The 288,358-nt window shown below is 36.9% G+C and overlaps 1 long non-coding RNA gene across 1 annotated transcript; it reads left to right on the plus strand.

Moving 5' to 3' along the window:
- The first annotated feature begins 24,964 nt into the window (after nt 1-24,964).
- LOC140598876 (uncharacterized) lies at nt 24,965-185,036 on the plus strand. Its single transcript, XR_012001424.1, has 3 exons — nt 24,965-25,160; nt 26,079-26,237; nt 184,213-185,036. It is a non-coding gene; the product is annotated as an uncharacterized lncRNA (long non-coding RNA).
- The last annotated feature ends 103,322 nt before the right edge of the window (nt 185,037-288,358 follow it).

A 288,358-nucleotide genomic window follows, 5' to 3' on the forward strand; every position in this document is an offset into this window, starting at 1 on the left:
AAGGGGCACCTGGGTGGCTCAGTGGTTGGGCATCTGTCTTTGGCTCAAGTCATGACCCTGGGGTACTGGAATCAACTCCCATATCGGGCTCTCTGCATGGAGCCTGTTTCTCCCTCTGCCTGTGTCCCTGCCTCTCTCTCTGTGTCTCTCATGAATAAATAAATAAAATCTTAAAAAAATGCCAACAACTTATACGTGGACAGAAGTTGTGAAAATGAAACATACCTTTGGTTCTTAAATATATGAAAAAATGCTCATAACACAACAAGAGAAAAACTAATTAAACTGTATCAAGGACCACAGTGTTTCACTTTTAGTTTGGCCAAAGTTGGTAAGTTTGCTGGTGAGGCTTCAGGGAAGTGAAAGCTATGATGCTATAGAATGCTATTTATCTATATGTATTAAAATTATAAATGTAGACACCTAGTTCATCAATTTCACTTCTGGAATTTTTTTCTACATATATATTTGCATAGATGCAAAATGATATAGGCAACAGATTACTCATTGCTATATTATTTGTAATAGTAAAAGGAAACAAGTGTCTATGTTAATTGTCTAGGCTAAATAATTAAATTAACTGTGGTACACCTATACAATAGAATACTACACAGCTCTAAAAAGAAATGAGAAACTTCTGCACTTACATGGAGAATATCAAGGTTCACAGCATTGTGCTTAGTGTGCTGTATTTTGCTTATAAGGAGAAGAAATGAGAATATGTGTATATTTGTGCTTATAAATGCATAACAAAGCTGTGAAGAAATAACCAGAAATTAATTACAATGATTACCTTTGTGGGCAGTGGTGTGCAACTAAACAGAGGTGAACTGAGAATGGAAGTTTCACTGTATGCTTTTCAAATTGTTGACCCATCTGACCGTGTTATCTATTTACAATTATGTTTATAAAGACATCTATCTTGCTGAGTTTATTTCTGAGAATGCAGGTTCAGTGTGTACACTAAACCTGGGTGTATCATAGGCTCTTTGGCTACATCAAAGCTTAGAGAAATATAAAGAAAATAACCTAGGGCTGATGATTGAAGTTCTTCAGAAGAGGGCAAATAAAGGAAAACCTGGCATTAGATGTCATGGGAAATTATTAAAACTAGAATTGGGGATTTTCCATTTTTAAGAGTGTCTGAAAAAAATCCAACCAAATTTAGATTATTTTCTCCTGTCAATTTTAATTTAATGTCAAATAATGTGGTGTGTTTTTGTTTTGTGTCAAGGAATTTTAATAAATTCTTAAATAATACTCAAACTTTTTGCTTTGTTTTGAAGAACCTTACCTGTCTTAAGAGAATGTAAAGAAGAAGGTAGTCAAGATACTTTCGTTGGGTTTCTGGATGTGTTCTCCAAAGCAGAGTTCCTATAAGAGCAGGGGAAGTGTTCAGTTGCCCCATTCCCACTTCATCCATGGAATTCCTGTGAGAGTGCCAGTCCGTGGCAAGAGAATGCCTCCAAAGGACACAGGGCCTGAGGGAGTACCCTGGGTTCAACAGCAGTTCTGGGGCTTGTTCTGATGTGCTAATCCTGTGACTGCTTCTTGGCTTTGTCCATAGCCTTGGCTCTGACTCTTGGCTTGGAGCTTGGGCCTTGGCTTGGTTAACTCTGTGACTTCTGGTTCTGAACACTGGCCGTGACCCCAGAATAAATAGTTGCAACAACCTCATTAGAACTCCTGGTTTGTGGTTCTATCCTGGTTTCCTGGCCCTAGGCTACTTCTTTAATGCCAGCTCACAGACTTGAGACTTTGTCCAGAGCTGTATGGGAAAGAAGTTTAGTAAACTGTGAAGGTCTATACAAATACAAGAGATTAATAAAATTATTTTGATCCAGCCTTTTGACAAAGACATCAATAAGGAATGCAAGTGTATGGTGAAATGGTGAAAATGGCCAAAGCCTTTGGTGATCGTTATCAAGAACTGGACTAGAGATCTTTTACTTCTGGATCTATCCTAGAAATGATTGCCTTAATATATACACAGTGTATTCATTCCATTAAGGAAAAAAATCTTATTTCTAAAGGTGGCTTACCATGCTTGCTTTGCTCCTGTGTTTCAGACTCATATAGCCCTACTGCACCCCCACCCCCCATGATGATTCGCCCTAGGTAACTCAAACGGAATTAAACCCAACCTACAATTAAACCCAACCTATTTCTCCCCTCAAGCTTCTGCACTCCTGCTCCTTTCTCTGATCCTCCAGCTCAAAAAACGGTACCAACATCTACTAATTGACCAAGTCAGAGACCTTGATATGAGCCTCACGTATCCCACCCTTATCCCTAACAATAAATACATTCATCCCTTTCAATTTCTTCTATTGCAAGCCAATATCACTCTTAAAGGGTAAATGGCAACAGACTTCTGGCTATCTCCCTGTCTCCAATCCTGTCCCTACTGTAGTATTATATGGCATAGTGAGTGGTATTTTGAAAATACACATCTGATCATGTCACTGTCCACCACTGGGATGACTAGTCCTTTGCCTCCATTGCCAGTAATGTAATTTTGCCTAATCTCTTACATTTGAGCATAAGTGTTAAAACCTCCAGCAGATTATCCTCAAGACTTAGCTCATTTCGGATCCATGTAGTTGCTTCTTCCGGTTTTCTTTCATGAACTCTATTTATGATGCCAAAGAGCTGATCACACTGTGATATCATTGCCATGTTACTTGTCTATCTTCTCCAAAGACTATAAGACATGTAAGGGTAGAAGCAATGTATATTTTAATTATCATATTCTTAGTTCCTAACATGAACCAGGGTATAATTAGGTATTTGATAATTATATGTGAAAGAATTGGGTGAATAAATGTGTGAACTTTTAAAATGAAATGGAAAATAATTCAGTTACTAAAACAAGGAAGATACCTGTTTAGTTCTTAAGAATGGTCAACTGAATTAGAGACATGTAGCTAAAGAACAAAAAAGGGGTAAAATGCAATAATCAACAAATATAAAAACAGAGAGATATAGAGTTGTCTAGTTCTACTCTAGGTGAGTAGAAAAGAAAATGATATACAAAGAGCAGATTGTGCCATCTGACTATATTCTCCAAGACACTTGAAAAAAAGAGAGGTGAGAGAAAGAAGAAGCAGACATCGGGACACCTGGGTGGGTGGTACAGTGGTTGAGTGCACCACTGATCTGCTCAGGGCCTGATCCCAGGATCCAGGATCCAGTCTCACATTGGGCTCCCTATGGGGAGCCTGCTTGTCTCTCTGCCTATGTCTCTGCCTCTCTCTCTCTGTGTCTCTTGAATAAATAAATAAATAAATATTAAAAGAAGAAGAAGAAGAAGAAGAAGAAGAAGAAGAAGAAGAAGAAGAAGAAGACGACGACGACAATGACATCAACATGCAAAGCAAATAGGTTTCCTAGCAGCTCTGTTGTAGGAAAGAAGGTATGATGGATATCCTTGATTCTTTTTATTGCTGTAATTCTTTGGAGCTCTGATGGGCAAGAGTTAACATTTTATTTATGGAAGTTTTGCAGTAATAGGCATCAATGGGGCATTACCTTTTGGCACTTGCCCCACAGGTTAGATGCAATTAGGTCATGCACAGGATGTTCCGCGACTCTAGGCTAGCCCTCTAATAGTGGAGATTTTACTGTCAAATAAATGTGAGTTTGCATTAAGCTACTGAGCCCAGCATTTTGAAACTAAGCTTGGGAGTACTGGCAAGAAGTATTCCAAAGGCTGCAAAATTCCATTGATTTTGCCTTATTATGATTTGTCTTTATCTGGTTAAAAAAAAAATCCCTGTACATGAACTGGATATTGCTTATCCATTTGCAATGTTATTATTGTATTACATATTTACTATTACATGGGGAATTATTTTTTTTCTTCTCAGGATCCTTGAGCAAAGACAATAGAAGTCCCAGACAGTCTTAACTCTACCTCAAGCTGTGGAGCAGTCACAGTAGTTATCAGGGATTCGGAAATACAATCCTAGTATAAACATAGCTTTTCTAAACTTCATTTCACCTACTATTATCTGTTTTTCTGTTCATGAGGAAGATGCTAATTCTATTCTAAGGAAATAATGGAAACAACTGTTTATATCTCCATCCACCAAAGTCTTCTCAATAACAAAAATTTTCTTACTCCCTTATCCAGTTTTGTCATGTGTCTACATCTAGAGTTGTCCTTATCGGTATTACATTATTTAATGAGATGCAAATATTGAGACTATTTCCACTAAGAACATTGGGGAAAGGCAGTATCATTATTAGTAAGCTTGTATTAAAAACTATTTTTCAGTCTCTGACTCCTGCACTAGCCTACCTCAGCCAGGGTTCCTCCACTTGCTCACAATTGTCATTCTGGGCTGGATAATTGATTGTTGTAGGGGTTGTCCTGTGCATTGTAAGTTGTTTAACAACATTCCTTGCCTCTTCCCACTAGATGCCAGGAGCACCCCCACCTCAATTGTGACAACCAAAACTATGTCCAGACATTGCCAAACATCCCCTAAGGAGACAAAACTGACCCTGACTGGAACCACCGCTCTAGGGCTTGTGGCTTGTTTTTTTGTTGTTTACCCAAACTTTACACAGTCCAGGCTATGTGGTTGCTGTTCAAACATTTTTTCAAATGAAGACATAAAACTCTTCTGTCCTCCCTTGTGTTTTAAATAGGTGTCACCAGGAAAAAGAAAAAAACAAAAAAAAAAAAGCTTTAGGTGCTGTAACTGTGTACTCAACACTGTTTTAGGTATTGCGATTGACCCAAAAGAACCACACAACTTGGTTTCTGGGCTAAAGAAGTTTTTAATCAAGTTGGAGAGAGAAGACTAATACTCAAAGAATACTAGACTAACAGAAGACGGAATATATTGGCAATGGACCAAAAGGCAGAGTGGTCACATTCCAAAGTGTGTGGCACAAGCCATGGTGATATTATCGATCTTTTGATTTGATGTTCTCTTGAAGGTTCTTTGACCTATTTTGACATGTGGGCAGTGGTCTATTAAGTCAAAGCTTTCTTCTATGATATATAATAACAAAGAGAACAGTAAGAAAATATTCTGTTTAAACAAACCAGATCACTTTTACATGTGACGGCCAAGCCATGCTGGGGAGGAGGCGCTGAGCCTGGTTGTGTTAGTAACTGAGTGGTAACTGAAGAAGACAAATCTAACCAGGCATGGCAAGCCCATGGCTGACATGTGAGCCTGTACATTTAGAACGAGGGCACATTAATGGGGATCATACCATGTTTTTCCGCTAACCTCAGGCCTTAGCTATTTAATGATTATAAAACTTTCCTAACATTTACAAGTTTTTAAACACATTTATTTTCTTTTATTCTGCACAATTCCTACTACCATCAAAATGATTTGGGTCATGTGTTTTTGTGTTATCTAAACAGTGTTCAAAACCAAAGGAAATAAGATCCTTTCTTCCCTTTTAACCATTGAAATCCTGGTTGGATGGTTTATACCAAATTTTAATCTCCTGAAAGTCTTACTGTGATTGATAGTGGATCCTTGAGGAATAAAATGTGGTCCGTTATTGTAATATCAATTTTATATATAAAAATACTTCCAAACTAAACAACCTGACAAATTCCAGAAATCTCATACATTAACTGCTTGCCTGTGCTATTTGAGCAACTACAATTACCACCAACAAATACTGGTATAGCCAGTGAGATTGGGTGGTGGTTTGTTATCATAGCATTGCCTAGACTACCCTGTTTGATACAAAATCCAAATTCCCAATTTAATTGAGGAATTTGAGGGACGTGGAAATCACAGTGCTTGCTTGTGGTCTCAGATGAGGTAGAGTCGATTCCAGAATCAGTTATCTGTTGCCTGGAGTAGTATATTCTTTCCACTACACCAGTGATTTCCCAAATTTGAAATGTGTATCACTACGAGGTGATTTTAGGTGTGATGTGAATATTACCTTAAATGCTAATGGAGAGAAAATTGAGTTCAATTCTCATCCATTCCTTTTGATTACAGAAAAAAAAAAAAAACTTCTCTCTTTGGTGCTACTATGTCTTTAACCGTTTGTTTTTAACTCCTGTCTAGCAATTGTAAATATCCTTTTTGAAAGCAAACCAGTGAACCAGACCTGAGTCCTGATTGCTAAGCCATTCTAGGTGGTCACCATTTCTAGATGGAATTTAGTATGATTTTTTTGGTTTCATTGAGGCAAATTTTAGAGTGACTTCCTTTATATAAGATACGACTCTGGTTTTCCATTGTCATAGTTATATGAAATTAACTTTTAGAATCTGTTCGTTTAAGAATCAATATTTAAAGAAAACATTAAGTAAATAACAAGATGGGTGATGTGTGGATATGGAAACATTTGTGAAAATAATACACAGTGGTTTGTGGTTTTGAAGTAAACATGAGAGGGCAGGTAAAAATAACCAAAGTTGGGGAAACAAATTTTACCATGTTGAAGAACCAGTTTTATTTCTTCTCTTTTTGTAAAAAAAAAAAAAAGAAAGAAAGAAAGAAAGAAAGAAAAGAAAGAAAGAAAGAAAGAAAGAAAGAAAGAAATTCTAAAATTAAATATTTATTTATCCTATTAATTTCTATACAATTGTGTTAGCAAAACACCCTTCTTTAGCATCTACTGAAAAATTCTGGTAAGCTCTGAAGAGGGCAAAAATGCGCAGCTTCTCATAATTAAAGGCTGAAATTCACAGAGAACTAGAAAAAAATTTATATTTCTCTGGATATAAAGAAAAAAGAAAACATCAGCAATTTTACTGACCTTCCATGACCTCATTTGAACTTTGTCCATGCTTTCAAATTTAATAATCTACTTGAATAACGCTTGCATAAACTGATTTCAAAAGTATTTTCTATGAACTATGGGGATTTCTGACTACAAGTACCTTTCCTATTCTTGCGTTCTTTAATTTGAAGTCTCTGAATATTGTTTTCAGTTGACATTTCTTTTGTATGCATGTAAATGAAATTTATTTTGTCTCAATTAGATAGCATCTTTTTGTCAACCTGGTCAGGGAGAGGGACGGGCAGATGCTTTCTGTTTAAATTAGTAAATATATTTTCAGGGAAAATGGAAGAAACAGTGGTTAGGGTAGAAGAAAGAGAAAGGATGACTTTCATCTTTTCAGTATAGTGGAGAATGGCTTAATTAAAATAGGTAACATAAAAGGAGGAGCAGGTTTTGAAACAGTATACTACGTATGGGTTTGAACAATGATTCACATATTGGAGGTTTCAATAAGTGGTTAATTCTCAGGCAGTCCCTTCTACAGATCTGTGTTTAAATAGGCAAAATAACCAGAATGTGCACTGTATGTCAAGATCTAGCTATCCGTTTAACTTACAGCCAGCAGAGAAGCAAAATATCAGTCTACGTTAATCAACTTTCAAAAGAATTTTAAAATTAAGGCTTAGCAGATTTTGATAGTATGTAGAATGGTGGGAACTTAACATCACCTATTTTCTTATTAGATCCATAGCTGGGGTGTAATTTATTAAATACATATGTGTGCATATTAATTTTGAGGTCTCAAGGGCTAAACTCCATTTAAAACCACAGTGACCTTACAGTGTCTTTGTTTTATCTTATAATTTCTACACTTTACCCCTGCTACCTTAGCAGTCAAAGACTACACGGTGGTAGTGGTATATTGCAATGATTCTTCTGGCTTTTTCACCAAACAATATTTCATTGCATCTAATTATATTAAATGTAGTTGGAGAAAGATCTCTTGGATATATGACTGAATATCTGTTGCTTTTATGGAGTTTAAAATCTAGATAAAATAGATTTTATTTAGGGTGTAAGAGTCAAATCCAAGATGTGCTGGGATAATCCTGTATTGATTAGGCTGAGATTTATGTCATAGTTTCTCATTCATTCTGTTGGAATATGGTGGAGGCAAATCGACTGTTACACTCCTTTTGAAAACCTGAATTTGTTCCAATGTGATTAATATATTAGGGAATAATTTGCATAATGCAAATTTTGCTCTTGCTTATGCACAATTTTGTCTATAAGAAATACAAGGTGAGTAAACATAGAAAACCACAAGCAGTAGAATCAAGATGCTTAGGAATACACAGAATACACACTGACACACACACACACACACACACACCTCACACATCTACCGGCCACCTCATTCGCTTCATGTGGTGAGAGCCACACCCTTCCACAACTAGTATTACTCTCTTCTCTCTCATTTCATGTAGCCCTTCCTCCCAGTAAGACATGAGCTAAACTCTTCTGAGACTTACTTCCACAAGCAAACTTCAGGTCTTTTCCAAGGTAAATTGATGATTTGCTATTGTTTTCATGCATTTCTTAACTGTTTATCATGTGTAAAACTATGCTACCATTTTTATTAGATTTCTGTGAGTCCCTGATAGACTCTGGGTGTTGTGTGCCCCAATGCCATTTTCCTCATAAGCCTGTTGTTTTATTGCATGATTTTGCATATATCTCAATTTAGCAGAACTCACTGTATGCATGTCTGTTTATTTTGGTCTAATGTCAATAGCAGTAGCACCAATGATGTTAAATCTGTGATACAGTGGAGGCTAAATGAGAGCTAAACACTGTAGCAATAGTCACTATTTATTCTAGTATAGAAATAGTTAGAATTTTAACCTCTTATAGAAAGAATTCAAATGTCTCTGTAACTTTTGTAATGTTCGTATCTTTTGCAAGGAGCCGTTGTTTCTCAAATACATAGTCAATTATCTCATCCAGGAAGGATAAAGTCTTGGATAATCAGCAAGTTCTCAGTTTAACTGGACCAATTATTGTCACTTCTTATATTATCCTTTCAACAATAAAGGGAATAGAGAATGAGGTTCAGTTTCCCAACTCATTCATTTATTCATATTTTTGGCAAGTATTTTTTAAGTAACTACTATGTATCATGCCCTGTATCCACACATGCTGGATATTGTGATAAGAGATACCAAACTTTTGCCCTCATAGAGCTTCATATTTACCATGAACGTGGTAAATGCGCAATCACAAGTGCAATCAAAGATGGTTAGCGGTAGATTTCTTGTGTCTTCATTTTTGGAGTGAGTTTGTGGGTGGTAGTCCTTCAGGATCAACTTCTAGTTTCAAATGGACCCTGACAAACTAGATTTAGATAGTTGTTCTCTTAGAAGGGCATGCCCAAGACAAGTATTTGAAGAAAATGTTCTCAAAAAGAATTGCTTGCCCCTGGAATGATCAACAGCCCTGAGCAGGCCATGTTGTAGATGTGTGGCCTAGCGCTATGGACCCAGGGCATGTGGTAGAAAACTGCAAAAAGGACTTGTTTGGCTTCCTAGTGGTTTCTAAATTGAATTAACCAAGCAAACATTTCAACTATTCACCGCCAGTTGGAAACGTTAACTGTTCACATTAAACTTAAAATTTTTGACAGCGTTTTAGTTCCTAATACAAATTTCGTTGAGCTCATTTAGTCCTAAAGGAAGGGGGTTAACTGATTTCATTTCTTCTAAATATAAACTTGCTTTCTTAGTCGGATTATCCAGGAGCTTTCTCGGTTCTCCTGGCTCCTCTTTTCTTCCCAATTTCCTTTTGTTCTGCAGAGGGCTCCATGCCTCCGGTGAGGTTCTGAGCTACAATAGAGGAGGAAGGGGCCTCTGTGGTCTGTTTTGAGCACTACGAAAATGTATCGGACAAGTTTTACTTTCTTAGAGTGCTATATAGTGAATTTTTTTATGTCTCTAAGAAATGGAAACATTTTGTCTCATATAAAAAAGAAATATTTTTATACTGTGCTCCACTCACAGACCACATCAGAGGTATTCTAAGAATAGAATAGATCAAATATATTTTATGGAAATATAATGAGAAAAGGATGTGTTCCCAAAACTCACTCTGAACAAAGGAATGCAGCATAGTCAGAAATACTTTAATGCTCCTAACAATTTTCTCATGTGAAAGGCTGAGGAACAGCCCTGGTTTGAAGAAATCTCCCTCTTCTCCCCAGGCTCCCTGAACTTGAGATCAGAACTAGGAAATCTATACATTGCGAAAAAGAAAATGTATGGAAAAAGTGACTTGGGGCATTAACCAAAAAGGCATTTTTTTGAAAGGAGAAAACATCAATATGAAACATTTTGTCATATTTCATTTCATTGATCATATATTTATTTTATGTATTCCAGAGTACTGAGGCTGAGAAGTAACTGAATTTCTGGGGATTCATATTAGATTTGTCAGTCTGAGTTTGAGGAAACTTATTGAGAAACCGAATATATTACAATCATTTGCTTTTATCATCTTGTTGTATCATGTGTACAAAGAATATTAAGACTAAGTACATTGAACATATACCTTTTGTGAAAACGCAAAATACATCCACGACTAAACTTATAGTCAAAGAATAACATTCTTCTTCCAATAATAACCTACAGGTGTTCGAGAAAAGAAACTTCCCAGTTTTATTAAAGTCACCTGACTGGCAGTTATATTTTCTTCTGAGCATATTACATAATGCATTGTACCAATACGTTAGTTTGCTTTTTTAACTTTCCTAGCTGTTACACTAATGCCTAAGTGTGATTTTCTTGCTTTTCCAAGATTGTGTGTTCCAGTTTATGTATTCGTATTTATTCTTCTGCTGGAGTCAATGTTGCCACCAAATGTCCGTATTGTCTTGCTGAGTTTATTTTGCTTGATAATTTTTCACTTCTCAGATATTCTAAATTGGGCAATAATAGTCAGCCCCCTTTCAACCCTACGTGGTGTTTTCTTAAAAAATATATGTATTCTCAACGGATTACTGTTTATTTACTGTATATACTATAGTACAGTCTGAAGGGACCACAGAGTCCCATGAAAGAAAAATCATCATAATATTTATGCATTAAACACACATATTCATGTACATATATCTATTTTTTGAAAAAACCAAAATGCATATGCTATCATGGCCCCCAAGGTAGCAATAACATATGCAGAGAAAATTTATGCAGTTCCAGGCTGTGAACAGGATTTCTAAGAGCTACTTCCAGAAAACATTACCCCCCTCCTTGTTCTTCAATCTGTCCACTTACTTCACTCTGAAGACCTCCTTCTCTCTCTAAATTGACTAGTGAGCTGGATAAGTTAGTCTATTCATTTAGGTTTGCTACTTGGTGACTTCTGAGGAGTAATGGAAACATTTTTAAGAAAGTGTGTTTGTGTGCGGGCACGCTTGTGTATTGTGTGTGTGTGTGCGTGCGTGCATGTTCTTTTGTATATTTTTTTTCCCTCATAAAGAATTCACAGTATGGATACACTGCTTAAATATAGGACATAGCTTTATTTTTAAAAAGCTGAATGGTGTATTGAGGTGCATTTTTGTCAACTTGAATTCCTCTAGTTATTTTCAACTAGGAAAACAAATAGAAACTATGTAACACTTAGAAATAATTTTAAGAAAAATTTCAAAAGATGTATTTTTAAAATCTCACCTTTAAAAATCTTCTGAATGAGAAAGGAAATCTTACTGCTTTCATTATATAACAAGACCTGCTCCAGGAGGATAAAAATGGTAAGAAGCAAGTCGTGCTCAGTCTTAAATGACATATATTCACAATGTTTGTGATATAGTGTTTAAAATATTATATCATGTACTAATATTACAGTGTGTAACATTTGTGTAATGTATCTATTTTATATGTTCATTTATACTGTATATATTCCTATGTTATAAGCATATTATTATATGTTTTAGCATAATATTAAAATATTATATAGTGTTATATGTTATTTAAAACATGCTAACTCCCCTAAAATTCTGTTATTTGGGGACTTTTTCCCTAAGTTCTGATGGACCGTAAGAGAATATCTGCATTAGAATAGGATAAAACGAAAATTAAATAGAATTTATGAAGACTTGAAATCTCATTCCACTTGTATTTTTTGTCTTTTGCCTCCATTTTTCCATAAACAAGTTGGGGGCATTGATTAAAGGATGGACATTCAAGATCCATTTTATTAAAGTTATGAATTAAAAAATAAAAATTTGATCATGGTGAGATTGCTCCTATTTTAATAGATATTAAATTAATGATATTAATTCTTAGTGATACTTTTAAAATAGAGTTACAGCCTGCCAATTTATACTTTCCATGCTTTGGTTCATTTTACATATAGATGTTTACCCAGTCTCGTTGGGTGATTCCCCTCAGAGTAAAACACTTATACCATGTGATGGCCCACCAGGCCTCCTGTGATCTGGCCCCCTGCTACTTCTCAGGCAGCCTCTCCTGCACTATCCCCTCTGACTTGCTCTACCTCAGCCACACTGGCCATGTGATTGCCCCTCCAAAATGCTGGGCAATCTCCATCCATCTTGACGTAGGACATTCATTGACTATTTCCTTTGGCTAAAACATTCTTCCCCAGGTATCCATTCCATTGACCAACTTCCTTCCTTCCATTCTTTGATCAGATATCACCTCTTAATAGAGCCAGCCCTCATCACAGTACTAATGCTTCAACCTATCACCCCATCCTTTTCCCACTGGAAAAAGGACATAGCTTTATTTTTAAAAAGCTGAATGGTGTATTGAGGTGCATTTTTGTCAACTTGAATTCCTCTCGTTATTTTCAACTAGGAAAACAAATAGAAACTATGTAACTAGGGATCTGGAGTGCACTCCAGATCCACTTTCTTCTTTTCTTGTTTATTATATTTACTGTCTGCCATTCCTAAAATGATGCAAGCTACATGAGGCAGGTACCATTGTCTACTTTAATTGTTCAACTTTTTTCTTTTCTTGTTTATTATATTTCCTGTCTGCCATTCCTAAAAGGATGCAAGCTACATGAAGCAGGTACCATTGTCTACTTTGCTTGCTGATGTGTCCAACTGCCCAGATTTGTGCCTGGTATGATATACTCAATCATGTTCATTGAATGAAGTAAATGAGTGAATGAATGAATAAAAAATACAAGATAGTTCTTTTCAGTGACTGCAGTGGCCCTCTCTCCTCATGGTAATTTCTTTTCTTTGAATATGCTCCAATTTATTGGCATTCCTATAAAAATATCATTCCACAGTTTTCTTGATACATGCTGATCAATTTGGAATACAAAAGAAAAACCTCTTTTATGATTTTGGGCACTAGACTGCTAGTGAGTTTGTTTGTTCGTGTACTCACAGGGAAATTGCAATTAATTAGAACACTGAAACATATCTTTATATGAGCTACTCTTATGTTTCATGCTCCCCCTTCCATGCTTGTGTTGCTGGTTCTCTAGATATCAATGTTGGAACTTGAATTTATTCATTTTACATTAGATTTTTTTATAGCTGATGCAGTTATTACAGGTTATGGAGATCTTCAGCTCCTCCATTCATTTAGTCATTGAGTAAATACCAATTAAATACCTACCTTGCACAAGGCATAGATAAAATGATGGAGAGCAAGAAAATAATGATTTTAGCAGTTCTGTCGGAACTTACAATCTCGAGGAAGGGGAGGACATTAAAATATAATCATAATGCAAAATAGCAACTGTGATGGAAGTTTCTCCAACCATAAGAATATGTAGTAGGGGGTTTAATCTGTCTCTAAAATAGGACAATTGCTTTGGGCCCCGAAAGATGAGTTAACTAGTGAAAAAGGTGAAGGGAGAAGTTTCTGTGCAAAGGTGACAGTAGAGAAAGTTTCTGTGGCATATAGCAGCATAATGTGTACAAGGACTTGAGAGAAGAACAAAACATGTAAAGTCAAGGATGTGCAGGAAAATGGAGTGAGATAGGGTGCAGGTGGGTAGGGACCTGGTCCTGCAGGATCTTGAAAGCGGGGTTAATGAGTTTGTTGTCTTAGATGCTCTTACCCATCTGCCATTTAGAAGTCTTCACCCACCATTTGCTTCAACGTGGATGGAACTGGAGGGTATTATGCTGAGTGAAATAAGTCAATCGGAGAAGGACAAGCAGTGTATGTTCTCATTCATTTGGGGAATATAAATAATAGTGAAAGGGAATATAAAGGAAGGGAGAAGAAATGTTGGGAAATATCAGGAAGGGAGACAGAACATAAAGACTCCTAACTTGGGGAAACGAACTAGGGGTGGTGGAAGGGGGGAGGAGGGCGGGTGTTGGAGGGGAATGGGTGACGGGCACTGAGGTGGACACTTGACGGGATGAGCACTGGGTGTTTTTCTGTATGTTGGTAAATTGAACACCAATAAAAATTAATTAAAAAAAAAAAAAAAGAAGTCTTCAGAGGCAAAAGTTATTTTGTCTACTCTATCAAAAAGTGGTGTGGTGGTGTTTTAGTTTCCTTATTGAGCTTCGATATTCCATATAAGATTTATTTCAGTTAAGACACAATTACAGTCTTCAAGTATATGGACCCAAGGGAATAAGAAGATGGAGGTTGGGAAAAGTCTGGTAATAAACAGCTCTCCTTTATCTCCTCTGAGGATAGCACAGTGGGGAGTAGTTGTAAAATGCAGCAGAAAGTTGAGTAGAGCCAGGAAGCAGCACATTTTTTTTTCAACTTTTTCTGTCTTGGTTTATATTTATAGGGTCAGGAAGAAGCGTTGTTACAAACCTTCCATTTAAAATTGGATGTTCCCTTTCAAATTCAGAGTTTAAGCACCTTTTTGTTGTTTAAACTTTTCTCATCCTCAGTAAAAGGGCAGATATAGAGAATGTCAAGCAAATGACAAATACTAATTAGATATTAATTTAATTCAACTGAATGTACTTTTTCAATATCCCAGAGTACAAGTCTGGTAATAATTTCCTTATTTCAGTACATCTCTCCACCCCCACACATGCTTATTAGCAGGAAGTCTACTGTAGGGAGAGGCCTCCTCCTACCTTCTGAATTGTTCAAGAACCCCAGGGGCTTGGCTGATATAAAAATGGCATGGATTAGGTGTCCTGCTTCCCAAGGTTTTGCTGTTGTGTGGAAACACAACAATTTACCTGCCATTTAGGCCACATTTGTCAGGGACACTGTGAAGCTCACAGTGGTGCCACAGGGTGGGATTCGAGAGGAGTAGTTGTCTGACTTCACAAACATGTATATCCTCCATCATTGTTTCCTAGGGCAAAACTCCATACTGTAGGGGCCGGAACACCAAGAGCTCTCAGTTCTCCGTGGCTTGTCAGAATCAATTCTCCCCGAAATCCATGAGGCCCACTCATAGAGCTAGAACCACCAGCCCAGTTGTCTACCTTGTTCCTGGAGATGTCTGCATTGTGGTTATTGGCATTGCTTTCTCTAAACATTGGGCCCAGCCCTCTCTTCCCTGGTGCCATATTTCTTTATCTGTGAGTCTTCAGGAATGGGGCAGCAGGCTCTCCCAGTCAGAGGGTCCCTGAGGCTTGTCTGCCATTTATTCCACTTTCATACTAGTAGTCTACTGTCCTTAAGCCACCCCCCAAAAGCAAATACTTTCTTGTATCTTTCCCAAGTATTTTCAAAATGAAATAGGGGTCCTTCAAATGACCTTGAAAAGCTTAAAATTCAATTTATGATGACATACTGAGGACTGGCTTGATAATTGGGAGTGTAGATACAGGTTTGGCTTGCTTATTTGAACAATGAAAAGGAAACAATTACTAATGAGAAATCAGGATGAATGAGGACAATCTATCTGATATGCATTGCTATATTTCTAGAGCCTGGAATGGAATCTGATTTCTTTTAAGTAGATGTTAATGACACACTTATGGACACAAAGTACCTCACCATGCATAAGGACTCATGCTTATTTCAGCTTAAGCTGAAATGCTTGGCTCAAAGTTTAAATTTAAAGCTATTTGATGGAGCTTTGGAAAAGGAAATAAATGGAGAAAGTATAAGGAGGGAGAGTAGGGTGAGAGATGGGGGTGAAGAGCTAGACTGGTTTTCAGAAGCAGATTGCAATAAAAACTTCACCTTTTAAAAATATTTAGTTCTCTATTTCAAATAAAGGGGAAAAGAAACTCTTCATGGTGACATAAAGCAAATAATTTTTTCTCAATTCTTCATATTCATATAAACATTCTCCTTACATATTTAGCACTCACACTAATATACTCAAAATATTCTCACATGTACTGTATACTTAATTTGCATGTCTCCTATTAAAAGTATATATTTTAAGTAAATAAGATTAAAATTCAAAATAAAAAGGAAAATTTGGTAGAATGACTCTCAAAATGTTACTTTATTGTTCCTTCTATTAAAAACGAAACAATGAAATAAGGATAATCATCTATGTACTGCATAAATTTCATATATGTGATTTTATTACACAGAGTGTAAGTCTTAATTAGGTAATTTGTATCTTAACCTCCAAAAGAGACACTCTGGTCTGCTGGGTACATAAAAGAGGATGAAGAAACAAACCTACCTAATCATGTAATTATATACCGTACCAACATATTGAGGACCTAATATAAACCACTAAGATTTCTCATGTAAAGGACTGAGTTCTCCAGTAGTACATTCTGGTAACTTTCTTTCCTTAAGGTGAAATCCATGCTAACTTACAGAATAAAGTGACAACGTACAAAAATGTGAATTCACTTATGTCTATCACATAAATTTAAATCCTATTATGTAATTAAGGTCAGTACAGATTGAATAAGAAGACATTATTTGTTTTTAAATTCAATATATGACTGGCATTCCTTTATCTCAGATCATTTGGCCTTTGTTTTAGTCCCGAAGCAATATTTAATGTCTATATTAGCTTTGAATTTCTTGTTATGCATTCTCATGGAACTCTGATCTCTATTTAAATTAATTTTATTTATTTATATAATTGATAATTCTCTGTTGAGAGAGCAGGTTTTGTTGGTGATTGGGGCATATGAACCTGAAAATCAAAATTTCTGATTTTCCTTTGCTTGAATAACGTCAACTTTAACTTCACTTCTGCATAATTCCTAGGGATTTCCTCTCCTCTAAATGATTCCCAAGAATAAACTGTGATGTTTTTCAGTAGGAAAAGAAACACAATTATGATGTTTGTCTTAGAAAATTCATAATGTGGAAACACAACAATTTACTGGCTTACAATTTAGGACTACCTCGAAATGAAATTGTGAAAATATAATAGCCATTTAACCCAGAACAGCAGAGGAAATTAAAAATTATATTAGACTATATAGTGTTTTTACTTGTGGGCAGCTGGGGAAAGAAGCATTCTAAATCTAGTAAGATATTTATTAAAAGGCTACTAGGAGGCCAAGAAAATAAGGTAGACAATCTTTAAAGATCCAAAGAATAATTCTAAAGAAATATTTATGGATATATATTTGGATTGCATATACGTGGTTCACCAAAACAACGAATCTATTTGGTTTGTTTAGTGCTATTCAGCACAGTGGTCAATCTGGCATTCTTCTTGTCTAAAGATGGTCAGGCAACCATGCTTGGTCCAAATACTTACTGTGCTTGGACTTTGAGGCAATCAGAATTTTTAAGTCTCAAGTACCTATTTTTTATTTTCGAAAATTGAAATTAGAAACTCAAATCCAAACATTCTGGGTTATCATTCAAAGAGTTTTTATTTAATATGCCTAAATAAGTTGTAACCATTTTGGTGGTAAAGTTTATATGTTATACACCTTTGGGACCCCTTAATAGCAGTAAATACTGTGGTTGAAAACATCTGCATTAAAGTAGATGAAGACAGACTTAACCTCTGACCCTGTTTCTTACTAGCTTTGGGATTATGGGCAAATTACTCAACCTCTCTAAGCCTTTAAGCCTGTAAAATGGGAATACTAGTAATATTGAGTTATAGGTAGGATTAAATGAGATAATAAACTTTTAGAACAGTACCTGGCATATTGTCAGTAGGAGATATTATTGGGAAAAATAGTAGTTTCTTTTTCCACCTCCTTAATAGAATAGTATCTTCTGCTAGCTCTCCATAAATGTTTGGTTAAGTGGTGATTATACTTAATCAGGAAAATATAGAATTTGGGGCATAAGGCAAAAAAGAGACTAGACTATGGTCATCACACTAAATTATTATATCCTCATCTCCTGGAAACACAATATATTTATAGAACATTATATAAGTATCATCCCTATATGGTTGATCCATTCATGTTCATATCCTGTATCCTGTATCCTGTATCCATTTTGAAGGAGGCTTCAGTTCATCCACACATCCCTCCTGAGCCAGTTTGAACTTTACAGTGCTTTGGAGGCAACATGGAATTTTACTGACAATTTCATGGTAGAAGCAGGGCGGGGGCGGGGAGGGGGTTGGTGGTGGCTGTTGGACCCGCGATTTATATTTGACTGCACCAGGCAACATGTGAAAAAAAAAAAAAAACATTGGACATCTCTGTTCTTCCCAGAAAGATAGATTCCTTGTGTTCCCTCAACACCAAACCCTCTTTCCTTCAAACCTACCCTCTTGTCATAAGAAATTCAGGGCCTTTTTCAGGTTCAAATGCCCCAATCACCAACAAAACCTGCAATTAACTGAACCAACTATCCTTAGAATGCGGTTTTTAGATCATCTGTTGTTTTTCCAAATATACCCCCTTATGGATCTCACACTCCTTGTATGGATGCCTCATCCCAATAAGCACAGCAATGTAGACCTTCCACAGAGACTAAGGTCTTCTTGGAGGTGATTCTGATATTAAGAAAATGGAAAAATTTTCCCTATCAATACTTATATAGGATATTCAATCTGATATTTAATATCAGATTAAATATCTAAATATTAGATAATTAATATTTAAGTTATCTAATATTCATCAAGTGCTTACTCTGTGCAGAGCACCAGATAGGTAAAACGAAAGAACAGAAACAGGACTAGCAATGTCTGTGTAGAGATGGACACTTAAGTAATACCAATAAAGGACAAATTTAAATAAATAGAGCTTAGGCTGGTTTGTGGTTACAGAAGAAGGGCAAATTCATCTTAGTTGGGTGATTCCAGGAAACAATAATTTCAATTGTCTGAAATTTTATCTCTATCCTAAAGGAAAGATTGAATTTTGGTTTGTCAATATTAAGGTCAAAGTATATTGGAAGAACCATTGAGGGGAAAGAAATATTTAAGAAAAGTCTGTGAGATAAGAGAAGTCATGTCAAATGAGCCATAGGGATTTAAGTTTGGTGGTGGGATGGAGAAATGAGAGACAGTGTGATGAAAAGTAAATCTAGAGAAGAAGGCTTAGGATAAAATCAGGAAAGCTTAAGAAAAGTTAGTCATGAAAAGTCATGAAAATTTTTTGAATTGCTTTATGACAAGTGGGCTGGGGAAGAATTTGGGGTCAAGGATTGAGGTTATTAGTATAACAAAGGCATTTTTTCTGAATCATTATATTATTGAACTACATCTATGATTTCATTTAATTGACACAACAGCACTGTAGTATTTGCATTGTACCAAGGGAAAACTAAGATATAGAAAGGTAAAATAATTTGTTCAAGAACACACAGTAAGTGTCCAAGCTGTGGTTCATATTTAGGACTTTCTGATTCTAAGTCCTTGGTTTAATTTTTTTCTTTTAGTATATGGGAACTGCTGTTAATCAGGTGAAAGTAATGTGATTCTTCACTTGGCCAACTGAAATGAAAAGGGAGGTTGCTAGATTTAAGACATAGAGTAAAAGGAGATTCTGTGTTTTTTCCAAGATTGGCTGGGAATGGTGAGAACAAGAGATCAGTGGACAGGAAGGGAGAAGGGAAAAGAAAAATGGCACGATTGTCATAAAGAGGGGGAAAATCTTGGCCAGAAACCCATTCCAGAATGCATCCTTAGTAGAAGACAGTTGATGTGGTATGAAATGATCATATCATGAGACTCCATGAGAAGAATGCATGGAAGAAGGGAATTTATAAAAGAATGAGCCAGGAGGACAGCCAGGTAGGATGGGGCAAGAGGTTAGAGTGCAACAAGGAAGAAACTATGGATTATTTATAAAAATGGAAACAATGCAAAACACTGCAAGGCAGTCAAGTGCTTCCTCACTGGGCAATGCCAGGGAAAATCAGTCCATTTCTTGAAGGTGTAATCTTTTCAAGATGCTGTTTTTTAAAAATGTTATTTAAAAAATTGATGTGGGAACAAACGTGCCAACACATGGAAAATGCTGAGTGTACGGCCAGGCATTCAGTTCCTATTCAGTGAGGTCAGCCATCAGCACCATTATTATCAGCATCAGTATCTTCAACATTATCTTCAACATCATCATGGCTGATAGGAGTTAAAGGACACACTTGGATTCAATGACTCATAAATTTTTGGTGACATTTAAGTAAGTAGTTTCTATCCTTTATGGGGCAGGAACAGATTACAAGAGGCTGGGAGGTGTCAAAAAAAGTAGAGAAAGAAACCCTAAAGTATTTCTCAAAAACTTAGTCAATCTGAGAGGAGAGGGCTGTGACACCATGGCGATTAATCCAGGAGGGTTTTTCTAGAATTGAGCATTTGACTCTGAGAGGAAGAAGAGATAGGAATAACTGAGTGGAATACACTTTCAAATGGACATGCAAGAAGTGGTCCTTTTGAAGGGATGTCAACTTCAGCAATCTCATAACAAAATTATTTGATAATATGTTTTTTTTTTTTTCCTGCACAGGTGGGATGAGTTACAGAGAGATTACAATGGGGTGTAGCCTCATTCAGTGATTCATTTGTACAGTTCAATTCCCAGCATGGAGATTATTTGTTGTTATTCCCAGTCGTGCAGTGACTACATTTTTTCCATTTTTTAAATATCAGTGATGCAGACGAGAGGCCTTAAGGAATGCAATTTAGACTCCTGATGGTCTACAAGGACATCACTGATTTGACTGTTCTGAGAGAGAGAGAGAGAGAAAGAGAGAGGAAGAAACATCTCATTTCTCCCCTTGTGCCAAAGGACATGAGAGTGAGTAAATCTTCACAGGGTATGAGATTGCAATAAAGATGTGTGCAAATTTAGATGGAAATTAGGCATGTTCCCAGGGCTCCTGGAAAATTGCCAGCATAGCTCTCAAGACATTGCCTTTATAGACTATGTATATATTTATTTCTTTGTAAATCCAGTCTATAGACTTTTCTGTTTATGATTGTTCCCAAGGACATTCTTTCTCCAAGCATTTCTCTAAGCAGATACTCACTCAAAGCCAGTTTTCAAACCATATCAAATGTAATCAGTGTTTTCTGTGAGATTCTCTCTCACCGATATTACTGTTTTGTTTCTTACAATTTCTATTGTGCAATAATCATAGTAAAGATTTATCAGAGAATGCATAGGCATGTATGTGTGCACGGGGGAATATCTAAATGTGGGGGAATTAGCAGTATTAATTAGTTGCCAAACCCCTCAAACACATTTTAAATGTACCCTTGAAATATTTTTGTTTTATACTATAGTTTAATTCCTCAATGTCCTTTACATTCTAAGTCTCTAGAGCTTGAGTTGCTTCTGGAAAACACAATATGATAGTATAATTTGAAATGCAGTCTATTAATTGCTAAAATGATCAATGCTATTACTTTCAAAACACTTAACCATATCCGTCTCTTTTTCTTATGCTTTCACTTTACTAATGCAAAAAAAGCATATGCTAAAGTAAAGAATTCTAAACCATTTTGAGTTAAAGAAGATTACGATGAATTCTAGTTTCCCTAAAAGACACAAATACACTTAAATCAGTGACGTCCGTGATTTTTGGTGGTTTTCTATCTTTACACAAAATACTAAGTTTCTTTAAGGTAATGCAGTTCTCCATACAAAGATTTATTATCCAGAAAAATATAAGTCATTCTGAGATTCAATAGTTACAAAAGCGGAGATTATTAGTTTGGGATGTATTTAAACGCTCATGACTTTACTAAATACATGTAATGCATGAAGTATTGAGCCCACTTAATCTATAGCTCTTGTGTTCTTTGTTTTTCTATGGTATTACTCAGGATGGAATCACTGGATACTACACAGTTATTTATTAATTTCTATTTTGTGTTTATTTTATGAAATATTTATTATTACCCTATTAATATTATAATAGCTTTTCATAAAATAAAATTGGTGCCCTCTGCATGCATATTTCTGTTTTCTGAATTTATAGCATATTTTAGAGATAGATAAAGCATCTTGGCTGGAGATTTGGAGAAAAGTCTATTTTTTAACCAGAGGTATCAAGTCTGGGTTGGAAATCAGGCTACTGGTTCTTCTTCTGGCTAATCTTAAGACCAGCCAAGGACCTCCGGCAAGGAGGGAAAACCATTCATAAGTGGGCAGGGGAATGTCTGTCTTGCGTCCTCTGTCTTAGAGGACTGCCTTTCTTTCAAGAGTTTATAAAAATATTTTGAGTAATGTTAAGAGCATATATTTCTTTTTTACTCAAATAAGGAACATTTTATTATACCTTTCTATTATCCTCTTGGAATAATGCTGTTACTCTCAATATCCTTGAATTTTTTAAAATACAAATTATGTACAAATATCAGTTCCAGTTTCTGAAGTATTAGAGTTCTTTTGACTTCTCAAGGTTTCTGGTTTGAGGCTCATATAAGTTGAAGTGGTTATAAACTGGGCTTATATTTCATTATTTATGCTATTAGATTAAGCAAACAATTAATTACCCATTGTATGCAGTTTCAGGGCAGAAAATTCAAAGAGAAGTTTAATGATAAAATTTTTAAGTGGGTGCATTAGAACCTAACTTCAGTTCCCATTGTAGTGTAGTGGTTTGCCTTGCTGTGTATTTAATGGCATCTATAATGGTGGACACATGGTAGGTCTTTTCAATCTCATATCTTCTATTTATGAATATTTTCTTGAAGATGCTTTCTTCCCCTGTTCTCCTTTTTTCCTAGAACTCCAATTATTTTCTATTTTTGAGAGATTTCTTCAACTTTATCTTATATACTTTTGTGTTTAATTTCTACTATCATATTTTTAATTTTCAAGAGCACTTTTTAATATGAATATTCCTATTAAAAATGTTCCTTTTTAATAGCTATGTATTATTGGTTCATGAATGCAGTATCTCCTATCTCTTTGAGAATATTGATTATTTTTTTTTAAAGTTTCTTTTGCATAAAATCTCAAGTGCTTCCACCTTTTTTCTCTGTTATTATTTCAGTCTCTCTTATGTTAGACTATCTCTTTAGATGCTCAGATATTTTTAATTATCTGCTCATATTTAAGAATATGATGCTAAAATGTTTCTAGAAAGCTCTGAGCATGTGAATGGGGTTTGTTGACTGTGGTTCCTTCTATTAGCTTATCTGGGACGTTTCTTTGGGGAACACATTGTCAGAATCTTCAAGTCTTCTTCTGTGAGTTGGTATTTCTCAGAGAGATAACTTCTATTCTCTGGCATAGAGTGTATAAAAGTGATTGTCAGCATTTGAGGGAGCAGAAGACCTACCCAAAATGAGGAAAAAAGCAGTTGGTCATTTTACTCAAATCACCTTTCTTTCTGTATTATTCTTTCATGGAATTCTCCTACTCATTCTAGGATTGTCTTCCTACTGTATTGCAAGTTATTTGTTGGCAGGACCCAAAGTTCAGAGCTAGATGGAAGAGTGGTTAAGAGCATGGAGCGCAGAGCCCGGCTTGAATCTTAGTTCTGTGATTGGCTAGCTGTGTGACATTTTTAATACCTTCATCATTTCCAAGACTCAATTCTCAGCACCTCCCAGGATTTCTTCAAACCTAAGAATTAACATTCTATAGGATTTTTTTTTCTCAACAAGGAATTTTCTCTGTATATTTTATAATTTTTTACATCTTCTATACTTTTTGTTGTGTAAAAAAAATCTAGACAATATTATAAACAAAACATTATTTACAAGTTCATCTTCCATTTTGATTTTGATGTACCACAAATGTCCTTTTTCTTATTAATACTTGTGCCTAGCCATAATTTTTATAAATCTAAAATTTACATTTTTTCTCCCTCTATTGACCATTGCTTCTAAACTCCTAATCATTGATGGATATTTTTATGAGTTTGCAAGGCCTTTATGAATTACTCATCTTTCCTTTTACTTTGGAAATGTTTTTCTTTGGGTTACACTTATCTGCTAGAATTTTTCTTTATTATTAGTGCATGACCTATGTAATGAAGTTTTTTATATGGTTGATACTTACTCATTTTATTCTACCTTAACAACTCTGAGAACCCTTCTGAAGAATGGATGCATAGGAAGTGGTGTCTAGAATGCATATAAATTTTTGCTGTTCCATTCATCAGCAGTATGAAGTAGCAGTAATTAAAGCAGAACTGCAGTCTATGGGAAAGTGTTAGGTGTGGCCCGTCATTAATGGCGGCCCTATGATGTAGTGTCAAGTGTAGGGGAAGCTGTGTAGAGAGAATGTTTTGTCTCTGAGAAAGATTCAGGAATTGGTTACCATGCTCTGTTTCTATTGTAAGTAGGCCATGTTGAAAGAAGATAGCATAATGTAAAACATTTAAGAGCAGTCTGCTCAAGAATGAATTGAGACTGAGGAATTGCTTCCACAATAGCACCAGTAAAAAGGCCCTTTTCATTTGAGTCGATGGGAGTTTGAAATATGTTAAGACAGAAATCTCCTTTTTTAATGGCAAGTTGGATACTAAAATATTATTTATTTCTTGATATTTTACAGCATGGTTTTCAGAACTTCTCTCCAAAGATGGCTAAGATGATCTGAATGTGACGTGGTCAGGGAAAGTTTTCTGAGGTTAAACTGATATTTAGAAATATCATTTCACCTTTACTTATTTACTTTTAAGCTTTTGCATGCTTTGTAAATAAAATTTTGGCATTTTCCCCCTAAGTGGCTCAAATTTACTTGCTAATTGATATGCAACACAAGATATTAGCTCTTTTTTACTCATGGCCTTAAATATGAAGATCTAGACTATATAGTGTGGATAATCTGGGCTCATCTTATCCGTGATTTAAAGACACTTGACTTTTCCAGAGAAAAAGCAATGATCATAGATTTGAAATATCTTTGTTTTCTGTTTGTTTTTTTCATGCTTGCCTAATACAGTCATACCTTTCCTAGCTTTTACAGTTTTCCTGGTTATCAAGTGTGGTTTACTCTGAAAATCCTATCAATTGACTCATAATCCAAAACACGTTAGAGTGATTTTGCATAAAAGAATGAAGAAAACTGTGGGGAACTATTGTCTGGTAAAAGGACAGCGTGCTCAAATCTGTGCTGCAGGTCTCTCGCCCATAGTACTTGGATATGATCTGCCCACTCAGTAAGTATTGGCTCTGGTGGTGTGTGCACATGGGACTGATGCTTTAATGCTCCCACTTACCGTGCTTGCGACAAGGAAGGGCTGCTGGACTCACAATGTGGTAGACACAGCAACTTTTCTTGCTTTTTTCTTTTTTAGATTCTAAGGAGCTTGTAAGAGTGACACGTTCTTATTTTATTTTTGTCCATCCTTTCATCTGTTTCTGCATGTCCATGTACACATTCAAATATATGCATAGATACAGAGACACCTATCTATCTGTGCCTCTCTATTTTTATATACATGTAACCACAGACATGCTTTAAAAATTTATGTTGACTTTAAATATATATATAAAATATATCCTTTTTTTTGGAGTTTACCCCACTCTCTTTTCCAAATCAACCTTTTTATCCCTCTTTTTTTTCTTTTTTGCCAGGAGTTACCAATGTAAACAGCCTCCATATATTTCTCCCTTTTCATAGAACAAATATATATAAAGATATTTGCAAGTGTATAACATATAATAATGTAATTATATATTATATAATTGATATATAATATAAATATATGTATAATACATATTTTTATATAAATTATGTAATAATTGATATCATTGCATTTATTTTATAACAATGAAGTCACACTATGTTTACTTGTTTGTATAACATCTTATTAGAAATCCCTTCAAAAAAACTGGTACAGGGACGCCTGAGTGGCTCAGTGGTTGAGAGTCTGCCTTTGGCTCAGGTTATGATCCTGGGTTCCTGGGATCGAGTCTAACATTGGGCTCTCCACACGGAGCCTGCTTCTCCCTCTGCCTATGTCTGTGTCTCTCTCTGTGTCTCTCATGAATAAATAAGTAAAATCTTTAAAAAAAAAGACAGCTGGTACAGATCTAATTATTATTTTTGATTTATTATTTATTTATTATTTTAGAGAGAGGAGGAGCAGAGGAAGTGGGAGAAAGAGCATCTCAAGCAGCCTCCCCGCTGAGCATGGAGCCTGCCATGGGGCTTGATCTCACAACCCTGTGATATTGACCTGAGCCAAAATCAAGAGTAAGACACTTAACCAACTCAGCCACGTATGTACCCCGTAAGTAACATCTGCAGGCTTGTGATGTTCTGCTGGTAAATTCTGGTCTCCTCTGGAGCAGCAAAGGAGGCCTCTCCATTTTTAGTCTTCTCTGTAGCAGAAGTTTGGACTTGTAGTCTCAGTGGTATAGAGAACTAAGTTTAGCATCTCTTGGCTTCTCTTAGTTCTGGGCAAACAGCTTGCCATAACCAGTTCTTCTCCCTGTAGTACACAAATCTCTTATACCTGCAGAAGCAACATGTCTGCTGGGCCCAGAAGCTCCTGGGCTCTGGAAAAGTAGTTTTATTACAATTAGAGAAAGATCACAACAAAGCTGGCATGACAGATACCTTCTTGATAGCTTCTCTCTCTAATCCTAACCCATATGATATGATTTTCAAGTGGTTTTGGTTTTGGCCACTATATATTGTTGTGTATATATTACTGAGTAAGATAGTCTACATTGCTGAGGTGTTCAAGGTTATAAAATTGAGATTATTTAAGTCTACCATAATAATTAATCGAAATATATTTTTTACCAACCCTTGAACCTGGCAAACTATAAATGTCACATATATATTCCATTGAACTGGAGAGAGTCCAAACACTTGAGAACTAAAACTGAAAACCTTAGGCTTTCTTTCAAATTTAACTTATATTTCGTCAAGCAATATGAATCTTTTTTGTGGTGGGGAGATGATTTTATTCTTCTTTTAGTCATCTACAAGAGCTTTTATTTTATTTTTTTTACTTTTTTATTTAAAGATTTTATTCATTCATGAGAGAGAAACACACACACTGAGAGAGAAAGAGAGAGAGAGAGAGAGAGAGAGAGAGAGAGAGAGAGAGAGAGAAGCAGGGTCCATGCAGGGAGCCCAATGAGGGACTTGATCTCAGGATTCCAGGATCATGCCCTGGGCTGAAGGCAGGTGCTTAATCACTGAGCCAACCAGGGATCACCTACAAGAGCTTTTAGTGAGTAGGCTTAAAGAAAAGAAAAAAAAAAAAAAAAGAAAAGAAACAAAACGTCAAGTAACTTGTCAAGAACTTTGAGGAAATCAAGTGATTTAATGTTCATGAACCTATTACAAAATGACAAGGAACAATGAAGAAAAATTCAAATTTAACGAAGGTGAACTTCACTGAAAGTAAATTTACTTAGTTATTCTTTTAATTGGCAATTCAACTGAGATGGAATATTTCATCAACAACTTAATTACATCCTCTACTTTATGTATATTTGATTCAGATCAATCCACTTGTGAGCATTCTACTAATAAATTTAAAATGACTTATGAGATAAATTATGCTAAAAATTGTATGTAGGTTAGTTCTGTGGTTATCAATGCATAAGTACAAAGATCACAATTAGTAAATATGACAAATATTATAGTATATTTCTCAAGTAGAACAATTTTTTTAAAAATCATGAAAATCATAAATTAAAGAAGACCTCAATTGTCAAAATCGGTCTGTTCTTTGGGTGTATTTACCAAGGAAACCTAGGCTAGCAGATTATGTGGGGCTGGGTGATACCCCTGGGAGGAAGTTGGAGTATAAAACTTGAGGAAAAAAAAAAGAAAAGAAAACAGAGAAATGCTGCTTCTATAAATGATCTTCCTCTTTCAGATCTCTACAAATAGAAAAACATTCCTAAGTGGCTTATATTGGCAGGTTAGGGGCTACCATCAAGGAGATGGTAGCTAATGTTGCATTTTAAATAGAGAAATAAATTCTGCTATCTTGTAGCAATGCCCACAGTTGTTTCATCTTTTTGATGTATTAGATTTTTTATGAGTATGTTAAGTCCTTCTTTGTATCTTGTAATAATATTTGACTTTAGATCTACTTTGTCTGATATTGATATAGCCATTCGTCCTCTCTCTGTTACTATTTGTGTATGATATCTTTTTCTATCCCTTTGCTTTCAAAACATATGTCTCTTTGTATTTAAAGTGAGTCTGCTGTAAATAGCAGATAGTTGGATCATGCTTCCTTTTTAAAAACGTTCATTATGCCAATCTTTGCCTTTTAAGTGATGAGTTTCATCCATTTACATTTAAAGTGATTACTTATTAGGAAGGCCTTATTTCTGCCACTTTAAAGTTGATTTTTTACATGTCTTATATGTCCTTTATTCCTCAGTATCTCTACTTTTGCCTTCTTTCCTGTTTACTTGATTTTTTCTAGTGTGCTGCTTTTCTTCTCACTTTCTTTTCTGTATTTCTTTTTGTTACTTTCTTAGTGATTATTCTTGAGAATACAGTTAGCATCCTAAATATATAATAATTTAGTTTGCATTAATACCAACTTAGCTTCAATAGCATACAAAAGTTCTGCTCCTTTATACTTCTATCCCCTATCATTTTATGTCGCTATTGTCACAAATTGTCTTTTTACATAGTGTGCCCATTCACAGGGATTTGAAATCATTATGTCATGTATTTTTCTTTTAAATCATGTCAGAAAAAAGGCATCACAAACCAAAAATATAATAATTCTGGCTCTTATATTTTCCTATGTTGTTACCTTTATTGATTTTTTTTAAAAAAAATTATTCATATGGCTTTCAGTTTCTATCCAATGTTTTTTAATTTCAGCCTGAAGAATCTCCTTTTAACATTTCTTACAGGGAACATTTACTAGCGATGAACCATCTTGACTTCTGTTTGTCTGGGAATGTCTTAATATCTCTTTCATTTTCAAAAATAGTTTTGCCAGACATAGAATTCTTGATTGGCAGTTTTTTTTCCCCTTTCAGCTCCTTAATAGTCATTCCTCTGCCTTCTAGCCATCATGGCTTCTGATGAGAAATTGGCCCCTAGTCTTCCTGAGGATCCCTCGTATATAACAACTTGTATCTTTCCCTCGATGCTTTCACAAGCGTCTCTTTGCCTTTCAGCAGTTTTAAAGTGTTTCTGTGTGGATCTCTTTGCATTTATCCTACTTAGAATTGGTAGAGCTTCTTAGATACATAGATTCACATCTTTCATCAAATTGGGGCTGTTTTCAACCATTATTCCTTCATATGTTTTTCCACCCCCTTTCCCTCTCTCTCTCTCCTCTCCTTCTAGGAATCCTATATTGTGTATATTGATGTACTTGTTGACACTCCACTGGTATTTCTTCATTCTTTTTTCTTTCTGTTCATCAGGCTAGAACATTTTAATTGATATATTTTCATGTTTGCTGATTCTTCTGTTTCCTCAATCTGTATTGAATCCTTCTAGTAAATTTTATATTTCAGCTATTATACTTCATAGTTTCAGAATTTCTATTTGAATTCCATTTATAATGTTTATCTCTCTGCTGATATTTTTTATGTGTTGAGACATTGTTCTCCTGGTTTCCTTTAGTTGTTTGTCCATGGGCTTCTTTAACTCTTTGAGCAGAGTGAAAACAGTTGATTTGAAGTCTCTCTAGTATGTTTAATCTTTGGGCTTCTTCAGATATGATTTCTGCATAATTCTTTTATTCTGTGAGTAAGCCATACTTTCATATTTCCTTTTTTAAAATAATTTATTTATTTATTCGTGAGAGACATGGAGAAAGAGAGGCAGAGACACAGACAGGGAGAGAAGCAGGCTCCATGAAGGGAGCCTGATGTGGGACTCCATCCTGGCAACTCTGGGATCACACCCTGAGCTGAAGGCAGACAGACACTCAACCGCTGAGCCACCCAGGCATCATGTACTTTCATATTTCTTTGTATGTTTCATAGCTTTTGGCTTAAAACTGAACATTTTACATTTTAAAATATGGCAACTCTGGAAATCAGATTTTATCCACTCCCTAGAATTTGCTGTTATGACTTGTGGACTATAGTTATCCATTTGTTAAGTAACATTTCTGAATTACTTTTGCAAGAACTGTATCCTTTGTCATGTGTGGTAATTGAAGTCTTTCTCCCATTATCTCAGCAACCAGCCAGTGACCTAACAGGGATTTCCTTAAATGCCAAAATTTATTTTATTTTCATTAATTTTTTTTAAATCCTCATGAACATTCATATACTTGAGCATTCATGGACATCAGGGCATATATACATGGTGTAAAATCATGGCAGTGGCAGGGAAATAGCTGCATCTGAGTATATGCACATCTTGAATTTTGACAGAGTCAAAATGTCCTCTAGAATGATGCTAATTTATGTTCCCACAGTGGTGTACTGGCTCACGTGTTTTCCCAAGCCCTGGACAGAAACTGAATGTTTTTGATGGCTGTCTTTATTAAGTCAATTGTAAGAGGGAGGTATTTGTCTCACTGTCATTTAGTTGTGTGTTATAGCTGGATGTATGTGGACATATGTGTTTTGCAAATATTAAACGCCAAAATTTAGCAACCTTTTTGTTCATTAAGCATTCCGTGGTTGTTATAAGATTTTATAGAAGTATTCAGGGTTTCAAAACATTTGATTCTGAAAGTTTTTGCCAGCTTAATGGTTGCTTCCACAGAAAGATAGATCTATGGAGCTCCTTACCCCATCATTTGTAGCGATGTTGTTCCTTGCTAGCAGTTATTTTATTCATTTTGAGGGAAAATGAATTGGGCCCCGAGATTTTATTTCTTCACGTGCTTTTTGTTTCTTACTCTAACAGTTACAAAAAACTTTTCTGTTATTATTTCCATGTACATAGGCTCAAGATCAATATGTAGATATGAAATATTAGTTAATGCTTTGGACTCTGAAGTTTCTATAGTTTCATTTGTTTCTATAGACTTAGCATGTAATCTCATTAAAAATAATTTAACAGAAATTGTCAGGTTGAAGTGAAATTTTAAAATGTCCAGTCTTAAACTAACAAAAACAGAATTTGAAATTATCATGGGAATAGGCCTTTGGATGATGATTTTCTTCTTGTCATTTTGGGAATTTTATAGTTTTAAAGAGTTTTAGGCTAGTTTAATTAAACTCTTCATTTATCTATAAAACTTGTTGTTTCTGACAATTGATTTTAGTCATACAAATTATTTGTTGCTGATATATCAATAATTCTTAATGATTATTGAGAAAAAAGTTATTTTTTCTATAAACTATAGTTTTATAATTCTATCTAGGTAACAAAAGAAGTAGACTAGAGTGTTTTTCAAAATTAAAGAAAGGATTTTGTAAAATATCTCACAGAAATTATGAGGTTTATGATATAAAAGCTCCTTTTTTTGGGATCCCTGGGTGGCGCAGTGGTTTGGCACCTGCCTTTGGCCCAGGGCGCGATCCTGGAGACCCGGGATCGAATCCCACATCAGGCTCCCGGTGCATGGAGCCTGCTTCTCCCTCTGCCTCTCTCTCTCTCTCTCTCTCTGTGACTATCATAAATAAATAAAAATCAAAAAAAAAATTAAAAAAAAAGCTCCTTTTTTTAAAGAAAAATGTTCAAATATAAACCATAATGTATATTGATATCATACTATTTGACAAATATTGTATAGTATTTATAAAAAGTGAGTTTAAATCTGTATAAGAAAATAATTCTTTGTTTATTCTTTACCATAAAAAAATGCCTTAGGTGAAGCTAATTTAATTTCAAAGAGTTGAATTTATTTTATTTTTATACACATCAATTATGTTATATTTAAATATAAAAATATGATAATGAATAAACTGGCATGAAATATTCTTCTGGCACTTTTGAAAGGCATGTCTTTAATGTGGCAACTCTTAACAGTTAAAGGAACTTTGACAGTTAAGTAATCCCTTCACCACTTAAGTACAACAGGATTTTATTATTAAGTACACTGCCTGGAAATGGTGTGCTTTTTTCATTCACACTATAAACAGTTTTGGTAGATTGGTAATCCTACTTGTCAGATTTGTTCACTGTTTGATATTAATCAGTAGGTTTATAAAAGGTGCAGCGCTGGACAGAAATGAACAGAAAATACATTTTAAATAATGTTTCCATGAATCATTGAGAGTCAGACATCTTTAGTTCTGAGGTGTATAGAATATTTTGACATTTTGTGGGTGGTTTGATAGCTTGCTACTAAACCAAAAGTTTAAGAGCAGAGCTACTGTCCATTTCATTACATGACTATAGAATTGGATCTCCTAGTATAAATTTGTTAAAAGTTCATGAGACATTTTTTCCCGAGTATTTAATGATTAATTTTTTACCTGTATTCTTGTAGATTATGAACAATAAAAATGCTGACTATATGGTCAATTACATAATTTTAAATCATGAGTGGTTGTACCACGTATGTCTTTGTCTTCTTTAAATTTCTTTCTATATTTCAGAGAACGTTCAAATATCTTTTACCTACATATTCCACTATCTAATCAGCAGTTTTATTCATCTAAATGTAATTTGTTTATTTAGCTTGCAAGTGTTGACATTGATTTGGAAATAGTTTTAAGATCTTTTTAGGAACTTCAGGATTTAGAATATGTATCCTGGGGGCTATTACCAGGGTCATTAAATTAACAACTAGTTAGCATAAAATGATGGAAAGTGACTCATGATGGTCAGGCATAATTCTTGGACAAACATGTAGGTAATTTTGCTAGTTTTGCAAATAGGTCTGTATTTCCATATTTTGTAGATTACAGAAATGAATATAATGATACTGTCTGAAAGCTTTTTGGCCTACAATGTGCTTGATCTCTTGTGCTCACTGGTTCTTTCCAAGCCTCCCAGCTCTCCCCGTGGCTATCTGTTCCTTTTGCTCACAGTCTCAAGGGACTAGCAAATTTTAAATGTTTTCCATGCTTAGCTGAGTGTTTTCAAGTTGCACAAGAATACTGTTTGGTTCTTAATTTTTCTCTTCACTCTCTTGTTTCCTTCTTCAGCCCCTGAATCTTAATATTTTCCTCCCAGATGAAACTTCACTGTGTAGTGGCATTGACCAGATCTTAGCAATTGCTGGAGGGTAGTGGGTAACCCAGGGACACATGGATGAGAACAAGGTGAGACATGATGATGTCGATTTCCAACAGGAAGCAAAACTACCAGGACTAAATGTTTTAATCCATTGGTTCATGTTAGTTAAAATCCTTAAATTACTAACATACAGATGTGAATGAGAGGTAGTCCTTCAAGACTTCCATACAGCCAACCCCTTCACTATCCACTGACAGAAAACTGAAGAATTCTTGACAGACCTGATTTACATTGTATTTTTCATTTTATGTATGTGTGATTACTGGTAAAGATGCAGCCAAACAATGGGTATTTCAGAGTCTGTTCAGGTGTGTGGTTACATGAACACGTGAACTCAGAGCCAGAAATCAGGAGGCCTGTATTGCAGGGTGTGTTTGGACCATGGCAGCAGAATATATTCCCAGATGAATTATGGAGCTGGTCACACCTATGATGAATTGTGGGCCAGGAAATCTGCCTTCTGGTCAAGAAGCCACCATTATGTCTATACCACCCCAGGTCTGCAAAGCTTCTAGGCCACGACTTCTTTATTATTAAAAATGGCTGGGCTCTATGCTTTCTCAGGTTCCTTTCTTCTTTAATAGCTATATGATGTGTGGTATGTCTTCACAGTAGATACCAATAAAAGGAGAAGCTGAACTATGAAATGAGGGAAGAGGAGGGAGACAACCATTCCTTCATTGAAAAAAAATCCATATTATGCATAATGATAGAAAGGGGAATAAAGGAAATAATAGACCAATTACTTTTCTTAGTGAACAAATGTTTGCAGTTTTTAGGTTTATTCCTGAGTTACAAGACTTCTTTTATAGGCTTTATGAATGACACGAAACTTCTTAGACATATATTAATTTTGTTTGCCTTTCTTTTGATATTATTTTTATAAGATCGAGAGTATTTTTGATATTAATCTATTATTGGACATTTTTATTCAAAGATTTAAAAAGTACACTGAAGTATTATCTGGGGTAGACTCATTTTTAGGAGAAAACATAAACACGGAGAAACCATAATCCTGGTGTAATGTAGGAATCTAATTAAGACTAATGAGGCAACATTAAATTTAATGTATGATGCATTTTATATGTCTCACCATTAGAGCTGCAGCAAGCTGTTCATCAGAGTCATCTTTGGTGACTGCTCCCCTACAGGCATTCTTCAGCAATCTGGGATTAGGCCGTGGTATTGGGCTTGCGGAGAAGCCAACACAAAAGCAACCATGAAAAGTAAGGGTACCATTGGAATCATCTGTTGGTGGACTCAGCTGGCCAAAATGCTAGCTATGTTCATGCTGTAGAAAAGGTTCTCCGAGGTTGCAAAGCCTGACTGTTGAGTTTAGGGACCACCAAAACTCAGTCACCACGGAAATTAGAAGAGAAGCAAGACAGAGCAAGTAGGAAAGAGAAGAACAAGAGATGATGGTTTCACTGGACTTCTAAGATGCAGGATCATTACTGATTTGGAGGAATTGGGAAGGGTCAGGAGAAAAAGCTTTCATGCTGGAATTTCCAACAGAGGCTAGCCAATGTGCATATGGGCACAAAGGAAGGAGAATTGATTCCCAGGAATCTAGAATTGAGAGTGTTTCACGTGTCATGATAAAAATGTATAATACTATCTAGCACAACAAATACAATAGCTGATACTTATTGTGGGCTTTGTGTGTATGAGGTGGTGTTTTACATGCTCAATATATATGATCTCATTTGGTTCTTAGGATAACCTCATGAGGTAGCCATGACTATTGCCCTGATTTTACGTGGGGGAAAAAAAAAGGAGCAGAGAGAGAATAACTAAGTAGCTACCGAGTTAGTGGCCAGATAGAATTAGAACACAGGCATCTGAAATCACAGCTTGAACCCCCAAGGCTAGAGTTATAGGCCTATATTTTCACATGGCACAGAAAAACCTTGAAACCACACATGCTGAGATTGGGCTTCTACTCTTTGTTGCAAAATGACAATTCCTTTGCCTATTTAAAATTTTAAAATTAAAATATCTATTGTAATTTGGCTCCTTAAATGGGAACCTGGAGTTCTCAGAGCTTGGGTCATGCTGCCCTGAAACTCTGTAAATGGCTTATAAAATTGCAACCTTCCTAGATGCGGAATGCTTCTGCTTTCAAGCGTAGTGGTTTATCCTTGCTAATTGTTGCTGTTTGTTGACACACAGCTTTGTACCCAGTTTCTGAACATTTGAATCCCTAGCCTTCTGGATCTCCTGGCCCCCGGGGGGACACTGATTCAGATTTGTTGTTGGATGGTTCAGGCAGAGGACAAATCTTGTACATCCATAGGAGGCCATGGTTAAAATTCATTAACTCATAAACTCACTATAAGTAAGTAAGTAACAATATTAAGTTCAGCACTGTGGTAATTATAGGGTTGATGCTCAAAAGAGGAGGAAAAACCACTTTTGCTGCTTTCACTTGTTTCCTGTCTTAATTCCATATATATATATTTTTTTTTTTTCCTTTTTTTTGCTGGCCCAACATTGCCACAGAAATTACAACTTGAAAATTAGTAAGTAGCAGAGTTGAGAGTTAAGTCCAGGCTGTGTGGCTCTGGCACCCACGTTCTTTACAACTACTGTACTCCTTGTTAGCCTGACAGTTACTTTCCTTTGGGAAACTTCAAAAGTTTCCCTCTTAATTGCTTTGGTAATTATGGTGCTAGAACCTTCCTGATGTGTGAGGTAAACTGAAAAATGGTTAGCGTGTAGGTGATCAAATCCTTTCTGGACAGACCTACACAAAGATGGAGCTGTAGGTCCTAGTTTTCAAAGAAGCGCATCTCTACAGGGTAAGATCTGATGTGTAAGTGGCTGTGCATTATGGATTAGCCTAAACGCGTGCAATTCGATTACGAATTTAGAGGATCTTTTCTTTATGACTTATGCAGCGATGGGCATTTGCACATTATGGCAACGATGTGGAAAAATCTAAATCAGAGGGGCAATTCATTTGCTGCCTGCAAACACAAAGCTGAAAGGATGGCCCGAGGGCTTGAACAGAAATTTCCAAAGGATCTCCTGCACAGTCAGGGGGAGGTTACCTGCCTGGCCTTTACAACTCGTGCTTGAGTAAGTGATTGTCCAGTTCGTCCACAAAGGCTTCTTAAATGACATCTAACCCCCCCTCCTTTTTTGGATTGATGATTTCATTAAGAGCCATTCTCCAATTGTCGTTTTTGCTTTCTTGGCTTTAATGTGGTCTGTGGGGTTCATTAGATCCACCGTGTTAATGGCATCAGCTGGGTTTAGGTTTCATTGCAGCTGAACCTCACCATCGCTAATCACTTAGCTAACATATGCCAATGACATGGCACCTAATGACTCCTTCTGCGGTGACTCCTTTCTATTCCCACTCCTCCCCTCTAAAATGCCCAAGTGACATTGATTATCAGTGTCAACTGCAGGACAGTGGGATGGGAGCACTGATGGCCTCCTCTCCTTTAGACGACAGCCTACGTGACTGGTTTGGAATCTTACAGCTCTGTCCAGCATTTTCCACCATCCGTGGCCATCCTCTCCCCTCCCCTATGTAGTCAATGTGCTTGTCACATGAGGCGAAAATTGGAGGCTTGTGTGTCCAAAGTCGCATAGGCTCCTCACCCCTTGCGGCTCAACTTTGCATCCAACATTGTGTAGACCTCCAAGTGGCATAACTCTGAGCGATCTGAATCTGCTTTCTGCAATCTCGTTGGTCCTGGGGGCCACGGAGGGCATCCCAGAGCAAGTGGGAAAACACTGCAGATGTGTAAGGACAGTATATTGCTCTTCAAAAGTTTTGGGATTTTGAGATAATTTTGATCTGTATATCTTCTTCATTTTTTATTTTTTATTTATTTATTTTCTTTTTTGCTTTCCTTTGATATCTGAGACCTGAATAAAAGGCATGATCTCTTTCTCTCTCCCCATCCCCCTTAATGTGATCACAAAGGGAAGGATGAGGGCCTAACACGGAGGGGTGCTGGCTTTGGGGGTGCGGGCAGCAGCTCAGTGCGATGGCAGAGAGTAATGCTGCTTCAAGGAAGATACTGCCCGATTTTTTAAACTTAATAGGATTAGTCATGGGAACTATTTTTAGCAGAAGTTCAACTTTATCCATGTATTTTTAATGTGGGAAAATTGTGTCCTTTTCCCTCTGCTCATGTCTGATGTATTCCAGCCCTCCTGCGAGCGTGTTTGAGTATCTTAGGGGATCTGGAGTGGAGGAGAACTTCCTCTCGGATTCTCTCTGTTTTCTTTCGTGAAAATGACATTCCAAAGCTGTTTCACTCTCTGACAGGAAGTGGAGCCTTGCCAAAAATGATTAAAGTCCGAGAAAGCATAACAGTTCCAAAGCTGCAGCCTTGCTTTAGGAGTACTGAGTTTGACATGGTGTCAAACAAATGTGAAATATTGTTTAATAAATTTGAATAATAGAGAGATAGGAAAAAATCATTCTTGGCTTAGAGCAGTAGTGGTTTGAATTCGGTATGTAAAAGACTACCTACGTCTAATAAACTGAAATAAATATGTAAATACACTTGGGTGAGGTTAGCCCGGCCTGTGACTTGATTCCATTATACTAGTTAGATGTGTGGGACAAAAGCATGCATCCATCTGAAAGCATATATATCTCTATATTTCTCCAGTGTTTAAGGGGAAAATGACTTCTGCTGGTATGATCAAATCCGTGCAGAAGAGGTGATTATTTTTTTTAAATTTTATAATTAATTCAATAAATTCATCAATGAAATCGCTTAGACCCAAATAGTTTTGTTCAAAAGGGCTAAGCAATAATTGAAACCTTTAGTCAATATCTGGACCCATAGGCCCAAAGGCTTTTTATATAATAGCAGCCTCAATTATTTCACTGACAACCCTAGTTTAGGTTGTGTTACTTTTCTACTTCCAGAGAACTATGCGCTTATGTAGACAACCACGTGCTACCCTTCCCCAAAATAAAACTGTCCCCCCCGAAAAGAGCATCTCTTTCAAATAAAAAATTTCACTTCTCTGAAAGAAAATCCTTGATTAAAAACTTATAAAACCTGTTTTTTTTTTAACAAAAAACTGCCTTGAAAGAAATTATTACAACAAACTGATTCTGTTACTTATTTCTTATACTCCTTTGTGTATGTATTTGGAATATATGTTTTTATGGCAAAAAAAATCAAACTTTTCTGCATCCATTAACATTCCACCTATAGCATGATTCATGACCACTTTTTTAGACAAGTCAAATTGATTAGAGGAGTCATTCAGTGTCATTGAGTACCATTTGTCACTTCATAAACAGCTACAATCTGCTGCCTACAAATGCAGAAGGACCGCCAAATAAATCACATCAAATGGTGGGAGTAGATACTATCCCTTCATCTATAATTGGTACAGCCTCTCCTGTCACATTTGTTCATTCTTTTGATTCTGGTGTGGATTGACACTGACGTGGAAAGGGCAGACACTGTCAGACGTTAGAGAGTCTATATTTCGGTGATGTACGTGCTAATAGATATCCATCATAATATTACATTAACGTCACCCATGTATCAAACGCACAACTTAGCCATCTAGATATCCGATGATATGCCCATATAGTTCTGTTCTAACAGGAGATAAGCTCTTGGCGTGGAATGGAAATTGATGGACGCCAGAGGGAAATAAGAGGATTAACGGATACATAAGAAAGCAACAAAAATGTAACTTGCATGTGCTGTGTCCTGGGACATAATTGTAAAGCTCTACAGTTTAATTCTGGTAACATTTTCATAAAATATGATCAATAGATACACCATGCTTTTGCTAATTTCAAAACATCTTTCATCTTAAGAATTCTTATTCTTGTCAGGCAAAAAAAAAAAATAGCTGCTATTACAATTAATGCTTTATATTATGTCCTAGGTTTAGGCTTTAATGAAAATCTGCTTTCTTAGGGTCAAAACTCTTTCACCCTGTGTGTGTTGTATATAGAAGCAAACCCACACATACACACAGGCTTTTGTGTATATCATACCGTACTGCCACACTAACATTAAAAATTAACATAAATTAATGAAGACAATATACTTCCATAATGTCAAGTCTTTAAACACTGTGGACTCCAGGGAGATGAAAATGGACTTCAATTGTTGCTGAAACATCTCTAATATATTGTATTCCACTCTGCAGAGATAATGGCCATGTTCTACGCGACAAACTGAAAAATTCAGTATTACATTAGAACAGCTTTGTCTTATTGGGATTTTTCTATTTTCCAGGAGCTTTGCATATATTATATCATTCAATTCTATAGTTAGAGAAGTGGTTGTTTTTATTCCCATTTTATAGATGAGGAAATGGAGGTATCAAGAAAATAAAGGAGGTGCACAATACCACCCAGAACGGAAAAGAACTAAAATTTCAAGATCAGAGCTGTCTGGCTCCAGACTCCTTTGCACTATGTTATGCCCTCGATCAAACTTCTAGGACTCGAACAACTCTCTGAGAGCTGAATACTTAGCAATGATGCCAACAGAGAAAATGGCCAATCTGGACTCTGAACACTTTTCCCTTTCCTACCAGGTTACTTGATCCTGGGAACAGAAATGTCTGCAGAAGGGAACTTTCTCAATGAAAACTCTGGCCTGGGCTTGCAATGTTTTCTCCTCACTCCTGCCTCCAAGATATAAAGCCTTTCTGGAAGAAAAGTGGGTAGGTGTGGGACTATTGGAAGGAGCACAGGAAGACACTATTTACTACAAGTATAGAAACAAGTCAGTCATTCAAATGAAAGATTCTAATTTTAATATTTAATTAGCCAAAATATTTCCACAAAATTTTTGACCTTCTATGAAGAAAAACAGCCGTTGGAGAAAACGCAGGAATGTTTCCCTGAGTAGTGAATGGAACTAATGAACAACTATATGAATTTTCCAAAGGGTCTGCTTACTCTCCTGGGAGATGTTATTTTCTAGAAAAAAACTGGGAACCTGGAGAGGTGTATATTGTTAGCGATGAATGACTGCAAATTTGTCCAAAAGATTCATAACTAGAAAACATGATTTTTTTTGTAGGTTGACTGTATTAAATTCCATCAGACGTGTTTGCTTGTTGACATGGGATTTGTTTTGAAAAGGTATAATAAACCTATTCTTTTCTAATAGACAGTTAAAAAGGAAAGAGACATAAATCCATTTGAAAATAGGTTTGGACAAATAAATGGCAAAAAGTAATTCTGGTTATTTGATCTAAGTTATGAAAAATGGCATTCCCCTATTGATAAACAACACAGAATTGACCAATATCCAAAGCAGGCAGCTTTCATGGGACTGTGCTCATTGTCAACAAATGTTGGGAAAAGGTCAATGGTTAATTAAATAATCCATCACCTCAGGATAGAGAGTAGTTCTCAACTCTGACAATCAGAGACAGAAATATTAAAAGGTCAAGAAATGAGTTACAATATATTCTGTTTGTTATTATGTATTATAAAGATGTGACTCCATTAAAGAAGTAAAGGATAGAAAAGGTTCATATCCTTCTAGAAACATGCTTCCTAAACAAATTTTGGATTATTTACTGATGTTAATACTGCAAATACTCCTGAACCCAGAGATTTCTTTTGATTTTTGCACGTTTTTTTTTTTGGAGGGGGGGGAGATGTTTTTGATAGAGGACACTGTATCTCAGTACTTGATAAACTATGTGAAGGGGTTGGGTGGGGGCCAGAAGAGAAGCTTCTTTTCTGAGAATTTACTTTCATTGGGTCTGGTAATTTCCAACTGCTATTTGCTCTGTAACAGAACATCTTTGTAAATATGGTAGCTTTCAACTGCTGACCGTACTTTCTTCCCATGCCGGGTGACTCTATCACTCTCAGAGAATAGTTACATCTCCAATTTCCTTACATCAAGTCCAGAATAACCCTTCTGTAAATTAAAAGTGCTACACAAACTTGATATATCGATTTGACCTAATTTCCTTTAGCCAGGATTGGCTTTTTCATTATCCTTTCCAGACATTCGTTTTTACTTTTTTTTTCCAGTGGGAATTATTATTTAATTTGAGCTGCCTTATCTAGCAAAAATTCTTTCTCCATCATCCTCCCTTCTTCCTTCTTCCTGCCCCAGACTGTCACTGATTCATTCTGAGTTTTCAAGTCTCAAGTGTAAGCATTTCCTTTGTGTGTGTGTGTATCTGTGTGTGTGCAAGATCACGCTCGAGGTTGACTAAAAAAAGACCACCCATTTTAGTCTTCCCACCAGCCTTTCTCCTTTACCTCTTGGGGCCAAAATATGGAACACAGACAAGGAAAAGAGGTGCCCCAGAACAACTGCTTTCCAGGAAGCCATAAATCATGTGTGATTAAAGTAATTGGCAACAATGGAAAGAAAGCGTGTTCCTGTGCTTTGGCTCTGTAGTTTTGCAAGAGAGGAAACTGGTCAACCAGTTGGGATCACTACAGGTTGAGAGAGATAATGCTTTATTTGAATAGAAAAATGAAGCCTCTCACTTTTCCCTTGAGAATGTGGGGCTGGGCGAGGGATATTATATAGCCACGTCATTTTGCTGAAATGTTCATTTGTATGGCTTCTAAACGAGGGGTGTTTCACCAGGGACTTTGACCCATGACTGCGCACAGCTTTCCCCCTTTCTGTCTGGGTGATTGCTGCCGTTTCGAATATGGGCAAGTGTTATATGATTATTTTATCTCTTACTGTAAAGCGTTTTGAGAGACTTTGTATGAGAAGCAATATAAAAATAAATTGAATTGAACTATGGCTTCACCTCCCCACTTTTTAGTGCTGAAGCCTTTAGAGCAAAAAGTGCAGTGCTGTGACAAAGGACAAGATTAAAATGATATCAGGAAAATGGTCAACTCTGGAGAGCCCTGACCCTCCACGAGGGGTGTGTGTGTGTGTGTGTGTGTGTGTATGTGTGTATTTTGGTTGTTACACTTGCCTACGTGTTAAATTCTCACTACAACTAGAGAAAAGTCACATTTGTGTTCTTAATGATTTTGAGTCATAAGGTATTTAGAATCTACTTTCAGTTAATGCATTTCTACGAAAACAAGACTTGTTAATTATACAAATATCTTTTTTACCTAACACATCATGGTGCATTAAAAGCCACCATGAAAGGCCAAGATCAGAACCACATCATATTACTTTCAGAATCTGTAACTCCCATAATTCTTCTTTTAAAGTAAAATAATCTTGGCTTAGGGTAATAGGTTTTTTCCTGCAGAAATATGATTTTGTATTTTATGACACTGCATCGATACATTATTTTAATAAATGGCTCTTGGTTCACCAGAAGTGCTGTATTTTGACAATATCAGCCAACCTTTTCATTTGTTTAAGCAGGAAAAGTAGGGTGCCAAAATAAAGCTACTCCAGAAGAACATCTCAAGAATGTTTATGAAAACTGTTACAGCTACATTTATTAGAGTTAAAGCATAGTACTCATTTGTCATGCAGAATTCCAGAGAAGTGAGTAATTTCTGTGTTTCTCCAAATGCCAGCGTTTCATATTTTGAGGTAACAATTTGCTTGTAAATATGAAACTAGCAACCTGGACTGTAATGTGACAAAAGTATTATAAGTATTATATAAGTATTATCTGGCAATACTTAATTGGATGTATTTGCTGCCATGCCATGGTATTTCCCTGAGAGTAAGTTGAGGAATGAAAAGATGTATCACATCAGGCTCTCTGACAATGGCCTGAATTGTTAAGATTCTAATTAGATGATTTCCTCAAAGTTAGAAACTCCCCCCACCCCCCTGAACACCCCCGTGAGAACGAGGTGTTTCCCTTGAATCCCCCATTCTTGTCTCCATCAAGTTCTCTCCGAGACTCCCTGTTTATAGATGAGCATTTCAGTCCCATGGAAGCTCAGGCTAATTTCAAAATTGTGACCATGCTGACTGCTAAATTATCAAAATACGGAAAGCAAATTGTTTCCTGTGCCCAGAGTCCTTCTTGCATGTGAGGTTGTGGAGAGCTCTCTCTTCTGCAGATTTGTTGTTTATTACTCCTTTTTGTCTAAAACTCTCAACAATATTTTCACAGAGTGAGTCAGATTGTCCCAGGTATCCTGGGGATTAATGGGAATACTGTTGTCTCCAGGCAGTCCATGGTGTCTCTGGGGTCTGACAAAAATGAATGTTCCTTCAGAGGTGCTTATTATCTTAGGATGGCACAGAAACACATACAGTCATTCATTTCTGAGTTTATTCTTAGTGGGACACTGTGCTCTGGTTTGGAAGGGCCATTCCTAACCCAGAGTTAAGATAATAGAAAAAGTATATACATATACATATATATAATATATGCATACATTAATGCATATATTAGCATTTCCTTTTCAAATGGCTCACTTCATAGAAAATGCAACCATACCTAGTAATTTCTATGCAGAAGTAGAAAAAGATCTCAGGAACAAGACAGAAGGGAAAGAAGCATTTTGAAATTTATTTATTTTTTTAAAGGATTTATTTATTTATTTATTTATTTATTTGCTTACTTACTTACTTACTTATTTATTTGTTCATAAGAGACACAGAGAGAGAAAGAGAGAGGCAGAGACACAGGCCGAGGGAGAATCAGGCTCCGTGCAGGGAGCTCGATGTGGGACTCAATCCCGGGACTCCAGGATCACGCCCTGGGCCAAAGGCAGGTGCTAAACTGCTGAGCCACCCAGGGATCCCCGTATTTTGAAATTTATTGAGCCATAGGTCCTAACATCTCGTACTTACTCTTTCCCTGCGATGGACTTGAATATTTGCATCCCCCCAGAGTCTATATATTGAAGCTCTGATCTCCAAGTGCTGGTGTTTGGAGGTGGGGCCTTTGGGAAGTAATGAGGCCAGGAGGGTGGAGCTCTCAGGAATGGGATCAGTGCCCTTATAAGAAGAGATACATGAGAGATGATCTCTCTTTCTGTCCCGTGAAGCCTCAGTGAGAAAGCAGAAATCTACAAGCCAGAAAGAGGGTTCCCACCAGAACTTGACCATGCCGGGGTGCTGATCTTAGGTTTCCAGCTTCCCAAAATGTGAGCAATAAAGTTTCGTTGCTCAAACCACCCAGTCTGTGGTACGTGATAGCAGCTTGGACTGACTAAAACACTCCTCACCTCAATTGTACTAATTTTCCCTTTAGACCAGGGCTCCATTTCCAAATAGATTAATCAACAGATGAATTCACAGCCTGGGGCTTTACTCTATTGACCTGTTGTCTTCTGCTGCTGCTGCACTTATCCTGTGTCGCCACACCTGCTGCTCACATCTGCTATGCACCAGGACACAAGACCACTCACTTTTGTTCACACATGCCAGGTGTCTTCGTGCTTACAGACTTCTATTCATGCTGCTCTCTAAGACCAACATCACTTTCACTCTTCCAGAGAACCCACTCAACTTCGCGGAGTCCTTCTCCAATCCAAGTAGCAGAAACGAGCCTCAGTTTTCCATGTTCAAAATGAGGAATATATAACATTCCTTTTTTTATGGTGGCTATGACAATTTTGGAGAGAGAATGTGCGTGTAATATACTCTCTAGTAAAATGTCCTGGTGTTCTTTAATTATTATTCCTTCTCGGAGAATCAGAAACATGTGGTACTTAAAACATTCAGTCTCTTATTATGCATACATATGGAAATATCTTTTTCTATACCTTGTAGGCCTTATGGAAACACTGAGCATTATTTGTACCTATATAAATACTTAATACTTATATTTGGGGCTCTAGAGTTAGAGGGAACTTATTAAATATTTATTGAAATGGCCTGTCCCTAATTATCCATGTACCAAATGTCCCAGCATATATTCTTGGATCATTTGGGTCAGTACCAAATTGAATTTGAAATTAGTTCAGTTTACCGAGTAACTATTCTTACTGCAACATGTCCTATGCAATCAGGGCTTCTAGATTCCACCTTTGGACAGACTCTACCAAAGAGGGTGAGTATATGAAATACACCAACAACATGTTTTGGTTTTGCATGATTTTTTTACAGCACCACAGTGCAATTGGTGAGTTGACGAAAGCACAGACATGGAACTTCATTCACAGACTTTCCTGGTGCTTATAGATTTTGTATTTACAGCTTCATTGGTAGCAGTCTTGGTGCTGGCTTGCTGCATATTGGACGGCAATGCTATGAGCCAAAGGGTCACACTCTCCGGTGTGAGGGAGACTTCATTTCAAGTGGCTTCTCTGACGCCAAATGTACCCATTGTGTCATAGAAGAGGGAAGTGCTCCCGCTTTTACATAGGTCACTGTGGTGTTGCCACATATCATGAGCATGATGTGATAGGCCCACAGAAAACTTGTGAAATGCAAGACTTCCAAAGTTGTGGTAGGTTCCTTTATCAGAATTTTAAGACTGGTTAGGATAAACTGTCTTTGCTCAAAAGACGAGTTGCAGAGTTTCATATTTTTCTCCATATTTACTTAAGCATCTATTTGATATCAACTGACCAGCTAATAAAATAAGAACAATAGGAACAACTTTGTCCATATATACATATATGTATGTAAATGCCTCCTAACTTTTTTTTTTCCTTTTCATACTGTACTCTCTCTTTATCCATGGTTTCAGTTTCCATGATTTCAGTTATTCAGTTTCCAAAGTCAACTGTGGTTGGAAAGCAGATGATCCTCCTTCTGAGGAATCATCTGAATGTCAATAGTTGCCTAATGTGACGTCACAGAACCTGTGTCATTCACCTCGCTCAACACGTATTTTATCGTCTCCTATCATGAGAAGGGTGAGTATAGAACAACAGGATGTTTTGAGAGAAGAGAGAGAGAGAGACCACATTCATATAACTTTCATTACAGTAGATTGTTATACTTGTTCTATTTTATTATTTTTGGTACCCTCTTTTTGTGCCTAATTTGTAAATTAAACATTCTCATAGGTACATATGTATAGGAAAAAACATAGCATATATATATGTATTTATGGTTCAATACTATCTGTGGTTTCAGGCATCCACTGGGGTAGTTGGAACATACTCCCCATGACTACTGTATATTTATCCACATCCCTTCTTACTCCCTCAGATGAAGCTGATCTCATCAAAATGTGTGTGGAGAGCTCAACTTTTGTACTGGAAGCTTATTGACGAGCCCCAAAACTACATCCCATGAGGCACTGGGGGAGAGACCAGAGAATCTTTCATGATGCCATCTTTAGACTGAGATCACATTGTTCTGAATAAGCCTGCTGTACAGCTAGTCATTTTAGGTTTAAGCGTTTGCCAAACTGAGTTTCCCCAAACTGCATGTAACTCTCACCTCTGTCAATCAAACCCACAAGTTTAAAATATGTGGAAGGAAAAGAGTACCAAATCCTTCCAAAGATCCATTAGGCCTGTATTTTGAAGCATGAAGTGAAGCATATATATCTCCACCATATATATATATATATATATATATATACACACACACACACACACACACATGAAAGAAGTAAAGTTTGCCTCCCAGGCCAAGTGTTTTCAAGTTCTCATATGTCTCAATGAAAGCCAACCTAATTAGTATAAATCAGAGTTTTGTATTATAGACGTTCAAATATAATGAGTTCTTTTATGACAGATTGCAGTAGGTGAGATATATGTTGTTCAATGGTATGTCTAGGAAAAAAATAAACATGCTTCATTTCTTCATTAGAGAATGCTTATTTATAGTGCAATATATATCTACCTCCACTGTAACATTAAAGTTTTGACTGCTTTTTAACTATAAAATGTGATATTGTTGTGGCAGCTGCACTATTCAAATGATAGCTGTAGTACAGCTGCTCTGGGGGGGAGATTTATTGCTTCCCTACATGGATAAGGATATGTGCATATTTACTTTTAGTTTCATTGCTGGTGTCCTATATTTTAATGACACAAAGCGATACAAAAGAATATTATAATAAGAAGCCCTTTAATTCTGCAAATACAAATGGCACACTTCATATAAAACTTTATGTAAATTCCCTGTCTTTTTCCTTCAGTGAAACAGTCAACCTCGGGAGCGCTCTTACACTCCTGGGAGTTCCCTCATATTTGTTTTTGACCCTTCTTTCTCACCAAAGTCACTGGCTAGGAGGAAAAGGGTTGGGGGTGAGGGAGAGAAGATAGGAGAAGAGAGGAAAAAGGAGAGAGTTGGGTGACTACCCCAAAGTAGTGCAGCATGTTTTTGCATGTGGTGACTCATTTTTGAGGCAAATGGGTTGATTTGAAACTTTGGGCTCAACTTCAAGTCAGTTTGAAAGCACACAGTATGCTGTTCAAGAGACAATGAAGGAAAGGATAGAAAGTTGAAAAAAAGCTTTTCCAACTGCTTTTGTCTCTTGTTCTTTGTCTTAATATTGTCTTGAACCAATAATGTAGTGACAGATGAGCAGAATTCTGAGCTCATGGCAGTTTGGATTAGATCTGATAAGCATTCAGTTCTATTTGGTATTGAAACAGAGCTGGAAATCACATGAAGAAAGGCTTTTTTGGAAAAGTCCATTACTTGGTAGTTTCTGATGGGTTGAAAGTGCTGCTAGAAGAGTCTTTGGAGTATTTGGGGATTTCATGATTGATATCAGGCAATACAGAGGTGCTCAATGTGCTTTCAATGGTATTAACCACACTCTTTAAGGTACAGAAAAGTTTTGATGTGTTCTTTCATTATCCCAAACCCCTGAGCTATCCCTTATAGTCCTATCCTTATCTCATTTTTTTTGTTTTGTTCAGAGACTTGTGGGTTTAGAATGATCTTTTAATTATTTCTATTTACACACTAATAACCTGTGAAATTAGCAGATATACATGCCCTATAGCGTATGAGGTTTAAGGGGACATGTCTTGATCTTTCAATTACTAGAGAAGTAATTTATAGCTCTCAAAATGTCACCAAATACATATTAGAAAATAAATTGGCAATTCAAAAGTCATTCAATAAGCAGATCAGGTTATTTTACCTGTATTTAAAGAAAATGAAAATATAGATCTTTCTTGTCTGTTTCCTTTTTCTTTTCTTTTCTTTTCTTTTTTATCAGTAATTTGGTAGCATTGTTGGTATTTTTCAAGCTAATTTGATGTTTTAGGTATTCATTTTTGCACTAGAGTCTTACATGGGGATCGTTCTTTGCTCTTTAGCCACGTGCAAACCACATTTCCATTAAGTATTTATCAAAATGCAATTTCTAAAAAGTTCATAGGTGTCTTTTTTTAACAAAGTCCAAATAGCTGCCTTTCTGAATTAAACAGACAGACAGTTTTGGTACATGAATTATTGTTTCTGTAATAATTGCCTGCAACTGAATAACACATGGAGACCATCTTTGATAAATATAGAAATAACTGAGTTTGCTAAATAGTCTTTGCATTATTTCATTATAAAGCTATGCCAGTCAATTAATTCTTCTTTCCAGCATGTGAACACATTGTGCACCAAGTACTGAAATCAGAGTGTTAGGATCCTACAATCTAGAATAGACTAGATGCTTATTTGCAAAGAACACAAGGAACAGGTACACACTTACTTTATTATTTTCTAATGAATAAATGTCTTGGTTTAAGTTATTTACTAAGAATATGAATAAAGTTCCAAGATGACTATTCCTTAGCACCAGGACCTACCCTGCACCACTGTCCCACATGTCCCACCGTATCACCTGGCAACCAATCACAAAGTTTTACCATGAATGGACATTTTACCTGAATCCATTTTAAAGATTATGGACATGAGTTCTATTTTTCAGGTGTTTTCTAAATACCTAGTTAGTATGTATGTATGTGCTTCTGATAATTTAATTTTTTCTTGATGTAAAAAATAAAACTATAAAAATGCAGAATTTCACACATTTCCAGTCTGGATTTTAATACCAATATTAAAAGTGACAGCACCTACCAAAAGTATGGAATTCTTTGAGTAATACAGATGAGAAAACCTCTGGTAAAAAGAAAATCATCACATGAATAAGTTCATAACTAAATTTATTTTTCTCAGCTACTGAACTGTATTTTATCCTAAAATTAGTTCCATCAATTGATTAAAAGTAATGACATCTTTCCTGCTATAAATTTAACATGAAACACTATAAAAGGGTGAAAATTTATTGAGAATTTGAAGTTAATAATTTTAGAGTGATAATTTAGTTTTCATTTATATCTTTTAAATTCCACCACCTTAAGATGCTACAAGGAATTGATCGATTGATTGATTTCAGTTTAATGTATGCTTTTTCAACACACTTGGGTCAATTATTTTGATTGAATCACCTGATCACAGGCCAGTTATTAACTAGAAATTTGAATAAACTGGCATATGTCCAGTTTTTACCTTTGAAAGAGTTTGTAAGTGATTTATAAATGGTCCCTATAGAAAGTGGGAGGAAAAGCTGAAAGCTTAACATATTTCAAATGCAGATTCATTGAGTGTGAGTTGTCCCTTTTTTAATGGAGAAGAATGACTGCCTTATTCTTTGCTGTCAAATTGTGACTACATTTGGGGACGGGTAAGTGAGGGGTGGTAATGTGAAAAGATAGTTGAGAACCCTAGTTCTTTATTGGGAATCTGAAATCATAATAGCATGGCATTCCTATAGAAAAGCCTAGCAAATAGTATTATTGGGCATGTTAAGTAACCGTGGAATGGAGAAATTAGGTAACATGTTTAATGTCATCCAGCTATATAAGTGGTACAGCCATAATATAGGAGCTACCAGAAGAATCATTGGTATTGTAGAGAAATGCCTTCCAATAGATATATGAACCACAAATGCAAGCTTTATATCTAATTTTGTTTTCTAGTCATATTCAAAAGAATAAGAGGAAACAGGTGGAATTAATTTCAATAATGCATTTTATTAACCATACCCATTTTATTTCAAAATGTAGTAATTAAAATTACTGTTGATGCAACTTACATTATTTTATTCATACAATCCAAATTCAGTATATATTTTCACTAACAGCACATCTCTTTTCAAGCTAATCATGTGTGCTCTGCTCACTAGTTCTATGTAACTAGTGCCTACCGTATTGAACAGCATAGCATTAGAGTCTTTGAGAATCCAAAAGTAGCACACATAGTATTGTTATTGATTAGCTAGTAACCTAAGCTGGTAATTAAAATGGCCCAGAAATTCCAAAGAAAATGGTCCTACTGACATAAACATTAATTTTGGGTCATGTAGTGAAGGGCTGGTTTCATTAGGGAAGAACATAAATGTTATAAGGAAATATGTTAGTTGGATGGATTAGAGCACAGGAGAGCAAGGATGTTCAAGTCTGCTGGTTGGTGAAGCTATGGAGATATGGTTTCCTGGCTATAATTTTATTTATGATAAACAAATATCGTTACATGCTACTATTTCTGAACTGTACTATGTACTCAGAAATAAAAACATGAAAATGGTGTCTATGGAGTCCATTGATCCAAGAGCCCACTGGTGTGTGATATACCCACATGTATATTCAAGGAGAGAATGAGAAGTTCTTTTAAAACAGGGCATCAACACTATTGGGTATTTACCCAAAGAAAATGAAAACCCTAAATTGAAAATATATATGCATGCTATGTTTACTGCAGCATTATTGTTATTTGTCATTTACAAGGGTCAAGATACGGAAGCAACCCAAGCGTCTATCAATAGATGAATGGATAAAGAAGATGTGGTATATATACATACCATGGAATATTACTCAGCCATAGAAAAGATGAGATCTTGCCATTTGCAACAACATGGCCTGACCTGGAGGGTATTATGCTAAGTGAGTAAGCCAGAGAAAGACAAATGCCGTATGATTTCACTTCTTTGTGGAATCTAAAAAACAAAACGAATGAATAAACAAAATGTAGAACCAGACTTATAAGTACAGAGAACTTATAAATACAGAGAACAATCTAATGGTTGCCAGAGAGGAGGAGGTCAGGGAATGGGCAAATGAGTTAAGGGGAGTAGGAGATACAGGCTTACAGATATTGGATAAGCCACAGGAACACCAAGCATAGGGAATGTACTGAATGGCATTATAATAGTGTTGTGTGGTGACAGATGGTAGCTACGCTTGTGGTGAGCATAGCATAAACTTGTTCAATCAGCATGTTATACACTTAAAATGAACATAACATTGTGTGTCAATTATACTAAAACAAAACAAAACAAAAAACTGGACGCTGTTAGATATTCAAAGGGACGGAAGGACCATGTCAACAATCCCATCTAGCTCAATGCCAAAATATTATCTGCATATATAGGAGGCAACTAATGCAGCAGAGAAAAGGAAAACAATAAAAAGCCCATCTAGAAAATGACTAGGTTCGACCCTTAACAATTGGCCTTTATGGCTGGGAAGATTTTAGAGAAGAGGGATTGACAGTGAAACGAGTTCATCTTTTTAGAAGATATAGGTGTTTTATGGCTACTGAAATTAATGAGTAGTTCTAATAACTATATTGGTTTTATGTTCTCTTCAAATAATTGCTTTTTCTATGCGGATTTCCTTACCAATAAAATGAGGATAATGTGCATCTAGACGTCATTAAAAATATATAAATTAAAAGCAAACCTCTGATATCTCACAGTCTGGGCTCAAACCTTGGATCTCTGTGATGTGGGGCAAGTTACTCTCTCTGATCCTCAGTAATGTCAAGTGTAAAAGGAGGACAATGACCCTCTACTCACTGGTTTTATTGAAGATTTTTATTAATATATGCAAGAGGATTAGAACATTGCCTGGCATATAAATGCTCAGTGGATGTTAGTTATTGTAATTATTATCATTATTATTAAAGTTACCTGGGGAATTTTTAAATAACACACTTTCCTTGACTCTATTTCATATTAACTGAATTGACCTCTGGGGAACTGCTAGTGTTTATAAAATTCCCTGGTGAATCTGAGGACCGGTGGAGTTTGGAAACCACACTGGTGCATGGAGGACAAGTATTGCTGGTGCAGCCAATTGTTCTCAAGATGAGCTGTAACTCATAATAGCAGTGATGTTTGTCTGAACCCTACACTGGTGTCACCAGGGAACTTTAAACATCTGGATGCCCAGAGAGCACCCAGACCAATTAAATGAGAAATGGCTCAAGGTGAGTCCCAGACTTCAGTATTTCAACCATCCTCTTCCTCCCCGCCACCACTCTATGGAAGCAGCATGTGTAAAAGGCAGGGAACCTCTGCTCTTAGGTAGGTTTAAATCCCATATCCTAATTTTTTTTTTTTTAGAAAAATGTTTCTAAGGTTTTAGATGATGGCAAATTGACATAAAAATAGCACATTAAGAAGAGCTTTATGAAAAGGGTGCTTAACTGACCCAGTGTTATCTTTCGCTGCCCTTTTTTATATGGATGAATAAAGACAGATAGGAGTTAATTGCTCTTCAGCTAGATCGAGGTCAGTCTTTTGTACCGAAATCTTAGAAGTAGGTTAAATGGGAAGGTATTTTTTGTATTACTGTACTTAACCTTGACTAGGGTCATTTATTGCAGTGTTTTCCTAAACTTAGCTGAGCATCAGAACCACCTGGGGAGCAATTTCAAACATGGATTTCTTAGCCTCACCTCACAAGATTTTGATTTGGTCGGTTAAAGATGAGACCCAGGAACCTTCGTTCCTTAAGAGCTTCCCGTATAATCCTAATGATATCATTATCATTCACTGTGTGTAGTGAATCAAGGTACCAATGGGTGGCAAAACTGATGTTTGTTAGTAATTAGAAAATGTTGACATAATAAAAGAAAAACAGTGTTGTTTTCCCTTTGGTATATACTTAGCTACATAGACCTTCCCTGGCCATGACTTATCTTGAAAATGACCTTTTCTTATCCCCTGTTTGGTACTTGGCATCCAATAGTATCAAATGTTAAAAACAACTTTTTAATGATACAGAGCAATTTCTAGGCTCTTTGTTATATAATCAACCCTCACAACAATCTTTTGGGTAGGAAATATTACCTCTATTTTACAAATTAGGAAACTAAAATCTCAGATGGTTAAATAACTTAGTTGCAATAACATAGCAGGTAATAGTAATGGGAACTGAAGTAGAAGCCAGGTGTATGTAACTCTGAATCTTTGCTCTAACGATTAGTGAGTAGCAATACCCTGACAAACATGACTCCTAGCAATTATCAGTGACAGGAAAAAAAAAATGATCTGGGGGAGCCTGGGTGACTCAGTCGGTTAGAGTACCCGACTCTTGATTTTAGCTCAGGTCATGGGATGGTGTCCCGTGTCCAGCTCTCGGCTCAGCGCAGAACAGAGTCTCCTTGTCCCTCTCTGTTCTTCTACACTGTCCCCTGTTCTCTCTTTGTCTCAAATAAATGAATAATAAATAAAATCTTAAAAAATATGTTTGGTATTTATTTTAAGAAATAAATTGTAAAAATATGTTTCTGTTATGTATGAACTCTGATTAGTAAGGAAAGTAAAGTTGCTTTAAAATTTTTTTTCTCTAAGCAGTTGGGTTTGAGAGGCTCTGTATGCGCATGCCTATAATTTACATGTGTTTATAATGAATGTGATCATCACAGTAAACCAAGACAGACTTCTGTGTTGGAGAATATCTGACAATATAGAAATTCAAAGAGCAAAAAATAAAGAAATAGATAAACAAATAAATAAATAAATAAAATGAAGAGCAGAATATTCTCCAAGTAATAATGAGCAAAAGTGATCTTGCAAGTTTTGTTATCTGAATATATAAATAAATATATATATATATATATATTTTTTTTTTTCTCTCTATCAATGTTTTGTCTCTGGAACAGTTTGAATCTAGGCACACACTTGGTTTGTGGCACTGAGATTTAAACTTCTGGTTCACAGTGTGTCAGATATTCTCCTGTGAGCCGTAGTAGGATCTTGTGCATTGCTCTCTTGTAGCACTCATCATGTCCTAGTATCATTATCAGCCTAATTGTATGTCTCTTATCAGGTCCTGATCATTTTCACTAGCGTCAAGTGCAGGGTCAGACATCTTGTTGGTTCCCCTGTTGGAAGTGTCTGTTGGAAGAATGAATTGATGGGATTAGTGGGATGAAGAGTTTAAGGTGTGGAACAGAACCACAATTTTTCTAATCAGATTCCTTACTCCGGTGTGGAGGTGAGTGAGCCTTGCTTCCAATCATCTAGTAGCTCACGGAGTGACTATAGGCTATCAGAACTCTTTTTATCCCTCAAATGAACACTTGGGTGGATTCAAGTACACATAGATTATGGGCAGGCCTAAAGACACTTCCTATTTCAAAAAGAAAATAAAAATATCGATTGCTCTGATTTTGATACGAAGTTAAAAACATACCGAAAAAGGAGACAGAAGTTGAAGCCACTATTTAAGTAGGTATGTGAATAGCTTTACATTAGAGCATAGCATGAGTGTTTGTTAGCTTAAAAAATTAAGAGCAAGTAGCAATAGTGGCATATGATATATTAAAAAAGATGTAAAAATGTATTCTTTCACCAAATGGTGTAAGTTAAAGTAAGCTGTCAAATTGACAGCGCATTAATGCCAGCTTCACAGTAGCACATACTGTATCACAGTGGAAATTATATCAATTTTACAGAGAAATTAAAGATGAAATCTGAAAAAAATAGCTTGATATGCTTTTTTCTTTTTCTTCTTTTTTTTGTAATTTTAGAATCATTATTACTTGCTAGAATCCACTCCAAACATAACCATAAGAATAACCATAATAAATCATGATAATTTATATCAGAGCTTTATTTTGGGGAAAGTAGTATCAGATACACTTCATACTACTTACTCAAACTATAATTATTTTCATTAAACTATAAAATTGCTTACTGCAGATTTACTCTAAACACATAAAATCATATCCTTAACAATGAGCACTACTAGACTACAAATGTTCAAAATAACTGAAGTCAAGTGTAAAATAGCAGTCCTTGATTTATACTTTTTAATTATATATCTTTGTAGACACAATCAATGCACTTTTGTGGTTTATAATATATTCCTTTTTATTTTGTTGAAACATCCGACAGGCTTATTCAGTCCCCATCCTGTTAATTAAAAGATAGTGTCAAAAAAAAACAAACCCTTATGAAAATGATGTCAGGTGCCTATTAACACAAACTCTCAAGTAGTTTGTGTCTGTCAAGAGTATAGATAATTCTAGAAATGAGAGCGATCCGGAGAAAAAGCTGATAGGTTTTATGCTTTGTGAGATGGGCAGGTGATAAGAAAGATGGTTGACTAATCTTGAAAAAAATCAAGGAGACCTAAAATACTATCCTGATGTGAGTGATATACTTCATATGAAGTGAGCAAAAAACTGGGATATTGAGAGCAGTGCATCTGAAGTTGTCAACCTCCCAATATTCTTGTTGTTACCAAACAACATATTTAACAGACACCTTGATGGCGTTCTTTTTTAGGTGCTATCTTTTCCTGGAAATGTTTGCCTTTGTAAACTTTGTCCCACCCTATGATAGGAGTTTCACTTAATAGAAATAGAACTGGAATTCATGTGTTTCAACACTTGTCAGGCTTCTTCACGAAACTTGTGAATATTGGCAGTACCTAATGAATGTCTATTGTTGCATGGGATATGCTTCCTACTGCATTAAAACATAGATATAAGATTGTTTATGGGCATAACAAATTAAATACTTAGTACCAGAAAGACATTTTAAATGTTGTAATTGTTACATGTTTGACTAGTACGAGTCTTTCTTATGCTTTGACTAGATCTCCGATACACATTCCTAAGAAATGTAGAGAAAAAACTTTTTTTTTTTTTGTTTCACTAAGATTTAATTATTTGGGTTGTCTATCTATGTTTTTATTTTTATTTTTATTTATTTTTTAAAAGTATTTATTTATTCATAAGAGACACAGAGAGAGAGAGAGAGAGAGAGAGAGAGAGAGAGAGGCAGAGACAGAAGCATGCTCCATGCAAGGGAGCCCGACATGGGACTCGATCTCAGGTCTCCAGGATCAGGCCCTGGGCTGCAAGCGGTGCTAAACCACCGAGCCACTCGGGCTGCCCTATCTGTTTTTAAATTCACTTTAAAGTAGCAAATGATCACTTTTCCAGTTTCAGTATGGATACTAGCAAAATCCAAATCCAATTTACAAATTGGTAAACTTGTGTGGATATAGTAACTGGGAAAAAGAAATTCCAGTTTACTTGTTCAAGTCCTTTTGTGAACCTTGAACAAAAATCGCTAGTGTATTCTGATTGAACCAGTTGAAGTCACCTGCCTCCGATGAATGCCTCTTGTGATCAGGGAAGCCTGCATCCATCATGGCCTAGACTTGGTTATATGAACCCCCTCAGGCCCAACCTGTGGCAAGCAAGGACAGTCTACTTAGTTCTACTGCTTGGCTCAGAACACTCAAGGCCTTTGACTAGAAATACGATTGGGATTGTGGTGCTCAAAGTGTATGACTGGGAGGTTATGGCTCTGTTAGTAAAGAGAAGAAGTTGTTGTTTAATCATTTTAGTTCAGAGGCTATAAGCAGAAGTTTTACATTATAAAGGGAAAGTTAACTTATTCAGAAAGCCAAAATGACCTGTTGCTTGTTCTTGTTCTTTTTTTTTTTTTTTTTTACTTAAAAAGAATTAAACTTACTGGCAAGGAAAATGATATTTCTTAGAGAAATTTTTTTTTCTCAGTTGCTTATTTTTACTTAGAATCCTACTTACTGCTTTATATTATATTACATTTATTATATTCACCTACACATGTATTCTCAATTCTAAAGTGTATCAGATTTATTAAAATAGTTTTAAATCATCTGTCATATATCAGTTTTTTTCTTTAATCAAATTGTTTCTCATTTGAAAGCTACTGTCTTCAATGCATTCTTTTGAAGAAATAAAAACCAAATTCAGAAAAAAAAACTAGGTTAATATAACTCAAGTGGATGTGTGAAAATTAAATTTAATGTAGCTTAAATATCACAGGGCAGTGCAATTTTCATCACAAGAGGTGGGGGAGAAATGTGATAGTGGTGAAGAAGAAATCTACAAAAGTTGGAGTGCTCAGTTTAAATAAGAAACGATAGTATATTTAGGTAAACTTGGTATATTTTGGGCAGCAATTGGTTGACATTTCTAGCCTTCTTAGAGATAGATTGGCTATTTTGACATTTTGAATTTTATGTCACATGATATAATAATAATTCTAATTATTGTATGTTATTTTATCTGCCTTATTTAATTTTGATTTGTGTTACTTTAAAATGACTGGTTGTATATAATTTTGTCTTGCAAGATACAAATGATCAGCCTCAATCGTGAATGACTTTCAAATCATGTCCATAAAATCAGATTAAGATGCTTAGACATGTCTCAGATTACTCAGATAAATTGGCTTTCAAAATCAACAATTGTGATATTTGAGTATTTCAGTTACAGCTCTCCCTTATAAATTTAAAGGTAGTTTTAAAAAGGCATTGCGATTGTATTCCTGTACGCAAGAGTAATTTATTAGAGTATAATTCAGAAAAACAATCTATATGAATATTTTGTTTTCTACTCTTACTCTACCTCTTGAGTCTCATAGAATAAGGATAATGCTATGTGGATATGACTGTGAGATTAAACTCCTGAAAGTCAGATGTTTTTTTCAGGCATTTGAGTGAAAATAGAACACCTTAGTCTAAAAATGTTTCCAAATTACATTATAATAGACTTATACTAAATCTCCACTGTGCATAAAAATGGGATGACTGGGGATGACTACAGAGTGGTGAGGTGTAGAAACAGCCAGTAAATGGTATTTTTTTATGTAGTCACTTTGAGATATACATTAGTTAAAACTTTCTGCAAGTGTCAGAAAGAATCTATTCACTGTCATGACCAAAAAGTCCAGAGGTACAGTTGATTTCAAGCTTAGTTTGATACAGAGGCTCAAACCAAGTTCTAAGGACTTGGTGTCTCTTAATCCTGCTTAGTTGGACCCTGCTTCTCTCTGTGATTTGGTTTCATGCTTAGGTTTCATTTTGGAGCAGGTTGGCTCCTCCAGCCACAATTCCACTGCCTTACAACTCCATATTGGAAGCAGTTGCAAGAATCTGGAGGTTAAGGATCACTCTAGCTATGTAAGCTTTAGTCACGTGTCCTTCTCTGAACCGATTGCTGTGGCCATTGAGTGATTGCTTGTCTCACTATACTGAGTCATATGCCCGTTGTTGGATACCAGCAAAGAGCATCACCAAGGCCACATGAAGTCTGCAAAGAGAATAGGGACTGTTGCTGGAAGAAGAGGAAGTAAATGCTAATAAAGCAAATGTTTACTATTAGAATCTGTTTGGGCATTATGGGATGCTAACTTTACTCAAGATGTTTCTGGAACTTTTCACTCAGTATGGAAAGCTTATGAGTCAATCATCCTCCAAAAATAGTCTTATTATTCTATATTCCCAGTACACTTTTTACTGAATAAGATTTTATAAAACCTAATTAGCCATCATACTTGTTAGCTCTACTGAGACCGACTTTTGACTAGTTCCAAAATAGCATTTGTCTACACAGGAAAAGGGTTTGCTCTTGTTGACGATATTCAAAAAGAGTGTACAAAATATTTTCATGTTAAATCCAGAAACTTGGTTCTGAAAATATTCTGGGAAAATAATAGTATCATTGGCAGAAACGCATAATATTCCAAGTTGGATGACTTGAAAGAGCCTACACTTATTTGGATAGATATATTCTGGCAATTTGGGTACAGAATGTCTCTCAATAGCAATGTGGTTATGAGCATAGGCTTTGGAGCTTGACCACCTGTGCTTGAATCCCAGGTTAGCCTCTCTGTTATCTTGGAAAAGTTATTTAAGCCCCTTCTTTTTCAAAATTTCCATTTATACAATAATAATTATAATTATATCCATTTCACGGGATGATTTGAGGACTACATGTGTTAATATACATTTCCTAAAAAATGATAGTTCTTATTATTGTTATTTTAAAAATACGTCTAGAAGTACTACATTCTATGTGACAAGAAAAAATACTCTGTAGACCAACTTAAGAATAAATATCCAACCTATAGTTAGTTAAGAGTACAAAAATATGCCATTGGTAGGATGGGAACATGCGACCTAGATTTGAACCCTGACTTTCCCTTAAATAACTTTGATCTTGGGTAAACCTCTACACACCTTAAGGCTTCAGTTTCTTCACCTACAAAATGTCTTCTTGTAGCAATGAAGTTGGAAAATTTTGTAAGTAATGATGCAATCCAAAATGAAACAGGGACCAGGGTTTGGGTTAATTAAGCAAGACATCCCAGTAGACACATGTTTGGGACATGGTTTTGAAGTATATTAGGGAAAAAGATTAGTGGAGGGAAAAGAAAATAATAAGAGCGTTTCCCAGGTGAAGCTAAGCAGAGGCCAGCAGCAGCTGAGGCACAGAAGTGAAGTTCATCAGAAAACTTATTTGGGAGGGGCTGCAATTGTTCTGATTAGTGGATGGAAAACATACTGTGAAATAACTATAGTTGAATATAGAGAGGCATGAGGGATTCATTGGCCACACAGTGATGAACACTGGGCTTAAGATTTTTTAAGTAACAAGAAGTTTCTCTAAATTTGTGAATAAATTGGGGAGTAAATGGTACTTGAGATGATGACAAACATTTCAAAACAAGGCCTAGCGCAGCAAGTTACACATAGTGGATTTTCCAGAAATGTGTGCTGATTTGAAATTTACTGAGTTTAAAAATAGGTACTCCTTATTGGAGTACTAATACATCCTGGTCTTCATATTATTCTCATGATAAAATGTTTCATTTTAATCATATAGACCTACCTTTGCTTTTTAGAAGTTGTCTCTCTCTCATACTGAAACTGAGTGTACGGAGTGTAGGAGGTGAGAGTATTTCTCTTGGAGTACTTACTATATGGTTATTCTCTTTACTAATATCCATTCTGGAAGTTATTCCCTCCTATTAGGGAGGCACTGACTTAGACATAATTTAATTTTCCATAGGCCTAAAATAATAACATTGCTCACTAAATATAGGTGTAATTAAGGATCCCTCTTATAACACTTTGCCCATCTAGGGCTCACAAGGGATGAAGTTGCTTCTAATTTAACTGAGGTTGTTACCTAAATATTCACTGTCCTATTCTGCATATTTCTTTAGACTCCTTTGGTTTGTTCTCATTGTGTTCTTTCTCAAAAAAGTAGGAGAACATTACCCCTTCCAATGTCAATTTCTCTATTAGTCTTGTTCCTTGTTTATGTCCTGTAATATCTATGAATTTAGAGTCTGATATCTGTTACCTTTCTACCATAACTAGTCTCTTAAAGGTCCTACTCTTAAGGAAAAGCAAACATTTGTTGATCATGTTGATGTTAAGACATAATGATAAATACAATGAGGACATTAGTTGTGGGGTGCCTGACTGGCTCACTTGGTTGGGCATCTTGTTTTGGCTCAGGTCATGATCTTGGGGTCATGATATCAAGCCCACAGTGGGTTCTGATGGGCTCCATGCCGAGCACAGAGTGTGCTTGAGATTCTCTACCTCTGACCCTCCCCCCAACTCAAGGGTTCATATGCATATGCTCTCTCTCTCTCTTATTTATTTATAAATAAATAAATAAGTAAATTCTTAAAAAATACATTAGTTGTACGGGACATATAACTGAAAACTGAGATTAATTTATGGCATGATTTTAAACAGTTGATAGGATATACAGAAGGATATCTATTTTTTTTTTTTTTTCTGAGTAGTACAGGGCTGGAAATAGTATAGAGAAGTATAAGGAATTTGGAGAATTTACCCATAATGCACTAATATTTATATACTCATTACATCAGTCGGAAGAGGCCAGTGCTACTACAGTAACAAATAATCCCTAAATTTCAGTGGCTTGAAACAGCAAGGTTTCTTTCTCATTCCTGCTGACTGTAAATTATACGGTGGGTGGAGATCCTGCTTTGTGTGGTTTCACTTTGGTCTTAGTCTGGCTGCTGTAACAAAAACACCATGGCCTGGGGGGCTTAAACAAAAATTTATTTCTCACAGTTCTGGAGTCCGGGGGGTTTAAGATCAAGACATTGGCAGAGTCAGTGTCTAGTGAGAACCCACCTCCTAGTTCATAGATGGCTATTTTCTTGCTGTGTCCTAACATGGTAAGGGAGTGCTGTGGGGTCTTTTTTACAAAAACATTAATCTCATTCGTGAGAGCTCCACTGTTATGGCCTAATCACCGCCCTAAGGCCTCACCACCAAATAGGGTCGCGTTAGGGATTAGGTTTCAACATATAAATGCTGGAGGGACACAGACATTCAGTCTATATCACCAGAATAAGGTAGTTGCTATTCTCTGGAACACTCTGGTTACTGAAGCATAGAAATAGCTCACTACACATCATACACGGACTCTTAAAGCATCCATGTGTCACTTCTATTTACAGTTTTTTTTTTCATTTTGTTTATCCCTTTTAAAAATTATTTGAAGTATAGTTGATATACAATGTTACATTAGTTTCAGGTTTACGACATAGATAGATATTCAAAAATTCTATATATTACACAATGCTCACCAAAATGTATTATCATCTGTCACCCTGCCATATTATTATACTATTATTAACTCTATCTCCTATGCTGTACTTTTCTTCTCCATAACTTCATATTTTATAACTGGAAGTTTGTACCTTTCAATCTCCATCACCTATTTCATTCATACTCTATTACCTTCCCTCTGGCAACCACCAGTTTGCTCTCTGTATATATAATTCTGTCCTATTTTGTTTGTTTGTTCATTTGTTTTGTTTTTAGATTCCACATATAAGTGCACTCAGAGAGTATTTGTCTTTGTGTGTCTGCCTTACTGCCTTTGTTTTTACTTAGCATAATAAACTCCAGGTCAGTCTATGTTGTTGCAAATGGCAAGATTTTATTCTTTTTGTGGTCGAATAATGTTCCATGATGTATATGTACCACATCTTTATCCTTTCATCTATTGATGGGTGCTTGCATTGCTTCCATAATGGATATTGTAAATAATGCGACAGTAAACATAGGGGTACATATAACTTCTTGAATAAGTGTTTTTTGTTTTCTCTGAGTAAATACTTAGTAGTGGAATTACTGGATTATATGGTATTTCTATTTTTAGTTTTTTGAGGAACCTCCATACTATTTTCCACAGTGGTTGTACCAATTTATGTTTCTACCAACAGTGCATAAGGATTCATTTTTCTCCAAATGTTCACTAATAGTTATTTCCTAACTTTTTGATACTAGCTATCTTAACTGATATGTGGTGATAGCTCATGGTAGTTTTGATTTGCATTTCCCTGATGATTAGTGATGTTGAACATCTTTTTGTGTGTCTGCTGGTCATCTCTGTGTCTTCTTTGGAAAAAATGTCTCTTTAGGTCCTTTGCCCATTTTTTAAAATGAGATGATGCTGATGATAATGATGATGGTGGTGGTGATTATTTTGGTGTTGTATTAAAGACCTAAATATAAGACCTGAAGCCATGAGACTCCTAAACAAAAACATAGGCAGTAATTTTTTGGACATCAGCCTTAGCAATAGTTTTCTATATATGTCTCCTCAGTCTAGGAGACAAGCAAAACTGAACTATTGGGACTAAACATACTAAAAAATGTTTGCACATCAAAGGAAACTATCAACAAAATGAAAAGGCAACCTACTGAATGGAGATTTTTGCAAATGAAATACCCAATAAGGGGTTAATGTCCAAAATATATAAAGAACACATTAAAAAATTTTTTTAAAGACTTGCATTTTTAGATTCACAACAAATTAAGGGGAAAGTATGGATATTTACCATATAGTCCCCGACCAAACATGAATAACCCCTCCCGTTATCAACATCCTCCACTAGAGTTGCATATTTGTTACAGTTTATCAACCTACATTGACGCATCATAATCACCCAAAGTCCATAGTTTACATTACAGTTCACTCTTGGTGTTTTACATGCTGAGTTTGGACAGATGTATTGTAACATTTATCAATCATTTAATGACATATCTATTTTCCATCCATAGGGCAGAGAGTATTTTCACTGCCCTAAAAATATCCTATGCTCTACCTATTTATTTCTCTTCCTCTGAACCCTATAACTACAGAATTTTTTTTTTACTGTCTTCATAGTTTTGCCTTTGGCAAAATATCATATAGTTGGAAGTGTACAGTATATACCCTTCTTAGATTGGCTTCTTTCACTTAGTAATATGTATTTAAGGTTCTTCCATGTTTCTTTTTTTCATGGTTTGATAATTCATTTATTTTTAGCACTAAATAAATGGATGGACCACAGTTTGTTTATCCATTCACCTGCTGAAGGACATCTTGGTTTGCTTCCAGTCTTTCACAGTTATGCATAAAGCTTCTATTAATATCTGTGCAAATTTTTTGGGAGATGTAAGTTTTGAATTCATTTTGGTAAATACCAAGGAACATGATCACTGGAAAGTATGATATGAATTTTTTTATTTTCATAAGAAACTGCCAGTCTTCCAAAGTGTCTGTACCCTTTTGCCTAATAGTGTTGTAGTGGTATCTCATTACTGTCTTAATTTGCCTTTCCCTAATGACATATTATAGTATCTCTTGTCACATATGTTTTCCATATATTTATTTTCCATCTATATATCTTCTTTGATGAGGTGTCTGTTATGATATTTGACTAACTTTATAATTGGGGTGTTGTTTTCTTATTGTTGAATTTTAGGAATGCTTTGTATATTTTGGATAATAGTCCTTTATCAGTCCTTTTGGATAATGTGTCTTTTGTAAATATTTTCTCCCAGTCTGTGGTTTTTCTTCTCATTCTCTTGACATTGTCTCCCACAGAGCAAAAGTTTTAAATTTTAATAAAGCCTACCTTCTAGCTTATTAATTCTTCTTTTTTTTAGTAATCTCTATACCCAGTATGGGGCTCCAACTCAGGACCCTGAGATCAAGAGTAAGATGCTTGGGACACTTGGGTGGCTCAGCGGTTGAGCATCTGCCATGGGCTCAGGGCGTGATCCTGCTGTCCCAGGATCAAGTCCCACATTGGGCTTCCTGCATAGAGCCTGCTTCTCCCTCTGCCTTTATCTCTGCCCCCCCTTCATCTCTAATGAATAAATAAATAAAATATTTTTTAAAAAAGAGTCAGATGCTCTACTGACTGAGATAATGAGATGCCCCAACTATTATTTTTTCAAAAATTGTGCCTTTGGTATTATATCTAAAAAGTCATCACCAAACTCAAGGTAATCTATTTTTTTTCTATGTTATTTCCTGGGAGTTTTGTAGCTTTGCATTTTACATTTAGGTGTGTGACTCATTTTGAGTTAATTTTTGTGAAGTGTGTAAACTCTGTGTCTAGGTTCATTTTGCATGTCTATGTTTAAAGCTTCTAGCACCATTTGTTGAGAAGACTATCTTTTTACTATTGTATTGCCTGTATTCCTTTGTCAAAGATCAGTTGACTATATTTATGTGGGTCTATTGCTGGCCTCTCTATTTTCTCTCACTGATCTATTTACCTAGTCTTTCACCAATACCACATTGTCTTGATTACTGAAGTTTTATTGTAAGCCCTGAACTCAGGTGGTGTGAGACCTCTAATTTTGTTCTCCTTCAATATTATGTTGGCTATTTTGAGTCTTTTGTCTCTCCAAATACACTTTAAAATGAATTTATCAGGATCCATTAAAAAATTTTCTGAGATTTTGATTTGAATTGCATTGAATCTATAGATCAAGCTGGGGAGAACCAACTTGACCATATCTAATATTCCTATACGTGAACATGGACTATTTCTCTAATTTATATAGTTCTTTAATTTTGTTCAACAGAGCTTTGTAGTTTTCCTTATATAGATATTGCACATATTTTGTTTATTTAAATATTTCAATTTCTTTTGAGTGCTAATGTAAATGATATTGTGTTTTATTGTCAAATTTCACTTATTCATTGCTGATATATAGGAAAGCATATTACCCTTGTATCCTACAACCTTGTTACAGTCCCTTAATAGTTTCATATTTTTTTTATTCTAGACTTTACATATATGAGTACATTATTTGTGAACAAAGACAGTTTTATGTCTTCTCAGTCTGAATACCTTTTTATTTCATTTTCTTGTCCTATTACATTAGTAGAATTTCTAGTAAAATGTTGAAAAGGAGCGATGGGAGGAGACATCCTTGCCTTGTGCCTAATTTTAGTGGAAAAATGTTGAAGTTTCTCACCATTAAGTATGAGTTAGCTGGCATTAATATTTCATGGTTCAAAGTATGTTGTGTGGCAATATTATTTCCAAAGTAGCAGAAAAATCCAATTCTACCTTCTGCTGAGAAAGAGACTGGGAATATTTGGTGATTGGCAAGAATGACTACTACATTAATAAGAGAGCAAACTAATTTTTAAAAATGATTAAAATAATGATTTTTCAACTTTAAGAAACTACATATTTAAGTAAAGCATGAAAGACTCAATTTTGTAGTGAGTCTTGCTCAGAAAACTTTGTTGCTATTTCATAGCCTCTTGAATAAAATTCCATCTCCATAGAAACTGGCACCTCCCTTCATCCTTTGTGTCCCTACACTCCTACACAGATATTATTGTAAACAATGTTAAATGGAATTTCTTCTGCTGCTTCAGAATTTTGTACGAGGAGCCAAAGCTGAGAAGAATTGGCAACAAGTGGCTCTATATCCCGAAAGAGGGCATGCTCCCCTTCTCATCCAAGTGATGTAAGCAGAAGAGTAGATACTGGAATGCACGAGTGAGTGGCAAGCTATAGGCAGAGAGGGAGAACATTTTGGTTTCTCTTCTCCCTCTTCTTCCAGACCTACTGAGGACTATGAGAAAATTACTTATAGGCATTGGAGTGCCTACCAAAAGAAAGACTGACATCTTCCCCTCCTGATGAAAGCTTGTTGAGCCCTAGAAGTTCATGAGGCCATTGCTGGCACAGACATCAGAATTCTCCACTCTGATAAAGGTGTAAGTTCTGAAAGGGAGCTTCACATGGATCTCATGGAGTTTTCTTGTTGAAGTTATGCAAACAGGGAATTCTGAGACAGAAATAGAGCATCTGTAACACAGTGCAAGAAGAGACTGAAGCATCAGGGAAGCCTGTACCATCAATGTTTTGTAGACAAGGGTGTGTGAGTATCCCATGGATCAAGTCGAGGCCTCAGAGGCCTCCTGTGTCATGGGAACTGCACCCGTAAGAAACTGCTGGGCAGACAGCCAGGAGCAGGAGATGAGAGAGAACAGAAGTCAGCCGTAGAATGCATCATCCATCTTAGGAAACTTCTGGGAGATGGCAGCCCTGAGGAACCCACAAAGCTTCAAGGATCAGCATTTGGATAATTACCCCTCACATTTTCACCTCACATGTATCCCCTTTGACAGCCCAACAACGTTGAGATGCGGTAGAAATCCAAAAATAGTCGAATGGCAAAGAAGCAATGAAAATCCAAAACAAAAGGTAGGAGGAGTGAAAAAGCAAACTATGCTGTCCTTCACTATTTGTAGGAATCTCATCACAAGCCAAGATTCAGACAGGAGGCAAGAGGCACTTTAATTTGGTACTTTAATATGAAATTAGCATTTTGATTTAGACTATGTTTTAAACACTGAAATGAATCAGAAGTCTGTGGGAATTTTCTTCAAAGGACAGAGAAAGAAAGATTATAAGTATGGTTAGATGGTGTGATTAATGGAAAAAAATAAAGATTTTTCTTTTTTTTTTTTTTTTAATTTTTATTTTTTATTTATTTATGATAGTCACACACACACAGAGAGAGAGAGGCAGAGACACAGGCAGAGGGAGAAGCAGGCTCCATGCACCGGGAGCCTGACGTGGGATTCGATCCCGGGTCTCCAGGATCGCGCCCTGGGCCAAAGGCAGGCGCCAAACCGCTGCGCCACCCAGGGATCCCAATAAAGATTTTTCTAACTGAGACCATTGCTGAATACATTTGTCTATTTCTTCTATCATTATTTCTCCTACAATATTTGAAGAATAGGGTACTAGAAAGATGGGCTGAAGGACCTGGGATTAACATGGATGGGAGACAGAGTCCAAGTAGAGGCCAACAGGATGACAAATGAGAGCACCAGATCTTGCAGAAGTTTCAAGGAAGATATGGGAGATGGAGTATTGAGATGTTTTGGTTACTGGAACATTGCTGCAGACACATTTTACGCTGAATTCAATAGCCTTAGCTGTTCAGGCAACTGACTCCTCTTAGACACCACCTGGAAAACTTTCTATTTCTGCCTCTGAAGTTCCTACCCATTCTTCTGGAATAGTTATCAAGTCACTACCTCTGCAAAATATGCTTGCCTGTCTCTTCCCATATTCCCTGGCTGGAAATTATCTTTTTTCCCTTGGACTCCAATAACATGTTGATATTTATACTTCCATACAATTGTGCCCCTATATTTCCCATATGCCATGTGAAAATGAGGAGGGAGCAGTTACTTATACACAGGAAATGTTTCGAAAGTATTTGCTGGGTGACTATTAATGTGAAAATAAATTCACAACTTAGAATAATTTTAAGCCTGATTTTTAAGCTGTAAAGGAAGTTGCAGATGAAGTCAACATCAATAAGTGGTATTTATTAAGCAATCACATTTACATATCGATGTGATAAGCAGCATGCCAAATAAGTTAAACAAATTGTTCTCGATTCTCTGAGAGCAACTTGCAACCTTATGATTTTGTGAGGTCCAGAAACAGATTGAATAGAAATACACGTGGAATGCTATGAAAGTGAGAAAATAATTTACAAGAGGAGCAGAATGGTTGATGGTGTCCAACAATTAGATGAAATCATAATGAAAGGTAGTAGTGTAATTTAGTTGTGGGGTCAAATATAATAAGTTACCCTTTTTTTTTTCTTTTTAGCTACTGCAAAATGAGTGACTTTGAACTTGCAGATGGAAGACATACTAATTTTTTTTCATGTTCTAGTTCTTGCTGGTAAATACTGAATACAAGCAGGTCACTTATGTCTCAGTTTCCTTTTTTCCCACTCAGAATCTAACTGGATGGGTAGACTTTATTAATTTATTTATTTTTTAGTAGTAAACATTTTTTTTTCCCAAATAAATTCCTGTTCAGAATTGCAATAGAAAAAAAAAAAAAGAGAGAGAGAACTGGAGTTGCGGTGGTTGAATGAGGCATTGAGCATAAGTCATACTGGGCTGCAATTTGTGCTTCCCTAAAGCACTTGTAACTACTCCAGACATTGACAGACCCACATCCACATAATACAGTAGAAGACTTCAGGTATGGACCACCTATTCCATTTGTTTCTGTATTCAGATCTCTATTTTACAATGGCCATTTCCTCATCTGCCAAGAGCAAAATGTGCTTTTCAGTCAATTTTCTTACTTAATATTAAAAAGGCAAGAATAAGACTAAGGCAAGTGTAATTCCTGAGCTTAAGATATAGAACCTGAGGCACAGAAAGGTCAGGAACACAAGCTGGCCCACTCACCATCCTGACTCTGCAAATGTACCTGTTTTTAAGTGGTGGCTTTTTGTTGTGGTGGTTGTTGTGGTTCCCCTCCACCCCCCACTGGAGCTTTTGAAAATTTTGTGAACATTTTTTTTAGTTATATATTCATGTAACGGTGAAATCTTAGGGACTTTATTAATGTTCTAAAATAAAAATACCTTATGAGTATATCTGTATACTCAGGGGTTTATAGAAGCTATAAGAATAGCCAACACCTGTGGGTAGATCTACACCATTGAGAAGAATATGAGTTACAGGATCACATATTCTTTCGAATTAAGACAATGAATTTGACAATTAGAGAAACTGAACTGATATCCTAGATTACTTGGAAGACCCTTTATAATAGAAAGTAATAAGATTTATATCACAGGTCTTCTAAGCCCCAAAATGTTTATTCCATGGCAACATTTGTCAGGTTATCTTGAAGAAAGGGAAAGAGATATGAGAAGTCTGAATTGAAAATATTGTTTCATGGCTGCATTTGCTCAGGCTCTCTGCTTGGAGAATTTTAGAGTAGAAGAATGGCTGTAGGCACTGATGCACTTCCGGCAAAACAACATTTGGAAAATCCTTAGTTTTGATCGACTACCACCAAAAACCATGCTCTTTCCTGCACATTCTTTTTGAAATAGGACATACCCCAGCTTTGTGAAACCAAGCACAGAAGAATAATGCTTGTTCTCAAGCCAATTGGAGGAGGGCAGTGTTCAAGTCATCACAAATATTGTTATAAACAGAACAATGACATTGGCAACATCATTTGATCTTTGTGCCAAGGATGAAATTAATGTCATATGCTTACTCGGATGGATGACTGGAAGTAAGTTTCCACCGAGCACACTTAAAAGCAGTGGTGTCCTCTCTCACTTCCATTTTTCCTTCAGATAAGTCAAGAAGCTCTCATAAATAATACTGGCTTCTTGAGGATTTGAAATAGCAAAGAAGGCTCGGAAGTTTAAAAATTAGTTTAATTTAGAGGTATTTTGTTCTTCCTTGGAAAACAAAGAGACAAACACCCAAAACAAAACCCTCCAAAGGTATCAACATTTTCAGCAAACAGAAATTTCTTCCCTTCTCTCCCAATCTCATGCACCTTTCACGATTGAGTTCTTGTAGGTGTTAGGAAAATATATTATGACTTGGGTCCTTGGAGGTTGGCCAGGTCCAACTCTGGCAAATGCCTACCATTCCCACTCTGAGGTACTTCATGCTTATGATTTTCTTCATGAAACCTCTCTACTTGTGGCCTGGTGCTTCAAGAAAAGGGTTAGTACTGAATGAATGTGGATTAATTTCCCAAGTTATGCAGCTTCACTTTTAACTTGTCCTCAGCAGGTCACCCCAAGACAAATAAATGAGATGCAGTGTGCTCTCAAGTTGGGTAGGCAAAGGCGCATAGACAGCTGCGCATTGTTTGCACGTGCAAGCTTTTGATTTTGTGTTTGCTTCCTGGCCATGCAGAAGCCAGATTTGGGTGAGGAATCCCTCACACTTGTACTCAAAAAGCCAGAGAAAGAGCTGTGCTACGTTGGTATTTTTACACCCCCCCCACCCCCCCGCCTGGGTGGAACTTTCAAGTCAGGAACTTTCAGAGGAAGAATATATACCTGGGAATGTGTAAGAACCAATGCTGATCAGCAAATAAGGTTTGATGGTGATCGCTCCTTAGTTGGACAGAAATAGTGTTCTTCTGATTAACATGGCTATTTCTTTATTTAAAAACCAACTTAACCCAACCCGAAAAACCAGTGTCACTTTTAGTTCTAGCTGTGGTGACTATAGATCCCTAAGTAACATGGCCGAGGTCGCCTTTTACTTGAAATATGCGTTAAAATAAGATTTTGCCTTCCTGAGCCTCGGTGTCCATCGAAAGATGAATGGATAAAGATGTGGTTTATGTATACAATGGAATATTCCTCAGCCATTAGAAACGACAAATACCCACCATTTGCTTCGACGTGGATGGAACTGGAGGGTATTATGCTGAGTGAAGTGAGTCAACCGGAGAAGGACAAACAGTGTATGTTCTCATTCATTTGGGGAATATAAATAATAGTGAAAGGGAATATAAGGGAAGGGAGAAGAAATGTGTGGGAAATATCAGGAAGGGAGACAGAACATAAAGACTCCTAACTCTGGGAAACGAACTAGGGGTGGTGGAAGGGGAGGAGGGCAGAGGGTGGGGGGGAATGGGTGACGGGCATTGAGGGGGACACTTGACAGGATGAGCACTGGGTGTTTTTCTGTATGTTGGTAAATTGAACACCAATAAAAATTACTTTATTAAAAAAAAAAGATTCTGCCTTCCTGTATTGTGGTCGGTTGTGCCTCCTTTTATCCGAAAGCTGGAACAAAATATGGATGTCATAAATGTTGTCATTTTTAAGGTTTAATTGGTCGCATTATTACAAAGGTAGTCTTGGGAAACACACACACACACACACACACACACACACACACACACACACCCTGCATACCACCTTGGCAGTCAATAGCAGCCGGAACTGATAACCAAACTTCTTTAATACGGCTCTTCACAGACGCTGGCAGAGATTAGGAAGTTGCTGGAGTTGGAAGGATATCACTGGAGGCTCTGGGAGTTTCTTCTGAAGTCATTCTGAATTAGCAGCTAATGGGGAGCTTTCTTTGATAGCGTTATTATAATTAAATGCAGCTGGATGAAAATCAACCACAAAGGGAACTCGTTTGTTTATCATTACTTCTGACTTTGTTAGCAGATGTTTTCGAAGTACCATAGTAGCCAGCTTAATTTGTCTCTGTGTAATGTGAAGCAGGTAAACTTTGATTAATAAACTGACAAGCACATTCCTTAATTTCTTTTCTGAAGTTTCCTTCTGTGACTCTTAAGATTGCACATATGTCAAATCCGGAAAGCACACGGATAAACATTCCATTTCTTTTTATATATGTCAGGCCAGCTGAAATGGAGGTGTCAGTCGGCGGTGAGCTGGCTTGTCAAATGTTCATCTTGAGAGCTGCTGTAGTGCCACCGCATGTAAGTAGGCTAGTGAAACAGATCAACCCAGATGGCACATACGTACCAGGCTAGGGAACGGCAGCTCCCTCGCTTGTAATCACTATTGGCTTTCCATACGGGACTCAATAATTTTCAGTAAATTGGATCCTTTATGGGCTGAAACATTAATTCATCTATTTAAAAAGGGTAATTTTGACATATCCTTTGCTTATAATAAATGCCTCCTCCACTTCTTCACAGGCAGACTTCCTCACCACCCACTTTGTCTGTTCAACACACAGGGATCTTCGGTGTCTCCACGCGGGATGCACTGTCGACCTGCCTCCCTTTAGGTGCTACAGTGCGGCGCTCCTGCCCCTTACAGAACGCTTGGGGATTAATCACACCCCTCTCCCCAAATCTTTCCTACATACCTGGGAAGAATGTGATCGTTTTCTTAATTGCTCCACAGAGTCTAAGTAGGCAACATCTGCGATTCACACTGCATCCGTTACTAATACAGCAAAACTCATGTGTCCTATGAGTTTGCGCTTTCTTCCAGATTTCGTACTTGCTCAAGATAAAGTTGCGTGTGTGCCTGCATGTCCTTTGATTTCTTTGTGTGTCCCTGTCAGTGTTATCAGTTTCACATTGTGACGTCTACATCTGCTCTTAATTGCCGCAATACCTAACACAGTACTGAGTACTCCATGTGTCCTTGGAAATCACTCTTAAAAAAAAAAAAATGCCCGTGCTTTAGCAGATCTATGTATTCCGTTATTTATGACTTCTGAAAATTCACTTCTATGGATACGTGTGTAAGTGTGTATATTTATGTGGATGTTTGCGTTGTCACCTGCTTGCTGCACGGAATTCATTGGGACTTAGCAAAAGGGATGAAAAAACTGGCTAACTCTGATGTTCTTTGCAGATAAGCACAGGGAAATGTAATCTTTGGCTCTGTTCTACTTCCCTCTCTTTAAAGGCCTGATTTAGTTAAAAAATGTTCTTCGTGCAGGCAGAGTGGAATAGAAGAGGGAGCATGATGAGCTTTATGACCAGATGGGACCGAATCCCAACACAGCTCCCTGCCTAGTTCTCTGAGCCTCGGCTTTGTCATCTGTAAAATTAAGGACAATAATACCACCTTGAGATGATTAGAGATAATATGTCTAAAGATCTTGGCACATAACCAGCCCTCAGTATACATTAGCCCATGCCATTAGAAATTAGCAATATGCTACTTTGGTAGAAGAGAAAAAAAGTTAAAAACCATCACTGTTATGTGGAACAGTGCGAGTGGCCCCCGGTGCTGGTCTCCATGAATGATTGTTCACAGCATGTATTAGAACACCAATTTAGATGTTATTTCATGCAAAAACTAGCTTAAAATGTTAAATTACAACTAAAAAGCAATCCAAATTCATTAATACTGAAAGAGTACTTCTTGTGAAAAGAGAACACCTATCTGTGGCCAGCTGAGCGCGAACTGTACATTCAGCTCCCAACTACCAGTTGTCATCTGATTAAAAATAATCCATCTCTAGCAGGTACATTTCTAATTGGGAGACTTTTCAAGGAAGCTTCATTAAATGCCCGGTCTCTGCAAAAATTTTTGAAATAATTGTCCATATTAGAAACGTCAGGATAATTAGTTAAATCACTATCTTAGGTTGCTATATAGTGAGGACCAAATGTGTGTTTGTACCTTTATGTTATTTTAGAATATTTGAGAATCTTGTCTGGATTTCTTTTGCCTTTTAAGCTTTTTCTCTAATAGGAATCTGTCTTTCCTTTCTCTGGGGTGAGGAGAGCAGGGCTAGAGTCACAATGTTTTAATAGAACTGCAGATTAGCTAATTTTGAAAAAAATCCTTGTTAAGATGATTGCCCTTGAGGAAAATCCTTCATGTGTGAGTAAGTATCTTTATTATTTCAACTACTCTGTTAGAGAATAGAATTACCTGACAACATTTGGAAGGAGGATCATATGCTCGCTGTGAAGTGTGGCTTACAAACAATGTGGCATGTGCTTTCTGGAAAAGTCTGCATGATGGTGAGTCAGAGAATTAAGTAAGGGAATCATTGCACATGACATTGATTCTTGGCTCTGGATTTTAATTTATCTCTGAAGGTGACCAGATTCATAGACGAGATAAAAACAAAGATATCTAGCATCCTTTTTAGAGGACAGAGAGTGGGGAGTCCACGGGGACTGGTCTTCACTTGAAAAAAGCTGAAACTAAATCACACGTGTCTTTCTCAAAGCAGGGGTCACAGACATCCATTGTGCCAGGATGCAGATTTACTCTGAAATCTAGGGAAATTATGCCACGTCTTAAAAATCATTCCCAATGGTTGCAGCATTCATTAGGCTGGTGTGAGTGACTGTGAGATACTAGGTTGTCAGATAATTTGTGGGTGCAATTGCTTAAATGATGTCATTTGAGCAGTTAACAATAAAATAGCATTATTTAAGCAGGATGACTATTTCACTATCCCTGGATTGCAACTTGATGAGTTCTGAGATTCGGAACAGATATTTGCAATTTTGAAGACCATGCCATTTTTTTTTTTTTTGGTGGTATTTGTTGAGTTCCTTTGAGTACTGCCGTTTAGAAGGTGCTCAGGGAGGCCTTTCTAAGTTAGAGAAGACGGAGCTATAAAAATATGGTTATGAGGAAACCTGAGGCCAGGTACATAGTAGGTCTCAAGGATCTTGGGGAAAGTTGAATGTTCCTTGCAATGAAGAAGAAGGTCTTCCACTGGCTGCTACTGAAAAAGGATGCCCATGACTTTTATCACGATGTCTAGAATATGAGGGGTTTATTGGGTGTGAATCAGGGAGAGTCAGGAAGAGATGGGCGACGGAGCTAGGAGCTGGGAGTCTGCAAAGGTGATAGGGATTCAGTAAAAGCTGTCTCTTCAAGGCAGGCAAATCTGGCTGCAGGAAGCTGCTGGAATGTGTAGAGCTTGTTCTTTGTGTTGAAGAGAAAAAACAAATGTGTCCAAAGGTAAGGAGACCAACATAAGAACGTGTGCGAGTGGCGCTAATGGTAATTCTTCCTGTGATATGTGTCCGCTTTTAAATTTCCAGAAGCCCTGACCCTGGCTTCAGTCCTCCCAGCTTATCTCTTAAACTGTCTCTGGGCCTTCATCCATTTGCTCTCAGCCTGCAGCACTTCAGGAGACTGGGGCGAACGTGGCAACAACCCTGTTGATGCCCGAGAGTCCCATGTCTCTGCCTCGCAATGATCTGTCAAAGGATGGACCCTTCTAAGAGACGGGCATCCCTTCTTGAAATCAAGGAGAGAGGGGGGACTAATGTGAAGGATTGCTTCTAGTCTTTTATCTATTTCTGATTTTACCCAGCATCTTTTGTGAAAAGTTCCACCGCGTAAGTCTGCAAAAGAAAGCAGAGCAGATGATGGAAACAGATGACTAAAGTGAGCTGTTCCCTAAAAGCGGCAATAATGTCAGAGTGGTAACTGGATAATCCATTTTGTTTTGGGTTTTGTCTATTTTTCTCATATCTGAATTGTCACTTGGTTGTCTCTTATTTATACTTCAGCGAGTGGCTCACAATGTGTGTGTGTGGAGACATGTGAAAAGTAGCTGTATTGTAATATTTATCATTAAAGAGCTGCCTTTGTTTCATTTTACAAGCATCACATTGATGATTTGAATAATAAAGCTGACTGGCTTTCCTCGCTGAAGGTTGCTTCCATAATGGAGCAAATTTATGTACCGAGGTTCTCGTTGTCTTTATTAGATAATTGGACAAAATGGTGAGAAACTGCTACTAATTGAGCACTCATTCCAGCTTTTGTCTATATTGAGGCTGGACAGGTTTTCTGATGTTTGCAAAAGAATTAAATATCCATGAAGGCTTGCAACAGCTTCTCTCATCCCAGTATGTTTTCATTAACTTTAACTGAGTCCCTGGGCTTAAATGTGGTTTATCCCAGAATTTTAACACTCACCTTTTATAAGAATCACATATTGGAGGATGTTTTCATTTTAGGAAAAAAGTGTGATCAAAGACAGGTCATATGTTTCCTTCTTTGAGGCAGCAGGGGCAAATGGGCAAGGTTCAGATCAAATGTTTTTGCTAGCATGACATTCAATAGGTAACAGTTGCCCTGAAGCAGGGCATGAAAGAGTTAGGGGAAAGAATAATAGAAACTGAAAAACCTTTGAAAATCCATATAATATTAGGTATTTTGAGAATCAGAAGTTGAAAAAATTTTCTTTCGAGCAAATGCACAGTAAAGCATAGCTATGTTATTTCAATAAAGCCCTCCTGTCCCCTCCTCCTGTCCCTGTTCAAGTGAGAGACCTGATAGTCAGTCACTCTTTGTCTTTTAGGGTAGCTTCCTTAAAGTACCCTATGCCTCCACACGACTTCTTGTACTTTGAGTCTGTCTTTCACAGGAATTCCAGACTAATTTTCTGGAGGCACATCTGATTCTGTTACTGTTAGGTTGAAAAATAATAAACAATTTCCCAAATTTAGAATAATAAATACATGACATTATTTAACCCTGGCCTACTTCAAACCCTGCATTATTTTCTAATACACATCATGCATTTTGGTTTGTGCCAAACTGGAGTGACTACCTGCCCTTCTGGAGCACACCTCTGTATGTGTGACCTTCTCTCTGCCTTTGTGCTCATTGTCTTCCGGAAACCAGTACTCCTCAACTCTTTGCATTTCTACCAGTTGAAATCCCATATGTCCTTCGAGGTATACTCTGCCGCGCAGCTCTGAGATGGCCCCAGTGATCTGGCCTCTTGGTATTCATGAGTGTGTAATCCCCTCCCATTGAGTATGGGCTGGACCTAGTGACATTTCTAAAGAGCACAGTATGGCAAAGAGGATGAGAACAGATTAGGCAAAGACTGATTTAGATCTTGTTCATTCTTGCTCTCTTTTTCTTTCATTAGGAGGTAAGCCAGCTGCCATCTCGGGAGCTATGCTATGGAAAGGCCCTGATGAGAAGGATTTGAGGAAGGTCTCCGGCCAATGGCCAATAAGGACCAGAGGCCTTGGTCCAGTATTTTGCAAGGAACTAAATCTTGCCAGCAACCATGAGACTCAGGTAGAAGCAGATTGTCCCCCCAGAAGCAACTTCAGAAGACCCTGCACCCCAGAGGACACTAGGATGGCAACCTTGTAAGAGATCTTGAGGCAGGGGCATCAAGCTAAGTTTTGCCAGGACGCGTGACAGAAACTGTTGAGATCACAAATGCTGCTTAAGACACAAATTTGGGGGGTTGTTCTATAGTAATCGATAACTAATATGGATTTTGGTACCGGGAGTCGGATTTAGATCCTTGAAACCTATAATTCCTCTAGTAAGAACTCATATTTCTCTTTTATGTTCCTAGAATGCATTGTGGATACTAGTATTTTGGCACATTTCAGATTTTGCCTTCTTTTGTTTCTGTTTGTACATGGTTTTTCTCTTGTATCAAACTACAAAGTTCCTTGAGGTCAGGGGCTATATAAACCATATTAGTCTTTGGACTCCTTTCTCCCAAGGTTTTGGCAACAGATTTTATGTAGTAAGTGCTCAATAAATATTTGTTGAATTCAATTCAGTGAATATATTTAGTCATACTTCAGTGAGCCAAAGTTAGTAAATAAGAACAGTTGGCCAATTCATGTCTAAAGATTTTACAGCTCTTGGGTTTTGTCAATAACTTGTAGGTATGAAGTCTGGTGGTTTATTCAGGGACATCGTCCCCTAAATTTCATGCTACTGAACATTATTTCTTTTTTAGGGAAGTGAATTACAAGAAAACAGGATCTTGATGAACTTTCTATAGATATAATTAATATTTGCCCAGGTTAAAATATGAAGCCCCTGGTATTTCGTTATATGATAGCATCTACTGAACTCTCAGGACTGTGAGGATGTTTTAGACTTAAAAATGATAACCACCTGGATTACATGACAGCATCACTTTATCTTTAGAAATTCTATTTTCTTTGCTAAATGATTCAGTGTGGACATTGGTTTGCTACCCTATGTAGCGGTTGAGGACTTACAAATTACCTATGAGCTTTGGTACTGCCATGCAGTAGAATGAATGTTGTTTTTGGAATGAGACAGTTCTGGTTTGACCTTGGGCAATTTGCTTGGTCTCTCCGAGTGTTCTACATATGTCTGATGGCATAATAGACCCCAAGCTATGGGTTTTAAGAAATAATTGAGACCAAATATGTATATATATATATATACACACACATATACATATATGTATGTATATTTATAATCTATATATTAAAATATTTATTAAATTAAATAAATTAAAATATTTTATTTTTTAAAATAGTACATATATGTATATAAAATATATAAAATAATTGAGACTATATAGAGACTCTATATAATCTATATAGAGAGACTATATCTATTTTCTCTCTCTCTCTCTCTCTCTCTCTCTCTCTCTCTCTCTATCCAAAAAGCTTACTACAATGTATGGGAATTAAAATTATTAAGTAAATGGTAGCTGAATATTAACCCATTCTTTTTCTTGCCAGCTCTTTGATCTTATGTTAGTCACTTAATTAGATTAATCCTTAGTTTCCTCAGCTGTAAAATGGGAGGGATAATGGCACTGCAAAGTGCTGCTGCGTTGATTAAATATGATATTCACTGTAACATCCTAGGATCATTATGCAGTATTGAATGCTCAACAAAACTTAGCTATCGTGTACATATGATGTGCGTATGTCTAGTTTCCCTTATTCAAAATGATGTTAATGTGTCCTATAAACTACAGACTCATCACAAGAGCAAGTGATCGTTTATAATAGCATCTAGGTTGGGGACGATTTCTAATATCTCACTGGATTCATGGGTCTCGGAAAAAAGCTGTGTAATCAATAGGTGATCAATAAAGGTTTGCTTTTGCATACGATAATGTGTAGATAAGCTACCAGAAAGGCTCCATTTAGCGCTGAATCCGCTGATTCCTTAAGGTATGGGTCAGCCAATACACTGCTCATTCACTCTCTTGGCCAGTCAGCACTAGCATCCCATAGCATTTGCTTTCCTTTGTTTCTTCCTCCATGGCCTCTCTTATGCCAGTACATCCTATTTTGCCACCAAATTTCTTCTGATTCCCAGAAAAGTGTTTGATTATTTTTCCAAAGGACAAACACAAGATTCTTCTTATGGTAAAAACATACACCATATATTATAGCAAGTTGAGTGGTCCAGCCTCAGGTAGATACCAGGGTCATGCTTTAGGCCCACTCACCTCCCATCAGAACTGTCAAGTACACTAGAGTACAAACATCATTCCACAGGCCCTTCTCACCTCCTCATTTTAGATGTAGTGACCATGGATATGTACGGCTCAGGTCTCCTTCAAGAGAAGAGCCTACTGCTTGGAGCAGACTGGACAGGCTGCCCCAGCTGCTGCCCTGTGAACTCTGAGGCCACGACTTTCACTGGCCGTTCCCACCCGCAGCTGAGTACTGTGAGGGCACTAGTGCAGACCTGCTCCCTGAGACTTCTTTTGACCTGGCAGACAATTTCTCAGAACTGCCCTGCAATCAGCAAGGCTTCCTACCAACTTTCCGTTCTTCTGTCTTTTCACAGGTATCAGACCAGACATGTGATTGGAGATCTTGTCCTGCTCATTCCTGTTCTTTTTCTCCTTTACCCGTGAGAGAAGTTGAAGCCACCACCCCCCCAATCTTGCATGTCAAATTCTGACTTGGCTTCTCAAAATATCTGTATTGACCAGTTGGTAATATGTTACCATAGTGGAAATACAGCTCCATTTAGTAGGGAGGCTATACTGGATCCATTCTATTGCATGACCTCATATCCAGGAATCTGTGACTTTGCAGGGAACAGAATATGCTTGTAGTCTGTGCCATGAGAGAATCAGTAAACTTCTACAGGAAGGAAGATAAATGTCTCAAATTCATTACCACAATCTTGGGCCTTCAAATCAGTCTTATAATTTGTATCTTTGTATATGCACATTTATTTAATATGCCTACATGTTTATATACATTAATTCTCCAATTAGCCTATAATCTCCTTGAAGGCAATAGCTGTATCCAATTTATATCAATTTGTGTTTTCCCTTCTGACATGAAACATGATGAGTAATATGTACAAAATTAATAATTCCATAATGAGTCCAAGAAAGCTCTTTGAACATTCAGATCTAGGTTCAAATCCCAGCTGTGTCACTTCCTGTTTGTGCAGCCTTGGGCCTGTTGGCCTCATTGAGCCTCAGTTTTCTCACCTGTAAAACGGATTTTGTGAGGATGAAATGAGAAAGCATAGTGAACACACAGAATCTGGTGCAGCTAGCTATCAAGAGTTAATAAATTTCTCAGAAAAGTAACGTTAACTATTGCTGTACACTGCAAGTTCCCCTTAAGCATATTTCATATCAACAGATACTTTACAAAATACAAATAAATTTGTGTAACTTTTTCAGAGCACAACTCTAAAGAAAATTAATCTCTGCACTGGACTCTGCTCTCTAGATACTCAATATTTGTTATACTGCTAAAATAATATATATAACAAAACATAATTATAATATATCATAATATAACATAATTGTACTATCCTTAAAATCATATAATTATGATATGATATAATCAATGCCATTCATGATGTTGTTATTAATGCTTAATACTAATAATATAAATTATTATTAATTAAAAAGAATGAGTAGTCTTGAATTCTTTCAAAATACAAACAATATATAAGAAAGCTCTACTCTTAGTTGTGTTTCTACTGAACAAACATTCATCTTACGTAGATTTACCTATCTTATGGCCAGTTGTAAGCTTAGGATATCCTGAGTAAAGAGCTCACAGGAATTTGCCCAAGGCCTGTTCTGTTGGCTATTGTGAAACAGGAGGCAAAGGTTTTCCCTAGCTTACCTATCCCTCATTATCTTATCTTCTCAAGGCTGGGCTCCTATGCCTCCCAAGTTTGCCACTGGTTGATGGGAATGAGGTGCCCATGTTGGTAAGTTAAAGGATAAGACTGAAGATAGCCCCCAAGGCCTTCTCTCTCTCTCAGGGTAATGTACAGTTTAACAGTGACCTTCAGAAGTTGAGAACCTTGTTTTTGTTTTCTACCGAAAATATCCTAGGTCGCGAGAATATTACACTATGTAAGCGCAAACCACTGGGGAATGGATTTTGGGCGTGTGACTACTTTGGTTAGCCTTGAATCATAGCAGAGGCAGCCACATCTTCTAATCATTTCAGGGTGAGCCTGCAGTTTTCACCCTGATGATATCAGAGGATTTAATATTGCTTGGAAACGTACCCTAATTCCTACAGAAACTGGAGTTTTTGATAACTGGATCAAAAGATACGTGTGATTTCTGCAAAATGTCTAGTCCTCTATTCTGCAATGGTAAAAAAAAAAATGCTCTTCCTAAGTATCTATAATCTTTTACTTCTTATGGTATATAAGCCTGAATTATCAAAGAATTAATTAAGATGCCCATGAGCGATAAGCTACAGTAAGGAAGATTTTGATTTAGGGGGCATTAAACCCACCATGTAAACTTTTTGACAGATGAGAAAAACACTAAACTAAGAGAAGATATTTCAGTGGGTTCTCTGCACAATCACAGGATGAACCTCTACACCATAGGGAACAGAAATGATTACCTTCTGCGTTAATACATAGTTTTTAACAATGACTTTGGACAAGGTTCTTTCTGTTAGCTAACCCAGATATTTTATGCTGCAGCTCAAGAGCATTTTTCTTGTTTCCATATTTTCAAAGTACTTTTTGATTCATAGCAGAAAGAATTTTCACATAGTATTTCCCCATCTGCTTTTAATTTGCTACTAGAATACCTCTGCCTTCCACTGATCTAATTCCCATTTTACGGAGCTGCTTTACTCTGCCTCACCTCATAACCCTAGATTCATTTCTAGCTTTGCTTTCTAACTGAAATGCAGGAATGTTCATATGCATATACGTGAGGACTGTAACCCTTACATCCAAACAAGCAGCAAACTCTGATGCTATTAGCTCCTAAACATTTCACAGTTTTATCTGTATTTCTCCATGGCTTAGAACACACTTTCATCACTCTTACCCAGAACAATGGGGACTCTGAGGTTTTGTTTTTCGGTATCCCCACGGATAAACATTTTGAAATCTCAGCTTCTGGTTTATATCACTTATAAATGAATTGCTGTATTAATTTATTATATATGCTATGGAATGTATGATTTTATTCATTATAATATGAATTTCAAAAGGTGAGACTTTCTGAAGGATAATATAAAAATAATTGGAAATAGAGTTTCAATTCTTTTTCTCTCTAAATGAATTGCCTAGTACTCTCCTTGAGAGAAGTACATCCCATGCACCCATCTTTGGAGACAATTGTCCTGAGATAGGGCAAGATTATTTAAATCCATGTTCTTGCCTTTTAACTTGTTTCCTAAATTCCTTTCTATTTAGCTGCCAAGGTGATCTATCTGAAATGTGTACTAAACCTTGTCATTTCACAGCATAAAGTGATTCAGGGGTAGCCTTCTCAGGATGAAATCCAAGCCCTCTTGTACAAAGTTTTTCACGCCCCTTTCCCTAGCTGCCTTTACATCTTAATTTCTGTCTTTTGCCACAGAATCCCCATTTAACAACATGAAAAAGTGGGAAGTTTGGCTGTGTACATCTCACTTTTATATCACAGTGCTTTTGCTCATTCTGTTCCTTTCACCTGGAATAATACTCCCAAACTTGAATCACCATTCCAAGACTCATTCTTCAGAAGTCAGCATCTCAGGCATCTTATCTCCTTTTCAAAGATCTTTCCCAGGGTGATTTTAACTTCTAGATATTATAGACATGGGGAAAAGGCCTATGGGGTTAATCAAGACCTACTGTAAAACTTAGCAACAAGAAGGAGGGGAAAAAAAAACCCTGCAAACCTGAAATGAATAAGTTTTATTTACTTAAGAACATGACATATGTTGGGCAGCACAGGTGGCTCAGCAGTCTAGTCTCACCTTCAGCTCAGGGCCTGATCCTGGAGACCCAGGATCGAGTCCCATGTGGGGGTCCCTGCGTGGAGCCTGCTTCTCTGTCTGCCTCTCTCTCTCTCTCTCTCTCTGTTTCTCTCATGAATAAATAAATAAAATCTTAGAAAGAAAAGAACATGACATATCATTATGTCAACTAATCAGCTGCTATTACAACTCAACTATTATATATTTGAGTTATATAAAAATTACATTCATTTGTGATATGTAGCAGCATTATAATATGTTTGCTATGCTATGGACTGGGACCTCAAAAAGCAGTGGTGCATTAAGTGTATCAATTTCATAAAATGTCCTTGGCTTTGTGGTGTTACCATATGGTCCTGAGCACTTGGATCATTCAGAGTTCGTATTGAAATTGCCTCATATGTCGGTCTCTTTCACTTTTTCTAGGATATAGCAATCACCATTTTAGAGCAAAAGGTTCATATACGAGTATTTATTTTGTTCACTGTACTTTGTGTAACAAAGTGCTCAGCAATCAAAATTTTAAATAAAAAAATTTAATGAAACTAATATATCTCAAATATAAATATTTCTAAACATTATAAAGCATTAAGTAAAATTTAAGTTTATAAAACTATAAATATTATGTATATACTCTAGCATAGAAAATTAAAGGGGTACATACAATATTATGTAAAAACAAAAAAACATATACAAATGAAGACAATTACATAAAATTACCAAAAACTATTTGATCTTTTAAAAATAATGAAGTGCTTCATTTCTTGAGTTTGAAGTATGTATTTTTTTTTAAATTTTCTTTAATGGCTGAATTAATTATTTTTGAAACTATACTAGTTGGATAAATATCAAAAGATAGGTATAAACTAAAGCCAAACATATTCCTGTAGTTACATTATCATCAAATAAAAAGTAATTTTTTGCTCGATAACTTTGGGAGAGCATTGTAAACTTTCTCTCTTGAATTTCATCTACTCCTTTCATTAAAAGCCATATATAATTTTGTTTAAAGAAAGTTTTTCTAGTTCGTTTTCTATTTCTTTGCATATAGATGGAAAATGTAATGCAGAGTTACTTTATCAATACCAATACTAGCATATTTGCATCACATTTGTTCAGAAATTCTCTGTGTAATATCAATTTTGCTTTGTTTATTCTTATTTTTAAGATTTATTTAGTCATGAAAGACACACACACACACACACACACACACACACACACAGAGGGAGACAGAGACACAGGCAGAAGGAGAAGCAGACTCCATGCAGGGAGTCCAACGTGGGACTTGACCGCAGGTCCCCAGGATCACGCCCTGGGCGGAAGGTGCTGCTAAACCACTGAGCCACCAGGGGTGCCCTATTCTCCTTTTCTAACATCCCAAGGGTATTATGAAATTTTAGAAGAATACTTTTAAGTGACACTGCCTTTATATCATTTGTGATTTTTAACACTGTATATAGCTCTTTGAGTGAAGATGATGTTTATTTGACAAGTAATTTCACTATAAATTGGCAACTTTTCATTAATGTTGATCTCAAGAGGTTCATTATATTTGGCTATTTATTTACTTTTACCAAAGACCTTGATATTGTCATATGGCTTTGAGCTACTGTCTAGCATTCTTTCATTTCAACCCGAAGGACTATTTTTAGTATTTCTAGTGGCAGGTCTAGTGGTAATGAACTCCCTCAGCTTTCATTTATCTGACAATGTCTTATTTATTTATTTATTTATTTATTTATTTATTTATTTAATTTATTTATTTTTTAGGTAAGTTCAGTGCCTAGTGTAGAACCCAGTGCAGGGCTGGAACTCATGACCCTGAGACAAAGCCCTAAGCTGAGATCAAGACACTTATCTAGCTGAGCCACCCAGGCAACCCTGTCTCTCCCACATTTTTTGAAGGACTATTTTGGTAGATATAGAATTCTTGCTTGACTTTTTTTTCCTTTCAGTACTTTAAATATATCATCCCACTGCCTTCTGGCCTGCAAGGTTTCTGCTGAGAAATCTGCTGACAATCTTATTAAAGATCCCTTGTATGTGCAGAGTCACTTTCCTTTTGCTACTTTAAAATTCTGTGTTTGTCTTTGTCTATTAAAAGTTTGATTAGAATGTGTTTTAGTGTTGTTTCTTTGAATTTATTCTACTTAGAGTTCATTGAGATTCTTGTATTTGTATATCCATGCCTTTTGTCAAATTTGGGAAGTTTCAAGCCATTATTTCTTTAAATAAACTCTCTACACCTTTTTTTTCTCTCTTCTCCTTTTAAGACTCCTATAATGTGTGTACTGGTCTAGTCAATGGCTTCCCATAAGCCTTTTAGAATCTGCTCACTTTTCTTAATTATTTTTTCTATTCAGTTTCAGTAATTTCCAATGAGCTGTCTTCAGGTTCACTGAATCTTTTTTCTGCTTGTTTGAGTTACTGTTGAACCCTTCTTGTATATCTTTCAATTCAGTTATTATATTTTTCTGATACAGAATTCCTTTCTGGATACATACCCTTAATCTCTTGCTCCTGAATGTCTATGGGTCTGTAAAATCCTTGCAGTTTTCATAAGTCATGGCTGTTGCTTTCTGCAGCAATTAATAGTCTGAGATCTGAGACATTTTTGTCCATCTATTCTTTAAGTTGGGTGACACATAGACCAGGGCCACAGGCAGCTTAGAGTTGGGTAGAATGTTTCAAGTTTGGCCTACACTGTTCTTTCCAGGTCACTGAATGAAACTAGAGTCTGACTGGACTGATGCTTACCCCAAACTTGGGGGAGACAAGGATGAGTAAAAACATGAAATTTTCTACTATTTGTATGTAGTTTTCTTATTTGGATGTTTGCTTGGTTTCTGTAGATCTCTGTTTGGATTCCAGAGTGTCTAGAAAGATATTCTTGTAAGTTTCAAAGGTTTTGTTTACTGTTTTCAGAATTTTTAAAATATCCACTTGGAATATCCTTGGTCTGATTCTTCTGGCCTCTACCAGTGTAGTTGCTTCTTTGAGCTTGAGTATTCCCCTCTATGGCTGACCTATTTGGCCTCAGATGTGGCTGGTCTCAATATCTCCTGCCATGGTTGACTCAGAGAAATTTTCAGAACCACTGACTCTGGGTAGCTCTCTCCACTAGCCAGACACTGTTTTGAGAAATTTTTATCTTTCTGCCACTGGAAAATGAAGGATCTATTTAGGCAGAGACACTACCTACTTCAGAGTATTCTTCCCATATTTTTTTAGGTGGATAAGAAGGGCTGAAGTGGAATGTGGATGGCCTGAGTGGGGGAATTATAAGAAAAGGAAAATGTCTGATTGGGCTTTAAGTGAGGGTTTCAGGGGTGGGCAATTGGGAAGGACAGGGAAAGGGGAATGGTGAACAAAATTATTCACTCATGCCCAAAAGAATGTTATTTCCTCTATTCACCCCTTGCATTCTTAATATTATAAAATAATATAATCTATCAGAATTCTGTATGGCAATCTGACCCATCTTTGTAACTCCAGTAACTGACAGGTTATATTAACCACTTAATTGGTGCTCAATATGTGTTGAACTGAAATGACAATTATCTAGTCTTAGAAGTGGTTCTGAATGCAGACATCTAATATATATCTTTCCCATAAGAAAGTTATTTATTCCTAAATAGTGTTATGTGTGGCTGCCGATAAAGTATATGACAACTACCTAAGGTTGAAATACATATGAAAAATATTTGTAAATGCATGTTACTTTTATCTCTGTGAAGTATGAAGGAGATTATGGGGATGATGAGGATCATTTTTTCCTTGACATAAAAGATTCTTTCTTTAAAAGATTGTATTTATTGATGAAAGACACACAGTGAGAGGCAGAGACACAGGCAGGGGGGAGAAGCAGGGTCCATGCAGGGAGCCTGATATGGCACTTGATCTCAGAACCCTGAGATCATGACCTGAGGCAAAGTGCTCAACCACTGAGCCACCCAGGTGCCCCGACATAAAAGTTTCTTGTTCTTCTATTCTCTCTCTCTCTCAGTTAGTCAATCAGTAGTACCGAGGATGTGTTCATTCAAGATTTTGCAAGGTGCTATTAGACATATTAAAAATGTCATAATTATGGTCCTAAGAGAACAGTCCAGTGTACCTGCTCCCATCTCATTTGGCAATGAGTTTACTTTTTTCTAAATGGGAATTCTTAAACTCCTGCCAAGTTTTATTTTCACTTTTGGTAAGATATGGAAAGAAGTAGAAGAATGGCTTAATTTAATTTTCTTTCGAGAGGCCGTCTTTGTTTAGCAATGAGCCTTGGACCCAGCAGTAGCACATCCAAGTTCTAGCCTTAGCTCTTCCGCTTTCCACTGATGTGTCATTGTTCAAGGGAATTCAACCCTTTGTTTTCTTATGTTAAAATAAGTATAACCAGAGTTCCCTTACAGGGGAACTCCTCTGTACTCCTAACAAGAGTTTTGGGGGATCCAAGTGAGAGCATTTGTGAAAAGATGGTATAAAATGGATGATTGTGATGATCTTTCCCTTAAACCCTCTCATTTGTTCTTTCTCTGTTGGAGGAAACAGACACTTGATAAATTGAAGGGCAGAAATTAGGATCCAAGGTAGTAGCCCATGGAGAGCATCAGTTGTCAACAAATCTTCGTGTGCTGGAAACAGGAGTGTTTGGAGAACATGTGTGTGTATGTGTGTGTGTGTGTGTTATTAGATCATGTCTTCCCCACGCCTCAAAATTCTCCAGGGGCTTTCCAACCACTTAGCATAAAATCCAGCGTCCTTCCTATGGCCTTCAAGATCCTTTCTCTTACCTCAAATTTACTTCCTCCTCATTCCTCTCCACTCCTACATCTTTGCTGTTACACAAACATTCCAAGCCCATTTCCTGCTCAGGGGTTGTGTATTTCAATTCCTCTTTCTCAATCCCGTCAGTTGAATGACTCATATTTTCTCTTTATTCAGGTTTCTACTCAGAGGCCACCTCTTCCAGGAGGCCTTCCCTGATCATCTATCTAAAATAGTATTTCTTATCTCTCTAGTCCCATGACCCCACTTTATTTTTGTTCTTAGGACTTAATGCTACTTCTCTCTGTTTTATGTCTGCACTTTTAATTATTTTTTATTCCCCACTAGAATGTAAACTTCAGAAAGGTAAGAACTTTGTGTGTTATTTTTCCAGATCTATGTTCAGTGCCTGACATATTGTAGATACTCAAGAAATAATTGTTGAATGAATAAATGACTGGCTGGATGAATGAACAAACATAAGTGTACATTCCGTGAACTCTATGTAAGATTTGTAGCCAAGTTTGTATTTTTGGAAGTATTATTTCTTGTTGTAGATTAAGCACCTGATCATAGTTAATAGCATTTAGCTTTTCCCACTATTTATAATATCCCACTCTTTTGCTCTTGCCTCAAAAGCCTGAATGGATTCTTTTAAACCCTTGCTTTGAAGGCATTTGTATATTTTTCTAAAGATGTTTAATGAGTTGGAAATAACCATGCATGAAGCACTTTTAGTGTAGCCTTTATACAGTTAGCTTTTGCAGTTAGAAGTCTTGTTAGATAACTCACTGGGGGAAAAATGTATTCATTTATATCAGATTGTTTCTATCACAGATGAGTTTTGAAGCTACTTTCCAAGTAATTTAAAATATGAGGTTATAGCACAGTGATAAGATACAGATCCCCAAAACAGAAATTCATGAACCCGATGGACAGTTTTCCTGGCAGCATCACTACGTAGGCAGTCATAGGCAACTCGATGTACCAGGCAGTGGCCTGGCTGCTGGTACAACTGCCGAGATTTAAGAAAGTAAAAACTAACTGCCATGAGTGAGATTCCAGGTTTCAGTGCCCTAAACACTGATGAGAGTAGCTGCCCTGTAAGCAGAGGAAAAATTAGAGAAAACAGGAAATTATGGAGAATTTAGCATTGCTGTGTTGACGCTGACTTGGCTCCCACAGTTGCTGAATTTTGTAGGACTGGCAGTAATTGTTTTAGCTATAAGATATGGCAAAGTGTGCTCAGACACAAGGGGGAGGAGCAAAAGGGCGAAGTCTTTGATTCTCTATTAGGTAGAGACTGAATGTTCACAAAATACACAGTGAAACAGATGCAGCCGTGTTTACTCCTTAGTTAAAAGCAAAACTATATAGCATGGGCACCTGGAGATTTCACAAAGGGAGGAAGTGCCCTTCAAAAAAAATTGTTAAAACGTATGTGGAGTAGAAGAAGAGGTGTCAGGCAAATATATTTCTTTGCGTTCTATCTTCTTACAATTAAGAAGAACGGTTTATTCCCAGATTTGGCTAGGAAAATATTTATCCTAATTTTCTTTGTTTGCTTTCTTCATTTGAAAAAGACAAACAACTTTGAAAGCAACGTTAGGCTGATATGCTAGGAAGTTACTTGCTGAGCTCTGATATGACAATGGAGAGCATCGCTGTGAGCCAATCAGGTGTTGCCTGTGGAGTTGTTTTTGTTTGCAGCATTTTCACACATACTTATTCAATAAAGCTTTTGTTTTACTGACATTGGAAAACAGTGCACTGCATTATGCTGTGATTTTGAAGTGACAGTGTCAGTGGGACTAGGGTAAAAGATTTGAAGTGAATTGAGGCTGAAAACGAAAGCTTTGTTTTTGCTTAGTTAGGAAGGAAAGTTAAATTTAAGATTTTTTTTTCCCACTCTTGCTTTCACCACTGGAAAAACAAAAACAACCCAAATAATAAGAGAACAACGGCAAAATCAAACTTACGTCTTTTGGTGCTATTTTAAGTGAGAGAACATATTTCCAAATAAATCTTTATATTTTTTGGGGAAATAAGAAAATTATCACAACTGCTCATGTCACAACTTATGATAGGCAAGACATATTTAATACTCAATAAGTAATATAGCTCAATCTAGTTAAAATTCAACATTCTGAAAAAGTAAAGTGTCTGGTCAGATAAGATAGAATGATACTTACCTGCAAAGAACAGTGTCTGTTATCAGGGTTCCTGTGATAAATCCAAATCACAATGAGTTTCTTCCTTATATCTGAATTATATACTTAAAACTTAGACTTTGAAAAGGTAACCTAGACATTGACAAGGTAAGGCAACAAGTCATGATGATAAACCTACTATACTACAAATTGTGGTATTTTGCTACTGCTCCGGGCATTCTTATTGACTTTGGTGTGCCAGGGAACCTCTGCAGTCCTTCTTCTGATTTTTTTTTTTTTTAAGATTTTGTTCATTATTTGAGAGAGAGAGAGAAAGAGTGATAGCATAGGTAGGGTGGAGAGGGAGAAGCAGGCTCCCCACTGAGCATGGAGCCTGAATGCCAGACTGGATCCCAGAACCCTGAGATCATGAGCTGATCCAAAGGCAAATGCTTAATCAACTGAGCCACCCAGGTGCCCCTCTTCCTCTGACTGAACGAGAGAATGTAACAGCACTACTTCCAGTACGTCTTTCTGTTCAAACACTATGAATCACCTTGTTTCAGAAAATGTCACTCAAATTAATTTGGTAAATTCAGTTAAAATATTACTGACCTTCACATTCATGGAAGGGGTGATGATTGTGGTTCTCCTAACAACACCCCACATTTCTATTTCTCTATCATAGCACTCAAGTTAGTTGATAATTGTTTTGTATGTCCTGTCCTCCATTAAAATCTGATTTCTTCCATTCCTGATGTGACAGTTTCTTCCATCATAAGAGATGATTGACCCATGATAATGATCATCTTTGATCACTTTTTTTCCTTCAAACTTGAGTAACATATCACACTTTTCATTACTTACCCCCCTTATTTTTCTAATTATCAATCAACAATCACTAGTAATTTTTTCAAAGTACTTCTCAATGGTATCTGACCTTGTCACTTGCATCCTACCTTATCAGAATTAGTTCTCTGCCATTCCTAATATTGCCTGCAGGTACCTCAGCTCACAGTGAACATAAGACTTTGGTGTTTTCTGGGAACTGAGGCTTGGCCTCTTCTCCTCTTTATGCTTTTCCCCAGGCTTCTAATTGATGCATTTGAGTTCCATAACCCTCAAAGAACTTATATTTCCCAAATTATTCCCTGTAGTCAAGTCGTGGTTCCTAAACTCTACCTGCCTTCTGGTCAAATTTCCTCAGACCCTTACTGGCACTTCAGGGTCAATGTGTTCAAACCAGAACCAATGGCGTCTCTTCCCCTCCTTCCCAAGTCAGAGATTTGCAAGCTTTCCAGATTCTTTTTTCTGTGTTATCTCCTGAACACAGCGTTAGGCTCTAATCTATCCTAAATTTCAGACCGTACCTTCTCAATCCTCTCCTAGTCCGTTGATTTTACTTTAGTTTCAACTTTGAGCACTTCATAGTGGAGCTATTCTATTGGTGTTTTATCAGTTTTCTTTTTATTTTAAACATTTTTTAAAACACTTTTTTAAAAAAAGGCTTTATTTATTTGAGAGAGAAAGAGAAAACAAGAGGCGGTGGGGGCGGCAGAGGGAGTAGAAGAAGCGGGCTCCCTACTGAGCAGGGAACCCAACATGGGGCTCGATCCCAGGACCCTGGGATCATGAGCAGCTTAATGGACTGAGCCACCCAGGTACCCTCAGGTTTCTCTGTCCATCTTTTTTTCTTTTCCATTCATTCATCACATTGCCATCATAGAAATACCTTAAAATTGCAGATATTATTATCACATATTTTACCTACTTAAAAACTTTTAATGTTTGCAATTGCCTTCCAACAAATTAGTTTATCAAGGCACGAAATACCCTTTTTGGGGGTGTCTATTTCTCAAAATTCATTTACTGGATTTCTCCCACCTGCTTTTAGAAGCTTCACTAGCATCATGTGCACTACTTATAATTCTCTAAACGTGGCAGACTGCTTTATATCTGCCTCTCCACACCATTTCCTTTCCTAGCCATCCTGCAAGACCCAATTAATGAACTTTTCTATGATACTCTCCTAAGCACAATAAGTTGTTTGTGTCTTTGTGCCTTTAGTGCCCTTTGTGTCTTTAGTGCCCAATCCCTATACTTTGTCCAGACCTCGATTATCTTCTCTCATTAACTGTGTTTTGTTTATATCTGAATCCCCAGTGCCTAATGCTGTTGCTGATAAATAATAGTTACTTGACATGGACAAGGTACCAAACATCTCAGAAAATAGTTGGGAAGGAGTACTAATAATGCAACAATTTTGCTAAGGGTTTTGTGACCTTTTCTTGTGGCCCTTTCCTCCCCATAAAAAGAATCTGTGAATCAAGTAATTAAAGCAGAGGATGGGTCGGTATTAAAATCCTGAAGGATAACGTGGCTGTCGGTAGGGAAAGATCAAGAGGAGGAAGCTGGAGTATTTTGGGCACTTCTGAAGGGGAGATGGAGACCATCTGGAAAGGAGGATGCTGCAGGAATGAGAGCCAGGACAGAGATAAAAGTGAATGGAAAGGAAATGGTGGCTGAACAACATCAAAGAAGCAACTCTATTGCCGTAAGTTACTTGCATCAGGCAAGTAACTGTGTGCTCACTCTGGCAGAGATACAAGTGGGTGGCATTGGGCGATGGTTAGGACAAGAACTAAGAAATGGGGACATAATTTGTTTTAAGACCACTTCCTCCAGAGTAGCTGGGCTTATGGGCTTAGGACAAAGTAAAAGGAAACAACCTGGTACATTCTGATGTTTTCAATTTCTTTTTATGTGCAAATGTATCTAAGTGTGTGTTTTCCACTCTAAATAGCACCAACTTAAACTATTAATTTAAAGAAGTCCTTATTAACCTACTTAGCTCTTTTTCCTTTTAAAAGAAATCCATCCGACTACTATGAGTACACCAAGAACATTATTTTAGGGAATGTCCCTCTTCTCTGAAAGTAATCGTTTCTGAGTTTTGCCATGGATTTTTCTCAACTGAACTCAGGTAGACCTGTCTGTGGACAGGAAATTCATGGCACTGAAACAGGATGCTGTATTTCTTTGACTTAGGAAAAAAATCGTAAACATAAACATCCTCTTCCACCATTTGTTTACGATTAATTGCTAATGATAGATAGAAAGCTTTGAGAGTAACAGGAAGTATAAATAATATAGGAAGAAAAAAGAGAAAAGAATAGTGTTAACAATAACAGTTGCAGATGGTTAGCGTTTTCCCTGGAAAGTATTGTTTTAAATTTCTGTTAAATCTTGCCAGATTTCGGGAGATTGTTTGATCTTAAGTAGAACATGTTGCCACTATTTCAGTGATAGTAAATGCTGCTGAAACATTTGCAAAATAAAGATCAATACACTGGAAATTCATGAACTTATATGTTTAGGTAATAAATCCATAAGTGCCATAAAGAAGTTTCTTTTTGTGTGGTTACATTTCTAGAAAATCAAGTGGGATCCTTCAAAGTATTCATACAACGTCCATGATCTGAATTGTGTGATTTTTCTTAGATGGAATTGGAATTCAAACAACAAAAACAGTAACATGCACCTATGCATATGTTTTCTTTCACGTACCTGCAATGAATTCCTTCCTTGTTTTGTAAACAATGAAAATGAAACCGAATAATACTTGAATAATTAATATTGGTAGTAGTTCTAGTAGTAAGAGACTTTAACAGTATAGTTGAAAGGAAATACTTGAGTATGTTCTGTAGATACTCGGCTGACTCATAGCTCAGTGTTTCACGTAACAGTGAAATGGTGAGACATTTACTATTGTGTTATAGTCAGACTTATTTGCCTGTTTGTCTTAGGAATTGTAGAAAGAGATGTGATAGCTGTGGCATCTCAGGCTTGAGGAGTCATTAGTCAATGAGAATATGGAACCAAAAGACAATTACTGTTAATGTGCAAGTAGCACAAAATAGCAAAAATGGAAAAATAAAAACACAAGATAAAGAACAACAGAACACTACCCAGTAACGGTATGACTAATTTCCTGTTGATACCAGGATGGGGGGGGGGGCGTATTTTAAGTCACTTTTACATTAAGAGCAATTCCACTTTGGTCTCCTTGCAAATCCAAATAAAAACAATAGGTTAGTATTAGGTGTAACTTCAGACACTGGTTTATTAAAGAATCTGCGGAAGAATCTAAAACATCTCTAAAAGCTGTTTTAGAGCATGATGTGTTATTCTAAAGAAATTCTTTAGAAGTTGTCCCTCTTGAATTTACAGTCACAAATTTATATTCCCTTTGTGATACAAGTGGAAATGATCCGTCTTCTGTTCAAATTGCTGGTCAATATGTCAGTCAGATCAAATGCCACTAATAAGATGCTAAAAAGTGCTTCAGAGGAACGGGGGATTTCTTTAACAAGACGTAAAGTGCTTTTTAATCCATTTCTTACTTGTTAAAAGCATTATGACTCTTACAGATTGTTCTATCATGATGTGGTTTTAATCCTTTATGAGAAGTGAAAATGCATTGTGGAATTCTGAAATATAAGTTAAGAATTGAGTCTGGGTAGCCTCCCCAATAGTGGCCCAACCCAAGTCTCAGGTAATAACATAGTCCTGGAAGGACCATATCCAATGAAAGGAGGACGGTTTTTTAAGGAAGGCTGTAAAATATTTGGGAACTTTTTCATGAATTAAGTTTCTAAAGCTTACTTTTGACTTCTAAAGAATTTGGTTTCTCATATTCTGAATCAAGTCCCCTCCAGAATACCAAACTGATGAGTAATCATGGGAAGCCTATGAAGAAACAAAAATAGTGTTGCCTTGTGGAAGAAAGAGAATGTTTCATTTTTCATGTGAAATTTACTTACCTCTGGGAGTAAGAGCAAAATTACCAACCTTTCCTTGTGTCTAGTTACCTCCTTTATAGTGACCACATCTTTGATTAAATTAAATTAGATATTTACTGATGGCTAAATGTTCGAGGGACAACAGGGAGTAAAATCCTAAGATCAAGGGGAAAGGATAGAGACCAGGGTAGAAGGTGGTGACAAGTTCCTATCAATCTGTCTGCTGCATGCAGAATGAATTGGAGAAGGGCAAGTAGATGAAATGACATATTATTGCAATCGTCTACGTATGGTGTGATGGTGATTTAGAGTAGGTTGGAAGAATTGGTGATAGGATTGAGTCAGAAAAATATCTCATGAGTAAAGTTGTAAGACATGGTGATGAGGTGGATATGGGGAAGGAAGAGAGGGTGGGATCAGGAGTGCTGCTTTGCATTACTCAGTAGATGGGAGAGAACATTGGAAGTCGGCCAGGATGGGGGTGGAGAAAATGGGAATGAGAATAGTAATTTGTCTTGAGACATTTGAGACATATTACATTTTGTTCATCTTTCTATTTTAGCCTTAATTTACATAGTTTTGTCTCGGGAAAGGGTAAATCAGTTAATTAGTGAGGGTATGATCTACATATCCTTTCTACATATATATAAAATCACCTATATATATGGCATCATGATAAAAAAAGCAAAATTTTCTATTTCTCAACATGCCAGGCCTTGTATTTTTTGTTTCATGAAGCTTTTCTCCATTAAGATTTATATAGTTGCTTTTATGACTCTCTTAACAAAATGAAAAGAATTGAATTTCTTTTTGTTTCTTGTCTTTTTAAGAATACTGTGTTTACTGTCTTTTGATGAATAGTCCATATATGGAGCTTCTTACAGTTGCCAATAATCTAATAGATCATGACAGGCACTTAATTTTGAGTGTTTCAGAGCAAGAAGTTCCAAACATGGTTTTTCTACACATATTTTTTTAGGATTGCCTTCTCTCTGTCAGGGAACGTGTGTTTTTGCTTCAGGAACTTTAAAAGAGCCTTCTCTGCTTTATCTCCAAGCCCAGGAACTAATCTAAGGATCAGGAAATAGGACAGACACCCCCCCCCCCTTTCCAAACACACACATACACTCCTGAATTCTCTTTTAACCAAAAAATGGGTTGAAGAACTAGACCAAACATATTTGACCAAGTTTGGAAAAGAATGTTGATTCTTTGGTTGTGTCTATGCTGGCAAAATAATTGAAATTCTGTGTTAATTTTTTGAATATAACATTAAGAAAACCTGATTTGAAGATCTGAGTTCTCATTTCCTACTGAATTATGTACAAGTTCTTTGGCATAGTGTTTAAAGCGTTCCACAGCACGCCACTGAGCCACTTTTCTATCTTTATCCTCCTCTAATCCTCTCTCTCTAAGCCTGTGCTCCAGACAAACTAGACTGCTTGTCATTCCCTACTTTTCCTAATACTGTTCTCTAGACCTAAAATCTTTTGCTTTCTTACCAGATCACTTCCCTTCTTGCTTTTCATTTCCTGCCCACGTCCTATTCAGAACTCTCAAAATTTTGATTACTTCTCTTTCAACGCCTGTCTCAAATGTTAGCTGTGCCATAGCAGTGCTTGGTGATTTTTTCCTGAAGCATTTTAAATAATTTGCATGCTTCTCTTATGCTTTAACCTTGTAAAGCTCCTACTCATCCTTGCCTATCATAGTGACTTGCGCATATCATGAAACTAATAAATATTTTTGGAATTAAGTTGAATCATCCCCACTGACAGCCACTATTTACATTAGACATTGGAAAATTATTCAAATCACGAAATCATCTTGTTTGCATAGACAAAGGTACCGTACCAGGCTCTCCCCATTATATTGCCTCATTAGGCCTCATTCACCAAACATGGGTTGAACACCTACTAATTGCAGTGTGCTGTGTTACTCTGTCCTGGAAACAGGACCAAATATAATTACATAATCATGTGTCAGGAAAAATATGTAATTATGTGCATCTCACATATTCAAAATAAATTTCTAAAATAAAATAATTAGACTAACTTGATATCAATTAAATCTTGTCCAAATAAAGACGGAACATTCAGCTTTGTTCAATCTCATGTAAATGCTGATAAAGAGAGTTAATCCTTCCACTTGAGAAAAACAATTAACACATATCTAACCCAGGCACTCATTTATTCAAGAACTTTCTCAGCCAAATTCATAAGTGAAGAACAAATTTTTCTTCTCAGTGCCTTGGTTATTTTTCAAAGGTACTTCCCAGGATTTTGTTTCAGAGTCTGATTTTAGGTATGTGTCTCAGGGTTGGTTATAAACAGAGCAGAAGAAGAGTTGAAGTCCAGCAGCAGCAAACAATTGTGGAAAATCTGTGAAGTAATGTTGTCCTTGCAACATTTTCCGGCCTACTTTTCAGGACCCATGGGCTTTAGATAAGCATTAGGTATGTGTCCAAAATAAACCACTGGGGTTTTTAAGCCACTGTCCATCCTTGGTATAATTTTCTCACAAGTCATCAACTTCATAAAATACACTCTTTTTCCATGATTAAGAAAGTTGGGGGATAGGGGAGCTACCTGGGTATGTGTGATCTGACATTGCACTGTTTTAATTTAAAATTTCTGCCCAACATTGTGTTCATAAAATGACCACACGATGACTTGTAAGCCAAAACGCGTGAGAAGTGCATTATGGGTAAGCAGTTTATTTTTGTTATTCTTTTGAAATATTCAGCTGGTATTAAAAACAGATCTTTTGAGCTGGAACAACAGTGGTACAGGTAGACTTCCTACTTTTGGAAAAGATCTGGTCTTTAGCTTATGGGAACCAAGCCGAAGCAGATGTGAAAAGTTCAACTAAAGGAAGAACAGATTAAACGCACTTTTGTGGTTGAAAAACCAAAACAGATGTTATTATTAAACCACAGAAACCTGGGTACATTTAAGTAACACTAGGTGTCTGAATTTTAAATTTGGATTTGAAATAATGAAGGCATTTAAAGTTACACAGGCTGTTGTGTGCCACTAAACTCTTAATGTCAAATCAAGCAGTTTGCATATTAAAAAAAAAAAATTTCAAGAACATTGAGTCTCTGTCATTGTGCTTCTCATCTGAAAATGAGAAAGCATCTGACAATAAAAAAACAAATCATTTTGGTGATTTTTAAATTATTTTTCCAAAGCATTTTGAAAATGTTTATTATACATATATATTATATATTATATATAATTATATATATATAAAAGGTCTAGAGTACTATTGTTATGTAAATCTTAGAGGGAGAGATCAAGTCACAGAGGAGAATTAAGGTGATGCCAATACAGGAATGCACAGACCATTGATCAACTTACTGGATTACTTCCCCATACGTGACAGCTCTACCATGAGATATTAAAACAGTGTGGAAAAGTAAATACAAATCAGAATTGTCCCACAATGCCATGACTACTTTTGGGTATTTAATTTTGGCTTTCTCAGTAACTTTTTTTCTAATATGCTACCCCGACAACTCCAACCCAAAGAGGTTAAAAGCCCAAGCTAGCAAGACATAGAGACCAGGTGTTATCCAGTGAAAACTCTTGTACTAGAGAAGAGCCAGCCAAGAGAGAGGGTGGTAAAGGGAAGGTAGCAGCCATTTGTTTCATAGCCTTTGATCATTAATCTAGATATGTTTTACACATTAGGCCAAAAGGGATGTATTTAGCTAAAATGGACATTAAGGATGTAGTCTTTCACCTCTATTTGGAAAAATGAATGCTGTATGATGTGGGATGATTTAGGAGAGGGCTGGGAGGATGCCAAACTTTCACATCACATGAAATGAATGGAATGAAGAAAGTGAAAAAGTCTTTATTAATTACCTAGTCCCTTTGGAAGATTTCTCTTTTTCACTCTAGTTCTCAAAGTGGGAGAAGAAATGGGGTGATTCCTAAAGTGCTTGTGGCATTTTTTTCAAATCATGTATGCTTTTTCTCTCCACATGAACATTTCTAAAGATCTTTAAGATGATTCCAACTCACACCCTTCATTCCTTCACTCTGCCCTCACCATCCTAAGATCCAGTTTTGCATATTCTGCGTGGGAATGACCTGTGCTTTAGCTTAACGCCCTAAAAGATTCATGATGCAGCCAGACTGTTATAACCTCTACATAGCTTACAAAGCTTATATCATCATAAGGATTAAATGTTGGACTTATAACGCTCAGATATATATTTTATTAAATATACTATCCCAACTTCCTTTTTTCTTTTTAATTTTTAAATGTGGTTACTAGAAAATTTAAAATAACTTAAGTGGCTTACATTTGTGGCTTGCATTTTATTCCCATTGGACAGTTCTACTCCATCTAGTAAATAAAAGAGAGAGAGAGAGAGAGCAAAAAGAGGGGAAGAGAGAGAGAGAGAGAGAGGGAAAGACAGAGAGAAATGTGACTACTTTGAGAAAATAATTTCTCTCTTTACTTTCAGCTATACTCTGCCCTTAGCACAGTTTTAACTGTGTGTGAATTTCACTTAAAAACATTTTAGGCAGTTAGCAATTCTGAAATGGTGAGTAGTAAGGCGAGATTCCAGAGCAAGCATCTCTTGGGTGGTTAGAACAATAATGACAAAGAGGAGAGATGGCATTTCAGCTGGGATGCATGGAAGAGGATGTTCTTGCCTGGCCTGAGGACTGTGAATAAGGGGTAGTCAGCCCTGGGTGCTGTAAACCACATTCTCCATGAATGTATGTTCTGGGTAAGACCTAGATGTGGATAATCCAGTGTGTGGAATTCTTTGGAAAAACTATGAAAAAGAGAATGTAGGTGGAGAAATAAGAACACGTGGGAGAGGTGTAGGTCTCTAACAATTGGAAATCACTTATTAAATCATTCTTCAGTTCCATAAATATCCATTGAGCTTCTATTGAGGTCAATTCGTACCTTTTTCTAGAGAGTAATGAAGGAACCAAAGAAGCAAGCTCTATGTCTCTCTGATGGTTGCATATAACAGGGAATACAAAGATGATAAATGGTTAGTGCATCAGGTTTTCTATGAAGAAAGATAAAGTAGAGCAAGAAGATAAGGAGGGAGAGGATGTTGATTTAGAAAAGATGTTTAAGGAATCCCCTTTTGAGGAGGTGACAATTAAACAGAGACACAGCTGAAGTGAGAGCAAATCAATGAAGACTGTGGGAAGCCTGTTTCAGGCCACGGTAGTGGATGTTCAGATGTCTGAGGCAAGGCCTATGTGTATGTAGCTGAGGAATAACATGGGGCCAGTGAGGCTAGAGCAGAGTGAGGAACAGGAAGTGCTGTAGGAGTGAGGCTCCAGGAGGCATTGGTGTCAGATTGTGCTGGATCTTGGAGGGTAAGGTAGGGATTCAAGAATTTATTTTAAGTGATATGGCCAGCTGCCTCACTTTTTGAGCATAGTACTGATGCCATCTGGTTTTATATTTTAAAGGATCCACCTGACTGTAAGTAGAACACAGATTCCAGTGGGCAACAAAGGAGAAAGACCAGTGAGGAAGCTGTTCAAATAGGCTACGTTAAAGTTGGTAATAGTTTATGCTATAAGGCTAAAATGGGGTGGTTAGAGTGGTTGAATTTTGAATGTATTTTGAAGTTCAACCAAAGGGTTTTCCTAATGGGTTGTATTTGTGGGAGAAAGAAAGAAAAGAATCAAGGACAACTCCAAGAGTTGGGCTTGTGTGGCTATAAAAATGGAACCACCATTTATGAGGACAAGGAAATCTATAAGAGACAGTAGTAAGCCAGAGATGCATGCTGTAATCTACACGGAAACCACTAAAGGGAAAGCTAGCAAATAGAGAATTAACAAGCTAATAGAGCTAAAATAAAATGATTAAAAAATAAATAAATAAATAAATAAATAAATAAATAAATAAAAATATTTGATTAATTAAAAAGAAAAATCAAGAAAAAAATATAAAACCAGAGGATCAAATAGAAAACAAATACGGTGATGGCAGGCATAAACCCAAATATCAGTAATTACTTTAGTTTTTAAAAAGATTTATTTATTTATTTCAAAGAGAGATAAAGAGAGTGAGAGCACGAGCAAGCATGAGTGGGTGGGGCAGAAGGAGAGGGAGAGAGAAACCCAGACTCCATGCTGAGGGTTGAGCCTGCCGCTGGTTCTCAGGACCTGAGCGGGAACCAAGAGACCAATGCTTGAACACCTGGGTTACTCAGGTAATCCCTATATGGTTAGCAATATAAACTGAAAAGAAAACACTGCAATAGGAATAGATTGAAAAGAGTGAAAATTGGAATTCATTTTTGGATATGGGAAGTGGAAATGGTTAGTTGACACCTGACTATTGAAGCCTGGAGCTCAAGAGACAGATCAAGACTGAAGATGTCAATTTGAATCACTAGAATTTTCAACAGAGTCCATTTTTCAAATTAAATAGTGACTTAATCAGCTACTTGAATACTTTATGGACATATTTGGAAAGAGATGCAAATACCTTACTGATAATTGTATAAATAAGCTTGTAAGGTTTCTTTCCTTCTGGGATTCTACATACTATCAAAGAAGTATTTCACTGAGAGGGAATTCAGACCAGATGGTTGCTATAGTCCTTTCCAAATCTAAAGTTCTACCTTAGAAGATGAATCCAGGATCATTGCAGGAGAACCATTTCATTTCTCCACGATGAAATGTCCCTTGTTGTGTTTTATCTAAATCATGTGAAACAACTATGAAGGCTACTAGCTCTTAAACTTCTTTTAAGGAGTTCAAAGTCGCCCTGAGACTCACTCATTTACCTTGATAAATGCCATTGGGTAATCACTGGCACAATCTATTTTCCTAAATTTTTATTTTGTTAAAAATTAGAGATTTGGATGTAATTGATACTGGGAGATTCAGATTTATTTTTTTATTACGCCTTTTCACTACTTTTCAAAATGTATAATTAAACATAAAATCTAAAAAATGCTTTTCTACTCTGCAGTTGTTTTTTATTAGCCTATACATAATTATTATGTCAACAGTTAGAACTACTATAGCTCTTGATTTGGGGCTCATATTCAACAGATGGTTTTTTTTTCAAATAGATTTAGGTATTAGTTATACTAATGTTTAGGTATTAGTTATATTAGTATAATATTTAGAACTTAAATCCACAGGTTTATAGTTTGTTGTTAAATGTTACCTTCCTTGGCAATTCTATGGTTATAGAGATCTGTTTGCATATAGACTCTGTATTCCAAAATATTAGCTCTCCTCCAAGATTTATGTTATCATAAAATGAATACACTTCCTTCTGCATCTCCTAATCTAAGGCATTCACCAAAACTTTGAGCAGAAGTGAAACCACTGAAGCCCATGAATACAGTATCAAATATACTTCCTCTAGGCTTGATAATTATGAAAAGCCTATATTTACATTTCATCAGAGATAAATTTAACGTAAGTTAATTGCATTGTATTTTCTACATGACACCAATAAGGGCAATTTTAGAGAATCGAGAGAGGTAAAGAGAGAGAGAAAACACCATACATAATGGAGGCTCTCCTTCCCTTCATTCTGCTCAAGTGATGTTTGTTTTGTGATTGCAGTTCTCATAGGATTCCATAAAGTTCTGAGTTTGATCATTTTGTCAAGCTGAGTGTGATCCTAGTTTTTAAAGATTTTTAGGGATACACAATATGGTTTGTAAACCTGAGCCAACTACTTCATATAATGCTCAATCACAGAAAAAAATGATTAGTTCCATAGCTGCAGGAAAGACTGGCTGTGTTGTTCTTGCCGAGAAAGACATATCAAAAAACAATTTCAAAGACAATTTTGACCACACGGTATTATAATCCTACAAATAAAACGTGAAACCTTCAACAAGATACAACTCCCCTTAACTGCACCACCATTGAACTCTAATCTCCATGTTATCACTCAAGATATGACGTATAATTTCCGATGGGAATAAAGATGAATTATTCTTTTGCTTTTCTCTAATCTCCTAAACTAGAAACATTTCTGTAAAATGAAGTTAGGCTATTGAAATGTTACTTATTACCTGTGGATGTTTGCTAACTTCTAGCTGTCCTTCCCCAACCCCCCCTTTTTTTTAATGTTATCACTAATTACGTTTTCTCACACATTTAGCTTTTGATATTTTCTGTACCTTAAAAAAATTAGGTAGATTCACACACATTCAGTTTTTCTGGCATGAACACAAAGGGCAATATTAGATAGTCAGTGGAAAGTTAGTTTCCTCACCCTGCAAAATACTTTGCACTGGCTTTTTAATCTCTGCTCACGCAGTTCTTTTTCATGTACCACATTTCATACTGCCTACGATGCCCAGCAAAGATTCATCATTCTCATCAAATTTTCTCTGAACAATATGTCCCAGGGTAAAACTTTCCTTTCTTAATATATTCATCACTTCTAAAACAATCATTCACTGTTTTAAAATGTTGTCTTGTAATCATTTATATATCACCAACGTTTGTAAATGTGCTTTGAACATTTACTTTAAATCAGGTGTCACCTTAGGTGTTATGAACACGGAAGTAGCCAATACACTCCCTTACAGTCTAATCTACTTGTAAAGAGAGCACATTTAAGAATGTGTCTGCAATCAAGTAGGATATGGTTTAAGAGAAAGAAGTCCTAGATGCCATAAGAGCATGTGAATGGCTCCCTTCCCTGGTTGCACGTTGGATTCACCCAAGGATTTAAAACAAACAACAACAATATTTATGCCTGTGGTCTGATTTTCCTAGTGTAGGATAAACTTGAGGCATTAGTAGTTTTAAAGCTCCCTGGGTAATTCCAATGTATAGCCAGGATTGAGAAGCACGAGTCCCTCCTTTCACTGAATGCCTGCTGAGGATCCTTACTTTAGAGATATGGACCCACGTCCCCCTGGCTAAACATCAGCACCTCACTGGGTCTTCAACTTTTCACAAAGAATGGTAATGAAGAATTTTGAAAAAAAAATGGGTTTGCTTTTAACATCCGTTTTTGTGGTCCCAGTAGTAAATCAGAAGACTGCGGATTCTCTGTGATGCAGCTGCCAGGAATAGCAGCAGCCTCTGGAATTCCTTATCTATAACTCATTTAATAAATTGAATATCAGGCATCAGTGATCTTCATCGTCATAGAAAGTGAACAGCATCCATTTTATTTCCTTCACCAGCCCCTTTCTGTGTGTTGCCTTTGCCTTTATGCTTTATCCCCAGCTTTTCTTTAATTTTAAGGATTGTTTTCTGGGCCCAGGCACTTTAATTTTTTTTTTAAGCAAAAAGGAGCAAATTCCATATCTACTATGGATTAAAAAAGACAAATGATCATACTAGCTAACCACATCTACTTTTATCAAAGAAAGAGATAGAGGAATGAATTCTTTTAAGTCAGGCTAAATAAAATATTATTTAAGGTATACAGGTAATTGAAGAAATCAGGTTTTCCCTTTACCCATTTTATATCTAGATAATTGCCTCATTCCACCCCTTCTTCATCACCCTATCCCCTTCTTTTGCTGCACAAACCACCTGGCTTTCCTTTTTGTGATATTTACTTTTTCTTTAACTAGGTACCCTTCAAAAGTTAAAGAGAGAGAGAGAGAGAGAGAGAGAGAGAGAGAGAGAGGGACTATCCAGTCTGCATCACTACTTAAAACTATTAGAAGATAGCAATTCACTAGTTGGGACGATACAATTCAAAACACCAAAAAGATAACAGGTTTTGAGAAATTGGCATATGTTAGTGATTATGCAATCATTCATTTCCCACAGATTTCTTTTTATAGGAAACTTTGGAAAATCCCAAAAGAACTGACCGAGTCATTCAAACCACAACAGGTTTCTTTCAACATCAAAACCATGGGTAGGAGTGGGCGAGGAATCATTTTCTTTTTTTTTCTCTCTCTCTCTTTTCTTTTCTTTCTTTTTTGCTTTTCTTTTCCTTTTCATTTCCTGTCCTTTCCTGTCCTTTTTGTCTTTCTTTTTTAAGCATGGACAGCCTGGTCCGAGTGTGCAAAGCTGTGGCTTCCCCTCCTGTGGATGCCTTCTGAACAGCAGATCTGACTTCCTCCTCAAACCAAGGCATCCTGAAAACATCCAAGCAGAGGAAGCATTTTTTCACCATGACATGGGAAAGGGCCATAGAGATCCAAATGGAAACGGACATTTCATGTGAGTGACTATTTCTACCCCAGCTTGGCTTCTTGCCTAATTCAACAGACACTTAGGTGGCTGAAGAGGGAAATTTTTGTTAAAGTGAATCCAGCTCTGAGTTGGACATGGAGCCTTTTGACTGGTGGCTGAGTTCCTTGTGCTCGCTGGCAAAATTCACAAATTTTTCTTTTGGTTGTTGTTGTTGGGTTTTGAAAATACTTCATTTCCTGGCAGCAGTTTTCTTTCTTTAGTAGATAAAGGGAAAGATCTTTTCCATCTACAACATATAACACTCCTATCATCTTAGAAACTGTTTTCTCAACCAGGCAGGATCCCCTGAAGACTCACTCTCGCTCTCCATGGCCTCTTGACAGCTGGCTTATAACCAAGTGATCTCAGAAAAGTCCTCCCTTCCCCTGATTGTGTATGTCAGCGGGAGTCTGTTTGCTGTCATCAGAAGGTTCATCTTACATGTATGACCACGGGGGCTCTGTGTGTGTGTGTGTGTCTGTGTGTGTCTGTGTGTGTGTGTGTGTGTGTGTGTGTGTGTGTAAGGGGTGGGCACAGAGCCCAGATTTAAGCTTTCAAGAATACTCAAAAACTGTGATTGAGAAAATTAGAGATTAAGATGGCACTCCTTCCCCTGTTCCTCCCCACGAAGCAGCGCAAAATCTCTTGTTATGGGCCACCTATCATATTGATACAATACACACTAGTGTGTAAATCAATAATAGACAATCTTCTACAATGGTGGCAGAGTGAGTTGACACAACCTTTCTGGGTGGCATGGTAGCAGTCCAAGTCAAAAGCTTTAAAAATCATATATCTGTACTTAGGAACGGATCTTAAGGAAGTATTCATGAGTGTACACTAAGGTTTGTTAGCTAGGATTTTCACTGCAAAAGAAAAAGTGAAAACAAACGTCCAACATTTGGGAAAAGGTTAATCAACTGTGATATGTTCATCTAATGGAAGATTCTATGGTTGTATTCTTAAAGAATATACGAAGATAATGAGGTAAGTTCTTTGACATCATGTGAAGTGGTGGGAAAAGAAGAATAAAGAACTGACTCCATTTAATGACAGCTTTGTATAAATATGTATGCATCACTGCATAAGTAAATGACTAATAGGAAATACACCAAAAGTTGTAGCAGTGATATTCTCTGTAGCTTGGCATTCCAGCCAGATGGATGGATGGATAGATGGATGGATGTATAGATAATTAGGTAGCTATGGGTAAAACTGTTTTTGTAGGATGAAAAATGCACTTTGTTAGACACGGAAGAAGGAAAATGTTTACCTAATTTGTAAGTGATAGAAATTATGAAAATATCCATATCAAAGTAAAAAAAAACTGTATTTCTTAAGTGTACCTATCACAGAAATGGAAATAGGTTAACACAAATAAGAAATTCAAGATAGAGGGCTAAGCAACCACCTAGTTCCTCTCTCTGTTTTCCCAGGAGAGAAACAAGAAGCACAGTGATGTGATACCTCCTCTATCAAGGTCATAGTAACTTTGTGATGAAGCTAGAACAAGTCTTAGCCCTTAGCTCATTCCAGAATGCAACAGATGGCATTTTATTGTTAATGCTCTTCTTTATTTTTTTTAATGCTCTTCTTTCTTTGTTTATATGTAGGTCATTGATTTTGATGAAGTTTGGGTTATGTGGTTGGTATATTTACCTCCCAAATGGTCACCTGTTTCTTGATATTGTGGGTGGTTTGACATTCTAAATTGGAAAAGGTAGTCGCAATATTAATCATAGCCTTACATGTTGTGTAGACAATGTCTGCTAAGTGTTGGTATGAAGCAAGAGCTTCCGTCTTTGAATCTGTTGCCATTTATGCATCTGACTTTTAACGTGGATGGCTTTGAATTTGAGACTAACCAAAAATGCAAGGGAAATAAACTAAAATAAGTGATTTCCATCCAGTAACACAAAGTTCTTATAGTAAGGTTTTTTTTTTTTTTTCTGCACTAAGTACAGCTTCAATAAATAGTTGTTGGCCAAAACAATAAACACACAATATCTTCAGAAACATTTTCCCAATGACATGGAATTACATATAGTCAGAATTGGCAGTACTATTTTAAAAATTCACATTAAGTCTTTTCTTAAATAGTATGACAAAATAAGACTTCTCAAAGTACAAGAGTGGCTTCATTTTGGTTTAAACACCTCCATTTCTCAATGTGTAAGATCTTAGGTTGCAAATATTAACTGTGAAAACATCACATAATACCTACCTGGCATTATAACTTTCTTACAATTCAGGCAGCGAGTATTTATAATTTCTAAGCAGAGGTATTTAAGTTAATGAGTTCTGAATAATATTTATTAACTATATTTTAATGACCCATTCTTTTTATTGAAAACAGTAAAATCTTTTAGAAATCACTTTATAAATGCGATTTTAATTCTTTTACTGTATTCATAGCCCACTGTTTTTGCAGGAAAAGAGATTAAATGATTCAGGTTTAAAGAAACAAATTACTGTGCTAATCTTCAGGTATTTCTCTTCCTGATATGACCACTCACGTCTAATAGTGGCAGCACAGGACCCATTGAGGCACTGGTTCCTCTGGTGCTCCACTGAGTTATTTGTCAGGGACTTGAGATTTGGTGTAAGAAGCACACTGACCTCCAGCTCTTTCTAAGAGAGACTGGCCCCTCTAAAATAATTCATAGAGTTAGTCTAATGAAAAGATCAGTGAGTCCACCAGGTAGAAGGACTTTAAATGTAACACAGGAGCTTTTAGTAGTATTTAGACTGATGTTCAGGATTCTTAGAACTAGCCATTCAGTTGTCTATGTCATGGACCATTGAAAAGCCCAGAGCAGAGTTGCTGGAAGTGGCCTGCAGTGGTAAGGTGCTTGGTTTGACCATGGAAGTCTTTTAACAAATTGGACAGTGTTACGTAAAAGCCAGGTGTCCAACTTCGTTTGATAAATTGCAGGGTCTGGTGACCCTGGGTTCTCCTCCTCTCATGGCACTGATTGGTGTGTATTGGGTAGAGGCACCTGGCTGTTTAGACGAGGTGGTTGCCCTTCACTGGCTGTGCTCAGACTCTGACCTAGCCTGCTTTACTCAGACATTCACGCGTTTCCAGCTTCATCAGTATGGACATTTGATTTCTTTGACCCTTGTCAAAGGACTAAAGCATTGCTGTTGCTGCCTTCTGCCCCAGGTATATTTTGGAACTTGACTCAACATTTTACCCCATGTTGCATTGGAAAGTATGCTGAAATTTCAGTAGGTATTTATCTTTTATAACCTTTTATGTGTAAATTATAGGCTCTCTTTATTCATTTTATATCTTCCTTTTATTTTTAAGGAAATAATACAAGGCTTCCCAACCAACTTTTCTGGGCTACTGAAGACTTTGCTTTTCTCCCCCTTCTCTGAATTCTTAGAATACATTTTGCCTCTCTAAAAATTTGATTCTTAAGATTGGCACTATAATATTGCTCTGGAATTCAATCCAAGTCAAAGTTAGACATTTTTCCCCACAAAGGGCAAGGATAATGCCTTTTACTAATATTACATATAATACTAATATTTTTTTTTACCAATATTACTACTAATAAACTACTGCTAATTTACTCACACTCCTAATATTACCGAACCTCGCAGAGTGCTGAGTGCACAGCAGATCTGCATGTGTACTCGTTGATTGAATCAGTATTTCCACTTCTTTACTATTTAACCTAAAACGTTAATTTCCTTCAGTATGAAAATTATTTATTGAACCGTAGCATATCAGCCATAATATATAGTAAATCAAATAACTCTTTCATGTATTTAGGAAGAAATAACTTCTAACAAATGCATCATACAAAAACAGAAGTTCCTTCCCTGAATTTCTACTGCCTGATACATTTCTTCTTGCCACTGCTGAGCCAATGTTTTCCTCTTTTAATTTCTCTATTAACTTTAATTAGGCTCATGAGTTTGCTGGCCAGGTGGGTTTTCCCTAAATACTCACAACTCCATTTTCCAGGCTAACAGTAGAATTAAGTTAAGCTGCAGATTTGTGGCTGAATCTAACATTATAAGCTATGGAAGTTTCCAAAGCCACCACAACTCATTTTATCCGCTGAGGATTTCGGCAGGCAGCACTTTTAATAAGCCAGGCTCGACATTTTTCAAGGAATACTTTGGGATCCATTTTTGAAAGCAATATTGCTTATGATTCCACAGCTGGAAGATTTCCGAGGAAATAATGTTTTGTCCTCTTGAACACATACTTGGTCCATACGGCGTACAGAACATAATAACTCTAAGCAACCGGTTCTCAGTTTTACTAACACATATCTCTAATATGCAATTTTCCAATGGCATTGCAGTAGGCATATGATAGGAGAGGAGTAGGATTAGTTCCAGTTCACTCTTTTATTTTACCTCTCTTGATTTTGTCTTTTAGGAAACATAAGTTGCCTACATTATTTGTGTATTTTAGTGCATCAACATACATTTCATTTGTAGTTTTCTTACTAAAAGTCTTGAAAAAAGGAACAGAACAGAGCTGAAAATCTTCCTGCGATCATACAGGGCATTAGATCGTCTCAGGTACTGGCTGCTGGTTTAATAAAAGGATAGGATTTCCATTTACTCCAGGCAGGCTTAATGTATTGTTCTCGGAGTGAGACAGTCAGAATGAGTCAGGAGCCAAAGAATACACTTTATAGACACAAATAATCGTAAATTCAGAATGTCACCTTTAGGCAGAGGCATTTTTATTATTGTTAGTGGAGCTGCTGAGTAGGTTTGATGTTTTATTCTCTTGAGGACTCAATGTTCCCGAGTCCTGGAGCCCTGTCTTTATCAGGCTCGCAAGGAGGGAGCCCAGCCAAACTTGCTTCCTATACTTCTCTATGATTGATAGCAGATGGCATGCTTTAAAATAAACCTATCCATTAGCAGTCCTCAGTGTTTTTACTCAAGGCATTTACAACTGTCTCAAGCAGAAAACACATTCACTCCATGAGCTAGTTACAGTCCACGACAGCTGTACAGGTGCAAATCTCTCATTAACTCTTAAATAGTAGTGAAATCAACAATGGCTTTTTCTCTTCCTCTATTTGAGGGAGTATACTTCAAAGCTGCTGTGGAATTACTCTCCTCCACAGCAGAGCTTCAAAGGATGGAGTTTTATTAAAACTGAGTAATCTTATGCAATGATACGCTGGCCCAAAGAATGTATATAGATCATGTGGTGGATGTTATCCTTTTAAAATTCGTTTCTATGCGCACAGATTTAGTGGTAAATTACAGTCTCATAGGAGTGTTTGTGATGAGGTAGAAAAGAAAAAAAGTACTCAACAAGAGTCCTTGGCAGCACCGAGGCCCCTGATTACGGGCACCTCTAGGGGATGAGTAGTCTCCTCTCCCCTTACCATCCCCCTCCCTGGGTACAAAGGGAGTGTTCACATGAGTTTTTACCATATGATGAGTTAATGGTTTGTTTTTAGGAAGTTGATTGAATTTCATTACCTATCTGTAGTTAAAGCATTTTAATTAATTAATTAGGAAGGGGAGGGGCAGAGGGAGAGAGAATCCTGAAGCACCACTGAGTACAGAGCCCAATGAATGTGGGGCTTCATCCCAGGACCCAAAGATCCTGGCCTAAGCCAAAATCAAGAGTTGGCTGCCTAGCCTACTGAGCCACGAGGTGTGCCCCAAGAAAAGTCATTTTTAAGTTAATCTGTTACCCAATACTGATCACAGGTAAGAAGGTTCATTTGTGCTCAAGGGAAGAAAAAAAAGCTTTGTGGTTTAAGAGACTATTAGTATTAATATTGGCAAACGCCTAATAGAAATTACCTTGTGCCAAGTATTGGTCTATAATCTTGCCAAAAATAATTTGTTAAATCTTATCAACAACTCTTGAGAAAACTATCTATATCCCTAATTTTACATCTAAGGAAAGTTACTGTGCTATGTATGTGTTTGTTGTAGTTAACAATAAGACCCTAGACAGAGTACTCCCTGGAAGGACTACCTGAAAGGGCATGGATTCTAAGGCCACAGTGTCTGGGTTCAAGTGCTTGTTTCGGCCCTTATTGTCTGCATGACTGTAGGCATGTCCTTTTGATGGTCCCCATGTGTTTGCTCACTTCTGACTTTATAGCCCTACTGTGGGCTAATAATTGTTCCTTTCTGAAGTGGTCCTCGTGATGATTGAATGGATTAGTGTATGGATAATACTTAGAAGAGTGCCTCAGACTTAGTAAATGCCATGAAAGTTTTAGCTATGACCTAGCAATCCTCATCATTATGAAACATATTAGTCTGACCTTAAGCCCTTAATGTAAATTAGTCTTCTCTGATTACCTTCTATGTCTAAGACTCCATGTTTTGAAATATTTTAATGTTCAAACAAAACAATGTGTTTTTATTTCACATTTTATTAATAAACACATGCACAGTTGCCAATCAGGGACTCTGATCAGCATGAGGTAGTAAGAGTTTTCATATGAAATTGATAAGATTTTACCCCAAAGCAAAGTAATTTGACACTCTAGCTTTAGCAGCCTTATTATTGGTGAGTGTGTTATTCCCTTGGGCCTTCTGAAATAACGAGACAGGTTGATGGAGCCCCTCATTACAACCTTCCATGGGTCCCAATGGGCCCATGCTGCCATGATAGGTAAATCTGAGCCAAAATATCTCTTCAGTGGGCAGCTGGAGAGGCAAAGCAGTAACAGTCATAAAGTATGCTCTATGCCTATCCTGTCCCCTGCTATAGTTTCTGTAGTTTCTAAAGGGGTGCCTGGGTTAAAGGATTTTTCACAGGAAGGCCCACATACCAGAGACTTGCCATTAACTTTCCAATGATCACCTAATACAGATAGTTTGGAAAAATATGCTGAAAAAAATCCAAGTGGGCCTGAGGCACTTCCATTACAAGCCATCTTCATGGAGTCTGTGTGTTTTCTCACCAGGAGCCTTTTGTAGAAACATTTGCTTTCTTGTCTTTGCAAGTGCACTCAAGTTTTAGAATAAGTACTATACACAGGTGAAAAAAAAAAAAAAACCCAAATGATGCAGGGAAATTTAAGTGATGAATAACACCTATTAGTGCTAGGTTATTTTATGTTGGTATAGATATTAGATATCCAATTATTACAATTGTAATAATGATTTGGTTACCCGTAACATTTCATTTGGATTTCTGAAAAGTAATTCTATATTGGGTGTGGTTACAGAAGGTAAATGCTGGGCCAATGGATATTCCATACTTCTTGCTGTAAGCTTCAAGGGAATATGGCTAGTAATTTGAGATTACTCAAGGGTACCTTGGTGTGCATTTTAGAGGAAGTTGGTATATTAATGGTTCCTCTACACTTCATTACTAGTTTTAGTATCACACTGAATGGGATTAAGTCAGTTAGATTTATAAACTCTCTACACAGACAGAAAGAAAAAAAGGAAAAAGGAATGGGGCCTAGGAAAATCAGTACATTTATTGGACTAAATGTCCTAGAGAGAGAAAGGAAGTTTTAGTAAGAAGGGCTTTTTTTTTTTTTTTTTCCCAGAAAGGTACATATTAATTAGGGACTTGAAAAAATAAGAGTATATTTAAATATTAAGATTTTAATGGTAGAAAAACTAAGATTATATTATTGCAGAAGCTATGTATATCTTCTGTAGAATTCCAAATAATCAGCATTTATAATGCAATGGAAGAAAGGAAAGGTGGGAACTCGACATCAGTGTACCTGTATTCAATAAAGAATAACAACCTAATATCTGTCTGCCTTTCAGCCAATTACTGCAGCTCTTTGTTCTTAAATGTAAGTTCCCTATGCCTCAGTTTCCTCAATTCTAAGTTAAGAGGGTTGGATGGGATCAGAAAATCAAACAAATGGCAGGTGGGTTTGGATTCCCCACTCCCATGGCCATGACAGGCAGCAATAATTGATTACAGACTGTTCCCACTGAGCCTCATGGCCTTTGAATTCTCAATGCAGTGACCTGAGCAGCCGTTTTGTGGTCCTCTTTACTCAAAGTGAACTGAAATGAGACTCATTGGGTATCTCTGTTAGCCCCTTGATGGTCCGTAAAATGCAAAACTTCTGGATTAATGGTTTCCCACCTTGAGGCATTGTCCAGGTTTAAATGGGCAGATGTGTTACATGGAGAAATAGTTAAAATAATCCATATTTTGGTGGATGTGGTATAAATGCTGATGTGTTAGTACTACCTTCCATGGCTCAATTCCTGTGAGGAATGCTTCCTTTTAGAGAAATCTTGATATCCTTTCACACTGGTTCATTTATTTATTGTTATGGTTTTAAAACTGCTGAACCTATTGTTTTCTTTTTGTTGCTCACTGGGCCCCTTTTTCAATATAACCTTAAAGTACTTCCTGCTAGTTTATACCCAGTCTACATTCTTCTACACTGATCCAAAAATTATGTTCCCAATGTTTTCTTTTATAGCTATTTATCCTTGAGCCCCCCCCCCCATTTTCTATGTATTCTTTTGAAGACTGTTCCACTTTGTTCAAAATTTGAAATTTCCGAGTAGTGTATATCTGTCTCTTTCTCTCTCTGAACTCTGTTCAATTGGAATGTGTTAGACATTGAGGTTCATTCCCAACTATGGGTCACAATTGAGTTTCTCTGCATCGTTAGTTATGTGTCAGAATAGACAGCAGTTATCCAGAGCTTTCCAACGTGAATGGCAGCATTTATAAAATCAGGGAATTATCTTTAGCTTATGAAACTTCTCTGATAAGTATGTAACTTACTTTATTATCTAAAATAATAGTAGTTTTTTAAGAATATATTGAGTTTAACACCATTCCTTGCAATAATTCTTCTTTTTAATATACTTTCAGATGGAGGAAACAAACCGCGCAAGTTCAGAATTTTATTACTATTATATCTTTGAGTAGCTCTTTACATTTTGTAGAGTACTTTGTTGTTTCTATTTCTGGTGATTTTAAAGAAAATCTGGTCTTTTGGATATAATTATGGGTTAGGACTTAGGAGACAGATTTTAGGCCTTCCTCTGTCACTATGATTTAGGTTACAATGACCGGTGACTCTATTTTTCCACAATCCAGTTTTCATCTCTGTAAAATGGGTACATTATTGCTAATTTTGTTTGTGCATGTGCCAAAAATAAACATTTTCTTAGACTATTTGCCTTCAGCTCTTCAAGAGGAGAAAGCCATAAGTAGCAAAGTACTACTACTATGCAAAGTACTACTTACTGTGTCATCTCAGACTTCGTTTCCCACCCTTACGTTCCCTTCCTAACAAAGAAATAATTAAATTGTCCCTGAGATAGAAGAATGGCTGGATGGTAGCCAAGGATTTGGGTTGCATCCCCAGTAGTGTTTGACATTTGTGTTAATCAGTTGACTTTCTTATAACCTAGAGTAGAGTTTGTATATTCAGCACAATGAAACAAACAGATTTTTAAAATATTGAATGTTCAGCAAATTAACAGTTATAAGCCTTCATATCCAAAGCCAACAAAGTAGTGTTATACAATTAAAATTAAACTGAATTTACATTGACAGTATATAAATATATACTTTAAGTTGAGGAAATGTGAGCAAATATATTAGCGAAAATTAACATGTAGTGCTTTAAATAATATTCTAATTGTTTACAAAACTAATTTTTCTATTGTTCTCAGCAAGGCAATCAGGGCATTAATCTGCTAGGTTCTGAATGGCTATCAGAGGTTTGACAAAAACCAGGTCAAAGACTTGCTGGTATATTTTTTTTTCTTTGAGAAATCTGTGACTATTCCCAGGAAGATAAGCCAAAGACACACACACACACACACACACCCCTTTATAACAAAGAAAATAGTATATCAGTTTATATGGAACTTTTATTTTCAAAGGATCCCAGAATGCTTACAAACTGTTACTCAAACCATATACAGGAACCACTGAAGCACAGCCTTATTTTGGAGCCAGAAGAGGAGCTGAAATGTCAGTTGAAGAGGATGTTCTTGTTCTGGAAGGGGTGTGGCTTGCGTGACCTAATGCGAGTTTTCTGGCTCTAATTTCTGTAGTGCTGTGTGGGTGGATTCCTCTGCTTTGGAGCTGCTTCTATTTTGTGAGGCTGTATTGCTTCAGAAGGTAGGAAGTGAAGAAGCATCCAGTAGTGGAAAGAGGAGACATGGGGAATCGATTGTGTTCCTGTCACCAAGTGGCAGGAAGTGGCTATAGTCACAGGTTGCTGAGCTCCCTGCCCCTGGGGTAGAAAAACTGTCCCAGGTGTTAATTGAACCAGGTTATTTGAGTTGCCAAAAGAAAAACTCACCTCCTATGGGAATTTTTAAGGAAAAAATATAATCATAAGTTCAAGTGACTCACATATAGAATCATAGGCTGTTGGAATAGGATGGATATTAGTGATTATGTAGTCAAAAATCTTTATCTTTGGGAAAACTAGGACCCAAATAGGAACACTCTTCAGAATATTTATTCTTTCATTTCTTTAATACACCTTTATTAAGTGCCAATTATGAGCCAGGCATTAAGCTAGGCTTTGGAACATAAAGGAAGGTAATACAAAACAACAGCACCTGATATTTATTGGGACCACACCACAGGTTAGTTACCATGTGCTTTATGCATATTAACTCATTTATTACTCATAACAAGCCTGTGAAGTAGGAGCTGTAATTTTCCCCATTTACAAGTAAGGAAGAGAGTATAACTTGCCAAAAAGATGCAGCTAACAATTGGCAGAGCAGGGATTTAAGCTAGATATGATGGTTTTAGAGCCTTTGCTCTTCACCCCAACACCATGCCACTGTTTAAGACACCAGCTAAACAAATAAAGAGACAACACAGTAACTGACTCTTATTAGAGCTACAAAGCAAATGAGCATAATTCTGAAAAAGGCTTAATGAGCCCCATTAGCCACAGTGGTCAGGGAGGAGGGTCGGAGTATTCCAAGGAACCAGCCATCTGAAGAGCTTTGTCCAGAAAAGAACAAGTACAAAGGCTTCCCCAACAAGAATGGAGAAAATCTGGGATCCCTGGGTGGCGCAGCGGTTTGGCGCCTGCCTTTGGCCCAGGGCGCGATCCTGGAGACCCGGGATCGAGTCCCACGTCGGGCTCCCGGTGCATGGAGCCTGCTTCTCCCTCTGCCTGTGTCTCTGCCTCTCTCTCTCTCTCTGTGACTATCATAAGTAAATAAAAAAAAATTAAAAAAAAAAAAACAAGCATGGAGAAAATCTAATGGAGCCCAAACTTTCTTCTTCTAAAGTTCTCTGTTTTAATTCTATTCTTGAAACTACAAAAAGTAGATTGAATCCCTCTATCATGTACATTTTTTGGTGAATAAGTGAGGCTCTTTTTCTTGAGGAGTGCTATATAAACAATCAACCGCTGATTTTATAAACAGAGCTTTGCCTTTTAATAAAGGCCTTTGTAGAAACTATTAGGTTTGTCCTTAACCTCTGCTCCTTTTATTTTGTTGTTTCTATCACCTCACTTACTGCCCCTACCTTTATAATAATCACATGTGCTAAAAATGACCTCCACTGATCCTTGGCACTTTACTTATTTTTTATTTTTAAATATTTTATTTATTTATTAATTTATTTGAGAGAGAAAGAGAGAGCGTGCATGCGAGTGCACAAGCAGGGGGAGTGGGAAGCAGAGGGAGAAACAGGCTCCCTGCTGAGCAAGAAGCCTGACATGGGGCTTGATCTCAGGACCCTGAGATCATGACCTGAGCCAAAGGCAGATGCTTAACCAAATGAGCTACCCAGACATGCCTGATCCTTGGCACTTTAATGGGAAAAAACCTAAAATGTATTTAGTGTTTACTATGTATCAAGCTTCAGGGGAAGACCCTCATATATCTTATTTCATTTAAACCTCACACTTCAATAAGTTGTATCATTAAATAAATTAACACATTGAAGTTCAGGGAGATAAAAGTTGCCTGAGACCACTTTACTGGTTAATAGAGAGCCCTGAATTTTTTTAATTGTTTGCATGATTCCAAAAAATGTTCAACTCTTTTATTTCCATAACTCTCTCTGTTTATTTGCTGGATATTCTGATGTTTAAAAAGTTTGTTTTCTTGTTATGTTGTGCTATTCAACTTAACATTACTCCAGGTGACAAGAAAGTCAACTGATTAATGTCAAACACCACTGGAGATGCAACCCAAGTCGTTGGTTACCATCGAGGCACTCCTCTGTCTCAAGAACAATTTCATTATTTCTTTGTAGAGCCTTATTTATGACAGGAGCTTCCTAGGACAGCATAGGAACCCTCAGTAGGGCTAGGGCCTCCTTTTTTTGTTGTTGTTACATCTACATCTCTGATCTCAGGATGGGTCTTGTAATTCTTAGCATTTTATAAGCCAGTCATGACATACTTTTCATTGTTTGTTATGAATGTGCTTGGTCATAGATAATCATATTATATTACATTAGTTGAGTTATATATGGATTGTTACAACTACATATGTTGAGTTTAATTGCTTCTTATGTTTTTTTATTGAAGTATAATTGACATACAACATCATATTAGTTTCAGGTGTATATCATACTGATTTGATATTTTTATACATTACAAAATGGTCACCATGATAAGTCTAATTACCATCTGTCACCATTCAAAGTTATTGCAATATTGTTGACTCTCTTCCTTACACTGTACATTATATCCCGGTGACTTATTTATTTTATAACTGGAAGTTTGTACCTCTTAATCCCTTTTTTCTATTTCATCCACTCCCCTGTAATTGCTTTCTGAAATGTTTTCCTGATTATTGTTTCAAAACTTGCTGTTAACTCCTTGTGATCAGATCAAAAAACATAAAACCAGAATTTGCATAATAATTTCAAGTGATTTAGGAGAAATATTAGCGACAATAGTATAACACTCTTCAAGAAATGTTTCAGCATCAGTATTCTGCTGGCATGTGTCATGCTACTGTGTTAAAAAATTCTGTGCGTCATGTCATTTAATTAGCATTACTTTTATTTTCTTAATCACACATAAAATAATCATCAGTGTTAGAGTCCATGATGTCATAGAGTCAATAAAATATGATGAACAAGATGACCAAATTCACATAGAAAGTAACTGGTAGTGCCCACAATCATAAAATTTGTAAAGGGTCCATACTCCAGACTCTTGTCTGCCAAACTATCCCACCTTTTAGTAGAATAGTGAGATATTTTTTTTTCTGTTCCACATATTAAAGATGGGCCAACTTATTATATGCATTGAAAATTAAAATGTATCATGCATTATGCCTAGAAAGTACCATATAACTTAGAATATGACATAATAAAAATACATATCTTATCAATGTTGATTATAATCTTTGCATAAGGTGGAATACTTTCAAATACTAACATGGAATTGATCTCCCACAGTTAGCCTTCAAAGACAGGGATTGAGATGGCATCCATTCAAAAACACACACTGTGTTCATTCTTCCTTCTAGGTTTCCTTCATATTGTACTTCTTCTTCCTATTGTATGGGACTGGTAGTCTAATAACGTAGGGATACTGGGGCTTGGCATATAAAAAGGTCCTGAAAAACTCCATTGTCTTAGGATAAGAAAGAGGAAGAACAAAACACAACTACTTAAAGAAGAGTTAAAGAGTTTCCTGATGGCGGAGTATCCTTGAAATTAAATATTTCTCTGTACAAGTTGACATTTAAAATGTGTGACTTAAGAGAGATAAGAAGAAAATTGTGAGAAACATAACCTTAAATATTTTGGATCACATTTTCGTGAATTATGCAGCATTTGGCACAAAGTTTAGGAAACAGAAACACTCTAGGGTAATGAAGAGTGTTTGTATTCACTTCATGTGAACATACATGCACACTCACACAGTGTGTTTGGGGCATGATGCACTTGATAGGTAGAATGTGTCTACGGCAAAATTATTTTTTTATGTAACAGTTCCATTCCTGGGACTGAATGTTGGCTCTTTAAAATTTGTCTTTATGGATACTTCTAGGCTGAACTTACGGCACATAGTTGTTGGATAGCACAAATGTTGTTTTAATTCTTCATGGCCAGTCAAATGTCCTCTGAGAAGTCACCCTGGAGCCATTCTTAGAGATGGCATGTTGTAGACGGGATGGAACAAAGCAGTAAAAGAAATAAAATGAAACTATGTTATCATTGGCTACCCTTTAAACATATTAAAAACTCTCAGAAGAGATAATCTACAGTAGGGAATAGTGCTGTGTTGGCTCTGGGTGTACAGGATGACCTAATGGGTCTTTTCCATCTCTAATTCCTGTGATATTGCAGATCTAAGAGATGGAGCCAGTAATTGTTTACAACATAACAGATTTCTGCCTCCCCAAACCCCTCCTCCTCTTTTTCCCCCCCTGTCCCTGGAGTTCAACAGAGAATCTCTTAAAATAAACAAAAACTGTGAGAAACTAAGAGAAGTCAGGGACTGGCCCACTTTTCTGTGGCAGAGTATGGAAAGTATGAAGTGCTGATCTGACTGTACGGACTGGAAAGCACAGGGGCCTGAGCCATTTACACTACAGGCAGTAGTTAAAAAAGGAAGGAAAAAAAACCAACTTGAAAAAATGGGTGTAACCCTGGGCTTTGATACAACTGGCCTTTCAGCCCCCACTTGAGATTTGAACATCCCCAAGGGAAGCTGTGGTTTGGAATAAGATCGTGCATTTAATTTCACTCAGAGAACTTATTGGACTTGGCACCAAAAGAAAGAATTTGCAGTATATTTTTTGTCATGATTAGTGGCCCCCTCACCACAACATTTGATTATTTTGGAAAGGGAAAAGTTAAATCCTTGTAAAGTTGTGATTTACAATTTGCGAGCATCCAGGTAGGGAGCATGACTTTTGCCAGCTTGATCATGGGATCCACATTTTATTCTAGCTCATTGATGTGAGAAAACAAAACAGTTCTGTGGGGGGAAATAGACTTGGAAATATATCCCTTGATTATCCTGGGAGATTTTCTCTCTACACTACATCTTCCCTCCGTCACGTTGATTTTGGTCTCGGCTGGAACTTGTAGCAAGAAACTGGCATGTGGCTGGTTTACTTTTCATTGCTAATCTGTAGTAGCTGGTATTTTTATCATTTGATTTCTTTGCCATCACAGTTATGCAAATCTTGAGGCAAAGGAGTTAAAAGGAGCTTCTAATTTTATACCTGAAAATAACTTTCCCTGGACATTTTTTTTCCCTCAAGCTTTATAATTAAGATGGGAGATCTCATGGATATTTTGATACAGACTAAAATATGCCCAGATAGCCAAAGAGAAAGGGACTGACCAACTGGGTAGGCTGATGAATATTTTCCTGGTAGATGCATGACTTTCCCCACCACTGTGATGCTTTATCCTCTGGCACTAAGAATGCTGTTTGCAGAAGTAACATTCCTTTGAACACTCAGCTTTCTGAAATGGTGTCCTGCCGCAAGGACTGAAGGAGGGTAAGTTCGAGCATTGGTGCTGAGTAAGAGCCAAGCAAATTAGGTTCTGTGCTGGTGTCCAACAGTTAGTCAGGTCTTGAGGAAAATCTAAGTGGAATTAATACCAATTACATGTCACCTCTTTTACTACGTTTGCATTTTGGGGTCTCTTTCTAGTTGGATTTGTGCTTGCGGGAAAACAGTCTGTAATGGTCAGGCAAAGAGTTCTCACCATGATTGCTAAGTGAAAGCTATTTGCTGAATAATGTCAATGTAGCAATGTTAGTGGTATTGTTGGCAGAGGGAAAACACTTTTTTTTCCTCTCATTCTGGACTTGGACGGGAGATCAAGATAAATACAGGAATTTCATTGGTATTTGGGAAGTATTCCATTTGGTATTCTTGTCCCAAGTTGGGCATGGTGGTTAAGGGAGTAGATGGGCAAGGGCAATGAGCCTGGGTTCCAGTCCTCGCTGGCTGTGTGACCTTGGGCAAACTGTCTATCATCTCTAAGTCTGTTTTCTCGTCTGCACAATGGAGCAAGTAAAAGTAATTCGGTTGTTGCAGGGATGAGAAGGTGAATAAACATATCATTAATGTTGTACGATGATTGGCACATAATGAGAATTCAATAAGTGTCAGTTATTATGGCTGTTTGATGTTGACCTCACGAGCGGGATAGTTCCTGGTTGTGTCTCCTGGCAAATGTAGATTCCGTTTCCCTGTGGAAGTAAGATACACAATCTGCTTCCTCTTTCTACTCTCACTGACTTCATGACAGGGAGTCAATAAGAGTTTCCCTATTTTGACCCCACCTTTGGAAAGCTATTATGAAATTTGAATCAAAAGCCAATTCATTCTGTATTAATGAGGCCTCTTTCAATGGACTCTGACAGGAAACCAGCTCCATCTTTTTCTTATATTCTCTCACATTTCTAGGAAGTCTGATCTGTGGGTTCCCGTTATCTCCTCTTCCCTCCACTTCCTTTTTAGTCTCTCCCTTCCTCCTCCAGCATTTACTTTCTTCTGTGATGGGTTCATTTTGGGCAGGTTGTCTGTACATGATGGCAGGTATGCCCTCCAGCAAACGTGATTCTCACGCTGAAGGCTGGATGTTCTCCCAAATATCTCTAATGGATATACACTTGCCAGTTACCACTTGTGGCCCATTTTTCTCTCCATATTCTCTTTTTTATATGTGACAATTTTGTAATGCCCTTGCCTAAAATAACGCAACCCTCCTCTACACCATAAACACATTCACCCCTTTCGAAAGAGATACAAACCCATATCTCACTTTGTTACTGCATCCCAAATGCAAGTTCAGGGTCTTTGATGGATGTGTGTTTGCCTTTGGTCTGATGTGGATGTGGCAATTTCATAAGCTACTCGCCAGATGCTGCATGGCATTTTCATTTACCACCTTCATGGACAGTGGAGTAGGAATGAGGGGATAAATTCATTAAGATTATCATTTAGAAAAGGGGAGAAGGATAAACAACTTGTAGTGGCCAAGAGTTTGGGGCCTAAAGCCCACTCTGTTGGACTAGAGTAGCAGGATCTCTTCCTTCTGGTTGTAGAAAGTGTTCCACAGTCACCAATCTGGCTGCTCTGAGATATGCTTCCTGCCCATTGTCTTTCATAACCTTGTCTGAGAGAGCAAAGGGTCTCCTGCTGTGACAAAGTGACTTTAAGCAACTCCTGTCATCTGACATGGTATCAGTGCCCTGGGGAAAGACTTGGGAATGGACCACTCCCCACCTCTATGTGTCAGTCTTTGAGTTTCTTTGATGAACATCTTTAAAACCTTAGGAGGCCTCCTATCTGTTTTACTTTAAGAGTTCTACATAGTATTGATTCTAAGATGTACATTCTTTTTCACCTTTTAACATTTCTGAAATGTTCCTAAAGCCAGTGAATGCGTGAAGTCAAGGGCTGCCAGGGCTGGATTCTAGACCCTGTTCTGGGTTTTTTGTTTTGTTTTCCTTTAGTAAGAGCCTCGATGTATTACCCACACCTCCTCTACTGTCTATGATGCTAACAAGGACCTTAAAGAAGGCAAACAATTCTAAAATATTCACTGTTTAGGGTGTTTAGAAATGTGAAGGGACAAAATGGACAAAGCCAAACACATCAACATACTATATATTACCTTTATGATGTGTAGAATTTGACTATTTACTATTATAAAAACCTTTGATGTTTACCAATGTCACTTACATTAGTATTGGCATCATCTAGGATGTCTACCCACCATCTTACAAAATACCTCTTGAAGGGGCACCTGGGTGGCTCAGTGATTGAGCATCTGCCTTCAGCTCAGGTCATAATCCTGGGGTCCTGGGATCCCACAGGGAGCCTGCTTCTCCCTCTGCCTAGTGTCTCTGCCTCTCTCTCTGTGTCTCTCATGAATAAATAAATAGAATTTTAAATTTAAAAAAACTCAGAAAACAAAATACCTCTTGATACCACTTGCAGAGTCACAGTCTTGGTTGGATTTCATTCACATGATAATGATCAAATCTGGAATTTATAAGTTTTTCTATGTGCTAGTAAATTCACCATCATGGTCTCTATTCATAATTTCTATGGAAGTATTAAGTTGTCATTTGCATTTAAAAAATACCATCCACAAAATCCACATAATCTTTTGCTGGTTAAGTCTATTCTCAGACAACTGTTGGATTTAGTTTATTTGCAAGGAGCAGAGCTCAGACTCATTTATGGTGTGATTGACTGAGTTTCATCTTCATGCAGCCCCCTGGGTTCTGTGTCCCATTTTTTGGTGCCCACTTCCTTTTCTGCACTTGAGTAACTCATATCTTCCTGTTTCTTATCACACACCTCTGTCAATACCTTCTATAAGGAGTAGATCTGATATCAATTTGTTTTACTTTAGTATGACTTAGAGTCAATCCTAGCTGTGCTTTCTTTTTATGCTGACACAGTTAGGCAGGATATTTCTCAGTGAGCATGCTGGAGAGTAGACTTTACCTTTTTCCCCTAAGTACAACTAGTGAAAATTCTGCTCATATTGATTAAAAATAAAACTGAGTTTAGAGGATAGGTTAAATGAAGGTCTAGAACTGTACTTACTAAACTTAATTATAAAAACTATCTGGAGCACTAAAAAAAAAAAAGTTTCCTGGGCCCTGTTCCAGACTCATCGGGTCAGACTTTCTGAAATAAGGTCTTGAGAATTGTTCTTTAATGAACTCCCCAGGCAGTTCTTATGACCAGGCAAGTTGGTCTAAAATAAGCCAATAATGGGAGAGGGTATAAACATAAGAGAGCACAGTGGATGCCACAAAATTCTACATGACATGCAAAAGGGTAAAACTTTGATCTACCTTCTTCAAATACATTTATAGATGGTATAATCTTATTGAAATTTTATTGTTCCTCTTACAGTTTATCTTTCCTATATTGCAAACTTTAATATATCCAAGATGTAGAAAGTTGTATTCAGTTTGAAACCAGAGAGAAAAAACGACTAAATCCCACAGGATCTGACTGTGAGGATGCTTTGAAAGTGAGATAAACTGCTGCATCCATAAACATAAACAATCACTTGGTTTCATCTCATTTATCTCCTGAAGAGTAACTTTGCTCCAAATCTAGCATCTCTTTTTTTTTTAATTTTTAAAATTTTATTTATTTATTTTTGCAAGACAAAGAGAGAGCAAGGACAGGGATGGGATGGGTAGAGGGAGAAGCAGACTCCCTGCTGAGCAGTGAGCTGGATGTGGGGCTCCATCCCAGGCCCATGGGATCATGACCTGAGCAGAAGGCAGATGCTTAACTGATTGAGCCACCCAGGTGTCCCTAAATCTAACATTTCTTTGCTCTTATTTCTTCATACTTTCATCTTTCTTTTTAAAAAAAAAAGATTATTTATATATTTTCTAACTTTACTGAGGAATAATTGACAAACATAACTATGTATTTAAAGTGTACAGCATGACTGTGTATATGAGTATAATACATACATTGTGTTTAATATATACATACACACATACAGTGGAATGATTACCAGGATGGTGATTATTAACCTAACTCTTAACTCTTTGTGTGTGTAGTGAGAGAACACTTAAGATCCACTCTCCGCCGCTTTCAAGTATATGATACCATGTTATTAACTATGATCTCCATGCTGCACATTAGATCCTCAGAATTTATTCTTCTTATAACTGAAAGTTTGTACCCTTTGACCTACCTCTTCCCATTTTCCCCTCATTGCAGCCCCTGGCAACCATCATTCTGAGAGCATTATGGTAGGTGAAATAAGCCAGACAGAGAAAGACAAGTACTGTATGGTATCATTTACATATGGAACAAACAAACAAACAAGGAAAAAATAATTTTATAGAAACAGAGAATTGAATGGTGAGTACTTTAATCTTGCTATTTTGCAAGTATTTTATTTTTGCAATTTTTTTAGTTCTGTAGAGAAGGATAATTTCATAAGCAAAAATGATGAATATAATGATGTACATGATCTTTTATAATTTTTATATTTAATATTTTTATATTAAGGAATCCAATTAGAAGTATTCTAACATCAACTTCTGAATTAAATCACCATCTATGTAGATGATATTGAAGTGGTTAAAATATAGTCCTTTACATAATTTAAAACGTGCTGTGTTGCAAATAATCTTGGCAGAGGGATAGAACTATGAAGATCAAAGGTTTGAAAAAAGATATATTCTAAAATACAATATATTCTAAAGTGCCTTATTTAACTAGACCTTTCTACAACAAATATTTAAAACACTCATGCTTCGTTCAAAATTTCTAGTGTTAATTATTTAATTCATGTCTTCTAGATAGGCTGCAAACTGGCTTAGGTACACACATTTTATATTCAATTTAGTCTCTACTTTGTAAATCTGTGGCCAGTTAACTAGTGGCATTTCTGTTAGTTTAAAACAGAGACCAAACTGCCCCAGATCTGAGATCATCTGTCCTCTTGCTTTCCAGATCTTTTCCTGTAAGGATTTGAGAACCCAGCAAAGAGAAAGAGTTAAGCCTGTTCTCCTAGTTGGCAGAAACTTTGTAGTTTAAAATTACATACTGACTCTGGTGTAGAGACACAAGAAATTATAGAGCAGACACTGTCCAGGACAACGTATAATTTACAATGTACTAAAGAATGTATACCGCATGGCAAAGTAAGTGAAGTGCTTCTTCAAATATAAGTGTTTTGCATAGAAAGGCAGTAATTATCCACTCCTAGGGAAATGTTTGCATTCATTCTAAATCAATATTTACTATTCATTTCTTGTGTTCAACAAAACAGGGATTTAACTTTTTTTTTAATTTTAATGAAGCACTAAGACTATAATAATTCTACAATGTAATTGTCTTGATATGAAATATTGCTAAATGGTGTTGCTATTTCGAGAAAGAGCAGTGTGAAATGGAAGGGTATCCCTGTTTGTGAAATGTTACTTTGGGAACATTCAATTCAAACTCAGCCAAGCAGGGCGACTCACCAGTTTTCAAAGATAACTTCAGCTGTCTCTTTGGTAAGACCCTTAACTAGGGTCATTCAGATGAGTCTTTGCCTTTGTATCTTTTTCTCTTTCTAACACAGGCTTTCTGATAACGATTCTGTTGCAACTTAGCTATTGCTTTTTTTTTGGGGGGGGGGGATGTGTGTGCATGCGTGTAAGAAATTCTTCTATACAATTATTCTTTTCTACAAGGGGAAACGATTTCTTTCTCTTTTACCTTCCCAATTCCCCCTGATTATTTTGTTCAAAGGAACTTCAAGAAAAATGCTGGAGGAAAACAAGGAAATAGGATGTGTGAATCCTGTACACTGAGACAAGACTGAGGGTCTCTGGTATATGTTTATTTATAGAGCTTATGATCTGATCATTCTAGGACTTTTCTTTGGGAAATGACTACAATTTTTTATTATAAAGGCTAAAAAAGACCTGGACAATATAACAATGTTATATTACAACAGGAATACTCTTTTTTTTTTTTTCAGCAACAGAAACAATAATGGTTTTGCCACCCGAGTTTCTGGTTAAAGCAGGATCCCTCAGTGCACACTGTTACATTACCAAATGCTCCATAAATGTCCCAGTTTTCTGCACACTTATATTTCTGTCTTCCACATCTGTGTATAGTTTGGAACCCAAGGTTTCTCTTGTCTTTCTCTAGCTGTTTTTGTTTTTTGTTTTTATTTCAGGGGTGGGTAGGGCCAAGCAGAGTAGCCCTCTTTGTCTTAGTCTCTTTGACTAAAGAGCCTTAGTCTCTTTGAAAGTCCCACCACTCCCAAGAGGTTTTTCAGATTCTACATGGATTAGCGTATTTGTTTTTAAAATTTAATCGGTGTTGTACCTTCAGATTCACAGCTTCTATAGCATCCTTATATTATTCAAAATGACATTTAGAGCAGGAAGGGAATCAAGAGTAAATTATATACCTTTGCGGTCTCATTATATAGTTTGTGTAGCTTGTCTGAATTTAAAATGTTCATGTAACAGCCGTGTGGAGTGGGTCTGGACTGAGGTTCCCTCTCTGTGCTTTCCTGCCATTTATAATTCATGCAAGCTCTTTGAGTGAATTACTACTTGGTATGTACTCTAGGGACGAATAATATCATTTATGTATTGTGATTGCTACTCTAGTCTATCTTCCTTTTTATTGACAAGAAACAAGGGTGTTGCTTGTAGTTCTGAAAGTAAATGGGGTGCAGAAATTGTCCTTCTCCTTCTGAGAAAGGCACCTTCTTTCTGCAGGAAATGCTATTGTAAACTGTACTGTTATAAATGGTGTGTTGGTTTTCAAGATATTCCTGTCTCAGTGTATGAAGTAACAAAGTGTTCCTTTAGCATTCAGTAGAGAGAGCCAATGGAAAAGCAGGCAGTTAAGGACACGTTCCTAAAGTCTGGAAAATCAATGGGACACTAAAAAGGGAACTGAAGTGGACCGGAAGGAACCTCTTGAGGGTCATTTAAAAAACCAGAAACTGATTATGAACAGAGCTTTTACCCAAGGAACTGGAGGGGGCCAGAAAACCCATTCTACTGCACTCAGTTAAATGTCTAATAGTTGAGATGTTTTCTGCACAGCCCATAAAGGATAATGAGGAAGGCTTTGATAGCTTTAAGAAAGTCACTCTGTGGCCTCTCACAAAAACATGATCTGAGTGTAAGTGGCAAATGTTTGCAGACCCCAAAATGAAAAGGGGTAATGCCAGCTAGGTAAGGCAGTTACCTTGCTAATTGCACAGGAAAGAGGTCCTGATGTGAGTTTGCACCTGAGGGAAAAATAAAAACGAGGGATGTCAGAGTGTAAAATCTAAGATCTCATTTACTTAAGCTGAAGCCTTCTGGAGTCCTTGAAATTATCTATGAGTTTACCTCTACATCATAATTATTTAATGTAGGTCAAATTAAGGACTAACCTGCATTCTCAGTTTTATTGTATTGTATTTTGGGGGATTATGAATCATCCTTATATTAGTTGGGGTTCAAAAATATTATATTACTGCTTTCCTATTGCAATCATTCCTGAGATTATTCTTATATATCACCACCCCCCAACATAAGCAAAGACTTCATGAATAATTTAAAAAAGAAAAAAAAGAAGAACATTCATGGTGAAGTATTTATATTAAGTTTGGTAATGAAGAAAACAAGTTTCGTTAACTGTTCTTTTTATGATGCCTTTGCTACTCTTAGCAAAAGTCTATTAAAAAGAGCAACCCTAAAATCCTCTCCCAAGGCACTGAGGACACTTACACTGACCTTGTATTCATTCTTTCAGAATATGAGACAGTTACATTGAATAAGAGAGTAGTTGAATACTTCTATTCATAGAAGTAATTTGCCACATGGTTAATAGACTAGCCTGCCAAGAATGAAGTAATGCTTTCTGCAGGTCTTTAGGCAAGATAATCGATCAATCAGTCGGTAACTTTATAAACATTGATCATACACCTGCTTGGCATGACACCCAAACAACTGTTGAGAGTTAGCTGAAGCAGGATACCTGCAAACATGCTGGAGAAAGAGGAGTGCTCAAAGACTTTCCTCATTTTTGTCATATTTCAACCAAAATTTACTATACTATAGAGATATGTTCAATAATGTGGCTTTTCATAGGAATCAAATGATGATGCTCCTTGAATCAATGATATGAGAAAGAAAAGGGGAACAGAATGCCCTGCAAGGTATCTCCTCAACCACTCAAAGAAAGCCTACTGCTGATATTTACATGCATGTACTAGTTATGAATCTCCCTTATCTTAGTGCTATGGTCCTAGAAGACTGGCTGACACATAGCAGAATGGGGCCCTAAACCACACTGGATCATATACCCCTGGACTTGCTTTAGCTTCAGTCATGTTCAGGGCCATGTTATTGATTGACAGATGCCTCCTCTTTTATTTCACTATTTATGTCAGCAATTGTCAAACTTTTTGGTCTCAGAACCGTGTTCCTCACAAAAATTATTGAGGACATTCAATAATTGGGTATTAGATCTATCCATATTTACCTTACTAAAAATTAAAAGTGAAATTAAAAAGTATTCACCAGTTTATATTTCAAAACAATAATAAATCTACTACTTTACCATAAATAGGGTTTTCATGAAAGATAGCTATATTTTCCAAAACAAAATATTTAGTGAGAAGAGTGGCACTGTTTTACATTTTAGCGAGTCTTTTCAATATCTAGATTTTCTGATCTGCTTCTTCATTCAATTAGTTGTAATGTCAAATATTATGTAGCCTTTGGAAAACCCCATTGTAGGCTCATGAGAGAATAAGAGTAAAAAAAGGCAAAAAAAAAAAATCCTTATGCAAACACTTTTGATCCTTCAGACCCCTGAAAGGGTCTCAGGAACTCTCAAGGAGGCTCATGTACCATAATATTGGTCTATACTGTGCTGAATTCATATGTGTATCTACCTTCCCCCAAATGATGAGTTCAGTGGGCCATCTGACACATACTAGATACTTGATATAATTTCTTTTCCAATTATTATTTTCTAACTCAACATTTTTCAGATTTGTGCCTCAGAGTTTAGATAGCTACAGATTCTGATGATCTTTACTTTTTAAAGATTTTATTTATTTGTTTTAGAGAGAGCGAGAGAGAGTGTGTGTGTGCAGGAGTAGAGGGAGGGGTGTAGGGATAGAGAAAAAGTGGGAGAGAGAGAGAGAGAGAGAATTTGAAGCAGACTCTGCACTGAGTGAGGAGTTCACGTGGGGCTCTATCTCATAACCCTGAGACCATGACCTGAGCAGAAATCAGGAGTCCAACACTTAATTGACTGAGCCACCCAAGTGGTCCCAACGATCTTTTATGTATTGCTGAATGAGCACAAAGAACATTATCTCATTCTGGGTATCTGATGAGGTCACTTCTGTTTATCTTTGAAGAGGTTCAGGAAGAAAAGGAGAAGAAAATAGGAATTGGGGAAATATAGCATCTTAGGATCCATATGAGGAACAGAATCACATACCTGAGATTCTGGATTTCTGTTTCATCTCTGATAACTGAAGACATAAAACACAGCTTATAAACAGGTTCCATAATTATCAGATAGATAAAACTATCAGTCAACTATCAAACCAATCTACCCAACATATTTAAAGCCTAGAGAAAACCAACACAAGTATTTTCACAGTTTGATATTTGAGTTTTTGATAATGCAAAAGCTAAAATTCATTTATTTTATCCTATGTTTACTGATCTGCTATGTGCTACAGATAAAGCAATGTAGAAAGGCATGTGATTTCAGTTTTCAAATGTCTTACTAATAAAATCTACTTATACAACATAGCAATTAATGATACAGAGTAATGGATGTTAGAATGTGGAGAAACAAGATGTTTGAAGAACTCATAAAAGAGGACATAACCCAGTCTTGTTGACAGAGTAAGGCTTCCTAGGGAAAACGAAGTGATCTAAAGAATGAGTAGAGCTGGGCTGCTTGGCATTCATATGAAATTGAGAGGATATGCCAAATAGAAGGAGATTTAAGAGAGACCACAATTCATTTGCTGACTCACTTATATAAATAATTTTGAGATTATTATAGAGCTTTTAAAGGGTTTTGATCAAAATATAACCACAAATAGACTTGAATTTTATCAAGATCATTCTGGCAGCAATATGGACACAAAGGGTGAGACTAGGGTTATGTTGATTCTAGAGAAGGAGGATGGAACCTATGTCGATAGGACAGCACAGAAGTGGTAACAGTGAGCACATTTTAGAGTTAGTGAGAAACTTGCTCAACTAGGCTTTAATGATTGGTGCAGAGATGGGGGTGGAGTGAAGAGGAAAAGTTCGTTTTAGGCTCAGGTTCCTGGCATAAGCAACTGAATATTTTCATTGAAACAGGGAACCCAGTAGGAGGAATATACAAGTGCAGATGTTAGGGGAACATAAAGAATTCACTCTTTTTTGAGATATCCAGGTGGAGATATTGAATATTACATGGCACCTATGAGATCCACCAGACTATGACATCCATTAGATTAAAGTTTTATGGGATTATGGAGTTCACAGGATTATGGAACCCACTAGACTAACCACCACGAAATAGAAAAACTCATGCGTTGTTTCTTACTGTTGCTCCATTGTTTATCATATCTGCCACATAGTTGAAGTTCACTCAATATTTATAAAATAAGCAAAAGCACAAGTGGCCCGAATAAAGAACTATGAGGATCAGAGGAGAGATTTGGAATGGCTGGATGGATTTTGACGTCATTAGCATGCAGGTGACAGTTGAGGTCAAGGAAGTAGTTAAAATAATCCAGGTAGATAGTTTAGGGTGAAATGAAAAGGAATAATAACAAGTATCTGGAAGACATGCAACATGTAAGGAAGAGACAGAGGAAAATGAATCTCCAAAAGCCGTAAAAAAGAGGAGCCAGAGAATTGGAAATTACAGCAATCTACATTCTTTTTATAGGCAACAGAAGACTATCTTAAGGAAAATTTAAATTTATCAAAAACTTTCTGGAGAGAACAGAAATTAAGAAAACATGAAGAACCAGATTTGAAAAATGGGCATTAATAAAGGGAGATATGGAGAGTGGGATAGCATAAGTAGAGCAAGCTGGACACGGTGGCAGTGGTGGAAATGACTTTTAATTATCCCTATACCCTGATTTGATCAAGCTTTAAAATCCCAGAAAGAAGTGTCTGATTGGCTGAGCCCAGCTTACAGCACTACTCTCTGTGCTGGGGAAAAGAGAAGAAGGTTATACGCCTTCAGCTTCCATGATAGGAAGCAACAATGACCTTCCACTCAAACTCCACACCTATGGAGCTTTCTCCAAAAGGGAAATAGAGATGCCAATAGGAAGGAGGGGGGAGTAGCTATTGGGTAGACTGAAAAATGACAAAGATCATCATAAGACAAAAGCTAGAAGATTGTGGTAATCCCATAAATAGAGATAAATTTGGACAAACGAGAAAAGCAAAGGCTTCTTCGTTGGCAGCAGCAGCAGCAGCAGCAAAGGGGTCATTGTGACTTTGGCAAGAGCAGTAGGAGCAGTACAGTGGTGCAGGAAACCAGACTGGAAGAGATGGAGGCGTGAGAGCTGAGTGATGGAGTGAAAATAGCTAGCGTAGACGACCATTTTGAGAAGTTTAACTTAGATTAATACAGGGGGGAAATTTGCTTTTATCATTTGGAAACATTGAGAATGACAGAGAAAATAATTTTGAAAAATTGAAATCCCTTAAGCAGGGATTTTCAAATTCTGATGATCAGGGAAAGAGAGTTCTAAATATTGCATGACCCTACATGGGTAAATTTCCACATCTGGGCAATTGCCCATGCATTGGAATCTCTCACTCTTTTTGCAGGACGCCAGTGAGTTGCACAACTCCGTAAGTGGCTTTGCCTCTGCCTCTGAAAGTCTTAGCCACATGATTATCACTCTCATGCTTCAATGTATGTTGCCATTATGCTTAATATTGCTGCCTTTGTATTTTTCTACTAGAATTTCAAGCACATTGGGACAGGAAGCCCTTTTATTCCTCAAAGTACCTGCCACAATAGTAGCATGAAATAGTGCCCATGCTGAGGGAGTATTGATTGATCAATGTATTGGTTTTTAAGGGTTTTGACTAATGACATCTGCCCATAAGTCGTCAGAAGAAAAAATATTTTTAATTGTTTTCCTCCTTGAAGTTTCATTTGATATCTCCCCTGCCCTCCTTTTACCATCTTCCCTATGAATAGCTATTATGTAAATACATGAAAAAAAAGCATTGTTGCATTTTAAGATAGAATAAACTTTTAGATTGGAAACTTCCAAAACAAACTGTAACAAATGGAAGAGTGCATTTTACTGCTTTATATCTAAAAATGGCACTGCCCAATTTAAACTATTTTTAAAACCTGTATACTCATGCAGCTTGCATACCAAAATGAAAATTGGTGAGTTATAAACCTTTGAAAAACAGGGTTTATAATGGAAACAGTAATTGACCCTTAAGTACAACATCAAAAATACAATACTATATAATACAAAGCTTAGGGCTTGGGATTTCATCTGTGCTCTAACCTCAGACTGGCACACTAACCCAACACCACAAAGCCAACTAATAGTTATATTCCAAGATGTTTTCTTCTTATATGGCAGGGCAGTGGATATGTGATCCAGTGGCTACATGCAGCTAAGCTTCACGGAGCCAGTACTCCAAATATCTTTAATGAACTCACAACTCCAGAGCTACAACACACCATTAAATCATTAGACATGCTTGGAGAAACCATTTAATTAAAAAAAAAAAAGTAAGACGACTACTACTACTACTACCCTTGAACTTGTGCTGTGTTGCATCATGGACTCTGGGTATGTAACATTACACCACAGGATGCAGTGAGGGTAAAGTGACCAACTGTCAGGAAAGCTCATGGAATTACCGAAAATACTCTCGAAATATTTAGTTGTCTTCAACTTTGCTCCAGTTCATAGTTGATCCAGTTTCCCATTTTCTAAGCCACAGCTATCCATTTTTATCATGAGAAAATGAAATCTAAATGAAAGAGGAAAATAAAAGCATTAAATTTGACTAATGAGATATGAAGGGTAAATGCTCTAGGTGATCCCTTGCTCTAGGAAAAGAGGTGGATGTGTGTGTGTGTGCATATTGTGTGTGAATACACACACACCAAGGATCTTAAACTGTTTGTTTTTTGTGGGTTTTAGTTTGGTTTGGTTTTGTTTATGTAAGGGAGGGAAGGAGTTAAGGGAGTTTGTTGCTAAAGAAGGAAAGTTCAGAGATTCCTTTCATTTTAAAGTTGAAATGTGAGAGCATTGCCAGCTTATTCCTTTAAGAAGCTTCCAAAGAATTTGTCAGCTAAGAATAGTTAAGATTTTGCCTTTTAAAATGTCATCTATTCACACAAGTTTTCAGTGACTTATGTTTATCAAGGGACAATTAGCAGGACTCTTGGTGTTTTCTTGCTGGGCCTTGCATCTCTCTTACTACCTTAACAACTTGTGAACTTAGTAAGATGAAATAAGTGACACATTATTGACTCGGTGCATAGTATCTCTTCGTCTACACCCTGTGACCAGGACACTGAGTAAGGTTTGGAGAAAGAACCAAAGAAGGAAGAAGGAAGAAGAACCAAAGGAGCAAGGTTAACATTGGGATGGAGGGATATTTTTTTTAGTGGAAGATTGTAGAAGTGACAGTGTCTATTTTTCTAATTGCAATTAAAATGTTGTCTTTATATAGTTATGTGAAAATCTGATGTACACCATAAAATTTTGGTGCTTAAAAATAAACAAAATCATTCTGAGGTCACAGTAGGGCACTTCTTTGATATTTCAGATACTGAGGTCTATCTCAGATAACTTTATGGTGTATACCACCAATTATGTTTACTCAGCGTCACACCAAAGCATATAGATCTCTTCCACGCACATATTTGAACACAGATACACACTTTCTTCTTTCTTTTCTTTTTTTATTCCTTCTTTATTTCCTTATGATTCTTTCATATACTGAGTTTGTTTCACCTTGGTTTATACCCCCCTCTAAATTCTGTAATTATATTCATGGCTTTTTACATCGCATATAAGTAATAATGTGGTGGGTTAAAGTTTTGAACTATGAACTGATGCTTTGCCTTTTCCTTATACCCAAACTTGGCCCTTTCCAGAAAAGTCAGGGAAGAGATAACACATCAAAATGCAAAGGGAAAATGAGTAAAATTTTAGCCTCTGAGTTTCATGAGCCTACTCCTTGGGAGAAACAGAGACAACTTAGGGCATGAGCAAAATATTTGAAAAACTACCTGATAAGTAAAGAGCCAAGTTGCTCTGTTAGCCATTAGATATAACTCTGCTGGGCTGGGGGCCTGAAGAAAGTTGGAAAATAAACATTAAGAGATTGGGATAGAAGGGTCCTCAAGAAAGGAAAAATACTGGGGTCTCAGTCACTTTGGCCGACTCTAGATGGGTGGGAAGGATGTGTGAGGGGGCAGAATGTGGGACAACAACTGAAGCAGGGTGGAGTCTAAGTACGAAGAAGCTTACACAGATCCAAGGCTTCAGACAGGGCTCTGAGGATCAGAGTCATGTCAAGGAGGGGAACCTCTGAGAGGTCCAGTATCTCACCTTTAGCCCCCAAGTTCACAGAGGTTGCTTGAGTCTTGCCTGCCAAGCCCATTTAGAATTGGTAACTTTGTCTTTCTAACTTCTTTCCAGCCCTTTCTCAGACTCCTGAGCAAAATCCTGCTGGTCCCATGGCCCACTGGGGTCATGGGACTCTCTGAGAGGCCTTTTGCTATAGCTTTGGCTATCCTTAAACACATGAGAATTATTCTACTGTCATGAGATGCAAAAATCTCTCGCAGCTGGTCTGGGTCCACCTGCTTTGCCTCACCTTTTAGTCTGTGCTCCGCAACATCTCAGATTCCACCTGGAAGGGGCACTGGTCTCCCCACACTCAATTTCCAGGCTACTCTCGAGTTTCCATTCTTCTGTTACTAGGAAACTGACCACATAGAAGAGGAAACAGGGAGCTGGACCCAGTCATATCTTCACTTTCAAAGTATACTCTGTGTAAACCTCTAGGGAATTTTGTCTTTCAACGTCAAATATAATACCTTGGTTCTAACTCATTAATTAATACATTTGTTTTCTATTTTCTGGGGTTTATTTACATGCTTCCTCTTGAGAAACAATGTAAGAAATCATGTAAAATGCAACTTTGAAAAAATGCTTATTGAACACACATTATATAAAACGGTAGCTAGTCAACATGTATTAATGACTTAGTGTCATATGTCCACTTTCCTTTTTGAGAATTCCTTGATGTAGTTGAAAGCTCATGTTTAGAAAAATATCAGGTGCAATATTGAGCACTCAGCAAATACGTTTAATTTATAGAGGAAGTCAGTCAACATGATTTGGTATTTCTTTTTTTTTTAATGTTTTATTTATTTATTTAGAAAGACTGATTGATTGATTGATTCATTCATTCATTTATTCATTGATTAGAGACACACAGATAGAGGCAGAGACACAGGCAGAGGGAGAAGCAGGCTTCATGCAGGGAACCCGATGCGGGACTTGATCCTGGGACTCTGGGATCATGACCTGAGCCGAAGGCAGACGCTCAACAGCTGAGCCAGCCAGGCATCCCTTATTTATTTATTTGACAGAGAGAATGAACACAAGTAGGCGAGTGGTAGGCAAAAGGAGAGGGAGAGGGAGAAGCAGGCCCTCCCCTAAGCAGAGAACCCGATGCAGGGCTTGATCCCAGGACCCTGAGATCATGACCTGAGCCAAAGGCAGATGCTTAACCAACTGAGCCACCCAGGCGCCCCTGGTTTGGTATTTCTAAAATAATTGCCTAATGGCTTTACTTTAACTTCAGTAGATACAAAGGAGTAACTTCCCTAGATGTTTTTATTGATGTTTATATGTTAAGTCCAGAGGCTTCTTCTCAGTGTTGGGAAAATACCACTTTGTTTTAAATTCCTGCATACTTTTTTTACATCGGTCACTCAAAAGGGAAAAGTATACTAATTATTCACTCATTTTTGGAATTCTTTAAATTGTAGAAGCAATCAGTTTATTAAAAGAAATAAAAACAGTTATATGAATGCCACATCAGTCTTGGGCAATAGATCAAATTTTAAAAGTTTGAGTCTGTTGTGGCATTGACATTTCTAAAGCAGTCACCATGAAGTATAACTCAAAATGCAGGTTTTAGAAAAGACCACAAAATACATATTTATATTATAGTTTCCTAACTGTTCCCTATTGTTACGGGCATTTGTCCTGCCTTTCAAATCTTGAAAGAGAAAAGCCAAAAAGAAAGCTGTGTTTTTTGAGGCATATATTTTAGGTGTATGTGGATTTTTTTTTTTTTTTAATAAAGCATGTTCCCTCCTTCCTGTATTTCTTTCTTTTGTTTTCATGCCTATAAGAGTATGATCATTTCAGGAACACAACTGCAACCCTTATCATGAGCTGATAGTAAGGATCACTTTGTGGGCTGACCCTGTAAAAAATTTAAAAAAAAATCAATGAATTAGGTGTTCTTGTATTCTTTCTCTTCCAAGGGAAGGAGGCCTTAATCTTTGGAGTGTAGCCTTGTCAAATGTTATCATCAAGATCGGGTGAATCACATGCTGCTAGTGTATTGAAATCTCTAGTTGTTTGTTCATTACCTTTCTTTTCCTTTTTAAGAGTTTCCCTTCTTCTGTCCTCTTCACCTCTCTCTCCTCACACTTCTACTCCACTTCTATAAGTGTGCAACAACTACAATGTTAGTCTTCAATACTCATGGCTCCAGGAATCTGTAATCATTCTAGGGTATATTTAACTAGAATTTAAATAATGTCAGTCGACCTTCTACATGTGGCACTTCTGTTTTCTTGCTATTAAGAGATGGGGAAAAGATTGAAATCAGAAGCTATAAGATACACTTGACCTTTTCCCAAAGATATAAAATTCAGTTATTCATACTGATAATTATGACAAGATCACTAAGATCCATGCACTATGTCTTCTATGGGGTGATAGTAGAGAACGTATGTTTTAGCTAGAATATAAGCAAATCCCATTAAACAAAGTTGACTATATTCTTAGCCTGGATAGATGGTGCTGGAAATGCCTGCATTTATGATAAAATTATTTTAATTTAACTTTAAAAAATTTGATTAAGACTGTGATCAGAAAGATTCATAAATGATTTATGTCAGGAAATATTCATTCACTTTTGGGGCCAAATTGAATGTATATATGTCTTCCACTTATAAGCACTGTCTGCATATACTGTGAAGAAAATCTAATTCACTTAGGCTCATGTAATGTTGAGGAGAACAAACTGACACCAAATTCATGTTTGAATTCAGCCTAGGCATTGTTCATTAATCCAATTAGGTATCTAAGGGCCTATTCTGTACCTATACTCTTCTAGGACTGGAAAGCCTGAAGGTAAGAAGAGAGCCTTGTGTGTATGTGTGTGTTGTGTGCATGTGTGAGTATGTGCAAATGCATGCGTGTATGCAAGTGAAAGAGACCTCCTGCCTGGTACACCTGGGTGGCTCAGTTGTTTAAGCATCTGCCTTCAGCTCAGATCATAGTCCTGGAATCCAGGATGGAGCCCTGAGTCTGGCTCTCTGCTCAGCAGCTCTTCTCCCTCTTTCTCTACAGCTCCCCCTGTTTGTGCTCTCTCTAGTTCTCGCTCTTGCTTGCTCACTCTCAAATAAATAATTTTTTTAAAGAGCCCTTTGCCTTTAGAGCCTGTATTCTAGAAGGCACACAGCATAATTCAAAGGATTACAAAGATCTATATGAAAATGAAACTATGCTGGTGTAAGTGCTTTAAATGAGAAGAAAGTATTATGAGAGTATTGCCTAATGAGAGAGGTCAGGAATTACCCCTCAGAGGAAATCAGAACTGAACTGAGACTGAAATGAATAGTAGGAGTTCTTGCATAAAGGAGGATGAGGAACAGGAAGAAGGAGCAGTGACACATCCCTGGGGATGAGGAAATGTGAGCTGTAAGAAGCAGGCAGGGGCCAGGCTATGGATTTTAGCCTTCACACTAAATGCAATGGGCAGCCACTGACATTTTAATCAGAAGAGAGGGGAAAGGACCAAGGGATGAATACAGCATTTTGCATTTGCCTTTTGGAAAGAATATTCTGACTGTGATATGGGAAACCACATTGGCTGTAAATGAGTCCTTTTGATAGGAGGTTGCTATAGTAGTCCAAGAAAGAGGGGATGAGTGTTGTTTGTCCTGGGATGATGATGCAGAAAGAGAAGACAGCAGAAAGGAGTCAATGTATATTTATTTATGATGCAATAATACTAGTTTATTAAAATAATAAATGTATATTTAGTATTTATAAGTATAAACAGTATCTGTATTATTAACATATATATTCAAAGGAGTTTGCTTTGGATAGAGAGGAGTTTAGGAGTGGACTTTTTTTTTGAGAACTGTTTTGTTTTTATCAATAATAAATTTATTTTTTATTGGTGTTCAATTTGCCAACATACAGAATAACACCCAGGGCTCATCCGGTCAAGTGCCCCCCTCAGTGCCTGTCACCCATTCACCCCACCCCCCGCCCTCCTCCCCTTCTACCAGAGTTAGGAGTCTTCATGTTCTGTCTCCCTTTCTGTTCGTTTCCCAGAGTTAGGAGTCTTCATGTTCTGTCTCCCTTTCTGATATTTCCCACGCATTTCTTCTCCCTTCCCTTATATTCCCTTTCACTATTATTTATATTCCCCAAATGAATGAGAACATATAATGTTTGTCCTTCTCCGATTGACTTATTTCACTCAGCATAATACCCTCCAGTTCCATCCACATTGAAGCAAATGGTGGGTATTTGTCATTTCTAATGGCTGAGTAATATTCCATTGTGTACATAAACCACATCTTCTTTATCCATTCATCTTCCGATGGACACCGAGGCTCCTTCCACAGTTTGGCTATTGTGGACATTGCTGCTAGAAACATCGGGGTGCAGGTGTCCCGGCATTACACTGCATCTGTATCTTTGGGGTAAATCCCCAACAGTGCAATTGCTGGGTCGTAGGGCAGGTCTATTTTTAACTCTTTGAGGAACCTCCACACAGTTTTCCAGAGTGGCTGCACCAGTTCACATTCCCACCAGCAGTGTAAGAGGGTTCCCTTTTCTCTGCATCCTCTCCAACATTTGTGGTTTCCTGCCTTGTTAATTTTCCCCATTCTCACTGGTGTGAGGTGGGATCTCATTGTGGTTTTGATTTGTATTTCTCTGATGGCAAGTGATGCAGAGCATTTTCTCATGTGCGTGTTGGCCATGTCCATGTCTTCCTCTGTGAGATTTCTCTTCATGTCTTTTGCCCATTTCATGATGAGAACTGTCTTTCTTAAGAGAGAGAGAGAGAGAGAGAGAGAGAGAGCAAGTGTGTGTGAGCAGGGGAGACTGGAAGAGGGAGAGGGAAAGAGAGAAAGAGAGAATCTCAAGCAGGCTCAACCTCACAACACTGAGATCATGACCCAAGCTGAAATCAAGATTTGGACACTTGACCAACTAAGCCACCCAGTTGCCCCTGGGAGACGACAAGTTATAAGATGCCACTGAGTCACTGATTGTACAATTGTGTGATGCTCTTCAATGGAGAAGGAGAGAGGTGCTGAGGACGAGGGCCAGGATTGAAAGAAAACCAAATGATTGGTTTGGACTGTAGCCTTGGAAATACCCATGTGAAAATATCCAGAGAGCAGTGGGAACAAGACCTGGAGCTCAGAGGAGAGAGCTAGACCACAGATAAACATGTATGCTGCTTCTGTGTAGAAAGCCATGGAGAGTGGATAAGGTTGTCTAAGGAGACAATAGAGGGCAAGGAAGAGGGGGATGCAAGTTGCCCAGAAAACTGAAATACTGAAATTGTAATGAAGAGGTAAAGGCTAAAAAAATCAAACCAATGATCAGGAAGGTAGGAAGAAAAGAAAAGAAGTATTATGGTATGAAAACTAGGCAGGATAATGTTTCAAGGTGGAGAAAATAAAAATATAAGGTAATAAATAGCTCCCTATATATATCCTGAGGCAAATTAAATTCGTATTTCCTTATGGGTTCTGTTAGTATTATTATTATTAGTAGTAATAATAGTAGTATTAGTGGTATTGGTAGTAGATGCTCAAAAAAACATAATGACGCCATTCTTTTTTTTTTTTTTTTTTTTTTTAATGACACCATTCTAACTTGCGACAGACAGGCAGAAACAGATCTGCAGTGTGTGGAAGATTGTATTCAGTATTATTGATGAGCAAATGAATGCATCTCAAATATGAAATAAAAACTGGAAAGCTCTAAATTAGAAAAAAAAAAGACTTAGGTCTTATCCTGATCTGAGTCATATGGTATTAATACATCTAGGAGCTTCTTTTTTCATAATACAGAAGAGCTTATGCCTTGGCAGAGAGTCTTCCAAGATCTTTTCATCTAAAATTCCGTGGATCTATTTTACCTAACTCTGCTGAAAACATTGGAGCAAATCTCTCGGGGTGGGGGAAGCCTTTTCTAAATCCTATTGCCATTCAGGTTGACTTTAAATCTTGTCAGTAATATTTGAAGAAGGGAAACCTCTCGCAGACAGCGTGCCCTATCTCCTGTCCCTCTAGCAGCCTACGTCCTTGCCATTGTGGGACATCCAGTCAGTGCAGATGCACCTGGTAATGTCTAGCCACAACTGAATCCAGCATCTTGTTTTCTGTCCTAGAACTTCTCTACAACCTCAGTGTAAAAGGCTGGGCTTGTGGACATCTGGAAGGGTAGGCATGTTACATCCTCAAGGGAAATTTGACTAATAGGGAGTGGGAACCATCAAGAAATACTTGCCTCTACCCTGGTCTCAGGCAAGCAAGCCCATGGTGAACTCAGTCCACGTGATTTCTCTCAGAGTCCCCTCAAACACTGAGCCCTAATATCCACAATAGTGATCAGTTGGGTGCTACTTTCCTTCCCCCTCTTCTGTTTTGCTTTCTTCAATCCCCACTCCTAGTTGTTCTTTTGGGGGGATTTCCCCCAAATAAAGAATCTTCCCTCAAGCCCTTCTCAAGAGGCTTCTTTTTGGAAGAACCCAAGCTGAGGAAGATTTCTGTTGGATCATTATTGGTACACAGAGTTCACTTTACCCAATTAAGATATTTCTGAAATTTTATGAGTTGTTCAAATTATTCTAAATAATGTTTTCCTCATTGGTTTACATTTTGATTTCAGGAATGATATATCATTATTTTGTTATAAAACTTTAGTTGGCATAGTCTTCTAACTCTTTAGTATCTCACCTGGGATGGCTTCCAGCTTTTATGCCAAACAAAGAATCATCTGTAAATAAATATTCAAATGTATTAGACTGTGGTTATTTAAAGGAACTGTTTATTAAGAAATAATTTCTTTGCTGGTCAAAGCACAATTACTTGCTAGCATGCATATTTTCATAAATTTTATCTTGGATTATCATTTTGTTATGTCAGGTTTATATAGATTTTAATCCTTATTGCTAGTGCCCTTCATTTGGGCTTGGAAATTGTGTTCCCATTTTCATAGTAATGATAATGCTTTTTCCTCATCCACAAATTTGTTAAAGTAAGTAGTATATACACATAGATATTTCTCTTTTTATTGAGAAAAAAAAGAAAGGATTTTTCTTCTGCTGTTCCCTCAACCCATTAATCACAATACTATATATGCTATTAATTATGCTTAAATGCAGTTTGCTTATATAATTTGTGAACATCCAATAACTCAAGACTTTCAAATTATTTGTCTTCCATGTAGACATTTTGATTACTAAAACATTCCTAAAGCTAGAAGAAGGAATAATAACATAGGATTAAAACTATGAATCACCTTTTGATTAAATACTCGGCAGTCTTTGTTGCTAAATCTTCACTCAGAGAATAACTCTAAGTCTCATTTGAACTTGTAGATTTTAATTCCATATTGATCACCGTAACCTAGTAAAAGCAATACATATTCACTCACATCACGGTTTGCCTTTCAACAGGATATTGATGCTTTATTATAGGCACAGTGGTCTCTAAGTGAGCAGCTCCAGTGGATGAGACTGAGGGAACCAAACAGGCAATACAAGCGGATGGCGGTGTTCGGCGACAGTCTCCATTCAATGTTAAATTTGCTATTATTTCTTAAGTTCATATGTTCACTTGGCTCCATCTCTATTGGAGTGACATAGACTTTAGCTCATAAAGTTTTCATAGTGGCAATAATAGAAATAATAGACTTGTCTATATAAAGATGTATATATTTTAAAATCTTTCACATACATTATCTCATTTGACTTGAAAAATGATCTTTCCATGCAGGTGAAGGAGATATAAATATTTCCATTCAGGTTCAGGGAAACAGTGTTGCATGTGACCCAAATAAAACAACCCCTCAATGCAAAGTTGGGAGCCAGGTGTTCTGGTTCTTAGCTCAGTGAGCGTCCTGGTAGGTGCCTATGTCCTGCTTTGTACTTTAACTAGGCCATTGTCTTCTCAATTAATGCCTGGTTCTGTGTCCCACTCTTACCTTCTCCCCCGTCTACCTTTCTAAACAAATGGTGAGATACATACTGGGAGCTACTTTGGACCAGCTCTAGTCTTGCTTTCTTATTCAGGCTGAACTTTGCATATAATCTTTCTATGATTGGTTAATTTTATATGTCTACTTGGTGAGATGATGGTACCATTAGCCAAAACCAAATCTAGATATTCCTAGATTGTGATTAACATCTATAGTCAGTTGACTGTGAGTAAAGCAGATTACCCTTGATAATGTGGATGAGCCTCATCTAATAAGTTGAAGGCCGTAAAAGCAAAAATTGAGATTTCTCGAAGAGATTCAGTCTCAAAACTGCTGCTTCAATTCCTGCCTGAGTTTCTAGCCATCTGGCCTGCCCTGTGGCTTTAGGACTTGCCAGTCCTTACAATCATGTGACCAATTCCTTAAAATAAATTTCTTGATATAGGGTAAGATATATTTCTGTATATTCTACATAGAAATATCTGTATACCCTATCCTAGAAATATATTTCTATTTCAATGTATATATACAGAAATATAAATATATATTAAAATGTAAATATAGAAATACACAAATGGAAACATAAGAATGTTTCTCTGGAGAACCCTGACTGATACACCTGCCTTATATTTGTCCTAGAATATCAATATCATAAAATTTCTCTCCATCAATTTTCTCCATTCCTTAAAGGACCTCTATATATTTGCTCTGTCCCTATTTTCCCTCCTCCTTGGCAACATTTTAATTTTCACTCGTGTTCCTGGATTCCATAATTCTCTTCATTACAGGACCTATTTCACCAATCTTTTCTGTCAATACTACTAGTCTTTCCATTTCTTAGTGAACATAATCCTAATGCATAGGACAAAATGGTTGTCATTAGCCAGCTCCTTTCAATCTTACTATCAGTAAAATGAGGGGCACTTCAAATCATTACTCCAAATATCTGTTAGCCAGATAAATGCACATACACACAGTAAGTTCTAAAGAATATATTTTATTTTATTTTTCATTTCAATCCTGTATTCCAACCTATTTATATTTTTGCAGTAGAAGGCTGAAAAGCAAGAAATCAACTATGAACTCAATCACAAATACTGGCTTTCATCATGAAGTATTGAATACTTTGATCCTTATGGCTTTGCATATTGGCAATTCTTAGAGAGCTAGGAATTTTTGGTTGCCTACTCAAAATCATGGATGCTCTACATGCAATTCAAATTAAACCTTATCAAAATTTAACTCCCAGCTCCACCCGCCCAACTTTCTTTCTCTTTTCCTGTATTACCTATTTGGCTGTTGGCAATATCATTCATATTTCTCAATGACTTTTGAGTGTACATTTTCCTGTATGTATCTAGTTCGGCCCTAATCCTGCCAATTACTTTTCATTACTAAATGCACTATACTCTCTTCAGCTTTATGCTTTTTTTTCAACACCGATTCATTCATTTAATAAATATCTGTTGACTGTGTAAGCTGCATCAGACATGGTTGTATGTGCTCAGTATACACCAAAGAATAAAGCAAAGTCGTCGACCTTACTATATTCCAGAAGGTTGAGCTATATAATTAACAATTAATATAATTAATAAGTAAATTATATGTAAGAAGATGACTTTTTCCCTTGAGAAAGAAAAAGAAAAGAAAGAAAGAAAGAAAGAAAGAAAGAAAGAAAGAAAGAAAGAAAAGAAAAGAAAAGAAAAGAAAAGAAAAGAAAAGAAAGAAGAAAGAAAAAGGAAGGAAGGAAGGAAGGAAGGAAGGAAGGAAGGAAGGAAGGAAGGAAGGAAACACAACAAGCCCCTCTGGGAATCGGGTAGCTAAATATGTATTTAGGAAACATTTATTAAATTAGTGGTTGATTGAATGAATAGTACTTTAATTTGTCTGATGTTCAATGTCCTGGAAGAAATGAGTTATACATAAAGAGGGCTTAGTTCATCTGTTTGCTTGCTTTGGTCATGTGAAGACTTGTTTTGTTTTGTTGTCTGTTTGCCTCTCTGTCTTTGGTAGAATAAATGGGTGAGGGCTCAGAAGATGCTGACAGTTTAACAGAACAAGTGAGTTGTTAAAAAAAAAAATTCCTCTAATCTATTAATCTAATCTAATCTAATGTATTCCTCTATCTCCCTCTGTCGTTTTGTTCCTTCTTTCATTCCTTTCATTTACTTTAGTAAGAAACTATGAAATTCCTGCTATGATGCAGAAACTATGCCCGGCACTGGAGATGCAAGTCTTACCAGTAAAGAATCACTGAATTTACGGAGAGCCCAGTCGGATGGGGGGGACACATGTAGACAGAGGTTGGGGGAGCCAGGGTTCTGGAGCTATGCTCTGGTTGCATTCCTGTCTCTGGGCCTCAGTCTTCTTTTGTGAGGAATAGGGGGAAAGAATAGGAGCTCCACAGGAGGCTGTGTTAGGATTCAATGAGTTTCTATTTGTGAGCTGCATAGAAAAGCAGTTGGTATATAATAATTACTCAGTAAGTTTTCACTCATTTTACTTCGTCTTTTATTATAAAGACAATATGTTGTAGTAAATTGCCGAGTAGTAAATTGCTGTAGTAAAATGCCAAGAGTTTATGGAAGGTTACACGTGGTAGAGCTAGAAGTGGAGGAATGATTGTTTGTTGTCTGTAAATTAAGAAGTAAAATGAGGTTCCTAGAGACAGTCTGGGGATCAGGTTCGTCGTGAGGCTCAACGAGACAGTGAATTTGGGAATAGCCTTCAGTGAAGAATGAAAGCAAGCCCTGCTGAAGAGCAAGAACTATGTTTGAAATTTCCAGACAAAACATATTGGAGAATATTGGTAGCACGGTATGGAAAATATTTGGCGAGGAAACGGGCCGTCTGTAAAGTCGTGAATGAAGTAGTGGAGTTTTTACTTGAGTGGTTGGTCTAGGACATGATCGTTAATGGATTATTCATTGCAAAATGTCATTGTTAGCACTTTAAATTATAATCAGTAACTTTAAAGTGCTGGTTGTTTGGGATTTGACAGACTTGGAGTTTATAATTTAAGAACTATGCCAATTTTGTGAATTTTAGGAGATTTTTATGTTTATTCTAGAAACTGTTTTCTTACCTGTAAAATGTTTCTGATACTATTAAATCAAGTATATTCTCACGTCAGTCTTGTTTCTAGTTAAATTTTCAAGCTGTGGAGGTTCATGTGTTATAATTGCTGCTTAGTAGGTTTCTTCAGGGGATGGAGTTGAGTTCATGCACACTTCTATATAATGTGCAGTTATTAACACTAATTTCAATAATTTAGAAAAATACATTGCATTGCTATATTTTATTTGTTAACCTAGGACTGGAAAATATTTCTTTTTCCCCTAAAAATAAAGGGAACAGTGATTTGCTTCCTGACATAAAGTAGCCTTAACATAAACACACACACACACACACACACACACACACATCCATGAAAGCATATATTTGTCTTCAAAGAGCAAAAAAAGATTTAGAAAAGAGGGCAAACTTGCTAGGATTTTAAATCAATATTTGTATGACACCTTTTTATCTACTGCCTGGAAGAAATAAAAACACATTAAACTTTTTAATAAAAGTAAGTTAGAGTAACTGAGAATTTTTTCAATCACATAATAAAGATTTGTTTCAGACATAAACAATGACTTTCTGTGAGCTCAGCCCTGACATCTAAAGAATTCAGAATGACATTCGCTATCCAACAGGGTTTTTCCTTCCGAAAACACAGCCCACTAAGAATCCCTAAACTACTCTGCCTCTTTGGTTCCTGTGTTAAACACCAGGCAGGCATGAGAAACAGAAACAGGCTGGCTGAGGCTTGGTAAAGAAGACAGTGCAATGGGGAGGCTTAAGGCAGAATTTTCCTAGAAGCCAAACCAGGTCTTCAGATCCTCCTGTCCCTTTCCTGGCCAGGAACAAATGGGATCTGGGTGGGGATAAAGAAATAAGACCGTGGGAGATCACAGGAGAGCAAACAGAACACATCCCCCAACTCTACTAGTATAGTAGAGAGCAATAGTAGATAGTAATTATCAACATTCCATTAATTCAGTCATTCATTCATTCGTTCATTCATCCATTCAACAAATCTTTGCCCGCCCAGGCATTGTTCTTGGTGATAAGATAAAATACTGAATAAATCAAAGTCCTTGCCCTCAGTCTAATTCAAGAGACAGACGAGAAACAAAGATGTGGTAAGTCAAGTGGTTATGTATACTATGGAGAAAACTAAAATAAAAGAAGTAGTTGAGATGGACTTAGACTTGCTAGGGCATTAAGCTAAAATTTAATTTCAGATAAACACTAAATAATTTTTTAGTATAAGCATGTCCCGTGCAATATTGGTTTTTTTTTTTAAAGCATAAAATATATCTTCTGCAATACTTGGGATATATTTATACTAAAAGATGAAATATTTGTTGTTCATCTGAAATATAAATATAACTATCTCGGTGCTCTTCCATCCCCAATCTGGCAACCTTGTTAGAATTAGAAGCAGGAGAGGGATTCTATTTTTATATTGAGCAGTCAAGGAAGTCCTCTGATGAAATGACAGAAAAGCAGAGACCTAAAGGAAGTGAGTTATTTGATGGAGGAGTTTCCCCCAGAGAGGCAGTCTGTGAGTGAAAAGGCCCTGAAGCTAGAGGTGTTCTAAGAGGCCAGTGTAGACACTGAGGGCTGGGAAATGAAGTTGGAAAATGCAAGGGGATGAGCTCAGATAGTTGGATGGAGAGCCACATCCTGTAGGTTTTATAGGATAGCAGAAGAGCTTTGGCATTTACTCCAAATAGGATGAGAAGTCATTGGAAAAGTTAGGTCAGGAAATGCCATAATCTACTTTGAATTTTAAACGGGTGCACCAGCTCAGAAGACTGGGACTAAGAAGAAAGGTAGAAGCACGAAGACCAGGAAGGAGAGTTAATTGCAAAAAGTCCAAAAAAGACATGACTGTGGTTTTGTGTGAATGTGGTAGCAATGGAGGAAGAGAAAGGTGGACATGTTCTGAAGAAATGTTGAAGGTAGAACCCATAGGATTTGTTGACAAACTGGATGTTTGTGAGATCTGTGGTAAAGAAGGCCAGGCTGCTCATCTGGTATTTGGCCAGAGCAATTAGAATTAGAGAATGGAGTGGCTGTGGCCTTCGGAGCAGGCTGAGGAAGCCATGGTGTTAGACGGCAGTCCCAGGTGTGTTTTTAGGGAGCTGGGTTTGCAGTGGTTTTGTTATTCATGTGGAGGTGGCTAACAGGCCAGTACACGTCCATCTGGTGTTTAGGGAAGGTCAGGATTGTAGACATATTTGTGAATTGTCAACAAAGAGATGTTATATGAAGTCATGAAACTAGTTGGAATTACCTAAGTAGAGAGGGGATCCAAGGATTGAACTCTGGACATGACTGTGGGTAGAAGCACAGTAAAGAAACATTGGAGAAGGAGCATTTAGAGACATAAAAGGGAAACTGAGCAAGCGAAATGTCAAAGCAAGGGAAAAATAGTGTGAAGGAAGAAAGATAATCAGTCATGTTAGATGCTGATATAGTTTTAAGATTATTTATTTATTAGGGAGAGAGTGCAAGGGGCATCTGGGTGCCTTAGTGGTTGAGCTTCTGCCTTTGGCTCAGGTCTTGATTCCAGGGTCCTGGGATCCAGTTCTGCATCAAGCTCCCCACAGACAGCCTGCTCCTCCCTCTGCCTATGTCTCTGCCTCTCTCTCTGTGTCTCTCATGAATAAATAAATAAAATCTTTAAAAGATAAAGAGAGAGAGCGTGCATGTGTGTGTGTGTGTGAGTGGTGGGAAGGGCAGAGGGGGAGGGAGTGGATTTCAAGCAGACTCCTGCTGAGCATGGAGCCTGACATGGGGCTCGATCCCATGATCCTGAGATCCTGACCTGAGTTGAAACCAAGAGTCAGATACTCAACAGATTGAGCCATGCAGGTTCCCCAATTGCTATTGATATTTTGAATAAGAGCAGCAACAACCTTAAGGTTTTTTAACTATGCTAGTTTCACTGAAAATACAACAAAAAATGAAACACATGATATCTATGATGGGGCTTCTAATCCCTTATTGATTTCTTTAGTTCCATCTTTCTAGATTGGAAATATTTTGATAAAAAATTCAGTAATATAAGAGGACAGATATGAATCGATATTGGTAATTTCAAGCTCTTAATTCACCGTACTTATATTTGTTTTGTATTCAATTAACTTCCACTATGTCCTAGACTCTCTGGGTCTTTTGATAATACATCCACTTTTTTTTTTTATCTATATCACTATTTTGAACCTACCTATCTTTTATTTGATTTTTTTTTCTATGCTCACCCCACGACATTTACATTCTTAAATAAATACATGAATTCATGGCCAACCTAAAGTTTGCCTTCCCTGGTCATGCTTCCAGTTATTACAGCTAATAACCCACCTTGATCTAAAAAGCATCTGAGCCATAATCCCCATAAATAAAAACCTCATCTATCCTGTGATCCCCTCCCACGGTGTTCTGCAACTAATCTGAAAAACAAGTCCAAATCAATGTGTTGAACAACTAGTAGCCTAATAGCCTCCCTTTCAAAATATTGCATTTTATTCCTTTTTAAAAAGATCTTTTACTTATTTATTTGACACTGAAAGAGAAAGAGAGAGCTCAAGCAGGGGGAGCAGGAGGCAAAGGCAGAGGGAGAAGCAGGCTCCCCACTGAGCAGGAGGCAGACATGGGGTTCCATCCCAGGACCCCAGGATCATGACTCCAGCTGAAGGCAGAGGCTCAACCAACTGAGCCACCCAAGCACCCCAAAGTATTACATTTTTAAAAGAAGTTCTTATAGCACATAGTAGCTACTGGAAAAAAAATAAGTTGAATGATTTCTCTTGGAGAAGTTAGGTATGAGGACAAAGTGATGGGGAGATAGTTTGGAGTACGTCTCTAAAAAGTCATCCCCAATTCATCGAATGTAGTCATCCATCTTTCCACATTGTTTTTCTTTTTATATATGAAAGGATTGCCTCATTCTTTTCCTCAGTTCAGGCTAAACAGATAATTGGTGAGATGTTTGGGGAATGTTTTTTGGTTTTATTTTAAAAGAATCAGTGAAATATTTTCTCTACAAACTCTTAGAGTTCCTGTTTATTTTGTTGCTTTGTGTCATTCTAACAAGAAGTTACTTCTTTAATGAAAAGTTGCAGTTAAAAATTAAGTCATCTTCACAGATGTGTTCCCAAACAAAGCAAGCATAGAGCGGGATTGTCAAACATCTGATGTGGAGTTTACATGTGACCAGAGAATCCTTTACTAGACTCATTGAGCCACCAGGAAATCCTCTTCTGGCTCTGTGGTGTGTCTGTGCCTAGTGTGGGGAATCTGTGCTGCTTGCAAGTTCACCTCTGACTGGTCAATGGAGTCAGACAGACCATACGAGCTACAAAAATGTCACCTTTGTTGAACCCAGAGACCCTTAGTGTCTGGGTTCTATTTAAATAAAATCCGATGCTGAGTTGCTTATCTGTTTCCTTCCAAATGCTCAGAACCTCACAAGTTAGTCCACAAAGTAGGGTTGAAAATTTGGCCACGTTTCTAGAACATCCACCCGTGGTGTTCGCCAAAAATATCAAAACAGCGGACTTTTTTTTGTGGTACTCTGGCTCTTCTGATTTCAGGCCCAGTTAAATACCAGGCACTTTCTTCTTCCTTTTTGGGTGGGAAAGTAGAGTAGAGAAAACTAGGACGAAGATGGAATATCTAGACATTTTAAAAGTAATCTTTTCATATTTTCAGATCCTTGATTGGAAGTAATGTAAACTAATGAGTTTGAATGTTTTTCGTGTGAAGTAAAAAGAGCAGCATAGAAAAAACAAAAATGGAGGCAATGTCTGTGCCAAGACCAAAGGGTAATTTTGTGTCCTGGCAGTTCAGGTTGTGGGTTGCTTTTCCACAACTATGCTTCCCCTGCTATTACTTAGTCTGCTCAGAGTTCTACCCTGACTAGTACCCACATAATCTAATAATGAGCAGATGCTCCTGCTGTGGACATTGCTTTTATATGATGATTTGGGAGGCGATTTAACTGTTTCATGATCCCAGGAGACAAAGGAATGGAAAGGGAGAGAAAAGAAGAAGAGTAACCCAACTTCCTAAAATAATTAATAGAGCTTGCAAACTTACCTAGTGTACAGAAAGGGACCTGAAGCAAATAATAAACACACAAGCGATAGTGTTTTAAAAAGTTTTCTCTTTTGTTTTCTTTAATGTTTAATGGTCTTGGTGATATTATTGCAAATACCTGGGTTTTCTTAGGCATCATTAAGTAAAGGCCCCACACAACTTGTCAGAGGTAAGATATTTCCATGTCGTATGTAGTTGAGTGATACACATTCAAATTTCAATGTCTAGTAGGAAATGTTACCTGGCTAAGTGATGGTTCCAGGAGAAAGAAGCAAGGTTTTGATTTTGGGGGAAGCAAAATACATGTAAAATGATATGTAGCTAGAAAAGTTTCTCTTTAGACATCTGGAGATACCTCAGGAACAATAGGTATTTTGAAAATCTAGAGAATAAATTGTGCTTCAGAAATTTACTCCAGAAATGTCTCCTTAGGGTATAAATAGTCAATTTTGATTGTGCTAGCTCTATCATCACCCTTTCTGGAATGTACTCCATAACTATGGGAGACAGAGTAGAGAGCTTCAGCCTGCAGAAGATGGCAGATCCATAGTTTGATTAACAATTTAGTTATCTGATCATTTTAAATAGTTTTTTATAATTTCAATGTAATGAATGAATAATATAGGAGGGATCCCGAAAATAAATAGAATAAAATAAACATTTATTCTTATTACCCATAGTTAAACATTATTGAATATATATGGGTATATGTGTGAGTATATATGTATGTATACACATATATATATTCATTTGTGGGTTTTTTTTTACTATAAAATGGTGTTATTTCCTATAAAATGGCATTCTATAGTTTTTCCTGCTGTTTTGCATTTAGCATTACATTTTGGGTGGATTCCATGTTATTAAATATTCTCAGAAACATGTTTTTCAGTGGTTGCATATTATTCTGTTACATTATGGGCCCCAATTTTTAAAATCACTTCACATTTGAAGCAGTAATGATGTCTCCAAACTTCTACCATCATAAATGATCATTCAATAAATACATTAAAATTTTATAAACATTTCTCATGATATATTTTGGGAGGTTTTTTTTTTCTAGTATAACTGCCAGATCAAAAAATATATTATAAATTTTAAGTTTTGATACATATTGACAAATTGCTGTCCAGAGGCATATGCTCATTGCACAGTGTGTATGTGTATGTGCATTTTTAACCTTTTACGGTGTGGTCTCTTTTCTTAGCTTTTTTTCTTACTGGGGCTTTGATGTTTCACAAAGTTTGTATTTGTGTTCCACTGGTTACCTTTATAATTACACCTCATTATAAGACCCTTAGTTCCCTCTTTTTTTAGACAGCATAATATTTTCTACTGTGGGTATTTTGATTATCTATCATCGCCTAACAAAGCATCCTAAAGCTTAATGGTGTAAAAGAGTATTTTATTATATCTCACAGTTTTGTGGGGAGAAATTCGTGTAGGGGGTACCTGAGTGGCTCAGTGGTTGAGTGCCTTCAGCTTAGGTCATGAACTGGGGTCCTGGGATCAAGTACTGCATCAGGCTCCCCATAGGGAGCCTGATTCCCCCTCTGCCTGTGTCTCTGCCTCCCTCTGTGTGTTTGTCATGAATAAACAAATATAACCTTAAACAAAAAAGAAATTCATGTAAGGATCAGGTGGGTGATTCTTCTATTTCTTATTTTGTCGACTGGTTTCACTTGTCGGTATTCACCTGATAGCTTGGCTGTCAGAAGGTTTCAAAAAGGTTTAACTTGTACGTTGGTGGTTTGGTGGAGATGACCAGGAGACTGGGCTCAGTTGGGATCCTCTCCTTGCCCATGTCGTCTCAGGGCCATTCCAAATGGTATCTCCAGTGGGGTAGTCAAACATATGACAACTCATGGTGCAAATATTAAGTATGGCATGAGCCTGGGTAGAAGCTGAAAGGCTTCTTATGACCTAACTTAAGCCTCAGAAGTGTATTTCAACTCCCTTCTATTGAGCAGGGAAATTACTAGAGTCAGGGCAATTTAAGGGGAGGGAAATTATACTCAAACTTTCAATGAAAAAAAGTAGAAAATAATTCATGGTATCTTCAATCTACACCATTTATACTTGGGCCACAAATTATTTACTTTCTACAACATATGAAATACTTTCTTCTCCTCTCAAGATTTGCAAAATTATCATCCCCTTATCACATCAGTGTGTAGTCCAGGATTTTGTCCTCTAAATTAGGTCCATGTGCTCTCTGCCCATCATCCCCACACACAATGTTGGAGTAGAGATAGAATCAATAGACGCTTGAATTAGAAAAGGGGAACAGGAGGTACTTCGTGGTTCACAGTAATTCTGGGAATCTAGCAGTTTTCATAGTCTAATTCAGCTCCCTAAAAATGATTCTTTGGAGTCTTGGTTATACCCTCTGGGTTCCTGGTTCTCACATTCAAGTCATCCTTTTTTCATTAGAAATTACCAATATTAGTATCTATGTAGCTTTCTTAATATGCTTTGTAGCTATAGAATTTTGAAATTCAGAGATCTTTTTATTTTGTAGTTTTTGTACATTACAATTTCAGTCTAATGTAATATAACTACTTTAAAAAAATTTTTAAAAAATTTATCAATTAATCATCTATCCCATTAGATAAAAGCCATATTCACAAATCTCTTTGAGATCAATTCCTTCTTTATCTTTGGCTTCCTGTGACATTGCTGAGGAACAATACCTTTAAAAATCTCAGAAATATTGTCTTTGGATGAGAGTTTTCTTAATATGTACCCATTCTGTGATCTGTGGCCCCTTTACCTCTTAAAACCTAATCCATTCCCTCACTGCTTTTGCAGTCTTTCTTTAAAGTCTTCTTGGCCACCATCATGGATACAGTCCATAGATAGAGGGATTTCCTTTCTCTGGCACTTCCAGAGATCTGCCATCACTAGATATCGTGGCCCCATTTGTCATTTCTTTGCTACCCCTTGTGTTGCCTCTTTCTGTAATAATTACCAAATACAAAAATACTTTGTCAATCTCAGTTGCCTTAATCAGCCCATACGCCATTTGAAATCTGTCTTCAATTTCCCTGCAAATGCAGTACATAGATTTTGTTCTTGTTGTTTTTCTTCTGTAGTTTCTAAGAGAGGAGGGAAGTTTCATATTTAACTTCCTGCCATATTTCTACTAAACTTAGAATTGATGTATTTTTATATTCTTATATTTAAAAAGAAATCACCTTTAGAGTAAATGCTAGCCTGATAAGGGAAAAAATAGAACAATTTGAAATAGACAATTTGAAATTACCTTAATGTGTACAGACACAATTTATTGAGGCCATTTGAGTACCACAAATTGTAATAATATCTTGATGAAGCACCCTGTCCTTCATTTCAGTAATGATTTCAAATGGAGGTGATAGTCAGAGATAAGATGAAAAAGAAAGAAGATGAGATAGTATAAGAGAAGGAGGACAAAATCTAACTTTGAGTCAAAGTGAACTGAAGTCAAAGCAACTAAATTGAGAAGGCGAAGTCCAAATGGACTTCTTCATTAGTATCACATTAATATTGGAAGAAAAAAACCCAGAATATTTACACTAAAAGAAGCACGTCTGTATTACAAAATCCAGTATAAAAAATTAACTAGTTTTAAGTTAAAACAGGAGATTCTTTCTGGAATTCTCTGCAACCTGACTTTCACATATCTGGCCCTGGTCATTCAGGTCTCAAATTAAATGTCGTGTACTGAAGAATGCCTTCACTGAACTCCCAACCTATAGTAGCCCGTGAATCTCCAGCTTATCAGTCTATATTATTCCTTATAGCACTGTTTATTCTCAGATGCTTCCTTGTGTATTTATTTTTTATTATCTCTTGCTCTGCTCACCCCAATAAATTATAAGCTCCTTACAAATGGAAACCTGTGGGTCTTCTCCCACAGGAGAAGTGTTGTTTTCTCTCCAGTGTTGTTTTCTCTGTATCTGGACAGACCTTAGTACCTAGTTGGATCACAAAAATATTTTACTTATGAATGATAGAAAGGACACAGAAATTTCAGACTGACAGTGGTATCCCACGGGGGTTCCACTTCTTGGTATCTAGTCACTCTTTCCTGTTTTTAAGCATACTTCCATGCAGATGGAACTTTGTTCCAATTAGCTACTTGTAGTATCTAAGAAGCTAAAGATTTTATTTTTCTGTTGCATTTGATCATCTTCTCAGCATTCATTAATTTTAAGAGTTTTTAAATGGTATGTTTTGTTTTCGGTGTGGTCTAGTCATAAAGATAACTTTGCTCCTTTCCAAAGGTTTTCTGGTACATTTGTGTAGACTGTTTTACTAGCTCTTTAATTAGCCAGGACCTTCCCGATATTATTGTGTAATAATGATAATGGTGCATAGCCCTCTCTCGTTCCTCAGTTTCATGGGAGTATCTCTAGTAATTTAAAATAAGGTACAACTGATTAATGATTTAAAAGCTATTCTATACTATGCTTAATGAGTAAGAGGATTACATTTTATTCAATTGTATGTCTTTATAATGGTGAGATTGATTGGTACTCGTGTTTGGTATTTTCACATCTATATAACTGACATAAATGTCCAATTTCCTTATTGTTACTCTCATCAGATTTTGACATTAGGTATTTCACTTTTAAAATTAAAAATCTACCTTTTATCCTTTAGAGGCTCTAGAATAAATGACACAGAGCTGGTTTTGTTCTCTGAAAAAATCTAAAAAGGAATGATCATTAGTTAAAATAAAATATTATGTTGGCCTAGAGCTATCTTCAGAGATTTTTTTTTTGGGGGGGGGTAACATTTCCAATTTATTCAGTAGTTACTTGGATATATAGATTGCCTATTTAAAGTTGATACGATTGGAAAATGTGTATTGTACCAGAAAATTGCCCGGTTCTTCTAATTTATCAAATTGACTGAAAATTATGCATTCTTACCTTTTATAGCCATGTTTTCAAATGATTTTGTTAGAAATAATATAGCTATTAGGAGCCAGGTCTTGGCAAAGTCAAGGAGAGGAAGTGATACATTAAAATCCATCTTTGATACGTATGAAGCTTTGTGATAATAGTAAATTAATTTCCCAGCTTCAATGACTGCTTTTGTAAAAAAAGAAAATGAATAAAAACTTCAGGGTTTTGCTCTAAGGATTAACTGAAATCATATACGAAACTCTAAGGGTAGCATCTGCTACAGTGAAAGTATGCACTACATCCTAGTTATTTAGCATTATAGTTATCATCATGCCCATTTCCCTCTCCACTTTATTTGCAGGAAGTTTTTCTGTTCTTTTATACTTCTTGAATTTTTAAAAAATATTTCTATTATCTCCCTCCTTTATAATAAATTAATTTCTGTCTTTATTTTCACTCTTTTCTTTCTCCTATTTTCCTTAAGTGTGTTTTCTTTTTCTAATTTCTTTAATTAAATGCTTGATTTATTTTCATTTTTTTTCTCGTGTAATTATAGAAATATTCCAAGGCTGTGATTTTGTCTCTGAATACCACTTTGGCTGCATCTCATATGAGTTAAAAATTAATATACTGATTTATTTTCTAAATAATTTAAAATTGTTCATTTTTATTTCTTCTTGGTCCAAATATTTTTAGAAAAAAATATTTCAAATTTCCTAATGGAATTTTTACTGTTTTTTGTCCGTTTCTTGGTTGGTTTAGCTTCTTCTTCTTATTTCTTATATTACTGCATGGTCATCAGAGAATGTGTCCTGCATTATTTATGCTTTGTAAAATATATTGAAATATTTTGTGACATTATAGATGACTATTTTTTCTACATGTTACATAAATATTACATATTTTATATTTTTGTAGAGTTTATAATTAAAATATGTTTATTAATTGAATCATATTACTTTCTGGCATAATTTATATATTTTTTCTTGACCTACTAGAAATAACAAAGACAGAGAACTGTGTTAAAGTCGTTTATTAATTTGAAGATCTAATTGGTTTTATTAAGTGATTCATGAATCAGGGGTTATCCCATCTGGCACGTAGAGGGAGAACTCCTGCAAGTTGTACAAAATAGAAAGTTTTCATAGGAAGGAGTTGGGGGCAAGAAGTTATTAGCAAAAGAAAAGATTGTTTCAGGCTAGGACACTTTTCCTGGGGAGAAGGGATGAGGAGAGTTTTTATCATGTAGCTTACCCCACTGGTGCTCATCAGGAAATTTCAGATTGACTGTTAAAAAGTTACATTCCTGGAAAAGATTGAAACTCTAAGTCTTGATTTGTTGTCTTAGAGGGAAATGACTCCATTTGAGGCTTGCTTTTTCTTTTTGGACAAGGGCCTCTATAGAAGTTCTATTTCTACCCATTTTTTACATAATATTTTTTAATGCAATTAACACATAAGATTTGTAACATTTTTACAACTTTATTGTAAAGTGCACTTTTTCTGTATAAATAGCCTTTGTCATCTGATTACCATTACTTTCAATGTGTGTTGGTTTTGCACTCATATTTTCATCCCTACAATTGAACTTATGGACAATTTTTCTTGGTAAAAATAAAAGTTATGTGAAAAGAACTAAAGATCAAAGTCCCTCGTGATATATTTAGAGCAAGGTAACTGCCCTTGTTTTTTTTCTGGAGGGAGAAATCTTTGCCTGAAGAATTTTCTCCTGACATGCAGGTGATAACATGCAACATTAGCATGAAAAAGTATGAGAAAGAAGGATTTGCTCTTGACTAGTTAAGAAATAGGCTTAACAATTCACAAATTTCTTATGGGATTAGACTTTAATACCTAATAATCACCTTTGTCAAGAAAAATGTATTCGACACTGTGGGAAGTAATTGCAATTTATGGAAATGTTTGGAACCAAAGGAAAATCAAAATATTGCTACCAAGAATGGTAATATAAAGTTGGCTCAACTGTGCTAGAAAGGAGATGCATCTTGACTAGGGCATCCTCTGGTCTTCCTCTCAGATAACAAGGCATGTCTGAAAAAGAAAAAAAAAAAAAAAAAAAAAAGGACACCTGCAGAAAATCTGCAGAAAATAATGCTTAACTTACATCTTTAAAAAAAATTTAAAAAATGAACTCCCCAGGTTTTGTTCATTACATTCATACTTCATCATCCCAATTAAGACCCCTTTTCCACAACACTCTGGAAGAGAAATTGCAATTGACTCCCCTGGTAGCTTTTCCCTTTAACACTCTATTTCACATAACTGTCTCTCCCTCTTTTTTTAAATATCTAATTACTTATAGACATCCTTGCTTAATGCCTTCTCATTTGTTTTTGTTTTTTAAATATTTATTTATTTATTATGAGGAGAGAGGCAGAGGGATAGGCAAAGGGACAGGAAGAGAGAGAGAGAGAGAGAGAGAGAGACTCTATAGCAGACTCTGTCCTGAGCATGGAGCCTCATGACCCTGAAATCATGACTTGATCTCAGGTCTGAAATCAAGAGTCAGAGCTTAACTGACTGAGCCACTCAGGTGCCCTTTTTCATTTGTTTACTCTTCCTTCTCCAGTGACAGATGGTAAGCTTCTAGAAGGCAGGAATCTTCTTGAGCTTAGTTTGCTCTGTCCTAGGCGAGGACAGACACATGCTTCCAACTCTCATGATGTGCCAACCATTTCCTTTTACTACCATTATCCATCCATTTCTCTGCCAACTTTTTTTTTTTTTTTTTCAAAATAAGAGCTTAGTAACGGATGCTAGTCTAACTATTGGGTAAAGAAGTAAGGTATAAAATTGAAAGAAGTTTTAATTTTCTTTTAATATCTTCAATTTTTGCCCACAATGATTAAAAAGCTATATTTGACAAGGCCTGTAATATAAATTTAGTTTGAAATGTTTTTATAAATTTGCAGTTGCATAGTTAATTGGGTGAGAGGGAGTAGCAGTTAGGTTAGATGTAAGTTGCTGTATCATCTCATCAAAGGGAACTAAGTAGCCTCTTGTCTCAGTCTATCCATTAATTTTCATTTATGTTTCAACCACTTCATAATCTACTGATTACTGAATGAGCTATTATCATGCAGTCTGATATTTGGGGGCCTGAAAAAGAAAATTATCTGGGACATGCAGTACCTGGTGGAGGTTGGAAGAAAACAGTGGCCCAATACACCAGCTCCATCTCAGGACACCTAGGATCCCTGAATAGTCTGTAATTAAGGAGGAGTTGTGTAGGAGTGGTGCCTATATTATGTAAAGCAGGATCCCTAATTGAATTAAGCAGTGAGGGGAGGGGAAGAAAACAAAGCTCAAATAACATCAGGTCCTCTTCTTGGCAACGACATTAATGATGAAAAGATTTCTTGGTTCTTTTGTCTATTATACCCCACTTAAAATGAACACATTATTGCAAATTGCTCAGAAATCCCATTTTGAATGTTAAAGGAAAACTTGAACAGGTTGAGTTTTCAGAGTTTTAGAAATCTCCTCCTAATACTTCCTACATGGAAATTTAAGGCTGTACATGAAAGCAGCTGACAATGTTAAGAGAATGAAAACCCTTAAGAGTGAGCACCGTTATTGGTGTCCTACACATAAACTGCCGTTAGGAATAGCCTCGGGGGGCCATTCCCGGGAAAGCCTCACCTGGTGAGGTCAGAACCTCAGGAGTTTAAAAGCAAGGGTCATGCTTCATTACAATGTGGACTGGAGGTGAGCAAACAGATCCCATCACTCTTTAGAGAAGCTATTTCAAGTCTTGCCCAAGTGCTGAAGCATAAATACACTAGCAGGAGGCCCTTTAGATGGGGTTCAGACAAGTTATAGTACTATCTGAACGTGAGCCAGGCCAAACTGCTAGGGCCTGAATTAAAAGGAAACAGTTTATAGGCTGTGGGACCTCTTACCAATCCATCTTTTTCACTGGGGAGAAAAAAACGTCTCTTTTGCAGAGGTGATGAAAACCTGTATTAAAAGGTGACACAGCAGAAAAAAAAAAGAGGCTAAGCCAATTGGTGGAGTATTTCAAAAAACAAGAAAAAAATGCTTTTGAGAGTTATTTAAGTAGAGAAGAGAGAAAAAAGAAAAAAATCATGGTATATCCTATGATTAACAGTTCCAGGACAAACGATCATGACAGTAAAGAACATTTAGAAAACTCACGAATTTATGTTATATTTAAGTTAACTTCTGCTTTTTTTTTAAAATTTTTATTTATTTATGATAGTCACACACACAGAGAGAGAGAGGCAGAGACACAGGCAGAGGGAGAAGCAGGCTCCATGCACCGGGAGCCTGATGTGGGATTCGATCCCGGGTCTCCAGGATCGCGCCCTGGGCCAAAGGCAAGCGCCAAACCACTGCGCCACCCAGGGATCCCATCTTCTGCTTTTTTATAGCAACATATGTGAGTATGTTAATGAACCCTTTACTATGGTGTGAGATGTGAGATTTGTAAAATTTAAACGCAGCCAATTAAGTAGGACCGTAGCTAAAGCCAGTGTCCTTGATAAGTCTAGAAAGGAGCAGTCCAGCCAAAGCACAGCTTATGTATCTGATAATTGTTCTTCTATACTATAAATATTAGCATATAGTTTTTTTTTGTGTACTTCAAGCTCTTTTTCTTATCCCCACAAGCCCATGGGCACTTGCACATACATCTATACTTCAATATAGATCACAAAGGTGTAGTATTGCCCGTGACAGGTTGAAATATGTCTGGATAGGACATACCTTATTCTTGCTGTTAATATAAATGGTATAAGAGGATTTGCTAGATGGTACTATGAGTGGAAAAATTGGAAATGTATCACCCAGATCCCTCTATAAAAAGGGACTTATTGCCCTAACTTCCAGTAGATAGTCTCCACTTGTCATCTCTTTTAGGGTCTGCCAAACGTCCTGTGGGCTGCTTCCTCCTAGACATGCTTTTCCTGCCCTCCACCCCAACCTTACCTGATACTGACTTACGCGAGTATAAATATCCAGCCATTCCTGCCCAAGACAGAGCTGCTCGGAAAAGCTGTATTTTCCCCAGAGCTTCCCTGAGATTTTGACTAATGGTTTATTGGGCTTCTATGGCTGTTCAAATTCTCCCTCTGCCCAACCTTGCTTCCTCGCCTGACATATTCTAATCGTCAAATTCACCCTCAGTTCCTACCTCCAGAGAAACTAACCTGTGCATATGACCGTATTAGGAGAATTTCTAAAAAGTGCTCTGTGCATGGGCCTTATTTTACAGATTAAGCAATTAAAATACAAAATGAAGAGAACCTGCTTAGAACAAATATTGAATTACATATTAGGTATCATGGCTGTGATTTTCTAATCACCAAATTAGCCTCTCATTCATCTGATTGTAAGACTTCCCAGGGATATTCAACAAGAAGGACAATTTTATAAGTTGTTGTTCAGTTGGTTAGTGTGAATCTTGACTGTCAAGTGATGTTAATTGAACAGTAAAATTATGTATAGGGTAGCTGATGAACTAAAACAAGCAGAGATATTGAATAATAGAGAATCACCATTAAGTTTCCATATTTTTTTCTAAAAGGTTTCTATCTTTTAGAGTTTCAGTAAAATTATGTAACTAGAAGAGATCTTGGAGATTATGTTAGTTCTCCCTTTTCAATTGATATACAAGTAGAACTTGAAACTACGAACATGGAGTTAAACAGGAAAAGTAGACAAGATGTTTTGACTGGGCCACAGGTAGATCAACCCAAGGACAGCCAATGCATTATGTGGTACTGGAGGTCAGTATGAACCAGGAGAGTTGTAGACAATCAAGGTGTAACCATCTTCATGCTAATTAGCCAGTTTTTGTTAACTAGTATTGATACACATTTACTTCCTCTAACATATAAAATGGATGATGAAACTGTATGATATATCCTGCCATTTATCTATTTTCATATGTTTCAAACTTTCAAATTGAGTAAAAAAATATCCATTTAGATTATGAATGTTTATTTCGTATCTGCTATGTGCTAGGCAATATTTTAGACACTGGGGATATAGTGGTAAGCAAACACACACTCTGACCTCATGGAACTTATATATCTGGTAGAAGAAATAACAATAATGAAGAAAGTAATTAATTAAATAAGTAAATATAATCCATAAGGATATATTATAATGTCAAGTAAGTTTGTAAGCATTAAGATGCAGTAGGATAAGAGGATAATGACAATATAGGCTGTTCTACACAGGATTATAAAGGTTAAGCTCTGGGAAGTGAACTGTGAACAGAGAGGGAATAAAATAAGAGAATGGGCCATGCAACTATCTAGCACACAAGTATTCCAAGCAGAGTGTAAAAGCCCTGAGGTGGGGAGGCAAGTGCTGTTGGAGTGCAATGAGTAAGCTGAAGTATGTAGGAAATTAACTCATAGTGGTTCCAGAAGATGGCTCTGGTGTGGACTTAGATGCCGTGGTAGGGATTTTGAATCTTATTCTAAGTATAATGAGAAGGGATTGGAAGATTGAGGTCAAGGACATTATACAATCTGATTTTACTTTTAAAAAGATCATCAACTGTGTGGAGGTGAAAGTGTAGGGAACAACAGTAGAACCAAGTAGCATGAGGACCATTGCTTACTGTAGCTCACTGCTCTTTACTACTGTGGTGGTATAGACGAACGATTATGATGACTGGGTAACAGCCCCAGAGATGAGAAGTTGTTGGATTTGCTAATGATCTGGATATGGGGTGTGAGAGAAAGAAAGCAGTCAATCATGACTCTCAGGGTTTGTTTTGAGCAAGTAAGTGGTCGATGGTACCATTTACTGAGATGGAGGTCACCATGGTAAGAAATAAAACAGTGTCGTAACTGATCTATTGCCAACGGCTCATGCCTGAGATCCTGGAGCCTCCAAATTGTTTCTTACCTAGTTATGGCTCTGCTTTTGGTGCTTAGTCCTTCATCCTTTAGTTGGGGGTCAAAACAAGCACAAAATCAGAATGTGACATGCAGAATGCCAAAGGAGGAGAAACGACACTTAGGAAGCATGAGATTGTCAGATGGTAGGGATCAATGCTTGTGGGAGAACATTTGTGTGTGTGTGTGTGTGTGTGTGTGTGTGTGTGTGTTTGTGTGTATGTGTTTCTTCCCTGAAAGGTTACAACAAAGCAAAAGCGATGTTTTCCGATGCCCCTCTATCGGGAATATAAAAAACACAACACAAAGGTCCTTCAAAATTCTATAATATCCCCATATTTAATTGATATTTTGTTCTAAAACAAAATAGGACAAAATTAGGGAAATGACTTTTCTGATTGCAATTTTCAGTTCTATTTCTTAAATCACAATGTCTCACTTACGGCTATGTAGTCTGGCACAAAATAGGCAAATGCCAGTCACTCTCCCAATAATCCTCTTTTCCTTCAGCATTTCCTTGCTGCCTTTGGGGGAAGACTGCTTTCCCTGTGGCCTCATGTGTATTAGTGAAAAGGAACTTTGGTTGCAAGTATCTGAAAGATTGCATTTACATTTGAGTCATCTTTCAAATTTTGGTCATAGTGCTTAAAGTCTGTTTGTTTCAAGAAACACTCATAAGGTCACAGTTATGGTTCCAGCTGGGATCCCCTGAGAATTTGAAGCCACACTGAACCTCCATGCCAAGAGATTAATGCTTGAGATGTTGAAGTTGACTAATCCTACCACCTCCCATACAGACCTTCATCCAACCAGCAACAAACACCTAAAGAATCCATACTTTGTTAGTTCTACTAAGACAAACTATGCCTTTGCCTTGGAAAGGTTTTGCCAAAAACAGAACATGGTGGTGAGAAGCCCTCACCGGATCAACTGATCATCACAGACTTTGTCCATGATCATCATTATCCCGGGGTGGGAGGTAAAACACATTTGTGGTGAAGTGATAGATTTCTTGGGCACAGGGAAGATTTCTAATCTCTTTTCCACATACCCCATAGACTCTTGTGTCTTGAGATTTTTAATATGCCTGTTCAGAGACTAGTAGTGGTAATAATAAAGCTAAACTTAATTGATGTCCTGCAGTAATATGTAGCTCCGACTAACTCTTGTAAAGTGGCAACCAACCTATAGAGAAAAATTCCAATCCTTAATTATTATGGTGTAGCTACCTTGTGATTTATCTCTGAAGACATTTCAATGGGCATTGAATTTTCAATATAGGTCAATTAATGTCATATTAATTGCCGTTATTATGTTGCCCCAATTGACCTATTTCATATTTGCAGGACTCCAGTGAGAGGGAGGAAAAGACAACAGAATAAGCCTTTCCTTTAATGCTGCTGAAATGTCCCATCTTTCTGGAATTGCATTTAGAGTAAGGATTTTGCATGAAAGAGCTTCAGGAAGTTACAAAACTCCTTTACATGGGCTGTTGGATCTGTGTACAATTTCCAGCATTACCCAGAATAAATACCAGGAGACTGGTGTGGTTTATACAAGAGTTTATAGAGAAAAAAATCCACCCACTAGCTCCCATGCTGAGGATTACAACCAGGTCCCTGCTGCCAAGTTTTGTGTTTAGGTAAAGCATGAGAAAATCTGCCATTTTTTTAAAGTCACAAAAGAGTTTCTATAGTAAGGAGTGGTAAGAAGCTGACAGCTTTTTATGCATAAAAGGCAGCTGTTCCTTCTCAGGTAATATTATTAATAAACCCTAAGGTAATGTTTGCTCTGAAATATGTCTAATTGAAATAATTTACTCTGACCCTTGGAGAATTATGAAACTGTTTTCATCATGTTCACACACAGCAAAATAATTATGAGATGCCATATGGAAAAGCCATCATGTGGTAGATGTCTTTCTGAATCTATATTTTTGAAATGTTTCCCACAGATAAATCATATAGCTAATTTACAAAGTAGAGGTGAGCAGTCTCTTTTCCACGTGGAGATTTGATGTGAAATGTTTGCAGTTCCAGAATATTAACAGGGGTGTTGACATCAGTAATTACTACAGTTATGAGACATTTTTCACAAAGTATTATGAGAGTGATACTTGGTCATACAGGGAGAAAAAAAGGTATGGGGCTTTATACACCGCATTTGAAGTATCTAGGAACCTTTAGTCTCAGAAAGCTGTGGGCATGTTGGTGACTGAGGTACTTTTTGCCTGTAGCATAAAATCTGTCTGGAAAGTTCCAGCAGTTTCCACTGAGATAGCACATTTGGCAAGATGAGGCTGAGCGTGGTATGTAAGGACTTTCGGGAAAACTTGTCAGCTTTCACAGGGAAAGGTCCAAGTGTTTATGGGAACTATGAAGTGGTGTTGGGTGGCTCTCAAAGGGATTTGTGGGGTCATTTGGGACAGGGATTTGAAAGCTTTTTGATTGAAGCTCTTCTGAACTTATCAAAATGGTTAAAATTCTGGCTGTGAGTCTCATGAGAGCAGACTTTCTTGTGAAATTTCTGGTATGGTACTTTCCTACTGGGGTGAGAAAAATCGTAGTAGGACTGACTTTCTCACCGTAGTTTAATTCTTGAGATCCTCGTCCCTGTTAAACCCAGGAAATGGGGAGTCACAGGAAACCGAGCTTTACTTTAACTCTCTGGTAAGTTAAGATTCAGATTTCTCTAGAGTTTCAATTGTTGAAATCAACTTGTCCAATTTCCTGGCCGTGCCCCTCCCACCCCACCCTCCACCCCCTACCAAAAAGTGGGGTGCAAGAAAAAAACACATAAAAAGAAGATTATTTAAAAGTGCCATTCACTTTTTTCCATAACTCTGCCATTTGTCCAGATTGCTATTGAAGAAAAAAAAAAAAAGAAACATTGATAAGTGGAGTACAGCCTGTTAACCCTGTGCATCTCCTACCGGGAGCAGTGTCAGAGGCCTCTTTGACCCTCAGCACTGTCGGTTATTAGAGGGATCTCCATTTCCAGGGCCCACGACTGGATTTCAGAGCACTTGGGCACGGCTGAAACAAATGAGCCTTTTCTCCTCATAACAGTTCTTTTGAGGCAGGCGCTGGGATGCAGATTGTAAGGCTGGCCAGGCAGTGTCATCCTCACAATTAGCTAATATTTGGCACATTGAGATCCCAGTTCCATCCCCTTGGGTCCTTGCGGGAGCCTCCCATTTGTTGACAGCCTCATCTCACTTCAATCCTCAGCATTCAGTTATCCTAGAAGTTTCAAAAGAAAAAACAGATTTACAGAAAAGCTTGCATCTGTATATGTGACTTACAAATATTTACGAGATTTTTAGGGAAACGCACCAGAGACCTTTGTTCCCTTCTCCAAAGCTGCACTTCCACCTTCAACAACAGAACACAGGGTTTTAAAAAAGAGAGAGAGAGAGAGAGTGAAATGCAAAACTGGAAACCTGACAAAACGATGAAACTGCTGTTGTTTTCAATATATTTTAGGTCAGATTCTCGTACTTCCCATTTTTAAACAACTGCCAAGCATTTGTTTTTATATCTCCTAGACATCTGTGCTATTGGTGAGCACTATTTCTAGCTATCGACTGTCCTAAAAGAAAGGTACCATTTCTGTGTGATTTATAGTCTTATCATTATTATAGTGCGGCCCCTGAATGCATGAGCTAGAGATTTACTGCACACTTGTGTCTTAGCCCCGACTCATGTAATAGAGGAAAGGTAAAATGTCTTGGCTGGGTGAGGGCTCCCTTCTTCAAGCAGCTGTCTTTTTTGGTGTGGTGCTTGCAGCCCGGTTAAACTACCTCGAGAAGGTCAGTGACCAAAGTTTGCCTTTCACAGTTTCCCATAACACATGGTCCTCCCCGGGAGCAGTGCTCAGCCCAGGTTATTTCCAGCGATGCTCTCAAACTGAAAGAATGGTCTTTGCAGTAAACCAACACATTCCCACTTTCTGTCCTTTATCTCACACGTCAGCAGTGACAGCATTTGTATTTCTTCCGCTGACTGGGCCAAGAACAACTGGATTAGGGCTGTCTCTTTTTCATAAGTGTATTATACTCTTTCTTTGACCTTTTGAGACATGGGAATCTTCAGTTTTAAAGACCTCTCAGGAGGGGAAGTGCCCTCCCCCATGCACCTCTATTTCTCACCACTGTTCCCCCTACACGGCCAGATGTCAGTGGGAATAATGCACTCAGCACACACACACACACACACACACACACAGAGTCCCCAATCTCAAACACATTTACTGGAAATTTAGAGTATATAAAAGAAATAGAAAAAAAAAACAAACAAGCTTTGCTATAGGACTGGACTTCCACCTTATGTCACACTTCACAAATGTTTTTGGAAGACATGATCACTAAAAGGTCAGTAACCAGTAACTTGTACAAAGTTTTAAGAAAACGTAGTAGCTGACCCTACAAGAGTGAAACTTCAGAATGACATTTTGACACCCAATTTCCTTTTATAAAATATAGCAGTGATATTTCCATGTTTTCTTACCCACCCTTGTTTAATAATAGCTCCTGATTTCAGATTATGTTTTATATGTGAATGGCTGAGGACTATTTAGGAATAGAAATATGAGTGTATCACTAAATTGACAAAGCCAATTCCCAAAGAATGCTTCTCTTACATCCTTCAGTTGGGTACCAAAGTGCTACTAAATTTTTATTTTAGATTCCATAATTTCTTTCTGGTGTTCATGGGACTGCCTATTTTTTCTCCTTCTTTTCCATCTGAAGAAATTTAGTTGAGACCAAGGCAACAGACTGATTATGTCTCAAAAGAGAATATTGACGGAGGGCAATTTCTCACGGTGTTGGTAAGTGCAGTTGGCCTTTGCGTAACTCCACCTCCCATTGGTCTCAGGGTGTTAGAACAAGTACTTACTTTTGTCATCTCAGAATAAGGTAAAATGCTCTTTAGTAAACTGAAACAGTCAGTCAAATCATTTGTCATATGTCAGTATAGTTTAAATGAGTATATTCCTAGAAACTCCATTCATCCGCCCCCACTGCCGGGTTAAGGGCCACAAAAAGAGCTGGACTCTGACCATTCAGATATCAACTGCAAGAGAAAAAGAGGGCTTAGAACTAAAAGATGACATTTGGGAGGCAAGGTCTTTCCACAGATCTCTGGATTCTAGTAACCATCTGCCAATTAAATCCCCTTGGCAATCCTGCAGGGATCTCATGATGAGCCCATCTAAAGGAATGTCTAATTTTTACCTCCCCGTTGTCCCTCCATCTATCTAGTGCATCTTAATAAATGATGCTATTGATAATGTAGTTGCTCAAAACAGAAATCAGGCATGGTTTCTCCTCCTCCTTTTCTCAACACCTACAATTTCTGCATCAACATGTCTTCTCTTCTGTCCAAATCTCTTGGTCCCTACTACCAGCACCTTCATAGCCTAATTTAAGCCACCATCATCTTTCATCTGAGCCGCTGAGATGACCTCAGGCAAGGTCAAATGAGGAAAACAATGTGATAGGCTTCATTTTGCCCTTTCTTGGGCCCCGAACTCCTATCTTCCCATTTACCCTACCTAGCTAGAGGGCAATTGACAAAAGTAGCCTTGAAGATGTTGTTTGCAACAAACCAATTCCTGAGGAGCCACATAAAGGCAGCCACATAAAGTCACATAAATTCACACATGAATGTGTGAGCAAAAGTGCAAATACATGTCACAGTCCACCTTTTTTGTTATGCAACATGTGTTCTCCCCAAACATATTTATCTTCACACAACAGCTTCATGCTTCTACCTAATATAATCCAAATACAAATGGAAATGCTCCCACACTTCCCCACAAAAGGAGCACATGGAGTCTTATTATTCATTCTTAACTCTCAGAATTGAAGGTCTCCAGGTAATGAAATACCCTCTTCATCAGGTCTGGATATAGTTCCTCAAAGTATGGTGACTAATAAATTAAAATGCAGGTTTAAGTATCACCAACACTCTTCATATAGATACTCAAAGAAATCCTCTTTTTGAAGGAATACATACAAATAATTTGTTAATATATAGAGTATATAAAGAGTATATAATATATATATAACAAATATATATATATATATATATATATATATATATGTAACAAAAATGAACAGAGTTGGCATAGCCCTTATTTCTGTCTCTAACCAGGAAAATGATTCTTTCTTCCAATCTTGTATGTTCCTCTTGCCCTCAGCCAGAACCTCAATTGATCAGGGTTCTATATTCTGGTCAGTGACCCAAGACTTCTTTCCCAAAGAGCCTGAACACTGAGTGGTTCTGGCTTTATTGGGTAGTTGTTGTGGATTTTATAACTGGTCTTGGAATTACTAAGGTTGGAATGGTGTCCCAGTGAATTCTATCATGTTTCAGCAAACTGATGTCTTAATGGTAAACAGGGTCAATATCCATCCCTTTTCTTTGGCTGATGATTAATGGCAGGAGAAACCCAAGCTATCCAGATAGAGCTCTCAACTTGTAATTCAATGGGACAATTATTGGGTGATTAATTAAAGTATTCCTATTTTAGGAACTAACCTTCTAAACTCGCAGAACATGAAGTTATAGGTACAGGGAGAAAAAATGATGCAAGTATACATAATTTGGTGTAATAGTGAAAACAATAATGCCTACTTCTACTTCTTTGTTCCCAAACTCTAATATACTGGTCATGGGAGAAATAGCATCTAATACTAGTCCTTTGTTCCAAGTACCTGACACTCCCAGGATGTGATCTCCCAGATAATGTCACCAGTGAATCATAAGTAGGCCATTCACTATTTTGTGAGGTCAGTTTCCTTTGGGCTTTGCAATACAGATGAATTTCATGGCTGTAAACCCATTGGTGCACATTTTGCTGTAAAATGAGCTCAAATGTGCTTTGCAATTCTGTGATGATTAACAAAGTATTTCTAAAGTTCACGGATCATAATATTGGCAGATGTATAGATAATCCATTTACAGAATAGTTGTGTGTTCTAGAAGGGATAAACACCTCTTCAAAATTATAGAGGCTCACTATCTTTAATCTGCTATTGGGAAGCTGTTGATCTCTTTGGGAACGATGCTATGTCAGATGTTAAGGTTTGGCCATTGCTATGTTGTGGTGATAAAGCAGAAGTAAAACCGATGCCACTGAGCCCTCACGACTCCTTTATTTCTGGCATGATGGTACCTATGTACATGGACCCATTGAATAAGCACTGTGGTGTCTAGGGAAGGATGCTGCCTGAAATCTATTGAATGAATTATTTTACCCCTTTGATATGAGAGCCTCTTCAACAGTGGATTTTTTTTTAAGATTTTATTTATTTATTCCTGAGAGATGCAGAAAGAGAGAATGGCAGACACAGGCAGAGAGAGAAGCAGGCTCCATGCAGGGAGCCAGATGTGGGACTCAATCCCAGGACCCCAGGATCGTTACCTGAGCTGAAGGCAGACACTCAACCCCTGAGCCACCCAGGTGCCCCAACAGTGGATGTCTTTCACTGAGCATTTTAAATGGGATACAAACATTCTCATGCTTTGTGTCCATACTCAGTACCTTCATCTAATTTAGCTTCAGACAATGTGCACCAGTTTTCAAGTGCTGTGCTTCTAATTCCAAGCCAGCTAGCCTAATGACCAGTGACTGCCTATGAGCCAGTCTGTTCCTTAGGCCATTTATCTTCCCAAGCAAACTAGGTAACCAGATTTGCTACCTCAAATCGTGCCCATAAGAAAGAATATCCCTTTATCATATACTTTTAAGTGGGGATTCATAGTCTTTGAGCCACTTATGAGTGGGTCTGCAGTGACTGGTACCAGCATATCATGCAGCCCATCTATAACCAGGTCTGGGTTTTTCTTCCTCAGTCAACTGGTCATAGGAAGTTCCTAATAGGGGTGTTATTGTGAATGGGTTGGGTGGATTGAGAGAGGCAGAGATAGTGTGGGGTATTGGATATAAAAATAAAATTAGTTTTATTTGACTTCTTGAATGGCTGCCTCTTCAATTTGCTCTTTAGAATTATCTACTTATCTACTCTTCTGAGTCATCACATCATCAGGATGTTGGGACATTTTGGGGTAGAAATAGCTTTAACACTTCATATAGATGTCCCTTACAGGACCTGGGGAATTGGATCAAAATATCCTCTCTGAAACTCTCAGTAGTTACCCATCCTGTTGACTGAATAGACCTATATCTTGTAAAGTGTTCTTTCTTTCTTTTTTAAAGATTTATTAAGTTATGAGAGAGAGAGAGAGAGAGAGAGAGAGAGAATCTCAATCAGACTCTGTGCTGCGTGGGACTCGATCTCACAATCCTGAGATCATGACCTGAGCCAAAACCAAGAGTTGGACTTTTAACTGACTGAGCCACTCAGGTGCCCCATGGCCCCATGAAGTGTTTCTTGAATCTGGATCTTAACCTTGAAATTGCATTGCTCTGAAGCATTCTTTCAGTAGAGATAATTGTTGCCTCTACTAGTCAAAGTATGCACTGGGTAGGATCTAAGGACCAATTTCTAGCAGTTCCCTTATTTTTTCCATAGCTCCAATTTATCTCAGTAATTTTCCAGGGTCTCTGAAATTACTTAAAAATTTTATCTTGGGCTGGAGAATTTGCATATTATAATTCCAAAATAACTTTATTATTCCATGGGAATAATTTATTCTGGTCATTTTAAAGTGATGACCTGGGCTTCTTCCCTGTATGCTTCCAAAAAACCGGCTTGAGCAAAGCTTTACTTTGACTTTACTGAAGGCTCTAAAGAGGGTCTGTATCTGTCAGGATCCTTAGTGTAAGCCACAGAAATAAGCTCTGGACATTTGAAGCAGAAAATGAAGTTACTAAAAGACATTGTGGAGTTTGCTGATGGCCAGGGAACCAGGCTCCTTCTTAGAACAACATCCAGACACACACCAGAGTTCTGTCTATGAGGACATTGTGCTGCTGCCTTTCCCCTTCACTACTGATGCTTTTGGTGCTGACTGAACACAGCTGAGAGAAATGCTGCACGTTACTATTTTGGTGTGTTTTTCTTTCCCTAGGACCTTTTCAAAATGTACATATATTTTTGTTTCTATACAAACTAGGATACACTTTTTAAAGTTAGCAATACATGCTGAATATATTCTTGGAATGCTCAGAAACTTTTTTCCTATAAAACAATTTACCATGGAGCATAGCAAATTATTATGTAGGTCTACCATAGCTTATTTAACAAATCTCATGTTTTTGTGCTGTTTAGAATCCCTTTTTATCTTACGTAATGTTTCAGTGGACATCTTTGCATTCGTATTTTATACCAATTTCAGGATATTTCTTTAGATTAAAATTCATAGAGATGGAGTTGCTGGCTCAAAAAACATGGTGGTTTTCAAGCTTTCAGACTGATATTGCCAAAATGAACTTGTGAGAATCATCTTGAGAAATGAGGGCAGACCCAAGGTCATTTTGGGGGAAACAATTAGTTATGGAAAAGAGAATAGGCAAAAAGATTCTTTACTCTTTCAGTCCCAGTGTCATTCTATAGTGTTTCACTTATCTGGATTCCAATTCCAACTCTGCCCTTCTTCTTTTTTTTATAAGATTGTTAGGATAATTACAGTAGATACTGCGTAAATTGCTACTTACCACATGCCTTGCACAAACTAAAAACTTTTTTGGAAGTTAACTATTATTATAGTTTTTTCATCCTTCTCATCGTTGATAGCCAACTCTCATTGTTACAATGTTATTTCTCTGCCTCTCAAAGACTCTTGATGTTCATATATATGTGTAAGAAATTCTGCCCTTTGAAGACAGCAAGGTATAAATTCAAAATGATTGTTGTTAAAGTGAAGCAATTATAGGTATAAAAACAACATTTTTTTGGAGCTAGATTCACATCACCCCTAAAGCCTCTATAGAAACAAAGAAAGCGGCCTCTCATAAATTGAAAAATGTCATTTGCATAGATATTTCTAGAAATATTTAGGATAAAAATGTATTTTGGATTTATCTTGACGGACGTAATTTGTTGCAATTACATCACCAACACATATAGATATTATATATATGTCGCCTTGGCTTAATAGTGACCTGAGAAGGAAATTTGTAGGTTTAGCAAATCCCTTCTAGTAACACCCACAGAACTGAAAACTTATCCCACTTCTTGGTGGTCTTTTGCCCATCCAAAGCTCCGGAGGACCATAAAAAATATTGGTTCCTCTCCTAAACTGCTGTGAAATATATCCTGTGAGACTCAGGGGAAAATCTTTCTGAGACTGAGCATTCCATAGAGACTCAATATTCCATATTTTGAAATGTAGCTAGAAGTGGAAGTGGATTTACTTCTCATGATCTCTTTGTTCATAATTAGGGTTATAGAAAGTAGAGTTCAGAATGTGAATGAAATATGATTGAAAAGAAAAGTCTTGATTTTACATATAAAATTTCTTTACCAGATGGGTGTAACCAAGGTAACTTAAGATAGTCCTTAAAATTGAATAGCAAAATTAATTGAAACTATGGAATATAAAACTTCTGACACCCATGAGCTTGAAAGGTTATCATATATTGTTAATGTGTTCACACATTTAACACATATGAATGTGTTCATTATATATAAGGTGTAAGAGTTATAAGAACTTGAAATTATACATCATTCAGTGATGATAATAATTCAGTAATCATTAATGACAGTAATGGTGTTAGTAACCACAAGGCAGGTTATTTAGTTTGGTTTTTTTTTTCTTTCCTGTTCTTTCCTATTTCTCTTGAATTTCTTTAATTTGATGTTAGCCTCTCACTTAAACATAACCTCTTTTGTTTCAAAAATTACTTATGACAAATATATTTGTATTTGTTATCTAGAATTCGTTCATGATTTGAACATTGTCCTGGTAACCTTGTGTTCCAGTTTTCACTATGTTAGTTGGGACTAATTGCTGTGATTTCTCTTTCACTTCTTTAAAGCCTTCATGTATACAACAGTCTCCCTTGTGGGTTCAATTCAATGTTGATATGGAATCCAGAATCTTTGATGACACTGAGTTTGCGCTTGAGTCACAGTGATACAGATTAGTCAACACATTGACACTGGGTCAATTAGAGCATTCTTCGTGGTCGAGAAAACTGGTCATTTGGGTTCTGGGGACTGCTGTGGCAGAGAAAGCCCCTCCTTTTATTATGAGCTCCAGAAATCATATTCTTTAACTGTATTCTGGAGGAAAGAGAAGGCACTAAGTTTTTGAGCATCTACCGTTGTCAATTCTTCTCTTTTCTCAGTAATTTTCACAGAAGGCTTTTCTTTTATTACTTTTCCTATCTTAAAGATGGGTGAAAAAAGTGCTATTAGTGCTAAATAGTGAATCAGAACTAAAATCCAGGTTTGCCTTCATTTATTCAAACAACAAACATGTAGCACATACCTCACTGTTTTAGGCATTGAAGTAATGGAAATTGTTGGAAGGTTTAGAAGGGCTAGCATGGTGGGAGTTATCTCAAAGTTGCTTTATAATCTACCACAGTTGCTGAAAACATTTTAGGTGCATCTTTGGTATTCCCTGAAGATTAAAATCCTAATGTAGTAAGTCAAATTTAAGTTACAATCAAGTCATGCACAAACTAAGAAGCGGCAGTCAAATACACTGATTGTGTCTCTGCTGGCGTTGTCATCAATCGTGACAAGATCTTGATGGAATCTTCTTGTTCAGTCTGCAAATGTAAAGGATCTGGAATATTCAGTGTGAACGTAAGGTAAATACTGAGTTGGTATGCTCCAGTGTGGTCATAGCCAGAGGTGGATTTTCATAAAACTAATCATGTTTAAGCTTCCAAGGTCCCGGGAGAGGCCCTGGTAATGATCGTTTTATTTTCTTTTTTCTCATATTTATTTGAGAAAGCAAGGCAATATGTATTCACTTTCTTCATGAGTATATTCCAAATTATATGAATTCTAGCCAGAACAAATTCTTTAACCACCTCTAGTTTTACCAAATTTTAAAATATTGTCTTACTCATATAACTGATTATTTGCTAGCTGCAACCCAGGTCCTTAGGGGTCATGCCTCTCACTCAAGCTATAGGGGTTTCTCCTTGGAAATCACCTGGCTCTCTGTGTGATCCAGCATTGAGAGGTTTTGCCAGTGCAGGAGGGAGGCTGGAGAACCCTACTCCAGAGCCACGGTGGGGGCCTGTTTGGATCAGTTGTCTTGCTATTTTGGTCATTAAATACTGTGAATATCATCCCATACAAACCTGAAGATCCAGATGAATTTCAAAAGCCCCATAATTGGGCACCAGGTGAGCCACCTGGGTGGCTCAGTGGTTGAGCATCTGCCTTTGGCTCAGATCGTGGTCCCAAGGTCCTGGGATCAAGGGGAACCTACTTCTCCCTCTGCCTATGTCTCTGCCTCTCTCTGTGTCTCTCATGAATAGAAAAAGAAAAGTCCCATAACTATTGAAGGATAGTTGTAAAGCAATGTCAGCTAATTTGTCAGGTTCCAATTACTCTGGCTTAATAAATATGTAGAACTTGAACCTGTTTGAATGCCCAGAGTTTCCTAAGTAATTAGCCTAACCTCAATTAGGTATAAAATCAAATAATTATTTCATTCATTGTATTTGTTGTATTGTGATCCTTGACTCTCAGGATCTTGGGGGAGAAGGAGAAGAAGTAGGACTGGATGATGGCTAAATCTTCTCCCTTTCACCTCCTTTTCTAAATTAGACTTTATTTTAGGAAATGGTTGTTCTCTTCCATCTTTCTCATTCATACCCCCAAGGATTAATTTTAAGACCCATTCTACTAAATAATTAACATTTTTAATTTGACAAAGCATTATTTATATTTGGACCTCAGATGGTTCCTGAATTGAATCAATCATAAATCCTTGGTTCATGACACATTAAAATCATTGGTTATGAATATTCCTTTTCAATTTATATCAATCAATCAATTAATTAATTAAAAACGAAGAGATGCCCATGAACTCACGAGTCAACCTAAGCACTGGTTATCCATAACTAGGGTGACACCGTGTCCAGGTTTGCCTTGGGACAGTCGCTGTTTACTAGTACTTCCTGCTTTAATTATCAATAGTGCCCCTTTTTGCTCTCAAAATCATCCTGGTCTCAATGATATATTGCACTATAACTCACCCCTCCCTCACCTAAAAGGCAAACAACTATTCTTAATGTCATGGTTTTTTTTTTTAAATTTTTATTTGCTTGTCTGTTTCTGTCACACAGTCATATATGCTTAAATATTATTATGTTGTTCTTTTTAAAACATTATAAAAAGGCTATCATACACTTCAACTCTTCTGAAATTTGCTTTTTCCAAGTGAACATTATGTTTCTAATATTTATGTTTTCTATATTGTATCTCTGTTGTTGTGCTTAGGGGCAGTTCATTCATTTTAATTTTCTCTGCTGTGTTATATTCCATTGTGTGAATATACTACAAGTTATTATTTCCAGGTGATTGTTATGTGGGTTTTTGCAATTTTGTTTTTTGCAGTTTTGTTCTTTTTTAAAAAGAATATTTATTTATTTATTAGAGAAAGAGAGAGAGCAGGGGAGTGGTCAGAGGAAAAGGGAGAGAGAGAATCTCAAGCAGACTCTCCACTGACCATGGAGCCTAATGTGGGGCTCAATCCCATTTCCCTGAGGTCATGACCTGAGCTGAAACCAAGGGTCAGACACTCGACTGACCCAGCCACCCAGGTACCCCTAATCAGTTTTATTCTGAACATTCTGGTACAATTTTGGGAGTTGCATGTAAGAGTATACATTTATCAGAAAATTTGCTAATAAAATATACTTGTTTTTAATTTTCTTGTATCCCTTAGACATTTTTGGCAAGTTTTTTGGCAACTCTTTAAAAAGAGTATCTTTTTTTTGTGATAAGCAGGTGGCATGAGGGCTAGTTAGATAAATTATAGCTCTTTAACATCTGTGTGCAAAAAATCTTTGTTAATGGAATAATAAATTAGTATTTATCTTATTTTTAGCTATATCATATGCTAGATACATTTACACCAAATTTGGAGTCTAGGTGTAAGATGGCCTGACCTCAAAGTGTAGTTTACCTGGCATACAAGAACCCCTTTTGTAAGCCATGAGGTTTCAGAAAGAGAAATATAAGTGTTTACCAGAACAGCTCATGTGATGTCAATTGGGAGAAAAATGGTGTATAAATGCAGACATTAGTGACAGAGAAAGTAATCTCTGTTTTTACCACAAACTCCCAAATGAAGTGACTGAAGGCAGACACCTGAATGGAAGGTAGTGATCAGTGACTGTACAGCTTCTCTTGAGGGCAGTCAGCAGGTGGGGGTCTTCTGACTTTGCTTCCCGAGCTACTTCACAATCCTCTCCTGCTCTCCTTCTGTTCCCTCTGTTCATCTCTTCTCTGTGTCTCCTTGTCCTTTTTGGAATTCTTCTGGCTTCTGCCCTGGGCCCTCTGCTCCTCGTGCTGCCTTCTCTCTCCCTAAGTGATATGTTCCAGTCCTGTTTGCAAATGCTCTCTGTAAGCTGATGACTCCCAAACTGTCTTCTCCAAAAATATCTCTCTTCTAAGCTCCAGATCTGTCCAGCTGCTTGTGCAACACTTTCACTTTGATGCCTTAGTTGAAAAGTTTTGAAACTTTATAATGGAAGCTGACCATTATTGATTCCCACCTCCTCCTGAGTCTAGTCCCACACTCCCTTTTATTTCCCCATCTTGGTAAATGGTATTATCACCACTTAGTTGTTCAAGCCAGAAACCTGCATATTATTTTGGATTCCTTTTGCTCTTGAACTCCATATCAAATCTTTCATCAAGTCTTAAAGATGTGACTTTCCAAATATGCCTCAAGTCTGTCCATATCCTTCCATGTCCAATGCTGTCATCTGTCCTAGTGCAAGTCTGTGTCCTTTTCACCTGGACTAATGAACTATTTTTCTCTCTGGTCTCCCTACCTCCACAGTTGTTCTTTCTAATTAAATTTTACCTCTCTGTTAACTCTATCATTATTTTCCGGGCAGACAGGATTATCTTAAAAGGTCAGTCTTATCATGCCACTTTCTGGCTGGGGCCCCTAAATGTCTTCACAGAAGTTCAAAATCCTCACCATAGACCAGAAGGATCAACATGGCTGCTGCTGATCTTTCTAAGATCTTCTTGTATTTCCCCAATATCTGTTATTCTCCCATCACACTGGTCATATTTCAGTTCTTCAACCTAGCCTGCACTTTCCCCTTCTGAAGATGTTTCTATTTCTGTTTCCTTCATAATTTCTACTTACCTTTGGTCTTAAAATAAAGTATCAGTTGCTCAGAAAACTTTGCCTCCTCCCCATGCCCCCTAGACATCAGATCCCCAAATAGACTCTCTCATCAAGTGGTGTTCTTACTTCACAACTTGTATCACTGGCTGTAATTTTACTTGTGTTTCTGGGATTCTTGGCTTCACGTCTCGTCCTCTACCAGAAGTATGTATGCTACCTGAGGGCAAGGGACCATAGCATTTTTAAAATCTAGCCCATAGTAGGTGCTTGATAAAATTTACTGGATCAATGAATTGATTTAATATTTATCAAGTATCTTCTGGTCACCAGAGTAGTCATCTTGAAGGAGGAAGAATGCAAATCAATTCAAAATAAGTAAAAGAAAAAAAATCTCTTAAACCACTAACCCTCTAAACAATTAGAGAAAAAAGGAAGAGAGCATGCAATTAAATGTGAAAATGTGTGATACAGCATGAAACTGCTAAAGGATTGCAAGCAAAGAGGAGATACCCTGGGGCTCCAACCACCAGGTGACTCTTCTTTGGATTAGGTAGGACATCCGTGAACATAGGCTTGGTCACTTCAACCAACATATATAAATTTTTACTCTCCCATACCCAAGTCTCAGTTTTAACAATTATTGATTTTTTTACAGCCCTTCTTTTGCTGTTGTAAAGGGCCTCATAAATATGTTATTATTTAAAATTCCTTTTTTCATCTTGACATAGTCATATGTTTCTCTGCTGCTTACCACCCGTTTGAGTGACATCAAGCAATGCAGCGTTTGCTCTACAGGGGCTGTCCCAAATCAGAGCCTTCAGAAAGAATGGTGTTCATGGCACCAAAGTGACACTTCCCCCACCCCCAGCAGCAGATGAAATATTTCAAAGAGGACATCTGCCACCACCACTGAGATTTTATGGAGTACCCACACATGTAGACTCACTAAAGTGGGCATGACAGCTGAAAAATATTAAAAGTGTGTGTGTGTTTTTAAAAACAACTTATGGTTAGGAATTAAGAAATGACTTTTAAATAAGAACAGAATTTTTTTGCAAGTGTGTACTTTTTTTCTTTTTCCTTTTTTTTTTTTTTTTTTTTTTTGAAGACCCCACACTTGCAAAATCTTTTAGGTCATGTGTTTGCTTTACGAAACATTTGGCAAGTAATAGGTGCCATGGGAATATATCCACTCCATCTGGAATCAGCAGATCCTCCTGGTTTCCCTGTACCTGTGTTACCACCAGTCCCCATGGCTCACAAATGTTTTTGTTTTCTTTCTTTAATAAATTTTGGATGCAATAATTAAGTGGAGAAACCCTAGTGAAGGGAGTTCTTCCTTAAATTTTGTAAAGCAAATCTTGGGAAAGAAAGTAAATGTATATTTGCCAACTTGATGTTTATAAAAATGAAACCTGTGTAGAATGTCCTTACTTCTTTCCTTGGTCGAGCATTTTCCTTTCACAAAACAAGGCCCAGTAAACACATTATTTCTGACCTAGTTTGTTTTCTCCCCTCATCCCTCCAGTGGAAAACTTTTTAAAGGCATTTAATTTTATTTAGATAATAACAAGTTATGGGTCATGTTGTCCTAACTTCTGTGTTCCTTTTAAAAATTGAACAAATATTGAAACTGGAAAATGATTTGGTTATCTGATCTATTCACTGTCAGGGTAAGATTGTTTCTTGCTATATCCTTTTTTATTTTCAATTTCTGTCATCAACTGAGGATGGTTATATCATTTCACAAAAAGCCTTCTGGGTTTCCACTCCTCCAATTATTTTATTTTGTTTTATTTTATTTTAAAGGGGAGGTCATGTAGAAAATCAGGCTTATAATCTCACAAATACAGCATCCCCTTGTTTGATATTTGGATCTTTCTTCTTTCATTTTGGCAAGAAATACTGTGGGAATAAGTGTTTCTGCCAAGTATCAGTTATTTAAATATTTCATTACCTCACAAAATAAAAAAGAAGACAGAAAAAAATAGCTTCTCTAAGACAATTGGACAAAGACAAATTCCTGATTTATCTGAAGACCAAGTTTCTGCCCTTTCTTTAGAACAATACACTAATTTTTAAAAATTCCTCTAAAAATGTCTGGAGTTATTCATACTATTAAATTAATTCAAATGTTGACAATCAAAGACATAGTTTTCTGAAAAGGAAACAATTTGGTATAAAAAAAGAGATGTTTTCCCACAAAAGCAAAACCAAAACAAACACAGAATAACAACAACCAAAAAATATAATAATAAAGTATCACTCTAAATACCCTATTAGGAAAAAGAACATACATCCGCATGTGTAGAATGGCCTTTCATTGATCTTAGTGTTTTGGGCCATTTTCTTATTATACATATATTTCTAAATTAAAAAAAAAATGAGGGAATATTAGTCACAAGAAGAGATTAGTGATGGTGGTGTATGTGTGTGTGTGTGTGTGTGTGTCTATGCAATCAAAGACTAAGCAAAACCAGAAATATTATGTAGAAATGAATTATTTTGCATGTGCTAAGATTTTTTGTTTGCTCAGTTGCTAAAAAATACAATTTTTGGTGGAGAGCCATAAACCTAAATTTAGCAGCAATCCACGTAGATCTTAGTGGCTCTAACTCTGCTATCAAAAAATATATTATCTGATTTACTTGGCAAGAAACAGTCAAATCAATTTTAATAAAATACATTTCTTGTTTCATATTTATTTCACCCATCACTTTATAAATGCATCCTCAATGTTGTTATTGACTAACTTGCCAAAACATGAACTTAAAAGACAAGAGAACAGAAAAGGACTAATATATTTTTCAGAAAGAATCTTATTAGTACATTTCTGATAATGGTGGGGCATTTGACTCAAGATTATTTCTGTTGGACCTCAATCCAGGGTCTTTATTATTGTTAGCTTCAGATTGTCCTCACTTTTAATCCATGTCAGCCAACTGACAAAACCCGTAACATGGGTCTCTGTAAGAGAAGTGTATTGACAAGTTTTGGTATATTATTATTTAATCATATTTTAATTTTCTAATGACAGAAGGAATCTCCTATATGCCAACCTGTTGCACTATGCCTGGTTTTAAATTTCCATATTAAAATAAAGTGAATTCCTCCATTTCTATCTAGAACAATTGATTTCTGAATGGAAAGTACCAAACCTCTGAGAAGCTAGAGATGGTCAAAACTCTAGGACACACTTCTCTGCGTGCAGTTAGATATAATTTAAACACCAATAGCTTACACATTTGTTACATGTCACATATAAAGCTCAGATCTTAATGAATGGAAAAGTAATATTTTCAGACATTTTTATCTAAAAGTAAAACTTTTCAACATATTATGACCTAAAATTTTTTGATGATACTGTAAAGATGAAAAGAATAAGTGATTATATTACAGAATATACAACAGACCCAATATTGATGACACGTGTAACTTTAGCTGATACTCCACGGATTTCTTCTTTAATACTTATTTTTGTGGACAATCCTCTGAAACCTAGTTATAGCAAATCTCTAAACATTTCTATACACTAGAGGATCAGGAGAAATTTGAGTCAGATTATGCCTCTGAAATCATATGTGACATAGAGTATTACATGACAGAGACAATACATATCAGTGCTTCTGATTTTATTCATAAAAATCAGGTTTTGATGGAACTTTATTTTTAAATATTTGAAAATAATTTACCTCTGGAATAATGACTCAGAAGCTATTCCATGAAATAAGCAATCTCTGAAATTCCCATTGTATGAAATATGGGTTCAGTAATCATTGAGTTATCTCCTTCCCTTGAATGGCTTGGCCTAGTCTCTTTCTCCCTCTGTTTCTCTCTCTCTCTCTCTCTCTCTCTCTCTCTTTCTCTTTCTCTCTCTCTCTCTCTCTCTCTCTCACACACACACACACACACACACTCATAGCACCTTATGTATTTCCCATTTTGTTCCCTTGACTCATAAATTTGGCCAAGGCATTTAAGTTTGGGGATATGAGCAGAAGCGGATATGGGTTTTTGAGGCCCTGAAATATATAGAGTTTGGGAGACCCTCCTTGAGAAAAAGAATACACAATTACAAATATAAAAATAGGTACAAGGATCTTGGAAGGAACCCTTACTAGTGAGTTACCAGAATCTTACGCTTCATTAGCATCTGGGAAGTGACTATAGGATTAGAGACTGAGGCCTCTGTGTGAAGCTTCAGACCCTTCTCTAATCTCTTTGTCCTTTTCTGCATGTGATTCCCAAGGGGGAAGTGTTAATGTTGACAAAGTCATTTGGGACACTAACCTGTTTATGTCCTACTCTCTCTGTCTCTGTCTCTCTTATTCTCTCACTCTGTGGTTGGTCATTCTGGAAACTTTGATCATCACTTCTTCTTCCCAGTTTTTATTTTTTTTTAAAGATTTTATTTATTTATTCGTAAGAGAGGCAGAGACAGGTAGAGGGAGAAGCAGGCTCCATGCAGGGAGCCGGACGTGGGACTCGATCCCAGGTCTCCAGGATCAGGCCCTGGGCTGATGGTGGCACTAAACCTCTGAGCCACCAGGCTGCCCATTCTTCCCAGTTTTTAGATTGGAGCATGTCTTAAGAAAGCCTGGAGGGAAGAAGGACATTGTCCTTACTAAGAACACGAAACATATGTTTTCCCTCTTTCTCTTGAAGTATTTTTCTCTGTGCCTTGCCATCGATGTTTTCAGATATAGAGGGCTAGGACTCAGGTGGAGAATTTAGATCAAATGTCTCAAATGGAAAGCCAGGCAGGTAATGGAAGTGAACAAAGCAGATCTGGCCTAAGGGCTGCACAGTGAGTGGCAGAGACTGTAAGTTTTATTTCATAGACAGAACAACCAAGTGTCAGCTCTGGAGAAACAGTCACAGGTAGGCAAATGTTCCCAGTGGTGCAGATCTTTTCTGGGTTTTTTTTGGTTTTTTTTTTTTGTTTGTTTTGTTTTGGTTTGGTTTTTCCCAGAAAAACAGAAGTCTTTCTTTTTAAAATATGAAATCTGATTTTTAGATGTTTGTAAGGAATTCCCTGTTTTCAAGAATGCAGTGAGGGCCAAAGCACATAGGAGCGTGTTCCAGCTAATGGCCCCTGATTTGTAATCTCAGGTCTACAGGGAAGGGACAGAGTGGAGACATCAGGCCATTAGGCCATAAGCTACAGATGTCTGTCTCTAGTTTATGGAGGAGTAGTCTGTTAGTCCAATCTAGGTTTTCAAGGTTTTTCCTGCTCCATTGGGGGAGGAATGAAGAACATGTATCTCCTTAGCCATATCTACTGTGCATATACCTTTCCTCCAGTGATCTTGTGTGGGATGAAGATGGAGACTGGAACTGTGAGATAGTGGCTAGTGGCAGGACAAGCCAGGAGTCCACGATCCTGGACCTCTAATAAAGTACATTCAATCCCTAAATGTTATGAACACACACGCACTTCCCTTTCAGGGAATTCCTGTAACTTTTCCTTGGGCTTTAGTCTAGGGAAGCTTTCCCTTAACTCTGTAGCTCTGGCATTTTGTGGTTTCAAATCCATCCAGGAATGCTGTGCTGTTGAGGATATTCCTACTCCCACATTAAACATGAGAGCAGCATGATTCTACCAAATGCATTTCCTGTCACTTGGCCTCTTGACATTTCCAGTATTCTCTATAGCTGAGCCTGGAAGGGGTTTTGTATGTAGTTTAAATCACTCATGGGGAAAAAAAAAAAAAAAAAAGCAGGTCTGGAATCTCATTTCTTTTTTCTCTAGGGAACATCCATGCGCTAAATTGACATCAACACATGATAGAAATTGGTCACTCCCTGATACAGTCATTCAGGAATTTTTGCTATTTTAAGGCCTATTATTATTTCCAGCAGTTGCTACTTCATCATTCAGCAAAATACAGTCATCCAGGACTTCCTGACATATCAGTAGTCCTGTTCCAGTCCTTAACTCCCCAGTAGCCAGCCCTGCCACTTCCAGACATGGCAGGGGGAGCGCTCATGGGTGTGGCTCTAAGAGGACTGGGAGCACCAGGCCTCTGTCCCTTCTCCCCCCACGGTCCCTGGGCCTCTTATCAGAATGAAATCAAGCTGATCTTGAGACTGCATCCCGCCTGTGCTAATCCCAATCTCATCTGCGACTTCTTTTCATGCAAAACGAGGGATGTGAACAATGAAGGAAGTGAAAAGAGAGCAGAAAAATAAAACATGTATGGTTTGTTGCATAAACTCAGGTGCAAAGAACAGAAAAGATGGGGAAGAGAAAACTATGAGACCATAGGAATGAATAAACAGGAGGGAATTGGGGAAAATATATGTTCAATTACAAATTGCTCCTCTTTCTCGTTTTCCATCTTTGAGTGTTTTACAGAATTTTTCAATTTTACATGAGGGAACTCAAGAGGATATTTGTTTCCTTCCCTTCTCTTCATCTCTCCCCTCCCCTCCCTTCCCCTTCCCTGTCCTTTCATTATGCTGGTTCACTATAGAATTTACAACTATCTAGTTGCTAAATTAATTCTTCATATGACATGATGTGTGCCCATAGCCTGATTTTACATTTTTCCTTCAAATGCGTTTTTTTTTTTTCTTTTAGGCTTTGATTGCCAAGATTTCCAAGCATGGATAACTGAAGAAGATTGCTTGAATTGACTTCAGCACAAATGAATTCCTTAAAAAATGGTTTGGATAGATATAGCCTCACATATAGAAAATTTTAACCAATTTCAGAGAATAAATCAACAGAGCATGGCAGGAAAAGCATATGAGGTCTCTGCAACTATGAGAACTTTTTATCAAAAATATTGAAGTCATTTTAAACCATAGTTTACTTCATTATTGGTTTAGAGTAGGTAATATGGACTGATTCTGTGCTATTGTTTGCCTAGATGACTAGATTGTCAGTTTTAATTAGCTTTTGTTTTTCTTAAAGGCTAATTGCTTTTACAAAACTCAAGGTTTCTTGATTGCTAATGACAGGAGTAATAAGTAATATGGTTACATACTTTTAAAAGAAAATTCACAAGCCTATCTAATTGTACAGAACTAAATTTCCTTTGAATTTTTTTATAATAAAGTACATATTTTTAAAACCAGAAAAACACATATTTACTAATAATATTAGTAAAATAAAATGTCTTGTTTTTGGCAAGTGGATCGCTGCTAACATATTTCATAAAACATAAACAAACATTTCTGGTTCTATTTGGCTTTGAAATATACTTTATATCTCCATTTCCTTATGACTATCATCTCTTTCTGGACTAATGCACTATACTATCCAAATAAAAATGCTATATATAAAAGTGTTTTGGGGGTGCCTGAATGGCTTAGTCAGTTAAGCGGCTGCCCTTGGCTCTGGTCATGATCCCAGGGTCCTGGGATCCAGCCCCGCCTCAGGCTCCCTTCTCAATGGGGAGCCTGCTTTTCCTTCTCCCTTTGCCCCTCACCACTGTTTGTGCTCTTTCTCTCTCTCTTAAATAAATAAATAAAATGTTGTTTAAAAAAAAAAAAAACGGTTTCTATGGATACTCCCTATAGGTAGGTATATGCTGTAAGAATCTTTCCTTGTTCAGATCATGTCCTGAGTTGCATGATGTCATCAATATTTTCTTACTGTTGTGACTTACTGTATACAGTGTTTAGGTGGAGGGGTAATACTAGGGTGTTTTTACTGTGGAATGCAGATTTTCTTTCTGCAGGGCTAATTGGTTCACAGGTGAAACAGGTGGTTAACCTTCTTCATATTCTCAGAAGCCATTGGCTAAATTCAACACCTCAGGTCCGCCATCAGATTTTGTGGACTACTCGCAGGGTGAGAATGTTTGAAGCACCTGTTCCATTCACAGGTGAACAAGACAGACAAAATGCCCCATCCACCGGGCTTCTTTTCTCATAGGAGAAAACAGATCATAAATAAGATGAATAAGCAGATTAAGTGGAATATTAGTAAGTACTGTAGGGGAGCAGGGAGGGAGAGTTGCCCTTTTAAATAGGCCAGAGATGACCTTCGTAAGAAGGTGATATTTCAACAAAGATGTCAAGGAAGTGAGCCCTAGGATCTGGGAGGACGAGCCCTGCAGGTGAAGACAGGAGCCGGTGGAAAGGCCTAGGGCTGGGAGTGTGCCTGGCATCTTCCTGGAGGAGCAGGGCCTATGGGAGAGCAGAGCCAGGGAAAGAACACAAGAAGCTAGGTTAGGGTGGTAAGGTGGAATGGATCTTACAGGGAGGGCCTCTTGGGCCCCCAGAAAGATTTTGGATTTTACTTGCAAGAGATGGGAAGGAGGCAATGCTAGCAGGGAAGGTCAGGATCTCCCTTAGGGTCTAACGAGAGCCTTCTGCTGAAGGAGGAACTGATGGAGGAGGGCGTAGCTGGAGGCCAAGGAATCATTCACGGGGTGAGTGTGACCATCCGCATGCGAAGAACATCAACTATCCTTAATGTGTCTCCAGGTAGCACAGGTGAGAACCTTAGTCCACCACCCTCCTGGAGAGGATTATGGTCAAGCATTGAGAAGTCACCCCGAGCTCTCCCCCGTGACTCCCTCCTTCACGGGGTCCCCTAGCACAGAAATCGACACAGGGGAAGCTTCTATCAACTCTGTGACAGTTTGGTAAATACGTAATCATACATGTGGCATCTTCTGTATGTTCTTTTCAGCAACCAATTAATATAAACCAGATGTGTGGTGAGCCGGAATACGTTCTGGAGCTTGTCCTGAGAAAGTAAAGACACATTGATTGAGCGTGCACACCTGCAGTTCTTGCTGCTGTGTGCTGCTTGTGCCACGGCTTTGACGTCAGCTGCTGAAGGGAAGCCTCTGCTTCCAAAATCCTCTCTTGTTGATTAAGTAGAGGAACTCTGGGTCAGCAGGATCATCTAATCACCTCGTTGCAAAGCACAGAGCATCAGGAAATGGCATCTTCCTAGAAGAGGTCACTACACCCCACCTGGTGTTTAACATGATCTGCTTGCTTTATAGAGAGCTTGAAGCAATCACTTCTGGTTATTTGTGAAAGTAAAGGCTCGGAAAATGTAAGACCAGGTAGGAGTATTTGAAAGGTTGTGAGAAAAATGTAACCTCACTCTATTCTCTTGGTAAGGCAAGAAATAGGAGTTTTCACTTGAAGCAAGATCTTGTGCATAAAACATCTAAAAGAGAGACGAATGAAAATGGCATTGTTAAGTCAACAAATAGTTAAAAAAAAAAAGAAAAGATGGAAATCTTGTGATTTAAATTATTTATGAGAATAATCCAGAACCATAGCCAAACAAAGCACTAAACATGGCTTAGATCAAAAGTGTTTTTTTTTTTAATTTCCCTGTTTTGTTACTTAAGTACCAAGTGGAAATTTACTTTACAATTGGAGAAATATGCATAGTTAGAACATTCTTCTTAAAGATTAAAAGTTCAATAATTATTGAGGATATTGGCAATAATTCCATCCACCGTAAGGCTTGATTTTTTTTTTCAGATTTTAGTTATGAGCACACAAATCATTACAACCAGATTATACTATGAAATCTTTACTTCTATTATTATTTTATTTTATTCATAAAGATCTTGTTAACTCATCACCTATATTTCATTATCACTGGTTCTTCTCTTGTATAAAGAAATCCAATCCTGATTTTGTAGAAATCATACAATATCCAAGGTGGAATAGTTTATGCACCTAGTAAGGCAGACAATTTGGGTTGTTTTTCTCTTGGTCGGGCTAAACCTGGACTTCCTCCTTTAATTAACAGACCAAGAATATTTAGGTAATGGAACTTTGATAGGTCCACGAGAGACCTAAGCCAGTGGAGAAAACACATCCATATAGAGAAAGGTTATAAATGGTGACTGACCTTCTCTCAGGATAGGAAAGTTAGAGTTCGCTTTAGTGCTGGCTACTTCTCTTCTTGATGTAGCCATGGATCCTGAGAATACTCAGCTCTGCTGAATTTCTCTACTTCCCTGAGCAAAAATCACTTGGATCCTCTGTTCCTCCATTTCCTCTTCTAATAAAATAGAATAATAGCATTTTCTTCCACAAATATGAAGGGTGATATAAATGATAATGTTTTATTTTTTTAATCTCCAGACAAGATAAATGGCTTGAGGGTGAGGAAACACCTATTTCTTTCTTTCTTTCTTTTTTAAGAAAAATAAAAAAGAATTAATTTCATTTGAAGAAAGCCAGATGTCCTCAAGATAGGTCCTGTCTGCCAAAAGAGTTCTTTAGAAATTCTCTGATGAGTCAAAATTCCAAGGTTCTTTCCCATGTTGGCTGTGTGGTTCTTTGAGTTAGGTCACAGCGATAAGGCGTTTCTCCCTAAAATGTTTCTATAATACTCTCAATTGTCAGTTGGTTCCTTGAATCTAAAATCTTTTCCCAAGAAGTCACTTTATTTCCCACAGATTCCTGAGCAGAGCCATTAACTAAGCAATGGGGGAAGGGAACAATATTTGTATGATCGCTGGTTGATTCAAATACTAATTGGTAATATCTGTGTGCAGTAGTTTCCTTCAATACATGTTCTATTATACTTAACTAGTCTCCTGTCTAGGATATCAGATATTATGCATCTGGACAATGTTTGTTATACTTTGTTTAATTGTCTTTTATAGATTATCAATAGAGCATTTTAAAGAGAAGAATGAGAAATATGTGCAGAGTGCTGCTCTGTAACTGAATGGGTGTGTATTATATTCTCTTTGGTCAAATTTCCCAGAGACCCTGCTCTGAAGTAGTCATTTAAATGATAGCGATCTTTGGATGATGCTGTTAGGATTAGATAATAAGAGTATGACTCATAAACATGTCATTTAAACATGGGAACAAGTAACTAGAGCCACTCTTTTTAGCCAAAAACCTCTCATTTTTATGGGTTTTCCACCCCCACATGAATGGCATACACCTCTAGTCTTTAAACTGGCAGGTTTTCTTAGAAAAATGACCCATTCTATGATGAAGAATACCTAAATCCCACAAGTAAAAGAAGCACCCTGTTATTACTCTTCCTGTTCGGCGCATGAAAAGCAGAAGTATGTGAGAACCAGACCCAACCTGTAATTTGGTAGCCAAACAACAGATCTGTGCTGTCACAGGAAAAATAAAAATATAGTTCTACTTTGGTATTCTTGGCCGGTCTGCCCTGGAGGAGTGAAACTTTTGCTTGGTTTTTCTCTCTTCTAGAACAATGTTCTTGTCTGCCACTAGATTCCCAATAAAGACGCTTATGCACATAGGGAGTTTGAGGTTTTCTTCCATTCTAAGGACTGAGATTGAGGAGTATATGGTTTGTGTTTTCTCTGTTATACGGAAGGCTTTCTTCTCCTAATGCACGTGCTTTCTCCTAAGTACATTTTAGGGTCAAACTATTTTAGGCTCTATGTATATTTTTTCTCTATATTCCAGCGATAAAAGATAAACTGAGGCACATTAAGATTTTTTTCCAGAAGTTTCTTTGAGCATATATCAATTCAAATTTGATGGTGCCAAACAGAGGGTGGTCAGGGGAGCTCCACATTGGGGGCTGGGAGAGAGACTTTTACAGACAAGGTGGAAAGCAAGGTGAAGGAATTATTTGACTGGCTGTAGCTTAAACAGGTGCCTTATTTGGGAAAACCTTTCTGGCTATTTGTGATTGGTTGTTCTTAACTGCCATTTTTGTGGATTCAAGTGTATGGTTCTGGCTTGGGTTTTGGTTTGTTTTCTTTGGCAGCCAAGGAGTTACTATAATGGCCTCCTTGTTTAATTACTTTAACACAAGAGACATAGTTCTCTCACTACTGAAGTGATCGGGATTCGTCACATCCACAACTGACTACAACTTGCTTAGTGACAGAAAGGGAAGATCTTCCCAATGCAGTCCACAATATAATAAAAAGGAGATTGAGGTCAGTCCTTGTTTTATCAATACCGCTGGCACATGTCGACCCTTTTGGTAAAATAATCTATTTAGAACTATAATTTTCACAATGGGAAACTACATGTGTCTGAGTGTGTCTATGTGTCTATGTATATATTCTCACACATATACACACATACATACTTACACATGCATATATATATATACGCACAGAAATATGCACATATGTGTGTGTATAAATTAACAGAGAATATTCAAATTTGTCTTGAGCCCTATAACAATAGCAACAAAAATAATGAAGACAGTGTTATTATCTTATAGCTGTCATCAAAGACGAGATTTTTGTCATAGGTCAGCGAGGAAAGGGAAATTTGATACAGTTGTAAGATAAATAAACTTTCAATCCACACAGATTCCCCAAAGCACAAATCATTCCACCCAAATGCTGGGAATCTAAAGCTCAAATATATGCTAGGTACCTTGACAATAGGTGTCTTGCCTTCTTTATCTAGTACATGATCTGAGGTCAAGTCGGTGATTTGATTTTCAGGCCAGTGAGTTTCCCTTATTCCAGGTTGCCTTGTAACTTGAGGTGTTCAGATCCCAGGTGTTACTAGTTTCTTACTTCCTTAGTGTTTAATCCCATTGCCTTTTTTAAAAAAATTTTTAAAGATTTTATTTATTCATTCATGAGAGACACAGAGAGAGAGACAGAGACACAGGCAGAGGGAGAAGCAGGCTCCATGCAGGGAGCCCGATGTGGGACTCGATCCCAGGATCTGGGATCACGCCCTGAGCCAAAGGCCGAGGCTCAACTGCCGAGCCACCCAGACGTCCCAATCCCATTGCCTTTTTATTGAATAATGCGTATGTAGTAATAGAACTTGACACTCTGAAAAATGTGCAAAACTACTTCCATCACTAAGTGGAATCCAATCAACATCATGATAAAATGTTGTGTGCAAGTGGCATTTATAAGGCGGTATCACGAGATAGATATTATTTTCCTGGTAGATGAAAAATCTAAAGAGTCTTTTTTGGTGGGTTCATTTGTTATGGGAAGAAATAAAATGTTACTAATTGCTGTGAGCCTCTGTATTTAAAATGTGTGGCAAGATGAGCCAAAAAGTAGCTTTTTCTATTCTTTTCCCAGCCTCACTCTAAATTGGTGGAGTTAACCTCTGTGTATCTCAAGGGCTAAGTTGCCATTATTGCCCTGTTCACGTGTAGGTCAGGGAAGGGGGAGGATGAGGAGAAGGAAAAGATTTTTGTGTTCTGGGACCATCGAAGGGGATTATTGAGAGTGCCAGAGCTGAGCTAGTGCTCCAAGTTGATGAGGATGTGTTACAAGGGCATTTGGAAAAGAGGAGTGCTTTCAGGGTGTTGAAAGTCTTTCTGAGCTGGGGAGTTGACTTCATATCTCCTCAGCCCCTGCACTGGTAGATAGTCTTTACCCTAAGACATGCCAATTTCACTCTTGAGGTGGTTTAGGGCTCTGAAGGTGGGGGCAAAGCGTTAGTAGCCGTGGCCGTGAGGGTCACAGTGCAAGGTACCTGTGCCCAGTAGAGAAGGCTCCTCATGGTCTCAACTGGTGTACATAACAGCCAAGTCCAGTGTACACTGATGGCCAGAGTGCCCTGCTCCAAATGTTCTGGACTGACCCAAGAGGAAATCGTGACTAAATCACAACTTCCTTTCCAAAAGACAGGAGGGAATTCTGAGCACATTGTTTGATGAGTAAGAGAAATGTTAAAAAAAAAAAAAGAAAAGAAAGAATGAAAGAAAGAAATACGGACCAAATTTCATTCACATGACAGAAAACCTAGCCCACTCAGATGGGTTTTTGCCCTTTTTTGTCTATGTGCATATCCTTCATTCAAACTTTGAGGTGAGAAAGATGAGTTAAAAAAAAAAATAGAAGAAAAACCATGAAAGTTATTTCCTGGCATCTCACCCAGGAATGAGTGATGAATAGAGCCTGGAAACAACTTTAAAAGCCATTTTCTTTGCTCATGTGAGGTCACGAGGTTGCTCCCTGCAACTCTCTGGGCACTAGAATGAATGAAAATGGCACAAAACACACCCAAGGTCTATCATTGATTTAAAGTGATTGATGGCTGGTCTTGTCTGATTGTGCTATATTGTCAAACCATCCATCATTCCAAACACACCCTACACTCCATAGTCTAATATACAGTTACATGTGGCCAAAGAGTTGAGGATTTATTTATTTATTTTTCCCAGAGAGCAGTTGGTGGTGAGGTGGGGGCGGGGGAAGGAAAGAAAACATGCTGCTTCCTATTACAAAACTATAAAATCGTTGTCTGTTAAGAAGAAAGTGCTCTGATGACACATGCTGAATTCTTGCTAAGTTTATGTAGGAGTGTGTTCATTTCCATTGAGCAAACCATATTTTCCACATTTCCCACTCTTTCCTCAAGCTGTGTCTTCCCAAGCTTTTTCACAAGACCTGGTATTTGTCCTACTTAGGAAATCAGCTGTTCCTAATTCCTAGACCAATCCTGGTTTGAGACAGGAAGTTCATTTTTTTAAGACACCTAAAAAATGATTATAAAAATATTTCCTACTCCTTATTCCAAACATGGAAGATAAAGAAAAGTACAAAGAAAGAAATAAAAATAAACATAATCCCCTGTCATCCCACATCTTAAAGCAAAGCTCCACTCTCCCCTTCCATGAGGTTTCCTAGATGTTGAGATTTACATCCAGTTAGCTATGATTACATTTTTCTCCCCTTCAGTACAAAAGTAAGATCGCACTATATATGCAGTTTTGTGTACTTTTATTCCCATCCCATGGTATGTCTTGGGTGTTTTAGCCAGGTCATTGCAAAAACTTCCAATGCATGATTCTTGGGGCAGACAGGGAGTATTAACCTCTCCTGACTCACTCTATGGGGTTAGTAGGATTGTGTAGGGGTGCACTGCTACAGCACTAGGGGTGATCCCGCCCAGTCTGAATCACCACTGCAGCTTATCTCACCCATGACATGGTGTCTCCTGCTTACCTCTGGGCTCCAAAGTTGAGTCCAGAATCTAGCTTGCCCCTTGAACCCTGAAGAGTCTTCAGTCATATAAAATCTCAGATCAAATTCTTCTCCAGATGCCAGAGTTCCTAGATCTTGGCTTTTCCTTAGTCACCATTCAGGCCCCTATCTTTACACAGCAACGAGGACCAGACTTTGCTTTTGTGTGAACCTGTACTTCTCACACCTAGAGAGGAATGATGTTCTGGCTCAGAATCTGAGAACCATTAGCTTAGATCCCACCTCATCCATCCCTGCTTCTCTGATGCTACATTATGACGATCTCTTAGCAGGTTCCACTGCACCTTGGACCCCAGGGCTAAGCCTATATCATGAACATGTGTAGCTGTACTCTACGGGCAAACTTGTTTTTCCTACCATTAACCTCAGCCAGGATTTCTATTATCGTGAGCTCCTAAGTCCTGCAGAAACAGACTTGTAGCTAGTTGGGTGAAGGAATTGCTCTGGGCTTCACTTCCTATCATTCTCTTCAAAACTTTACCCCCAACCGGTTGGGTTTTTTTGTTTGTTTGTTTGTTTGTTTCTTTGTTTGCTTTGTTTTGTTTCGGTACCTGGATTTTCCTTCTTTGGGAAACTCCTTCAAAGTAACATTTCTTCTGGGTGGTTTATATGAATTTGGGAGTTCAGATCTCCCAAGATGCCTTGTCTTGGCTCATTGCGTTAAGCCAGCGGTTCTCAACTGGGTGTGATTTCTGGCCCACCAGGAATGGAATCTGTTGGCAATGTCTGGGGATATTTTTGATTGTCGTAACTAGAGGAAAGCTACCGGCGTCTAATGAGTAGAGGCCAAGGATGCTGCTAAATATCCTACAAAGTACAGGACTGGTCCACATGACAAAGAATTAACTTGAATGTAAATAGTACCAAAGTTTGAGAAACGCTGCCTAAAGCTGTTCCCATCATGGCCCATAAGATTTTGAGGCCATACTCAACTCTGGTCAAGACATGCTATGCCTTCCCTTTTTTGGACATATACTCAATGCCCTTCCCCCTGCCTAACTTACCACTAGTAGGCAAATGTAAACTAGGCTCTGAATCTTCTACGTTGAAGACACAGTATCAATGAATTCTGAACCCTGTGTAAATATATGTAAGGCACTAAGTTAGACACTTTGAATAAGACATTTTATTCTCCATGCTCTAGTACTTTTTAGGCTAACATGGAAATAAAATGTATTTACACTTGATGACATAAATCAGTATCAGTATATTATGACATGACTCTATTCAAGTAATTAATTAAATGGAATATGACTATTGCTGGCCACTTCCCTCCCTCATAATTCCCAGGGATATCTTCAATTCTGGATAGGTACTCTCACAAAAAAAAATATCTGAATAAAACTAAATTAACATTCAGAAATAATGTATGAAACATACCAGGCCAGTAATTTCATATGGAAGCCAAATATTTTATGTTGCCAAAATTCTTATCTGACAATATTCTTCACCTCACCTAATAATTTCTACTTCTAAAGAATGCAAAAATGAAAAAAAAATGTTTCCTCCTTCAGTGCAATGGATTTCTCCTCTCCATTACCACTTTTCTCCTCATTGCTCTTGATTTTTCCCATACTTGTCTACTTTAGGTGAGCCCAGAGAGGCTTATCTGCTCAGCTAGTTCTAAGCTTTTCTGTCAAACTTGCTTCCCTTTATATACTTTCAATGTCCCCTCTCGCTGGCATTTATTCTCTTTTCTTTTTTGTGTCCTCAACACTTTAGTATAAAAATTTTCAGACTTAAAAATAAGTTGCAAGGACTATGCAGTGAACATCTGTAGATTTAGATTCTACAATGATGCTCTGACTGCTTTATCACATATCTGTTTATCCATCTATCCACCTTCCTTTTTTTAGATATTTATTTATTTATTTATTCATTCATTCATTCATGAGAGACACAGAGAGAGAGGGAGGGAGAGAGAGGCAGAGACACAGACAGAGGGAGAAGCAGGCTCCATGCAGGGAGCTCTATGTGGGACTTGATCCTGGGACCGTGGGATCACCCTGGGCCGAAGGCAGGTGCTAAACCGTTGAGCCACCCAGGGATCCGTAGCCACCTTCCTTTTTGATGAGTTTCAGAGTACATCCTAGTCATCAGTACACTACACCTTTAGACTTCAGCATGCATAGCATTTCTAGAATTCATACCTAGTATGTCTAGTTACCTGTCCACATATTTTTATGAAAAAAATTACATACAATGAAATGCACACATCTTAAGTGTACCATTTCATGAGTTTTGACAAATGCATCCACCAGTGTTACCCAAACCACAGAGATTTTTTTTTTTTTAAGAACAAAGCTGATCTCATTACCCATTAAATCTGAACTCAGTTCCATGTGTGAGCAAATGTAACTCAACATATTCTACTACATTGAGTCACATATCTAGAACCATCTGAGGAGCTGTTTTGGAAACACAGATTCCTCTATTTAGACCCTAATTCACAAAGTCCATATGAAGGCCCAGAAATCTGTGAGTCTTACAAACCCTCCAGGTGATTCTGGTAATGAGCTAATTTTGGAAATCTCTGTCCTAAGGTAGCGTGACCCAAGGTAGTATGACCCAAACTTGCCTGGTAACACTCACCCAGAGGGTGCTTGTTAAATGCACGGATTACTAAGCCTCATTCAGCAGGTGTGGTTAGGACTCATGTATGGTTATTTTATTGTTTTGTTATTTTAGCTTTTCTCCTTTTCTTTCTTCTTCTTTCTTTCTTATTTTCCCTTTCTTTCTTTCTTTCTTTCTTTCTTTCTTTCTTTCTTTCTTTCTTTCTTTCTTTCTTTCTTTCTTTCTTTCTTTCTTTCTTTCTTTCTTTCTTTTTTTTCTTTCCTTCTTCCTTCCTTCCTTCCTTCCTTCCTTCCTTCCTTCCTTCCTTCCTTCCTGTGTATTGAGCGCCTATTATATGTCAGGTACCTGCACATTTTTAGGCTTTGGGCAAGTGCTGAAATCACTCTATCAAACATCAGAATAATGTCAAAGTTGAAGATAGAACAATACTTGGAAAATTAGGGTGGGGACTTTAATCATCACTTCTCCTAGCCCCTCTCTCCCTTTCATGACTGCTGCAGTCAGGTGTAGGCGATGCATCCAAGAAGTGAAGTCTAATCCTGAGTCATCCACTATTCAGCCATTAGCTGGGGGATTGAGTTAGGAGAAAGGAAATCTACGGTCAAGTTACAGAAGCATAATCCTGAAGCCTTTTGGCCACATCCATGGTCTCATATTTGCAGACTTTTTGATCAAAAAAGTGTCTTGTGTCCAAAATAAATTCATGGGCCATATAACCTCTTGGACCCCTGAAAAAGATTGTAGTGTTTTTCTAATCACTTGGCCATGCAGTTGACATTAATATAGTGATTTCCCTGATCTATTTAAAGCCCTTGCCTCCCATCATCTTAATATAAGCCCATGAAATGAGCAAGATTGACCTAAAGCCCTATGTGGCTATACTGGTGGTATCCAGGGATAGGTGTCCTCCCTCCAACTTACTGGATTATTGGGCAGAAAAGTAGCAAGATATCTCTTTATCCTTATGGGCCCCTTGTCAGAGCTACCTTCTTGTGTGGGTAATACAGAAGGGCACGCAGATCCTCCCAAAACCTCTAAGTATTCACCAAGCCAGAAGCACTGGCGTTTATTTTACATTTAGCAGAATGAGGTGAACTACTGTGGGAGAACAGAGCAGGGGATTTTATATCTATCTGAGATTCAAAGCACTTATGGTAGAGGTGGCACTGGATAGAAGAATATTCTAGTAGAAGGGACACAAGACATGTGTAAAGGCATCCTTGCAGGGAAGTATATGACATACTTGCAAATGAAAAGTTATATGTTTTGATTGGAGTGTAGTGGATGTGAGAAGGATCAATGAGGAGAGAGGCTGGAAATGGAGATTTGGGCTAGATTATAGCAGGCTTTGAATTTTAAAGCTAAGAGTTTAGGCTTTATTTTATGGGCAATAAGGACCCATTGAGCTGAGTGTGTTATAATCAAAGCCGCACTATAGCAAAATTACTTTGGCAGGAGCTTGAAGGATAAGCAGCAGCATGGACTAAAGACTCAGACTAAATCTGTGTGCTAGACCTACCATGTATTAGCTGAGTGAACTGGAGTGAGAGATCACCCAATCTTTCTTCACCCATTTCCTCGTTTGTAAAATGGGTGTCATTATTTACCCTGCAGGTTCTGACAGGGATTTGACATACTGGATTTAAAAGATCAGTACCAAGCCTCGCATATTCAGGCACAGAATTTAGTTCTTCAGCAAGTAATTTTTGATAACAAAAACAATTTTATTTGTAGATAAGGAATAAATGACAACTGTCATATGACTCTTCATGGCAGGTACTACATTAGGTATTATATCTTTATTTTAAAAATTAAGAAACTGAGATACAAAAAAAAGAAAGAAGAAGAAAAAAGAAAAGAAACTGAGATACAGAGAAATTAAGCAAATTGCCTAGGTTCACATAACTACTAAGTAGCTGAGCCAGGCATTAATTACAGGCACTCTGGCTCCAGAATCAGGGAGCATTATCTCTATATTAGACTGAAAGGGTTTAACACCCTAGAAGAATTTCTAGATAGTTCAGCTTTGCTGAAGGACTGGTCAGGCATGGCTGGTCTACTGTGGAGAACTATGAAGATATAGAATGTCAATGACTTCCTACAAAATTTAGTCAGCAAACTAAGATGTTTATTATCTTTAAATCAATTCAAATCCAACGAAGCTGCTGTTCTATCATGGGTTCTAGGTAAAGTTAAAATGTTGGGGAATTCTTTCAGGCAGTAGTCAGAAATTCATATTATGTATTACTGAGACTCCGTTTGTATTAGCTTGTACTGGGGTCCGTAGGTCTAGTGACTCTACAGCTCCCAGGGCCTCTAGAGGCAGGAGAAAGTTGGAGATTCTGGAAATCCAAAATCCATGTCCAGTACCTTTAGTTGGTCACATCCCTGTTATATAATGTGTTGGCCCCTCCACAAACTGAGTCCAGTACACCTATTCTCTCCCCAGCTAAGGGAAGTCTTTCTTCCTTACTTACTGCTGCATTTGGAGAAATTTTTTTTTTTTAAGATTTTATTTATTCATGAGAGACACACAAAGAGAGAGAGAGAGATGCAGAGACACAGGCAGAGGGAGAAGCAGGCTCCATGCAGGGAGCCCGACGTGGGACTTGATTCTGGGTCTCCAGGATCACACCCTGGGCTGAAGGCGGGCGCTAAACCACTAAGCCATCCAGGCTGCCCGAGAAATTTTTTTTATTCTCCTCCCTTATCATGACACCAAAGATAATTTTTTGGTGAGTTTTGGCTTTTACAAATAAGAAAAAAATGTCTCCACTTTTAGAATTGCAAACATACTCAGGGCAACATATAGTAAGAGACCGACTCAAAAACTGAAAACCCTCCTACAAAGAAAAACTCAAACCTAGATGACTTTACTAATGAATTCTACCATTTATAAGAATTAGTGCCGATTTTTGATGAACTCTTCAATAGGAGAGAATACTTCCCAACTCATTCTCAAAGGCTAGTATTACCTTGGTATGAAAACCAGACAAAGACATCACAAGTAACTACAGAACAAACACAATGTTTCTTATAGAAGCAAAACTCCTCAATAAAATTCTAGCAAGCCATCCAGCAACATATAGAAAGGATTATATACTGCAAACAAGTGAGATTTATCCCAGTAATACAAGGATGGTTTAACTTCTGAAAAATCAACTAATAGAATACATAATGCCAATAGACTAAAGGACAAAACTACATGGTCATCTCAACAGATGCAGAAAAAGCATTTGACAAACTCAACATATTGCCATGATAAAATAAACTGGGGATTGAAGGGATTTTCCTCAACATCTATGAAAAAACCCATTAGTCACCATCATACTTAAGGATGAAAGACTGAATGTTCTCCTAAGATAATGACAAAGATGTTACTCTTGCCATGTACATTGAACACTTTCCTGGAGGTTCTAACCAGGGTAATTAGGCAAGAAAAAGAAATAAAGGACAAGTGAATGAAGAAGAAAACTTAAAACTTTCTGTATTTGCAGCAGTCATGGTCTTATATATAGAAATATATATATAGAAAATATATATAGAATTAGGCAAGAAAAAGAAATAAAGGACAAGTGAATGAAGAAGAAAACTTAAAACTTTCTGTATTTGCAGCAGTCATGGTCTTATATATAGAAAATCTTGAAGAATCCACTAAAATAATTTAGAGACAATTAATGAGTTCAGCAAAGGGACAAAGTACAAGATCAAAATACAAAATTCAATTATAGCTATATACATTAGCAATGAACAATCTGAAAACAAAATTAAGAAAATTCCATGAAAAATCATAAAATATTTAGGTATAAATTTAGCAAACAAAGTACAAAATTTATACTCTTAAAACTAAAAAAAAAAACTTGTTGAAAGAAATTAAAATGATTTAAATTAATGGGAAGATGTCTGATGTTTACAGGTCAAAATATTTAATATTGTTAAAATGACAGTATTTCCCAAGTTGATCTATACATTCTACACAATCTTTGTCAAAATCTGAGTTGGTTTTTCTGCAGAACTTGACAAGCTGTCCTAACATTCATTTAGTCAAAATGTTCAAAATAGTCAAAATAATAGTCAAAATAATCTTGGAAAAGAAGAACAAAGTTGAAGGACTCACAATCCCTGTTTTAAAAACTTATTATAAATAAGTTGCAGTTTTTGACTGCAATAGTCAAGCTAGTTTGGTGCTGCCATAAGGACAAACATACAGATAAATGGAATAATTGAAATTCCATAAATAAACCTTCAAAAAAAAAAAAAAAGGGAGAGAGAGAAACACAGAACAAAACCCAAATTTCTATCTTAAGAGAAGTAATTCCATATATGATCTATGTGTCTATCCCGTTACTAGTATTTATTTTCATGATTCCCTATGAAATCATTTTGGAATGAATATAATCAATTGGAATGAATATTTTTTTAATTGAAGCTTGGCAGTGGAATTTTTTTGTCACCACAGAGAAAACAATCAGTATTTCTCTCTTCCACTCCATTACATTATTCCCTATCCACCTCCCTCACCCGCAGCCCTATGGCCAGCCACCTGGTGAACTCTCTGGAAAGGACAAACACTTAGCTGATTTAAATACACACTGAGGTATAAACTATTCATATCCCAAATTTTCCTGAGGCTTTAAGGTCCCCGGAGGGTTAGTGAGCCAGAGTATTTCAAAAGCATCTCGTGACCTCTGAAGACAGGCCCAGCCAAGTTACCAAGTCACCTAGGATCAGGATTTAGAGCAAGGCGGCCAACTTGGTGAGAGAGACTGCCTAAGCTCCAGTAACAAAACTATGGTTCAGTTTTGAGCGTTACTATAAAGAAGCAACCATTTTGAAAACTGTGTTAAATTAGGAGAGTTGAGAGGATTCAGTTAAGATTTAGAAAGATGCGAGGAACATCCAGAGGTATCACACTGGAGAGAGTATTCAAAAAGGAGAAATATCCTTTGTGAGAAATTTTAAGTAGGGAGCGAGGCAGATTGCTGCTGTTTCAGAAGGGCCAGGAAGGAGACAGCACAAAACCAATAATTAATCTTACAATACAGGAGACTGAAGGAAATTAAAGTCAAATGAATACTAGTTCATTTGAGTTTGGTTTGGAATAGAGAAACCTATTTAATAATGAGGCAACTGCCCAGACTGAAAAGAAATGCTTGGGGAGGGATGAAGAAAAGTTTATAAAGGCCAAATTTATTGAGCTCTTAAAATATGATCATGTTGGAGTGAATTTCAGAAGTTGTGATTATTAAAACTACTTACTACTTCTCTTCATTTTTATCCTGCCAAATCCTGCCAGTTAAAGGGCACGCAGCTCACCCTATTGTAATGAAATTTAGGGAATCCACAAACCTTCATTAATCATCACAAGAAGTCCACTGAATCTAACAAAACTCAGTTTTGCCTACCTTTCAAATGTTGGTTTCATTCGAAGAGTCCTTAAACCATATATGGAGTGGAAATGACAAGCAAAGCCGATAAGTTGCAAATGTTCTGAAGACCTAGTGATATTCGTCTCCAATAAAGATGTATTTTTAGTTGTGCCTCCCCCTCCACCCCCCACAACCCCAGTATTCTGGTACATTCAGGTGGTATGTGCCACAGAACTAGAAAATCTCAATGAAATCATAATCTAAACATCTCACCGTGATCCTTTAAAAAAAACCCAAACAGATAAGCTTTTTCCTCTAAATTAAAAAATATAAGCAGATGAATCTGGATTTGGGATATTAACCTAAAGTAGACTAACGAGCTTGGTGGTAAGAGACGGGGTGGGAGGGACAGGCAGGACAGGGAAGCAGCACCCCTGGAAATACACCGATAGAGGAACAATTAAAAAATTAAATAGAAGGAAATTGCCTCCACATTTTTGCAGGAGAAGGTTAATCTGAACTGACACCAGTCCTGAAGAGGTTGGCGGCCTCCTTCAGTGGCCCCGGCTCCCACAGTGTTCACCGGCTACCTGAGGGAAGACGTTGGCCAATTTCTCCAGGTCACACGCCTTCTGGAAAGATCAGCTCCCCCGTGTCTTTGGCTGGCCTGCATTAGGAAGGCTTCCCATTCTGTGGAAGGTTTTGTTAACCTAGCTAGCAGCAGGTCCTGATTGGTCATGGGAGGATCTGGGCTAAATGGTATACATTTCCGATGATGTAAAAGTAAATTAGAGAACAGGGCAAGTTATTACACCAGAGAATGGGGGGCAACGGGGAATAATAAAAATCAGGCTACTCTAATTTCCTTTGAACAACTAAATATATACAGGTCATTATTTCCTGTAATCCGCAGGCCTCCCAGTGTAAGTCCTGGCCCTGTGTTAAAGCCTCTGAGACAAAAACAACAAAATGCGGTGTGGAGAGAAATGAAAAAGGCTGTAATGCTATTTAAAGAATGGATTAAGTACAGTTCTCAGTCTCCGGATTTCTTCTCAGATTGGAATGTTAAATTAGACAACCAAGAGGAAAATTCACCTTGTTTGAAAAATTCAGATGTTTCCCTACCAGCAATTTCCATCCTTATTTTCTGTAGGCTGTTCCGGCCCATTGCTGAGGTGGCTGGGCCACATTTTGACTTTTGCTTGCCAAGGCGTGACTATAAAGGGAGTCGCAGTTTCTCCTTGATTGGGGTGTAGGCTATAGTTACCCTTATTTCTCTGGAGATTGATCTCAGTCCTTAATTTCAAGTCTGTGCCAAAAGTGGTCTGTTTTCCCAGGGCACACACCTTACCACTGTTAGAGGAATGAGAAGTCCCTTTTCCAGTCACAGGTAGGTCCGCACGTCCCTCCTAATGCATGAGGACTTGTGGGCATCCAGAAGCTTCCTAGAGGACCCCAGCATCCTGTGTGTTGGCCAGAGGACTACTGACAAAAATTAAGCCTTTTTCCCAGTGTTTTTGGCTGCATGGACCCAAATCACCTGATGGGCTTGTTACACACACTTCCTGATCTAATCACATTTGTGGAACGATGGACCCTGGGAACCATTTCAGATGATCCCAGGCGATTCTTAGAAACACTAAAGTTTGAAAAGCACTGCTAGGGATCCCTGGGTGGTGCAGCGGTTTGGCGCCTGCCTTTGGCCCAGGGCGCGATCCTGGAGACCCGGGATCGAATCCCACATCGGGCTCCCGGTGCATGGAGCCTGCTTCTCCCTCTGCCTGTGTCTCTGCCTCTCTCTCTCTCTCTCTTTCTCTCTCTCTCTCTGTGACTATCATAAATAAATAAAAATTAAAAAAAAAAAGAAAAGAAAAGCACTGCTAGCCATTCTTTACATTTTCACAAAACTTATCCAAAGGAACTGCTAAGGATTTTTTTAATCCTTTTTGTACCTGGAGACAGCTACAACTAAATTCATCATGATCCTGCCAGGTCTTTTTTTTTTTTTTTCTCTTCTCTGCACTATAATATTACAGTGAATAGGACTTCTTCCCGTGGTACTACGTTTGTGCACTACTAAGTCAGCTCATGATAGAGTCCTACTGCATTTGACACATCCTACGTATTTCACCCGTGGAACCACACGTACGTAATCCATGAAACTTTTCTAGAATGTGGACTCTTGGCCGCCAGGCAGCTGGCCTGGGACAGAGGGTCTGCGTGATGGCAGAGAGCTCTCACTCCAGGACGCTGGCCTGGAGATACCAGAGTCTCACCTGACTGCAGCAAATCAATCTAGAAGGACTGGATGCTATCTGGAGATGGCAACGGTTGAGTTGAGACCTTAGGAAGCTACAGAATTGGTCCAGGGGTTCAGCTTAAGAGATGGGGCAGTAAGTGAAAGAAAAAAAGAGGGGTGGTCTGGTTAGGAGACTGAGAGGATCCTGCCATCTCATGTACATCTAAACAGGAGTTTCTTTACAATCAGTATCTAGATAAATATGTAAGGGGTCCCATTTACCCGGGAAAGTTCTGGCTTAGGCTTCTTGTCCCAGAGCAATCGTTAATTGGTGGGGTGTTCAGTTTGGCTAAAAATGGTATGGTCCACAGTCATATCTAGTGCACCCATGACCTTTGGTGGTCTTCAAAAGAAGCCACGTATCCAAGTTCTATAATGAAGAGATTGCCAAGCCCCTTTAAGACTTCATCATTTTTAATAGGTTTTAGGACAGGTTTTAATAAGGTGAGAGAAATAACAGATTCCGTTGGTCCTAGGAATGCACTGGGGATTGGAAGGCATCCCAGAGAATGGTGTAGACTATGAAGATTGAGAACAAGTCTATTTAAGCCCATATCCAGTACTATGAGACAACCTGTTGCTTCTGATACTATTTTTTCTTTAAAAGAAAAATTCTAGGGACACCTGGGTAGCGCAGTGGTTGAGCATCTGCCTTCGGCTCAGGGTGTGATCCTGGGACCCGGGATCAAGTTCCGCATCGGGCTCCCTGCATGGAGCCTGCTTCTCCCTCTGCCTGTGTCTCTGCCTCTCTCTCTCTCTCTCTCTCTCTCTCTGTCTCTCACAAATAAATAAATCTTAAAAAAGAAAAAAAGAAAGAAAAGTTCTATTTGTACTCTGGAGCACACAAAATGTTTAGACTTCATCTTTTTATCAAGCCACTTAATATACTTCTTTTTATAACTTTTCTTGGTTAGTAATACTCTTGAATATTAAATGCTACCATATTTGAAAAATCACACGTTTACTCTGCTTTACCTAGAAATAACATTTCTAGCAAATCTTTTCCAGCTATTTTTCCCCCTCATCTTTGGTAATAGTTTAAATACCATTGACATATTAGAAAAAATAAATCCCTACCTTTCCAGGAAATGTTATTCTGGAGTCCTAGTAAATTGGACATCTCTACTTAAAATAATTGTCATAGTTTCACTTAGGTCTGGGAGGCAAAGGGAAGCGGAACAAAATAGAGGACTGCTATGTAGTCTTTTAGAATTGGGGGGAAAAGAAGATACTTTCCTAGAACTGCATTGTGTTGTTGCTGCCAGAAAGCGTCTCTGAGAAAATAAACATATACACTCCCTTCCAGAAAAAAAAAAAAAAAAAAAAAAAAAAGAAGTGAGAACAGGATTTTTTTTTCCCCCCTTTTAATTTGCTGTTTGTTTCTAAAAAAATTCCACCCCCACATAGGTCACTTGGAATTCGTTTTGTCTACATCCTGGACTGCACGTAGGGAGACAAAAAAAAAAAAAAAAAAAATGCCTGGGATCTGAAAAGAGGAATGTGGCAGGGCATGGGAATCGCAATGTCCTGGTGGTCACCCGAGCATATTTTGGCTTGTCTTTAAACAAGCGAGCACCGTTGGGCCTTTGGAGCCCTTGCAAGTCGGTCCTGCTATCACCCTACCTATCAGGGCCTGGCTGCCTGAGAAAAAGTGTGTGGGTTGGAGGCTGCGGCCCAAGGCCTTGGCCGCCTCTGCGACCGCCCCTGCCCCACTTCTGACTCCCAGAACAGCTCGGTGACCTCTGCCCCCACCCGGTGTCCTGTTACAGTTCATTTCAATAATTAAACAGTTCGGGGATGGCAAGACTTTTGTGTCGTCAAGGGGAAAAAATCAGGGCAGTGGCTTTTTCTTCATACTGAAATTGGGAGCGTTTGGGTTTAATTCTATTAGCCAGTGACTGTTCACGAATTTTCCCAATCACAGGGAGGCACGCTTGCCGGCGAGATTGGCAATGGGTTAAAGCGGTCACTGAGGCAGGGCATTTCAAAGGGAAGGGATCCGAACTCTGACAAAATCAGATGTCTGAAATTTCAATCAAGTGCCCTGAGTTCCAGTGGCAGCTTTAACTCCTTGAAATAAGACAGCTTCTCTCCCATCTGGAATCCCACATCGCTCAGGGAGTGGGCCTGAAGCCATTGGATGCCAGCTCCAGACATGCTGATTTCTTAATGCCAGAAAAATAAAACTGCTCCCTTCAAACTCCTGGTAATTGGTTGATGTACCACTTTTGAAGAGTCCCTTACATCCTCACTCTTGCTCAGCGAAGGTTTACCACCTCCCCATTTCAAGGGGGGGGGGCGGGTGTTGGGAAGAAGGCAATATAATATACTGAGTGAAACCAGCAAATTTGTCATTTTTGCTACTTTAGCAAAAAATGTTAATACTTCGACTTTTTGTTAGGGATGTCTTGGAAATTTTGCTTATTTTTTTTCCCCCTTTGGAGAGTTTAATGTGTACCTTAATGCCCCCTTTCATTATTGGCCTGGCCTCCTTCCCAGCTCTTCCCTGCTGACTCCAGACCTATCCTGGTTATTTTGTGGCGGTGGCTGGCGCTTGGTCATTCAGACATGTTTGTGGCTTATAAGTGTATCAAATTAGATGCCTCAGTCTTCTAGGTCTCCTCCCTATACCCTGACAAAATTTGTCTTGTTCACAAATCTTCACTGGCCTCCCTAACCATTTTTTTTTTTTCAAATCATCTATCTTTTGTGAGCTTAAGAAATGCCCAAATGCCTATCTCTACTCACAGTGAAAATGGCCAAATCATAACAGCTCGAAGGTGTCCTACTCACCCCTTCCTAATCCTGGAGGATACAGTTTGCCAGTGAATAACCTTGGTGTTTAGGCTTGCAACCAGTCATGTTTATCCTGAGGCTCTAGGGACGAAGCAATGACTATAATAACCATATATTCTTCCCAATTTCAGCGGAAGAACTGTATTTCCTTGCTGACTAGCTAAAAATTCAAGGAGAGAAGAACATTAGAATCTGTGTAATATTTTTCATATTTAGTTCTGCAAGATTTTATTTGGTCTTGTTTGGACCCCTGTGGACTGAGAGCTATACAGCACAGAGTTAAGAAATGGGTTTTGCAGTTCGATAATGGGAACTCAAATCCTAATCCTGTTCTAACTGATTTGTAGGATCTGGGTGAGTTACTTAAGGTCTATCACCATTTTCTCATCTGTAAAATGGACTTGGTAATAGTGTCCACCCGAGAGCTTTGGTGGAAGGAGTAAATGAATAATTCATTGATAGAATGGTGTCTGTCACAAGATAACAAATGTCAGTTCATCGGCTGACAGCTATGACAGCATCTAAGACTCTGACCTATAAATTTTACCTAGATGCTCTTATTTCCTTGTAAGTTTTTTAAGAGTAAAGACTTAAGACTCTTCATTTCTGTGTCTTAATATGGCATCAAAGTGCTTCATTCAAAGTTACTTTGCATTTATTAAATAGATGGATGGATGGATGGATGGATGGATGGATGGATGGGTAAATGGACAGGTGGAAGTATGGGTGTATAGCATCGGGGTTGGTCCTAAGCAATCACTTTAAAATCATGGGATTTGTGTCTGGGGATATCTCCTTTCTATCATCTCCTTCAACTGTTTAGAGAGGGTTGCCATTCCAAGTTTAGACATGCTCCAAGTCTTGTTTTTCCTCCTTTTTCTTATCACAGTTTTCTTCTGTTAAGTCCTTTTAAGTGACTAATTATCTAGTTTAATCAGTAAGTAAAAGGGGCTTTATGTGCCATGGCTTTAAGACAGATTGTATATTTTATCAGATAACTTTTTTTTCCTCACTGCTTCATTCCACAGAAGTGACTAACATGGGAATTTCATATTAGAGCTATTAGAAAAAAAATATTTTCTGTAGGAGGCTTTTGGACTTGAAAAAAAAAAAAATCAAACCCTATAAACATCTGCCTTCTTTACCTGGGGCTAAAGCTGACCCTGAACAGTATTTTGTTCCAATATATGAACAGCTAAATAAACTCATTTTGCATGAAAAGGTAGGGGGTAAATATCCAAAGACTGAGAGGCCACCAGGAAGCCCCTGTGGCATATGCTGAGTTACAGTCCAGCGACAGGATTAACACATGCAGTTCAGCCTCTCTCCCCACCCCCAGGGGAAGAGAAGCCTGAGTGTCAACATGAAATATTCGAGTCTCATATTTTCCAGGTGTACACAAGCCAAATCTTGCAATGATGTTGGCGACTTCTTAGAATTGCAAAATAATGGAGAAATGTTCAAGTGAATGATTCTCTGGCTCTCTTAAGAATATTCTTTATTTCTACTTGTTCTTTCAAACTTGCCATTTCAACACTGGTGGAAGGTCAAAGTGGAATTCAGACAAGTGTCACGTATTTTTCTGAGGCAACAGGTATGTCGTGAAGGCTTCTTAAAACTGAGCATACAGTGGATGAAACAAGAATCGAATAAAAACTCTGAAATTTAATATTCACACTGTTGAGGCATTTAGTAGAGGATGGGACGATGTCATTACCATTTTTCCCAATGCCTGGATAATGGCTACCGGTCACTAACAGAATATTGGGAGCACTGTTGAGAGGGTATTGTGAGGGAGATGGGTACTGCTGGCATCACTTTTCACTGTAAGAAATCCCCACTCCCTGAAAGGAGCTTGTAAAGGAAGTTGTAGAGGAGGAAGGGAAGGGGGTCTTGGGCTCCCTCATGGTGAGACAGTAGGTCTGAAAGGGAAAACTGAAAACTATCATTGGGGGTGGAAAAAAAGGCAGTCATGGTGGCAAAAAGGAAGATCCAAGAACCTAATTCTACAGATGCAAGGGAAAGAAATATTAATTAGTGGAAAATATTACTAGAAGAAAGATTGAACAGTGTGAGAAATAAGGAACGGAGAGAAGATATGTTTATTATTTTCCTACTCTATTCTGGGAAGAGTTAGCCATTTTCTTTCACACCATGGGTCCTCAAATGTAGGTGTTTTTGGTCCCTATTCCATAAAAGATTAAGTCGGGGCTCACTGAGGTCATGCCACATGCCTCAGGTCAGTGTTAAGTAAATCAGGCTCAAGACTCAAATGCATATTGTCTGGTCCCATCTAAATTTTTTCTGTACCTTCTGCACTTTTTTCCTGGACTTTCTGCCTCACAATGAGGGCCTTTGATTTAGCTCTAACATGTTAGCTTCCTAGGTAAAGGTGTGAACTCCAGAGGGAGTGACATGGCATGGTAAAGAGAAGGCTGTCATGGGAGTGTTGGGTCCCCTAGATCTAGTATGAGCTGTGTCATAGGTAGCTATGTGATTTAAACCACTAGTCTAAGGGTCCTTTCTTCCTCATCTGTGAAATGAGGGAGTGGGGACTCAATGTTGCCTTAAGGTAGCTTTTGGCTTCAATATTCTGTGGCTCAACTGAGTTAAATGGAAGTGAACGTAACAAGATGAAGACTGGGCTTCTAGAAAGAATATGTTCATGTACTCCCTAGCAAGTAGGGTTATTAGGGTCACTGAGAGAAATGCTTTAAGTTTATATTCCATTTAGAATATCATGTTAGTAGATGCAAAAGAAATTACATGAGAATACTGAACAAACACGAAATTCAGAAGACAGATATTTCAAAACTTTTTGGAAAGCAATTGAAGGGAAGTCGGTAGGAGAAAGGTTGAATCAAAGTTTTCCCTCCCTTTGGGGAAACAGCTGCACTGCTAAGGTCCCTCTCCTCATACCAGAACTGTGTACTTGTTTCAGAATATGGAACCACTTGTAGCATTTTTCTTCATTCTTACCGGTTCCAAAGTGGATCATATCCCTAGCTAGGTCATTCCATATTCTTTCTTATTTTACAACTTACTTTACATATCGTAAGTATTAACAATTAATCGAACTTATCTTTGTATTCAATTCAGAGACTGCTAAACTAAAATAATACAAGTTATAATCATGCTGCCTAAATTAGACTTTAAATCTCTACTTTATAGATTTCTAAATTATTTTTATATACCAAACTGTCTCTAGATTCTTTATATAATGAGGTAGGTATGAATAATTAGATTAAATTGCCAATACATTGTGAAATTGGATTTTCACACAATCTTATGAAGAAGTTAAAGCAGATTTTATCATTTTCACGAATGAATCTGAGACACAGAAAGATTAATAAGCTTGCTCCATTTTCTTATTCTGTTTTGTTTCTGTTTTTTTTTTAATTGAGGAACTATATTCTTTTATTGAAAGGAATGGTAAAATTGGAAGAAAGAAAATCTTAAGCCAATGTTTTGCAAGGACAATATTGCAAAATGCATGCCCAGCATGGTGATGGGGGGAGTCACCCAGTGGCCATGTGGAGGGTAGACAGCTGAGTTCTTACAGCCATGGACCATGCTGGGTGTGTCATTGGTACTCTGCCTCACTGGCTTCCAGGGCCCCCATCCAACACAAGTTGATGAGATAGCCGCCCACTCTTAGAAGGACTTGACCAGCTAATGGAGAGAGTGACTCTCTAGGAACCCGCACAGTGGAGGTGGCTCCATCAGTGGCCAGCTGATACCCATCAGGGAGGCTGAGCTCTGGCTTCCCCAGGTGAAAGGCGCATGACAGGGCTTTCCCAGAGCAAGCAGCCCCTGACAGGTCCGCCTCTGATGCTGGGCGGTGATGGGGCCGGCGCTGGTTCTCCAGCCGCCTGGGCTTCTCCTGGAGCTTCCTCGCCTGCCTCTCCAACCAGAGCTGGTGCAGGCCAGCTTCAAGGCCATGTTGCTGTGAATATAAGGTAGGAGGCATAGATCACCAGGTTGGTCTGCCTTTTGATGGCGTCTTTGCAGTTGGGGTGGTAGTTGATTAGTAGAAAAAGGAATCTAGAACCCAAGTGTTCTAATTCCAGTTTAAGTCCTACTCCCTTGATTATGGCCTGCTTACTGTTCTGTTTTGTCCTCTAAGTGGTCAGAGGACACATCACAAAACTGAAATATCAGACAGGAGATGGGGATGCGGGATGGGTGACTTTCATAAATATGCAACTCAGACAATCAAATTTAGAGGAAAAATAGACAAGCAAAAAGAATTGCTAATATTTTCTTCATACTACCATTGGTCTGCCTTGCTCACCTTAATGTGAAGTTCCTATTGTAGTTACTAAGGTAAAAAGACATTAGCAGTTATAGGGGGAAAGGAAAGATGGGTCTGTTTACTGGGTCCTCATGCAGGAGTGATCCAGGTAGACATGGGAAGACTGCAATTCTGATGGTTATCACATATTTGAATATGCTATATCCTCTAAAAACTGAAATAAGATCTGTTCTTCCTCCATTATGGTATTTTCTAGATACACTGAAAGCCATTTCCAGTAGTAGGATGGTTGCCATGGCTTGTAAGGGGAGTGATGTCCAAACTTCTTTGGCTGATGCAATACCCCTTGCTTCATGACTCACAAGTTCACAGTTTTGTAGACAAAACCAAGTTAGCAATGTGTTTGTGGGTGCTTTGGAAAGGTGGAGAGTTAAGAGGAAAGGAGTTTTTTTTTTTTTTTTTAAGATTTTATTTATTCATGAGAGACACAGAAGGAGAGGCAGAGAAGCAGGCTTCCTGTGGGGAGCCCAATGTGGGACTCAATCCGGAGACTCCAGGATCAGACCCTGGGCTGAAGGCAGGTGTTCAAATGCTGAGCCACCCAGACGTCCCAAGAGGAAAGGATTTTGAGGAACCCAAGCTGGGTTTAAAGGCATAGCTTTCAATAGCAATATAATGAGTGAGAATTCAGGGAATACCAAGAATTGGAGGCAAGTATGACTCTTCATTTGGACAAAAACTTGGGGTTTTGGGGTTATTTTTTGTTTCTGTTAAATGAGGTTTCCATTTCTTGTGTGTGTCTGTGTGTTCAGCATTGGCTGCAGATATTGAGGAGGTGATTTTGTTGGAGGGAAAACAATCTGATAAAAATTCAGTCAGTTTCACCTGGAAACAACTGCCAGGCAGCTTCTGTAGGCTGGGAACTTAACCTATTACAGAAAGAATATAGCATACTGTATTTGCAATCATGAGACCCAAGCCGGCAAGTCAAGATCTTCCCCAGGGATCTGTTTCTCAGACTGTATATCCTCTTCAAATAATGGAATCACCTAAGTTCACTGCCCGAATCAAGACCTTCAAATCCTTCTCTTCCATGCCATCCCACATATACTTTGTATGTTTGCACCATAATTAGACAAAAATTGCCATATTTGTTGTAACTGCAGCCATACCTTGTTTTATTGTGCTTTGCCTTATTGGATTTCACAGATAGCTGCTGTTTTTCAAATTGAAGGTTTGTGGCAAGACTGTGTCGAGCATGTCTGTCTGTGCCCTTTTTCTAACAGCATTTACTCACTTCATATCTCTGTGTCATGGTTTAGTAATTCTCACAATATTTCAAACTTTTTCATTATAATTATATTTGTCATGGTGATCTGTGATCAGTGGTCTTTAATGTTACTATTGTAATGGTACCAAACCCATACAAGAGGGAAAACTCAGTAAATGTGTGTGTTCTAACTATTCCATTGACTGGCCATTCTCCATCTTTCTCTGTCTTCCTTCCTCTCTCGAATCCTTCCTACTCCCTGAGACACAACAATATTGACATTAGAGCAGTTAGCAATCCTACAATGGCCACTAAGTGTCCAGGTAAAAGGAAGAATTGCACATCTCTTACTTTAAGTAAAAAACAAGAAATGGTTAGTTTAGTGAGGAAGGCATGTGGAAAGCCAAAGTAGGCCCAAATCTAGACCTCTGGTACCAGTTAGCCAAGTTATGAATGCAAAGACAAAGTTCTTGAAGGAAGTGAAAAGTGCTACTGTAGTGAACACATGAATGATAAGAAAGGGAACCATCTTTACTGCTGATGTGGAGAAAGTTTTAGCATCTGAATAAAAGATCAAACCAGCCACAACATTCCTTTAAAGCTTAATCCAGAGCAAGGTCTAGCTCACTTCAATTCTAGGAAGACTGAGAGAGGTGGGGTAGCTTTGGAAGAAAAATTTGAAGCTAGCAGAGACTGCTTCATGAGGTTTAAGGAGAGAAGCCATCTCCGTAAGATAAAAATACACGGTGGTGCAAGAAATGTTGATCTAGAAGCCCTAGCCAGTTATTCCAAATGATCTAGTTAAGATAATTAATGCTAAGATAACTAGTTAAGATAATAAATGAAGGAAGCTATATTAAATAGCATATATATATATATATTTAAGATTTATTTATTTATTTTAGGGAGAGACAGAGAGAGAGATCAAGCATGAGTGAGAGGGGCAGAGGGAGAGAGAGAGAATCTCAAGCAGATTCCACACTGAACACAGAGGGTGACATAGGCTCAATCCCATGACCCTGACTGAGATCACGACCTGAGGTAAAGGCAAGAGTCAGATGCTTAACAGACTATGATACCCAGGTGCCCCTAAAAAGTGTATTTTTAATGTAAATCAAATAGCCTTTTATTGAAAGAAGCAGCCATCTAGGATTTTCATAGCTAAAGAGGAGAAGTCAATGCCCGGCTTCAAAGCTTCAAAGAACAAGCTGACTGTAAATCCCCTTCTTTGTTAGGGGCTAATGCAGCTGGTGACTTTAAGTTGAAGCCAATGCTCATTTACGATTCTCTAAATTCTAGGGCTTTTAATAATTATGTTGAATATACTCTATAAATGGAACTACAAAGCCTGAATGACAGCACATCTGTTTACAACATGTTTCGTTGAATATTTTAATCCCACTCTTGAGACCTACTGCTCAGAAATAAAGATTTCTTTCAAAATACTACTGTTCTCAGACAGTGCACCTGGTCACCCAAGAGCTCTGATGGGGATATACAATGAGATTAACGTTGTTTACATAGCTGCTAATACAATATCCATTCTGTAGCCCATAGATCAAAGTAATTTAGACTTTCAAGTCTTATTATTTAAGAAATATATTTTATAAGGCTATAGCTACCATACATAGTGATTCTTCTGATCAATCTGGAAAAAGTTCTTTGAGAACCTAGAAGGACTCACTGTTCTATAGTCCATTAAGAATACTTTTGATTCATGGGAAGAAGCCAAAATATCAACACCAACAGGAGTTTGGAAGAAGTTGATTCCAACCATCTTGGATGACTTTGAGGGGTTCGGGACTTCAGTGGAGGAGGTAATTCAGATGCGGTGGAAACAGCAAAAGAACTAGAATTAGAAGTGAAGTCTGAGATGTGACTGTATTGGTACAGTCTCATGATAAAATCTGAATAGATGAGGAGTTGCTTCTTATGCCATCTCATGATGGAAACTACTGGTGAAGATACTGTAAAAACTCTTAAAATGACAACAAAGGGCTTCTTATGCCATCTCATGATGGAAACTACTGGTGAAGATACTGTAGAAACTCTTAAAACGACAACAAAGGGCTATACTGGGAAACCAAAAAATTCATTTGGCTTGCTATATTATGATATTCACTTTATTGAAATGGTCTGGAACTAAACCTGCAGTATCTCTGAAGTATACCCATATGTGGACAAGATTAGGATCACTAAATCAATGAATACAGCCACCCACATCCACTGCATGATTTCTAGGAGTATATGTAGGGAAGAGAACACGCTAGATAAATACACTCGATTAGTAATTTCAGATAGGAACCACTGCCCTATGTAGTCTATTCATCATGAACGAAATGAACAAAAATTGACCATGTGTGAGCCTCAAGGATTCCTTGTGATTATTAAATTAGAAGGAAGAAGACGCCAGGAGGGAAGGAAGAGTGAGATGGCATGTGATCCAACAGACCAGCCACCCAAAAGAGAACTTTCCAAATAGAAATAACAGCTTCCAAGTACCTCCCTTTCACAGGTGAATCCAAAGCCTCCTGCTAACAGTAGTACAGATCTTGAGGATGAGATATAGGTAGGGGGAAGAAGAAGCAAGTGAAGAGACTATATTTCTTTCTATAGTTTACAACACTTAAAAAATTGTCTGAATTTTCTTCAAAAATCAATGGGAATCTTTAAGTGCTAAATCCATATATAGTTGAGGATTAAACAATGAGCCAAACTGACAATAAAATATTTCTAAAATATTTCCTTCTACAATGATCTTGAATTGAGAATCAATTTTGCTATCCTTATTGACCAACTATAAAGTTATGTGTTCTTCACAAAATTTCACATCACAGAAGCATTTTGAGAGCCTTCTAGTTTCATGAGTTTTCATATTCCCGATCCAGGATATGAACATGTTTTATCTCATTTTTCAACCCTGCTCTCTTAGTGGTGACTTGATGTTATATACTTTGAAAATAATTCATGTACCATAAGATTTCTATCATTAACTTTCAGTGGCTGCCATCAGTATGGAGACAGAGGGTGGAAGTATGTATTCATGTATTTGCCTTTCAAAAACAAAACAAAACTGGAATAGGAAGTGAAAAGAAAGGAAGAGAATGAGAAAGGCTGGTAGATGTTTGTGCTTTATACAGAAAGTAAGATGAAGCAAAAATATCATATGAAAAAAAAATCAAAGATACCCAAGGACAGGACAAGGCTTATGCTTCAAGATCACATGGCAAGAAAGTACCAGCTACTTGGCTTAAAACGATTTTAACATTTTGGTATAACACCCCCCAAAAAAATTATGTACACTTTAAAGGTACTAAAAACAAGCTCAAGCAAGAGCAAGCTTGTGGCTCTTTGATGTAGGACAAATTCAGGAAAGAGCCGTTGGAGCCCTATGAGCAAGTTTTCCCAAAGGATTATAAAAGGATGCAGTGCTGAGCCAGTGCACATTCCTTCTCACGGTCTCCTTTACCTTTTCCCTGCTTCCTTTCTGATGTCTCTTGTTGTTTATGGCTGAACATTTAGGGCTTCTTCCTTTTAACGAATTCTTTAGCCTTTGACTTGCCTGTCACCACTGAGTTTTATGCTTTTGTTGTAAGGCAGTGAGCTTGCTCCACTCAGAGTCCAAATTGAGCAAAAACCCCTTCAAAAGCCCCCCAAATGATGGCATTGTCCTTTTTAATGTACGCTTAGAGAATGAAACAATCTGTTTCATTCCTTGTGTTAGAACAGCTGGAATGAAATGAATAGAGGGGGCTGAGCAGTTCTGCAAAATCTTTGATAATAGAGAAGTACAAGTGTTCCCCATCAGCAGTAGGATGATAATTTCTCTGGTATGAATGATGTAACCAAGAGGTTGTATATTACTGCCCCATTCTTTCTTGTCCCAAGACACCCTTGGAAACGCGATGCTACATCTCAATGGGATTTTCCAGTACAAAGATTCTTTTCAAATAATATAATTGTGGATACACACCACTCCTACAGAGGTAAGTATACTGAAGATGTGCCAAAACATTAGGGCAGAAATTCAGTTCCCATGGCACACAAGCAGGAATCCAACCATTTGCAGCAATAAATAAAATTTTTTGTGGACTCCAAGATTATAAAATATACACTCTCTATAAGACTCAAATTGCTTGTTTATTTGTTTTGAAGCACAACAACCTGATAAATGAAACAAGAGGAGAAAAGTACCCAAGAATGCAGAATATATTTGTTTCACAGCTTAAACTGGCATATTTCTATTGCTTCCCAACATAGGAAACCTAAAGGCAATGAGAAATGATATGAAGAGATATCAATTCTTTACTATTGGGTGAACTTTTACTTATTTGACTTTCAGAGACTATGTAAACAAAACAGACAAGCAAAATCAAAACAACAGAAGCACTGAAAAATCTTCCAATCTAAGATTCAACCAAAATAAAGTCCAGGAGAAAAAGAATAATATAACACTGAAGATGAAATGGGCATAAATAAACAAATACTTGCGTGCCAAATTTCTGGAAATCTTGTCATATGCACAGCAGTTGAATAAACCTGCCTTTAGACATGTGAAAATCTACTATGTAGAACACATAATAGACATAATTCAGATGGCTCCATGGGGAGAAATTAATGGATAAAACATAGAGGGGTAGATAACTCAAGAGAAGAAAGAAAATTTTAATCACATATACTCAACAGTAATAATCGCCACCATTACTGGAAGTTCTTAAGCAGAGATTTTAGTAAGGACTACCAAAGTATTCCCTGCCTGAATTTCCCAGGTTATCACATTGAAGCCATGATGGTACAGTTTGTACGTGAAGATTCATTTGCCTAGAAGCACCAAGAACAGTGAAATGGGACACTCTCTTCTGGTGAGGAAGAGTCTGAATCCTAGATCACTGTCCAGAACTATAGGCTTTAGTGGGTACTTGTTTTGATCTAGTATTTATTTCCCCTCTTTTTTTTCTTTTGGCTAAGGTCACCCTGGTTTTCCAGGGAAAACCAACTCTCTCCCACTCTTCACTCAGGGTTCATATCCCCCAGTCCTAGGAGAAATCTTGGCATAGATTTGCTCAGTAAAATCATTACACGCCCAGACACAGTAATTTGCCAAACAATGAGTATATGATTCACAACAATCTAGCTCATGAGGAGTCTCTGGGCTGGTGGTGTTGAGCGAAAGCTGGAGCTTCTGGAAGTTATTTTGTCATAACGATGAAAGAGCTCAAGTGAAAATAAAGTCACCTCAGAGTAAAGCAGAGCTTAGATGGAGGGGAGTAAAAAAGGAGTAAAAATTCACGTAAGCTCTTAAAATCAATCATGCCTAAATCTAACTCTACTCCTAGACTGCTTATTCTTTGAGCCTCCCTGCCTCTAAACAACTGTTACTTCAGCTTATTTGAGTTGTTTTTTTTCCGTCACACACAATCAAAGTATTCTGATTACTATGTGGGTGTTCAGTGAGAACAATAGGGTGAAAACCCTGCTTAGTCAATAGCCATCAAGGGCCAGGAGAAGAGCAGTGGCATATTTGGCTGCCTAATGATTATGTCCAGGAGCTGGCCTTGAATATCATACACTATTGAGCTTAACCAGATTCTCTCTTTAAACCATTGATTGAATCTTATTTTTTTTTTCTCTTAGCCTCTGCTAAATTATTTTGTTTTCTCATAGCCTTTCCAAGCCAATCACATTGATTTCGGTTATTCTAGACTTCAGTCTATCTTTTTTTTATTTTTTAATTTTTTTTAAGATTTTATTTTATTCATGAGAGACACACAGAGAGAGAGGCAGAGACAGAGGCAGAGGGAGAAGGAGGCTCTCTGTGGGGAGCCTGCTTTGGGACTCGATCCTGGGACCTTGGGATCATGACCTGAGCCAAAGGCAGATGCTCAACCTCTAAGCCACCCAGGCGCCCCCAGGCTTTTTAAAGATCCAAATACATGAGTATAAACTGGTGTAATGGAAAAAAATTGATAAACTGAAAGTACTCATCTACTGGGGCACTTGGGTGGCTCAATTGGTTAAATGTCCGGCTTTTGATTTTGGCTCAGGTCATGATCTCAGGGTCCTGGAATCAAGCTCTCTTCAGTTCCATGCTCAGCATGAAGTCTGTTTTGAGAATTCTCTCCCTCTCCAGCTGCCTTTCTCCCTGCTTGTGCGCACACTCTATGTTTCAAATAAATAAATAAATCTTTTAACAAAAAGTACTTCTCTGTTATTGTCTTACTGTATCCTACCCTTCTTCATTTATTTATTTTTGGTATTGAGTTTTTATTATTGAGTTATATATTATCTTTGTGTTAAATTTTAATACTCTAAAAAGAGAGAAAATCAAGTCACGAATACTTAAAGTGGTGTAGTATCTATATAGCCATTTTGCTTCCATTATTATTATTAGTAGTAGTAGTAGTAGTAGTAACTGTTAAATTCTCCTTAAAATACTTTAGTCAATGCCTTGATATTGAAAAGAAATTTAATTCAATTTGATTAGACACAATTTCTAGTGCGCAATGAATCCTTAAACAGCCATTTTTCTGTTTTGTTTCTTATAGAGTGTGTTTCACAATGACAGAAGACGGGATGATAAAGTTAGGTAAGTAATTAAATTAAAATTTTGGGTGCCAAATACTTAAGGTAGAGGAATACATTTTTATATTTCTCACTATTGGTTCTTGAGAAAAAAAGCCAAGGAATTCTACTCTTTGAAATAGTGAAGAAAACCAGTATCTTTTTGTTTCTGATTGCAGTGCTTCTTGATTTTTTAAGTAGTATAGAAAATAATAGTACTTATTCTGAATATTGAGGTTAAAATCCAAAATTGCTGCATGGTATAAGAGAGTGGTCTATTTACATTGTTTTGAATGTAGCTGTCTGGTTTTTATAGAACCATTTGGTCTTTTTCCCATTGGGTATTCTTGCTTTCTGTGTCATAGATTAATTGATCTTAAACACGTAAGTTTATTTCTCGACTCTCTATTCTTTTCCATTGATCTATATGTCTATTTTTGTGCTAATACCATACTGTTTTGATTACTAGAGTTTTGTAGCATATCTTAGAATCTGGGATTGTGATACCTCTGGCTTTATTCTTCTTTTTGAATATTGCTTTGGCTATTCAAGGTCTTTTGTGATTCTAAAAATAAACTCAAAGTGGGTTAAAGACCAACATTAAAGACTGAAACCAGAAAATTCCTAGAGGAAAACATAGGCAGTAATTTCTTTGACATTAAGTGCAGAAATAATTTTCTAGATATGTCTGACAAAGGAATTAAAAGAAAAGGAAAACATTGGGACTATACCAAACAAACAAACAAACAAACAAACAAAAAGAACTTTGTACAGTGAAGAAAACCATCAATAAAACAAAAAGGCAACCTATGGAATCAGAGAGGATATTTGCAAATGATGTATCTGATAAAGAATTAATATCCAAAATCTATAAAGAACTTACACAAATCAACAGAAAAAAAAAAAAACCCTACAAATAATCAAATTAAAAATGAGCAGAGGACCTGAATAGGCATTTTACCAAAGAAGGCATGCAGATGGCCCACAGACATATGAAAAGATGCTCAACATTACTAATCACCAGTGAAATGCAAGTCAAAACACGATGAGATGTCACCTCATACCTATTAGAATTGCTAAAATAAAAAAGACAAATAAGAAGTGTTGGTGAGGTTGTGGAGAAAACGGAATCCTCATGCACTGCTGGTGTGAATGCAAACTGGTGCAGCCACTGTGGAAAACAATACACAGCTTCCTCAAAAAAGTAAAAGTAGAATTACCATATGATTCAGTAATCCCACTACTGGGTATTTCCCAAAGGAAATGAAAACACAGTTTTAAAAGGTAGATGCATCCCTGTGTTTATTGCAACATAATTTGGAAGATAATAGAAGCAAGGTATGGAAGATATGGAAGCAACCGAGTGTCCATCAGTAGATCAATAAAGAAGATGTGGTATATACAAACAATGTAATATTCTATCATATTTTTTAAACTAGTAAAATATGTATAGAAAACAGTAGTACCTACTCTGAATAATGAGGTTAAAAGTAAAGATTTCTAGAATGGTCTGGGTTAGAATTCAGGGGCTATGGGATTTAGTCCTGGATCTGCCTCGTACTCTGTTCTCTGCCAAGGCAGTCTAGATTTGGGTTTTCTAGATTTGAGTGATTGTTGGAATCATTCATTGAGCTTGTAAAAATAGAGATTCCCAGGTGGAACCTATACATAAGATATTCTGATTCAGCAGGTCTGGGGTAGGGGCCATGAATTTGTATTCCTAGAAGCTGATGTGCTGATCCTTAAAAAAAAAAAAAAAAAAACAAAAACAAAAAAACAAACAAACACTGGTCTACATCCTGTTTTTTTTTTTTTTCCTCATCTTTATAATGTAGGGATGTAATTAGACCTATCTATACTATAGCCCTAAGAAATAAGAAACAACAATTTCCACTTTTTAAGGGAACAAAAATTTCAGTTTAGAAGTTCCATACTTTAAAATAGTAATGAAAGTTTAACTCTTATAAACACCACATAAGAATATAGGATGAACATTAGCACCATCACCCCGATGTGAGAATAGAAGCATTGGATGTTTACATGTCTAAAGTCATCCAGCTGGGGAGCTTGAGTGGTTTAGTCAGTGAAGTGTCCAACTCTTGATTTCTACTCAAGTCATGAACCAGGATTGTGAGATCAAGCCCCACATGGAGCCTGTTTAAAATTCTCTCTCCCTTTCCTCCTCCCTACTTTTCTCTCTCTCTCTTAAATACAGGCTTATATACATACATACATACATACATAAAGTAAGTTATCCAGCTGGATAGTAAGAAAGTTATGACTAATCTTGTCTCTCAACACAGAGCCCTGCTTTCTGTTGTTTATATAGAGCAGTTTTTATAAGTGAACAATAACCACTTTGTAATCATTCATGGTGTTTAGAAGGGATACCTTTCTACTGCATGGGTCATACAAGCCTCTTGAATATAGCTTTGTGGTAGAGGCAGGTAATAGTTTAAAAGAAGAATAACAATAAGAAATAAAAATGATAGTGATAATAGTAAGACAAAAAGAAGCAGCTGCAAAGCACAAGAGAATTAGCATTTTCTGGAACAAGCCACTTGTCATCTTTGAACGTATCAAGACTGCTAACAAGGGGACCCTGGTCTGGACTCTTCTGCAAAAACCCTCAACCCTCTACACTCTTGGGGTATAATATATGGTTTTTTTTTTGTTGTTGTTAATTGAGATGAGACACCAGCTATAAATAGATTTAGCTAACACTGCAGTTCTGTACCTTCTGTCTGGACTTAATTACTGTCCCCCACCAACAAATGTTTGCTCTTACCTCACCTTCAGTATCTCAGCTGTTGAAAAGTAAATCCCCAAACATTCCTTGATTAAGTTCTTGTTTCATGCTTGTAAGTTAATATTGAGATGCTGAGCCAGAAGGTGGAGGCATTGTTAGTGACAACTAAAATGAAAAACAAAGTGAGAATTAATTTGTTCCTATAGCTGTCAATGGGGGCTCCTCTGAGGCAATGCCGGTATAATGCCAGTTGCTATATTGTGCTAAGCGGAATTGCATCAGGTTGTGCATAGCCAGCAGACACCAGCCGTTTGGCATATAATACAGTTTCAGGCCATCTGACAGGTTGGGCCTCATGATGCATTTATTTTATTTTTTGTTTCAGATATAGATGTTTTATAGATGTTTTTACATAACGGATTTTCTAAAATATTAAAGCAACATGCAAATCATATTATTTGATTTCCATTATTTTTGTTGTTGCATTTTTAAATTTAATTTAATTTTTTATTTTAATTTAATGTTTTATTTTATTTTTGTTTTGTTATTTTTGTTGTTGCATTTTTTAGCCCATTATTTTTAATCTCAAGTTAGGAAAGTTAATTTTGTAATACATTAATGAAGGTTATAAAAGACTAAATGTTCATTTTGTAAAGTGGCTCTCTGACGTGTACTCTATAGACCAGTAAAACTAAATAGAAATAACAGATATAGAGTTAGCATATTTCTATTTAATCAAAAGACCATTGAAAATATAATCTCTCCTATTATAATTCTCTCATTTATCAACAGCATGAAGTTTTAAAAAGTAAGTAGAAGAAATATAATGTCAATTTAAAAAAAATAGCCCATGAAACATAATACAGTGTCTTTAGAGGGTTTTATTTAAGATGCACCCCTGAAAATTTTGTTAACAACCTAGAAATACCAAGAACCACTGTTTGAAGAAGATAGGGTCAATGATCTGTTTACTTGAGGAGAGGGACACATGATGGGCATGCTGAAGGGGTAATTTTGTAATGAGGTAAACAATATTTCAGAGCACGTGGAAATAGGTGATCTGCTCCATGATTAAGGATAATAGAAATCCCCATACTTTCCTTAATATCAGCTGGCTAGTGTGGGTGGATCTGGCCAATAGCCCTGTCTTTTTTCTCAGCAAAGGTTGAAAGGCTTGTAGTTCATCACTGAGGATTTTGAGGAACATGTCCCATGTTATCACCATAATTTTTCAGTAGGAAAACAAGATTTATTTTTAAAAATGTTACTTTCCCTTAAATGTTTTCTCATGTTTCTGTCACATGAGGTTAGTGTTCTATGATGTCAGGAGCGATGGCATTTTTCAGATTGTGTATGGATTTGGCACATGAAGTTACATAATCTGGTGGAAACCCATGTGCGTAGTGCAGCGCAGTTTTGGGGGGCTCCGTCTGGTCAGGACCAGAACAACTAGACTTCCTGGCCTATTGCCCCCAGGCTGTTATATTTTTGGCCTGAAGCAGCCATGTCAAGTTGGTCTGATAGTGAAAGCCTACAGATGTTGAGCAGGATGGGTAACGTCCAGTATTTGCTAGTTGGCTATGATGCTCTAGACTCAACAGTAAAGGTCTAGATAAGTCCTTCATTGGCCAGCTGTAGAACTCATTGTGTCCATTTTGAATCAAGGTCTTTTGGACTTTCTGGAGTCCTTTTTTAGGTTTTCAAAAAGAAAGCTATATAGTCTGAATTGTGTCTGGGATGAGAACTCAGTGGGTTGAATGGTAGCAAGGTGGAGACTCTTAGTAGATAGAGCTGAGGGCAGAGGCTCTACATTATTATTTTGCATATATTGAATTCATCTATCCTATTGTGGATCATTTGTATTTTTTTAATCATGTCCATACTAGTTGCGTGGTAGCTACTCTAGTAATATGTATGTTTATAAATTGGATCTTAATGAGAAAACATTCTGATGGATTCAAAATTATTGAAGGAAATTTCAGCATTATATTTATCAATGAATGGAAGGGCTTTTGGATTTGCTATCTATAACTTTAACTGTATTAAGTTTTTGAATGGTCATAAGAGTTGATTTGAAAATTGTTTTACTTTTTTGTTGACATTTTTCATTAATGATGACTGTTAATGATTTGGAATGTGCTTATATAATTTTAATTAAAGATCTGATATAAAAAGTTATAGAAAGTGCTCCCTAGTACTCTTGGGCACAGGTGGTAGTTCTACTACCCACTGGTACTCCACTGATATCACCAAGGCACCATGTCATTTCAACCCCTACCCCCATCCCCCAGCCATGAACAGAGACTGAGAGGGGAATCTGGACCGATGTCCCAAACTGTCCATGATGCAATGGTGCCTCATATTTCCCTATTGGTGTGGCATAAAAGAAGAATAGCAAAAAAATAAAGATTTATAGAAGATCCAGAATTTCATAACTTGTTATCCAAAAAAGTCCAGGTTCAATAAAAATTAACTAGTCTTACCAACGAGCAGACAAATCTCAAGTAGAATGAAAAAAGACAATTAATAGATGCCAATATCAAGAAGACAGAAATGTTACTTGGCAAAAGTTTTGAAGCAGCTATCGTAAAAATGCTTTGGTGTCCAATGACAAACACAACTAAAGCAAACAAAAAGTCTCAGCAAATAAATGGAATATTTCCAGCATATAAATAGAACATAAAAGAAAAACAAAATGGAAGTTTAGAAGTGAAAAATAATATTAAATTAAAAACTCAGTTAATGGGCTCAGCAGCAGAATGGAGTTGATGCAGGAAACAATCAATGAAGTTAAATGGAGACAATAAAAATTTTTCAATCTGAACAATGTAGAGAAAACAGACTGGCAGGAAAAAAATAGATCTCTAGGATTATACCTGAAGATCTAACATTCATGTCATCAGAGTCCTGGGAGATAGGGAAAATAGCTCAAGGCTGAAAGGTATACTATGTTCTGGGCCATAAACAAACCTCAGCAAAGTTAAAAGAATTGAAGTCATCAAAGTGAGTTCCCTGATCAAAATGAACTTAAACTGGAAGACAAGAACAAGAAAATAATAGAAAAATCATCAAATATTCAACTAAAAACAGACTTCTAAATAAATTATGGGTCAAAGATAAAGTCTGAAGGAAAATAGATGGGATAAGCACTGGATATTCTACTATATGTTGGCAAATTGAATTTTTAAAAAAGTCTGAAGGAAAATTTAAAAAATATATTGAATGAAAATGAAAATCAAACATACCAAAATTTGTGTGACATAACTAAATAAGTATCAAGGAGGAAATCTGTAGCATTAAATATGTGAGAAAAAGAGAGTGAGTCTCAAAACAATAATTTTAACTCCTACCTTAAGGACGTAAAAGAAGAAGAGCAAAAATAAACATAAATCAAGCAGATAGAGGGATACAACGACAGAAATTAAATGGAAAGGAGAAAAACAATAAAACAAAAATTATTTTTGGCAAAGACCAATAAAATTTACCCATTGATTAGAAAAACAAAGACAAGGCATAAAAGATCAATATTCATAGTCAACTGGGGATATCATTTTAGATCCTGCAAACATAGAAAGGGAAATAGTCAAACACTGTAAATTACTCAGATAAATTTGAAATGGATAAAATGGATCCATTTCTTGAAAAATACTGCCACAAATGTCTAAATATGAAATAGATCATTTAAATAATTGCAGCCAACCTCCGCCTCACCCCCGCCCACGTGGTTGGCTTTGGAGGTGGGAGCAGGTGCTCAGGAGCTCTTGGTCCAGCCAGCCCCTTCCTCTTCACCATCAGAGGCTTCTGGCTTCACAGGATGGCCCTGACTCTGTGAATGGCAACCATGCCCAAATCTGGGCAGTACTTGTTTTTGTGGATCTTATGACTGCTGCTGCTGCTGAGGGTGACTGGTGCATTCTTGCTGATGCTTCTAGTCCCTACATGGGAAGTGGTGGGTTTTCACTGGCCCCAACTCCACTTTATGACCACCACTACAGTCTGCTGTGGGCCACTGGCTGCATGACTGGTGAATTAGCCTGTTGTAGCGGAATGAGTTGCGAGCCTTCAGGTTACTGGGCTCCATGCTGTTTGCTTGTTCCTTTTGATCAGGAAGCTGGAGCAGTTCTGGCAGCCATCCTTCAGAGGTGGGAAGACTTGACAGCAGCTCCTTTCACTACTACAGCCAGAGAGGGAAAGAGTCCCATAGTCCTGCAACTATTAAGAAAATTGAATTTACAATTTAAAAACTCATGAAAAAGGAGTCACCAAGCCCAAACCATTTTCCTGGCAAATTCCATTGAATTTTTAAGAAAGAATTAAAACAAATTATGTACAGTCTCTTCCAGGAGAGAGAAGGCAGAGGACTGCATCCTAATTCATTTTATGGAGCTAGTATCACACTGATACTAAAACTATACAAAGAAAATAAAGAAAAAGAAAACTACATTCTGATATCCCTCATTAGACACAAAAATTAGATGCAAAAATCTGTAACATATTAGCAAATAGAATTAGGTAATATATATGAAGAATTAGATGCCACAGCCAAGTGGGGTTTATTACAGTGATGCAAGATTGGTTCAGTCTTCAAAAGCTATTATATGATCCACCATATTAGCAGGCTAAAAAAAAAAATATGATATCAATTGATATGGAAAATGGGTTTGACCAAAATTCAACACCATTCATAACAAAAACGCTCAGAAAAAATGGAGAAGAGGGAACTTGCCTCAACTTGGTAAAGACCATCTATAAAAAAATCTACAACCAATACTTTAATGGTGGAGAATTTGAATGCTTTCCTCCTACGATTAGGAAGAAAGCAAAGGTATCTGCTCTTATATAGTCAACATGGTTCTGGAAGTCCTAGTCACTGCAATAAGGTTAGCAAAGGAAATAAATATACAGATTGTAAAAGAAGCGATACAGTGCTTCCTATTTGCAGATGATGCGATTGTCTATACAAACATCTCAAAGATTCTACTAAAAATTCCTAGAAAATAAGTTAATTCATCAAGCTTTCAGAATACAAGATAAACATCCAAAAAAGTATTTGTCTCTCTATATATTAATGATAAACACAGAAAAAAATAATATTTAATCCTACTTAAAATTGTTTAAAGATAAATAATTAGATGTGAACCTAAAACAACATGTGTAGGAAAAATACAATATGCTAATGAAATAAATCAAAGATCTAAACAAATATATATATATATATTCTGTTCAAGGTTTGGAAGACTTAACATAGTGAAGATTTCAATTGTCCTTAAACTGACATCTAGGTTAAGTGCATTTCTTATTAAAATACCAACAAAATTGTTTTGTAGACATAGAGAAGATTATCTATTGTAAAAGTTATATAAAAAGGCAAAGGAACTATAGTAGTTAACATAATTTTTTAGAAGAAGAATAAAAAGGGAGGAATCAGCCTACCTAATTTCAAAACTTATTATATAGCCACAGTACTGAAGACTGTGTAGATATATATAGGTCAATGGGACACAATTAAGAGCCCATAAATTGTTCAACTGACTTTTTACAAAAATGCAAAAGCAATTCAATGGAGGAAGGACAGCCTTTTTAACTAAAGATGCTAGACTAATTGGACATCTATAGACAAAAATGTAACCTTTACCTAAATCTCAGATCTTAGATAAAAATTATTTCCAAATACATCATGGACTTAAATATGAAACATAAAATTATAAAACTTTTAGAAAAAATATAGGAGAACATAGTTGGAAACTAAAAACATGTTTTATAGAAGGGAAAATGAATTGCATTTGAGCAAAATAAAAACTTTTGCTCTGCAAAAGATATTTTTGAAAAGTTAAAAAAGACAAGTTACAGACTTGGGAAAAATACTTGCAAACCACATATCTTACAAAAAATAATGTCTATAACATGTAAAGAGTTCTCAAAATTCAATAGTAAAAAAAATAAGTAGTCCAATTAGAAAATAGACAAAAGATCAAACATTTCACTGAAAAAGACATGTAGACATCAAATTAATGTGTTCAATAATATTTAGCATAATCAACCACTAGAGAAATGCAAATTAAAAACAAAAGATATCACTACGCACCTACCAGAATGACTATAATTTAAAAAAATAGTGATAAAACAGGGCATCTGGGTGGCTCAGTTGTTGAGCATCTGCCTTCAGCTCAGGTCATGATCCAGGATCCTGGGATCGAGTCCTGCATCAGGCTCCCTGCAGTGAACCTGCCTCTCTTTCTGCCTACGTCTCTGCCTCTCTCTGCATGTCTCTCATGAATAAATAAATAAAATCTTAAAAAAATAGTGATAAACTAAATATTTGTGAAGATGAGGATACATTGGATCACTCATACATTGTTGGTGGGAACGTAAAATGGTATAGCTGCTCCATAAAAGAGTTTGGCAGTTTCTTAAGGAAATTTAACAGGCAAGTACCATACAACCCAGTAATTGAACTTATGGGCATTTATCACAGTGAAATAACAATTTATATTCATATGAAACCCTGTATATAAATGTTCACAACATCTTTATTCATAACAGCCATGTACTAGAAATAACCAGGTTGTCTTTCGGTGAATGAATGAACAATCTGATGTGCATGGCGGTAGTGAATACTACTTAGCAGTTAAAAATGAATGAACTACTGACACACGGAACAACTTGGATGAATCTCAGAGAATTATGCTGAGTGAAAAAAGATGTTTCCAAGCGGTTACATACTGAATTATTCCCTTTATATAACATTCTTGAAATGACAAAATTGAGTAACTGGAGAACATATTGGTGGTTTCCATAGCGTAAGAATGAGGGGATGGAAACTATGAAGAGAAATAGGAGAAATTCTTGTAATGATAGAAGTTTCCTGTGTCTTGGCTGTATCAGTGTCAATATCCTGGTTGTGATACGGTCCTATATAATTTTGCAAGATGATACCATTGGGGAAAACTGAGTAAAAGGAACATAAGACCTCTAAATAGTATTACTTACAGCTTTATGTGTATCTACAGTTTTTTTCAACTCAAAAACATTTTAATTAAATTTATAGGAGCAATTTCAACTTTCTCAGAAATGTAAGATTTTACCCAAAAGTTTAAAAAATTCAGTATTTAATACATCCCCAAATATCTCGAATTTGTTCTTATCATCAGTGTATAACATAAAGAAAAATATAATTAAATGTTTTTACTAAACCCAATATGGATGTGCATCAGGTTTATTCTAGTTTACCCCAAAATGTGTTTCAAAGAAACCAAGATTTTTTTTTTAATTTTTTATTTATTTATGATAGTCACAGAGAGAGAGAGAGAGAGAGAGGCAGAGACACAGGCGGAGGGAGAAGCAGGCTCCATGCACTGGGAGCCTGATGTGGGATTCGATCCCACGTCTCCAGGATCGTGCCCTGGGCCAAAGGCAGGCGCCAAACCGCTGCGCCACCCAGGGATCCCGAAACCAAGATTTTTATCATAAGAGGAAAAAAATCCACAAGGAAAGAATTTTTAAAAATTAAATAAAAATTTTAAAAAAGGAAATAAAGAATTTTTAAAATCACTTTTTGCAACCTCACTAAACAAAAACCAAATAACAGTACAAACAGATATTGTACAAATGGATACCCCTGGATATTAAGAGGATCCTGATGTGGTACAACAGGGAACACACAGCACCGTCCATGAGCTGTTATTGCCTCACAAATACCACCCAAACTATTACTATGACCCTATTTAAAATTCTGTCTCTATCCATCTGTTTATGGGAAACCTGGAGATAAAGAAGAGGTTATGTGACAATGTAGGGAAATAATCACACACCTCAAGAATAAGAGAAATTCAACACACACACACACAAAAAACAACTCAGTTTCTTTGACCGTATTCTGATTTGAACACATAATCTAAGAAAAAGTACAGGGAAAATTAAGTGTGGACTAGATAATGATGATATTAAGAAATAATTATTTAATTGTTTAGATGTTTGATGACATTGTGGTTGTTTAAAATGGTCTCTATCTTTTAGAAATGTATATTGAACCTATGGGTAAAATTATGCAATATCTGGAATTTGTTTTAAAATACTCCAGATATGTAACACTACCAAAGACAACAAGAAAAATGGGAGAAGGGTGACATATTGAGACTATTGGCCAATAGTTGGTAGTTGTTGAGTTTGGAGGATGGATATACAAATGATCGTCACATCATCCTTTATGCTTTAGCACGTGTTTGAAAACTCTTCCATTAAAAATAATACATACTTATAACACCCATTGCCCATCACAGGTACCCTCCATCATTGTATTCTACTCCTGAAACTAATATTACACTATAGGTTAACTAATTAGAATTCAAATAAAAAATTGAAACAACAGCAACATGATACACACATAATATACAATTTATGCCATACCAAAGCAGATAGAGATAACAGAAATGATTGTCAGCTTTTCATTGAATATTTTATTTTATTTTATTCTCTTTATTATTTTTTAAATTGATATTAAGACTTTTTTAAAAAAAGATTTTATCTATTTATTCATGAGAGACAGAGAAAGAGAGAGAGAGAGAGAGAGAGAGAGGCAGAGGGAGAAGCAGCTCCATGCAGGGATCCCGACATGGGACTCAGTCCCGGGGTCTCCAGGATCATGCCCTGGGCCGAAGGCGGTGCTAAACCGCTGAGCCTTCATTGAATATTTTAAAACAGCTGAAGTGATCTATTTCTGTATCTAGCTCAGATTGTGTCAGTCACACAAATTGAATGCCCTTCTACTTTTCCTGATAGCCTTTTACAATATCGTTGGTCATCTAGAGGCTGAGACTTTAATATAACCTGACTTTTCTCACTGTATCAGCCCTTAGACAAATCTATTGTATATCAATCCTCTCAGGGATCCTGATTTCAATTGATTTCTGAAGCTTAGTGTTGACATTGTTGAAGGTATTCCTGTGAAGGTTTTTATGGTCAAAAATGGTACGTAAACACAAATGAGAAGGGACATTATTTGTTTTGACCCTCCCCTACCACCCTCCCCCTTCCTCCCTTCCTCTCCACCTTTTTTCCTTCCTTTCTTTTCCTACCTTAAGCCTAGGGATTCCCTTGCCTTTAGTTGTGTAATATGTAATAATAATAACAAAGACATAGTTACCCAGGGCAAATATCTTTTGCACTCGATCAGGGAAGAAACAAAATAAAACAGAACATATTTTGTACAGTATGTTATCCTGCTGAGTTGTCATATGAGACCAGAAAACTATACTCTTGTTCAAACTTATGAAGTTAGGAAAAAAAAACATGCAAATTAAGTGTGAAACATAAATTATTCTGAAAACAAACACGAACAGCAACATTAAAGGAACAGGGTCATCCAGGGAAATTCAAATCCAGGACACAGCTGTGCCAAACCTTAGACAGTGAAGAGTAACACTCGTGGAAAGAAGGAAAGGATTACATTCAAAGAGAATGCTCAATGAAAAAGAAATGGGCTGAATCTATTTTTACTTAGAGGAGACCATTGTAAGATATTTTAATTACTGTTTAAAATATCTTTAAGAAACAGCTTCCGTTTACATTAAAGAAGACAGAATGGAATTTCGCTTCATTTGTTGAGTGTCTTTATAGCTATAGGATGTATAAAGTGAATGTACTGTTATCTAATGGGGTCAAAGAAGAGATTACTCATTCATTCATTTAGTAATTCCACAGTCTTTTCTTGTTTTCCTTCTAGGTGATGAGCATTAGTAGTTCAAAATTAAGAAGGTATAGTCCTCGACTTTCATGCTCTTAAAATCCTGCAGGGACTCACTCTAACAGTCGTTACAGTGAAATGTATTTATTGTTGGAGGTATGCCTCGAGTTCAAGAAAACAGAAAGGCACCTAAGTCATACCAGGGACATAAAGATTATGGAAGTCTCAAAGGATTATAAAAGTTATTTTCATGGGGAAAAAAAAGCCATAGTAATAGCTATGTTGGTGATGGTTTGGGAGATGCCAGTAGGCATCTCAAGCATCCCAAAATCATGTCTGCAAAAGCTGGAAATATTCTAAAATTGCAAGTGGTTAGTTTCAGTTGGGCCAGGAGGTATATTGTGGTAGCCAGAAGGAGGTGCTAGAGGTGAAAGGGGCACAAAGCACAAAGGTCTGTGTGATAAACTCTGTAATCCAAGATTTATACTATAAAGCATGAGAAGGAATTGAAGGGTGTTAAAATGAGAGGTGTGATAAAATCCAATATGCATTTCAGGAGGATATCGCCATGCTCAAGCTGAGCACTGAAGAAGTGGTAGGAAAACCCAAGAGGCCTTGATTTCAGTAATATTCCCTTGTATCTAGTATCTGTCCTTAAGAAGAAGCTATTATTTGCACAACAGCTCCTGTCATTCTTATATCCATTTTGTGCTCTCTTCTACTCTGTCCTGTAATCAGAGTGGCTGATCCCTGCAAACTATCCTTCCCAGGTTCCCTTGTCCACTGAACTTTTAGTAAGGTTTGACCAATTATAGTCACTCGTGGAAGATCAGAGGGCAGGAAGAGGGGAGAAATCAGGTTATTTCTCCCCCCAAAAATGCAATTTTACTATGATTTAAAGCTTCAAGAATAGTTGTGTGATAAGACACCTCTAAAAATAGCCATATACAAAAGATAAAATGTGTAAGTTTTAAAATAAAGGTACAAAATATTCCTAGGGCTCAAGTAGGCAGTGAGAGCTACCATCTGATTAAAAAAAAGAAAAGAAAAGAAAAAGAAATAGGTTTCATATGTGGATATGTTTGAATTCAGTCAAATCGTAATTTATTCTGGGGCAAGAGTTGAAAGCATCAGAGTTATGTTCCCATCGCATCACTGACCTTCATAAAATTCCTAGTCTCCTCGTATTTCTCTCTCGATGTCTTCTATGAGCACTACTTCCGTGCTTCCTGTTTGAGCCCTTATCCGATAGAAAAGGAGCTTATAGTGCAGCTGTGTGGGCAGGGACAGGCAAGTAGGTGATCAAGTGGCAAGAGAGGCCGGTAAATACCTGACATTTCCCAGGGGAACCAAGAACTGATGATATGGATTGGGAGCAGCAGAATAATTTGGGATCAAAAGCTATTCTTTAATTTCTAGATCCAGAGAAGAACTGCTTGGAAAGACTATTCCCAACTTCTATGAACTGGAAAACACACAGATTTCCTCGATGGACATGGAAGAGGAAGAGATTTTTGGAGGTAGGATAAGGAAGGACAGTAGGGACAGAGTAAAGTATTATTGAAAGTTCTTGTTAAATTTTAATATAAAAAAATCATTCTTTTGTCAATTTTTAATTCTGTTTTCAAATTACGTTGTGTTAGAAAGATAGTGTGACAGACACACGTAACAGAGAGAAGAACCTGGACAAGGCACCCATTTCTGCTACGTGGACAAGGAGAAAATCAATCAGTCTACATAAACCAAACACCAGCATCAGTGAAAACAACACCCATGACAGCACCACCTCTCTTCTTTTTAATGTTCAGAAGACTCAGTGCGAGGTGGCACTCTCAAAGATTAGTAGCTTAAATTAATACCGTAAATACTGGCTTAAGAAATTAGTGGCTAATGGTGAAATAAATGACAAGATACACTTTTACCAGCACTTGGAGAAAGCATAATTGTAAAGACTTGCTAGGGGAAATAAAGCATTCTTTTTACTTATCCTTAGATACAACTGGTTTCCAACATATACACTTAGACCAAAATTATTAGTATTATTTTTAATGAATACTTTTTTCTTCGTGGGTTGAAACAGTCGGTCAAATTTTATAGGTGCCCTAAAGCTGTCCAAAAACAATTTGCCCTTGAAATGTAGAAACCTGAAGTGTGAACTGCCAAACGTGATGCGATCATCTATTGACATCTTCATTCCCTTCTCAAGGTATGAGATTAGGCCTTCTTTTATTTTAATGATGGATCTGTAGTATGGAAGAGTAAACTTGAATTTTCTTAATTAAAAAAAAATACAAAGTATCGTCGGCAAAGCTGCAATATCCGTCCAAAAAAAAATGAAGCACAATGGATAGAATATTCCATGGGCAGATGTTAACTTAAAGTGCGCATTGTTTGGGAAAGGAGTTAATTAACAACTTATTAATTGGATAGAAAATCTGAAACTGTTGTACTTCTAGCAAATACATAATTTTCTTCAAGTATTATTAAAGCGTTTTTGTTGTACCTATTAAAGATTCTTGTCTCTAAGTTAATTTCATTATGCTAATAAGCTATCATCGTTACAGAACCTAAGCTTTGATCCATGTTAATTGTCGTGATCTTCAAAGACAAAGTCACCACTTACTTTAAATGAATTTTACATCTTTTTAAAGAATCACACGGAAATTAGGGGAAGTAATTAATTTTTTATTATGTGTCTCAATATTTTTAAGGGAGGAAGTCAATGGTATTGGCTAGAATTCATTTTAACATTTAACTAGGGAAAACAGCATGAGGCAAAAAAACTGTTCAGATGCAAAAGATTAAAGAAAATTTGAAACTGGGACCTAATTTGTCTTGATAAACTTTGGTGTTTAATATGCTTCTTTTGTTCTCAGTGTGAAACTGCAGGGTTTTGATTTGTAAAAACTTTTTGAAGAATTAATTCTTTCTAATTTTTATTCATTTCTTTGCCTTTCTTTTACAGTAAGACAGACAAGTTGACCTTCAAACCATAACACTTTTAAATATCTATGAACTTACAAGGTTAAATCTATTAGTGATCTGATATTAGCTATTGTACACTAACGGAGTATGTTTCTTCTGAAGCAGATTAGACCTAGCTGTTCCTATATAATAACTAGTTATTTGAACCTTAAGGGGTATAAGCAAATAATGTTATTAAATTATTTGCATTTCTCTTTGTAATGAAAAAAGGTCAAGTATGGAAATATTAACTCCCTCATTTTGTGAATTTTTTTTATATGAAGATGGAAATGTACTGGTTTTACCTTTGCTATAATCAGGGTGAGGCACAGGTTAGGGAGCCTCCATCAAACCAGATCAAAAAAGTGAATCAAAAGCCAGAGAGGCAAAAGCATAATATGGTATATTTTTTTCTTAAACATTCAGAGAGAAGGAACGAATTGCCAAAATTATGAGTTAATTTTGTAATCATTTATGCCGTATCAAGTCACCTGACCTTCTTTTTGGAAAGATATGGGCTAGAAAGAAATACATTAAACATTCATTAAAACAACAATAACAACAGAATTCACCAAATGATGTAAGTAGGTGCTTCACAGGGGATAGAAATGTATCAAGTGGTTTTTTTAATAGAAAAATCTGGTGGATATAGTATAACTGTTAGCAAAGAGGAACATCTCAGTACCACAAACAAGCCAATGATTAGGTTCTATCTTGCTATGAAAGATTTTTGATTCCATTAGAGAGGTGATGAACTCATCATAATAATTTCTTGATAGATAGACCAATACTTCTCAGTTCTTTCTGTGCAAAAATTAGATGGTGATGACAAACATGTGAATTCCAGCATGGTGCCCCCAGGTTTACATTTTTACTAAGTATTCATAGGTGATACTAATGCACATGGTTCATAGACCACACAACTTAAACATTGATAAGGTTAATAACAAATTCAAATTTATCTGATGATAAACTTTTTCTGGCTTTAAAATATATTTAAAAATATTTCAATTCATAAGGTTCATTATTGCCCGGGGTTCTAGTAATATATCTAGAAAATGGCCATATAAATCAATATGTTGATTTGATTACTTTAGTATTGGTAACATCTTATTTTTATATTAGAGTGACTGAAACCAGTACAAGAAATTAATTATATTAACTAGGGTATACCAAAACGTACACCTTAAATTAGTAGTGTCTTCTTCCAAATGGTGGAAGGTATAGACCTTTTATGGGAAGCCATTTTTGCATTGTCTCCTTTGCATATTATAGGCACTTCATAGATGTTCATTAATGGTGAAAAAATGGATTTCAATCTTTTATGTTGTAATCCAGTGAATGGCCCAATATAAGCTTATCCACTTTATTTACTAAACACAGCTATTTTCATAAAAAAATCATAACTATATACACAGAATAAACATTTTCTACCTGACATTATTCTAAAAACTGTGCTGGGATTTCTCAAGTTATTTGCATGAGTTTTGCAATACTTTAAGTTTTATAATAATATATGAACACGTGTTCCCTGTGCCATCTTACAAACAGAAAAAACTACACATTTGTATATGTACAAAGGTTTAATTTTTCCTAGACCTGTTGTGCTCCTAGGGGAGTTCTGCATTGTATTTTGAGACTGGGTTCCTGGTGAATGTAATTGAGGGTAAAAACTTACAAATTATTTATATTAAATACTAACTTCTAAACCTCCATTAAATAGCCCCTTTTCTCCTTCAACATCTCCCTCAAACATGTTATGTCACACTTTAAAAGCATTCTAGAAATAATAATAATCAGTGTATGAAATCATTCTTATATTAAAGATGTTGACTTTGCTGCATGGAAGGATTTGGGGATATGATAAAGATGGCTCAAACCACATTCCTCAGAGGATTGTGTTGGGCCAGGATCGAGGAGGGGAGAGGATTCACAACTAGATTTATCAATTTCTTTCTAACTTGTCACAGTGGCCTGTTTAGGATAGGAGGGAGAAGTAAAATTCATAGAAAGTTTTCCCACTATTGTGACTATAAGGGATGAATAAGGTGTGTGCTGCTTTTTTGGATAGATCTTTAGCATAGAAATTTACACTTTCACATACCTCTCTTTTTCCCAATCAAACCCACCTGGACATTAACCCAAAAGGTCACTGTTATATATGATGGTTTAGAGCACAATGTGCCTTGTACAAATGGCAGGTCAAATGAGAAATAACTATACACACAGAATAAATATTTTCTATGTGAGATTATTCTAAAAACTGTGCATAGAGGATCAAATGCTCTATGTATAGTTTTAATACATTGAATACTTTATATCAGGCTTCATATGATAAAATTATGAATAAACAAATTTGAGGGTAGGAGATGAGAGACCTAGGAAACTAGAACTCTTAAATAATGCAATCAAAGATGGAGTTTATTGCATAAAAATCTCTGTTGTAAGCTTTTTTCTTTTCTTTCTTTTCTTTTCTTTTCTTTTCTTTTCTTTTCTTTTCTTTCTTTTCTTTTCTCTTCTTTTCTTTCTTTCTTTCTTTCTTTCTTTCTTTCTTTCTTTCTTTCTTTCTTTCTTTTTTTTTTTTGGTAAAACTATCAGAATAACACTGCAATGGCTTCAAAGAAATTCGTGATCAAAGGTGTAGCAAATCTATGATTAAGGACCATAACCTAGACTTTGTCAAATGCTATACATACTGAAGAGCAATACTTCTGAATAATATCTGATTTATTTCTAAACATCCCATGGCTTTCCAACCCAAGGAATAAAATATATACTGAAGGAAATAGTCATTTTTCCTAGCTTTTACTTAAATTAGGAGATCCTTAACGTTTTTTTTTTTAATTTATTAATTTATTGTACTTTATAACACAGGTTGCAAACTGGCATCAACCATATTTTGTTTGGCTTACACAATGTTTTAAAATATTTCAGAGTGGGACACCCCAGTGGCTCAGTGGTTGAGCATCTGCCTTCGGCTCGGGGCATGATTCCAGAGTTCTGAGATCAAGTCCCACATCCAGCTCCCCTCAAGGAGCCTGCTTCTCCCTCTGCCTCTGTCTCTGCCTCTCTCTCTCTTTCTGTTGTCTCTCATGAATAAATAAATATAATTTAAAAATCTTAAAAAATAAAATATTTCAAAGTTAGTTTCTAAGATTTGAATATCATATGATTTTATACAAATGGTTAGACATCCAGCTTTAATTAAAAAAAAAATCTGATATCTGAAAATGCTGAGTAATTCCTGTGACGTAGCAAAAATGGTATGAGGCCAAGTGCAAATTTCCTCCTTTAAAGTCATGTTCTGTGCTGTCCTGTTCAACTTAGCACCTGTGTAGCAACCTTTACTTATGTAAATCATTTGTCTCAGACCTAAAGATATTTGAGTTTGCCTCAAATGATCAAAACCTGGTCTATGAGAAATAAACAGGAATCCAGTATCCACTCCCTGCGAAAATTACTGAGATAGGTTGAAATTCCAAAAGATATTAAGAACAATATTGTGAGGAATGAAAGGACAGTGGAAAAATGAGAAAAGACTTAACTATTGTCTGCAGAGGCGCAGCCAGATAGAGTCTTGTTCCAATTACCTTTTGCAGCACTTGAGAAACCCTTGGGTGAGTCTGTACTTGGCAAATCTTAGATGAAGAGAAATGAAATGTTAAGGTTTGGTGCAAATAATTTTCTTTTCTGTGTGCATTGAGTAACATTCTAACCTAAAAATGTAAAAATACCTCTGACTGAAGATTGTTAGAAGATGGTTGGGGTTAACTGCGTTAGATGCTTTCCTCTTCTAAAGACCTTTGCTTTTAACTAAATGCTTGCTTATCTTTCTAATTTAACATAGTCCTGCATTCTTCTTTGTAGTAATTTTGGGCTATCTGATAACATATAATGGAAAACATGTTTATGTCTTCCACCAGTTCTTGTTGCATATTTCAAATGCTTAGAACAACAATTTTCAGAAGCTTTCATTAAGGTTAATTTAAAAACTACATTAAATACAAACAGATTTTCTCACAAACAAAATGCAATGTGTACTTAACAGACTTCTGTATGTTATATTTGATAAACTACCTCATATAAATGCAAATTTTGACTTTCTGCCAGAACCAGGTGGTATGGAAAATATTTCTATTAAACAAATAATGCTGGAAGAGCAAACTTCAAGCACTGGTATGTTGCATAGGAAAAGAGGATGTTTTCGTTCAGGTTTGATGTATATTTTCAGGTTGACCTTTTCATATACAAAATGAAATAAACATACTGAAGAATGATATGTGGTGAGCAGTTGTCTTTGGTGTGAAAGAAGATTCGGGAAAATATGCTTGGGGAGGGATTTTACATATTCAGAGAAAAAGGCTAAAATATTTTCTTCTGTTTTCCATGGTTATTTGCTAGCATCATCTCATCTCCTTCAGTAGTTATCTGAACAGCTTTCATCTCAATCACTAAGTAAAATTGAGCAAAGAGAGCTAAATAAAGCAGAATGATTCCAAACATTGCCTCACATGGAAAAGCTTTTTTTTTTTTTTTTGAACTCTCAGCCAGACAAAATACAATCCGAACATAAAAGCAAACGGAAGACCTCCCCAAACTGATAACCCTAGACTAACCATGAGAAAAATATTAGGAAAAAAAAAAACGACAAAATTAAGAGACATTCTACTAATTATCTGATCAGTCCTCCTCAAGATTTGTCAAGGTCATCAGTAACAAGGAAAATCTGTGGTACAGGCCCAAGGAGGCTCTGGAGACATGACAACTAAATGTAATGTGGTGTTCTGCATTGGTATCTTGAAATGGAATAATGACATGGAAAACTAGTGAAATCCAAATAAAGCATGTAATTTAGTTAATAGTAACATAGCAATGTGGGCTCAATAACTCTGATAAACGTACAATAGTCATGTAGGATGTCAACAATAGAGATGTGGGGGCCCATGGGACTTTTCTGTACAATGTCTGTAACTTTTCTGTAAATCTAAAACTATCCTCTCAAAAAAGTCTTATATCAAAAAAGGCAAATAGAAGCTAAATGGAGGAAATATTTGTCCTTAAGGTATTTGTTGTTCCTTGTAAGGATGCTTCTTAATCAGGTTTTTTGGTTTATTTTTTATTGAATTAAAGGACACACAATACTACATGGGTTTCAGGGGCCCGGCGTAGTGATTTGGCTGCCCTTATAGGTTATGCACTGCTCACAGGAAGTGTAGCTACCATCTGTCACCATGAAACACTGTTGGGATACCATTGACTATGTTCCCAATGCTGTACTTCTTATCCTCATGACTTACTCCCTAACTGGAAGCCTAGATCCCACACCTTCTTATTTCTTTCCACCCATCCTTTCATCCACTCTCCTCTGGCAACCAACAGTTCTCTGTATTTACAGGTCTGTTTCTGCTTTTTAAGTTTTTTCACTTGTTTTGGCTCATAGATCCCACATAAAAGTGAAATCCTAGAGTATTTGCCTTCCTCTGACTTTCTTCACTTAGCATAATACCCTTTAGGGCCATCCATGTTGTTGCAAATGGCAAAGTCTCATTATTTTTTATGGCTTAGTAATATTCCCTTATATATGCTACATTTTATCTATTCATCTACAGATGGACACTTAGGTTGCTATTATCTTGGCTACTGTAAATAATGGTTCAATAAGCATAGGGGTGCATGTGTCTTTTCTAATTAGTGTTTTATTTTGAGGGGGTGGATAAATACCCAGTAGTGAAACTACTGGATTGAATGAGATTTCTATTTTTAAGTTTTAGAGGAAAGTCCATACTATTTTCCAGAGTAGTTGTACCAATTTACATTCCCACCAACAGTGCACAAGGGTTCCTTCTTCTCCATCTCCTCTCCAACTCTTGTTCTTTCTTGTCTTTTTAATGCTAGCCATTCTGACAGGGGTAAGGTGATATATTATCATGGTTTTGATTCATATTTTCCTGATTATTAATGATGTTGGGCATCTTTTCATTTCTCTGTGGGCCATCTGTGCATCTTTTTTGATAAAATGCCTATTTAGGTCCTCTGCCCCATCATTTACTCAGATCATTTTTTTTTTACTATTGATTGATCAGTCTTAATCAGAGATGATGATGAATGTATGCAAATTATAATACACCTTCTTGCTTAATTTCACACATGGGAGTCACCAAAAGATTAGATGTGTCATCTTAAAGAAACTGGTTGCCTACATGAAATGCAATGGAAAAATCTGTGACGTTGACTCTGTTGGTACCAGGTTCTAAACAATAGGCTTAACAAACTTATTCCTTATTATGGTTGGGTGTGTAGACCCTATAGAATTTTTGACTCAAGGCAGGTATTAATATTTAAGAATGTTACGAATAGGGACACCTGGGTGGCTCAGTGGTTGAATGTTTGCCTTCAGCTCAGGTTGTGATCTTGGAGTCCCGGGATCGAGTCCCACATCAGGCTCCCTGCATGGAGCCTGCTTCTTCCTCTGCCTGTGTCTCTGCCTCTCTCTCTCCATCTCATGAATAAATAAATAAAGTCTTTTTTTTTTTTTTAAGAAAGAATGTTACAAATCATTTAAAAACTCTGTTATATACAATATGGAAATAATATGCAATTTTATGATATTTAAAATAGGAACAATGTAATAACTTAGGTTAGGTTATAATATTAGGTTAAATATCTAAAAGTAAAATACAAAATTTAAATACATGTGCTGAGGAAGGAGATGGAGGAAGAGAGATGAAGAAGAGGAGTAAGAAGCTTTTCTATTCAGGGATCTCTGTTCTAAGCACTGAGCTTAGAACTTCACACATTTTATAAATTCATATTACTGTTTTTATTTTATAAATGGGCATCAAGATTCAGAAAGAATAAGTAACTTTCCTAAATACTCATACCTTGTAAGTAACATAGTAACTTTCCTCTCATCAGTTACTCTTTGACAACACCTATTACCATCCTTGTCAAACTTTCTTACTTATTTAAGTTTCCTGGGTCTTTATCTTCTTGACATTTATCCTGCCTCTCCCATTAGACTGAGGATTCATTTTTGTATTAGAGATCATACATGACAAAGCTAAGATTCTAACTCAAGTTCACATAACTTCAAAGTCTAGATACTTCAATTAAATCAGTGATTTAACATGCCTCTAGTAGAATGTGTTTGCCTTTGAAGTACTAATAAACACATTTAATACTTGAAAATGTTAAAGGACTTCCTGACCAAAGTACCCATTACCAAAATATTTTATTTATTTTCTTAAAGGAGAATAAGGATTAAATTTCTCTTTGGTGAAATATCTAGTAACTTTCAAATGTAAATGTTGATATACATTAACTACATAATATAAAATATTGTAGGAATTTTAAAAGTGAATCAAGGACAGAGGAGAGAGAGAGGATGAGATACTTTGAAAGGTCTTAATAAAAAGTTACCTGGAAGAGAACAGGGAATATTGTTGGTGGTGTTCTGGTTTGCTTGTTTGTTTATTTGTATAATATAAGACCTTAGGTTTCATCCCTCTAAGAATAGTGAATATTTTTCTAAGAAATGTGAACATAGACTGGGCTAGTTGAGACCCCTGAAAATCTCTTCATACCTCTGACCTAATGTTATTTCTGCTAATATGAGATTAACATTACTGATACACAAAATAACTTCATTTAATTGTCTCTAACAACAATATCTGACTGAGCATACAACTCCTAAGAGGTAGCCAGTTTGAATAAAATAATTTTCATTAATATCATACTTAAATTTATCTCATTAGAATCAAAATGGAGCCAAGGTTTTAGAGTTCGTGAACTTTCAGAGAAAGATTTAGTCTCTCATTGAAATGAGAACAATTCCCTAAGAAATTTTTGGTTTTAGAGAGCTAGTTAGTTAAGCATACATACAGATAATCGGTAAAACCAATATTCTATTTCTAAGAGGAAGTTAAATTTCAACATTAGAGATGTTTTTATTAATTCTTTATATCAAACATTATTCTTGGTCCTTGAGAGAATTCACAAGTCAGGGAGGGTTTGATTATATAAAGTATGATTTTAGTGGTGGGTTAATAAAATCATGTGTACTCTGGTATATTTAATGAGGAAGCCTGACAAAACGGCATCGATTTTATAACAAAATCAATATTTGCTTTGCAAAGTTGGGTAAATTCATTTCTCTAAATTTTATTTAATATCAAAAGCACAAAATTCAAAAAATATGCAAAACCAGAGACTTCCAAAATTGAACATGAAGTGAAACATTATCAAACACTGTATTAAGCTGGTCCAGATTAGTTATTATTTAAAGCAGATAGTCACAAATATTCAGCTTTTAAGGTAAGGTTCTCATATATTTAAATGTGAGTGACTTCAAATTTAATACTATTATTATTTCTTTGCATTTTTTTCCAGGGAAAATTTTAGATTTTGAGCCAAGTATGGAATTATATGGTTGGAGGTTACATAATGCAGACCTACAGAGTGTTTTATATTATGTCTACAAGACAGAGCATTAGATTTCACAAAGAAAGTCATAGAGATGCCACATTGTTGAAATTTCTGATCTGGTTGCAATGCTTAGGTTTAAAAGAAAAACCCAAGGGCTAATTTACAAAACAATTACATTTGCTTTTCTGCACCCTTGATGCCCCAAAACACCAGAATTTGCACTTTTGAGCAAGCAAAATAAATTCTCTTTCCTCCTTGCTAAACTTTAAACTTAGAAATATTTCTTATCTAACTTTAACTACTTTCCTTAGGGGCTTTGCTGGCATGAAAAAAATGCAGGGGAGCTGAGAAAGGTGTTCCCAGCTCAGCCATCCTATCTATCTATCTGCTCAGCTCCCGTGCATCCCAAAGAACAGGCACATAAAGAATCCTACCAGGGGCATCTATAAAATATGCAACAGCACTTTAAAACAGTAGTTTATGTCATGACTTTTTAACACATTATATTTACTTCCAAAAGAAAGGGTTCAATAATATCACCAGTCAGACCCTATTTTTCTTTATTATTGAATACAAATTCTATCCCTTTAAAGCTTACTTTTAACTATCATTGTCAGAAAATATATAGGCACTTATTACATACAATATACCTCTTAACAACTTATCCAAATTTTCTCATCTTCTAAAGCGTCTCTTGATGTCTTTTTAATGTCAGAAATCTATTCATGATCTATGTTATTAATTAGCCATATGAAAAACAGCTTTCCTTGCTGATCAAAAATAAATGAAAAATAAATGTAGGCTTGACACAAAGATGGCATCCATCTGTGTAAATTGACATCCTTAAAGTCTCTCTGATTTTCCCCAAAGACACTCACACCTTCTAAGTACTACAGTTACCTTCCTCTCATCAATTGCTCTTGAGAACAGCTACCACCATTCTTGGCAATCTTTCTATCCTATCAAGTCTTCCTGGTCTTTTTTTTTTTTTTTTTTTTTTGTCTTCCTGGTCTTCATCCTCTTGACATTGTGTCTCGATACTCCCTTTGGATTGAGATCTCCTCTCTATGGTCACATATTCAGGCTTTTAGTTGTATGTGTCCCGAGCTAGTTCTTTAGATTGGATCCAGAGTATACTTTAGCCTGGATGAAGGACTCTTCTGTCATTGAAATAATTTTGCATCGAGGATGGCCCAAAAGTATTCCAGTGATGGAATTAGCAACACCTAGGGTGATCTCATATCCAGGATTGCCAAGGCAGTTCTGTTCTTTTTAAAAAAGATTTTATTTTTTCGTGAGAGACACAGAGAGACAGAGGTAGAGACACAGGCAGAGGGAGAAGCAGCCTCCCTTCAGGGAGCCCGATGTGGGACTCGATCCCAGGGCCCTGGGATCATGCCCTGAACCACTCAGGCATACAAAGTTCTGTTTCATTCTTGTTATCTTCAGGTAATTGTTAACACATCTGCTTAGACTCTCAAAAGTCCTTATTTGATCACCATGTCAATAACCAATTTGTTAAGACAAGTTGAATGGGGATACATTGATAAGAATTGAGGGACAAATTTACTCTTTTAGGTAGAAACACTATTTGAACTATGTGCCGTGAATATCCCTGTACTCCTAGTGAGAATAAATGCGTAAAAGCCAAGCTTTAAAGGGTCTTCTGTTCAAATTGCTCACAACAAGGCCCCAAAGGCAAATAAATGGAGATGTTTCAGTCCAATAGCTTCAGTGATCATGTGCTAGTAATTAGAATTTATAAGTTTAAATATACCAATTTGGTCTCAGTAACAAGATTGTGATAAACAACTAATAATAAGACATCTAAGTTGTATTTATAGTGGTAGTATCGTTCTGAAATACCTCCAGTAGCGGCCTAGATTGAAAAAGGAAAACAGCTCATACTGATGGACAGTGATATGTCAGGCATTAAGATAGGTATTATAATTATGCAACAGGACTATAAATACGGATATGTTAACACAGAGTGATGAGAGGGCCTCATGGAGGATCCTGTTAATGAGAAGTTAATCTCTTGGGATAAATGAAAAGCCAGAAAGAAGACAGATGAGACAGATACTCATAGGATACAATGACTTCCCATCCTACATGGACAATGAGGAGCTTCAACAATGCCTGGATGATTGCTTTTGTGGAAAGTTCATATCATCCTTGCAGGTGGGAAGGAAAATGTCTGGGTGCAGGGATGAGCACTAGAAGAGGACAGAAAAAACTGAGAAGCACTACTGCCCACTCCTAACAAGTGACACATCCTGAGAAATGTGAAGGCTGAACCCAGCCAAAAATATACCCCAAATTAGCCCAAGCATAGTTGAGGACAGAATAAAAGACATGGGGGTTGAGAGAGGTTTTGCATATTGAGGACACTCAGAAATTCCCAGGGTAAAAGTACAGTGCATCCATCTAATGCTAAGGAGTATTTTCTCTGTTATGTTTCCTTTTCTGTAACCTTAGTGACAAGAGCTATTGTCCTATAGGTACAGGAAGTAAAAAACATGTTGTTTGGTAACGTCCTATAAAATATGTTACTTGAGGTAGTTCAGAAACAACTGCGTGAATAGAAAAATGGATACACTTCACCATGATATTTATTCGACACTCAAAACAGCGTAGGAAGGTAGAGATTAGCCTACGTGACAGATGAGAAGACTGTGGATGGGCAGATTGACTAACTTATCCAAGGTCACGTAGGCAATTCACGGCAGAGCAGCTCTAACTCCGAAAGGCACTTATTTTTTAGTATATTATTAAGACTGTAGACCAGTGCTTTTCAAAATTAAATGTTTGTAGCTATCACCTGATTTTTGCTTCTGCTTTTGGTCATTTTGTGAATGAAAGCTCTGAAGCAGGCAGTCTGGGATGGGCCCGATATGTTACGATGCTGATGCTGTCAGTCCAGAGAGCACACTTTAAGTAACAACAGTGAAGTGGAGAGAGGAAGTCACAGGGGGCCTTTTTTCTTAAATTTCCAGAATTATTGAGGCACCCTTTGTTGTAAGTTATTTACAGACTTGCAGCATTTTTTTTTTGAGTTACATTGTTTTTTTTTATTTAAGGAATTCTAAACTACCATGTATGAAATTGACTCCCATCACTATTTGTACTTTCTAATCAAGTATATTATTTTGTTGGAATGGATAATTGCAGATGCGACCATTTGTGAGTTAATGATATATCTTCAAAATTAAACAGGATCATAATGCTAGGTTGATGTAATGTAATATTTCTCTGTAGTCTATAGTTTGCTTCCATAGTTGCTATCAAATTGCCCACTAACAATAGTTTTGTTGCTCTACAGGTAGCATTCAAAAATATCTCCTGCCTGTGGAAATTTAAATTTTAGTGGAACTGTTTAACGTTTCTTATAAAGCAAAATTAAAAATGCAAAATAAATACAAAGCAATAAAACAAAAAAAAAAACACCCCCAAATTAAAGTACTATAATTCAACCAGCTATCACCAGGATAATTTTAGACTGTTTTCAAGAATCTCATAGATACCAAATTTTGAAAGAATTTCCTCTCTATGTATTTTGCACTTTTTAATGTAATTTCAGTTACATTATTTTTTCTCATTTGAGACCCTCAGAATACCTTTGTTCAAGAGGCAGGTCTTGTTTTCCATTATTCAGGGATAATTAATATATAGTGTTATATTAGTTTCAGGTGTACAATATAATGATTCAGCAATTGTGTATGTTACTCAGTGCTCATCAGATAAGTGTACTCTTAATCCCTATTAAATACGATGCACTTGAGGAAGTAGGCTGAGAGAAGTGGAGTGTTTCATTTAACTAATTTAAAAAATCTAGTATCTCAGAAATTGCTCCCTTAAAATAATACTAATTTTTAACTACTTCGCTATTTGTTGCAAATCCCTTCTTTTGATTATAACTTTTGTAGAACAGAGTCCAAGAATTTTATTCCTCAAAAGTTTAAATTAAACCAATTTTAATCACTAGTATAAAATTAATATTCAAAACAGGAAAAGTTTTATTATGGAAAAATCCTAAAAATTACCCTTGCCCATAAATCAAGGTATAGTCATTCTAAGTTGTTATCTTCTTTTTTCTTTTTTTTAAATTTCAATTCAATTTGCCAACATAAAATACATATTTAGTTTCAGATGTAGTGTTCAATGATTTATCAGTTGTGTATAACACCCAGTGCTCATCCTACCACATGCTCTCCTTTTTTTTTTTTAATTTTTTTTATTTATTTATGATAGTCACAGAGAGAGAAAGAGAGAGAGAGAGAGAGGCAGAGACACAAGCAGGCTCCATGCACCGGGAGCCCGACGTGGGATTCGATCCCGGGTCTCCAGGATCGTGCCCTGGGCCAAAGGCAAGCGCCAAACCGCTGCTCCACCCAGGGACCCCCACATGCTCTCCTTAATGCCTGTCACCACATTACACAATCCACCCCAACCTCCCCTCCATCAACCCTCAGTTTGTTTCCTATACTTAAGTTTGTCTCCCTCTCTGATGACTTCTGGTTCAGTTTTCCCTCCGTTGCCCTATGATCCTCTGCGCTGTTTCTTATATTCCACAGATGAGTGAAACCATATGATAATTGTCTTTCTCTGATTGAGAGAAATACCCTCAACATAATACCTTCCAGTTCCATCCACATCGATGTAAATGGTATGTACTCCTCCCTTCTGATGGCTAATGTTCCATTGTGTATATACACCATCTCTTCCTTATCCATTCATCTGTCGATGGACATCTCAGCTCTTTCCACAGTTTGAACATTGCTGCTATGAACATTGGGGTGCAGGTGCTCCTTGAGATCACTTAAGTAGTTCTCTTATTCACCAGGTTTTCCTATAATGGATGATTCTAGAATTTGTGTATGTAAATTTAGTTCTTAGCCAACATAAAAAGAGAACAGGATAAAAAGAAAGTCCTTTGAAAAGAAAATGTTCTGACACAGTGATTCTAAAGCTTGTATGGAGAGGCCAAAGACCCCAAATCACCAACACAATATTGAAGGATAAGAACCAAGTTGGAGGATTCATATTATCTGACTTCAAGACTTACAATAAAGCTATAGTAATCAGAAAAATGTGGTACTATCAAGGGAGTGGACATATAGATCAATGGAAAAGGATAAAGAAAACAGTAATAGGGATGCCTGGGTGGCTCAGCAGTTGAGCATCTGCCTTGAGCTCAGGGCGTGATCCTAGGCCCTGGGATCGAGTCCCATATTGGGCTCTCTGCATGGAGCCTGCTTCTCCCTCTGCCTGTGTCTCTGCGTGTCTCATGAATAAATAAATGAAATATTAAAAAAAAGTAATAAATCCATACTGTTAACTGAATTTGACAAAACAACAAAGTCTAATTCAATGAAGAAAGCATAATCTTTTCAACAAATGATGTTGAACAAATGGATATCCACATGCAAAAAGAAATAAATTGTAATTATCATAATCATCAGCATCTAGACATTCATCTTAATTTCTTCACCAAAATTAACTCAAAATGGATCATATACCTAAATATAAAATACCAAACTGTAAGAATTCTACAAAATAATATAGAATAAAATGGAGATGAAACCTTATGTTTGACACTGACATTTCAGATTAAGTATCAAGGTACCATCCATGAGAAGATTGATAAATAGAACATTAAAATTAAAAACTTCTGTTATGTGAAACGCATTACCAAGAAAGCAAGAAGGCAACCCAGTCACTGGAAGAAAATATTTACAAAACACATACCTGATGAAGTACTGTTATTCAGAATATGCCAGAAAGTTTTAAAACTCAATAATAGGAAACCAGATAACTCCATTAAAGAAATGAGCAAAGGATCGGAACAGACACTTCAATGATGATGATGTATAGATGGGAAAAAAACATATAAAAAGATGTTTAAAATCATCCTTCTTGGGAGGCCTGGGTGGCTCAGCAGTTGAGCGTCTGCCTTAGGCTCAGGTCCTGATCCCAGGATCTGGGATTGAATCCCACATCTGGCTCCTTGTGAGGCATCTGCTTCTCCCTCTGCCTATGTCTCTGCCTCTCTCTGTGTGTCTCTTATGAACAAATAAAATATTTTTAAAAAAAAATCATCTTTCTTTAGGACATTGCAAATTAGGACAACAATGAGATACCACTACACACCAATTAGAAAGGCTAAAATTCAAAATACTGACAACATGGAATGCCCATAATAATGTGGAAAACAAGAACTCATTCATTTTTGGTATGGATACAAAATGGTACAGACACTTTGGAAGTCAGTTTGGCAGTCTCTTACAAAATTAAACATACCAGGGATGTTTGGGTGGCTCAGTGGTTGAGTGTCTGCCTTCGGCTCAGGACTTGATCCTGGAGTTCTGGGATCGAGTCCTACATCAGGATCCTGCATGGAGCTTGCTTCTCCTCCCTATATCTATGTCTCTGCCTCTCTCTGTGTCTCTCATGAATAAATAAAATTAAAAAAAAAAAAAACTAAACATACTCATACTATATGATCACACTCCTTGGCATTTACCCAAATGAGTTGAAAAGTTATGTCCACACAGAAACCTATGCAAGGATTTTTAGAGCAGCTTTCTTCATAATTGGCATAATTGAAGTAATCAAGAAGTCTACTAAAAGTAGGAAAATGGACAACTTGTTCATCCAAACCGTGAAATATTATTCAGTACTAAAAAGAAATGAAGTAGTAAGCCATGGAAGGAGATGGAGAAACCTTAAATACTATTGCTAAGTGAGAGAAGCTAGTCTGAAAGGTTGCATACTCTATGATTTCAACTGTATGATAGTCCAGAAGAGGCAAAACTATGGAGACAGTGGTTGTCAGAGATCTGGGGGCCGGGGGGGGGCGGGGGAAGAAGGATGAATAGTGGAAGTACAGAGGATTTTTAGGGCAGGATAACTACCCTGTATATACTACAATGGTGGATACATGTCAGTATAAATTCGTCAATACACATAGAACGTATAACACGAATAGTGAACAGTAAGGTATACTACGGATATTGATCGGTAATGATATGTCAGTGTCGGCTTATCAATCATAACAAATGTACCACATCGATGAGGGATGTCTATGGTGGGGTGTATGTGTGTGTGGGGAGAAGGATGTAGGAATTCTCTGTGCTTTCTACTCAATTTTGCTCTGAATCGAAGACTGCTCTAAAAAATAAAGCCTATCAGTTAGATAGAAAACAATGTTTTCTAATTGTTTCTAATTGTTTTAATTTTAAGAATGTGATTGTTTTAATTTTACATTATACATCCATTCAGGGAGTATCTAATAACCTGGGTTCTGTTTTGTCTTATTTTTCTTGTGCAGGTGAGTTCTTCTAATCCTAATCCCCCAAACAGTCAAACACATACTTTACCTATGCCTGTTTAGTGCTTATCTGACACGAAGATTATTTTCCATTACCAGAGAGATGCTATATTAAGGAGCAATGTCTTATAGAATTGTTGTAAGTTTCAGGTCTAAGCATTTATTCTCTTTGTCTCAGGCCATTGAGTAGAATCGGTCTATCTACCTAAAAGACTGAATTTATTAGGGGAGCTACATATTTTAGATTCTATCATGGGCTCAGTCTAGGAGGGCTTTAGTAGTAAGATTTTTCTAACGTGTTAAAAACTAAACTGATGTGACAGTTGCTCGTGATCCAAATAATGAGCATAGGCGTTGATAATCATTGGCACAAGATTTTATAATATAAGGTGATGTGCTGTAGTGGAGGAAGCACCTTGATACTGGCTCTCATGCTTGAAGGGACATAGAGGAGTCGCTGGTCACCAAAGTTTCAGATTTCTTTTAGTGGCTCGTTAATAAATCAAAATGTTGTCATTTTAATATCCAGAAAGAGAAGTCGTCAGCAACATGAATGCATTAGCCTTTTACAAAGAACACGTGACAACAATGATTTTATTTCTTATATTTTTGTTCCAACTTTAAAATCCGACTTTTGTGGTGAATCGTAGTTTTAAGATTGTATGCATTATTTTGGGAATACAAAAAAAAAAAAACCACGGGAATATATGCAATATGTTCGGAATCATCTCTGGTGCTTTGCACTTTAACCAATTCATTCACCATTTAAAAACAATTAAAAAATTCATTAAGCTGGGTTCTGCCCTTGGATACACACAAGAAAACCCCCATTGAAGTCAATGGAAATTGTGCATGCATATCCAAGGGCAGAATTTGGCCTGCTGTGCTTAATTCACTCTGTTCGTTCCTATTAATTCAATATTAATATTTCCGTTCATTTATTCAATTAGTTCTGTGGTATTCAAAATTCATTGTATGTAATACATTGCGATCAGTCAATCATTGCATTTCCAGTCCACTTTCTAACAATCAATATTTGAAGTTAGTCAAGGCAAAATGCACTTAAAAACCAAACAGAAATAGAAATAGAAGATAGCCTTCTGCAGAGAGGTTGCCCACTTTGTTTCGTGGTTTCTTGGGCCTGACCTCTCCCTGTGGATTCAGTCAGTGTGAGAGACATTAGCAAATTGTGGGGCAGGGTTGGCCCTTAGATCAAATGCTGCTTTGTGGGGTAGCCAAGTAGGGCTATCTAATAACAGCCAGATGTGAAAGACTAAGCTCATGAAATACCCACCATTTAATTAGGTCACACAATACCATTTGGCTCCCGATCAAATTTGGGTTATCTCTGTTCTGAGCAGAGGGATCTCTTCTGTCTTCAAGGAACATAGATCAAAATGAACACAGTATGTTAACATCACAGTATAAACATTGCATGCATGAATAAGTGGGGCTAAACTCAAGAAGTGTAACGATCCCTCTGCTCCAGATTTCACTTAAGTGTAATTTCCTTCGGCAGAAGAACTAAAACTTCTCGCATAATTTCTATATTCGCTGTAGGTACCCACAATATGCAACATTATCAGTGAATCTTAGAAGGGAAGTCTATAGAACCTGACAGTTCATATTTAAAGCATTAAACATTTTTAAAAGAGTCATGTTCACCATTTTTTGCTTTCTAACAGTTTTATTGAGGTATAATTGACATCCAAAAACCATATATTTAAAGTAAACAATTTGATAAGTTTTGACAAAGGTATAAATTTTGGCACGCTTCACACCTGTGAAACCATCATTGTAGTTAGCACATGAACATATCCATCACCCCAAAAAGTTTCCTCACATCTTTATATGCCCCCACCTCTCCCTCCAGGGAACTACTAATCTGTGTTCTGTTATTAGACATTAGTTTGAGTTTTCTAGGGTTTTAAATAATCCAAAAATATGTATTCTTCTATATCTGGCTGTTTTTCACTCAGCAGAAACATTTTGAGATTAAATCATGTTGTTTCGACTATCAGTGCTTGTTTCCTCTTAATCTCTGAGTAGTATTCCACTGTGTGGATAGAATTTGTTTACATAATTCTCTCCTGGTGGGCATTCAGATTGTTTTCAGTTTTGGGCTATTACAGGTAGAGCTGCTGTGAATATTTGAGCAACAATCTTCATATGGACATCTTTCCCCTGCCTTGAGTAAATAAACAGGAGCGGAATGGCTGGATAAGGTGGTATGTGTATGTCTAACTTTGTAAGAAACTGCCACCCTATTTCCCAAAGCGGTATGTCATTTCAAGATCCCACAAGCACTGTATGAGAGTTCCAGTTCCTCCAAATCCTTAGTGTTACTTGGTACAGTCAATCTTTTTAATTTTACCCATTCTCATAAGTGCATAATGAAATCTATTGTTGCTTAATTTGCACTTTGTTAATGACTAATCATGTTGAACATCCTTCCATGTGCGTGTTTGCCATCTGTTTATCTTCTTTGATGAAGTGTCTGTTCAAATCATTTGCCCATTTTTAATTGGGCTGTTTCTTTTCTTGTTGCTGAGTTTAAAAGTCATTTATATATTCTGAATAAAAATCCTCTAGCAGATATATATTTGCCCTATTTTCTCTGAGTCTGTGGTTTGTCATTTTATTATCTTAACACTGACTATTAAAGAGCAGAAGATTTTTCTTTTGACAATAGCCAGTTGATCAGTTTTGCTTTTTCTTTTGGAATCATGCTATTGGTTTTATATCTAAAGAATACTTGCCGAATCAAATGTTGCAAAATTTTTCTTCTAGAAGTTTTATAATTCTTATATTTTATATTTAGCTCTATGATATATTTAATTTAATTTTCATATACTTTCCAAGAGAAGGATTGAAGTTCAATTTTTGTGCATATTAATACCCAATTTTTCCAGCTTCATTTGTTGAATCAACCATTTTCCACTGAATTGTCTTTGCACTTATGTCAAAAATAAGTTGTCCATATATTGTGGATACATCTTTCTGGCTTATTTTGTTCCACTGATCTATTTGTCTATCTTTATACCATTTCCATTTATCTTGATTGCTGCCATATTGTGGTAGGCTTGAAATAGGTAGTATTGGTCTTCAAGTTTGTTCTTTTTTTTTTTTTTTTTTTTTACAATATTGGTTTTGGCTATTCTAGGTCTTTTACATTCCCATATGATTTTATACATCAACTTGTTAATGTGTCCAGTGGTTCTACTGGGATTTTACCTGAGATTATATTAAATCTATAGATAAAGTTGGGGATGTTTGACATCTTAAAGATATTAGTTGTTACTCCAACTCAATGTTTTATATTCCAATCAATGAGAATACTATATTTCTTCCATCCACTTAGGTCTGCTTTAATTTATTTCAACATTATTTTATAGTTTTCAGTGCTCAGGTATTGGACACTTTTTGTCAGATATTTTTAAGCATTTTCTTTATTGCAAATGACATTTTTAAATTTCCATTTCAGATTTTTGATAGAATACAATCTTTTTTAATATTGGAATTATATGATATAGTCTTGGGCAATTAACTCATTAGGTTTAGGAATTCTGTTGTAGATTAGGAATTTTCTACGTAAATGAACTTATCATCTAAGAGTAAAGACAGTTTTAGTTCTTTGTTTCTAATTTGAATGACTTTTTGTTTTCAAAGTTATTACAATGTCTAAATCTGCAGTACATTGTAGAATAGATGTGATGAGAGCAAAATTTCTTGTCCTGTTCCTGATAAAGGGGTAAAGCATTCAGTCTTTCATCCTACATATGATGTTAGCCATAGGTTTTCCCTAGTGCCTTTCATCAGTTTTTGGACATTGCCCTCTATTCTTAATTCATTGAAATTTTTATAAGGAATGAATGTTTAATTTTGCCAGATCTGTGTGTTTGTGTGTGCATGCATGTGTTTATTAAAATGAATCTATGGTTTTCCTTTTACTGTTTATTAATATATAATGGTGAATTATATGAGTTGACCTTTGAAAGTTGAAGAAGCCATGCATTATTGGATAAACTAGACTTTGTCATGATATATTATGATCTTGCTTTTATATTGTTGCTTTTGAGTTGTTTATATTTCACTGAAACTTTTTGCAGGCATGCTCTGAGGGATATGCATAGGTATATTTCTTTTCTTGTAATTACTTTGTTTGGTTTTGATACCAGGTCAATGCTTGCCTTATAGAATGAGGGGGGGGCAATATTCTCTCTTCTTGGAATTTCTGAATGAATTTGTGTAGAAATGGTACAATTTTTTTTTTCTTAAATGTTTTTTCTTGAATCATTAGTGAAGCCATCTTGGATGGAAACTTTTTGGAAGGTTTCTAAAGCAGACATCAATTTACTTAAAAGATACGGAGCTATTCATATAATAGCTTTCTATTTGAGTAAGCTTTGGTGGTTTGTGTTTTTTAAGGAACTTCCCCATTTCACCTAACTTGTCAAATTTATTGACACAAAGTTTCTCATAATATCCTCTTATTATATTTTTAATATTTATAGACTCATTAGTGAGCTTCTTTTCCTGATATTGATAATACATGTTTTTTTTCTTCTTTCTTGAGAAGTCTTGCTAAATGTTCACCAATTTTATTTTTCTCTAAGAATGAACTTTTAGGGTTTTTTTTTCCTATTGTTTTTCTGCTTTTTATTGCATTAATGACTGATCTGATGTTTATTATTTCCTTTTTCTGATTACCTTAGATTAAATCTGTGCTTTTCCTTTTAGTTTGTGAACAAGTCATTGATTTGAGATTTTTTTTTTTTTTTGGTTACTTCTGGTTATTTAGTGCTATAATTTTCTCTGCTTATACTGCTTTAGCAGCATTCCATGCATTTTGATATGTTGTGTTTCCATTTTAATTCAGTTCAAACTGTTTTTCCTTTATTTATTTATTTGTTTGTTTGTTTATGGCTAGTGGATTTCTTAGAAATATGTTATATAATTTCCAAATATTTGTAGCATTTCCAGAGATCATTTTGTAGTTGATCCTAATTTAATTTTATTATAGCCAGAGGGTATGCTTACTTTGACTTTTAAATATATTGAGACTTGTTTTCTGAGCCAAAATATAGATCATAGTGAACGTTCCCTGTGTATTTGAGAAAAATGTATATTCTACTGTTGTTGACTGTAATGTTCTATAATTGTTAACAGCATTTAATTTGTTGACAAAATTTTTTCTATTCTATGTTGTTACTGATTTCTATTTGTTATTGAAGGGGAAGTATTGAAATCTCTGACAATAATGGTAGAATTACTTATTTTTCCCTGTAATTCTATCAGTTTGGGCTTCATTTATTTAGAAGCTTTAATATTAGAAACATCGAAGTTTAATATTGCCATGTCCTTTCATTGAATTGATGTGATTATGGAATGATCTTCTTTTCCTTGGTTATATACTTTTCTCAGAAATCAAATTGCTCTGCAATATATTTAATATTTATTTATATTTACTCTGAAATAAATATAAGTATTTTATATAACTATAAAATAAATATAAGAGTTCTATATTCCTTTGATTAGTGTTAACAGGGTAAATCTTTGATCCTTTTAATTTTAACCTGTCTTGATATTTAATGTGTATTGTGGGCAGTTCATAGTTAAATCTTGCTTTTTTGGTCTACTCTGATTATCTCTGGCTTTTAACTGGAATTTTTTTGGATTATTTCTGTTTAATGCAATTATTGCTATTAGTAGGTTTCAGTTCATCATCTGCTCTTTGTTCTTCCCATATTTTGTATGTTGTTCCCTTTTTTCTGTTTTTTTCTTCTATTTGATTATATTTTATATTCTGTTTAATGTCTTTTTTAGCTTATTAATTATGACTGTTACATTATTTTAATAATTGCCTATAGTTTAGAGTATATGTCTTTAACTTATAAGAGTGTTATTATATTATACTTCTATACTCTTCTCCTAGATATAGTCTGTTGTTTTAAATTTTACTTATACATACATTATGAATCCCACATTTTTTAATTTCTTTTTTTTTAAATGTTTTAAAGATTTTATTTATTTATTCATGAAAGACACACACACACAGAGGCAGAGACACAGGCAGAGGGAGAAGCAGGCTCCATGCAGGGATCCTGATGTGGGACTGGATCCCGAGACTCCAGGATCATGCCCTGTGCTGAAGGCAGATGCCCAACCACTGAGCCACCCAGGTGTCCCACACACTTTTTATTTTTGTTTAAAAAGTACATTCTATTATTTTTAAGATTTTATTTTTATTTATTTGAAAGAGAGCACAAAAGTGGGAGAAAGAGAGAGAGCAGAAGCAGGAGGAGGGGCAGAGGGAGAAGCAGGCTTCCCACTGAGAGAAGCCTGAGGCCTGTCTAGATCCCAGGGTCTTGGGATCATCACCTCAGCCAAAGGCAGACCTTTAACTGACTGAGCCACCCAGGTGCCCCAAAGTACATTTTATTTTAAAGGGAAACACTAAGAAAAATATTTATTTGTCCATATAGTTATCTTCCCCAGTATTCTTTATTTCTTTGTATAAATACAGGATTTCATCTAACATTATTAAACCTGAATGAATTCCTTTAACAGTTCTTATAATACAGACCTGTCAATAATGAATGCTAAGCAAAATAAGTCAATGAGAGAAGACAATTATTATATGATATCACTCATATGTGGAATTTAAGAAACAAAACAGAGGATCATAGGGGAAGGGAGGGAAAAATAAAACCAAAATCAGGGAGACAAACCATAAGAGACTCTTATCAGAAAAAACAAACTGAGGGTTGCTGGAGGGGAGACGGGTGGGAAGATGGGGTAACTGGGTGATGGGCATTAAGGAGGGCATGTGATGTAACAAGCACTGGGTATAAGATTGCTGAATCACTGAACTCCACCTCTGAAACAAATAATACAGTATAGGTTAATTAATTGAATTTAGATAAAAAATAAATTCATAAAATAATGAATTCCTTCAGCTTTTGTATACATGCAAAAATTTTAGTTTTGTTTTTGAAAGTTTTTTTTTACTGAATGTAGCATTCTAATCTGACAGATTTATTCATTCAGTACATTAAAAATTTCACTGTGCCGTCTTCCTGCTATCACTGCCACATCTTTATCCTTGTTTCTATGTATGTAACATCTTTTTAACTTTCTGAATGCTTTTTAAGATTTTCTCTTTAACCCTGGTTCCAACGATGTGGTTATAATGTGACCTGGTATGTTTTTCTTTGTTTCTCGTGCTTAGAGTTTGTTGAGCTTCTTAGATCTGTAGGTTATAGTACTCATGAATTTTGTAAAATTTTCAGTTATCATTTCCCCAAAGTATTTTTCTGTCCACCCTCTCTCTCAATAGCTTCATAGACTCCAATGACTTATTGTGACATTTGAAGTGTTTCCCCACCTCATTTTCTGTTCATTTATTTTATTTTATTATTTTTTTTAAGATTTTATTTATTTATTCATGATAGACATAGAAAGAGAGAGAGAGAGAGGAGCAGAGACACAGGCAGAGGGAGAAGCAGGCTCCATGGTGGGAGCCTGATGTGGGACTCGATCCTGGGGCTCCAGGATCACACCCTGGGTCAAAGGCAGGTGCTAAACCACTGAGCCACCCAGGGATCCCCATGTTCATTTTTTAAATAAATATTTTTCTTCATATATTTCATTTTGGATTTTTGTTTTTGCTTTGTCTACAAGTTCACTATTTTTTTTCTTCTGTAGTGTCTGATCTGCTATTAATCTCATGTGCTGCCATTTCATCTCTGATGTTATAATTTTAATCTTTAGGAGTTTGATTTTGTTTTTTATTTGTCATATATTTTTCCATCTCTTTCCTTACACTACAGTTCAAAAACTATTTTAAAATTTTATCTGCTAATTCTAACATCTGTGGAAGTTCTGGGTTGTTTTGTATGATTTTTCTCCTAATCATAGGCCATATTTTTCTACTTCTTTGCATGCCTAGAAATAGTTGATTGGATGCCAGACATTATGAATTTTATTTGAGTGTCCAATATGTTTGTGTTCTATAAATATTCTAGAGCTTTATTCTGGAACACAGTTAAATTATATGAAAATAGTTTGATACTTTTGGCTCTTCCTTTGAAAATTCATCAGTTGGGACTGGAACAGTACTTAGTCTAGGACTAATCATTCCTTTTCATTTAGGCAAGATGCTTCTGAGTATTCCACTCAAGGCTGCATTTATTTGAGGTTTTCCATGCTGGTTGGTAGGGATGGGCATTATTCCTGGCACTAAGTGACCACCAAGCTGTTACCTTTAATCCTTTTGGGTCTTTCTCTCCTCAGCCTTAGGTAGTGTCTTTAATGATCAATGTTCAGCTGAATTGTAGAGGACAATCTTCAATGGGTATCTGGAGTTCTCTCCCTGTATCTTGCACCTCTTTGATACTCTATCTCACAGATTTTAGCCACCTTCTTTCCTCCAGACTCCTACCCTTAAACCCTCAATTCAAGGGGTTTGCTGGATTGGCCTGGCCTCCCCTTCCCTGGACCATGTCTTGGAAACACTATCAAGGCAGTAAGCTAGGGCAATTATAGAGCTCACCTCATTTTTTTTTTTCTGGATCACTGTCCATTATCTATGTTCGGTGTCTTGAAAATCATTCCCTATATTTGTCTATTTTTTGTTTATTTCAATCACACTAAAGCTGGTCCCTGTTATTTCTTCTTGGTAAGAGGTGGAAGGCTTACGTTCACCACTGAGTCATTATTTGTTCCATGGCTTTCTCATTTATATTTCAAACAGAGTATGGAAAAGAACAGTTGAGGGGCACCTACATGGCTCAATCAGTTGAGCATCTGCTTTTGGCTCAGGTCATGATCTTGGGATCCTGGGATTGAACCCTGCATTGGGCTCTCTGCTCAATGGGGAGTCTGCTTTTCCCTCTTCCTCTATCCCTCCTCCTGCTTGTGCTCTCACTCTCTCAAAAAAAAAAAAATACATTTTAAAAATTCTTCAAAAATAAAAAAAAATTAAGAGCAGCCGGTGGCCCATTTGGGTTTTCACAACATGAAGACCTGGGAGAACTGGCAATTATTGAGTTGACTGGCTACTTGTAGATGCAATCTATAATTTGTAATAAAAATTATTTAAGGTTCAGAATAATTCAGTTTGTATCAAGTAATTCTAATTTGAGTTCAGTGACAGTTTTTCACATGACTCTCCTCATTTTGTCACTAGATAAGTTGATGTGATTCCAAACATCCCATGATAGCTTAGTAGAACCAAACCTGGTAATTATCTCAGTCATTTTAGCCTTATGCTTAGGGATGCAAAGGTGTACCATCTATAGAATGAATTAGTGGTTTAGATGCGTATGAAGGGCACTGAAGATCTATCCTGGTCAGTTTGCCATTTGCTTTTTCTTTAAGGCAACAGAGCCACAGCTTTAGTCTCCTCACTCTAGGAACATCCACTTACTTTTCTCTATTATTTTATCTTTAAAGATACAGCTAAATAAGAAAATTATCCTGCTCATTTAAAATATTTTCTTCCTCTTCCCACATTCCAAAATTACATAATGTTTTCCATTATTCTTAATCCCATGACTTAAACAACTGTTGTGATTTCATAAGTGGAAGCATTTGACTACAGGTGGGGATTAATGTGCAAAGGCAGGAAAACTGTTGAAAACAAAGAGCTAGTGTCCAAGTAAATATCTCTTGAGAAATTAGGAAGTACAAGCTACATTGCATGAGAGGAATTGTTACTGAGTATTATGGTTTAAAGAATTCCAGGTGGTCTGTTTGGGTCATAATGCTAGTATTTCATCTTGGAATAATCGTTGTTCTTTGCAACACTTTTTTTTAACCAGTATTTCTCCTGTAAAGTGCTAGAAAATGTGTTCCTATAAGCTCATTAGGTGTGTAGCTATATAACACAAAATGAAAAGTGAAGGGAGGGTCTGTTGGAGAAGGATTATTTTCTGCAATCTATAGAGAAAAATTATGAAAGAGAATTTGGGGGTGATGATGGGTAAAGAGTTGGTTACCTGGATCATTGCCTAATTCTCCATTTTACTTTCTTCATGTGGCTATACCTCTTGTCTCCACAGGTTGAAACTTTAGTTTACTTCAAGGTTTTTCTCAGTTTTGTGTTTGTGGAGAAAAGAAAGGGGATTAAAGTTTTCTTTTCTTCAGTAGAGAAGGAAAGCTATGTTAGTAAATCATAAACAGGAGAGAGATCTACTGTTTATATACCAGGATAATATATATCACTATACAAGTGGCTGGGAATGATAAGCAAGATAAAATAGAGTAAGCCTCCATGAACTGCTGTCTTCTTGTCATGTGTCAAGATGGATCCTATGACTCACTTCATAACAGCATGTAGCAAATTCTGCTAAAAACTCAAACAGCCTATTCTCTTCAAGAAGAATGAGCAAGTTTTACTTACCTATTTATAGCCAATTATGTCACATTCTATGTAAATCTTCCATTCCTTTAGATTGTTACAAAAAATAAACTCCTTGGCATAGCATGGCCTCTTTTGTAATCAACTTCCAACTTACCTCTCCGGGGGCATCTCATGCCACATCCTTCCTTGTACCTTATTCTTCAGTTGCACCAAATAGTGACCTTTCTTGAAACATACAGTTTTATGCCTCTTCCCTCTTACGATCTTTATCCTACCCAGACATTTTTATCTTTTTTCTAACTGTACTCTTGTTCTTCCTTCTTGATCCACATCACATTAAATTTTGTATCTTTTTTGAAGCCATTTTTTTAAGAATTTATTTATTTATTTATTCGTTTATTTATTTATTTATTTATTTGAAAGAGAGAGAGCAAGCAAGCACAAGTAAGGTGGAGTGGCAGAGGAAGAGAAAAGCAGGCTCCCTCTTGAGCAGGGAACCTGATGTAGGGCTCGATCGTATCATGACCTGAGCTGAAGGCAGATGTTCAACTGACTAAGCAACCCTGAAGCCATTTTTTTTTCTAAGTAGGCTCCATGCCCAGTGCAGAGCCCAACATGGGTCTCGAACTCATGACCCTTAGATCAAGACCTGAGATGAGATCAAGAAGCCAACACTTTAACCAGCTGAGCCATCCAGGCACCCCTTCCTTGAAGCCATTCTCAGCTCTGTTAGGAAGAGCCAACTCTTCCGCTATTCATATGCCTTTATATCCAGATTTAACACATATCATTGACTATCACCTCCAGGAACAACATATTGGATCTCTATCCTCATACCTTACATAACTGACGCCAGGCAGGCCTTAAGTACATGAATAAATGAAATAATTAAGCTAATGAATAGTTCCTTTCACACATGGAGATACCACTGAGAGCTGACAGTAGTCAGCATTTTCTTTTCAGATATAAACAATGCACTGAGCTTATCAATAAGAATTGTTCTTGTGCATTCCAGAAGGATTTTGTTGCATTGGGTAGTCAGAGCCAGCCTAGAAGCCTTGATGTACTGTGTCTTCACAGGTTGGATGGAGGAAGTGAAGCAAAAAAACACAGAAGGGGAGATTGTGGATGTTCAGTTAGCCACTGACTCTCGATAATACAAACAGGAAAAAAAAAAAAAAAGGTCAAAGCAATGGAAACTTCATGTCAGGGAGTGAGGTAGTCCATGAACCTATTTACTGGTTTGACCCTTGATCAAAAACTTTGTAAAGTTGTTCTAGTAGTAATCTCCTAGTTACTAATGCAATGATTACAAGTTTTAAAAAAATACACTTACCAGCAGTTAGATATTATAACTCCAACCATTTATCTATCAGGTAATATCCATGAATAAACAACAAATAATTTAAAAAAATATCTCTGTTCTCAATGTTTTATTTAAATAAATGACACCTACTTTCCTTGTCATCAGTATTAGTATGTGGAAATCTTGTTTGTTCAGCCTAGTAAATAAATGATATAGTTATATTTTATATTTTATTTGTTTCTAAGGCTAAAAGAACAAATAAATACAGTATACCTGAAAGATACAAGAGGCATAGTGAAAGCTTACAAAGTGGCTGAATAAATAAAGGCTTGCTTTCATTTTTTCCTTATCTCTCTGTACTCTAGCTTAAAGAAACAATGAAATTAAGCTAAATCAAATTTATTTAGTAAAGTTCACCTGATATTTTAAAGATGGATCATTGAGTTTCATCTTTCTAACTCTGGGCCTGGCCCTTTGAGACTATTACCATCTCTCACATGCCCCCTTTACGTAAAGAAAAGAGAAAAAAAAAAAAAAAAAGCATGAGACAACTGTGAAATATTTCACAAGATTTTAATATTACTAAAGCAAACTTTCATTCCCTTTGTTTAGCGGCCAGCTGTAGCTGACACAAATATATAGCTGCTAGCTGCTAGCCCGCCCTCAGCATGAGATTTTATATAAGGATTTATTTATGGCTAATTTCTTTATCTTTATATTGAATATCATACTTGGTAGTGTCTTTCAGCTTGTAATTATTTTGCTTCACATCAAAGAACATTAGAAATTAAAGTCCATTCACTGTCGTGTATGATTCACAGCCTATGATGCGGATCGTATAAAAGATGCTCATTTTTCTTTCTTTTCCAGACCCCCTCTCCTCTTCCTCTGTTCCCTGCACCCATCTACCCCCACATTAGCCACATGGCTCAGTACTTTGGGGGTTAGTAAATCATACTAGTCTATATGAGCAATATATACGTGTCAGAGCAAGAAACTTTTTTCTACCCATCACCCGGATCCACAGTCCAAGGGAACCTCAGTTTCTTTGCCCCTCGGCATAGTCTTTTATGTTTGGATTGCTTATGTCGACCTCCTAAAGCGCTTGCAGAGTAAGAAGGACGCGCTTGGTACCAAGCTGCCTTTCCTTTCGTTGGTGTGGAATCCTATAGCACTGGGGAACTTATAAATAATTGAGTTATTTTTAAACCACTGGATGTTTTCCAGTCACTCTATTTCACACTGGATTAATTATGTAAGAAAACTGAATTGTTCCTCACCAGTGTTACAACTTTTAAAAACAACATGCTGTTTAAATTCAGGTTTGGCAACTCTGGCCCGAAACCCCTCAAATTTATGGTACCACACCCATAGCATAATAAAACCTTTAGTGGTCCTTTGTCTTTTAGCTTGCCTTCTATTTTTTCTCAAGGGTGTTTTATGCTGGAAGATGCAAACAAAAGTTGTCCAGATGTTATTTGTATCAGAGCAGGATTTCAGTCCAGCTATCTGTGCTTGCAAATGTTTATTTTAATGGGTTATTGTGCAATCTTGCTATGTAGACCTTCGTGGCCTTATATGCATGTTCTCAGCAATGCCAGGACATTGTTTTTTAAAATATATCATTTTCGGCCAATTGAATGATTACTAGTCACTAGGGGAGCAAAAAATGTAACACCTGTAGAAACACAGAGTATATTTTTGCCAATGCCCCTATGTTGACACCGTGCAAACTGCCTGATTACGAAACCATGACCAATGGGTTTTAGGTAAGCAGGAGGAAGGTGTGGTCCAAGCCCTAGCAACCGTCTAGCCCTGAGACCAAGTTACACAGTTACACGGCTGCAGTAAACATACCAAGGGTGTCGAAAAAAAGCCCAGCTGTTGCCCCATGCAGTTTGATGGAATGAAAGAGGAGCTTAGCTAAATCACCATAGTGTGAGCTGCAAGTTTATTTTAGCTATTATAACAAGCATGGGGCCGGGCTTATTATTCATTTTTAGAATTCTAATAAAATCTTAACCGATGTTTCCTTGATACTAAAGTAAATTGTTTACCCTGTATCTAAAAACATGCATTATGTCCGACGCACCAATTAGTGGTGGAGAGTTTCTGGTCCTTAAAATAAATTTTGAAACTAAATTACATCATACTGAGATGGATTTGGTTTTTCAGAACGTGCTAAATTTTAGAGCTACTAGTTTTCTCTGATAATTTATTTAGAATCAAAGGATGCTTCCAGTACATATGTGAAGGATGCATTTCATATTCTCTGCTGTTGGGGAAAAAAAAAAAAGAACAACTTTGAATTTAATCTTGGTTTTAGAAAGGACCCCTAAGAGGAAAATTATTTTAAGACCTGTAACATCAAAGACTTATCAGTCACACTAAAGGTTTCACTAGGCATTTCACTGACATTTTAAGTAAAATGCAAGTATTTAGTTGAAAATAAAGCAGAAGAGTCTTTTCATAAATCAGCTTTGAGGTAAATTAAAAGTTGGTGTAGTTTCATAGATGCAATAGCCCTGATAAAATTTGGTGATCCAGAAATTAGTGTGTGATAAGGAAAACAGGTTTTCAAAACTTGGGAAAGAATTAAGAGTTTAGGTTATTTCATACAATAGTATGTATGTGCAGCCAGCATTGATTAACACCATCCTATATGTGTCTAATAGTTTATCTTTTAGGAAGTGGACATTAGCTCGTGGCTTTACAGATTTGGCTATCTGCTATAGTGTAATACTTTTGTCACTCCCTGGAGTCTTAAAGGTCCTCAGTGCTGTCCTGTTCCTCATAGCTGTGGACACAGTGCTATTTCTGTGAGATTTGGCCCCTGTACTCTGATGGCTTACCGTTCCTATGGATCATGGCTACCACATTCAGGCCATAAAGTAGTCGAGGGTTGCAACAATATCCCAAAACATAGGACTTACACGAGGGGTGCCTGGGTGGCTCAGTCAGTTGGGCGCCTGCCTTCAGCTCAGGTCATGATCTCAGGGTCCTGGGATCCAGACCCGCGTCAGGCTTGCTGCTCAGTGGGGAGCCTGCTTCTCCCTCTGTCTTTCCTCCTGCTCATTCTCAATCTCTCCCTCTCTCAAATAAATAAATAAGATTTTTTGGAAAAAAAAAAAAAGGACTTACATGAAATTTTGATTAACCCCTCCAATCTCTCTACTAAAATCATGTACAAGAGCAGTTAAATATGGCACATTTTTGGCTGAAAAGGAAAGCACCAAAGAAGGAGAAAAGCGTGTTGTTGCTTTCCTTCTCTCTGTCCAGGAGGCTCTGTCACTGCCATAAAAACTCAGATAATCAGAATTCTCATGTCTTATTTTAGACTTCCCCAGAAGCAGACCCTGAGATAAGGGTGTGAGGGCAAGCAGTTTATTTGGAAGATTCAGGAAACACTAATTGAAGGTGGCAGGACAGAGATTGAGGGAAGTGAAGTCATGCACCAAGCAGTGCTTTACTAGCCAGTTCTCACCATGTGTGGCTGGCCCTGAAGCCTGCAGAGGATCCCCTAGAAAATTGTGGAAAACACATACTACAGAATAACCCTATCCCAGAGGTGAGAGAGCTGAGGTATTTATATACCACCTCCTTAGAGTCACTGACTCTAGAGATGGGCCTGGGGGCATGGAGTAGAGGCGGTGGTAGGGGTATGTTAACTCCTAGTATTTCTGGACTGCCATGAGTCCACAGAATAGCCTTCCCAGACCTGGAATAAAGCCCCTGAGCACACGGATGCAAACGGGTGCAAGAGGAATCCAGACAGATGACACTGCAAAGTCTGCAGAACGAAGATGGGATACTGTTAGCATCTTGTTACATTTGGCAAAGCAGCCATTCTGAGATTTGGGTTTCCAATTAGCTGAAGATTTAATTAAAAAATGTATGCTTTGATTCTTGTTGCTAAAAATTACTCTAAAGTATTTTAAAAATTGTTCCCAGGTGAATTGCCTGGGGAATATGATATATATCTTTCTTTGAAAGCTTGAGATCATGGGATCCTGTAGTCCTAATCTTCATGTCTCAAGAAATAGTATTACCCAAAGTGTGGTCCAAGGTATGGGGAACAAAGATAATTTTTACACCCTCCTCAAAGAAACGTTTCAGCAATTTATCCTGATTGAAAAACTTAAGCGAAATGTGTTGCGATTTGCCACATTTTATTTAAAGTAGGCTATAACAAGAAAATGAAAAATCCTAATTAATTGAAGGATGTGCAAAATTAATTTCTGTTAGTCAAGGTTTTATTATGGCTGCCAAAAGGGAAGCAGAGCCACTAATTCAAGAGCTCATTCATCTATTTATCTGGCGGCTTTTATAAAATATTTACCATGTCCAGGAAATTATAAAATGAATAACATGAAGTTGGGCCAGGCAGTGGTCAAGGTCTTAGGGTAGTTGAGACCTGATACTGAAATGCAGGTTTGCTGCTTTCTAACTGGGAATCCTCAAGCAATTTATCTTAGTTCTCAAGTCTCAATGTTTTCTTATGTAAAATAAGAATAGATGAGTTAAGGGATTTAAGGAGATTTTGTTTAAAATGAGCTAAAGAGCATGTCTGGCACATACTAAGCACTCATCGAAGTCATTTTCATAGTCGTGGTAACGGGAATGCTTAGGGGCTGTGACTATCAGAGTCTTCCAATCTTCTAGAAGGGCCGGGTGTCTACACTGTCATGCAGGGCAACATAGGACAGGTGTTTTGCCATCAGAGAGGATGAGCACAATTAGAGAAATATCTTTGGAGGAGGTAGAGCAAATAAGTGCTTCCTGGAGGACAAAAAGATTTCTGATAGATGATTTTATGGGTCAGTTTGAAGGTAAGTCAAAGCATAGTGTTCTGAGTGGATCTGGTGTGTCTGGAATGTCTGAGTACCAAAGGCTTGAGGCACCCCTTGGCCTACGCTCACATTGTTTTCAGAATGAGTCTGCTCTCCTTATTTTTCCATACCTCTTACTGCCTTATAACTCAGCATGCTATTTAGTGCTTTTATTTAATATTTATCTCTCCCCACTGCTGGTAAGATATGAGGCCCACTGCCATTGTGCATTCTGTTCAGATGTTTGCTGAAAGAGAGCTCCACACCTGTAGCTGCTCAAGAAAGAACGGAAGCAAGGCTCTGTCATCTTTCTTTTTCTGAAGTGGGCTTTTCCTGCATTAACAGAAACAGTCCCTTCAATCCACAGTTCACAATATTACTTGTCAGTGAAAGGATCTTAAATGTAATTTCTTTTATGATTATTTTTTAAAGGTTCTCTGCATTGGAAACTGGAATACGATAAAGAACTGTTATTTGTTCTATACAGAGATTTCTATTTGCTAAAACTATTACTGCTAGATCCATATTAGGAAAAAAAAAACTAATAACATTATCGAGTAACTCCAACGTGGTGAGCATTATATGTATTAACTCATTCAAATTCACAGTAACCATATGAACCGACATCTTTATCATTTGAGAACTGGAGATCAGGGAAGTTTAGTAATTTGCCAAGATTCACAAGGTAATTTGGGTGATCTGGAGTTGCAGGCTAGCTGCAACTCCAGCTGTTATTAGCTGTTAGCTGTTATTGATTGGCCACCTTGATTTGATACCCGAATCTCTATTGTGTAGATATGAGAAGAATAAAAAAAATGCACAAATGTAGCTGAATCCAAGAAGTGAAGGATAAATGCATTCTAATAAAGGTATGTCTTTATTCAAGGAATAAGTATTTTTAATACTTCTCTTGCTCTCAGGCCACTAGGCATTGAACAGCTCCACGGATGTGGAGAAGACTTCATTCTGGATTAAAAAAAAAAAAAAGATGCTGACACTAAGCATCCCTATAGAAAAAGCCAATTAGTAAGTTATACTTACTGATTATTCCAAAGAGGTATGAACTGTCATAACTGTAGTGTACAGCTTTACCATTTTTTTCAAAAGCCTATTTAAAGTAGCAGCTCATGATGTTTACCGACTAAAAGTGATCTTTGAAATATTTTTAGTTTCGATGCTTTTTTTAAATTCTTTCAAAACTTTGGTCTGAGTTTTCACAAGAACATTTTTTTTCTTACAAGTTGTATCCTGTTTTTAAGCAAAATATTGGTGGGGGGGTTTTGGTGATACCTTTCTCATTCTTGTTGAAGCTAATGTTCATGATTTTGAAAGTTTCATTTACTCTCTTCTTAATTTATGTTTACTACATAGTGAGGCAGAAGCATCTGTTTAAATGTGTCTCCACTGATTTTATTTTACATCTCCTAAACCCAGATTACAAATTCGTATCATTTTCTTCACTCTCATCTGGAGAAGTCTTATTTTCCTTTTCCAATGCAATAAGTAATTCTTGAGGAGGAAACAATTTCAAGTTCATTTAAGACAAAAGAGATTTTGTGTTTCTCATCTCTTTTGTTCCCAATCATTTGTCAGCCAACAACAATCACTTTACGCTAAACTTAGAAGCAAAAAACATAGAAAAGAAAGGATCTTTTGTCTACAGAAGAAAGTCATACTGTCCATTTCTCTCATTTTATAAGTGAGAAAAATGCCCAGAGAGTTAAAGTGGCTCTCTTAGTGACATGCTCCTAGTGAATGCCTGCGCCAGAACCAGCTTTGGGACTACCCATTTTGAATTCTCAAGTGTTCTATCCTATGACTTAGGGTTTTTATTTTTTCATTTTTTTATTTTTTGAAAGTAGGGGAATTGATGCTGTAAAGAAAACTTTGTAGTGCTCTCCCACAGAAGCATAAGGGAATCAATATTATAACTAAAGACTGATTTTAATTTTTGGTGTTTCCCAAATTTGCATGCTAACACATTTCAGTTTGGGGCCGCAAAAAATATTTTCTTCTGAAACTTTAGCTTTATTTGACAAAGTTAAACTCTGAAAAGAGAAATGCGTTCGGTAATTTTCAAATAAGATTCAGTGTAACATTCCATGTGGATCTTCTTCTTTTTGTCTGCATATGTAGTAAATAAACATGATGGTTAGTTTCATTTGCTTTCCCTTTTAAACCATACTGCAAAAAGGAGGCAAAAAAAAAAAATTGGATGGCAAGATTTCCAATGAGATAAGTTTGCTCATCCTTAGTTTATCTTCTGCAAATGAGCATGTATAAAACAGTCCACCTACTGTTCTAGTTGCCACAGTTGAATGCAGTTCCACTGAATAATCCTGTTAACCTAACCTTCAATTTGCTGGGGCCTGAACTCTGAATTACAGCTTACGAACATAGTTTAACAGCTGGTACAAGGGCTTCTTTTGAATTTTTAATCATATGAATTAAAGATTGCTAGAGATGCTTTTTTAGACTTCTCTTAGAAGTGATCTAATGTATAGAAAGTCAAGTATAGATGAGCCCAAGGGAATTGAAACACAAAGGTACTAGGCTTGGAGACTGTAGGCTGCACACTCTGCTCACCAGATTGGGATAGCAACTGCAAAGCATTCATTAAAAGTTGCATGTTAAGCAACCATGACATTATCAAATAGTACACTGTCTTCACATATACAACATATATTTTGTAGGCACTAGTCAAACAGAAGTGAGAATGTATTTAAAAGACTCATTATGTCAAGACCTTCCATTGGTACGAAGGCAAATCAGAAGGTAGTTAATCAACATAATAAAGGATTATTTGGTCATCACTCTAGAATTTCCTAAAAAAAAAAGCAGTGTTTCTTAAGGGATATGATTCTGGGGAAATTTAGTGTATACTGAAATTAATTTAGTGGGGCATGACCAACAATTTTTAAAGACTAAAATAAGATAGGATAGCAAATGTCAGAATGCATCTCATTCAACATAAATTGTTATGTAACGTTGTGTATTAGCTAAGTGTGTCTGTCACTGTGTGTGTGCTGCATAAACTGTGGGTTTTTATTGTTGTTTTTTTTCCCCCCATTTAAGGACAGTTTGAAAAACATTGGCACATGATTGACAGTTAAGTTAGATTTCTACTTCCAAAGTTCTTGTTTTTCCATTGTACCTTCTTAAGAATATATCTAGCACATATAATCAAATATGTATAGAATAATAATATAAATACACAGCATATTCAATTTTCTGGTAATTTCAGAAAAATGCCCCAAATATGGCAATTGTCAATAAGGTATAGTAATATGATAGGGGAAACATATTTACTATTACCATTTGTTGTTGTTGTTGTTTTTAGCTATAAATGATATGTGTGTACATTTTACTAAACCCCTTTATGATTTATTCCAGCATGAGTTTCCTCACGCTAGAAGTTGCAGGGAATATACATTCAGCACAACTGGACATATTTTGCATATTTCTTACTTGCATGCTATGTAAGAAGATTAGCGTTTGGGGTTTGGGACACTGGTTATTTAGTATTTCAAGTTTGCACACCTCATACAGTGCAAGGACAACTATTCACCTGTTAGAATCATATACCAGATACAGACAAAAAAGAAATGAAACTCAAAGCAAACCAACAAAATCAAGGCATTAACCAAACTAAATCGTGAGTCTTCCTCATTCACAAATCTGTATATTCTGCGATAGGTCTATCTCCCAGGATAGGCAACACAAGGTTTTCTGGTTGTCTAGACAAGTACAGCTAAGTTTTCTTCTTATCAACATAAATGGTCCTAGTGTAGGTGTGTGTGTTTATTTTGTGCCAATCCACCTCCTCTTTTCAGGAACAGAAGAGTACATCTGTGAGAAATTTGGGTCATGTACAAATGATTTCAAAGATTGAGGAAGATGATGTATTTAATTCTTTGGGATCAGTACAATACTTCTCATCCTAACTGAGAATGTGTACATGGCCCACTGAATTCCCTTTCCAACACGATCTTCAACAGAACTATCGAGAAGAGAAATTGACCTTTCTTGGTGTCTAAGTATAGGCTTTGTTTGCTCCTTTTACACTTCAGTATGAGTCAAGCAAAGCAAGATGAGAACAAAGGAATAAATGAAGACGGTTCAATTCATGGGAAGGACACAGAACTGGCCACAGAATGAGGAAATGCATGGAGACGGTGGTTTCTGTAACCGATATGATCATCGTAGTGAGGCAGTAAGGCAAGAAGTAACAGAGGAGAACAGATTTTGGATGGCTTTTGAATACTTTTCTTACCATGTGATGAAATGGTTGCTTAAAGCAGCTGGCTGCATTTAATTATTTTTATTTCAATTTTATTTTTTTACATGCAGTTACTTCATAGACACATTTATTTTCCAACATCAGCTCCTGCGTAGTATAATATAGAATGCCTCATTAGCAATGGAAATGGGCTTAAGTTTGTAGCAGGAATGTTCTGAATAATGTTTTTAGATGTGGAAGAAGCTTAGCAAGGGAGATCACAGAACCTCTTGCTTCCTCCTGGAGAAGTTCAGAACAAGTAAAAACTTTTTATTTAACCCACAAATTTCAAATGAGGTCTATCCTCAGTTGCTGGTGCTGCTTTTACTTCACTAAGGCCTCCCCAACCCTTGTTCTTCCTTCTGCTTGCCTTTCCTTGGAGAGGCCACATGAGAAAACAGAAAAAATGCCTCAGCTGGAAGGAGGACGTAGGTGCTGCTTGAGCAACTGTACCGATATGTTTCTTTATCCACACTCTCCCCCAGGGTTTCCTCCTCGTCATTTAGGGGTTGGATTAGTGCAGTGGTTGTCAACCAACAGCATCAACACAACCTGGGAACTTGTTAAAAACGTAAGCTTTTGGGTTCCTTATTGAAATCAAATGAGCGAGAAACTCTCCAGGCTCAAGGGAAGGTTGAATTTCTGCATACTCCAAAATGAAATGTTCTATTATATCATCCTGAGCAATGTACTCAAATGTCTGGGAAACAGGGCGAAATCACCACCAGCAAGGCAACTGCGAAAGCTGACCTGGCAATGTCCACTGCCCAGTACGACACACATAATTGCACATCGAGGGTCTGCTCTTTCTTATGCCAAAAGAACCAACTCATCCTAGGGAGATCAAGTGACAGTTCATCTGTATAGTCAACAAGTGTTTGTTGACTGCCCGGTGTGGGCCGTACCCAGCGCCAGGCCCAGAGGACATATCGTGAAGATGACTGTCATGTCATCATCAAATCCTCTGCAGAGACGAGAAAAGTATTTGGAGAGCTGAGTCAGAACTCTTTTAGTTGCTGATGCCACCAAAAACAAAACAAAAAACCCTATATTTCCAATAGCTTACACCCTGCAGGTGGAAAAGCCTTTCCTACCAGAGAGGATGGTTACATCCCCCTGATGAAATTCTCTCTGCCTGACAGTATGTTTACTAAGAATGCTATCTTTAGGGCATTCTAAAGAAAGGCAAACTACAGTACCAGAGAGCACAGCAGCTGAGATGTGTGCATGTGCCTCTAACTCCAATCTGAAGGGTGAAGCTGAAGCCTCGGCCGCAGCTGGAAGAATGGGGAGCAGAACCCTGGCAACGGGCAGAATGGTTATTCATTTCCTCTCTTGTGATCTTTCATATTTCATTTTTGTGAATCTCAATACATAGTTGAGACTTTTCCCAGATTCACAATCAACCCTGATTATCTTCCTCCTCTCTCCACTTTTCCCTTTTTAGTTTCTTGGAAACTGTTAGAGGAAGAAGATTAAAAACTATCTGGCATGGAACATTCTTGCTTTTTTTTTTTTTTTTTTTGCTTTTTTTTCCTTTTTAGATCACTTAGTATTTGTCTAAGAATCGAGAAAAAGAGACAAAGGAGAGAATAAGACCAAGGGATAGGGGCGACAGAAAATTTTGTTTCTCTTCAAATAGATTTTTTTGTCCCTGACCTCACATAAAAACTTTGCAGTGCCTTTAGTCATAATATTTACATAATTTTAAACAGGTAGTGATTATTTTGGTGACAAAATTATTATACAATGTTAATCCCCTCTTATGCTCCCATGGTTTGGTAGCTTTTTATTGTCCTCAGGATTTAGTAAGTGTGGACAATTTAATTCAAGTGTACAACCTAGCAACAGTTTGATTGCTTGAAGCTGCTCCTGACTTTTGCTTACGAGCTTACCTGAGATTCAATTCTTAAATGCTCTATAATTATTTGAAACCCATATATTAACCCAACACCATCCGTATAGTAGTTGAGGGCATACCAAGTGCAGGACATTGAGAGGAACAGCACAGGTTATAGCCAAAAAGCTCTCTCTGCCTCAGGAGCATTGTCTTCAGCCTGAACAGGAGGTTTTGGGGGTCAGCACCAAGTCCTATTGAGGACTTTATTTCTTTATTCCTTTATTCCTTTATTTATTAATAAAGGAATTTATTAATAAATTCAACATAAGATAAAATGTGACTGTGTTGCAAAAAAAAAAAAAAAATTAAGCCATGAGGGAGAGCAAATATACTAAGTGTAGACACGGAATCTCTCTCCACTAGACCCCCACTCCCCACAGAGGCTGGCATTGAAAAATGCTACCAAAGTCTGGAACAATGGAGTGACTCTAATATGATTATATTCATTAGGGATAATTGTTAAGGCCTTAAACCTGGATTCAGAAACAAAATGCACAAAGGTGATATGACTTAGCAACAGCAGTTGTGAAAGAGACTGTGGCATTTAGTTGACAATGAGCTCAGTAGGAGTCAACAGTAATGTGGCTGCCAAAAAGGCTGATGGGCCCTCAGGCTGTATTAATAGAAGCCTTGCTCTAGAATAAGGCAAATAATGGTGCAACTCAACTTGAAGCTGCATACACAACACCCAGAGAGTTCAGTCAACCGTGCGGGCCCCACGTGGACCTGTTTGAGAGAAGCTATAACAAGGAAAGTAGAGGCGGTCAAAAATTATCATACATGAGGAATAGGAACAGGGAACGAGGTTTACCTTTGGAAAAGTCTTGAAAAAGTACACGTACCATGAATAGCAGACTTGTCAAAAAAGAATTAGGTTATTCTTCATGATCAAGAAGAACAAAGGGGCCTGGGCAACTCAGTGGTTGAGCATCTGCCTTTGGCTCAGATTGTGATCCCAGGTCCTGGGTTCGAGTCCCGCATTGGACTCCCTGCAGGGAGCCTGCTTCTCCCTCTGCCTGTGTCTCTGCCTTACTCTATGGTCTCTCATGAATAAACAAATAAAATCTTAGAAAAAAAGGGAAGAAGAAGTAGAAAGGGAACCCCTTTGTAGAAGTCTTAGAGAGATAAACTAGAGCAGTAATATTCGCATTGAAGTCCAGACAAACCTGGCATGGATTTCTGGCTTATGGGGCTACTCTGTAAACTTGAACAACTTTATTCTTCTCTTCTTTACTTCTATTCCCATATTCATAATTTGAGGAAAATACCTACCTTATGAGATTTGATGTGAGGATTAGAAACAATGCATTTAAAATAGCACAATGCCTGTCATCATACGTGCACAGAATCTGCAGGAGCAATAAGAATCAGAGATATCTAGAGTCCAATGGACAAAATTGGGAAGAAGTAAATAAAATTATGGTTATTAGAAATAGCAGTGAGGGAGGAAATATAGAGTTGAGAGTAGATGGGGGATTAATCAACCTGTAGGGTTTCTTAGGGTCCTGAGAGCTATGAAAAACCTCTTCTAATACAGCTGTGTATATAGAAAAAGAACCCATTAAAAACAAAACTAGAAGAACAGTCAATCGATAAAGAGACCTAGGCATTTTTTGGTCTTAGATATTTTATAAATATTTAGGAAGAGCATCTTTTCCTTGAAATACCAGAAATTTCTTAAGGTGGATTCAGAAAATAATAAAAGTATCATTTAATAGGGAACAGTGCTGAGATGGGTTAGAATTATCACGAGCGTTATACAACACCCTTTCTAAAATCTTTGAATAGGTAATTTATTCCATAGTTCAAAATGAACCCTTCTCACCCAAGTAAAATCCTGCCTTTTTTTTTTTTTTAGTACTCTGAAGATAGAGTTCTTGAAGTTCTGCTGAGAACATTGTATACATTGTTTTCTTTCATGTAGGCTTATGTCAGTTGACTTGTAAAAGGACTTGCACCTCCGATGCTACCTACTTCCTTTCTTTATAATTAAGAAGAATCTGAAATGTATCTGGGACAAAGTGTGTTTCGAGTGTACCTTTTTAAATTATGTTCAAAAGCTATTTGTAATATTACAAAGTTCTCAACTTGCTGCAATTCTGATGTCACTTCAAGAAAACTAGCCCACTAAAAAAAAAAAAAAACAAAAACAAAACTAGCCCACCAAAACATGTTGCTCAGAAACATTACCTTCACGTGGAAGGCAAGACATTCAGTAGGCGCTCAAATCCCGAATAAAGGGCTGTCTGTTGTGGGCTTTTTAATAGTTCCTTAAAATACTAAAGAACTCTATAGTCATCAGGATATATGTCATATCTCCTTCGTTCTTGAGTGTATCCTAACACATGCTCATGACTGTACACTAAATGTTCATTAAGGAAAGAACAAATGAATGACTCTTTGTGTATCAGTGGTTTTCAATCATAGTTGCACATTAGAATCACTCAGGAAGCCTTTTAAACTGGGGATGCCTAAGCCCACCCCAGAACAAGGGAAAATAGGAAACTCTGCAGGTAGGGCCAGGTGTTGATATTTTTCAAAAGCTTCTTAGACAATTTTGTGAAGGTAAGATTGAAAATACTTAAAGGATCATGATTGTATTCTTGAAATCTCTCATCTTTCTCAAAGTCTCACAGACCACCTCTTCTGCATATATTTGATAAGGGGTGTTATGGTTTGGTATGCCCCAGATCCCAGCCTTTGTATTTGTGCCTTAGAATTTTCAGGCAAGCTATTTCCTTTACCAGCTAGAGGAACTAAATTATAAAAGTATTTTACTAAGAGATTATGAAACTAGGCATTTATTTTGGTCTGATATGCAATGGTTGCATTTTTGAGAATTTTAACTAATTAGGCAGACATTAAGATTCTTTGTATTTTAATTTTAAACTAATAAAAATAGAAGTGCATAGGTTCCGTATGAATTCTTCGTAAGGGCACTTTTTTTTTCATTTTTGTTTATTGATAGATTCCACTCACCGAGAGCAGTACCTAGCATGTAAAACTTACTCAATAATTTGAATGAATGAATGAGTGACGTTGCCACCCTTCACACAACGCCATGCTTAATCTAAGTTCATAGAATTAGAAGTCACACATGTAAGGGCACAGAGTGCAATTTTACCTGTAGAATATTTTAGAAGCAACTACATTATAAATACATTTAGGATGGGCGTGCTCGCTCTACTCCACACACGTCCCTCATTTTTTAAATTATTTATCCTCAGTCTGATTCATGCAAATATATCTTTTATTTAGGTTTTACAGGCATTTAAAATGTAACTACTCTACACAAGTGTTTTTCAATTTATGGTTCCTGGACCAGAAAAAATCAGTCTCAACTCGGTACTTGGGGAAAAAAAAAATCTAAGTTCTCAGGTAACCTGTGGGTTAACAAGTCTCTCCTGGTGATTCTAGTACACTATAAAGTTTAAGGGCAACTACCAATCTTAGGAAGACATTAGCTGGCAACACCTTTTTAATTCAGGCATGCTTTGCAACAACAACAAAACAAACAAACAAAAATTAAACATATTTCTGTGCCCCATACCAGATATACTGACAGAGTCAGAAACTGTAAGATCAAGTACCAGAAATCTGAGGTTTTATTTAGTTCTTCCCTCCCTGCCTCCTAGAACAGCTCTTTTATTTATTTATTTATTTATTTATTTATTTATTTATTTATTTATTAGCACAGCTCTTTTAAAGTCCGGCTGAGAGGTCCAAAGAGTAGGGTTCAGGATGACCTTGAACCTAGCTGTGCAGAGCTGGCCAGTAACTTCTCAAGCTTTGTCACTGAAGGAAGCATCCGACACGAGGGGATCACACCACGAGTGCTTTCATCACTATGAATATTGACTCCACCTCCTTTTCCTGATTTTATGTAAACTTCAGTTTCTCTTCCTATCTTTTACTAACTTTCCATTTGGTAACCTGCTATCTACTGGTGAACTATTTTTCTGGGTCTATCCTAGTAGAAACCAATGAACTGTCACTCACTTTGTATCCCTCAGGAAATGGCACTGTAAAGACTCTGATGTGCCCACCCCACCCCCTTTTCCTGGTCTCCATTTCCACTTTATACTTGTGCAATGAGTCTGCTAAGCATTATAATTGGTACTTTTACTTTTCCACTAAAAAAGTCGCTGATTCATTTAGTTAATTAACTTGGTCATGAATTTCTTCTGTAATCTAATCCCTGACGAACTTTATTTTCATGGTTCTAAACATTGACCAAATATGTAAATCTTCAGTGCAACATGCAATAAACTGCAAGTAAGCTCTTTCATGTCCTTTTCATGTGGCTGCATGTTCCTCATTACCGAATGCTACTCATGAGGACCAATTGAACCACACCTCTTGTGTAGAGTCTATACAATATCCAGAGAAGGCTGTGAGGGTATTCCTAGTACACAAATAGTCATTCCTGAAAGGACCCAAATGGTTCTCATTTAAGGAATAAAATGCAAAGAATGGCTATAAAGAAACACTGTAAAGATTATCATAAAGCCATTTGTAAAGATATCATTGGTATGTTTCTTCTCAAAGAATAAATATTCAAGGGAAGCTATGACTTCCCTTCACCATAAGGCCTAACACAAAGGAAGCAAACCTCCACACCATAGTATTTATATGCAAATAAAGTTGGTCTTCCCAATAAAATAGCATATTTGACTTAACACTGCAAGAGAGGTAATAGAATCACTATATATACTTTGCAAGAAGGAGCTTCTCTTCTCTCCTTCCATCTTTCATCTCTTAAAGAAATTCCTGTGGGGCAATGAGTGTAACATAAAACAAAACACTTACTGGTGAAAGCAGAAGAGCAGGGACCTAATTCAAACAAGATAATTCAAATATTTGCGTCACTTAAATAACAAAGTATCATTTTACTGGGTTATGGTTTCACTTATGTAAGATGATGAATATGGTAAGGATATATAGATATCATTATTCAACATGATACATATAAAAAAAACAACATGATACATATGTATATGTATTTATATAATCTATAGAAATTGGGGAAATTAGAAAACATAATAAAATAACATGCAATATATTTTAATTGTCTTTTAGTTTTTAATCAAATTGTGGATCTTTAAGCTTGTTTTCATGTTAAAAATGGTTAATAGATCTAAAAAAATTTAATTCTTTAAAATATATTAATGGAGACCTTCAAAAGGCCACATCTTCATGATATGCACGTTTCAGTACTAGAAATTAGGTCTTGAAAAAAAGGAGAATTTTATTTCCTTTCCTCTATATGTCTGATACAATATTTTATCATTATATTTTATTATCTTATAATAAAATCAAACTATTGAGTGGTTATGATTCCTAAGATATTTTATCTGATGCATCTTTATTTCATTCAAAGTAGTACATTGCTACTATTTTTATTTACCTAGTCCCATAGTTAGAACAGAATAGTTAACATGTTAATAAAGAAAGTCAAAAGAAAGATATATATGTATTTTTAAAATATTTTATTTATTTATTCATGAGTGACACGGAGGCAGAGACATAGGCAAAGGGAGAAGCAGACTTCCTGCTGGGAGCCCAATGTGAGACTCAATCCCCAGACCCCAGAATAACACCCTGAGTCAAAGGCAGATGCTCAACCTCTGAGCCACCCAGACGTCCTGAAAAAAGGAAATATATTGATGAGAGCTTTTCCTAAATTTGATTTTGAAAAGGAGAAAGAGAAGAGGAGAAAGACAGAAGAAAATGAAGCCCTCCGTTCTGCATCTTAGTACTCCTTATACACTTGTCAATGTTCTGTTGCTGTTTCATATCCTTTTCTCTCTGTTGATTGTGCTATGCATTCACTCAGCCCTTCAAAGTGCAGCCAATATGATCTCGGCTTAAAGGAAATTTAAGAAGTGCTGAATGGCTATTAAATCAGGTTAGATATGGAATAGATGTTGCAGTGTGTCTTGTATTTTGACATTCTGTGGAGAAATCTAATCCAGGTTGTTGCCTTTCAAATCAACACATTAGACACTTACTGCTACATCTCCAAGGACCAGGCATGGTAACAGCTAAGTTCCAATGTAGATGAAGAAGATGTGGATAGACATTAGGCCTGGTGGAAAGTAGGACTCCCTAATAGCTCTTTTATAGGACTTAGAGAGCTGCCTGAATATAAGAAGAACCTATTCTGTGTTCTGCATTGCCAATAGCTAGGGATAAAGAATATCATATTGCTAAGACCTTTTGTTGTAAGTGAACACTTTAAAAATGAATCAGAAAGAAAGAAACCCTTTAGTCAATGAAGTTCAAGTGCCTATCCACCAAATGATGCACATAAGTGGAGAAATAGACAAATCTAAGACGCCATTCTTTCCACAAAAGTTCATAATTTACTAGGGAGAAAAGAATAATGTGATGTTAAGAAGAATATATGTAGATGTATGTATCTGTGTGTAAATAGTATATACGCGTAAAGTCAGTGCTCTGTTGAATAATGCAGGCAACGTGTTATTAGCATTCAGCAGGTGGAATTGTGTGCATTGAAATAGCTCCACTGAGGAGGGAGGACTGTAACTAGATCTTTGAAGAGGAGCTCCTCTACTCACTCTTCTGCTCAAATTCCACTCCTCTTCAAAGATCTAGTTACAGTCCTACAATCATAAAATCATACATATAATCATACATAAAATCATGCATATAACCATACATACATACAATCATAAAAATACAATCATACATACAGTCATAAAAAAAATCCAAGATAGTGCAAAATAGAGCTATGTGCCTTTTTGGAGTGTACAGAGGGCAGAGCTGACCAAGATGGCCTTTGGGACCATATTGGGTGGAGTGGGTGGAGGGGAAGATTTATGTTGATGTAATTAGAAGGCATAAAGATGGGTGCTGAAAATCTTACTGCTGCCTACCCTCTGTTCCTTGAGCCTGGACTAAGGCGGATAAATTCTACCCTATTTCCTACTGACTTAGTACAGGGAGGCAAAGTAGTCTTTTCCTAACCAAAAAGAACTGCATACAATTCGCTTACAATTACTTCCTGTTTAGGTATCATCTTACCTTGATGAGATCCCACAACATTACGATAGATGGAGTAATGAAGTTATGATAAACGGTGTTATTTTATTTTGTCTTATTTATTTATGTTTTAAAGACCATAATTTTAAAGTAAAAATGTTTAAGTCATATCTGTATGTATAGGTTTTCCCCACCTTCCAAAAGTAGAATGTTTCTATGAAATATTCCGTAAGCCGAAATGACATAAAGCAAAGAAGCAATTACCATTAATTTATATGGAAACATTTCTAAGCATTTCCAGACTAAAAAAAAAAAAGAAAAAGAAAATCCTCTCCCAGGCTTTCCTGATACCTTTAGACACATCTTGCTAACAGATGTACAAAACAAATTGAGATAAAGCACAGATGCTCACAGACACAGTTTTCACACACTTTTCAACGTGTGAAAAGAACATTGCACATTCTTTTCATGTTGTACATTCTTGGCTCCTTTGTTGTAAATTAATTGTGAATTAATTGAAAATGTTTGTGTCTGTTTTTATGCCAATACCACACTGTTCTGATCCCTGTAGCTTTGTAATATAGTTTGAAATCGTGAAGTATGGTGCCTCCAGCTTTGTTCTTCTTTCTTAAGATTACTTTGGTTATTTGGGACACCTGGGTGGCTCAGTCAGTCAGGCACCTGACTCTTGGTTTCAGCTCAGGTCATGATCTCAGGGTCATGGGATCGAGCCCTAGGCTGGGTTTCACCCACTCAGTGGAGAGTCTGCTTGGCCCTTTTTGTCTGATCCTTCCCCCCCCAGAAAAACAGATAACTAAAATCTTTAAAAGAGGGAGAGAAAGAGAGAGAATACTTTGGCTACTTGAGGTCTTTTAGGGTTTCTTACAAATTTCAAGATTTTCTGTTTATGTTCTCATTTTTAACAGTGATATAAAAATTATAAAAGATTTTTAATACCATGTTAGAAAACTTGGGTTTACTTATGAAGCAGTTCTTCATAGGATAAAGGACAAAGCATTTCTAAAATCTGAATCTATTTGTTGATGGACAATGAAAAGGGAAAGCGTGTACTACCATGTTGTTGTCATCGTTGTTATTGTTTAATTCAACAGTAACACAACACAAAAACTTCTGTATTATTTAGTCGGTCCTACTGCACAGAAAAAAAAGAACCAACCTAAAGTCAGCCAATAGCTGCTTCTATTTTAATTGGAGATTTTCACAGTTGCTTGGAAGCAGAGGTATAAACTATGTGCTCACCACAGGCAATTCCAAGTATATTTCTGTTCCATAGGCTTCCTAACTTAGTAAGATTTTTTTTTAACATGACACTCTTCTTCACCAATATTTATATTTATGTTATCAGTGCAAACTTAATAACTTTTTTATTCATTTATTGAGGTTATTAAACTAAATTTACAATGCCAGATGTTTTATTTCAGCAAAATGAACTACTCTGATCTTTTGAATTTCTTAATGTGATAAGAAAAATTGAACTCACTATGAAAACTGTCATTTGGAAACATCTAATAACAAGGATATAAAATTACCATCACTTAACCATTTGCAAAGTTCTGCCAATAAAGCCAATACATCAGCAGCTTTCCTTGTCCCTTCTTTATGTGCAGAAGAAATTTTGACTTCAGTGTGAGCAAAATTAATAAAGATGAATGAACATTAATTTGATCTAAATGAAAAGCCTTGCTTTCAGAGAAATAGGAAAACCTACCTTCTTTAGCCATATTTGTTAAATTATCAACTTTGGTACCATCACCTACAAACAGCTACTAACTTTTGAAATAGATGCTAATTGCTTCTTTGAAAGACTTGCATCTCAATTTTTCATGCATTTACTGATATCATTACAGTTCCCACAGTGTATAATAAATGTCAAGAAGCATTTCGTGCAAGTTAAAAGTTCATCCTCTTTCTTGGCAAGCAGAAATTCAGTTTCACTTCCTATTAAAAAGATTTTAAAAATAATTCATATTTATTGTAAAAGTCGAAGAAAACAAAAAGGCCACAAGACGTGAAATGAACATATATATATTCAGTGACTAAATATGGGTAGGTGGAGTTCTATCCAATCATCCCAACTTATCTGACGCAACCAATAATAAAAATGGGTGAAAAATCTAGGATGATGCTAAGAAGAAGCAAGGACAACAAGTGTGGGTTTGAACTCTCCAAATAAACCTGGGAACATGATTCCTCTTTGTAAGAGTCGATGCTGTCACCGTCTGTGCAGGAGTCCACTGAATCATACGTGGGTCAAAGGAAAGCAGGATCACAAATTTAATTAGTCACATGTGTGTTTTTCCATAACTTATATTTTAATATTAGATTGTCTCTGTGGTGAGAAACATCACATTTTGAATTTCTCCAGGGGTGGTGTGACTTTGTCTGCATATGCTAACCTGTCTCCCTCCCTGGTCACTCATTCTGCACCATGCTGTTGACTGAGAATACAAATAGGTTTTTGAGTATTTTTCTGGTTTGTTAGCATGCCTGGTGAAAAGAGATAAAGCCTTTACCTTTTTGGTCTTTGGTATTCATATAGGCTAAGGACAAGGAGATAGTGCTGAATAATCAATTAAGGAGTTAATAACCAAGGAAAGCCTGTCTGTGGCCAATTTAGTTTGAACATTATAAGATCATATTAAATAATATTTGTCGAAAATATCAAGTAATATTTGCTCTATAAACAAGGCATTTGCTAGTTTCTCTGATACGCATAGTGGCCCTGGGGTCAGTCTTATCTCTTCAGCCAAGTTTCCTCATCTCTTAAATAGCTATGCATGCTTTATCATCTCTTAAAAAGACATTCATGATTGTCTAAAAAGTCTAGATGGAATCCACTTTATTAGGAATATCAGCGATTTTAAGGAAAACATGTTTGTTGTGAAAAACATGGTTCAGTCCTAATAAATTGTCAGCATGCTTGACCACTAATACCTTTAACATATTTTTAAAAATTTCTTTTTATCCCCAGCTGCACTGATGAGGAAACTGAAATACAGAAAATCCAGAATAAATTCCACCAGGCCACACAGAGAGGTCTGATAGAGCCAGGAGAGACTTTATGAAATCCAGACTCTTGGGCTAATGTTCTATCAGCTAGACCTCCATGTGAGCCTCCCAAATGTAGGTAGAAATAGCTTTCCCCAAAATGCTCATGAAGCAAATCAGAGCAATGCTTCCTTTTATGTGATTTCTAATTTGAAATGCAAACAATTGCCAATTTGTTTGACTTGTATTTATAATTATTTCCTTGTGAATTACTCATCACTAAATGCTTTATAAATATTTTCTCTCTTTCCCAATGTCTACGGAATGATTGTAGCATAGAAAATATTGGCTTTCGAAAACTTATTAATGACTTCTTTTGAAATAACATGTATTTGTAAGATAGCATAAAAGCATTTTAAAGAAACAAATATTGAATTTGAATCCCCTCTCAGACAATGAGTCATCTAATATGCTTATTAGGATGAAACACACAGTGACATTTATTTAAAGGTACCCATTATATAACCAGTAGAAAGTAAAATATGTATATTTGAACTTAGTTGAACACAGCCTCCCCCTCAGCCTCTTCAGATAGATTTTTTTGACTGCATCAAGTTTGTGTAAGCTGAAGGCATCGCATTGTATACATTACAGAATCTGGTTTCACTTTTGCCATTAATGAAAAAAACAAGCTAGTGGTCATAACATGGCAGCATGCATCATATGCTTACCATAATCTCAAATTTTAACTCTACATGAAGAACTGAACCCATTATTTCTCAGATTTTTCAATGTGAGGCATGATTTAAAGCATCTTCTAGATGATAAAATAAATACCCTTTTACTCAAAAACTTACCAAATTCAGATTAGAATACACAACTAAGTAGCCTGATTTGGAATATTGTTCTTATTCTGTTTATAATCATTTGAATATCAAATGATTTTTAAAAGAAGAAAGAAAAACAGCATTTCGCTCCATTTTTGGCCCTGGTTGCTACTAAATGACAATTAATTGTATATGTGTTTTTCAGTCTTTGCTGTGAAAGATTTTATATGAGTTTCAAGTAGCCTAGATACCAAAAATCCAATATCCTCTTTTAAAACAGAAATTTGAAATTGTTAAATATTAAGAGCAATCCCCTTAAGCAAGAGAGAAAGGGGAACCATTAGAAGAAATTCAGAGAAGAGTAACAGTCTTACTAAAGGGTCACAAGGGTTGACTTAGAAGATTAAAGAAAAAATGTAAAAAGGAGCGCTGGATCTGTTGTAGGAAAATACCATGATAACCAAAGCTGTAGCAGGAATATAAACAGTCTGAGCAGAGCAGTGTCACATTTTGCTGTAACATAAAACAAAGGGAGGAAGATGGCCCAGCTCTATTTGCTAAGGTAAGTATTATTAGATACAGAAAGTAGTCACTGAAAAGCAAGTACTTGGCTTTAAGTATTATTTAAAATATCTTTGAGAAACACAACTTAGAGTGAGAAAGAGTGATAATAGTCACATGAATGTAGAATTTTGAAAACTAGTTCTCTCAGTTCCTACTCCACTCACCCCCAAATCTTTAAACAATGGAGAAAGAGCAATTTAGATACAGACATCTCAACTCTATATACCTTAACGGGGGACTCATTTTGTAGGACTGACCCAGAAATGCACACAGAGTGGCAAGATAATATGAAGAACAGGGCTGAGGGAAAGGAAATACACATTTTCAGAGGATAATAAAAGATTGTATGAAATATAAGAAGCCCCCTCGTATCTGAGAGAAATTAAAAAGAGAAGTCAGGAATCTCATGCCATTTCCCATTCCTCTTACCTGATTCTTCTTGCCACTTCACTGGTTAAGTTTTATAGGTTGCAATAACTGGCATGGAAGAGGTATGCCTGTCAGCTGTTCACAATGCAGAATCTTGAAAAGGTCAGCATAGTAGCACTATGACAGGCCGTGTAAGTCATTATGTGACTTATAACTCATTTGTAAGTAGAATGAGAACTAGAGCAAATTAATGTAAACTCTGCCACAAGACCTCTGAAAACATGTTAGCTGTATCGAAAGCTAGGTTTTCCTTTCTATCTAGGAAGACGAATAGATGTTTCCCAGCAAACGTGTTGCCTGCCTAGGAGCAGAAGAAATGGGAAATAAGTTCAGTTTCCTGTGAAGAGACTTAAATAAAAGATATTAGCAGCAGCAGAAAGGCAGTTTGGAGAGTAGGTAGGTAATAAAATATAAATACAGGGGGTGTGCGTGTTTAGGTTCTGGTTGGTGCCATTTAGACCTCATTTCTTGATCAATAAAAATCTTGCCATTCAAAGCCCTATATATTTAAGGAATATTAAAGCAATATTATCAGGTAAGAAAATATATTTATGGGTTTCCATAGTTTTATTGGGATGGATCTGCTAATTGGGGAGCTTTGTCTTACATTAAAATAGGCATTATTTTATAACCTTGACAAAACATTGTTCTTTGCGTAAAAATTAGTAATGTAATAAGGGCACACGTAGCACATTCTGTGGTATTGAGATGCCAAAGAAAGTTAGCAAACATGCTACAGGTGATTAATACAGAGTAGTGAAAGAGTTAATTATCCATAATACTTCCCCCCTCCCCCCACTCAGACATCCCATTGCGCCTCTGTTACACACTTAGGCACAGTTCCTAATGACAAAATCTATTAGAATGCACAATATTCTCCCAAGGGAGGTAGTGGAAGTCCTGTCACTTGAGACACTTAAAACTATACTGGATAAAGCACTAGAGAGCTATGAGTGCATGTGCTCCAACCCTCAGGATAGAACGCATGACCTAATGGGTGCTTTTCCATCCTCTAATGTCTCTGATTCACTGAGTTTTTTAATAGCTCCCTCATATTTAAGTGGATCTAGAACAACAGTCTGTTTTTTCAATGGGGACTTGGTTTGGTCTATAAAGTGTCAAGACAGAGGTGACAAGACAAACCACAAGGGAATGGAGGAAGCCTCGTGGAAATTTAATTGATTTAGAGGAGGGTTGAGCAAACACAACAGTGTATTAGGGTTTAGCAAATGCCTCAACTTTTTTCAAATGTTTTCAGTTCAAGAAAACCCAAAACACATTTGGCTAAACACTTTTTCCTTGATTTTCAAACCCATGTGTATTTCAAGGGAAATTTAATCCATGTGTTTCTGATTCATTTACACTTAGCTCATCAAAATGTGGTTTCGTAAGACTCATTTGATGTCTAAGAAGCCTTGTGAGCTTTTTTATAAGCCTTTTTTCTTTGAACCAGGAAGTTGCTCTTTGCCAAGAGTCAATGGAACTTCAACCAGAAAAGAGTCAGTTTTGTTTGGGATTTTGGATCCTCAAAGTTGGTGGGAGGTAATGAGCAGAGAAGGGAGGGGGGCCACTGATTCAGATAGAATGGACATTCCTATTTCTACTATATTATCTATTTAAATGACTTGAAAAAAAATCCCTTTCCCCCCTTTAATTTATAGTGGAAAATCCGTCTTAAATTATTGAAAGCCTTGTAGAAAACACAAGGATGAATCTGATTTCAGGATGCAATATTGTCATGTGTTCTGATCATGGTCCACTAATGTGTCTCTTGGTGATGAGTAATCAAGGCAGTCATGTCATATTTATCTCAGAGGCAGTTATAAGAAGTGACTCAAAAAGGTGTTTAGATTGGCCATCACTCCGTATTAAAAGAAAAAAAAAAAAGCCCTCTGCCTAGTTTTTGTTGCTTTGTGCACAACACCACTGGCTCTTTAAACAAGAAATAAGACAAATAAGACTCAGTGAATGTGCTGATTCAGGTGCACACAATCCCCTATCTCATTGCCGGTATTCTTAAAGAGCATCTGGGGTAAGGAAACATACATCCGGTCCATCCGTCAAGAGTCTATGAGAAAGCCAACAATGTTTGCACCTGCAGGATGAATTACATCTTTGGTGAGTGTGGGAAGCTACATAATGAGACAGCTGAATGGCTGACACATTTCTTTCTCCTACTCCTACTGTACCTTCTTTTCCCACTACCTTCACTTTTCCTAATTCTTCCTCTCTCTTTTCCCCACCTTTACACGCTCACCACTACACAATAGAGCAAAAGTGTCACATTCATCCAAGGATGGGTTGACATGGTTTACACATTGCTTTCATTTGGTTGTTCTTTGGATGAATTCTTCGTTGAGAACAAGATAATGAAAACCATACGGTCATTGAACACAAAATCTGCCGTCACTTTGGCTGTTCTCTTACAGCCCATTTCATTTCATAAAAGCTGGTCCCTGAGTTTACTCCAGTGGAAGATCCCAACCAGGTGGAATCCTGCCCCCTATGGGTTTGGATAATTCAGCGAATGTGGCCAAATTAGTCCTTGCCTGTCACCCACACATCAGAGAGCTCATGCTAACCTGACACCGCATTAGAAAAGTGACATTTCAAGTGTTCAGAGAGTTTTGTTCAGGACCTTCATTGTGGAAAGTGAAGACAGAAGGGGTTGGAATCCTGAAGACAGGATAGGTGACAACTAAGAATTAAAAGAACATTGAAAGTTTGTGTAACTCATGCCGCCCACAGATTTTGAACCGCTGCCTAAAGGAAATGAATATTTAGAATGTCATGGTGAATGAAGGTGAATGTGGACACAATTTCTGGGCCGAGTTCTGACAGCACAGAGCAAAAGTATAAATTTATAACTATGGCACCAAGGTCAGGCTACAGGTGTGAGGATAAAGAAGTCTTCGTTGATTCAGACCCCCCTATTGGTGAATGAAAAAGCTCAAAGCAATACAAAAAACAGATGAGGTCCCTGGCACTGGAACAAAAGAAGTTGATTTTCACTTTCTAATTTGTCACTTGTTTCGCACGGACACCAAAGAGACATCTCAGCTCCATAAAGCCAGCTCTGAGAACACAAAGGTTAAAAACTATGATTTGTGCTTGAAGATACAAAAAATGTTTTCAGGTTGACTGGGGAAGGCTCTACTGTGCCGACAGAACTTAGAAAAATAAGTCCCAATCTACTCTGTCTAATTTCATTTCCTTTCTCAAAGACAAATAACTGGGAAATAAAAACTGCAGGCCGTGCTCAACGTGCGACTCCCATGCATCTTTCCGATGCTGCAGAAACACTGTCAAGTCCTTTCTCGGTGCAAATATGTGTTTTGCTTTTAATTATCAGAAATCTTTGTCATTGATCAGGCAAAGCAAACTTTGTATAATAGAACATTATCTTATTATCTCTCCCCTATGAGCATAGAAATAGAAGCAAAGTGATTAACAGCAACATGGATAGATGGCTGTAATTTGCGTTACTGAGAGGTAAAAAGGGATCTAGAAACATTTTTGTCCAAACTCCTAATTATTAAGGGTGAAGAAATGAAAAGCCCAGAATGCTTAGGGGACTGGTTCCAGACAGACTGGTGTATATCAGAGTGCATATTAGAGTTTAATAAATCCCTCTTAAATTTAACTAGTCCAGTGCAATTTTAGTGATCAAGACAACTTCTGTAGAAGAATATATTTCTGGGTAGGACATAACAAATAAGACAAGGGAGATTCTTTGAATTTGAAAAGATCTTGCCGTTTCGAATCTGCAGATTTAGAACAGATTAAAGTAGAATTCTCTCATTGAAATGGAGTTAGAGTTCTAGAGTCCTGTGTGTTTGCCTTCTTCACCCGTAAGGGACTCTGAGGCATCTTAGAAGAACACCCAGAGTTCCTTAAGACCATCAAACATCTAGAAACCATCAAACAGTTCTGGAATTGTGGGCAACAGACACGAAGGTTGCCCCCAATGCACAAGCACACTGTATTAGTTTGCTGAGACTTCTATAACTAAATACAAAAGCCTGGGTGGCTTAAACAATAGAAATTTATTTTTCACGATTCTAGAAGTTAGAGTCAGAGATCAAGGTGTCAGTCAGCAGGGTTGGTCTCTTCTGAAACCTCTCGCTTTGGCTTGTAGATGGCCATCTTTGTGACTTCCTCTGGTTTTTCCTCTGTACGTGTCTGTCTCCTAATCTTATAAAGAAAGACAGCAGTCATGTCAGATTAGAGCACAAGCTAATCACTTCATTTTAAGTTACTTACATCTTTAAAGGCCCTGCATCCAAATACAGTCACATTTGTTGACTTGGGGTCAGACTTCAACAAATGAATTTTGGAGGAACACAATTCGATGATAACGCTCACTTTCTTATGTTCACACCTTTGAGAGTGGGTAAGAACTTTGACTAGATTGTAACCAATGGACTATGGCAGAGGTGAGGGGAGTCACTTCCATGATTATGTAACATTTTATAATAATGTGCCTGTCTTTGCTGGCAGACTGGCTTTAGAAACTTCCTCTCTCATTGGCTTTGAAATAGTAAGAGGCCGTCATTTTAGGAGGCCTAAATGGTAAGGGGCTAAGGCTAGCAAGAAGCTAGCTCCCTTGGTGTTATAGTCAAAATAAACATGAATTCTGCTATCAAACCAGGTAAACTTGGAAGTGAATTCTTCCTCAGCCAAACCTTCAAATGACAATCGCAGCCTTTACCAACACCTTGATTGTGTGTCCTCACAGAGGACTCAGCCGAGACACACCTGAACTCCTGACCCACAGAATTAGTGAAATAATAAATACATGGGGTTTTAAGCTGCTAAGGTTGCAGTAATTTGTTACGTGGCATAGAAAACAAATAACTAAAAATCTGTGAGTGGCTTTGAACCACACTATGGGGAGAGGCAGGAGGAATTTTGATAAGTAGGATAGAAAATGCCTAGTTTGGGCAGATACCTGGACACAGGATGCTGTCACTAAGGGCCCACAACAAAGTGAAGAACACATTATTGAAACGTGGAAGAAGAGGGGTTCT

Source organism: Vulpes vulpes, chromosome 5, assembly GCF_048418805.1.
Source record: "Vulpes vulpes isolate BD-2025 chromosome 5, VulVul3, whole genome shotgun sequence".
Classification (NCBI taxonomy): domain Eukaryota; kingdom Metazoa; phylum Chordata; class Mammalia; order Carnivora; family Canidae; genus Vulpes; species Vulpes vulpes.